Here is a 288,358-nt window from a genome sequence, read left to right as displayed (position 1 = left end):
TGCAGCATTGTTTTGTCATAAAAGGAGATCCATGTTTGATCCTGAATTGGATTACTATATGTATTTAGGAGATCAATGATTGGATGATACAAAACCATCTTATCCTTACACAGATAAAACTGAGGGGAAGTCATGTGATGTGGTGGGCTTGGTAGGACTTGAGAGGACCGAGCTTCAGCCACCACTCCACTATATTTACATTTTTGCTGTTCTTATCTGACCACTTTGAGCTCTAAGGCACGACAATATATTCTGTAAACTCAGGCTATGTATTGCAGTGGATTTCCTGAATCTAATGGCTACCAAAGCTATTAAAGATAAAAACAAAACTAAGGTCTTAGATTCCAAAATGGATGCGGTCAAAACTGACTCATCTTCCATTATTGCCAAGGTAACTGCTGTGGTTGTAGCTCTCTGAGAATTACAAACTAGAATTTTTCATAGGTCTGTGTTCTCTCCACTGTGAGCTTACAAACTGGGGCTTATAGCAGATGCTAAATGTCCTAAGCTGTGGATGTATGCAAGCATCCTTGATACGTTGTTATTAGCAACGTCCGCCTATACAAGCCTTTTGGAAATCGATGCGTAGACAGATCAACATCATTATGTGTACGGACGTTCAGTGGTCCTGTTCTTTTTGTATTCTCAATAATGACATTGGGGATGAGAGTATTAATGTGGACAATACTCATTTTGTCTCCAAGGTATGTCTGATTTCTAAAAAGTGCATTTTGCTACAGTGGCTTAAATCTGCTCCTCCTAATATAGACATGCGGCATTCTCTTATGATTGAATTGTTTCAAATGGAATATGGTTCACAATGCCATTGTTTTTCCCGGAAGAAGACATTGTTTTTTAAATAAATCTGTTATCCATTTTCTCCAGGGTCAGCTCAAGGCAATCGGCTGCCTGACGTGAGAGACGAGATGGTGCCCCCCCTCCCCCGCTTGCCCCACCCCCTCTCACTCCTCCCCCCCCACTCACCCTGCCCCATCCCTTCTTCCTCCTCCATACCGCCGGCCTGGCCTCTGGTAGTGGCAGTGTCCCCCCTCCCTTCTTCGTGCCGCCGGCCTGGCCTCTGGTGGTGACAGCCTGCAGCAGCGACCCTCCTCTTTTCTGCTGCCGCCAGCCTGGGTCAGCAGGCACAGCAGGGTGAGGCGGACACCACAGTGGCATTCTGAGAAGGGGCATTTTTATGCCGCCTCAAAATTGTGCCGCCTGAAGTGGCTGCTTCACCCTACCTCATTATAGAATCGCCCCTGGTTTTCTTGATCATTGCCTGACTCTTTGCGGACCATGCTATCCATGGAGCAAAGAAGAGGTATATAGTAGGGATGTGAATCGTTTTCCATATCGTCTTAACGATAGAAATCGTGTGGCAGGGCAAGAAAATCGTCTTAGGCACGATTTTTTAGTTAAAAAATCGTTAAAAATCGTTTTTTCCGATTAGTGCGCACTAACTCGAGTTAGTGCGCACTAACGGGAGTTAGTGCGCACTAACTCCCAGTTAGTGCGCACTAACTGAAAATGATACAATTTGACACTTTTCAGGTCAGTTAAGGTCAGTTTAGGAATGAATATGTATTCCTATTGGCTGCCCTCTTATTTATTCATGTTACCAAGTTTCCTACTGACAGTATATGGGGGATGGGAAATGGAAACAGTTGGTAGCTTGACAAAACAAGTAATGTGATCAGTCAATGTGACTAGAACTTGTGCCCTAACCCTGATACCAGGGGTATTGTGATCTTCCTGCACACAGTGCCCTATCCCTATTAATACCAGGAGTGTTGTGATCTTCCTGCACACAGTGCCCTATCCCTAATACCAGGGGTGTTGTGATCTTCCTGCACACAGTGCCCTATTCCTGATACTGGGGGTGTTGTGATCTTCCTGCACACAGTGCCCTATTCCTGATACCGGGGGTGTTGTGATCTTCTTGCACACATCCCGGTATCAGGGATAGGGCACTGCATGCAGGAAGATCACAACACTCCTGGTATTAATAGGGATAGCGCACTGCATGCAGGAAGATCACAACACTCCTGGTATTAATAGGGATAGGGCACTGCATGCAGGAAGATCACAACACCCCTGGTATCAGGGATAGGGCACTGTGTGCAGGAAGATCACAATACCCCGGAGGAGTGAGGGTCAGGCAGCTCCCCCCTGTCTGTGAAGCCAGCCTCTCACTAGTAATGCAGGGAGGGAGCTGTCTCAGACTTCACCATCCTCCCCCCCCCCTCACCCACACACCATTCACTAGCTGGGACATGGGGGAAGTCAGGAGTGAGGGTCAGGCAGCTCCCCCCTGTCTGTGAAGCCAGCCTCTCACTAGTAATGCAGGGAGGGAGCTGTCTCAGACTTCACCATCCTCCCCCCCCCCCTCACCCACACACCATTCACTAGCTGGGACATGGGGGAAGTCAGGAGTGAGGGTCAGGCAGCTCCCCCCTGTCTGTGAAGCCAGCCTCTCACTAGTAATGCAGGGAGGGAGCTGTCTCAGACTTCACCATCCACCCCCCCCCCCTCACCCACACACCATTCACTAGCTGGGACATGGGGGAAGTCAGGAGTGAGGGTCAGGCAGCTCCCCCCTGTCTGTGAAGCCAGCCTCTCACTAGTAATGCAGGGAGGGAGCTGTCTCAGACTTCACCATCCACCCCCCCCCCCCTCACCCACACACCATTCACTAGCTGGGACATGGGGGAAGTCAGGAGTGAGGGTCAGGCAGCTCCCCCCTGTCTGTGAAGCCAGCCTCTCACTAGTAATGCAGGGAGGGAGCTGTCTCAGACTTCACCATCCTCCCCCCCCCCCTCACCCACACACCATTCACTAGCTGGGACATGGGGGAAGTCAGGAGTGAGGGTCAGGCAGCTCCCCCCTGTCTGTGAAGCCAGCCTCTCACTAGTAATGCAGGGAGGGAGCTGTCTCAGACTTCACCATCCTCCCCCCCCCCCCTCACCCACACACCATTCACTAGCTGGGACATGGGGGAAGTCAGGAGTGAGGGTCAGGCAGCTCCCCCCTGTCTGTGAAGCCAGCCTCTCACTAGTAATGCAGGGAGGGAGCTGTCTCAGACTTCACCATCCTCCCCCCCCCCTCACCCACACACCATTCACTAGCTGGGACATGGGGGAAGTCAGGAGTGAGGGTCAGGCAGCTCCCCCCTGTCTGTGAAGCCAGCCTCTCACTAGTAATGCAGGGAGGGAGCTGTCTCAGACTTCACCATCCTCCCCCCCCCTCACCCACACACCATTCACTAGCTGGGACATGGGGGAAGTCAGGAGTGAGGGTCAGGCAGCTCCCCCTGTCTGTGAAGCCAGCCTCTCACTAGTAATGCAGGGAGGGAGCTGTCTCAGACTTCACCATCCACCCCCCCCCCCCCCTCACCCACACACCATTCATTAGCTGGGACATGGGGGAAGTCAGGAGTGAGGGTCAGGCAGCTCCCCCCTGTCTGCGAAGCCAGCCTCTCACTAGTAATGCAGGGAGGGAGCTGTCTCAGACTTCACCATCCTCCCCCCCCCCCCCTCACCCACACACCATTCACTAGCTGGGACATGGGGGAAGTCAGGAGTGAGGGTCAGGCAGCTCCCCCCTGTCTGTGAAGCCAGCGTATGGAAAATGGCGCCGGCAGGAGATCGACTGCAGGAGGCAACAATACGATTCCCTCCCCCTCCCAGCCGAAATCAATCGTTAAGACGATCGAGGACACGATTCACATCCCTACAAATTATGCAGCATAGCATTCACATCTACGCCTAAGTATGAGGTTTACTTAATGATACAAACATAATTCACGGTGATTTGTGGTACTTTAGCCTTCTTATTATTACGATTTTATACACGGCTCCTACCTGTCCATAAATTTTGAGAGAGCGGTTGTGTTGCTTATATTTAAATTGCTAACATCTCAAAATATAGATATATATTTTTACCTTTGTCTGATCTTTGTATTTTTCTAATCAGTTGGTCCTGGTCTCTTTTTCCCATTTTTTCCCTTATAGCTCATTTCCTAATTCCTTTTCAGTGTCTTTCTTCTATTACTGTCTTCTTCCCTTCCACACACACACACACACACACATATACGCTTTCTCTCACAGACTCCCTCTCACACACTCAAGCTGTCACTCTCATATGCTCTCCCCCCCCCCCCCAAGCTCACATTCAAGTTCTCACTTTCTCACCCCTCCCCAGGCTTATATTCTTATGCACACACAGACGCACATCCAGGCACCCATTCTCACCCACACACATAAACCCAGACTCCCATTCTCACCCACAAACCCATGCTCCCAGTCTCACCCACACATATTCAAGCTCCCATTCTCATCCATACATATACACATTTAAGGTACTATTCTCACCCACACATACACACATTCAAGCACCCATTCTTATCCACATATACAAGCTCCCATTCTCACCCACCCACAAACCCAGGCTCCCTTTCTCAACCACACATACACACATTCGAGCTCCCATTCACCCACATATTCAAGCTTCCATTCTCACCCACATACACACCCAGGCTCCAGTTTTCACCCACACACACTCCCATTCTCATCCACACATACACATTCAAGCACGTGCACAGCTTCCGCTTTCTCCCCCAGAGCAGGAAGATCAGCTGCCTCTCCTGCTGCCACTGGCCTCCTGCTATCTTCGGGCGTCGGGCCGTACTGCCCGCCGAACTTCCTGTCGGGGGGGGGGAGCGGAAGCGCAGCGCACAACGTCCACTTCCTCCCTCTCCCCCCCCCCCAAGCAGGAAGTTCGGCGGGCAGTACGGCCCGACGCCCGAAGATAGCAGGAGGCCGGTGGCAGCAGGAGAGGCAGCTGATCTTCCTGCTTTGGGGGAGAAAGCGGAAGCTGTGGGCGGCGCTTCCGCTCCCCCAAACAGGAAGTTCGGCGGGCCGTTTGGTCCAAAGATAGCAGGAGAACGGGTGGCAGCAGGAGAGGCAGCTGATCTTCCTGCATTGGGGGGAGGAAGCGGAAGCTGCGCGCGGCGCTTCCACTCCCCCCCGCCGAACAGGAAGACCGGTTGGCCGTACGGCCGCAGCAGCGCTTCCCCACGTGTGCCGTGATGGCGCGCAAGGCGTGGGTTCTCTTGTTCGCTGTCGCGGGGATGGGATCCCGCGACAGCCTTGCAGTTCCGGTGCCAGTTGGGTGGGCACCTGCCCACCCAGGCCCACCCGTGGCTACGCCACTGGTTGGAAACAGGATGCTGGGCTTGATGGACCCTTGGTCTGACCCAGTATGGCATATCTTATATTCTTATGTTCTTCCCTATCCTTGGGTGCTTCAACTCAGGGTTCCCCAATCCCTGAGTCTCAGAAAGGCCCATCTGTTCAGCAAGGCTCCTACCAAACAAAATGTCCAAAACACCAAAATAGTCCCTGGACAACTAACTCTGTACCCCTCGGGTGGAGAGAACAGCAGTGGAGTCCTGACCTGAACTAGAGAATCTCAGAGGGCTTCCAAGGCACCAGGTATGCCCAAAATACAACTAAGGAAAAAAAATCCAAACTTCCTCTCAAGTGTCCTCTACAGAGCTCTGTTATAAAAGCTCCTGCAGGGGATATCCATTATAGCCCTGCAATGGGAGGGCTGCCAAATAAATGGATCCCCCTCCCCTAATTATCTTTCTAACTGCACTACTCTATATGATCCTAGGGATTAATGATAACCTGGAAAGGTGCCCAGGTTACACTACAAATAAATAAATAAAATCATATCTAGAAAAACACTTGTTGTATAATAAAATTGCAAATTTGAATTGCAGGCATTTAACCATTCAGAAAATTGTTGCAACAATGTCTTACTCCTTGACTGTAAAAGCAAAACGTCATCAATGTAACTTTTCCATAACATAATGTTCTCACTGTATGGACAATGTGGGAGCCATTGTGCTTCAATGGACCCAACATAAAGATTGGCTATATCAGGGGCCATTGGGGACCTCATTGCTACCCCCCTTTGATTTCTTTAAAAACAAAATGATTGTCAAAGGTAAAAAAAAAATGTTCTCTCATAGAAATATCATCTAGATCACATAACAAAACTCATTGAAACTCTTACTGGATCTAGCCTAGTATCCAAAAAGGACTTTGATAGCTCTGTCTTGAAGTATATTGGTGTATAAAGATATATTACCTAGAATTACCATAATCAAATCAGGAATTGGTACTGACACTTATTCAAGGATAGAGATAATATGGGAAGAGTCTATAATTATAGGATGGCAAACCAGTAACAATGTCTCTTAGGAATTTATCAAAAAATAAATAAATAAATAAATAAATTCCAATAGTGACCCATGTGCTGAGATAACAGGTCATCCAAGTGGTTTGATGAGATGCTTGTGTGATTTTGCCAAGATATAGAACACAGGACATATTGGATACTCAACCAGTAAAAATGCTAAGATTTTGGCTGTGATGCAGCTCTTAGAAACGCCTCATCACACAAATTATTTATTCTCATTTTAAGGATTGGAATGGGATCTTTTATCAAAGGTCCTTAATATACCATATCACTCAATTGTTTTTCTGTTCTTCTACATAGTTGAAGTATTTAGGACAACAACTGCCCTACCCTTGTCTGCTGTTATAATAATAATGTCTTTATCCCTTTTATTTTTTTTTTCTTTAGATGATGTGTTTTCTGGATGTTTAGTCATTGGGAATGGGGTGTATTTAAACAGAGACAGTGTGATAACTTTCGTGACTGCCATTTTGAGATGAGAGAGAGACCGATTGTTCATTTACAATAAGTGAGTTTAGTTTGAGGGTGAGCCTTTTTTGCAATAATGCAGTTATGCTTAATTTTTGGATGTTTCACTTCACAGATATGAAGGTATTAAGAAAGTTGCCCCTGACACAGGCATGAGTTTGCCGAAACATGGCAGTGTCAGGCTGTTTTCTGCCAGCGTTCTTTATCATCTTGGCATTGGTGTAGCACATGTCCCTATTTCACCTCTGGAGTAGCAGCAGTCTGACAGCCATTTTGGGAATAGCAAATTTCTCACAGTAGGCCATCAATTAACTTCCCTTCCCCATGACCTAAAGGATCAACTTGCTGAAAAGCCATGCAAGATAAAAGCTTTGATCGCAAAGTTAAAAATGGGGAAAAGTTATGTAAGATAACTGCTTTTTAAATGCAAAGAAAAATGATGTCTTTATAAAATACAGTAATTTTCAATATTGGACTCTGACAAGAAAATCTGTGTATAATACTGTCTAAACAATACTGGTATATGATTATAATTTGGTGCCCTGAATCCACGTTTGCTGGCAAAATTTGAACACTATATAGCAACAGTCTTCAAGAGTCTTAAAAGTATTTTTGTGCAATAAGTACACTGTTTCTCCTGTTTCTGGTTTTTGTTTTATGGATAGAAACAGGTCTTGGCCTTTGTTTTTTTGCTGTGAATATAAGGAATACCCGATGTGGGACATATTCTGTAGTTCTACATGGCATAACGGGGCTGCTAGTCATATACCTGTATGACATCATACTGCATGATATGCACATGAATGAGATTTCTAAAGGTGCTCATTATGCTGCCTGCATCCCAGGGCATGCCATAACCACTGGTCAGACAATGCCAAGGAAGATGTGATAAAGGCAGTGCAGGGAAAACAACAGGAGACAGCACAAGTGGGTACTGGATGAGTCCATGGTGGGGGGTTCCAGGGCTAACATCCAGGCGCCATTTTCCGTACGAAAACGATTCGCGGCGGGAAATCGCTCCCTGACCCCCGCTGGACCTCCAGGAACTTTTGGCCAGCTTGTGGGGGGCCTCCTGACCCCCACGAGACTTGCCAAAAGTCCAGCGGGGGTCCGGAAGGACCTCCTGCTGTCCAATCTTTTTCGTCTATGGCCGCCGCCATTTTCGGCGCCATTTTGGAAAATGGCGCCGGCTGAAGACGACAAGATTCAGAGCAGGAGCCCGTTCCGGACCGCTGCCGTTCCGGACCGCCGCTGGACCCGCAGGTTATTTAAGTTATTTGGGGGGGGGGGGTTTGGGGGGGGGGGGGATTTAATTTAAGGGGTCGGGGGTGGGTTTTAGGGGGTTTTAGTGTGCCGGCTCACGATTCTAACGATTTATAACGATAAATCGTTAGAATCTGTATTGTATTGTGTTCCATAACGGTTTAAGACGATATTAAAATTATCGGACGATAATTTTAATCGTCCTAAAACGATTCACATCCCTAATAATTTGGCATTATTTATCAGTAAAAAAACAACTAGTAGACCTGCATGCCTACATCCCACCCATGTTAACCTTGTGCCCACCCAAAAAATCAATTCTGGCTACGCCACTGTTTCCAACAGTGGCCAAATCAAGTCACAAGCACCTGAAGTGGTGGTGACCTGTTGCAAGGGAAATCTGGTGTTATTTGCTTTTGGGAATAGAAGAGATTAAGAATATAAGGACATGCCATACTGGGTCAGACCAAGGGTCCATCAAGCCTAGCATCCTGTTTCCAACAGTGGCCAATCCAGGCCATAAGAACCTGGCAAGTATCCAAAAACTAAGTCTATTCCATGTTACCATTGCTAGTAATAGGAGTGGCTATTTTCTAAGTCAACTTAATTAATAGCAGGTAATAGACTTCTCCTCCAAGAACTTATCCAATCCTTTTTTAAACACAGCTATACTAACTGCACAAACCACATCCTCTTGCAACAAATTCCAGAGTTTAATTGTGCGTTGAATGAAAAAGAACTTTCTCCGATTAGTTTTAAATGTGCCACATGCTAACTTCATGGAATGCCCCCTAGTCTTTCTATTATCTGAAAGAGTAAATAACTGATTCACATCTACCCGTTCTAGACCTCTCATGAGAGGTCTAGAACGGGTAGATGTGAATCTATCTATCCTCTATCATATCCCACCTCAGCCGTCTCTTCTCCAAGCTGAAAAGTCTTAACCTTTTTAGTCTTTCCTCTTAGGGGAGCTGTTCCATTCCCATCATTTTGGTCGCCCTTCTCTGTACCTTCTCCATCGCAATTATATCTTTTCTGAGATGCGGTGACCAGAATTGTACACAGTATTCAAGGTGGGGTCTCACCATTGAGCGATATAGAGGCATTATGACATTTTCCGTTTTATTCACCTTTCCCTTCCTAATAATTCCCAACATTCTGTTTGCTTTTTTGACTGCCGCAGCATACTGAAATGACAATTTCAATGTATTATCCACTATGACGCCTAGATCTTTCTCGGGTGGTAGCTCCTAATATGGAACCCAACATTGTGTAACTATAGCATGGTTTATTTTTCCCTAAATGCATCACCTTGCACTTATCCACATTAAATTTCAAAACCTGGAAGGAAGTGTGTTTCTGCCCCTCTTCCCACCCATCAGTGGATCTGTGAGACCTCTGCAGTTCCATACAGGATTCCTTCCATTAGGGATCCCCATCAAGATCAAGGACATCTAACTGTAATAACTCATTTAGAACAGGAGGACACCCAGAATTATCACAACCTCTGGGGAAAGAGAGAAATCTGCTCTCTGTGCAGAGACAGATTTTTGCCATCAGAGCAAAAACTCACTAAAGGGGCCCTAACCAAAGGGGCCACTGCTCAGCCTAAGCCAGGAGGGTGGTTAGACTCCTGGCCTTTCTAAGAGACTCTTGCAGAGATAAAGGACACAACATTGTAATTTAAGAAAGATAAAGAGAGAGAACTGTGGTTCTGGACATTCATATTTATTGTGCCATAAATTCATCGTTGTCTTCAGTAAAATCATTCTGGACATTCACCAAGTGGTCTCTGCCTCTAATTTGTGCACAGAGCATACACAGTGTATACAAAATTTACATCACCCAGAGAAATTCCAGGAAGGAAGTCAGCCACCCCGCACTGAGACCTGAGAGGACCCCTTTCTGCCCCCAGTCGGAAGGACTCTATTCATTTAGAGTTAGGGGAAATAGAAGAGCTAGCCAGGTTCCCTGCCCCAAAGAGTCGATAAATAACTTTATGGTCCCACCAGGGTGGGGTTACAGTAGTAACTTATACCCCACCCAATTACCACATATCTGTTGTGCGTGGTTCACAATAAAACATACACGATTTAAAAACAAACATAAGCAATAGAACAACTCAAATAAAAGCCTCCCTGCTTTTACTTGTTTTTGAAAAATTCTATAGTCGTTCAGCTGCCGGATTTCCAATGGGAAGCTATTCCAAAGGCTATTGCCATCAAATATACAGTTTTATAGGCTTTCAAGTTTCTATTTTTCGCATAGTTATAGACTGAATACATTTCTATGCTATGTCACTTGTCATCCTATGCATTTATGCCAGAACTTATAGATTGGTCAATTTATGAGATTGTGTAAGTTGGGTTCCATGACCGATGAATCTAAGACCTGTGCCCATGATATGAAACAATGGCTTTCTGAGTGGGAATATCCCCCCAGTGTGGTACATTGATTTTTTAAGAGGGGTAGATGGGCAAACGGAGTTTTTGTTGCAGCCTCTACAGGTGTAAGAGGAAATATGCCTTTTATGCACTTTATCATAATGCCCTCCTCTTGGAAAGTATAGTGACAAATTAAGTATCACTGGGAGATTTTACAGTTACATCCCATTTTTCAAGAACTGCTAGTGTTTGCATTAAAGAGGGCACATAATACCAAAATCCATCTGGTTGAATCACTTTTTCCTTATGCTCTACAATAATAGAAGATGATGGTGGTCAAAGGGGTCACTTTCTGTGTTGGCATTTATTTATTTATTTATTTATTTATTTAGATATTTTATATACTGTCGTTCCATGTATAGATCACAATGATTTACAAAATGAGATTCATAGTTATACATTCAATGGGTAAACATAAACAAAACAATTGGTTTCTGGGACAAATGGAATTGTGATCAGAACATAAGGCAAGGAGAGTTGGTAATTACAAACAATAAGGTGGTTTTCACTTCTTAGTCTGTGTGTTTGAGAATCATGCATTCTCTCATTGATTTATTCTTCATACTGCGATTATCATTTGTCTTTCTTGTCTTTTATTGGGTCCATATATTGGATCCCTGTATTCTGAGTTTTAAATTAGATTATATGTGTTAATGACTAGCCATGCTTTTAATTCACTTTTAAATTTCTTTCAATCTGATAGCATACGTAGAGTTTCTGGTAGATATTTCCAGAGCTTTGGACCTGCTATGGAGAATACTCTGTCTCTTATTTGCATCAAGTGTGTGTTCTGTATAGTGGGGATATTCAGGAGTTCTTTATTTTGGGATCTTAGTATTCATTTAGGGGTGTAGGGTCACTCCTAGCAGTCCGGTGTTATTGGAATGAATGATGTTGAATATTATCGTTATTACTTTATAGTAGATTCTGGATTGTACTAGTAACCAGTGCAGAGCCATCAGCAAAAGTGTAATATGATCATATTTCCTGGATGCTGTTAATAGCCTTGTGGCATTCTGTAATAGCTGTAGTGGTTTTAAGTGACTTGCTGGAAGACCTAGAAATAAGGAGTTACAGTAGTCATGGTTAGAGAATATTAGAGATTGTAATACTGTACGAAAGTCCGCCAGAGTTAATAGTGGTTTCAGTCTTTGTAATATACGCAGCTTAGCATATCCTGTCTTAATCAGTTTCCTGATGTGCATTTTCACAGTGAGGTTTTCATGTAGTTGTACACCTAGATCCTGTACTTGATTTGAGGGGTTAATTTGAAAGTTGTCTAAGTCTAATGCAGGTGGTTTAACAATCGATGTGTTTCGACTCAGCCAAATGATTTCTGTCTTCTTAGGGTTTAGTGTCAATTTAATTTGAGAAAGTTCTTGTTGTATTGCTTTCATACAAGTAGACATTATCGCTGTTACATTTGCAAATGATCCGGAGAGTGGTATGTAGAACTGTAGGTCATCTGCATACAAGAAGAAACTTATTTCTAGATTTATTAGTAATTTACATATCGGGAGTCTCAATCTTTTTTCTGAAGGTAAATGTATGCTTATTATCCATCCTATTGTGGGTTTGGTTGGTGGGGGCTAGCCTATTTCCGCTTTTATTAGTTGGTGATCGGACCAGGGCATTATTGTATGTGAGGTATCGATTAAGCAGTTATTTGTAGTAGCAAATATTAGGTCTAGAGTGTGGCCTGCTTTGTGTATTGTTTTTGAGACAAATTGCGACCATCCCATTGCTTCCATAGCTTCTAGGAACATTTCGCATACTAGGGGGTCTTGGTATTTTGTCTACCTGTAAGTTAAAGTCTCCTACAATTATTGTAGATTCTGGAGTAGGACATACCTTACTGAATAATTCTATCAGTGGTGAGCAATCTTTTTGTAGTGAACCTGGGGGCAGTAGACCAGTCCTATGTTTAGCTGATGAGATTTTAGAATTGCCACTTCATAGGGTGCAGGGAACTAGTTTTAGGTTTTTTTTTTTTACTGCTTATTAATAAACCTCTGCCCTTTACATTTTGGTCTAGGAACGTGAAATATCTCATAGTTTGGGTAGGTGATTTGGTTTAGAGTTACATTGTCTTTGTCAGTCAGGTTTCTGATATGCAAAAGATACTGGGCTGTAAGTCTTCTAGCAGGTCATTAATCACAGAGTTATTTTTGTAATGTAATGTGGTCATTTGGCGGTGACACATTGAGCGTTCCAGATTGTTGACACTATTTCTTGAAGGATTTTACATGCCATTCTAGCAAAGGGGTGATTTATCTAATTTGGTGTCCTTGCAAGCAATTATATATTGGTAAAACTACACATAGCATTAACATCAGAATCTAAGAACATTTGAGTTGCACTCATCATGGGTAAACTGAAGCGCCTTTGGTGGTGTATTGGTTAGAAGCACAGCATGCTGTGGAGGATTTACCTTTTGCAGTATTAAAGAGATCCTGGGTTCTATTGCAAGGTGGAAATTTTGCATTCATGTTAGTATAGAAGGAAAAAGATATATTTATAAATAGAATATTGTGATACTATGTGATTTAAACAAAGATATTGAATAGTCCATGTTTTTATTTATTTATTTATTTTTTGTTTTGTTCTTTGTTGAGGTTTTTTCTATCATTGATTCTCCTATTAGGGTTTTGAGGTGTTTGGGTGGATTCTTAGGTACTGTGGCAGATGACCACGCCCACAGGGAGGAGAGCCACAGTACTGGGCTAGACTCAGGATGCACAAACACTGAATTGTCTTTTATTATACAGCAGATGTAAGCCACCAGAGGTGGCAGTAGTGAGCAGGTTCTGAAGTAGCAGTCCAGGGTCCCTCGGCAGAGGGACCCTTCTCATCAAGTTGGTATAGAGAGGTTCTGGTGTAGGTTTCCAGCAGGGCAAAGCTGTAGATGAGAGAGACTGAAAATTAGATTACTCACTAGATGGTAGCTGTGATGTAGAAGGTTTCCACCAGGCAGAAGTAGATGGTTCCAGGCACCGAGGCAGGGAGAGCAGGCCCTCGAAGAGCAAGTACCTGATCCCCCAGTAAGACACCTGAAAGAAGAAGAAGGGCCCCCGAGGAGCGGGTATCCAGGTTAGTAGTTACCCCGAAGAGCAGAGAAAGAGCTTCCAGTGGCTGCACAGAAGTGGCAGAACAGCATAGACCAGAGGAGTCCAATCCAAAATCCAGTCCTTGCTAACTCGTTTAGCTAGCAAATGCGGGAAGGCAAAATACCTGAATGTTGTGACGTCACTCGAGGGGGACGCCATAGTCAGGTTCGCGCCATAGTCAGAATAAAGATGTGGGTAGCGCATGCGCGCACCCTAGTAGGCCCTTGGGAGGAACATGGCGGGAGGCAACGCCATAGCCATTCCGGAGAGGGCGGCTAGCAGACCCGGCTGTAGCCATTTTCCCAAGGTAAGCGGAAGGAGCTGAGAATAAGGTGAAGCATACGGGGCGAAGCCATCTGAGACCGGATGCAACACCTATGAAGAATGCATTTAGAGCAGCATTTTATAGATCAGAATTGTTGTTGGATTCACTTGTCATGAGATATCAAAGGACTTCTAGTAGCATACTGGAACAATTATAGGATTCAATATTCAATTCCAGTGTTGTCTTTTTTCTTGTTTTTTTAATTTTTCACTCTGTGTTTTCTGTTTTATAAAACATACATTTGAAATGAACATCTCAATAGATGTTCCCTTTTGCAACTTTGAAAAAGATTTACACATGCAGTGTTTTTTTGTTTTTTTTTAAACTTTTTTTACCAAATTTTTTTTTCTTGGATGATGTGTTTCCGGTATATTTTAGCCATTGGGGGGTGAGGTGCACTGTATTTAGACAGAGACAGTGTGATGACGACATAAGTGTCATTTGAGATGAGAGAGACTGAGATGAAACATCCATCTGCAGTAAGTGAAATTAGTTTGAAGGTGAGCCTTTTATTTTGCATTAATGCAGATATACTTAATAACTGGATGTTTCACTTCACAGATATGATGGTATTAAGAAAGTTGCCCCGATGAAGGTATGAGTTCACCAAAATGCTGCAGTGTTAGGCTGTTTTGTGCCAGCATTCTTTATCATCTTGGCATTGGTGTAGCACATGTCCCTATTTCACCTCTGGAGTAGCAGTATCTGACAGCAGTTTTGAGAATAGCAAGTTTCTCACAGCAGGCCATCAATTAGCTGCCCTTCACCATGTCCTAAAGGATTAACCTGCTGAAAAGTCATGCAAGATAAGTGCTTTTAATTGCAAAGTTAAAAATGGGGAAAAGTTATGCATGAAATGTGCTTTTATATGCAAACACAAATGTTGTCTATTATAAAAAATATATTAAGTTTTAATAGTGGACTCTATGACAAGAAAATCTGTGTATAACACCATCTAAACAACTCTAGTATATGATTATAATTTGATGCTCTGTAGCCAAGTTTGCTGGCAAAATTTGCACCCTGTATTATAACAGTCTTCAAGTGTCCTAAAAGATTTTATGTGCAATAAGTACTCAGTTTCTCCTGTGTTTTTTTTTGTTTTTATTCTTTGTGTAAGGAAGGCTTTGTTCCTTACTAGATATTTTTGCTTTCTTCCATCTGCTGGGAGAGTTTTACAGTTTTGGATACTCCCCAGTTGGTAGGCTACTCCCCCTTGTTTTGGGATTGGCTAAACTCCCCTTTATGAGCTGGGTTGAGCACGAGGAAGGTTTGGTTGGATGTAGTTCGGAGGTGGAAGCTGCTGTTCTGTGTGAATGCCAATAGGTCCCCTGTCTGCACCAGTGGAATACACCAGGAGAGCTCTGAGGAGAAAATTTTGACTTTTGAGAGAGCTGGTTTGTTTTTTGACCTGCTCCTAATTCAGGAAGGACCCCCCCCCCCCCCACACACACACACACACCTGAGGGGATAGGATGGGTGCTGTTTGCCCTGCTGCCAGTCAAGTTAAAATCTGCAGTTGCCCAAGATACTACTTTTCCCTACATTTAGCAAAAGTGGGGGACTGAGGTGTCTCAGAAGGAATAAGAACTTAGTTTTTGCAGAAGTTTTTGTATTATCTTTTGAAGGAGGGAGTTTGTTTTTCCACCAATCAGCTTCCTGCCTTACTTTTCAGAAAAGTTTTCTTTCCCATCACTGGAGAAAGATTTGGACATTGGGATACTGATTCAGAGGTTGACTTGAACAGATACTGTAGTGCTTGGAGTTGCCATCCTGTTTTTTTCTTCTTGATGATTTTGCCATACTTGTTGGGACTTTAATTTTAAGTTACAGTAAAACTATTTTTGTTGAGCCCCACTCCAGCACTCTGCCTGCTCTATAACACCTCAAGAACCAATCTGCTGATCTGCCAAACGGGCCGATACAGTAAAGTGCGGCCGGGCTTGTGCGTTTTTGAATGCGAATTGAACGCGTGATTCAGTATATGCTCTAACGACGCGTGCTACAATTAGCGCCCGCCACATGTAGATGATATGTTAATGGTATTTAATGACCGGATTAGCTATTACCCTTGATACAGTAACGTGTGCCCAAAATAGCGCGTCTTTAACCTGCACATTTTCCGCGTCTTTGCCCTCTATTTTTACCGCCTACCCTGGCGTTAGTGTGGTGCTGTGCTCTTGACAGTCAGTGAATATCCAACGGACAGCATCAGGCAGTGTCATGGACTACATTGGCTTTGGCAATCTTTTTTCTACGGGTGAGAACAAGATTAAAAAATGCTCTGTGAGCGAATTCTAGATGGCCTATTGGAGACAGCAGCCAACAGGAGAACCCTGCACAAAGACCGGAGGAGGTATGTATATGTGCTATCCACGGTAGAATTTTTCTGTCTGGGCATCTCTGAGGCTCGCTGGTCTCTGAGGCTCGCTGGTCCAGCAGAGACATGGACGGGGACGCCGGAAGAAGGACGCTGCACCCGACCTTACTCAGGCGTCTAGAATAAGGCATCCCTGAGGCTCCGCTTCAATGAATAATCAAGATATATTAGGTTATGCTGATTTTCTTGTGTTGTTTTTCATGCAGGCACAGCGGGACACAGTCATCCGTGCACAGGACAGGCACATCGGTAGACCAGGATGGGCCATCGGCAGACCTGGACGTATCATTCGCCCACGGACAACTCTCTTTGGCGTGTCCGAACGAGATGTAGTCCGAACTTACCGGCTGAGCTCATGGGCAATCCTATTCTTCTATGAAGATCTGTGTTGCGACCTTGAGCCCTTGGCCAATTGCCACCATACTGTGCCAGGGTTGACTAAACTTCGTGGTGCCTTAAATTCTTTTGGTTCGTTCCGGAATCACAAGCACTTCCATTCAGTGAATGTTCAAGTCGTTTGCGATGCACACCTTCGGATTCTAAATGTTGTAGCGAAGTATCCTGGGAGCTGCCATGATGCCTACATTCTGGCACTTACATTCTGGCACATACATCTATGGGGACCCATTTCCCAGAGGGGAAGTACGGTGGTTGCCAGAGGATGTGGTTAGTGCAGTTAGTGTAGCTGGGTTCAAAAAAGGTTTGGATAAGTTCTTGGAGGAGAAGTCCATTAATGGCTATTAATCATTTATACTTAGGGAATAGCCACTGCTATTAATTACATCAGTAGCATGGGTTCTTCTTAGTGTTTGGGTAATTGCCAGGTTCTTGTGGCCTGGTTTTGGCCTCTGTTGGAAACAGGATGCTGGGCTTGATGGACCCTTGGTCTGACCCAGCATGGCAATTTCTTATGTTCTTATGAAGGCTGGCTACTTGGTAAGTGACATCGGCTATGGCCTGGGATTCTATATCTGGGATGTTTGGTATACAATAAATGTGCATTTATATATGTGATGTGTTTAAGATGTTAAGCGCTGTAAAGTTGATTTTGATGCATTCCTGATTATTCCCCCTATAAGTGATAGCGGCTATGGCTGTAAGCCCTGGTTGCTAACTCCACTCCTGTCTCCAAGCACTGAGGCAGAATAACGCTACAATGAGGCTCATGGCAGCACCAGAAATGTTATCGAGTGGACTTTTGGAGTTCTGAAAGGACGATTCCGATGTCTGGATCACTCTGGAGGAGCCCTGCAGTACAGTGCAGAAAAGGTGGCGAAAATCATTGTTGCCTGCTGCATGCTACACATTTGTCAGCTATTCGGTGTGCATGCAGAGGTAGCAGAAACTTGCCGCCAGATCTGCCTGTGGAACCGGCAGCCGAGGTGGACAACACCACAAGGGGGAATGTAAGTTCTTACCTGTTATACATTCATTTCTCCATACTGATGTGGCACTTTTATTGTAGTACATAGCTCTGCAAAATTCGAGATATAATCGTTTTATGACAGTACAGTATGTTTAATCTTGTGCTGTGTTTCCTTCAGGTGCTGTGATACATCCATCAAACCATTTCCCAGCAAACAGAGAAGTTGATTTAAAATAACAAATAATAGTGAAACAAAATTTAGTTGGAATTTTCCCTTGTCTTCTCTGTGTTTTCCATTGCATAATTTAGTTCTTGAAGTATAAAATCAATAAATTGTATTCCCATTTAATCCTCAATAAATTGCTTCCTTTCCTTTTATTATTGCTTCTTACGTTATTTCGGCGTCCATGATGCTCCGTGAACCAGCGGAGACATGGACGCCTCTACAAACGCCGGGAGAAAGACGCCGCGCCAGGCCGCCTTCTGGCGTCTATTATTAGACATCCCTGTGGGTCCATCGTAGACATGGACGCCTTTATGGATGCCGGGTGAAGGGTGCCGCACCAGGCCGCCTTCCGGCATCTACAATTAGGCGTCCCTGTGGCTCTGCAGGTCCATTGCAGTCATGGACGCCTGTATGGATGTCGGGTGAAGGATGCCACGCCAGGCCTTCTTCCGGCGTCTACAATTAGGTGTCCCTGCGGTTCCATGGGTCCATCACCTGTACAGATGCTGGGAGAAGGAGGCAGGATGCTTGCACATGGAATGCCATGCCCAGGCGGCCATTTTGTTAATGCTTTCCAGCCAACAGACTGCCAACATGCTGCGTGGGAGACTTCCGAATTTTGCGGAGGGGGATTTCAGGCTGCTGGCATCTCTCATAGTGGAAGATGAAGCCCAGATGTACTTCCACCCTGGCCGCCCACAGGACCAGGACCAGGCTGATGAGGCCTGGCAGGTGCTCAGGGTGCAATTCAACGCCCAGTCATCGTACCCGAGGGAGGTAAGTTCATAGGCCTATGTGTTATGGTTGGCCAAGGTCTGGTTTATGTTGCTTGTAAGGAATGACACTGCTTATACTTCTAGCTAGCAGGAAAAAAAACAAGTTAAATTACATTTAGTATTTTGGTGTTTTGTATTGCTGGGGGTCAGAAAAGAAAAACTGACACTTGACTTGTTTGGTGAGAATTGTTTTTTGCCTCAAAAGCAAAGTAAAAGTTTAATATCAACTTGTTTCCTATTTCTGTTTTATTCTCGCCAGGTTGAGGCATTGAAAAAGCGGGCGAGGTGGATTAGGCGGGAGGAGCTGGAATACCTGCGGGCCCACCGTAGAGCGGAGGAAGGTATGTGCTGTTAGCAATTGAAATATCATGGTTACCATGCAAGCAGCAAGGTCTTCTTTAATAATGGCTATAAGAAATGTATCCTTTCTACCATTCTGGATCTTTGCATGCACAGCTGTGACACATTTGCTATTTCTGTTTTCAGAGACCACCTCGGAGGGGTCATCAAGCTCAGAATCCACTCCTCCAGTAGAACAGCAAGGTGAGCCTTTAATAGCATCAGCCTTGTAAAAGTATATGGATGTTTTATGCCGTGTGGCACGCTGCTCACATTTGCATTTTTAAATGTCATGCTTACGGTAATGCTAGAGGTGAGGGTTCTGTTTAAAAATGGCTATAAGCAAGTTATCCTTCCTACCGTTCTGGATGTTCGCATGCGTGGCAGCAGTAACACTTTCGCTTTTTCTCTTTTCAGACACATCGGCAGAGGAGGAAGGCGACGAGCCACCCCCCCACCCCGATGTTGAGCAACCACCCATTGTTTTGCCACCCTCTGTTATTGAGCCACCCCCCATGTCTCTTGCCCCACCAGCCATGGGAGATGAGGAAGACATCGTCATTGACGTTGTCAACCCAGTCTCTCCGGAGCTTCCAGGTGCGGGTCGACGGCCAGAAGCCAGTGCAGCAGCTGGGAAAGGGCCCTCATCCCTTGAGGGACGCCTGGATGCTGTGCTGGCTCTCCAGGTATGGTTGATCCGCAGCCTGGAGGTCCAGGAGGGAATGGCAGTGCAGGCGGCGACCATCCTGCATGACCTGCGCCATTGCCAGCGGGAGATCATTGAGCTCCTGCGCGTCATGGTGCGAGATCCTGTGGAATGGGCACCGTCTGATCAACATCAATGACGATGATCCTCCTCTTCCCCCATGACATGGTCCCTTCCCTTTCCTTCCCCATCCTATTATACCAATATTGTTATTTTTTCTTAAATAATTAATGTAAATAGTTTAAATATATATTTTTTGAATGTAGAAATTGTACGAGTTTCATTTCACAATTTATTTTGAATACTTATTGAATGAAACTATTGTGTGTTGTGACGAGTGGCATGCCACATAAAAAAGAAACATCAGTTTATGGACAAAAAAACACATTTATTTAAAAATTATTGGTTAATGGAACGAAAAGCTGAGGCGACATTTCTAATGGCACCAATCAATTCTGTCATCATCGCATGAGAAGCCAGCGCACCATTGATGTTGGCTCGGATCAACCACATTTCCTGGAGCATCAAGTCATGGTGTTGATCCTGTCGAGAGGTGATTCCATTCATAAACTGCTCGCTTAGGCCGTCTATTCCAAATAATGCCTGTTCCAGGTCCTGTTATACTGAGGCCATTTCCTGTGCCAGTGGACCAGCAGCCTGTAGCGGAGATGGTTCTGACCTAGAAATAGTTCCATGGCGACAGATGCCTCAGGTTGTGTTATAAATGGTTCCAGGGGTGCAGATGCCTCAGGTTGTTGGCTCTCAGGAGACACATCGAACAGATTAAGTGTGACCACTTCCTCTGTGGAGACGTGTTGGCTGGAGGGGAGTCCGTGTTCAACATGGAGAATACAAAAATGTCAGGCATGGGAATGGATTTGTCGCTAGTAACGTCACCATTGTTCACGCGTTCTGTGGAGAAAGATGGAGAGAGAGGTTGCAGTTAGAGTTGTCAGTTTACCCCTCAGGAACACAAAACTCAACATCCAATGCAAACAAGATATATGTTTATGCCTACCTCGACTTGCTCCTGTGTCAGCGCCAAACTGTGTGTGCATGCCGGCGACGACCTCTGGTCTCCCGGTACTGAGAACCAGCTCCTCCACAGGTGTCAACACTATATGATAAGGTGGCCCTCCGCTTGTCCTCTTTGCTGTCGCATCAGTTTTGGAAGCCTTTTCTTTTACCTCTTTTCTAGTGTCGCGCCAATGGTGCTGTACCTGTTTTACATCCCTGGGTGAGACAGAAAGGGAGCTCACATCCTGCGCGATCTTCTCCCAAATCCATTTCTTCGTGGAGCAAGAAACCTTGACTGGAAGAGAACTTTATATTTGTCACAGACAGCATGGCACAGTAACTCCTTTTCTTCATCTGTGAAGTGAGCGTTCTGGGTTCGCTTTTTGGACAGCTGGCTAGAACTTGTGTCTTCCTGCTCTTGATGTTCACTGTACTCTGCCTCGACCTGCGAGGCAGAGTACAGTGAACATCTATGATAATGCCTGAATGGGAAAAAAAAAAAGAAGAATTGGGATTAATGAATAGAGAGACATGAAAAAAATATTGAACCAGAAACAAGAGAGGCCCATGTACAGCATCAAGCAACAGCCTGAACTAGTGCCTTCCAGCGGTTGTCGATCTCCGGACTCTGCCTCTACCCGTGCAATGGAAAGTTTTCCTGGCATGATTGCCTGAATAGGAGAAAAAAAAGCGGAGGAAAGGGATTAATGAATGGGAGCGATAATAAAAAATGAATAACCCCGAAGGAAGAGGAGCACATGCAAAGCATACAATAAACAGCCAAAATCAACAAAACAGAAGAGGAGCACATGCAGAACATACAATAAAGACGTCCATGATCGGAGGCTCTGCTACCTTCCACTACCGGGTGCTCAGGGCAGCGGCCATGCCATGGACGTGGAATGTAGCGAGGCCTGCCTGCCTCGTACCACGCCATGGACGTTCCTGCCTCTTTCCGGATGTCCATGATCGGAGGCCCCGCTGCCTTCCAACATCCATGGCCGCTGCCTTGAGCGCCTGGACGTGGAAGGTAGCGAGGCCTCTGATCATGGATGTCTGGGTGCACAGGGCAGCGGCCATGGACGTTGGAAGGGAGTGGGGGCCTCCGATCATGGACGTCCCGGTGTCCATTCACTGTCCATGTGGGGGTCTGTTGGAAAGAAGCATCCATTAGTATGCCCTTACCTGCTGAAAGCGTTGCCAATCTTACGAAAGATATCCAAAAGTACCGCTGTAACCGCTCTGTCCTGGCCCGAACCAAATACAAAGGGACTTTTTTATGGGACTTATATACACGTCCAAGGTAGGATTATGACGCGTCGATGATGTCACAAAGGGAGAACAATGGGATAAGTTTCCAGATCAATGAAAAGTTTGGAATGTAACATTTTCGTTACATTTTCAAAATGACATTTCCCGTTCCATTGAAATGATATGTATGGAAGCAGCGCACCCTGGATACTGTATAGGCGTTCTATAACGTCCTATACAGTAAAATCGATTGCAAACGCCTACCGCTTGATAGGCGCGCCTTTGGCACCGTTTGGATTTACGTCTAACTTGAATACTGAATTGAGCGGATTGTGAACCAAAATGTGCGCGCGTCAAATGTGCGGGCGCTGGACACTGCTGCACTTTTTTTACGCGTCGGTACTGTATCGGCCTGTATGTGGGAGAGAGACTGGTTGTGAGAAACCATACAAGGTACCTACCTCCAGGAGCTTAGAACCCTGGAAGCTTGTCTTCCTCCCTGCTGGTTGAATCCTGGTCCCCTTGGTGGCTTACTGTAGAGTTTTGGATGGTGTGAGCGAAAGAAAAGAGTAAGCCGGGTGGCACTGGCCCCAGGGACTTCTGTTGTGACCCTTGTATTAGGGACCTCTAAACTAAGAGGGGGCTATACTGTATTCAAGCATTTTTTTGAAGCATTAACAAGTGTTTTTGTGGTATGTAATGATTACAATCATGCCACATGACTCTGAGCTATATGAGCTCATTCAGTGACTATTATGAAAATATCTTTATGCACTTTTGCAAATAATATTTTTTTTACATATTCACTTGTTCTTTTCAAACCGTTGTGATTGTTTGAAATGAATTATTTTTGATTTCAGGGCTCCTAAACTCTTGAGTCATTTTTTCATTGTTCTGGGTTTTAAGACTGTATGGTCTCACTTATGCTGCATTAAATACTACGGAAGCCACATTGAATAACTTGTATGTTTTGAACTAGAATGTGGAACTCACAGACTTCAAATGCCACCAGGCATATTCATGGCATACTATGGTATGGAGACTAATTTTCAGTCTTTCTTCATAATTTGTTGCTCAGTACTGAGCTAGAAATACATTTAAATTTAAAATAGCACTGATTATTGATCTTAAGTTTCACAGAGCATCTGCATTGCTTCAGGTTTGTGCTATTCTGATTAAAATGATCTTCCATATTCTACATATAGGGTTAGATTTTCAAAGTGTTAAGCGCGTAACCCCCGAAAACCTACCCCTGAGTGCGCCAAGCGCAAGCCCCGGGACACGCATATGTCCCGTGGTTTCCAAAAATGGCGGTCCGGGGGCAGGGCCATGGGCGGGGCCGTGGCCCGGGGCCGTATCAAGGGGCATGGTGGCGTAATTCTACGAAACAAGGTAGGGGGGGATTTAGGTAGGGCAGGGAGGTGGGTTAGATAGGGGAAGGGAGGGAAAGGTGGAGGGGGTGGGAGGTGGGTTAGATAGGGGAAGGGAGGAAAAGGGGGGGGGGACCAAAAAAAAAGTTCCCTCCAAAGGCGCTCCGATTTCGGAGTGGCCTTGGAGGGAATGGGGAAAGCCATCGGGCCTCCCCTAGGGCTCGGCGTGCACAGGTATGCGCACCCCCTTGTGTGCGCCGACCCCGGATTTTATAACATGCGCGCGCGTGTTATAAAATCCTGTGTACATTTGTGCGCGCCGGGTAGCACGCACAAATGTATCTTGCGTACACAAAATTTAAAATCGGCCCCTAAATTTATAAAGACAAAACACTGCTTTTGTTCTACGGTCCAGCTTGGGATACAAAATGCATCAGCATTGCAGAGTCACTAAAGAAATAGAGAGGTAACAAGCCACATAAAGGAGATTTAATTTAAAAAATAAATAGAGGGAAAAATGCCAAAAATACAAGGATACAGGATAACCAGGAAGAAAAACAATTTAGTATAGGATATCATAAGAATGTGTGAAGGAGAAAGAGAATAACAAGGTAAGTAAAGAAAAAGGAATTGGAAGAGAAGAATAAGAGAAATTTTAAGTGGAAGCAAAAAAAAGGTTTAATAAAGACCTCACTGATAAAAAAAAAAAAAAAAAAAAAAAGGTAAGAAAAAGGCTTGCAAAAATCAACAAAAATTGGAAAAGAAGATATGAAATGCATAAAATAGAAAAAAAAAAACCAGAGCTATATTGAGCCTGGAGAAAATTTGAAAGCTTACTATGCTATAATACCTTTTCTTGGACTAATTTAAGGATTTATTTTTATTTATTTATTTATTTATTTAAAAAATTTTCTATACCGTCGTTTAGTAATACACCATCACAACGGTTTACATTTTGGCACAAAATAGGTTTGGTTAGGTTTCTAAGTTATCCATGGTGTGCCAATATTTTACAGTTACATAGTTCAGTAATATACTCTAAATGAGAGATGGGTTGGGGTTACTATTTATATGATTTTGGGATAATCATATATGTGTATACTGTTTTAATTTAATATTTAATTATGGATAAAATAATAAAATTGTCAATTTTCCTTTTTTTTGGTGACTTTCAGCTGTATGTATTTGTTAGTCATCGCTCTCATTGTGAAATGCTTTTTTGAAAAGCCAAGTTTTTAGGCCTTTTATGAAAAGTTTTAATTCTTTCATTAATCTCAGTTCAAGTGGTAATGTGTTCCATAATAATGGTCCTGCCAAAGATAGTGCTCTCTCTCTCTAACTTGGGTCAACTTTGCTGTTTTGACTGAGGGAATGGTTAGTAGTAGGGATGTGCAGAGCAAAATTTTATGTTCATATTTTTTATGTCCGAAAGGGGGTCCCACTTGCGGCCAATATGGACATAAAAAAAATCCAATGAGTTGGGTATATGTACATATGTGCAAAAAAAAAAATTAAACCCCCTCACCCTCCTTAATCCCCCCCCCCCAGACTTACCACAACTCCCTGGTGATCGAGCGAGGAGTGAGGACGTCATTTCTGCAATCCTTGGCGAGAAGCATGTGACGTCGGTGGCACGTCGAGTGACGCGGCGTCACGTGATTCCCAGCTCGTTCGCGCCGGACGGCTCGTTCGGCCCAAAAAGAACTTTTGGCCAGCTTGGGGGGGCCTCCTGACCCCCCCAAGCTGGCCAAAAGTTCTTTTTGGGCCGAACGAGCCGTCCGGCGCGAACGAGCCGGGAATCACGTGGCGCCGCGTCACTCAGACGCGACGTCACGTGATTCCCGGCAAGTTCGCGCCGGACGGCTCGTTCGGCCCAAAAAGAACTTTTGGCCAGCTTGGGGGGGCCTCCTGACCCCCTCAAGCTGGCCAAAAGTTCTTTTTGGGCCGAACGAGCCGTCCGGCGCGAACGTGCCGGGAATCACGTGACGTCGGCGTCACGTGATTCCCGGCTTGTTCGCGCCGAACGAGCCGTCCGGCGCGAACTTGCCGGGAATCACGTGACGTCGCGTCTGAGTGACGCGGCGCCACGTGATTCCCGGCTCGTTCGCGCCGGATGGCTCGTTCGGCCCAAAAAGAACTTTTGGCCAGCTTGGGGGGGCCTCCTGACCCCCTCAAGCTGGCCAAAAGTTCTTTTTGGGCCGAACGAGCCGTCCGGCGCGAACGTGCCGGGAATCACGTGACGTCGGCGTCACGTGATTCCCGGCAAGTTCGCGCCGGACGGCTCGTTCGGCCCAAAAAGAACTTTTGGCCAGCTTGGGGGGGCCTCCTGACCCCCTCAAGCTGGCCAAAAGTTCTTTTTGGGCCGAACGAGCCGTCCGGCGTGAACGTGCCGGGAATCACGTGACGTCGGCGTCACGTGATTCCCGGCTTGTTCGCGCCGAACGAGCCGTCCGGCGCGAACTTGCCGGGAATCACGTGACGTCGCGTCTGAGTGACGCGGCGCCACGTGATTCCCGGCTCGTTCGCGCCGGACGGCTCGTTCGGCCCAAAAAGAACTTTTGGCCAGCTTGGGGGGGTCAGGAGACCCCCCCAAGCTGGCCAAAAGTTCTTTTTGGGCCGAACGAGCCGTCCGGCGCGAACGAGCCGGGAATCACGTGACGCCAGCGTCACATGCTTCTCGCCAAGGATTGCAGAAATGGCGTCCTCACTCCTCGCTCCATCACCAGGGAGTTGTGGTAAGTCTGGGGGGGGGGGTTAAGGAGGGTGAGGGGGTTTATATTTTTATTTGGCTCAACAATCGCGATTTCCCACATATCGAACATATCTATGTTCGATATGTGGGAAATCCGATCGTTTATGTCGAATCAATTTTTAAGTAAAAAAAAAATATGAGTTGCGTTTTACTAATGCGGTCAATCCGAATGCACACCCCTAGTTAGTAGTGCTTTATTGGCCGACCTGAGATTTCTCTGTGGGACATGTAATTGTAAAGCAGTGTTTAGCCAGTCAGCATTTTCGTCATTAATTAATTTATGAATTGTGCAAAGTGTTTTGAATTGTACTCTCTGTTCTATTGGGAGCCAGTGTAAATTCGCAAGTGTTTGGGTAATATGATCTCTTCTGCCTTTTCCAGTAAGTATTCTGGCAGCTGAGTTTTGTAGTATTTGCAGTGGCCTGATTGTGGTATATGGTAATCCTAGGGAAGAGTGTGTTACAGTAGTCAGTGCTAGCAAATATTAGTGCTTGTAGTACTGTACGAAAGTGTTCCTGAGTTAATAGGGGTTTTAGTCTTCTAAGGACCATTAGTTTGGCATAGCCTTCTCTTACTTTTACTGATATGTGTTGTTTAAGGCTGATTTCGGTGTCCATAATAACTCCTAGGTTTCTAGCCTTATCATTTAACTCCACTAATTTATTGTTTTTAAGTTTGTTGGGATTTTGAATTCTTACAATGTTTTTTCGTTCAAGGTGTATAAATTCAGTTTTTTCTATGTTAATTACTAGTTCCATTTGAGTTAATAGTTGTTTTATTATGTCTAGATACATCATTGCAAAGTTCAGTGTTTTCTCAATTGATTCTTTAACTGGTAGAATTAGTTGGATGTCGTCAGCATATATGTAGTGTATGATACCTAGCCCTGCTAGTAGGTGGCAGAGGGTGAGCATGTAAGTCGTTGAGAGTGCTGAGCCCTGGGGGACTCCTGTTTTTAGGTCAATCTTGTCTGATATTGTGTTTTTTATCTTTACCTGATAAGATCTATTTGTAAGATAGGATGTGAACCAGTCAATTGTTTTCTTTTGTAATCCAATTTCTTCCAGTCTTTTTAATAGTATGTTATGGTTTACTGTGTCAAATGCTGTGGACAGATCTAGTAGTATCAAGATGTAGTGTTTACCGCTATCAAATCCGCGTAGTATGCTGTTAGCGAGATTAGTAATGTTTTGGTGCTATAGTGTTTTCTGAAACCATGTTGCGATGGGTAGAGTATGTTATTGTTGTCTAGATGTTCTGCTAATTGCTTTTGTACTGCTTTTTCTATTAATTTTGCGAGCATAGGCAGGTTTGAAACCGGTCTATAGTTACTTAAGACGTTAGGGTCATTATTTCTTTTTTTCAGAATTGGTTTGATTATTGAATTCTTCAGTGGGTCTGGCATTACTCCTTCATTGAGTGACAGATTAATTATTTTGTAGCACATGGTTTTTTCTCCATATTGAATAAGCCAATGAATGGAAAAGTTATTTGGGAATCTTTTTCCCGGATATTCAGCGGAAGATTACAAGATTTGTGTTTGGTGAATATATCCAGCTAAAGTCAAAGGTGCCCAGATAAATTTACTCAGATAACTTCATGCAGATAGTGCTATCAGCGCTAACTGGCTAATGCTGGGCCTTGCATTGGAATGTCCTAACACTGCCTCTCTTTTTATCCAACTATACTTTCTGCGGAAAATGAGTTATCCAGAAAAATGTAAATGCAGGGTTGGGGGAAATATTTGCAACCAAAGATTTGCCCGGGTAACACTTCAAGATACCCAGACAAATCTTTTGAATATGGACCTCTCTATGCTCTCCAAAGCTCATGCACTACAAGATATCTTGATTATTCTTAAGCTACAAAGATTTAAATAGAAAAAGAAAGGGTATCCAGAAGTTTTGACTTTTTTGAAGAAAGAAAAAAGGAATAAGAACATGAGAAATTTGTCTGATTACAGTAAATGGAGAGTATAGAAACAGTAATATAGTAAATATTGGCAGATTAAGACTCAAATAGTCCATCCAGTCTGCCCAGCAAGTTGCTTTGAGTAGTAACTATTTCCACCCCATACAGTTTACTGCTTTGCAGAAATGGGGCACCTAAAGTTCAAATAGTTTACCCTATTTCTTCATTTTCATCTTCTAGCATCTGGGAATCCAGTGTTTATCCCACACCCTTTTGAATTCCATTACCGTTCCTGTCTTCACCATCTCTTCTGGGAGTGCATTCCATGCGACCCCACCCTTTCTGTGAAGCAGTATTTTCTGATGTTGGTCCTGAGGCAACCTCCTTGGAGTTTCATATCAAGACTCTTAGTTCTACAGCTTCCTGTCTATTGGAAAAGGTTTGATTTTTGGGCATCAGTGATATTTTTCAGGTAATGGCTTTCCAAGTCTGTATCAAATTTCCCTTCCCTCTCCTCCAAGATATACACATTTAGGTCCTCTAGTCTCTTACAGAAATGTAACATAGAAATGAAATGATGGCAGCAAAGGGCCAATTGATCCACCCAGTCTGCTCAGCAAGATTATGCCAGTATCTTCTGCACTATGCAGGTTACCCCCATGCTTAGTTTACCAGACCGTAAAAGTCAAGGTTCTCGGATGCTGTTTAAATCCAATTTCCCTTATCTGTTGCCTTGAAAGCAGAGAACAGTGTTGGAGATGCATCAAAGTATCAGGCTTAGCAATTAAGGGTAGTAAGTGCCGCTTCAGCTAGTTACCCCTATGTTTGTTTGTTCCCCAAGCCTTAAAAGTCAGGGCCTTTGTTGGTTGCTGTCTGAATTCAGTTCCCCTTTTTATCACTGCTGTTGAAGCAGAGAGCAATGATGGAATTGCATGAACAGTACTGAGGCTTAATTGTTAAGGGTAGCAACTGACACACCAGCAAGTTTACCCCCAGTTAGTTATTTCCAACCTCTTGCCTTTAGCGATCCACAGTGTATATTCCATGAATTCCCTGACTGTTTTTGTCTTCGCCACCTCCTCCGGAAGGGCATTCCAGGCATTCACCACCCTCTCCAAGAAGAAATATTTCCTGACATTGGTTCTGAGTCATCGTCCTCCCTGGAGTTTCATTTCATTACCCCTAGTTATATAGGTCATCTGCCTTGCTTTGGACTGCTTCCCTTCTGTCTTTATTCTTTTTGGGATACAGTCTCCAGACCTGAACACGGTGCTCTATGTGAGAAAAATAAATATTACAATACTAGCAGGAAAGCCTATAAAACAATTATGAGGTACAATGATAGCATTCCTATTTGCCCACACCCCACGAATACCCTGTTTCATCATACGAACCCTACTCATACCTATGTTTAAAAACACTATAGGTTCCTCATGTCCCCTAGACCAACTGTCCTCCAGCTGCTCCCATTCCAACCTTAACCCCAGGGCAAACCAACTTCTTAAAAGGGAGGACTAATGCCAATTGCTCCTTTTTCATTATCTCTAGATTTTAGTCCTGGGAGAATTCTGCACTACTGCAGAGCGCAGAATTCCCCCCTCCTCCCCCCCTGTGCAGAATTGCCTTTTTCTGTGCAGAATTGCCAAATTCTGTGCAGAAAATAGCAGAGGAGACCCTGGCATGCCGCGAATGGAGCACGTGAAGACAAAGGCCTGCATGTGCTGTGGGACATGCTCCGTTCATGGCGAAGATGAAGGCCCCGGTGAGCCATTCGCGGCAAAGATGGAAGGCTCCTGTGTTCCGCGAACAGAGTGTGCTCCACTCGCGGTGAAGATGGGAGGCCCCCGTGTGCCACAAATAGAGTGCGCTCCGCTCGCGGCGAAGATGAAAGCCCGTGTGAGAGAGGGGGTGTGTGGGGGAGGGGAGGGTGAGAGAGATCAGGAGGGTGTGAGAAAGAGCATGGGAGGTGGGGGGGGGGGATGCTTGAGTGTGGGTTTCAGAGAGAGGGAGCCTATATGAGGAGATTGTGAAGGAGTGTGTATATGTGTGTGAGAGATTGGGAGCTTGGGCATATGAAAAAGGGATCGGGTGCATGTGAGGGTGCTAGCCTGTGTGAAGGGATTATGTATGTGTGAGACAGAGCCTGTGTGAAGGGGTGCATGAGAGAAAGACACAGGTAGCCTGTGTGAGGATGGTGAGGATGTATGTGCGAGAGAGAAAGAGAGCTTGTGTGGGTGTGTATGCAAGAGAGAGGGCCCTGTATGAGGGGATGTATGTGTGTGCGGGAGAGTGAGGGAGCCTGTATGAGGGTATGTATGTGTATTAGAGGGAGGGACAGAGGGAGCCTGTGTGAGGGGCAGTACTGAGAACGGGGTCAAACTCTGGGACTGGCAATAGAGTGGAAGGGGTTGAGCCTAGAGGTGGAGGGGAGACATATTGGCAGGTGGAGGAGTTGGGGCCTGAGAGGGCAAAGTGGCCAGGGGAGTAGGGAGAGCGAGTGGAAGGGACACTCTTACAGTGAATTTCTAGGGAAATTCTGCTCAAAATATTTAAAATTCTGCATCTTTAAGTAATAACATTTTTCTGTATTAATTTAAAATGCAATTACTTAAAGACTGTCATGTAAATTGTGTTATTTTGACCAATATAAAGTTTGCAAAATTTTGCAGAATTTAAAATATTTTTGCTCAGAAATCCCCCAGGAGTAAGATTTAAGATGGTGCTAGCTGAGCCATATCTCTGCTGTCCTGAAATCTGCTCTTTGAAGATGAATTAAGGAAATAGTGCATGCTTAATTGCCTGCAGAGCATGTGCTGAGTAGATGACAAACACACAAACAATGGGCAAAATCCTTATTTATTTATTTAAAATTATTTATGAATACCCTTTCCTGATTTAAAAAGTCACTCAGAGCAATTTATAGAAATAACATATAATACAATAAACATATAAGAGTTAAGACTAAAATTGAAAAAAAGAATAATACATAAAACAAATTAGAACATTTGATTCACTTGTATTGTATATTTATAAACCAGTTATGTACACCTCAATTCAGCCCTATAAATGAGATTTTAATATCCTCTCTTTATTAACCATGTTTTTAGCCCCTTCTGGAATTTCATCAAATCATTTTCTTCCTTTAACACCAACGGTAATTCATTCCAGAGTTTCAGGTCTACAGAAGAAAAGGCTTGATTTTGCAGGCATAGGTGTTTAAACAACTTTATAGATTGTAAAATTAATTGCACTCAAAGATGCACCCTGGGCTCATGTCTACTATAGTGTCATTGAATACGTATGCTAAGATGAGGACATATACCCCTCAATACTTTAAAGACCAGTACTAAACATTTAAATTTACATCATTGATATTTCGACAGTCAATATAACCTTAAAAGTAATGGGTGAACCCACGTGTGATGGCCACTTCCCATTAATAACTGTCCCATCGCAATCTGAACTACCTGCAGTCATCCGAACAATATTTTTAGGTAACTCTAGACAGGGAAGATTGCAATAATCAAATTGCGATAACACTTGGCCAAAAGCTACCTTTTTTAAATGCTCCTATTTCTAGAAAAGGTGTCAATTGTATCACCCACTTTAATCTGTAGAATGCTAACTTAGCCACTAAAAGAATTTGTTTCTTGTTAATAAGAAGTCCAACTTAACCCTCAGTGATTTAATAACTTCTGCAACCATTAGTTTGCTATCTTCAACTAGAGGGGTAGATATTACCTCCCTTTCACTCAACCTTAGCAAGTGAAGCCAAGTGGCCTGTCACACGCGGGTTCACCCATTACTTTTAAGTTTACATTGACTGTCGATATCTCAACAATGTAAATTGAAATGTTTAGTACTGGTCTTTAAAGTATTGAAGGGTATATATCCTCATCTTAGCGTTAGAACTAAGCCATTCTTTCTTAGCCATTTCAATATTGCACATAAGCAATTATCTAGTCTTTCCACAGCTTAATTTTCCTTATCTGCTAAAGGAATAATAAGCATGAACATCATTAGTATAGATAAAGGGCAAAAACCCAAATGAACTAATCAAATTTCCCAAAGAGGTCAAAAAAATATTAAATAATAAGGGAGTTAAAGAAGACTCTTGAGGTACCCCTTGTTCTAATATCTTCCAAGAGGAAATAACTTCCTGATAGGCTACAACCTGTTGCCTATCCTCCAAAAAAAGCAACCCACTTTAGCACCCTATCTCCTAAACCTAAATCTGCACAGCGATTTAGCAACTTCCCATGATCCACAAGGTCAAAGGCACTTGATAAATCTAAAGTGATTAGAAAAACTGACTTACCCATATCCAGTCTTGGTAATAAATCATCGATTAATGAAACTGTCTCCATAATCCAACCCCTTCTAAACCCACCTTGTTCAGGATCTAGTTTATCACATTCTTCTGCAAAATCCATAATTTTTCTGGTTACCACTTTTTCCAATACTTTCGCAACCCAATGTAAATTTGATACAGGGCAATAATTACTGCAACTGTTGGATCTAATTAATTGTTTTTTAACAACAGGGTAATCACTGCTCTTTTCGATATTGGTGGAACTATTCCCTCTTCCAAAGAGGCATTCACTATTTTTAACAGATAAAGTAATACTTCATCTGGTAAAACTCAAAATAAATAAGATAGGCAGCACAGATCTAATAACTAATAAAATGGCCGATTCCTTGCAGCACAAATCACACTGAACTGCCTTATATATATAAAATCCTATATATATATATGGATTATGTACATAAACAATCTAGAGGGACTACTTTTTCAGTTATTTAAGGAACACAGTGACCTGATTATAGAAATATAACTGGCTGATTATTGTGGACCCTAAGCCTTATTAGTGAACTGTAAAATATACTCAGGCCAAGCCTTGTGCCCTACTAGGCTTCCCTGGGATGACTACACTACATGATGGTGTCTGAATACCATATGTACCATGTCACTTAGTTGTGTCTACCTGGTTTGCAAAAGTCTGGAAATGATGCTAGATCTGTGCATGGTAATAATGTGTCGTCTTCTGAAGAGCAATTGAGTTCACTGTGCACCTGCTGCTAGGCTGATTTGTAGTGAAATATTACAACTGACACAGTATCTAGCTGTTGCAGAAAAGTTTGTACCTGCCAAGTATAGTTGCTATAGTAGCTACAATATAAGTTTCTCTAGTATAGCAAAGAAATAAATTATTTTTCATAAACATCCATTGTGTATCTTTTTATTTAACTTTATCATTGCCTTGTGTTTTTCTAATTACTGCTCATTGTTCCAGCATTAAACATCTTATACTACAATGCAAAAGTAGTTTTCTAATAAGTACATTGTTGTTTTTGATTATACTGACCAAGTCAGTAAGTTTAATTGCTTCAAAGGAACAAGCTTTGCCTTTTTCAGCATTTAATCAGTTGAGATTAAACGTATTTATTTATTATAAGATTTATAGTCCGCTGTCTTACCAGGACCTGTTCATGGCGCTTATATTGATTGAAAGATGGAGGGATGTGCTGTATACTTAAGGAAGTTGAAAGATCTAAATAAAGAATAACATAAAATCTCTTTCATGGGATCAAGTGGAAGAAACCTTTTAAATTAGGACTTTTTCAAAGGAAACCACATTAATTGAAAGAATTTTAAATATATTGTTAATCTATACACACACATTCCATTTGTCTTGTTAAATGCTTTCAGCAATATTTTGTTCAAACTATACAAATGGAGAATTCAAGAACTTTTAAACTAAGCCTATGTTTCTTGCATACCTGTGCAATGTAATGTTGCTGCAGGAATTTGCCTTTCCATGATTCTGTTCAAGTATAAAGTCATACTGTATTTCAGAAATATCACTTTGCTAGGCTATCCCTGATTACCTTTATAGCAATCTACAACAAGGAAACAGTGAAGGAAACCAGGCAAGAATTACAAACATTTTCATCAAAACTACAAGTCCTCTATTAGAATGGAGGAAAAGACTCAGGATGCCAGCACGGAGTAACTACTCTAATAGAAGTTAAGGATAATCATCAGTCTCAAAAACCTTCTTCCATAAAGTCCTCAAAATTATTAAGTGAAAAACGTATCTTAGTAATATTTGGAAGTCATAACATTCAACAAAAACTGGCTGATCTGACATGGCCAATGTTTTGCCCAATAGCTATGTCAGGTACTAATAAAAATCATAAAACAGTGGTGAATGTTAGCAGTAAACATTTCCAGTGGCTTATATTATTGAGAATGGCTACTCCTTTCTGGCATTCTGAAATCGTTTTCCTCCTTTTTAATAGAGGTCTTAAAGTTTTGCAGTGAAGTTTTTGTAATTGTTATCTTTATAATAAGCCATTTATTGTAACATAGGATGGCTATTAGAGATGTGAATCGTGTCCTCGATCGTCTTAACAATCGATTTCGGCTGGGAGGGGGAGGGAATCGTATTGTTGCCGTTAGGGTGTGTAAAGTATCGTGAAAATCGTGAGCCGGCACACTAAAACCCCCTAAAACCCACCCCTGACCTTTAAATTAAATCCCCCACCCTCCCGAACCCCCCCCAAATGCCTTAAATTACCTGGGGGTCCAGCGGCACACTAAAACACGGCACACTAAAACCCCCTAAAACCCACCCCGACCCTTTAAATTAAATCCCCCACCCTCCCGAACCCCCCCCCCAAATGCCTTAAATTACCTGGGGGTCCATAGCGGCGGTCCGTAGCTTAAATTACCTCCGTAGCCTTAAATTACCTCCGTAGCGGCGGTCCGTAGCTAAATCGGGGGAAGGGGGAGAGCAGGAAAACCGGCACACTAAATCGTGTAGTCTTCAGCCGGCGCCATTTTGCAAAATGGCCGCCGCAAAATGGCGGCGGCCATAGACCAAAATGATTCGACGCAGGAGGTCGTTCCGGGGGTCCGGAACCCTCACTGAATGACCTCCTGCAGTCGATCTCCTGCCGGCGCCATTTTCCGTACGGAAAACGATTCGCGGCAGGAGATCGCTCCCGGACCCCCGCTGGACCCCCAGGAACTTTTGGCCAGCTTGGGGGGGCCTCCTGACCCCCACAAGACTTGCCAAAAGTCCAGGAGGTCCAGAACGACCTCCTGCGTCGAATCGTTTTGGTCTATGGCCGCCGCCATTTTGCGGCGGCCATTTTGCAAAATGGCGCCGGCTGAAGACTACACGATTTAGTGTGCTGGTTTTCCTGCTCTCCCCCTTCCCCCGATTTAGCTACGGACCGCCGCTACGGAGGTAATTTAAGGCTACGGAGGTAATTTAAGCTACAGACCGCCGCTACGCACCCCCAGGTAATTTAAGGCATTTGGGGGGGGGGGTTCGGGAGGGGGGGGATTTAATTTAAAGGGTCGGGGTGGGTTTTAGGGGGTTTTAGTGTGCCGTGTTTTAGTGTGCCGCTGGACCCCCAGGTAATTTAAGGCATTTGGGGGGGGTTCGGGACGGTGGGGGATTTAATTTAAAGGGTCGGGGGTGGGTTTTAGGGTGTTTTAGTGTGCCGGTTTTCCTGCCCTCCCCCTTCCCCCGATTTATGATTTTTTGACGATAAATCGGGGGAATTGGTATTGTATCGTGGCCCTAACGATTTTTGACGATTTAAAATATATCGGACGATATTTTAAATCGTCAAAAAACGATTCACATCCCTAATGGCTATTCCATTGCATTTCTATTGTTTTATTTAGTTGATTGATATTTGATTTATTCAATATTCATTGATTATCTTAACTAATCTTAATAGTTAATGATTTCTCAAGTCAAATTGGAATAGAGATTTTCTGAAAAGTGAAGTTTTGGAGGTAATTTAGAAGAAAAAATAGCAGTTATATGTTTTAGTTTAAACATTCTGATTTCAAATGTGGTAATTACTTATCTTGATTGCGAATCTCTGACATTCAAAATGCAAAATCAAAATAGCCACCAATTTTATTGGAAACAGTCATAGTTCTTGAATACTAGAGTTGTTAAAGCCCTGCTCTTGTAAACCTTTTTTCTTCTAGGCACAAAATGAGAGAAATCCTTGATAAATAGGGTGTTAAAAATGCCAAATCATATAAACATAAGTCAGATGTTCTCAACTCAGTCCTTAGGACACACCTAGCCAATCAGATTTTCAGGATATCCACAATGAATATGAATGAGATAGTTTTGCATACAATGGAGGCAGTGCATGCAGATCTACCTCATGCATATTCATTGTGGTTATCCTGAAAACCTGATTGACTAGGTATGTTCCAAAGAATAGGTTGAGGACCATTGTCTTAGGTAACTATAGGTTTACTTATAACACTATGAATGACATTGGAAGAAAAGATGAAGGTCAATGAAAAACATTTATAGCGAGGGATGAGAAACTGCCATGCATATATAGAATGATTGTATTATTTCTAGACAGTACTAGAAAGACATTTTTAGATGCTAAGGGTGGTTATCAATCAAATAAACACACATATTAATATAATTTCCTATCTTCTGTAGCAGTATAGCATTGTGTCCTGCAGTTTATGGAGATATAGGTAAAATAAGAACACTGGAAACAGTTGATAAGTCTAAAATCAATGCTCTCCCCTCAGTAAAGGTAATTCTAGTTCTGGCCTGCTAAAACTAGACTGCCTAATCATCCACTGCACATCTCCTTGAAGCCAATGAGTTGGGAAGCATGTGCATTCTGTTAGGAGCTAGTCCTGATCATAAGCTGTTTCCCGTTACCTTCTTTACAGTAATTCATCAGATTCTGGATGTGCTATGCGTGAACTGCAGCTCAGTGAATGGCAGTAAGGGATAAATGATCTCATTGCATCAGAAGTTAATTACCACTGCAAATATTTACAAGAGATACACCCCCTTCCCCTCCCCCCCCCCCCCAAAAAGAGAGAAATCCAAAGAATGAAACTTTCCCCATAATGCTTCATCACATGGCTGTTATAAGGCATGCTACACGCTAAGCTCATGTCTGGAAATAATCAGATGCATGGATCTGGCAGTGCAGCCTGGCAAATGGAACTAGATTTAAAATTCCATATGCTTCCCTCAGCAGAAGTTGTTTCTGCCAGAATGAAGACTTTACTTGATGTATAAAAGTGCATTTTGCTATAAGAGCAAGCTCTTGCACGTTGGCAAGCAGTGCTGCTGCTGGATCGTGTGAACCATCATCGAGGACTGTTTCTGATTTAAACTGATGCCTTGTAAGTAACATCAGTGCTCCAAAACTGCGGTGTCCAGAAGACTAGCAGGTGCCAGTAAGATGGTAGCTAGAACTAGCTTCACAAATGCTGGGGAATTTTCATGTTAGTCTTTTTTTTTTTATTTCAGTGGTGTACATTGTGTAGAAAGAATTATACTACACCGGGATCTGTTCCAAACTTAGATGAGAAGCAATGGTCAGTTGTTTTTCAGTTTCTGCACTCTTTCAGTTTCTATTTTCAGTATGTTTCTTTGACACAGACAGACCTTGCTCATAATGGGGTAAAATTTAAAAGGGCCGCGCGGGCATCCACGTGTGTGCCGATTTTATAACATGCGTGCATTGACACCGACATTTTATAAAATCCGCCCAGTTTTTATTGGTGTGTGCATGTGCGCGAGGGAGCCCACTCGAGAGCAAGGGGGGGTATTTTTTTTTTTTTTTAACAGTGCACGACGATGCGATTGGGCCATCCCCAGTTCCCTAACCCCCTACCTATTCTTCCTTCCTTTTCCCCTCTCCTCCCCAACCCCTAAACCCGACCTAACTACCCTATTTTTTTTTGTTTTCAAACTTACCTGCTCTCCTGAGCAGAAGTAAGTTACGTGCCGGCCATCTGCCAGGGTGCACTTCACTAAGACAGTGCCTAATTGTGCTGTTCCCACTCTGTCCCTGCCCCCCCCAGCCCCTGCCCCCCCAGCCCCTTTTAAAAAACCTGGCACTTCCGCATGGACCGGGAGATACGGGTGTGGCCGGGCCACTCTGAAAATGTACTCGGTGCGCGCGGCCCAGCCACACACACGTCTTCCGGGATTTGCATGTACTGGTGTTTCAAAATCCCCCCGTATGCAGAAACATATCTTTTTTGTGCTGTTGGACAGTATACTGATTTATTTATACATGCATCTATTTTGGGGTCCAGGAAAACCAGATTTATTTATTTATTTATTTAAAATCTTTTATATGCCGTCATTAAGTTATTTACCATCACATCGGTTTACAAGAAGGCACATATAGTAACATTAAGTATATAAATAAGAAAAACATTATAGAAGTAACAATGTGTATTCTAATATATAATTACAAGCCGTTAAGCCCGTTAAAACGGGCTACATCCCTCTGTCTCTCACCTCCCCCTCATTCTCTCTCCCCTCACTCTTCACCACCCCCTACCTCCCTCCCTCCCTCCTCCCCACCCTCCCTAACCCACTCCTCCCACCCTCCCTCTCCTCTCACTCAGTCCCTCCCTCCCACTCAGTCTCACTCACTCCCTCCCCCCTCTCTCCCTCCCTCTCACTCACTCAGTCCCATTCACTCTCACTCAGTCCCACTCACTCCGTCCTCTCCCTCAGTCCCACTCCCTCCCTCTCTCTCCCTCAGTCCCACTCCCTCCCTCCCTCTCAGTCCCCCCCTCCCTCCCCCCAGTCCCTCCCCCTCACTCAATCTCTCCCTCCCACTCAGTCCCTCCCTCTCACTCAGTCCCTCCCTCTCACTCAGTCACTCCCTCCCCCCTCTCTCCCTCCCTCTCACTCACTCAGTCCCACTCCCTCCCTCTCTCTCCCAGTCCCACTCCCTCCCTCAGTCCCACTCCCTCTCACTCAGTCCCCCCTCTCCCTCTCACTCAGTCCCTCCCCCTCAGTCCCTCCCCCTCACTCAATCCCTCCCTCCCTCTCAGTCCCTCCCTCCCACTCTCTCTCTCCGTCCCTCCCTCCCACTTAGTCCGTCCCTCCCTCTCTCTCTCTTCTCCCTCCCTTGCTACTTGCCGCTACCGCCGCCCCGCTACCGCCGTCGCTACCGCCACCGCTACCACCCGCTGCCGGTGCCGTCGCCGCCCGCTGCTGCCACTGGACGCCGCCCGCTACCGCCGTCGCCGCTACCGTCGTCACCGCCGCCCGCTACCGCCGCCGCCCGCTGCCGGTACCGCCGCCGCTCGCTACCGCCGTCGCCGCCCGCTGCTGCCACTGGATGCCGCCATTTTTTTTCTTTCTGACGCTGGCTCAGACCGACGTGCTCGCCCGCACATGCGCAGTAGAGCTGGTCTCTACTGCGCATTTGCGGCACGTCGGTCAAGCTTCGTTTATCTAGTAAGATATAATGAGTTTGTCTTGTCCTTTCTCTACATGTGTCAAAGCAAGTGGATCCTGGAAGCACAAAGGAAATGTTGTGACCTGCCCATGGACACAGAAAGAGAGAGTCAGAGGCAGAGATGAGTCTCAGACTGGTCCTAGGACTTGTTCTGATTTCAGAGTCCAGTGTAGGGGCTGGTCAGAAAAAAAATGTTTGAGCATTCCTCCTCCTCAGAATCCACCAATATTTTCCTTATTCTTCCATCACCCACCTCTCCTTAGTCTTCTTCCTTCTTCCCAGCTTCTTTCTCCTCTCTCTCACCTTCTCCTTGGTCTCCTCCTCTCTCTCTTCTTCTGCCTCTCTGATGTTTTCCACCTCTCCTTGTTTGAATGGCAGTGTTGGAAAGTATGGGGTCATTTATCAAAATGCGCTAAGGCGTTTTCGCATGCATTTAAGGGCTTATCGCATGCGAAAAGTTCTGTTAGCACATGCGATAGGCCCTTACCGCATGCGAAAATGTCTTTAACTCATGCGATTGCACCATATCGTATGGTGCGATTCAAATTTGAAAAAGAGGAGGAGTTAGGGGCGGGGAGTGGGCTTGCCTGTCTGCGAAGTGCTATTGCACAGACTTAACGCTGATTTTAATTACACCTTTTTCAGTAGAGTTAAGCCGTGCGATAGCTTGCGTTACGGGGTGGTAAGTTTTTAGTGTATTTGGTGATGTCTCCTGAAAGGCCTGTTTTAGGAGATTTGAAGCTCCTGGAGCACCAGCCTAGCTATATATATGAGAGAAAGAAAGAGACTGACTAGCCATAATGTCCTCTCCCTAGATAGGTATTTGTAAGCCTATGGGTGGCCTACCTAGTAACTCAAGGAGAGGTTTAGGTATTAGTGTAGGGGGTTAGGGGTCACTTTGACATTCAACGTGAGACATACAAACAGAACAGTGGTCTCTTGTGAAGATTTGATGATCTACGGAGAGAGGAAACTCACCCAAAGATGAGATTTGGGCAATGTTCTCTCCACCTAGCTTGATGTTACCCAGGTAGAGAGTCCATCAAGTTAGGTTGAGAGAACCTTGCACAAATATCATCTTGAAGTGAGTTTCCTCACTCCGAACGTCATCAAATCTTCACAAGAGACCACTGTTCTGTTCGTATGTCTCACGTTGAATGTCAAAGTGGCCCCTAACACCTACACTAATACCTAAACCTCACCTCGAGTTACTAGGTGGGCCGCACATAGGGATACAAATACCTATCTAGGGAGAGGACATTATGGCTAGTGTCTCTCTTTCTCTCTCTCTCTGTCTCTCAGCTTCAGCACTAGGTCTAACAACAGTAAAAGCAATAGTGCATATTCTTCAGATGAAGATAACAAGCCTGGTATTATAATTTTTTATTTAATTTAATTGACCACTAATTTATCAGTCATCAAAGCAGTTTACAATATCAAAAAGTTAAAATAAGTTCACCATTACAATTAGGGATGTGAATTGTTTTTGAATGATTAAAATTATCGTCAGATAATTTTAAAATCATTCTAAATCGTTAGAGTGCATGATACAATACAAATGCCCCTGATTTATCGTCAGGGGCATTTGTATTGTATCGTTAAATAGGGCATGGGAATTATTTGGGGGAGGGCGGGAAAACTGGCACACCAAAACAACCCCTAAACCCACCCCCGACCCTTTAAACCAATTCCTTACCCTCCCCCACCCTCCCGAACCCCCCCAAAATGTTAAATTACCTGGTGGTCCAGTGGGGGGGGGGGGGGGGTGTCCCGGTGCGATCTCCCGCTCTCAGGCCATCGGCGCCATTTTGGCTACCACTGATAAAAATGGCGCCGATGGCCCGATAAAAAAAAAACCCACCCCGACCCTTTACAAATTACCCCTTTGCTTCTCCCACCCTCCCGACCCCCCCAAAAACCTTTTACATATACCTGGTGGTCTAGCGGGGGGTCCGGGAGCCATCCCTTCAATCATACCGCCGGTGCTGGAGGTTTCAAAATGGCGCCGATCGCCTTTGTCCTCACTATGTCCCTGTGACATAGTGAGGATCCCCCGCTAGACCACCAGGTACATGTAAAAGGTTTTTGGGGGAGTCGGGAGGGTGGGAGAAGCAAAGGGGTAATTTGTAAAGGGTAGGGGTGGGTTTTTTTTTTATCGGGCCATCGGCGCCATTTTTATCAGTGGTAGCCAAAATGGCGCCGATGGCCCGAGAGCGGGAGATCGCGCCGGGACCCCCTCACTGGACCACCAGGTAACTTAACATTTTGGGGGGGGGGGGGGGGGTCAGGAAGGTGGGAGAGCAAAGGGGTCATTTGTAAAGGGTCGGGGTGGGGTTTTTTTTATCTGCTCAGGCCTCACTAAAAAATTAACAATGTGAATTGGAATCGGAACCGATTCCAATTCACATCTCTAACGATCCGATTTTTTTCTCCGACCATCCGAACCTGATCGTTAAAATGATCGGGCACACGATTCACATCTCTAATTACAATAAACAATATTAAAAAGATTTAAAACATAATCTAAACAACTTAAAACCTTAAAAAAGTAAAACCAAAATAAACCAGGTAATAGATAAAAAAACATTAAAAGTAAAAGACTAAAGATCAAATGCTTGTAATAAAAATCTGGTTTTCAAACACTTTGTGAATTTTATATAGTTTTTTTTTCTTTCCTAATGACCAGCGGGATATAATTCCAAGTAGATGGGGCTACATAACTATAAGACATGGTAAATTTCTTCATAGACTCACTGTAGCAGTTGACAGATCACAGAATTTAATGAAAAATCTAAGAGGAAGAGAAACAATTGCATGGAACACTGAAGACAAAAAGAAGATAATGTACTGCTATTTTTATGCCTCAAACCCTATATTTAAATTGAGGGTTCACAAAGAGAGCATGCCAAAAACTGGAAGAAAGAGGAATAATATCTCGGGAAAAGCTAAAAGCAACTGACCTAGATTTAAGATTTTAATAATAAAAATTAAGGAAAAGAAATATGCAAGTGACATCAATTTAGAGCAATTAAGAGCTGCTTCAGAAAGAGAAATAGAGGCTAAAAGAGGAGATGTAGAAAATCAGCCAGTAAGCACCAGGAAAAAGAAACAGATACAGTTAAAGAGAACCAGAAAAGAGATGCTGGATGAGCCAAGGATGAAAGAAGCAGAGTCACCCAGAGCAATTGGAGGAGGGGACAGATAAGATACCAGTGAGTGAGAATGATTTAACACATGAAGATGAAAGTAATATAAGACACACCTAGGGTTGCCAACTGGCTCCAGATTTTCAGGATAGGTTGATCCAGTCCTGGTTTTACCCTTTTGCATGCTGGGACTTATTCTGATTTCCCTATTGCATTCCCTAAGAAAAGTAAGACTTATAAGTACCTGCATGCAGGGAGTCAAACCAAGACTGGATCAACCTGTCCTAAAAATCTGGAACTAGTTGGCAATCCTAGACAGATCAGGAAGCAAAGGAGAGAGAAAAGGCAAGGAGAGAGCTAAGGAACAATTAAGGGCTGATGGAGTAAGAGAAATAGAGAACAAAAAGACTGTTGGATAGAAGCGCTAGAAGAGAGATACCAGAACTAGAGATGTGAATCGGAACCAGAATCGGTTCTGATTTCGGATTCGTAGACTATCAGGAAATTATTTTTCTCGTTGTTCAATTGTTTGGTTTTTTTTTATTGGCTGCGCTAAGCTGATAACCCAAAAACACAGCCCGACCCTTTAAAATTAGTTCTTTAGTATCCTCCAATCCCCCCAAAACATTTTTAAGAACCTGGTGGTCCAGTGGGGGTCCCGGGAGCGTTCTCCCGCTCTCGGGCCATCAGCTGCTAGTAAACAAAATGGCGTTGATGGTCCTTTGCCCTTAGCATGTGACAGGGTATCCGTGCCATTGGCCGGTCCCTGTCACATGGTAGGAGCAATGCACGGCCAATGCCATCTTTAAAAATGGCGCGGGCCATCCAGTGCTCCTACCATGTGACAGGGGCCGGCCAATATCAGACGATATTTTCAATCATCAGATAAACGATTCACATCCCTAACCAGAACAACAAAAGAATAGCAGAAAAGAGGTGCTGGAACAACCAAGAAGCACCAGAAGAGAGATTCAGGAACAGCCAAGAAACATCAGGAGAAAGGTGAAAGAATAGTCAAGGAGTACCAACAGAAAGACATTGGAACAGCTAAGTAGCTCCAGGAGAGAGGTGTTGGAACAGTCAGAGCAACTAGAGGAGGTATCAAGAGAGACACTAGTGATTAAGAATAAGATTAGCTCACTGCTTCAATGGCAGGAGGGAATGAAGAAAAGAGGGTTTGTATTCAGACAACAACCAAAAAGGACTAAATTGCACAGGCTGGGTAAACAAATAGGCCTGGGAGTAGCTTGCTTATTGCGGTGGTTACTACCCCTAACCACTTAGGCTTGATACTTCACATTGATGCAGCTCCAGCACTGCTCTCTACATCAATGGTGGGGATGGAAGGAAATTAGAACCAAAAAGTTACCAATAAGAACCCTGACCTCACCTGTCAGAGTAATAGATAAGTATGAGAAAAATAAGTACGAAAACATGCTGGGCAGACTGGATACTGGATACAGTAGCTAACCCAAAGATCAGCCCATCTTTCGGCAGTCACATCTGGGTGGGCCTCTGGACTGATCTGTGGTATTACAGGAACGAAGATTAGCAGGTAAGAACCAATTTTCCTTTCCTGAACGTACCCAGATCAGTCCATAGCAGTGGGATGTACCAAAACCACCCTACTGTGGGAGGGATCCCAAAAGACCCACTCTTAGAACCCGTTCCCCGAAGTTGGATTCATTCGGCGCCCTTACGTCCAATCAGTAATGCTTGGAAAAGGTACGCAGAGAGGACCAGACCATGGCTCTACAGATCTCTTGAGGAGAAACCAGCTGGCACTCCGCCCAGGAGGCCACCTGTGCCCGCGTGGAATGAGCTTTCGAACCATCCGGAACGGAGCGGCCATTGCTAAGGTATGCCGAACCAATGGTCTCTTTCAGCCCCTGAGACAGAGTGGCCTTGGATGCCTTGTCTCCCCACTTAGGACCACCAAGCAGGACAAACAAATGATCTGACTTTCGAAAAGGATTAGTGACCTTCAAATAGCGCAGGAGGATTCGGCGAATATCCAATAAATGCAGGTCTCTATCCGTCGCCGAATCCTCCTGCGCTATTTGAAGGTCACTAATCCTTTTTGAAAGTCAGATCATTTGTTTGTCCTGCTTGGTGGTCCTAAGTGGGGAGACAAGGCATCCAAGGCCACTCTGTCTCAGGGGCTGAAAGAGACCATTGGTTCGGCATACCTTAGCAATGGCCGCTCCGTTCCGGATGGTTCGAAAGCTCATTCCACGCGGGCACAGGTGGCCTCCTGGGCGGAGTGCCAGCTGGTTTCTCCTCAAGAGATCTGTAGAGCCATGGTCTGGTCCTCTCTGCGTACCTTTTCCAAGCATTACTGATTGGACGTAAGGGCGCCGAATGAATCCAACTTCGGGGAACGGGTTCTAAGAGTGGGTCTTTTGGGATCCCTCCCAGAAGACTGGGAGAAAATGGTTGAGGTGGAATAAAACTAAAGTAAAAGGAGCTATTACAAAAGCAACAAATCGATATGTTAGAAAAGTAAACAAATGTACAAGGAAAAAGAAATCGATTTAGTTCTCAAAGGAAGTGCCTGAAAAAATATAGGCAAAAAGAATAGCATTCAGGAAGTATAAAGGATCCCAAAAAGAGGAACACAGGGAAGAACATCTAGTGAAACTGAGAGAAAAGAAGAAGAAATCAGGAAAGTAAAAGGTCAAGCAGAAGAAAGGATTGCCAAAAAGGTAAAATGAGGTGACAAAACATTTTTCAGATATATCAGAGAAAGAAGGAAGGCCCTAAGTGGTATAGTGAAATTGAAAAGTGTATGTCCCTGCATTCCTAACTCCAGGGCCAAAATGGGGAGAAGGCCAGTCATTGGGGCACAACTAGGCAGGCATGTTCTCAGGTTATCCTCCAGGAGCCTGCATAATATAAATTTGAAGAGAATAGCAGCAATGCATGGCTGCCTAATGTATAGTAATTGTGACTGTCCTGAAAACCTGACTGCCTGGGTGTCCCCTGAAGACTGGCTTGCGAGGTATTGCTTGAGATATCAGCATGAAACAATTTCTAATTGTTGAGAAAGTAAGTACCATCTCTTCCTTACAACATTATTATATTTGTGCCTATAAGGTTTCAATCATTCTATGTAAATCTGACCTACTATATGTCTGTTACCTAATATGACATAGTAAACTAATGAACATCCATGCTAGTAATGCCAGGTTAAACCATTACAGTCTCCATACATACCTATTTAATATCACACTATATGGTGGCCACTTGCACCTCCCCAGTCATAACCATACTTTGACACCCCCAATGCCCCCTTAGATAGCTTAGATAATCACAGTAATCTCAGTAACCTGGCTGGTTGAGGGACTGCTGCAGGTCTCTCCAGGCCCCTCTCATCTGCCACAGGTTCTTCCTCTGCCCAGGCACTGTAGGCAGATACACTGATGCATCAATTATGAATTATAATAGCCATGAACAGGCCAAATTCTGACAGGCCCCAGATACTGTCATAGCAAGAGAAGGAACTTTGCCCAGGTGAACTTTAAAACCTTGTGTCTGTGGAAAATGAAGAGGCCTTGTCCTGATACACTGAAGGATACCTTATCAGATGTGCCTGTTTGTCAGTTCCTGTGCAAATATAATGCAGAGAGGCAACAACTTAAGATCCTAAGCAAGTGTCAGGGACGACCAAGCAAGCAGAGGTCAGAAAGACCCTTACCCTTGGTGGGGGGGAGGGGGCAGTCTGACTGAGAAAAACACTCTGACCTGCAATGCAGAAAAGATCCTCTGCTCACCATGTGATTATACATGAACTTATGCATATTTATCAGCTGGAAAGTATAAGACAGAGGGGCAAGGAGGAAGAAAAGGAAGGCAAGCAATGGACCCCCTGAAGAAGAGGAGGCACAAACCCTGAATACAAACCTGGCAGAAAACCCGGAGAGCGGCTCCTGAGAGCGACCCTGAAATCTGTGCCTAAGCATCCCTGAAAGCAAAGGAGGGCCAGAAGCAAACCAGCTTTCCCGGCTATCGAGAAGGGAGAAGGCCAATGTGGCCAGGTGATCAGAGAGAGGAGACCCCGGCTCAGGGATGGAGAGAGACGAGGAAGGGTGAGAACCAGCCCAGACAGCCAGCAAGCACTAGATCCAGAAGGTAGCCTCCTTCCTGTACAGCCTGCCTGCTCTGCCAGCACCAAGCCCAGCAGGAAGCAAGCCTCTCCCCTGCCCACATTCTCCAGCTCTCCAGCCGGAACCTGCTTCAGAGGTGAAAGAAGTAGGTGACAGTAATCATGGAGCGGGAGCGAGAGAGAGCACACTGTAAGTAGGTGACCACAATTCTATATATCTACCACTGTCAGAGGGCACATTCAAATCAGGATGGGGATTGGGGTGGGGGGCAGTATTACTTTTGTTCTGCCTAGGCCGCTACAGACCCTTATTAGTTTCTGGCTGCTTTTCTCAGAAAAACACATTACTATTTATCTTTTCCTCAGAGAAGGTAGCAACAACAACAAATTAGGGATGTGCATGGGAAAAAAGCTTTTTGGTTTTTTTTTTCATTTTTTGGTTCATTTTCGGGAGGTTTTCCATGAATTTCTTGTATCACCATGGGATATCTTACTCAGCTATTCTCTGCCTTCTCCCTTACAGGTAATTGAGAATATACACTCGAAATCAGATCATGATCCTGCTGGCATCCCAGATGTGTATTACAATAGGGGCCCAGTGGCAGACTAGGGCAGTCATCGAGAGAATGGCCTGAATAGATCGGGGGGATGTCTCCTCTGCAACCCCACCAAGGTCTGTGAGATCTTTCTAGCCTGCTGAATGCTTCATAATCACTCCAAAACCAGAAGCCTGCCTCCTCCAGGGGGACTAGATGATCATCTTGAGGAGAAGGAGGCGGCATATGACCTGAGTGCTGAGGAATTGCAGGAAATGCATCAGCAAACTCACCAGCAGGTTGTAGAGGAAAGAAGCACTCTGATTCAATGACATTTTCAATGGTAAAGATATTTTTACTTGCAAGACACTGATGATTTTAATGCATAGAAAACAAGAAATGAATTCTTCCTAGGCCATCCTCTCTATTTGGGGGGTGGCTCGGGTGTCTTGGACTGGTCCAGACTAGTGCTCCTCCAAAGCGGTGTCTGCTTACTACTCACAGTTCCTTTGGAGGGTATGGACACTGAGGGAAGTGGCAGGGGAGTCAAAGTTTCAAGATTGCTGTGGAGTGTAGAGTAGCAGCAGCATCATCAGAGGGTTGTGATGGAGCTGCTGCAAATCTTTGTGGAGGCTGCATCCAAGGAACCAGTGGCTGCCATGGAGCGTTTCATAACTCTTGTGGTTGGCAGGGTGGCATCTGCAGTAGCATTTCCCTCCAGACAAAGTCATGTCCTGCATGATATTTACGATATCAAACCATACCATTCTGTAGCATTCTGCCAAAGTCCTGGATGTCCTGATAGACACCCTGCATTTCCTCATGCACTATTTCCTTTATGTCCTAGATGTCCTGCCTTATGCCTGCTATCTGGTCTGCCATTCTCTCATTTAATTGCAGCACATAGCTCTCTGCTGGAATGCAAGGCCCCTCTTCTTCTCTTCCACAGAAGCTGCCATCTTCAAAATGCCTGGCCTCTCGCCCATCTCCAGGATGCTACAATACCTCAGGAATAGTTGACTAGTGGTGCTCAGCATCTTCTGCCACTTCACTTTCATTGTCAGCTCTGGACTCTGCTGTCCCCACCTTCTCTTGTTGCTATCTTTCTCCAGGTCTTCTGGCAGCACTTGTACATGCCATCTAACTTTTTCCAAGGCCACTGGTTCTGGGACCATGAGACTCTTGGACAGTCACTTCCCCTGCAAAAAGGTAAAATGGTCCACACTGTCACTACATACTTTATCTGGCAGTTTCTCTTTTCTACCACTGTACCTTCCTTATAGACATGGAGAACATCTCTAAGGTCTAAAGTATACAGCCTCCTGCTACTCAACTATCTTCTAATACTTATATTATGCACTATTTTCTTACCTGCATGCATGCACAAAAAGAGCACAGACATCTAGGAAAGGTTAATGACAGCTGGCCCTATCTGCCTTTAGCACCATTAAATATCTCAATAAAGGGGCATCTGTAGTTATATGTATGTTATTACACATTATTATAGTCATGACATGCAAATTCCTTAAATGCCTTTCTTACAAATACAGCACACTTTGGAGGTCTTGAGTACGTGAGGTGTCCAACTCTCCCACACCTCTCATAGCATACTCTGAAATGGTGCTGAGGACCATCTGTACTGCTTGGATGAAAGAAATTTGGCTTGCAGGCCCCTCTTCCTTCATTTTGGCTTGTTTCTTCTTGACCTGGCATTGGAGGTCTCACAACTTGAGACTCAGTTCTTGCACACTTCTATTTTTGTGGAAGACTGCATTGAGTTGGTGGTGGATTTTCTCCCAGGTCTGCTCTTTCTGATAGCATCTCATTCTCTGTGTTTACTTCTCATATAAGATGTCCTGGATCTTCATTATCCTTTTCACCAGAAAGTCTGCCTCCTGTGACTGGAAGTTAGGCTTCCTAATCAGGGATTCACTTCTTTCAGACCTGGTATATTTAGGAAGAGAGTTTATGTGACTGCCCTTACATATACAAAGGCAAATTCGTATGCATATTAAGGGGCAGGATTGACACATGAATTATTAGCAAGTAAACATTTATAAAATAGATAGTAAAAGTACATTCATAAGTTATACTTGTGTATAGTGGATGCATATACATGCATTCATTCAATGTTAAGTTGTGCTTTTGAGTATATTTTCCTCATAAATGTGTGTTTACAGTTAGGCAATTGTAGGGTTTATCCCTATTTCAATGAAGGTAATACCTCAATTGGCTCTGCCTGACTCTGATGACATAGAGCGTGCAGGGAACCCTTGTCCATAAGCTATATATTGGATGTAAGGAAAGCATGGAATTTATAGATGATGAATTTATCATCTGCAGCCTTGAACTGCTACTTATTGGCCTTTGCTTTTATTCCTTATACCTGGTATTTAATCATGAAAGATGAGAAGTTTCAGTTAGCAACTAACAAACGTTTTGAAAAATGTATGTGCCCTGTGTATTAATAGGCACAGGCCTGGATTTGTCAATTGGCACACTAGGTTTGTGTCTAAGGTGGCAAAAATCTGGAGAGGGGGGAGGGGGGGGGGCAGCAGGCTGACTGAAAATGTGTACTGCCTTCCATCTATGATAATACTCTTCTTCTTCGGCTTGTAAATAAAATGAGATGCTTTGGAGTGGGCACCAAGGTGGTAGAGTGGATTACACACCAGTTGACTGACAGGAGACAGCATGTAATGGTAAATGAATCTGAAGAGAGAAAAGTGTTATATGGAGTAGCACAGGGATCAGTTTTGGGACTGGTTTCATTCGATATCTTTGCGAGCGACTTTGCAGAAGGGATAGAAGGTGAAGTCTGTCAATTTGCGGATGATACTAAGATCTGTAACAGGGTGGACATGCCTGAAAGAGCAGACAGAATGAAAGTGGTTTAAGAAAGCTTGAAGAGTGGTCAAAGATTTGGCAGCTGGGATTCAGTGCCAGAAGTGCAGAGTCATGTATCTGGGTCCACGCCCTACTAGGGACCTGATTTCACCTCCTGGTCTGTTGTTGGGGTCCCTGCTCTCCTGGGGGACACTCCTCCTCCTGGAATGCTTCTAGGGCCCATACCCTCCTGGGGGACCACTTGATCTGCCGCTGGGGTCCATGCCCTCCTTGGAGACTGATCAATCTGCCACTGGGTCCAAACCCTCCTGGGGAGGCTACTCAATCTTCTGCTGGAGTCCATGTCTTCTTGGGGAATGCTCAATCTACTACTGGAGTCCCCTTGCTCAAGGGGAACCCAGAGTCACCTCCCAATCTGCCACTGGGATCTCCACATCCTTGGTGGACCACTCCCCCTCTGGATCTGCTGCATCCTTCAGTTCCTCTCCCTTGGTAGGAGGGCTTATCCTGCCCTGGGTTTACAGTTCCACTAGGCACATGGCTGGCTTTGCATTTAATGATTCAGGCTTTCTGCAGTCTCAGCTTTCAGTGATTTTAGCTCCGTTAAGATCATGGCCAGTAATTCACTGTTACCCAGCCTGGATGGGTTACTTTCTCTCAGCCAAAATGTCAAGTCCCAGGCAGGACCATGGAAAGAGAATGTGTGCACACCCTTTCATCCTGCCTGGCTTTTTCCTTGAATGGGTTACCTTCTCTCAGCCAAAAGGCCAAGACCCAGGCAGGACCATGGAAAGAGAATGTGTGCACACCCTTTCATCCTGCCTGGTTTTTTTTTTCTGTTGTCTGAGAACTGGGTAAACAAGGTTCTGATTCCCCTTGTTAATCAGGGAGTTAGACCCTTGTTTACCCAATTAATCAGGGTGAGAGATTCTCACCCTGATTAACAAGGGGAGTCAGACCCTTGTTTACCCAGTTAATCAAGGTGAGAGATTCTCACCCTGATTAACAAGGGGAGTCAGACCCTTGTTTACCCAGTTCTCAGACAATAGAAAAAAACCCAGGCAGCTTTAACCAGCTTTAACGCATATTTTAACTACAACTTTTTCATTTGCATTAAGCCGTGCTTGGGTAACATCAAGCTAGGTTGAGAGAACATTGCACAAATCTCATCAAATCTTCACAAGAGTGCACTGTTCTGTTCGTACGTCGCACTCTGAATGTCAAAGTGGCCCCTAACCCCTATACTAATACCTAAACCTCACTTCGAGTAGCTAGGTGGGCCTTATATAGAGATATAAATACCTACCTATTATGAGGGCCTTATAGCTAGGCGTTCTCTCTCTCTCTCTCTCTCCCCCCCCCCCCCTCAGTGGTTGTAGGTAGAAATTACAACATGTGATATTTAGTGCATTTTGATAAATCCAGGCCTATGTTATGTATGTGATCCAGTCCCTCCCTTCCCAGGCAACATACAGGAAATAAAATGGGAGGGGAGTGAGCCTGGAGCACAGAGAGCAAAGGTGGATCATTTTGGTAAGATTAGGAGGAGCTGAATGGGTATCATTAGGGGTGAGAAGAGATTTTGAGGAATGAGATTGAATCAGATGGGGGAAGGGGTGTTTGTGTGTGTGAGAGAGACGGGATTAGTCCTGGTGTATGCGCCAGATTGAGAGGTTAGAAGTTGTAAGGGGGAGCAGGACCAGAGCACATTAGGGATACCTAATTTCTCCCCTTCCCCCTTCTCCACCCACTGCAAGTCAGGTTCTCTCTCACTTGATCTCAAATTCTATCCCCCAGATCCTGGAACCCCCCTTCCAACATGTTCTACTCCCTTTCTCACTTTCTGAATTCCAGAACCTCCATCTCTCTCCCTCTTTTCCTCCCATCTCAGATTCCTGATTTCCCCCTTTCCTCTGTCTTTCCTATTTCCCATCCTCCCCGTCCCCAGTCCTTTTTACCTCTCCTCTTTGCATCCTCTTTCCTTCTCATCCTCTTCCTTAACCTCAGTCCTCTTTCCTTCTCATACTCCTCCCCATCCTTAATTCTCTTTCCTTCCTATATTCCTCCCCTACCCCCAGTCTGCTTTCCTTGTCATATTCTTCCCCATTCTCAGTCCTCTTTCCTTCTCATGCTCCTTCCCATCTTCAGTCCTCTTTTCTTCTCATACTCCTCCCTCCTACCCTCAATCCTTTCTCCTTCTCACCCTATCCCTAGTCATCCTTCTTTCCTCTCCCTATTCCTGGACCTCTCACCCTCTCCTTCTGTTTTTAAATCCCTGAGATCTCATCCCAGTACTGATACTTAAGCTCCCTTTTTCTCACCAATAGAGAAATAAATTATACAGACCCAAACAAGGTTGTAAATTGACTTAATTTTTATAAATATGAAAGATGGAAATGTTTGCCAATGAGCTTCAGATTTTTCCAGTTTTTGCCACAGAATCTATGCCTGAACTGCCGCGGAAAACTGTAAAACTATGCCTTACACCTCCTGCTCACTGTTGTCTGACCTTACCCGGGGGCAGGGGGGCCAAGAGCAGCAACAATGCCTAGGGGTGGCAAACTCCTAAATCCATTTCTGAGAAGACATCTGGCCCTTAGCTTCTCCTGGGCCTCATTAGTTACATCTGCCCTAATTCTGTGTAGTGTAATTGATGTCTGCATGGGAATCAACCAAAGGAAATTACAGTTCAGACCCGGCTTCAGGTGATAGTCAAGCTCTGAAAGCATGTCATGGCCTTTCCCAATTATAGGTGGTGAAGGTGGGTGAGGGGGAGAGGCCATGGAAACATCAAGGAGTCCCTGATAGCTCATACTTGGAAGCTTTAAAGTGAGAGCACCTAAAAAATGTCTTTTGCCTACATAATAGTGGCCCAGGCACAACTTGTGTTCTGGCAGGCAGATCTCCACTGGAAGGTGGGTCTTTTAGAGATAAGTGTGGGCACAGCGAAAAAAGAATTTGCAGCTGGAAGCTGGGATCCTTATTTTGTTTGTTTTATTTATTTATTTATTACAGTATTTATATTCCACTGATAGTAACTTCATTATGCTCAGCAGATTACAATTACAATATAAAATTCAATAATAAAAACATACATAAACAAGTCACAAAACATAAAAACAGTTAAAATACGTAATTATAGTCATAGAATTTATATATAGAATTTATCATGAAAAAGCCTCCTTAAACAATAAACTTTTTAATTTCTTTCTAAAGATCTTAAAATATTGTAGAGGTAAGCTGACCCCTTCCAAGGAGAATAGCCAGTGTAAAGAGGGAGACGGTGAGGATGTAGCCTGAAGTCAGCTCTGCCACCTGTGGTGTTTCAGGAATGTCTTCTTCAACATGTGTTTAGACAGACTGTTTCACTATAACTTTTATTTACTGCACCATTATTAGGGAGAAAGAAGTGACTGATATAAGTTTAAGCAGAATCCTTCTGTAGTAAGGAGTTTTCCTACCAGCATATGAAAATGATACCTTTCTCTGCTGGATGGTTAGCTGTAGTTGAAAAGAGCCAAGAACTGCTAGCGCCTTGTCTCCCTGGTGACTTATATTTGTATTTAGGAAGTTGACAGGATGTTTCCCTCTATAGAGTATACCTGTGTTTGTGGCCTGACTGCTCTCACATCTTTAATTAGAGGAAGTAAGACCAAACTGATGACTCACAGTTTGGATGTGTTGTGGCCATTGAAAGAAGGACATTCTGGGGCGCTAAGCATAGCATGCAACCCTTGGTATTCAAGAGCGGCTGATATAAGGGTAGATGAGTGCAGGAGAGAGGTTAGAGAAGAGCACAGCATGCCAAAGTACATGCATTGCAGAGAGTGGGTATGAAGGTGAGTGCAGTAGGCTGTGCTGAAAAGGGCAAGGCTCAGGAATTAGATTTCTAGTAAGCAAAAGAAAAAGATTCACGCAGTGTTCAAATGAATACAAATATTTTATAGAGTATAGAAAAATTTAATATTTTTAAAACTATTTACAAAGGGGATTCTAAGATGACCACATACAGATCCAAAGGACCTTCTTCACCTTTAAAGATATTACCTTTCGCACCATTTTTCCTCTTTGTTCAGTGGGTAAAGGAAGAGTAAACCTGTGCATAATGGGTCTTATGGATAAATATCTCCTTTGACACCTGTACCCTCTTGTAAACTCTGCTGAGGGTCTCTGAACAGTGTGCTGGACGAAGGTTCACCAGCGACCATTCCAGACTCTGAAACGTATTTAACCCTGGAGCTGCAACGAGTGCCTCCACACCCTGGGATTCAAGCAGCTAACAAAGGGGACAGTATTCCTTCTTGATTGCAGCTAGATGACATCATGCCATCGACCATTCTGGCATGATTTGAGGGGCTGACCCACTGGGATGACCTCTGATTGTGTGAATCCACATGTGGATGTGGCATCTTCACATGAAGGTGTTTCAGCAGTTTTGCCAACATTGGAAGGAGTGCAACAGCTTGAGGTATTGCCCTTTTGCCTTACTAAGCCCCCTAATATTACCTTATATGTTATTTGGGAATCCATCATGAAATTATCTTCACTATTGGCATGTTTTTGTCTCAACAGCAAGATCTTTCAACTACTTTGCACAACACACAAGAGCAGGTATCTTTATTATCTCAGAAAGTTGAATTATTAGAATCTAGAGAGATATTGCTATGAAAGACTCAGTGTTTATCTCTTCTTGCACAATAAAATGGAATATCTAGAGAATGGTATTTGTCAGTGTAATATTCAAATTATTATTTGCCATTTGCTCAAAAGATTTTGCAAGATAAGGGGGAATCTCAAGTGTTTGCTGATATGTCTCATTTGTTTTTTTTCTTGGAAAAATCCAGAGTTAAGGGTATTTCAGAATTTACACCCATCTCATAAGTATATTTATTTGTTTTATTTTAATTTACAGTGGGCCGGATTTTAAAACATACGCACGCGGCCTACATGTGTGCATGCTACCCGGCGCACGCACATGTACGCCCGATTTTATAACATGTTATAAAATCCGGGGTCGGTGCGTGCAAGGGGGTCTACAATTGTGCACCTTGCGTGTACCGAGCCCTATCCGAGCCGCTCTCCCTTCCCCTGTTCCCTCCCACCCCACCTCCCCTTCCCTTTTCCTTTACCTCCCCTGACCTTTTCCCCTTCCCTTTGTTACTTTCTTTTTTTTTGTTTTAAAACTTACTTCAGCCCTGGGGCTGAGGTAAGTTGCGTGCCCCGGCCCAGCAGCTGTGCAGAGGCCTCTGGCCACGCCCCCGCACCGCCCCTTTTGTAAAGCCCCAGGACTTACACGTATCCCGGGGCTTTACGTGCATTGCCGGGCCTCTTTAAAATAGGCCCGGCGCACATAAGGCCGGTTACGTGCGTAACCTTTTCAAAATCTGGCCCAGTAATTTCTAACCTTCCCAATTACAAGACATCTGTTCTGGGCAGTTTACAGCATAACATACACAATATAAAAACAAATAACATATAACATAAAACAAAATAAAAATTAAGTGTGGAGGTCCTCAAAGATGGTTTCTGGGGTTGGTTCTGTTCAATATATTTGTAAATGACATAGTGGAAAGGTTAAAAGTGTTACATGGGCTGGCCGCACAGTGAGGCATCCAGCTCCGTTTATCAGCTTGGCGGGGACTTCTTCTGGTTCCCTCGTCATGGCTAGGGATCCTCGCCGATGCACCCTCCTGCCCTCAGCCAGTTCTGGCCCCACCGCATTCTCCTGTGCCACTACTGGGACACCAACCAGCAGGCAGCCTTCGGCCTGCTCCTTAGGTACGCACGCACACTGCTCTTCTGCATTTAAAAGGCCAGCAATGGGAAAATGCCTGCAGCCTTCCTCGATGACATCAGACCTGGGGTCCTATTTAACCCCGGCCCTTGCAACCATCAGACGCCTCAGCAAGAGGTCAAACTCCGTTGGAGCTGCTGGTTGCCGTGTTCCTGACTCCTGTTCCTCTCTCCGTGTGGCTGCTCCTGACTCTGTTACCTTGGATTGATTTATGCTTGTGATCTTTGTACGAGACCTGGACTTCTGGAACATTATTGGACCTCTGCTTGCCTGCCCTGATCTCTGGAACATTGCATGCCTCTTGATTTCTGCCTACCTCGACTGTGGACCATCTTCTCCTCTTGTCGTGGGATTCCTTGTCACTGGAGACCCGCTCCTAAGTCCAGCTAGCCCCGGTACTCAAGGGCTCAACCTGTGGGGAATGAGGGCTGGTATTGGCAAAGGTCCAGTTTGGTCTCCACACCGCCCAGTTTCACCTGCTGATAAAGAGGACCTGCAGGGGTTCCTCTGCAGGTAGCACCAACCTCATCTGAGCCAAGGGTCCACATCTCAACAAAAAGGAAAAGTGTATCTTTCTGTGGATGACATTAAGATATGCAACAGAGTGGACACATCTGAAGGAGAAGAGAGAATAAAAGTGATCTAAGCCCAGGGATGGTTGAAGGTTTGTCAGCTGGGATTCAATACCAAGAAGCTCAGAGTCATGCATTTGGGGTGAAAAAACCCAAAGGAGCTCTATGTGATGGGAACAAGAGACTGATGTGCACAAACTGGGAAAGAGACCTTGGGATGATAGTGTCTGATTATCTGATAGTAGAGAAGTAATGTGACAAGGCAGTTGCTAAGGCCAGAAGGATGCTGGGCTGCATGGAGAAGAGGCATAACCAGCAGAAAAAGGAGATGATAATACCCCTGTAGAGGTCTTTGGTGAGGCCTCACCTGGAGTACTGTGTTCAGTTCAGAAGACTATATCTCAAAAGGGATAGAGACAGGATGAAAGCAATCCAAAGAAAGGCAACCAAAATGGTGTGCAGTCTTTAACAGAAGCCTTATGAAATTAGACTGAAGGACCTAAATATGTATATTCTGGAGGAGAGAAGGGACAGGGGAGATATGATACAGACTTTTAAATATCTGAAACGTCTTAATTATGAGCAAGAATTACACTTTTTCCATGGAAAGAAAGCTTCAACTCTAACCTCACCCTCCCAATTTCTCACAAGCCTTCCATAAACCCCCCTTTTCTCCCCTTCTGTTTTGGGTCATTTCAGCCATTGTCATTTCAACTCACTCTTTTCTTCTACTCCTGCAGTCTTCTCTTCTCCTTCTTCCTTCAATAGTCTCCATTATCCTCTCTCTCATCTAGTTTCTTTCCATATTTCCAGTCACTCCGATCCTTCCCTCCTAATTTATCACAAACCCTTCACATCCTCCTTTTCCTTCCTTTCCATTTTGATTTGGGGAAACTCTTAGCTGCTCTTCTCCCACTCTACACACTGCCTATCATACCTACCCATTATTAGAAATATGCCACGGATATAGAAATATAGGTATCTAGAAATAGAGATCTAGATATGTATCTGAGCTGGGCTCTCTTCTCTTTTCTCTCTATACTTCTTCCCTCTGTATTCTGATCTCCTCTTGCAGTTCTCAGTAGGAGGACCAGAGTGGAGAGCAAAGCTTAAGATTTGTAGAAAGGAGAGATTTTATTTATTTAGAAACTTTTTTTTTTTTTTTTTTTAGTGCATTTTTAATGATATACATTTAAGGAAATTCTTGAAAGAGGGAAAATTATAATGACATTATCAATAAGAAATATTTAACACTTTAATGAAAAGAAAAAAAGAATTAAGAAAATAATAATAATGCCAAAGTTCTAGGTCCTCAACACTGGAGAGACCACACATTAAACAGGAAATACTAGCTAATATGGAATAACTGCATATTAAAGGAAGAAAAATCCCTGTCATATAAGGTTATACAGCATCAGATAAAGATATTTCAGTTGAAGAAGAGATTCTATCAGAAAGAAATTTAGAGAGTTGAGACGGGTGAAAAAAATATATGTAGCATCTCTATATTTAATGAGGAATTGACATGGGAACTTTAAGAGAAATAAAGCACCCATTGTAATACTCTTGGTCTCATTATAAGAAACTGTTTCCTCCTCTTTTGAGTATTTTTTACCAAGTCTGGAAACACTTGAACTTTCAATCGAAGAAACAATTTGGTACGATGCCTAAAATACATTCTCAGGATCCAGATTCTATCCGAATTAAAGCTGCAGATTGGGCTGAATCAGTATCAGAAGTTTCTGAGATCTCAGAAACATTCAGAGGTGACAAAACTTGAGTATTCTGACCCTCTATAGATTTTTTCTTGAATGGTGGTAAATAGTAGGGATGTGCATTTGTCCTGTTTTGGCCACCCCAAAAAACAAAGGAAATTTCCCAGAAATTTCAGGAAATTCCATTTTTCGGGGTTAGCGCGCTAACGGGAGTTAGCATGTGCTAACCCAAAATTCGGGGCGGACGAATAAAAAAAAGGCCCGAACCGCAGGAAACCAAAATTTCCCATGGCAGGCTGATAACGAAGGCCGAACCGAAAGGTTCAGCTGAAACACATCTCTAGTAAATAATACATTTTTGTAATTGGAGGTAATGTTTGTTCTGGCATTTAGAAACTTTTATATACTATCATTCTAACTTATAATGCTTTACATTGTTAAAAAATGTTTAAGAACAAATAAAATAATCATAAGACAGGTTAAATCAGAGATATCAAATGGCTTAAACAATATACATAATATTAATCTAAGATGGTAAAAGAATAAATAATATCAAAACAATGTAATAAAACTAATAAAAGAAAGATTTTTGCTTTCGATACAAGGCTTTCTTTTCTTCTTGGTTGGTGCTGGTCATAAGGGACTGAGGACAATGCAAAGTTCAATGAGTATGAGACAATATTTCTTTCTACTTCTAATTTGTCAGTCTTTCCAAATATTTGCAGAACAAACTTTGTAATGTCTATACAGATATACAGATATTTTCTCAACCAAGTATTGAATAGGGATGTGCATTCGTTTCCAATGAATGTGCAATCCGCAATGCATAAGTCCCTGTTCATTTGATTCGTGGGTTCGCAAAATGCCTGGTGATCCCCCACGAATGAAATATATCATATTAGTTTCATTCTTTTGGTTCACAGTGATTTCTTAGCGGCCATTTGAAATAGGAGAAGGCCAAGTGGGTGTATCCATAGCAGAAACCAGCCCTTTCTTGTGAGTCATAAGTGACCTCACAGCTCTGTCATAGAGTGGGTCAGACAGGTTGGCAAGGAGACGAGAATGCAACCTATCAGAGCTAAGCATTTTTCTAATGCAGCCAATCGCTGCTCTCAGTGCTCTGCTCTGTGATGCTGTTCCTGCTAACACTGTACTATTTATACCTTAAGCACGTGGAGTGCCACACACTTTTTTTTCGGGTGTTGTCTGGGGAGGTGGCTTTACTCAGAGCTAGTCTGAGTATCTCAAATCTGTATTCAATTGCTATTGCTGCTTGTGCTTGCTACTTTGATAGAATTTTCCATTGAAAAATATATTTGTTTGTTTTTGCTGCTGTGCCAGCCAGGCTATTTTACTCCAATTTTTTTTTTTTTGAACTCAGACTGTCTCTCTGTCTCCCACTGAGACAAGCTACCAGTATTGGCATTTTGCTGCTGATCTTACTCTCCTGGGATAGGTTGCAGGCAGGGTTTGGGAGTGTGGGTGGGAGATAGTGTGAGAGTTACAGTGGCTGTCTGGGAGTTGGTATTTTCAAAGAGCAAGCAGCATCACTTGTAGGAATTGGGCTTGCTCAGGCTTCCAGTCTTTTCTCTCTCTCTCTCTCTCTCTGTGTGTGTGTGTGTGTGTGTGTGTAGTTTTACACACTCACAATATTGGTACAGAGGTGTTCAGTCACCAATAAAGAAATAATTCTTTTAATTGAAATCCCTAGTAGGCAGTGATATTAAATCCATGATGTCATGGAAAGCTAGACATGGTCGAGTCATTGGGACTGGCAGAGGAAGCACTTCAAAAGGCAGTGCCAGTCCCCAATTAAAGTTAAAAAGGGAGCTGTTCCAATCTAAAGTCTCTGGAGGGGCAGGCAGTTCCATCCGTAAAAAACTGAAATTTAAAGATGATACACCGCCACCACCTGTTTCTGACCCTGTAGATTTGGAGGTGAGGGAAAGGGAGGCTGAGTCATGCAAGACAAAAGGGCGAGACTCAAAAGCAGCAGTGCGACAGCAGACTCAACTTAGCATTGAAAATGTAGCGCAGGCACTGTTTGCTTCTGATTCCGATGAAGAATCATCTTGTGTTGGATTCTGATAATCAGAAATGGAAGAAGTAATAGCTGAAGAAGGTTTAGGAAGATTAGTTAGTTCTGCACCTCAGTGCTGCAGGGGAGACATGAAACTGAAGATGATGAGGAGGAAGAGCAGTCAGCGCAGGCACAGAGTGTGACTGATGCCCCTGGCATTGCTTCTCAGGGTGCACCCACTACTTCAACTCCAGTGCCAGCATCCACCCCGAAGGCTATAGAGAAGGGATCACGAAAGAAATCTGTGATCTGGAGCCGCTTTAAAGTGATGGAGGACCCGCTTTTTGCTCAGTGTAATTACTGTGGCAGGGCTATTAGCAGAGGCAAGCAAATGGGACATCTAACTAATTTTGGCTTGATGCATCATATGCAGAAGCAACACCCAACAGTACTGCCATCTGGGGATGGTGGCAGTACCAGTCAAGGGATCCCTTTTTCCAGGCAGCATAAAGTGGTTGAAAAGGAGCAGAGTCATCCCACACCCTCAGCCCCTTATAGCAGTCAGGTAGAGGCCAGCAGCCCCCTGCCATATGTCAGAAACGACAACCCACCATGGAGGAAATGGGGTGCTGTTTAGTAACGCTATCCCGGGGAAGGAGGCAAGCAGCCTGAAAAGTTGTAACCAGGAGCATTGGGGAAATGATTGCCCTTGATGACCAGCCCTTGCAGGTAGTGGAGAATGTGGGTTTCAAGCATTTGCTGAAGGTCTTAGTTCCAAATTACAAAGTCCCCTCCAGAACCACATTTAGTAGAAAGGTCATCCCCAGCCTGTACAACCAGTGTCGCAGTCACATCCAAGCACTGCTAGCTAAGGCAGAGGGGAGTGTGCATTTTACCTGTGATATCTGGACCACCATGAAAGCTGCACACTCTTACCTCTCCCTGACAGCACACTGGTGGGACCTGGCTGAAGCAGGGGCAGGCAGCAGCTCAATTAGTGAACAAGTATCAGGGTGGAGGTGGGCTTTACTGCACACCCACCTGACGGACAAGGCCCATACCTCAGCCAATATTCTAGCATGCATCAGACAGGTGCTGGCGGGCTGGCAGCTACACCAGCGAGACAGAAATCTTCAGGCAGGGTTCTTTGTCACAGACAATGGTGCAAACATGGTAAAGGCAATATCCGAGGGGAACTTTCAGAACATCCGATGTTTTGCACACACTCTGCACCTGGTAGTGAAGTCAACTCTGGGGTTGGAGTCCAATCACCAAGAGAATGAATACTAGCATACGTTAATACAGAAGTGCAGGAACATAGCAGTGCACTTCTACAGAAGTGTGAAGCAGAGCAGGTTCTCCGACAAAAGCAGACTGATTTGGAGATGCCTTACAAGCGTCTCATTCAAGACATTGGCACCGGGTGGAATTCCACATATATGATGCTGCAGAGGTTAGTGGAGCAGCAGACACCCCTTCATGAACTTTCTGCGGAAATGGACATAGGTGTGCAGAATCCCCTAGGGCATCATGATTGGTTAATCATGAGTCAGTTGGTAAAAATCCTGCAGCTCTTCAAGGATGCCATGGAGGAGCTGAGTTACAGAAGTGCCACCTTGGCTGACATCATCCCTATAGTTAATTTTCTGGAGGAAAATTTGGAGGGCTTTAAACAGGAAGAGGGAATGACAGCAGAGGTGCTGCATTGTCTTGACTTTTTGCAGAAGCAGGTGCAAGAGAGATTAAGACCTTTGACAAAAGACCATACATACATGCTCGCCACAGTTTGTGATCCCCGTGTGAAAAAGAAACTTGCCCTACAGTCCGATTGTCTCACATTTGTGAAGATCCTGCTGCTGGTAAAAGTCCATGAACCGGAGCACCATAGGCAGAGACAGATTAGGCATGAAGCAGAGGAGGAAACAGCAGGCATTTCAGAGAGTAGTGCAAGCCCAAGCAGGAGCAGCACTCTGTCAGCGACAGCTAGTACTTCCTCCTCCACTTCAGTACGCCAAAGCCATGTTGCCCCTAATAAAGCATCTGTTCTGGAATGGTCTAGAGTGAAAGCAGCTGGCAAGAAGGACTCTCAGCCCACCCAAGCAAATGAGACACCAGCACAAATGTCAATGACACGGTATCTCACAGAGCCCATAGAGGACATGCAGACAGATCCGCTGCCATATTGGGCATTAGGGATGTGAATCGTTTTAGGACGATTAAAATTATCGTCCGATAATTTTAATATCGTCTTAAACCGTTATGGAACACAATACAATAGAGATTCTAACGATTTATCGTTATAAATCGTTAGAATCGTGAGCCGGCACACTAAAACCCCCTAAAACCCACCCCCGACCCTTTAAATTAAATCCCCCACACTCCCGAACCCCCCCCAAATGACTTAAATAACCTGCGGGTCCAGCGGCGGTCCGGAACGGCAGCGGTCCGGAACGGGCTCCTGCTCCTGAATCTTGTTGTCTTCAGCCGGCGCCATTTTCCAAAATGGCGCCGAAAAATGGCGGCGGCCATAGACGAACACGATTGGACGGCAGGAGGTCCTTCCGGACCCCCGCTGGACTTTTGGCAAGTCTCGTGGGGGTCAGGAGGCCCCCCACAAGCTGGCCAAAAGTTCCTGGAGGTCCAGCGGGGGTCAGGGAGCGATTTCCCGCCGCGAATCGTTTTCATACGGAAAATGGCGCCGGCAGGAGATCGACTGCAGGAGGTTGTTCAGCGAGGCGCCGGAACCCTCGCTGAACGACCTCCTGCAGTCGATCTCCTGCCGGCGCCATTTTCCGTACGAAAACGATTCGCGGCGGGAAATCGCTCCCTGACCCCCGCTGGACCTCCAGGAACTTTTGGCCAGCTTGTGGGGGCCTCCTGACCCCCACGAGACTTGCCAAAAGTCCAGCGGGGGTCCGGAAGGACCTCCTGCCGTCCAATCGTGTTCGTCTATGGCCGCCGCCATTTTTCGGCGCCATTTTGGAAAATGGCGCCGGCTGAAGACAACAAGATTCAGGAGCAGGAGCCCGTTCTGGACCGCTGCCGTTCCGGACCGCCGCTGGACCCGCAGGTTATTTAAGTCATTTGGGGGGGTTTGGGAGGGTGGGGGATTTAATTTAAAGGGTCGGGGGTGGGTTTTAGGGGGTTTTAATGTGCCGGTTTTGCGATTTTTCGATTTTTCACGATTTTTCACGATTTTTCACGATATTTTACCCCCCCAAACGGCAACAATACGATTCCCTCCCCCTCCCAGCCGAAATCGATCGTTAAGACGATCGAGGACACGATTCACATCCCTATTGGGCATACAAATCCACTGTCTGGCCACACCTAGCCAAAGTGGCTCAGCGATATCTGTCATGTCCACCAACCAGTGTGTCCAGTGAACGTGTATTTTCAATGACAGGGGGATATCATGAGCTCTCACTGCTCAAGCTGGCACCAGAGTTGATAGAAATGCTAGTGTTTTTGAAAATAAACCTGCCTTTGGTTGGGTTTCCAAATTTTCTCTGTGAATGGCAAGATGAATAAAAGCAATTTAAAACCTTGGAGCAGCTCCAACTGCCTCATATGCTCCAGATAATATCAGCACATGTACCTCAACTCAAACACTGTGCCTGCCCATCCAGCCCTTAGGTCACTACAAGGGCCTGACCTCAAATGCTGTGCCTGTCTGTCTAACCCTTATGTCACTACAAGGGCCTGACCGCAAACGCTGTGCCTGTCTGTCCAGTTCTTATGTCACTACAAGGGCCTGACCTCAAACGCTGTGCCTGTCTGTCCACTGTCCATCCCTTACGTCACTACAAGGGTCTGACCTCAAATGCTGTGCCTGTCTGAGTTTAGTTCTAGTATATCTAATTTCAGTTTCATGTATTTGTGCATCACATCTTTACAGAATATTCTTTTTCCTGTTTTTCAACATTTGGAATTTAAGAACATAAAAAGCTTATTTAAGATATTTGTTTGGAGCTTGCATATTTCATATGTTCAATAGTTTTCATGACCTTCATAATATGGGCCATTTTCCCTAAATCTTTCTTAGGTGCCAACATTAATGTTTCTAGTACTATAGAAAACTGGTGGTAGTTGCACTCTAGTTCATCCTCTCTGTTCTCATAGTTTACGGAGGCACTGTGTAGGGTACAAAGTCAACATAGGTTGATATTGTAGATTTGGACTTGAATAGCAGTTTTCTTATTTCTGAGAGCTCTTCAAGTTCCTTTGTCATCAGCTGAAGTGCAAAAGTACAGTTAATAGCTTCTGGGTATTCACTAAATGGCAATGGAACCACCACATGTTTGGGGCAAACCCATTCCAGGGAGCCCTTTCCTGCACAAAAGAAAGGTAACTCTGCCCAGGTGTAGCCTGCCTTTCTCTTAGTACCCGCCGACCCATGTTGAACCAGAATCGCTGTTCACATGGAAACCTCCTCCACATCGACTCACCACACTTTGAAGGCTTAGGCCCCACTCTGGGGCGAACCTATTCTAGGGAGCCCTTTCCTGTGCAAAGGAAAGGGAACTCTCCCCGGGTGTAGCCTATCTCTTAGTACCCGCTGACCCATGTTGAACTGTTCATATGGAAACCTCTTCCACGTCGAATTGCCACACTTTGAAGGCTTAGGTCCCACTCTGGGGTGAACCCATTTCAGGGAACCCTTTCCTGCGCAAAGGAAAGGGAACTCTCCCCAGGTGTAGCCCATCTCTTAGTACCTGCTGATCCATGTGGAACCAGAACCGCTGTTGACATGGAAACCTCCTCCGCCTCAGCCTTCAAAATTCTCATTTGTATATCTGCTACGTCCACCAGATTTTAAAAGACCAGCGAAAGCTTACTAGATGCCAACAGAACCACCACACTCTAAGGGCGAAACACATTATAGGGAGCCCTTTCCTGCACAAAGGAAAGGGAACTCTTCCCGTGGCCAACCTGTCTTGCCACTATCAAAACCACAGGGACCAGACTACCTTCGCTCTGCCATCCTGTCTTGCCCCTATCAACTTTCTGCCACTCTGCCTTGCTGCCATACACCAGATGACTCACTCTACTCCTTGTGGTGTTCTTGCCACTAACATGGTTCCTCAGTGTGTTGGTGCTAGTCTTTCTGCTGCTTTGTCCCTTTATTGGCGCCTTGTGGTTCTTTCTGATACTCTTTCTGCTTGCTATGTTCCCCCTTCATTGTGCTGTAGGATGTTGATGCCACTTGTCTTGCCACTTTGCCTGTCGTGCTGCCTTCGAGGGTTCATTCAACTGTTATCGGTGCTCTCTTTTGAAGCTGTGTTGTGTTTTTGACACTCTCAGTGCTGCTTTGCACCTCTGTTAAAGCACTCTTGCCACTTCTGGTACTATTTTGCCCCTTTACAATGCCTTAGGCTATTCATGCCACTTTAGTGCCACTTTGCCACAGTCTAAGTACCTTGGAGCTCTTTTCTCATTCTAATGATTGCTCCCCAGAAGTTTCATCAGAATTGATAAGAAAATCCCAATTCTGCAGCCAAAAATAGGCTGCAAATACTTCCCCCATTGACTTTAATGGGAAGCAAAAAATGAATGAAATTAATAAACAAATTGGTTTTTCCCCCTATGAAACTAATGAAACGTATTTGGGTCCTGGCGAAACAAAAAACGAAACAAAACAATTTTTTTCCTTCTGCACATCCCTAGTATTGAATACTAGAGATGTGAATCGTGTGCCAGATTGTCTTGATCAGGTTCGGCCTGGGGGGGGGGGGGAATCTGATCATTAAGATATGTGAATTGGAATCGTTTCCGATTCCAATTCACATCGCTAATTTTTTTTTTTAGGGAGGCCCGCGCCGCTAAAAAAAACCCCCACCCGACCCTTTAAATCGACCCCCCTTAGCCTCCCCCACCCTCCCGACCCCCCCAAAACCTTTTAACATTACCTGGTGGTCCAGGGGGGCCTCGGGGGACGATTTCCCGTTCCCAGGCATGAGCTGCGCTAAAATAAAATGGCGCCGATGCCCCTTTGCCCTTACCATGTGACAGGGTATCCGTGCCATTGGCCGGCCCCTGTCACATGGTAGGAGCACTGGATGGCCGGCACCATCTTTACTCATCAGCCCCTATTATATAATAGGGGCTGATGAGTAAAGATGGCCGGCGCCATCTTTAAAGATGGTGCCAGCCATCCAGTGCTCCTACCATGCGCCATCTTTACTCATCAGCCCCTATTATATAATAGGGGCTGATGAGTAAAGATGGCCGGCGCCATCTTTAAAGATGGTGCCAGCCATCCAGTGCTCCTACCATGTGACAGGGGCCGGCCAATGGCACGGATACCCTGTCACATGGTAAGGGCAAAGGGGCATCGGCGCCATTTGTTTTTAGTGCAGCTGATGCCTGGGAACGGGAAATCGTCCCCCGAGGCCCCCCTGGACCACCAGGTAATGTTAAAAGGTTTTGGGGGGGTCGGGAGGGTGGGGGAGGCTAAGGGGGGTCGATTTAAAGGGTCGGGTGGGTTTTTTTTTTTATTGGGCCATCGGCGCCATTTTAATTAGTGGCAGGCAAAATGGCGCTGATGGCCCTAGAGTGGGAGATCGCGCCGAGACCCCCCCCATTGGACCACCAGGTAATTTAACATTTTGGGGGGTTCGGGAGGGTGGGGGAGGGTAAGGAATTGGTTTTAAAGGGTCAGGGTGGGTTTAGGGGTTGTTTTGGTGTGCCGTTTTTCCCGCCCTCCCCCAAATAATTCCCATGCCCTATTTAACGATTTAGGACGATTTATGACGATAAATCGGGGGCATTTGTATTGTATCGTGCACTCTGATGATTTATGATGATTTTAAAATTATCTGACGATAATTTTAATAGTTCAAAAACGATTCACATCCTTATTGAATACCAGATATCCCTTCATTATCTGCTTTCGCACTGATTCATATGAAATTTATGAGGTTGTTTCTCAAAGCCATCTATGCACATAATATTTGGTTTTATATGCATTAAAGGCTCTTAACAAAATAGATCAGGGCTCTGTGTGCCTAAAAGGACATGTGTAACCTGGTTTTCTGCATATTTTTACACTCATTGAGGAGAGATGTTCGAGGGGGATGGGATTATGATTTAAGTGCATGCTTTTTCATTGTAATCTGTGCACAAACTGGGCCAATTATACCCAAAGCATTTTGAAAGCAAAAATATGCATAAGTTTGCTTTGAATATTTTGGCCAAAGTCTGCTTGCACAAGTTACATGCAGACTTAGCCTTCTCCACACAGTTATAAAAATTATCCTCTCTGTGTATAAATGAGGTAGTGTGATGAATAAAGTGCAGGTTTTTCCCTTAGTTCTAGTTGACATCACAGTGTGATCATGCTCAGTGTACTTGCTATGCTCAATTTCAGATGCTGGTGATATCTTGAGAGCAGATCTGCGTAAAGGGAAAGGGATAATAAGGGTCATCCATATGGTAATAAATCTTATACTGTATTATGCAATGCTGATGGGGAGGGGGGTCAGCCAAAATAAAGTGTAGTTTTTTTCCCAAGATACAGAGGGCCTCTGTTATTTAAACAGCGAATATGATTATTTTTTTATTTACCAACACTGACAATTCTCTGCCAAAAAAATTTGCAAGTTCCCAGTTTGGGAGAGCCAAGCCTAAAGGATATTTCTCTCTTTTTTCAAAGCCAAGGTTCATCATTATTGCAGCACCTTTTACAGCTGACTGTATGCATAAACGGGGAATGTCATATTTGGAATTCAGAGCCGTTTCCATTCCAGTACACTTCTCTCTCTTTACTATTATCTTGAACAGTATATGAAAGCTGAAAACCATGCTGGGTAATGTATTCAGGCTAATCAATCTCTGTCTCCTGCATGCAGGCAATGGAGCAGTGTTTTATCATGTTATCTTCCAAGACACCAGAAACTGCAATAAGGCATTGCATAGCATTTACTTTATAATTATGAGTCAGTAATTCTCAAATATTATTTCATTTCTGCTATACTTTTATCCGAAGCTCTGTACAGTGCTTAATGGGGGATGCATGCGTCAGACAAAGGGGCAGAGTCATTTCTGAGGCTATTTAGAATTGTATGCATGGGGGGAATTTCATCAGGTTGCACTCTTTCATCTTATTTTGGAATTTGGCCATTCCACGATGATTATCATCCCTACGCTTACAAAACTGCCAGAGTATCTTTAATGTTCAGATCAAAGTCAGCAGTTTAGCAACTTGTCTGTACTCTCAGCAGCATAGTGTGCCTAACTAGATTATAGGGCTCTGTACTGGCTTTTATAGAGAAAACTGACCACCACTACAGAGCCTCCAAGACCACGTTCCACAGCACCTATCATTTCTTGGAGGTTTCCTTTCCAAGTGCTAGCCAGGCCTGACCGTTTTAGCTTCCAAGATAATACATGATGAATACTTATAGTGGTATGGCTGCAAGTAACATAGCAATATTTCTAGGCGGCCTAGATGAGCATTACGATACTTATCTGACATCATATTCTTTGTATATTAGCACTTTCTATTCAGTGATGTTGTTAATAATGGAACCATGATTTAAAAAGGGACAAATCTCACTCTTTGTTTAAGTAGAACATCTGTCAACATTTGGGAAGTCCATATATATTCAGTAAGCAGGTCAGTGGACAAGTTATCCAGCTAAAGTTAGCCGGATAACTTGTCCTGGATAATCAGCGGGATAAACATCCTGCTGAATATACTCGCCTATTGTGATCCGATTACATGTAGTTGCATAATTTATAAAACCTAACTGGCTATGTTTGAATATAACTGCTTAATTGTTTTAGTTATTTGGCCTTGAGTGCCCAGATAATTTTCTACTTAACCAAATACCTTCAAAAGATATCTGGTAAAGTAGTGCTGTTAAAAAAAAAAAAAAAAAAAAAAAAAAAAAGAAGTAGTAAAGGGCCTCTGGCTCATTTCTCTCCCTCCCCCCCCCCAAAAAAAAAAAAAAAAATTCATATATGGCCCTGTCGGGCCATGTACTTTCCACCCCCTAATACCTTCTTTAACAAAAATTTTCTGCAGTCCTCTCGTGGCCTCCCATGCCCCCTTCCTCGGTTCTATTAATATTATAATGTTGCGCTGCTCACAGACCCTTCCCCCCCCCCACAGACTTAATCTACCATGCCGCACCCGCTAGACCCTCTTCCCATTCCTCCGAAACCCAGAAATCCCTGCTGAGAGCTCAGCAGGGAAAGAATGTTCCTGCTCCACTCCTGGTAGGGATTTTTACGTTTTGGGGGGAATGGGGGTGGGACGGTGCAGCACATTAACATTGCAAGGGGGGGGGGATCAGCAGAACCTGGAATATTTTTGTTAAATTTAAGAAGGGATTAGGTGGTGGGAGGTACATGACTTGAGCCATATATGAGATTTTGTGGGGGGAGAGAAATGGGCCATAGGCCCTTTACTATGTTTGTTTTTTTACAGTGATACTTACTTGGAAGTCTTTTGAAGGTATTCAGTTGAAGTTATCTTGCCACACAAGACTGGATAACTTTAGTCCTGGTCCGAAACAGGTCTAAAGATATCGAGCTAATATAGCCAGATAGAACTGAAATTTGGTTAAGTTAGCTGGATAACTAAACCACTCACAGAAATGCCCTTGGAACTTCTCTTTTATGTCCAACTAGATTTTAGCTAGATAAGTAGCTCAATATTCAGAAACTTGCCATTTAGATGGAAAACGTTTGAGTTATCCATCTAAATGGCTTTGAATATTGACCTCAGGGCTCTTGGTCTTTATACAGATTGCTTGATTTTGGATTAAATAAGCGTTTCAATATACTGCAAAATCTGATTGACAAATCTTTGAGCGGTTGGAATGTTCCACTAGTGAGATGGAATCCCCTTGTTTGAAGTGTTCTCTGAAATTGCCAGGCACAGCTGACACGCATTCATTAAATCCTATGCTTGGATGACTTCATTCAGTTTTAATGAAAGTAATACCAGCCATGCCATTTGTCATCTCACAAAATGCCACATTCCCCACCACAAATGTGTCTACTAGACTCTGCTGTGGTTATAAACAGATTTGTAAAACCATCAATTATTTCCTCATAATGTAAAATGATATTTTCTTATAAAACTAGACATTCAGTTGATCATATTCTTTAACTAAATTATATCCCACTGTTCTGTTTAGGTACAACATGCCTTTTTGCAGTGAAATACCAATGTACAGTACAACTGCATAATGATAGAGAAATTTAAAGCATGTGTTTTTATATTACTATGGACATTCCCAACTAGTGATTTCTGATGAATTGATGTATGCTGTGATAAATGTCTGTTATGGTCAGAGCCAGAGGTCTCCTGTGATTCTGCAGTAATGGCAAGAGCTGTACGATTTAGCCATCACCACTCGATTATGTAATCTCCTGCAATATCATGAAAGATTGGGTCCTGGGTCCTGGAAGCAGATGCTAGCTGGGCATGTGCGCATGGGTGTACACAAGCCCACGTTCCTCCTTCTCTCCCCCCCTCCTCCTACCCAATCCACCAGCACTTACACACCAGTAGGAGACAGTGATTGGCAGCGACTAGTATCATATATTTCTCCTCTGCCAGTTGGGAACCTAATAGGCAAATAGCTGCTTTAAACTGCACAGCCTGTTCCACATGGTTCAAAATGGCAATCAGGCTCTGGATGGCAGATAAGAACATCTCCTGAGGCATAGACACTCTCCTCTTCCTTTTGCTGATCTGGACTGTTGCTGTTCAGATCAGCAGGGGAATGGGGGTTGACAGAGTTAGAATCAGCAAGGGGAAGGTGAGAGGATTGTGAATTTAAAGGGGCTGGGACAAGAAAAGGAGGGAGTGAGAAAAGAGCTGGAGGAGAATGTGAGGAGTCTAGCCTGAGATGAGGGGGTGAGAGAAGATTGAGAGAGGTGCATGGGGGACAGGTAGGGGGAGTGTGTGTGTTTTGAGGAAGATGAAGGGGGTGTGTGTATGTAATGTTTATCATTTATAGGTTACCCCAGAAAGAGTGGTCTAATGTCTGGAGAGGAAATCCAGTTAGTTGATGGTGAAAACAGAGAAAATAGGTGTCTTCCATCTATTCCAAACAAACCAATCTCCATTGTCAGCTTGTCATTGAATACATGCAGGACTCATCGCTGAATTTCAATGAAAAGGAGGAAAAGACCTCAGAGAAAAATATGTATAAGCTATAAAGCAATGGATGCATGCATTTTAATCATAGGTCGAAAACCTCAAGTCTGTCCATATCTTTTTTTAACTAATTGTGATATTTTTCTATTTTTTTCTTTTTTTCTATATCATAAAAAAACACTTAACTTAAGAAGACATTTTCCAGGCAATCTTCACTTCAATCTTCACTTTGCTCCAAACAGAGGACACTTTTGATATCATGAGCTTGGAAACCGCTATACTGACTTGACCCGCTGTGTATTAAACACCGGTGATTTGATGACATTGGCTAGCATTTCACATTTCAGCTTTGTCAGGGCAAGGAACATAAAACAGAGCACAACAGTTAAACTTTTGCTCATAGAATAATGAAATCTCTAAGTTGCTGCATACTCACAATTTATTAAAGTCAGCATGAACCTTTTAAAACAAAGCTTAGAGATGGAAATAGAGGGGCGGATTTTCAAAGGGTTACGCGCGTAACCCTTTAAAACACCTCCTGTGCGCGCTGAGCCTATTTTGCATAGGCTCGGCGCTGCACATGTCCCGTGGCTTTGAAAAAGGGGTGGGAAGGGGGCAGGGGCATGGACAGGGCACCGATCTGGGGGCGGGGACTGGGGGAATCACGCGCCAGCAGCTGGCTGGAGCACGCAAGTTAACGCCTGCCTAAATAGGACAACAAAGGCAGGGGGATTTAGGTAGGGCTGGGGGGTGGGTTAGAGAGGGGAAGGTGGGGGGAGCGGAAGGAAAGTTCCCTCTGAGGCCGCTCCGATTTCGTAGCAGCCTCGGAGGGAACAGGGAAAGCCATCGGGGCTCCCCTAGGGCTCGGTGCACGCAAGGTGCACAAGTGTGCACCCCCTTGCGCACACCAACCCCAGATTTTATAATATGCACGCGGCTGCGCGCGCATGTTATAAAATATGGCATAGATTTGTGCGCACCAGGTTGCACGCACAAATCTACGTGCTCGTGTAATTCTGAATATCCAGCCCAAAGTGTGCCATTCTAGAAAAACAGTCTACTACCACTAAGATGGAAATACAGTCAGCAAAAATCAGAAGGTCCATGATGAAATTTGCAGAGAGACGAGTCCACAGTGCAGAAGGAATTAGAAGCAGGTGCAATTTACCTGAAGGTTTGGCATATGAGGGTCCTTGATTCTATTACATACTGGACAGGCCAAGAGGTAAATCATATAATCCATGTGGAAGGAAAGCTAGAAGATCCTGGAAATCAGTTTAAAAGGTTTTTTTTAATCTCCAGAGAGTTTGGAATCATGTCCTTATTTGAGAACATCTGGTTGGCAAGTGTCTGGAATGAAAGCACACTCGATGGGAAATTCTACAGGAGGTTCCTGGACTGAATACTGCAGGCAAATTTTCTCCATCATATCAGTCTTGTCTATGTTTGTAATGATCCTGAAGGCTGGTATAATGTTTTGTTTTTTTTTTGCAAGGTTCAGGAGTTTATTCAAAGGAAAACTGTTGTGACAATGTCGGCCTTAACATTCTTCAAGCCAGGATGATAGGAGATAATGAACTTGAAAGTGAGCAAAGAACATAGCCCATAAGGCTTGCTGGGGTTTCAGACATTTTGTGGTCTCAATATAAATGCTTATGATTCATAAGTATTGTAATCAGACCAGCAAGTGTCTCCTGTCTTCCAATGGCCCACTTAATGGCAAGAAGTTCTCGGTTTCCCCCATCATAGTTGCATTCCACAGGAGAGAATTTTTGGGAAAGGAACTGAGAATCCAGGTCAGATCTTTATGACAAGACTGCACCTGTGCCAACCTTGGAGGCACCTACTTGTAAGATGATAAGCTTGGCTGGATCATGGTGATGCAGGATTGGAGCTGATGCAGAGTTGCTTCAGTTCTTTGAAAACTCACTGAGCTTGGGGGTAGTAGCTCCACTTACCTAAGTGCCATAAGTGAAGCACTGCCTTGGAGAAGCTTTGAATGAAGCACTGATAATAGCAAATCCAAGAAAACATTGGAGTGCCTTGAGACTCAAAGGTACTGTCCAATTAACTACTGTAGCCAACTTATCCAGGTCTATCTCAAAACCTCAAGATGAAATTACATATTCCAAGAAGTCCACTTCATTCTGTTCAAAAACACATTTCTCAAACTTGACAAAAAGCTGTGCTGGCAAAGTGGAGAAAGGACCTTTACTACCTGTTGCCTATGGGTGGCCAGGCCTGTGGAGAGTATCAAGATGTTGTCAAGGTAGACCATTACATACTAAAGAGAGGAAGTCTTAAAAGACAACATTGACAAAGGTTTGGGATATGGCTAGAGCTTTACAAAATTCAAAGAGCATGACTGTATACTCGTAGTGACTGTCCCTGGTTTTGAAGGCAGTCTTCCAGTTGTCACCTTGTTGGATCCGAATGAGGTTATAGGTCCCCCACCAAGTCCAGTTTGGTAAAAATCTTGGAGGCCTGAAGTCTGTCAAAGAGTTCAGAATTAGTGGCAGGGGATAATATTCCTTAACTGTGATCCTATTGAAGCTCCAGTAGTCCATTCAGGGCCTAAGTGATCCATCCTTCTTTTGTACAAATAAAAATCCTGTGCCAGCAGGGGATTTTGACAGTCAAATGAAGCTTTGAGTCAGATTTGCCTGAATATATTCGGACATGGACTTAATTTCTGGGCCTTATAAGGGGTATGTCCAGCCATGTGGCATCATGGTTCCAGGAAGCAGGTCAATGCTAGAATCATACTCCTGATGTCTAGGGAGCATCTCTGGTTGCTTTCTGCTGAAAACATCTGCAAAAATGCATTGGAAGGCCTGGTGGAAGCTATAGATACTGGGTCCAGATCACAAAAAGAGAAGCAAGAAGGAGACCAAGATACAATATGTCCTGAATGCCAGTCAATGAATGGGTTATGTAACTGAAGCCTTGGTAACACCAGGAGAACCATTCAGGAAGGCAATTCAAGGACCCAAAGTGAAAGGGTTTGGGAGTGCACATGCCTACTAGTAAATTCAGGTCCACTGTGACAGCTTGTGCCTCTCCTTAATTCACAGGCTGACCATCAATAGTGATAACGGAGACTGGTGCAGGATTGGGTCTGATTGCCCTGTGGTCAATAAGGGCAAAGATCTCCACTGATCCTGATGGCCAACACAAGGAGACTGAAACTTAGAGATGCTAGGCCATATGATCAAGAGAAACATCAACAAAGTCCAAAGGAATCTGCTCCTGGGATGCTGGTAATGAATGTTGACCAGACCTGGTTATATGTGGAAATTTCTAACCAAGTGTCTGATGCCAGCAGAATAGAAATGAAGCCCCAGCCATTTCCTGTGATCTTTCTCCATTAGGGAAATGTGAATGCCAATAAAGTCCAGTTCCATAGGCACTTCAAGTGGTAGAATAGGGTTGGCCCACAGGACTGCTTGGGGTGTAATGCTCAAGGCTGAATCTCTGCTTGCCAATCATGAATACAGGCATCCATGAGTAGACACAAGAAGATCAAGGCAAGTCAGCTCATCCTTGATGCGATTTACTAATCCATTCCAGAAGGCTGCAAGAAGGGCATCCTTGTTCTAGCCTGTCTCTGCTGTGACCTTCTGGAATGCCACAAAGTAATACCCAACAGTATGGATCCCTTGCTTCATGTGAAGAAGGGAGGTAGAAGTTGAAATTAAGTGACCTGGATGGTCAAAAATGTATTTAAATGCAGAGACAAAAGCATAACAGTCCAAAATCCAAGAGAGTTGTCTGTTCTCCAAAATGGGGAAGTCCATGCCAGGGCCTCACCAGTCAGTAGTGATATTATGTATGCCACTATTGACTTATGGTCAGGAAAACAGGAGACTTACAGGGTCTAGGCCAGTGATGGTAAACTTTTGTCCTCGAGTGCCACAAACAGGCCAGGTTTTCAGGATATCTACATTGTAAGCAAATCTTTCTCATGAATATTCATTGTAGATATCCTGAAAACCTGGCCTGTTTGTGGCACTTGAGGACTGGAGCTCACCATCACTGGTCTAGGCTATAGCACACTGATACAGAAAACCCTGGCAGGACTTTGGATCTCTAGAAAAGCACAGAGGGATTTCCATCTGGGGCTCCATAAGCATATGCTCAACAGTGCAGGAAGTACAGAAGCAGAAGGAAGCATTTGCTATGTCTGTAATCTAGAAGGCCCTTCAGTGAAAGTTCCAGGCAAATGCATTATCTTACTCCTATAGGCTTATAAAGCTTTGGTTTTGCTCTCCCAAGTGTTGATTCTGCTCCTCCTGGCATTGGTTCAGCTCTCTCAGGAACTTACCCTGGGCTTTCAAACATGTAACCAAATTGGTGGGGTCCATATTGGCAAGAGCTTGATGTGATGTGTATCATCTGTAAGTTGCAAGAGGAATAAGCAGCTTAATGTCTGGAGAGGCAAATCTAGATTGCTGATAGTGAAAACAGAGAAGCTAGGCATCTTCTACCTATACCAACTACCTTCCCCTCAAATTGTCCTAAGGTGCTGGTGGTTGCTGAGGCATAAAGAATAGGGGTAGCCCCTGATACAAACAAGAAGCTAGAATACAGCAGAATGCAGGAGCTGACCAGGAAACTAGGAACATGAAGGAGGCTGAGCATATCTTGCTTGTATTGGCTAATCTTCAATGACTTCCAAATTTTTGGTGATTAAAATATAAGGTGGTGTTATTAATACATAAACTACTCTACATGATGTTTCCTATCTAGCTTAATTTAATTCTTCACATTTGCAAACCTTCAATACGATCAGCTAATAAAGGCTTATTAGAGGTTCCATCACCTAAACTGGCACATCTTACTGAAGTAAGGGATTATGCCTTCTTGGTGGCATGGCCTATTATCTGGAATCAGCTTCTGGAATTTCTACTATTATTAATTGATTTAACACAATTTAAAAATTGTTGAAAACATCTTTTTCAGGAGTCATACTTGCCTGTGCATTTGTGTTATTTATTTCTTCTGTATGATGCTTCATAGCTGTTACATGAATTTACACGAGTAACAGTTTTATTGTATCTGATGAGAAAATTTTTTTTTATAGATTATGTTAATCCAATGATTGTTTGTCTTGAAGCTATTTTATTTATTTTTTATGTAAAATATTTTTATTATTTATTTTTAAATATATAGCCTGCCTATCTGCAATACTAGGCTTGGTTTCTCATTTTTATGTCTTTGTATTGTATGTGTATTTTATTTTATTTTATTAATGTTTTAACTGGAAGTTGCCTTTATTGAAATTTTAGAGTCGAGTAATAAATCAATAAATCAAATCTAATTAAAACAAAATCAGGTCAAGTAGGAACACTAAAGAAACAAGAGATGAAGAAGACTTCTGGATTTAGGCAACAAACACAGAGCTAGAGTACAAAGACCAGGAGCAGTACTAAGCTCTGGAAACTGAGGAAAAGCCTGAGTATAAATAAATACATGACTAGGCACGAAACAAGATGGCTGCTGGGGTGGGGGTGGGGAGTGAGAAATACAGAGCTGAGAGGACTAGATAGGTAGTCCAAGCAGCTCACAGTGTAACCTTCAGGTCAGAGGTGAAGTTGACAATGGATCCTCATAGTGTGTGTGTGTGTGTGTATGAGAGAGGACATGGAAGGAGTGTGTGTGAGAAAGAGTTGGGGAGATGGGAGTATGTGTATAAGAAGATGGGGCAATGTGTGTGTGTGTAAGAGCGAGTGCATCTATTATTCAAGATAGTAAGTAAATTAACTGCTCAATCTTTTCTTTCTCCTTCTGAAAATAGTGATCTCTCAACAAATGCTTTTGCTTCATTTTTCTCTGAAAAAGCGGAAAACATTTGTGCCTCTTTTCCTATTGATTCTATATCTGATAAAACTAGTCTATCAGAAACAACTAGTTCTGTTGTTTCTTGGTTTGCTTCATTTAATCAAATTAATAGTGTTGGTGTAAGTTCTCTTTTAAAATCTCTTCATCTCACTACAGCAATTTCAGATTCTTTCCCTTCAAAGGTATTGTTGGATCCTTCGCTTTCTCTTTTTGAGCCTATCACTCACTTGATTGATAGATCATTGTCTAGTAGTTGTTTTCCAAATGTGTTAAAGATTTCAAGAGTTAATCCAAATTTTAAAAAAGAACCTTTAGATCCAAATGTTTTGGACAACTGCAGACCAATCTCTAATTTACCAATAATTTCAAAAGTCATTGAGAAAGCTGTTTTTAACCAACTTACTGACTTTGTTCAGAAGACGAATGTCTTACATCCCAATCAATCTGGTTTTTGTACCAATCTCAGTACAGAATCTGCTTGTCATTAATAAATGAAATCAGACTTCATTCTGATCCTGGTGATGCTGCTGCTATTGTCTTTTTAGACATGAGTGCCGCTTTTGACACTATTAATCATTCTTTACTTATAAACCGATTGGCAGAAATTGGTATCTCAGATGGTGTTTTAAATTGGTTTAGTCCTGTCTTACTGACTGGTCATTCCAAGTGGATTGGGTTAATGGGAAATCAAGCATCAGTAGTTTGTCAACAGGACTTCCATAGGGTTCTCTTCTTTCTCCATTAAACATTTTAATTTCGCCCTTGGCAATTCTGATTCAAGATCATGATTGTTGGCCTTCATTTTATGCAGATGATATTACAATCACATTTTTTTTAAAACTTGTTCTAAATTTAATATTAACACTTTAAATTCCTGTTTGGATTCTGTTGCTCGTCGGTTAACAAACCATCTTGTGTTTTGTCTCATTGCTCTTAACTATAAACCCAATGTAACCCCATGAAACATACAACCTTGTAAATTTTGTATATTTGTAAATTTTAGTTCCATCTTCCCTATCCTTTCCTTGCCTTACTAGTTTGTTTGCTAGGCTCGTTGTTTCTGAGCCTCCTACATCTTAGTTGCTAGTTGCCCGTTTTCCCCATCCCCTGTTCATTGTAATTTCCACCTTTTTTGTTAAAATGTAAACCAATATGATGTGTATTTTAATGTTGGTATAAAAAAGCTGTTAAATAAATAAATAAATAAATAAATAAAATGTAAATCCGGCTAACTCTGAAGCTCTTTGGTTTAACAAATTTTCTTTTTCTCCATTGATTCCGGTGATGGCTGGAACTGACATACCACTGAAAAATACTGTGTATGCCCCTTTGGTATTACTTTGGATAAACACCTCACTAAGGGGCCGATGCAATATTATTCGCGGAAAGCGGGCGCTGACATTTCAGCGCCCGCTTTCTTAATGCATGCATGGTGCCCACAAGGGGGGGTGGCATGCAATGTGCAAATTAGGGGGTCGTACTAGCGCGACCTTAGTGCCTCCTTGCTAACGTGACCCCGCGGTTACCAGCAGTCAGCCGGTTATGAAAACTGATGCTGAGTTTATCGGCGTTGGTTTTCATTACTGCAGACAGCCAGTTATCAAAACCAGCGTCGGTCTTCAAAGTGGCCAGCAGAGATTTTTTTTTTAACTTTTTTTCAGTGCACTCAGCTATTAACGCCTGCTCCAGGCGTCTGAGACACACATTTATTTTTTTGTATTTATTTATTTAATTTATTTATTTATTTATATAATTTATATACCGGAGGTTCCTGTATAATATACATATCACCCCGGTTTACAAGGAACAGTAACTATCGCTACATTTAGCGGTTTACATAGAACAGAATTAGGAAAAACGTTTTTACAATTGAACAAATGAAGTAAGCAAGTTTTTCCATTGAACAAACGAAGTGAACAAGTTTTAACATATAACAAAAACTAATCAAAGTAAGCAAATAGTGTATAATATTAGACCGTTAATAAACATGCAGTTAAATAAATCAATAAATAACATGGCATGTGGGAGTGAAAATAAATAAATCAATAAATAACATGGCATGTGGGAGTGAAAATATTAGTATTAGGAGTGAATGAGTAATAGCCTCATTCACATAGATTTGCATGTGATGAGTGCTAACTCATTCACTCCGCGTCGGATGCACGTTAAATAGGCGCTAATCCCCCTATTGCATTGGGAGTGGATTAGCCCCTATTTAACCCACATCCGACAGCGGGTTAAACAGTGAACTCGGCTGAGCGCACTGTATTGCATCGACCCCTATGACACCTCAAATTTCTTCTATTATTCAAAAGACTTTTTATTACCTTTGATTTATCTATCATTTATGATCTTTTCTGGAATTACATGACCTAAAAACATTAGTGAATGCTTTTATTACATCCAGAATTGACTATTATAATTCCTTATTGTTAGGTCTGCCTAATTATCAGCTTAAAAGATTAAAATTGCATCAAAACACCCCGGCTAGACTGATCTATGGACTTAAGAAATATGATCACATGGCTCCTATCTTGTCAAATCTCCATTAGCTTCCAATTATCTACTGTATCAAATTTCAAATTTTATGTCTCACTTTTCGTGCATTACAGACAGGTTCTCCATTATATCTTGATAAACTTCTCTCTCCTTATATAACTGTACACTCTCTTTGTTCTTTCCAGAAAGGCTTACTAGCTCTCCCCCTGCCCTCTGTGATTCATCTTGAATCAACTAGAGATTCTTTTTTTTAGCTCTCAGGCACCATTATCATGGAATATGTTACCGTGTGATGTTCATGTCAAAGTTAATTTTGCAAAGTTTAAGAAGGCAGTTAAAACTTTATTTAAACACAGGCATTTAACATCACCTAAATAATGTTCCTTGCAATTTTATTTGGTTTGTTTTTTTTTCTTGTTTTATAATAAATGATAATGTTCTGTTTAACCTAAAGTGGTATTATGTTTTATTGTAATATTTTAATTTTTTTTGTTATTGTTATTGAGTTTATATTTTATAATTATTTATTTGTACCATTTTATCCTTTTTATTTTCTATTGTATCCCCACTTGGTTAATGCAATTTACAAGCGGTATATAAAATATTAATAAATATATAAATAAATAGATGGGAAATATGATCTTCTCTCTCTTCCATTCCTCTTGTTTTGGATCTTCCTTCCCCATCCATCCTCCCTTTCCTGCCCACAGTCCAAGATAATCCATGCTCCATCATTTCTCCATTCCCCATTCTTATCATCATCATTAATTTATATCAATGCTCTTCCACTGGGAGAGTTCAAAGCATCAGACAAGTAGAATTACAAGGAAGCTGAATTACATCAAGAAAAGAATACATGTTACAGTCGATAATATACAGTATATAAGTCAATAATTAGACTTGGGAATAGCAGATCTAGGAAATAAATCAAATAAGGATTTAGTAATAGCAGGACTTCTATACAGCTCAAGTAGTGACTGGGAGGGTTAACATATATAGATTCAAGTGTAAGAGAAGGGGCAAATAGAGGGACCTGTAATAGCGAGCTCAGAAGAAACTCACTAGTAGGGTTCTGATATATAATTCAAAGAGTCTGGGAAGGAGACTCAAGTTTAAGCAGGTATGCAGGATGGGCTATGCAGAGCTATTTTTGAGGATAATAGTTCAGGTTGATATGGCAGCTTGGGAACCATTGATGATGTGGTAATGCTCCCATCAGCTTGTAGTAACGCTCCTGTCAGACTGTGGGAAGAATCTTTTGGCTGAGGGCATAGCCACAGAGATTTTTTCAGATGCACAGGAGGACTGGGGGGTGGCTGCAGGCCAAAGGCTGCCTTAAACAACCAGATCTTCAGAGATTTCCTGAATGTGAGAAGGTCTGGGGCCTGTCTGACTTCTCATGGAAGTAAGTTCCAGAGGGTAGGAGTGGAGCCAGTGAAGGTTCTTTTCCTAGTGGTTGTTGAGGTTCATTTTTTTGGGAGCTGGCACCACCAGGCTAGATTGGGACAGTGAGCACAGTGGACAGATGGGCTTGTAGGGGGTGAAATTAAGGCTTTGAGGGCCTTGCATTTATGGACCAGTGTCTTGAATATGATCCGGTCCTGTGTTGGGAGGCAGTGTAGAGTTCTGAAGAGAATGGTGATGTGGTCATATTTTCTGGCCTTTAGAATGATTCGAGCAAAGATGTTTCGAATGAGTTGTAAATAGTAGACGAGCTTCTTGAGTAGTCGTCTAAGTGGGAGATGGCACAGGCCTAGATCGCTGTTGTGAAAGCAGCACCATTGAAAAGGGATGGAAATGGTGCAGTTGGTATAAATAGAAGAAAAATTTGGTTTCTGACTATTTCGGCATTCGTGGTGAGATTAGAGTCCCAGAGGAAGTACGAGCTTCTTACCTGGTGGCAGAAAGGGAGGGGGTGTCCCATCTAGGATCACCCTTGAGTGAATGTAGGTAGGATGCTGTTTATCAAGTCAGAGGATCTCTGTTTTTTTGGGATTCAGTTTGAGTTTGTTGTGGAGTAGCCAGGGCCGGAGGAACCACTAGGCGAGCTAGGCCTGTGCCTAGGGCGCTGAGACTTAGGGGGCGCTGCGGCAGGTGGCAGAATTTTGAAAGGGCAAAAAGTTCCCTTTCAAAATTCTGCCAGCCCCTGACTTGCCCTGCTTCCCCCGCAGTGCCACCCTCCCTACGCCCCCCTGGTGGTCCAGTGGAGGGCCCGGGAGCGATCTGCCACTCCCGGGACCTTGGCTGCCACTAACCAAAATGGCGCCAGTGACCTTTAGCCCCTACCATGTGACAGGGGCCAACCAATGGCACCGGTAGCCCCTGTCAAATGGTAGGGGCTGAAGGCCACTGGCACCAGGGGCAGATTGGCTTATCAGGGGATCGGGCTTCCCCTGGTGGGCCGGTCTAGCTGATCACGTGGCCGAAGTCTCCGGCTGCGCCGATCTTCTTTCTGTGTATGTTTGTGGGTGTATGTGAGGTGTATGTATGAAAGAAAGTAATGGTGCTCCTTTGTGTGTGTGTGGTATGTATGTGAGAAAGGAATGGAGCTTCTGTATGTGTGTATGTGATGTGTATGTGAGAAAGGAATGGAGTTCTGTGTGGGTGTATGTGATGTGCATGTGAGAAAGGAATCTGCCAATTTAAAAAAAATGAAATGTGATAATACATATATCTCAACTTTTGTGCTGGTAGCGCAACTTTTGAAAAGTTGGATGAAAGATGAAATTACTGAATTTTAAGCATCCCTCTTCTGGAAAATAAATTTTACTTAAAGTGGGTAGAGACAAATACTAAAGCAAAAAAAATTAAATTATTTAAAATGTTCATCTCAGCAAAATCACAAATTTAAGATACTGGTGCCAGGTGTTTTTCTTTTTTTTTTTTAAGCATAATTTAAGCATGAAGACTGGAATAGTTCCAATCTGAAACGGTTTTGCTTTTTTTTTTTTTTAAAGCCTTTAGAAAATGCATATTTTTAAATGACTAAGACTGGAATCTTCCCATTTAAAAGGGAAGCTGACTAAGGATGTCTTTCTGTTCCATCTCCCACATGAATAATCATACAACTGATAGTTTGAAGAAAGACACTTGCTTTATTGCCTGAAAGCATAAAACAAGAGAAGCTATACAGTGTGGGTGGCTGTCCCTTGGGAGAACAGAACCTGAAGGCAGGGTGTCATTTCGCCTTCTGATAGGAATGTGGTTTTTTTATTTAAGAGTTGGGAGCATCAATTTCACTTTTAGTAAAAGTGAAAAATCATGCAAGTCTTGAAAGCAAGGTGCTTCTGTGAGAGTGTAATATGTATGTGAGACAGGGAGGGTGCTTCTGTATGTGTGTGGTGTATTTGTGAGACAGGGAGAGGGTGCTTGTGTGTGTCAATGTGTGTGTGTGAGAGAGATGGAGCATGTTTTTGGCTGGCTTGTGGCTGTGAGAGAGGGCATGCGTATGATTGAGCCTGTTTGTAAGTGAGAATATGTGTGTGATTGAGAGCTTGTGTGTAAGTGAAATAGAGAGAGCATGTTTTACGTTATGTTATGCTTTACACACTCTGTTAATTGTAAACCGGGTTGATGTGATGCCTGTCATGAAACTCGGTATAACAAAAACAATAAATAAATAAATAAATAAATGTGTGTGATTGAAAGCCTGTGTGTAAGTAAGAGAGAGCGAGAGCATTGTGTGATTGAGAGAGATTGGCCAGAGAGGTGACATGTGTATGTGTGAGAAAGACTGATCAGGGAGATGACTGGTATGTGTCTGCTTGTGTGTGTGAGAGAGAGAAAGAGAGAGACTGGTTGGGGAGATGATTGGTGTGAGAGAGGCAGAAACTGGTCCTGAGGGTGTGAGTGATGTCTGTGTGTGAGAGAGAGAAGAGACTGGTTGTGGTCCCTAAGGAAGAGGACTGTGAGGACAGCTTCAGCAGCTACTGCTGCTTCTGGTGTGGCCTGCAAGGGAAAGGAGTAGGAGAACTGCTGGAGAGGGTAAGTGAAGGTGGCTTTTTAAGTTCATTTTTCTTGATTGACTACCATTTTAATTATTGGGTAGTATGTGATGTGTCTGCTCTTTGAAATATTTTATTGGTGATTGGTAGAGATGTGAATCGGAACTCGAATCTGTTCCGATTCCAGGTTCGGGGACTATTGGGAAATTTTTTGTGTGCGATCCAATCGGTTGTTGTTTTATCGGCTGCGCCCGAGCCGAAAAACAAAAAACCCACCTCGACCCTTTAAAACACATCCTTTAGCTTCCCCCACCCTCCTGACCCCCCAAAACTTTTTAAAAGTACCTGGTGGTCCAGTGGGGGTCCAGGGAGCGATCTCCCGCTCTCGGGCCATCGGCTGCCACTAATCAAAATGGCGCCAATGGCCCTTTGCCCTTACCATGTGACAGGGGCTATTGGTACCATTGGCCGGCCCCTGTCACATGGTAGGAGCAATGGATGGCCTGTGCCATTTTTAAAGATGATGCCGTCCATCCATTGCTCCTACCATGTGACAGGGGCCGGCCAATGGCACCGATAGCCCCTGTCACATGGTAAGGGCAAAGGGCCATCGGTGCCATTTTGATTAGTGGCAGCCTACGACCCGAGAGTGGGAGATCGCTCCCGAGACCCCCACTGGACCACCAGGTACTTTAAAAATGTTTTGGGGGGGTCGGGAGGGTGGGGGATGCTAAAGGATGTGTTTTAAAGGGTCGGAGTGGGTTTAGGGGTTGTTTTTGTGTGCCATTTTTCCCGCCCTCCCCCAAATGATAAGAGAACCCCACAAACAATTTCGTGGGGTTTTCCTATCGGTTTCGGGGAGCCCCCGATTTCTGACGAGTTTGAAAATATCGTACAATATTTTCAATCGTCAGAAAAACGATTCACATCCCTAGTGTTTGGTAAAGCTTTCAAAATTTGCATGAGTCTTTAATTATTGGATATTCTATTCATCAACTGTTTTGAAATTATTTTATTTGTATGATTTTATAATTATGATTAATGATTTATATATCTTGATTTTATTGATTTGTTTCACGAGGAATGGTGAAATTTTTGTTTTTCCATTGTTACACTGTATAGAGTCTGGTGTGATGCGTTTTACAGTTCACTTTTTGTCTGCACATTTCTATTTATACTTTATGTGGCTTTATTCTGTATTTGGTGAGGGTTTGTGTTCTGCATGCAAAGACTGAGATGAAGCATTCTTTTAGCATGTGGTTTCTCTATAGGGATCTGTGGTAGCTTGGCCTGTTCTGTTTTCCTGATAGGAGGTGTATTGATATTTTAGATTCTGGTGTAATATTTGTGGTATTCTTTTTCATAGGTGGGGTTGTTATTCTTTGAGTGTCGGCAAATAGTACTGTGTTGATGCGGGAGGACCATGCCGAAATATATCACAATAGGTATGATGCCGTATGAATTCCAAGATGCAAAGTATTCTTGTTGGCATCACAGCAGTGCATGAAATTATCACAATAACTTGTATATTAATTTTACCTCAGAATGTCATTTTTCATGTAAAATATGTTCTAAATGCATAATTTAAAATTGTGTATGGGGAGGGGGCGCCAGACTGCCTAATACCCTTGCACCGGCCCTGGTAGTAGCTAATTTGAGATTTCCACCAGGCTGGAGTTGACTCGGGATCTGGGCATAGTAGCTGTATATCATCAGCATAAGTGTGGCAGAGAATGACGTAGACAGGCAAATTATGCCCAGGGCTTTTGGCTACTTAGCAATTGGCAGCCAATGTTTCTTGTTTGTTGGGCGGCTTTGTCATATTGTCAATCAGTGAGTCTTATGGTGCTGGTTTTTAGCTTCTATATTTTTTGTATTATGTTGGAAGCTAGTTATGTTGTGATTGTATACATTTTACTGTTATCATTTTACTGTTATCCACCAAGATCTATGGATTGGTGGAATATAAATTGTTTAAATAAAATAAATATTGTAAATAAATAAGTAGTTTGCAGAGTGAAACCATGTATATGTTAAAGAGAGTAGGGGAGAGGATGGACTCCATACAGGGGGAGGGTGGGGGTGTCAGGATGTTTGTCCTAGTGAGACAGACTGTGTGTGGTCTTGGAGGAAGGACTGAAGCTGTTTGAGTGCTGGTCTAAGATGCCCATATCTGTTAGGTGGGAGATAAGGATCTGGTGGTCAATGGTATAGAATGCAACAGAGAGGTCAAGGAGTACCAAGAGTGCAGGTTCACCATGATCTAGGCAATTCCTCATGTCATCAACCAGGCTCACTAGCACAGTCTCTAATCCTTCTCCTTCCTTTTATTCTTACCTTTCCTCTCCTCTCTAATTCTTCTTTCCTCTCTCTACTCCCCATCCTTGAGATCCCATCCTGATGCTATTTATCATTCCTTTCTTCCTTCTCTATACTGATTACTAAGATCTCTTTTCTTCTAGCCAAGAAATGTCAAAAAAGAGCAAAATAAATTGTCCAGACACATAAGAAAAGTTGAAAATGACTTTATTTTATAAAGTAGAATAAAATGTATGTTATTTAATATGCAGATATTGGGAAATTCATGCAATGGTGCTACCAAATTTAAAAAACTTTGCAATAGAATTTTCTAAACGTTGCTGCCACAGGAAACGGGATTGAGTTTATGGTAAATGTTATGCATTCTTATGTATAGAAAAGGTAGAACCATGCAGATGTGCTTTTCAATCTTGTGTTTCAAACTGTATGATTCACACCACCTAGTGAATTATGAATTTCAAGCATTTAACGTTCAAATGGGAATCTGCATGTATCTCTCTCTCATGCAGTTTCACATAGGTTTTGATTTTAGAGATACCGTTCATTTCATAGCACAAACCGTTTCACAACTCTTGTACATTGAGAGTTGATACAAATATGGAAACACTTCTGTATGGTGCAAACTTGCTTTTGTTATTATGTCTTAGTATCAGAACAAGAAATGGAGATCATCATTTCCCAGGCACAATTGTACTCCTGATGATGATTATTCATATTGAATAATCCTAAGAATTCGATAAACCCAAGAAAGAGAGGGCTTTGCTATTGATTAAAGGTAAAATGATTTATAAAGATGTGCTTTCATTTGAAACAAATTTGTTTTGGAAATAAAATTTAGTTTTTCATTTTGTTGCCAAACTCCTCACTACTGGCTAAAGACCTCATCAAATAACCTTCCCTTCTACTGGGCTATATGGCTGGGGTCCAAAGGAGTCAGGAATGATTCCTATTTGCTCCTGCCCTGCTGGTTCTGTACTCCACAGTGAGTAAACTAGGGAGGGGGAGGTGGGTGGGGTCTGGGTGTGTAGTAGCACGCCTGTGGAGGCTTTTATTTACCTTTGGCGGCATGGGTTTTGGTTTTAGTGTGCACTGCTGACAAATAGCATACACTAAAAGAAAACAAGCCAAAAGTAAAAAATGAAATTAAAACCCTTCTCCAACCAAATGAAATGAAAAGACAAAAAATATCACCCTGCACACTGCTAAGGTTTTGACTGTATACTCTCAACTGTATTCTACTATTCTATGATCTCCTTCTGAATTCAAATATTTAAAGTCACTTTAAACAAAGAGATGTCTGTTTATGAATAATGATTAGGATCCTTTGTTTTCAGTGTAAACTGATTTTTACCCATAAATTCCTGGATTTTTCCATATGTGACAATTGGTTTGCATCCGATATTCACCCTAATTTTACACTAATTAAAAGGTTGGTCCAGAGCTGCAGATGCAACACTTCAAGGCCTCCAGCCACTGTTGGAAGCCAGTGTGAGCCAAAATGCATGCTGTGTTTCAAGTCCCACCACTGAAAGTGCTCATCCTTCAGTACTGCCTATGCTGTGTTTCAAGTCTCGTCTTCTCACCCCAAAGCAGCCAAATAACTCGCTGTCTGGTGCCGCAAATGCATTTGAAGCAGGCCCTGTCCTACCAGAAGCACTTCCCGTCTGGCTCCCTGGCCCTGCACAAAAGCAGAAGTGCAGAGCTGCAGAGCACGGGATCCTCTGCTGCTGGAGGAGCGAGGAGAAGCCTGGAGCCACCACCAGAATGGAGAAATGCTGCTGGCGTGGGGGGAGAAGGGAGATTCTTGGCAGGGTGGGGTAGGAGGAGAGAGGGACATGCTAGGCAGGGGATGGATAAGGGGTAGAGATGGGGATGGCATGCTGCTGATTTAGGTGGGTGGGAGAATCCGCTTAATATTTTATGTTCCTGGCTTCTGTCCACCAAAATAAACTCCAATATTTACCTGGAAAATAATGAGTCATTTTTTTCATCTGATTTTCTCCTGTTTATTTCTTGTCATAATGAACTCTGATAAATTCCCGGGAAAAATAAAGAACAATAAAAACCGAAAATGAAGATCCCTAACAATGATATATCAGTTTGTTAGTTTCTAGAGATTTAAAACATCAAATTTCAAATTTATATTCCAAGAGATTGAGGTCAATATTCAAAAGATATATGATATTAAAGCTGGCTTTTAACCACATATATTTAGCTGGTTAAAAATGTCTCCCTTCCCCCATCCAGCTAAAATTTGTCCATATAAAATTGCTGTTTGGATAGATTTGGCAGGATAAAAAAGAAGCTGGATTGAGGCATGACTGAGTTAGGATTTCAAATTTAGCTGCTTAGTTTGAGGTTTTAACTGGGTCATTTATCAATTTCTGCTAGGGGCGCGCGATAAAACCCTATTGCATGCTATAAATTACGCAATGCATATGTATATGCAAATGCAACTGATTATTCCAGTGGGAGGAGTTTGGGAAGAGTTTATGGAAATAAAGGTCTGCTAGCTCGGAATGCAATAGAGTATCACACACCAATGCGGGATTTAACGCCAGAAATAACTACACGTTTTTGTTTTTTTTTGTGGTACGGTGAAAAAAACTTTTTATTGCGCTGCTACTGCCATTATCCCAGATTGTGGGTATTATTGCGGCAATTATTGTGTGTGATAAAAAGAAGTATTCTATCAGACCTTCAAGGCCCTCCTGGGCCAATAAAAATACCTATTCTTACCTGGCCTAGCTTCTTAAATCCTAATGTTTGTGGCAAGTTTACTTGTTGGGGGATACTGGATGCTTCGGAAGTCTCGCCACAGACAACAACAAGCAGAACAACAACAACCTCAAGAACAGGCAAGCGCAGTTCCAAGCCCTCCTAGGGAAGTCCCTGCACCGGAGGCTGAGCCACTGGCCCTGCAGGATCAGGGCCCATGGCAGTGCCTGGCATCATTGCTGGGCATGTCAGAGGATTATGTGGCTAGCAGATATTGTCTCAGCTCTTGGGCTATCCTGAAATTAAATGAAGAAATCCGAGGGGATCTGGATCCGATGATGGAAATGTCCCTTGCTGTGTTTGGCCTCACCAAACTATTGGCCACCCTGCACTTCACTGCAACCAGTTCTTTCCATATGACTGTAGGGGTTGTGGGGGGAATGTCCCAAACCACTTTTTTCCACTGTCTGGACCAGGTCATCACAGCAGTCTCTGACCACATTAATCGATATTTAGCATTTCCTCGGGAGAGGCAGGACTTGATGGACTTGAAGAGTAGAGATGTGAATTGGAACCGGAATCAGTTCCAATTCCGGTTCCGATTCACATCGTAAATTTATTTTCGTGCGGCCCGAGCCGATAAACAAAAAACCCACCCCGACCCTTTAAAACTGATCCCTTAGCTTCCCCCACCCTCCCGAACCCCACCAAAACTTTTTACAAGTACCTGGTGGTCCAGTGGAAGTCCCGAGAGCGATCTCCCACTCTCAGGCTGTCGGCTGCCACTAATAAAAATGGCACCGATGGCCCTTTGCCCTTACCATGTGACAGGGGCTATCAGGGCCATTAGCCGGCCCCTGTCACATGGTAGGAGTAATGGACGGCTGGCGCCATCTTTAAAAATGGCGTGGGCCATCCAGTGCTCCTACCATGTGACAGGGGCTGGCCAATGGCCCTGATAGCCCCTGTCACATGGTAAGGGCAAAGGGCCATTGGTGCCATTTTGATTAGTGGCAGCTGACAACCCGAGAGGGGGACATCGCTCCCGGGACCCCTGTTGGACCACCAGGGACTTTAGGCAAGTTTTTAGGGGTTGGGAGGGTAAGGGATTGTAAATAATTAGATTTGAAGGGTTGGGGTGGGTTTGGTGGGTTTTTTTCCTGTGTGCCCTTTCTCCTTCCCCCCCCCCCCCCAAATGATAAGAAAACCACATGAAATTTTGTGGGGTTTTCCTATCATTTTCGGGCCCCCTGAACCTCGATGAAATAGTAATTATCGTCTATATTTCCTATTTCGTTTAAAATGAATGCACATCCCTATCAACTAGTATGTCAGGCACAGTTTGTCTTGACCATCACACAGCTAAACCAGAAGTATTTGGGGGGGCCAGGCATATTCCCTGTGTCAGGGCTCACAAATTGGTATCTCTGAAGGACATACTGCAGGCAAGGACTTGCCCAATCAGACCATGAGGTAGTGTTTTTTTCTGCTAGGACAGGTATGGCAGTTCTTATGTATTGTTTCAAGGTTCACTGACTGCTACAAATGAGTAGCCTTAGCTTGGTTGTGACGGCCTGGCATGCATTTGTTGGAATTCCCAGATGCAATGTAGTAGTATGGAAGATCTGAGCTAGATTCAGCTACTGCTATCCTGGACATATACTGTCTCAGAACAATGTGGCATGCACTTAGGGTAGGGAAATAGGCTTTTAATGCTTAGGCTAAGCTACAGGTCTTATAGCATGCTGTGGTTTACCAGCCATATCTGCAAGTGACAGTGCTATGATCGATGCCCTAAATCTGCCTTTGCCATAGGAGATTCTGGGTACGGTTGCAGGATCTGGCTTCTGACCCCTGTTGCCATTCCCAACATGCTGGCGGAGATGAGGTACAACGAAGCCTTATGTTCTACCCACTGTGTCATCGAATTCACCTTCAGCGTTCTCAAAAGTAGATTTTGCTGTTTGGACAAAATGGGTGGAGCTTTAAAGTATGCCCCACCCAAAGTTGGAGATATAGCTGTGTCTTCCATAATCTCGCTCTTAACCATGGACTACCGATGGATATACTTCTGGATCTACCCCTGGATCCCCTTTGTGCACCCGCTCAAGCCGAGGACACCACGCTGAATGTTAGCCAGCTTCAACAAAACCTTATACAACGCTACTTTGCTTGTTAGGCCTTTCCTACCCCATCCCCCTTCCAGGGAAGGGAGACCAGAAGAGTGTTGCTGCTCTTCTCTCTATCATCTTTCTTTCTCTCACTACTTCTCTGTCTGGGTCAGTGTGTAACAGAAAACATGCATGCCTACTTAGGATTCTTCTTGACAATGGAGCAGTAGACTGTATTTGAAAAGATAACATCAAATACATGTGGCTGGCATTATGTGCTCTGCTGAATAGTGAGACTAAAAGAGGCATGTGTTGCTCAAGAGTTTGTGTATGACTGCCAACACAGTGTACATAGCTTGGCCTAGCTAGCGACGTTTGGCTTGGCGGGCATCCCCAGTGGATCCCGACCTAGCCCTTACATGTGGGTGAGATAGTGCCATAGGAGTGATGGAATCCCAGCTGAGCCTCAAGCATGGAGAGCAACAGCTCTAGAAATGCTATATATCTCAATTAGCTCAGAAGCTTAAAGGCACAGTCTAAAGGTGCAGGTAGACAAATTAAAGTTTCAATGACAGAGTTCCCACTGCAGGAGGTCGTTCAGCGGGGGTTCCGGACCGCCGCTGAACGATCTCCTGCACTCGATCTCCTGCCGGCGCCATTTTCCATACGAAAACGATTCGCGGCAAGAAATCGCTCCCGGAACCCCGCTGGACTCCCAGGAAACTTTTGGCCAGCTTGGGGGGGCCTCCTGACCCCCACAAGACTTGCCAAAAGTCCAGCGGGGGTCCGGAACGACCTCCTCTGTCGAATCGTTTTTGTCTATGGCCGCCGCCATTTTGCGGCGGCCATTTTGAAAAATGGCGCCGGCTGAAGACAACACGATTCTATTGAGGGGGCCGTTCCGGACCACCGCCGTTCTGGACCACCGCCGGATCCCCAGGTAATTTAAAGCATATGGGGGGGGGGGGTTCGGGAGGGTGGGGGATTTAATTTAAAGGGTCGGGGGGGGTTTTAGGGGGGTTTAGTGTGCCGGCTCACGATTTTAACGATTTTTCACGATAGTTTACACACCCAAACGGCAACAATACGATTCCCTCCCCCTCCCAGCCGAAATCGATCGTTAAGACTATCGAGGACACGATTCACATCTCTATTGTACATACATTGTTTGAAATGGCATCATTACATAAACAAGCTTAGCATCTTATCCTTTTGGCACAATCATGATTACAGCAAAGAAGGAGGGACAGCCTAAGGGCCAAGGCAGAAGAGTTCAGCAAGACCAGGGCCAAAGAGCACAGCATGGAGTCAGGAGGCCCAGGAGAAGACACAGCAGCATGGAGGCAGCAGCAGCATAAGCTGAGATGAGATGAGAAATAGCAGCATGGAGAAGCAGCAGCAGCATGAGTTGAGATGAGAAATAGCAGCATGGAGAAGCAGCAGCAGCATGAGCTGAGATGAGATGAGAAACAGCAGCATGGAGTAGCAGCACCATGAGCTGAGATGAGATGAGAAACAGCAGCATGGAGTAGCAGCACCATGAGCTGAGATGAGTTGGGACGAGACAGACACCACCACCATCAGGAGCAGGAAATAAGACATGAGAAAAGTCAGCAGCTGGACTGTGACTGGAGGCAGCATCAAGGAGGCTGGAATACAAGCAGAGCATCGAGAAGGGCTTTAGAGCTAGGCTGCAGGACCAAAATGGCAGACAGTAGACCTTCCTTTATGCTAGCCTGCACAGGAACTCTGCAGTGAGGACGGGTCCAGCAGGCTTCTTCCATCTAGCCAGCACAGGAACAAAGTAGTGAGGATGGGTCCAGCAGTCTTTTTCCATCTAGCTGGTACAGGAACTGTGTAGAAAGGCCCACCCAGGCTTATTGGTACAACTCTTCTTATTTGGCATTCTATGCCACCACCTTTGTGACTTCATGGCCCCTTGCCACGACATGGCTTGCCACTTGGGGGGGTGGCATGTCTTTTAGGGGCCTATCCCTCAGGCATCTATCAGTCCAGGGACTGCTGCAAGTTGTGGAGTCCAGTGATGCTGGAGAAGACATGGGAGGATGCTCAGGCATCCTTTGAAGGATTTGCATGGGCACATTGGTCATACTGTTGATTGATGTGGCCAGCATCTTTATACCCTGTGTGCTGTGTGTGTGTGTGTGTGAAGATCTGATCCCGCAGGGCCTGGCTCTGCCTGTTCACAGCCCTCCTGAGGTGCACTAGCTTGACCCATAACTGGTAATGGTGTATTCCATGCCTCCTTCCCAGCTGGTCCAACTGCTCTTAAATCGACTCCTCTGTTGGTGGCGGGGATGTTGCTGGTGCTGGTGAAAGTACTCTGATGGTGGTGTGGCGTGTTGAAATTTGGGCCTCCAAATGTGGCATCAAGGGGCTGCTGGGCTGCTCCTGCCAAGGACCCGATGCTTCAGGCTGGTGCCATGGAGTGCTGGCTTGAGTTTGCGCTGTATCAACTGGCTCCCAGTCCAGGCTGGGTTCCTCCATGAAGCAGGAGATATTCAGGGACATGTTCAGTAGCCTGGCTGAGCCCAGGGGTTCAAGCATCTGCATAGCCTCCTGAGGCTGTTGTTGCTGCTCTTCCTCCTCCTCCTCACTCACCTGGATCTGGGCATCTATCAGTAAGACCCTCTGTAAAAGGGCTGGTGCACTACTGGTTCCTGGGGCTTGCTGGCCGGTCCCTGGATCTTGCAGGCTAGGACCAGCAACTTTGTGGGCAAGAACTGTGGAAAGGAAGAATAAGATATAAGTACCAATGGCAGCATTTGGTATTAGAGGCGTACTTTGCATCTAAAGCATTGTGAGCATCTTATACCAAATGATGTGCACAACTGTTGCAGCCTGGCCATTTACAGGTGAGGTGAACTTTACCGGCTGTGGCTCGCATGGTCTCCAGCCACTCAGCTATGTCCTTCAAGACACCCAGTCCCAGCCATTGCGCTACTGCATGGGTATGAGGATGATGGGACAAGGGGCTCCTCCTCAGGTCCAGCATAGTTGTTTATTTTGGCTTGCCAGCTTTGATTTCAAATAGGCCTTGATGTCCCTGTACCTGTGGGCCACATGCTCCCCGCTGCATTGGACACCATTGCACCTAGAGATTGACTGGGCTATGGTGTGCCAAATCTGGCCCTTGACTGCCTTCAAGGTCTTGGCTGCACGGTTGCCAAAGAGCATGGCATAATGCTCCAGGACCCCTGCAATCACCATCTCGTTGTCCTGGACACTGAACTTGATAGCCCTGAAACGAGGGCTTTCCTGCTGCCTGGCTGCCAGAAGGGGATGCCTCTTCTGCTTCTGGAGAGGTGTCCTCCCTTTCCTCACTCTCCTCCCTCTCCCCTCCCTTCATCCCTCCCCCTCCTGCCCCTGCCGTCCAAACTCCCTTCCTCTCTGCCCTCCCTAGCCTGCCATTCTCCTCCCTCTGTCCTCACCTGCCCTTCCTCTCCCGCCTCCCTCGTCCTGCCTCGCCCTTCCCCTACTGCCTCCTCCTATCCCTTCCCTCCTGCCTATCTCTACTCCTGTCCCTACTCCTACTTCTACTTCTTATCCTAACACTCCTGCCCTCATCTTCCCACCTCCTCTCTTCCCTCCTCCCCTCCTCAAGCCTCTCCTCTCTCCCCACACCTTTCACGCTCCATCCTCCTCCCCACAACCTCCAATCCTCCTCACTCCTCACCACAACCAGCACTCTCCTTCACTCCTCCACTCGGCCACCACTGCTCCTCCTCACTCCTCCACTCCTCCTCCACCACAGCTCACCTCCTCACTCCTCCACTCCTCCTCCACCACAGCTCTCCTCCTCACTCCTCCACAAGAAAAGACTAAAAAACAAACGTGACAAAAACTTTCACACACAGAAAAAGACAAAAGTCAAAGAAACAGGGAATCAGATAAGAAACACAAAACAAAGGACACAACACTCAGAAATCACTAGCTAAACTCCTACCCCAACCACTATCCAACAATTCACCTCCTCTCCTTTCTCTCCCCTGCCTGACGCACCCTCAAAGAGACAGCTGCAGGAAGCTGGGATATATAAACTGCAAAATTAACGCATCACACACTAATCAACTCTAGCTGCGTAAAAAGAAGCTGTACACACTGGCATAACACAGCACATGCTGGCGCAACACGGCACACAATAACGTAGAGCGCTTTGTGTTACTTGTTTATGTGATGCGGTAGACAGGAAATTATCCTAATCAGGCCTTTTTTTTTTTTTTATCGCGGGCGCTATTTCTGCTATATTTATAGCATTTTGATAAATCTAGGCCTAAATTTGTATGCCTAGGTGCAGCTGCATAAATGAATGTCTTAAATCTGACCACAGTTAGATTTAATAAAATATTCAGTTGCAACTTTAGCTGGTTAGCTGGGGATGAATAACCAGACAAGTTAACTGGTTAAAATTAACCTGATAGCTTTGCCTTTAAATGAATCTTTGACTATTTACCCCAGGGGTGGCCAACTGGTGTCTCATGAGCTGCATGTGACTCTTTTAGGTCATCTACTAACTCTCTGATGTGCACTAGCCTGCTTCCTGGCAATCCTTCCCATGCTGAAAAGTCAGCACTACACCTTCCAGCCTCTGCTGGCTTTTTAGAAGGGGAAGAATCACCACCTGTACGCCCCTGCTTACTGCGCACTGTCGCTACACCAGAAGGCTCCTGCCACACTGCAGGACTCCCACTCCTCCACACCACTTGAAGGACCTTCCCACTCCGCTGTACCATCTGAAGGTTCTTACCACACCATCTGAAAGCCCCTGCCACAGTCGCATCTGAATTATGTGGCCGCAACCACTCACAGTCCTGGCAATATTTAGTTGCTACTCCCACAAGCAATGGCACTGCCTTGTCTCCTGCTGCTGTCAGGACAAGGGGGAATGCTGTGCAGAGAGTGTGGGCAAGGGAATGTGCATAGAGGGTAGAGAGTGAGAAGGGGAGAAAGAAATGTAGGGGTGGAAGGTGGAGGCAAGGGGAAAGAGAGATGGTTGAGGGGGTAGAGAGAGTCGAGGCAGTGAGTTCACTTTCTTTGTTACAGCACATCTTCACCTTCCCTCCTGCCCTTTCCACCCCACCCATTCACACCACCATTATCCCCCTTCTCTACCCTCCATTTGGTATTTACCAAAATCCCCCCTCTTGGCATCATCATATCCCTTCCTTCAAACCCCTGGCATCACCACCTTTCCTTCACTCTCCCTACCCACTCTAGCATCATCACTTTCCCTTCCTTCCTATTCTTCTGGTATGATCATCTTCCCTTCCCTTCCCTCATCCAACATTGACATCATCATCATCATCATCTTCTTCTTTTCCTTTATACCCTGTCATCATTACCTTCCATCCCCTTCCCTCCCTGTCATCACCATAGTTGCTCTCCACTTACTCCCTGGCATCACCATGTTCTCTTCTCCTCCCTCTTTGCATCACAATCTTCCATTATACCCCTTGGGGTTACCACATCACCTTTCCCCTCCCATCCACTCCCTGGCCTCATCACTTCCTTCTCCCCTATCCATACCCTTTTTGGCATCATCACCTTTTCTTCTCTTCCTTCACCTCCCACTCCCTGGCATTCCCACCTTCCTTTCTCCCACTCACCTCTTTGGCATCAACAGCTTCCCTTCCCTTCCCTCCCCCTGGCACACAGCAGAGGAGTGTTATGACCGTTGGCCGCGGCTGCCTGCGGCCGACCCAACTCATGTCATGTGCTGCCCTGCTTTCCTCTCCAGGCAAACTCGCAGCTGTGGCTAGCCACTGCTGCTGCATGCTGTCTGCCTCCTGAGACTTCTCATGGTGGCTGGGACCCGCTGACCTCCAGAGCTTCCTCCTGGCCTTCCTAGGCATGCTCGTGTGCCACCGAGTCTCTCTTTAAAGACGCTAGGGTGGGAACCTCAGGGGCATTCCTGATTGATGACATCACAAGCTGGGATTTATAAGCACCACCCTTGGCCTACGCTAATCGACTAGGCAATGAGTTCCTTCGCCTACTGGTGCTTGTTCCTGTCTCTTCGGACGTTGGTGCCTGACTTGTATCTCTACCTGCAGTTCTGGACTCTGCTTGGGTAACCGCTTCTCGGGGGCCTGCGTGCGCTTCCTTGGGAGACTTGTCTCCAGACTTTCCCGCTTCCCCTGCACCTCTCCAGAGGTCCTGCCTGCTGGCCTTCCCGCTCCTTGGGGTTGCCTTGTGAACTGCTTCACAGAGACTCCTATTCTATGCTCACCGCTCCTCGGGGTAGTATCTGCCTTGCCATCGGAGACTTTGACTCTGCTCTCCCCTGCTCCTCGGGGAAGTGCCTATGTCTCTGCAACATCGACTCGCTCTGCACTTCCCCACTCCTTGGGGCAGTGTCTACATCTCTACACCAGCGACTTGCTCCGCACTTCCCCGCTCCTCGGGGCAGTGCCTATGTCTCTACACGAGTGACTTGCTCCCGCTTCCCCGTTCCTCAGGGCAGCCTACATCACTCCTGCCAAGATTGACTCTGCGCTTCCCCGCTCCTCGGGTCAGCCTACGTCACCACTGCCAAGACTGCGCTTCCTCGCTCCTCGGGCAGCCTACTGTTGTGTCCGTCGGTCTCAGATGGCTTTGACCTCTGTGCCTCACCTCAAGCCTTGGGAAGATGGCTGCTGCCGCGTCTTCATGCCGCTCTCTCCGGCGTCCCCGGATCGGCAACGGCGACGGTGTTCGCCATGATTTTCCTGAGGGCCTCCTAGGGTGCGCGCGTGCATGCCACCCACATCTATATCCATGTCATGGTGGGAACCTCGGGGGCGTCCCCTCCGAGTGACGTCATCACATCCTGGTATTTAGCCTGACCTTCGTTTGTTAACAAACTGAGTTAGCAAGGATTGGAATGCCTCCGGTCTAAGCTCCTTTGCCGCTTCCAGCTGCTGCAGGAAGCTCTCTCTGCCCTTCGGGGTATTCTTCGCTAACCTGGGTACCTGCTCCTCAGTGGCCCTTCTGCTCTATTTCAGGTACCTATCCTGGGATACCAGATACTCGCTCCTTGAGGGCCTTCTCTCCCTAATCTGGTGCCTGCCACTGAATAACGTCTGCCTGCAGGACCTTCTAAAATACAGCTTCTGCTCAGTGAGTACTACCTTCAGTCTGTCTCAGCTTCAGCGCTCAAGGTTTACATCTGGGACCTGTCCCTGCTCCGCCGCACTGCCTATCACCTACTCGAATGTGAGACTAGTCTCCTCTGCTGAGGACCCCTGAACTATCTTCACTGCTGCCCGCTCCGGGCAGTACCATCAAATTGTACAATAAATACTACTTCTCTGTGTCTGTGTGTATAGAGTCTAGTCTAGTACTGCGGATCCTCATGGGGCTTCTCCCCGTGGGAGTGGCCATCACCGCAGTACCCAAGAATCCACGCCAATACCTCATAACCATCACACCTACATCACTACTGCCAAGACTGACTCTGCACTTCCCTGCTCCTCAGGGCAGCCTACATCACCAGTGCCAAGATTGACTCTGCGCTTCCCTGCTCCTTGGGGCAGCCCCTACGTCATCATACCAAAGACTCTGTTTCTACGCTGTCCTGCCCCTTGGGGCAGTCTCTCCATCTCGCCTACAGTAGATCCTGTCCTTGTGGTCCTCGCTCCTTGGGGTCTGCCTCACGGCACAGCTCTGGCCTAGTCTGCGATCATGTGGTTTTGATGCAGAACGTTTTCTGTACAGAACCACAGCCGTGTTCCCTGCTCCAGCTGACCTCACCTCCCGATGATATGGACCTGTGGGGCTCCACCCCTCAGGCTGTAACAACCCTCACCTCGGGCCAAGGGTCCATGAAACTCACGAATCCTAACAAGGAGAAAGTCAAGAAGGTACGTATATTGCCATTATTATTATTACTATTATACTTTTAGAAATCTTTTAAGGGTTAAAAAGTATAATAAAATTCCTGTAGCTCTGAGCACTGTGCATTTCTTGGTTCTTGGTCTGTGAAAGGTTTCACAATTTGCTATATAATATGTTTTTGCAGGTGCATTATAGGTAATGAAAAGAACAGTATGGGGCCAATTTTAAAGCTCACTATCACTTAACATTCATGCTAATGCCTTTGGCGTGCAAACAAAGCAGGCAGGATACCGATGACTTAGTGTAGGTAAAAAGCTGCACTGTATTGGGTTTTCACATGTGTAAGCAAAATATTGAAACAGGGTGCTAAAGAACTCATTACTTTTTATCATTCTAGTCACTAGGATTCACGAAATTTACTGTGGCTGTTGGGGTCCGGCAAATCTAGCACCTGCTCCAAATTGATGTTAAATGTTATCATACTTAATAAGGTCCTGTTTTTGGTGTTTCCCACCCAAATAATGTGCTCCCCAGACACCCCTTACCCCTCCATAGAAGAAAAGGGTCCTGCTCTTCCCCCGGCCCACTCCGAGACCACTACAGCCTTCCAATCCTTCCCCATATCACCCCGCCGCTAACACTGTAGGACTCCAGCCCCTAATCCCTTTCCCCACCATCTAGCAGCGGGGGTTCCAGCCTTCCTTTCCACCCCCTTCCCTGAGTAAAAAAAAAAAAAAAAGGCCCCTGTGCTTCTTACCCTTTAATATCCTTCTAGAATCCTAACTCACCCCTCCACTGAATTCCCCCACAGTCTTTGGAAGCAGAAAGCAATGAATATATCTCCTCCTGGCACCACCACTGATTGCAAAATGGTGCTACTACTAGGTAGGGGAAGGAACTGAGGAAAGAGCCTTAATGTGTTGCTATGAGAATCCAAGTGAGGGATTGAGAGGCTCCACAGAATCTGCTTATGATGTTGGGGGCTAGTAGAGAAGGATCTCCTATGTTAATTGGCCATTGCACTTTGGGCCAGTTAACTCAAGGTATCTCTGGGTGCAGAGTGGACACTGATTAAAAGGCTCATGCTCCTTTTAACTTTAGCATATCATTAACTTTACTAGCATATCATTAGCTTAGTGACTGGCTGCTAATCAAAATTATAGTGTGCACAAAGTTTTTTTTGTTTGTTTTTTTTAATATAACCTTTTGTGACTTGGCCACTATGTTTACAGTCTGGAAGCTGTGTGCATACTAATTTAAATGCATCACGGAGATTCCTGTCAAAGTATGAGTAGTCTCTCTCTATTTCCCCATCTCTAGTTAATATTCTGTAAACTATGTGATTCAAGTCTGACAATCTGGGGCCAGATTTTGTTTCTGCATTTATTATGCTAGCTTGCTTCCCAGAATCCATAATAAATGCAAAAGATTTGTTACTCCACTACCAGAATAGTTTGGCAGTATGAAAAAAGTCATATATCACCCCCATTGTAAGTGGCATGATGCCAAACGGTGAGAACTGAGTTGGTCAATTGCCATTTTTCCATAGTGTTTCCATATTTTAGGTAATAAGTTAAGGAATCTGTAAAAATAATGAACTTAGACATAAAGGAAAAGATATTTTAGGGAACAGGGAAGGTAATTTTCAAATCCCTTTTTGCAGAGTTTTCAAATAGAAATTTTCTCAGTGTTTTACCCATGGAAATAGCCTTTTTGAAAATTGCCCACCTTCTGTGCGACTAAAAGTACTTCACTGTGAGGGCATACCAGTGGGCGGGATTAGGTCAGGGGAGGCGGCAACCACATGCAGTATTTTGCCTAGAGAAATGAGGTGCTAATCTCTCTCTGCAGGTCCTTTTTCCTGAGGCGATAAAGGAAAACTCTCTGCATACTTTGATTATTGGTGCAGATTCTATTTAAACTCATGTAAGCAGTTTGATTGACTCCTGTATGAAATTAGAAACAGATTCATAAGCAAAGAATTTCTGTCAACACTACTTGTAATAAGGATGAATTTTAGCAATTTATATGTATATAAGGTCAAGCAGATGTAAAGAGATGTCTAGAAGTTATTCACCTAACAAGCCAGATTATTGTAAATTCATTTGAGAAAGATACAGCTGAATTTATTTATTTAGATTTTTATTATTTATTTGACACCAAGGACTCAGAGCATACCACACCCTTCCTTGCCCTTCTTACTCTTCCTTCCCCTGCCCCCAAAACACACACTCTCTTGCCATGCTCCTAGAAATGACATCAATACCTGTTCTGATTGAGATGAAAAGACCACAGCTTTATTAACAGCATAGTAACCAACAAAAAACATCAGAATTAGAGATGTGAATCGTGTCCTCGATCGTCTTAACGATCGATTTCGGCTGGGAGGGGGAGGGAATCGTATCGTCGCCGTTTGGGTGTTTAGAGTATCGTAAAAATCGTTAAAATCGTGAACCGGCACACTAAAACCCCCTAAAACCCACCCCCAACCCTTTAAATTAAATCCCTCCACCCTCCCGAACCCCCCCCAAATGCCTTAAATTACCTGGGGGTCCAGCAGCGGTCCGTAGCTAAATCGGGGGAAGGGGGAGGGCAGGAAAACCGGCACACTAAAACACCCTAAAACCCACCCCCGACCCTTTAAATTAAATCCCCCACCCCCCCGAACCCCCCCCCCCCAATGCCTTAAATTACCTGGGGATCCAGCGGCGGTCCGGAACGGTCTCCTGCAATTGAATCGTGTTGTCTTCAGCCGGCGCCATTCTGCGCCGCCATTTTGCAAAATGGCGGCAGCCATAGACCAACACGATTCAATTGCAGGAGGCCGTTCCGGACCCCTGCTGGACCCCCAGGTAATTTAAGGCATTTGGGGGGGGGGTTTCGGGAGGGTGGGGGATTTAATTTAAAGGGTCGGGGGTGGGTTTTAGGGGGTTTTAGTGTGCCGGTTTTCCTGCCCTCCCCCTTCCCCCAATTTACGATTTTTTGACGATAAATCGGGGGAATTGGTATTGTATCGTGGCCCTAACGATTTTTGACGATTTAAAATATATCGGACGATATTTTAAATCGTCAAAAAACGATTCACATCCCTAATCAGAATATTCAGGCACCCTATAGGGGCAACAGCCCATGCCTGCTTTTATTCAGTATAGATCAATAAAACAGCTTTTATTTTAATAAAGCCTGAATGTTGATTAATGATTCTTCCACTGGATTTAAGAAGTATAACCTGGGCAAACAGCTGTTCTTTGCTATCATGCCAGGCAGCTTCAAGACTTGTCAATCTAAGCCCCATTTGAATCAGGTAATCTAGTAGCATAGTAGATGCTAGCAGATAAAGACCAATTGGCCAATCCATTCTGACCAGTCGTTCTGGTCTAATCTGCTAGGGATACATCCCAGCTGCCAGATGTAGAAGTTTGAACTCTTGTAGGCTAGCATGATTTCTCCAAGTCAATTTTTATTGTCTTCAACATTGACTCTCAAATTCTCATACTTAAGTCAATACAAAGTCACCACTGACCATGTCTTACTGCCCAAGTTTTATAATAATCTAAAATCTACCAAAATAGTAAGGCTGTTATCCAAACATTTGACCATGCAGGTTCTTGAGGCATTGCTGGATAGTACTAGGAATGTGCAGAGCAAAAAAAAATCATTTCAGTTTGTTCATTCAGTTTGTTGGGACCCATGTAACATCTGGACTTGCTAGACAGATAACGTTCCTGGATGGAATAAATGACAGTTTTCTAGAGCAATTGGTTGAGGAACCGATGAGAGAGGGAGCAATTTTAGATCTAATTCTCAGTGGAGCACAGGATTTAGTGAGAAAGATAACAGTGGTGGGGCCACTTGGCAATAGTGATCATAATATGATCAAATTTGAATTGACTGGAAGGGGGACAGTAAGCAAATCCATGGCTCTAGTGCAAAACTTTGAAAAGGAAAACTTTGATAAAATGAGAAAAATAGGAAAAAACTGAAAGCAGTAGCTACAAAGGTAAAAAGTGTGCAAGAGGCATGGACATTGTTAAAATAAATACCATCCTAGAAGCACAGTCCAGATGTATTCCACACATTAAGAAAGGTGGAAAGAAGGCAAAACAATTACTGGCATGGTTAAAAGGTGAGGGGAAAGAGGCTATTTTAGCCAAAAGATCTTCATTCAAAAATTAGAAGAAGGATCTGACAGAAGAAAAAGGGATAAAGCATACGCGTTGGCTAGTTAAATGAAAGACATTGATAAAACAGGCTAAGAGAGAATTTGAAAAGAAGTTGACCATAGAGGCAAAAACTCACAGTAAAAACATTTAAAAAATATATCTGAAGCAGAAAGCCTGTGAGGGAGTCAGTTGGACCGTTAGATGATCGAGGGGTTAAAAGGGGCACTTAGAGAAGAAAAGGCCATCGTGGAAAGATTAAACAATTTCTTTGCTTCAGTGTTTACTGAAGAGGATGTTGGGGAGATACCCATTCCAGAGAAGGTTTTCATGGATAATGATTCAGATGGACAAAACCAAATCACGGTGAACCTAGGAGATGTGGTAGGCCTGATTGACAAACTGAAGAGTCGTACATCACCTGGATGAACTCTAAGGAACTCAAAAATGAAATTTCTGATCTATTAGTAAAAATTTGTAACCTATCATTTAAATCATACATTGTACTTGAAGACTGGAGGGTGGCTAATGTAACCCCAATATTTAAAAAGGGCTCCAGATGCGATCTGGGAAACTACAGACCAGTTAGCCTGACTTCAGTGCCAGGAAAAATAGTAGAAAGTGTTCTAAAGATCATAAATCACAGAACATATAGAAAAACATGGTTTAATAGAACAAACTCAGCATGGCTTTACCCAAGGCAAGTCTTGCCTCACAAATCTGCTTCACTTTTTTGAAGGGTTTAATAAACATGTGGATAAAGGTGAACTGGTAGATGTAGTGATTTGAATTTTCTGAAGGCTTTCGACAAAGTTTCTCATGAGAAGCTTCTAAGAAAAGTAAAAAGTAATGAGATAGGTGGCGATGTCCTTTCATGTATTACAAACTGGTTAAAAGACAGGAAACACAGAGTAGGATTAAATGGAAAATTTTCTCAGTGGAGGGGAGTGGGCAGTGGAGTGCCTCAGGGATATGCACCGGGATCTGTGCTTTTCAATATATTTATAAATTATCTGGAAAGGAATACGACAAGTGAGGTAATCAAATTTGCAGATGATACAAAATTATTCAGAGTAGTTAAATCACAAGCGGATTGTGATAAATTGCAGGAGGACCTTGTGAGACTGGAAAATTGGGCTTCCATGTGGCAGATGAAATGAGAATAAGTGCAAGGTGATGCATATAGGGAAAAATAATCCATGCTACAGTTACACGATGTCAGGTTCCATATTAGGAGATACCACCCAGGAAAGAGATCTAGGCAACATAGTGGTTAATACATTAGCTCAGTGTGCTGCGGCAGTCAAAAAAGCAAACAGAATGTTAGGAATTATTAGGAAGGGAATGATGAATAAAACGGAAAATGTCATAATGCCTCTGTATGCTCCATGGTGAGACCGCACCTTGAATACTGTGTACAATTCTGGTCGCCACATCTCAAAAAAGATATAGTTGCGATGGAGAAGGTACAGAGAAGGTCAACCAAAATTATAAAGGGGATGCAACAGCTCCCCTATGAGGAAAGACTAAAGACATTAGAGCTGTTCACCTTGGAGAAGAGATGGCTGAGGGGGGGATATGATAGAGGTCTTTAAGATCATGAGAGGTCTAGAATGGGTAAATGTGAATCAGTTATTTACTCTTTTGGATAATAGGAGGACTAGAGGGCACTCCATAACGTTAGCATATAACACATTTAAAACTAATTAGAGAAAGTTCTTTTTCACTCAACACACAGTTAAACTCTGGAATGTGTTGCAGGGGATGTGGTTAGTGCAGTTAGTGTAGCTGAGTTTAAAACAAGTTTAGATAATAGGGATGTGAATCGTTTTAGGACGATTAAAATTATCGTCCGATAATTTTAATATCGTCTTAAACCGTTATGGAACACAATACAATAGAGATTCTAACGATTTATCGTTATAAATCGTTAGAATCGTGAGCCGGCACACTAAAACCCCCTAAAACCCACCCCCGACCCTTTAAATTAAATCCCCCACCCTCCCGAACCCCCCCCCAAATAACTTAAATAACCTGCGGGTCCAGCGGCGGTCCGGAACGGCAGCGGTCCGGAACGGGCTCCTGCTCCTGAATCTTGTCGTCTTCAGCCGGCGCCATTTTCCAAAATGGCGCCGAAAAATGGCGGCGGCCATAGACGAAAAAGATTGGACGGCAGGAGGTCCTTCCGGACCCCCGCTGGACTTTTGGCAAGTCTCGTGGGGGTCAGGAGGCCCCCCACAAGCTGGCCAAAAGTTCCTGGAGGTCCAGCGGGGGTCAGGGAGCGATTTCCCGCCGCGAATCGTTTTCGTACGGAAAATGGCGCCGGCAGGAGATCGACTGCAGGAGGTCGTTCAGCGAGGGTTCCGGCGCCTCGCTGAACGACCTCCTGCAGTCGATCTCCTGCCGGCGCCATTTTCCGTACGAAAACGATTCGCGGCGGGAAATCGCTCCCTGACCCCCGCTGGACCTCCAGGAACTTTTGGCCAGCTTGTGGGGGGGCCTCCTGACCCCCACGAGACTTGCCAAAAGTCCAGCGGGGGTCCGGAAGGACCTCCTGCCGTCCAATCTTTTTCGTCTATGGCCGCGGCCATTTTTCGGCGCCATTTTGGAAAATGGCGCCGGCTGAAGACGACAAGATTCAGGAGCAGGAGCCCGTTCCGGACCGCTGCCGTTCCGGACCTCCGCTGGACCCGCAGGTTATTTAAGTTATTTGGGGGGGGGATTTAATTTAAAGGGTCGGGGGTGGGTTTTAGGGGGTTTTTAATGTGCCGGTTTTTCGATTTTTCGATTTTTAACGATTTTTTAACGATTTTTCACGATATTTTACCCCCCCAAACGGCAACAATACGATTCCCTCCCCCTCCCAGCCGAAATCGATCGTTAAGACGATCGAGGACACGATTCACATCCCTATTAGATAAGTTCTTGGAGGAGAAGTCCATTACCTGCTATTAATCAAGTTGACTTAGAAAATAGCCACTGCTATTACTGGCATCACTAGCATGGGATATACTTTGTTTTTGGGTACTTGCCAGGTACTTGTACCCTGGATTGGCCATTGTTGGAAACAGGATGCTGGGCTTCATGGACCCTTGGTGTGACCCAGTATGGCAATTTCTTATGTTCTTATATTCATTTGATTAGTTGCTATATAATTTTTTTTATATTTATTCTTGTCATTAGTTTCATTTGTTTTCCATGAAAACCTATGGGGGAAGTATTACAGTCTATTAAGGGCTCCAGAATAGTGGGGTTTTTTAAAATCAATTCTAATGAAACTTGTGAGAAGAGATTATCAGAAGGGGGAAAAAACATCAAGGTATTTAGATTGTAGCAAAGTGGCATAAAAAGTGGCATAAATAATAGCATAGGGGTCCACAAAGGGGTACTGGGATTATGAGATTGGCCGGAGTTCTTTAATGCAATGTGAGTGAAGCAAAGAAGCAGCAAGAGGAGGAAGAATAACCCAAGGTTTAAAAAGAGGATGCCAGCCCAGCAATAGTTCAAAAACAGTTAATGGTATCACAAGAGGCAAAGTGGCACCAAAAGTTGCATCAGCACCCTAAGGTACCATGAAGGAGAAATGCAGCAGAAAATGTGGCAGAAAAATAACCCAAGGTACATATAAAGGGACCAAGAATCAGAAAGAATAGTATCAAGATTTCAAAAGCATAGGAGAGGTACACAGCAGCACCCCAGATTGGCAAGAAGACCTCAAAGTGTAAGACCTGGAGTATGCCAGGAAGATACAGTGGCAGAAAGAATTGAAGAACCTCAAGGTGAAAAATCTGCACATGGCAGAAAGGCTAAGTGTCACAATGATCCAAAGGTGTAGGATGAGGGCCAGAGGGCTGGATTTTTAAACCTACGCTGACGGCCTACATTTGTGAGCGCTACCCGGCATGCACAAATGTATGCCCGATTTTATAACATGCGCACGCAGCCGCGTGCATGTTATAAAAAATGGGGGCGGTGCACAAGGGGGTGCACACTAGTGCACCTTGTGCACACAGAGCCCTAGAGGAGCCCCAATGGCTTTCCCTGTTCCCTCTGAGGCCATTCCGAAATCAGAGCGGCCTTGGAGGGAACTTTCCTTCGGCCCCCCCACCTTCCCCTCCCTTCCCCTATCTAACCCGCCCCCCAGCCCTATCTAAATCCCCCCTGCCTTTATTTTGTAAATTACACCTGCCGGCATGGGAGACGCCAGTCATTCCGTTGGAGAATACAGACAGAATACAGAGGGGGATACCCCTTCCTGTTGAAGTATGGCTGCACCTGGCTGATAAAAGCTCAATAAAAGGGGAATAATTGGCATAAAGTAAAGCAAACCTGAGTGCATCAAGATTTCAAAAGACTGGAATACTTCAAGATCTACTACGGTCGTGGGTAAGGGCATCTTATAAACTATGAAACAAAGCCCTTCTCATTTGACGTGCACAGTTTAGATATCACTGAATAATTTGGAGGACATAATTTATTCCATGATACTTGATTAGTGTTAAGTAACTAGGTCTCTGTAATACATAACATATCACCACATTATCCAACAGGAGGTCATAACAGAATGGTAATTTGCCTCTAACTGACCTAACATTAATTAATAATAATAATGTAGGCATTACATTAACTAAATTTGAGCATTTTGTCGACACTTGGATAAATGTAGGGGTCCATCGATAGGAGAATATTGCTCATCAAATCACAATAATGACCCTGACCCAACCATACCAGAAATTAATTAATCAAAAATATTTATATTCCACCTATTATGAAATATGTTACTAGGTGGATTACAGATTTTAAACAAAAAACAGTAATTAAAATAAAATTACAATAATAAAATATAATCAAACAATAAAGCTAATAACATAACAAACTATAAAACTATTAAAAAGCTGTCTGAAATAATAAAGCCTTCAACTGTTTCTGAAAAGGATTTATATCATCAACTGCTCAGAGAGCCTGGCAAGGAATTCCAATGGGAAGGACCAGAGACATAAAAAGCTCAATTCCTAGTTTCTTTTAGATGTGCTCTCTTAATAGTGGGAAAATCCAATAAGAGCTTCCCTTGAGAACACAAAGCACTTGTCAGTTGATAAAATTTTAATAAAGAAGTGAGATATCTTGGGCCTTCCAGTTTTACATGTGGCAGACCACCTCCAGTCTGGCCACTAGATGCAACTAGTTTCCCTGTATAGAGTACACTATCAAGGAGCCATCCAACCCCCTCAATCCCAATTGGATTGTCTAGATTGGATGTTTCAACAATACTTAGCCAAGCCATTTTAAGACACTTTGGGAATCAGTTTAAGGAAGTATTTGAAGAGTAAGAATGTCTGATTTTTATACTCTGATGAGGTCTACCAGCTTCACCCAAATGGAATTTCTGTTAGAAGTGACACCTCATCATGCACTCCCTGCCAGAGGGTCCTTCTCCTACTAATTTACAGACAAGAGAGATTTTTAAGCCTGATATCTTTTTGGGGCGAAAGGGTTCTCTACAGGGAACCAAAGACCTGTGAGCCCACTCTAAACCCTAGAAGGGCAAGCATCAGTGATGGATCCTGCTGCAAGAGACAGTGAGAGCAGAAGATGTTTCCAGTTTACCTTTAAGAGGTATATTTTGGACTTGAGCAGAGTGTGGAGACTTTTGGATCCCCCTTCCCCACTGGGATTGCAGTGCTGAGAACTAGTCTGATCCCACTGACTTTTCCCCGAGAGAGGTCCCTCAGAAATATCAATAAATCAAGGATGGAAGAACAAGATTGGGAGACCCCAACTGGATCTCCACCCCTATGGAACCAGGCTAGGATTGATGTCTGAGGAGAAGATGACCTAAGGTAGGATTTTTTGCTATGAAGTTGGGGACCCCTCTATTAGGATTCCCAGATAGCTACTGGGAGAGCTTTGCACATTAAATATCACCATGAGACTCTACCCAGATGTCTGAATAAAGAACGCCTATCTACCTAGAACTACACTTGTACCAGCATATCAGATATAACTTCAAAAATTATTGCCAAATTATTAATTCATGATTACCAATCAAAAAACTTTTATTTAACACCCAGAGTCTGGTCCTGTCTATTCATTACAGCCTCTCACCTCATGAGATGCACCTATAATCTACACACACACACTGGAAGCAGCAGAACATTGGGTTACAAGCGAGCACTTTTTCCCATAAAAAGAATCCCGCAGGGATTAAGAGTCAAACATGGGATAGAATTTGCTAGCTGGAGCAGCCCCTGAAGATAAAGAAACAAGTTTGTGTGCCCTTGGGATTAAAGCCCAGCTAAGGATTGCATACAGCTTCAAAGATAATTGTAAGCAATTTAAATTAAATGCACTATTTAACTGGCAGTCAGCGAAGTTCTTTTAGGATTGGTGTTATATGACCCCAGGGATGGTCACTAACAATAAGATGTGCTGCAGAGTTTGTAAAATCTGTAAGGCACTAATAGATGAATTTGGAAGAGCTACATACAGCAAATTACAATAATCTGCAACTGTAAGAGCAAAGATTGCACAACAATATGAAAATCTGGTCGATCTAATACATATTTCAAATGATGCAATAAATGAAGTTTATAATATCCAGATCTAAGAACTTATAATATGGGAGTTTTAAAATTAAGCTGACTGTCAAACTGAATGCCTAAATTATGAATTGAATCTTTAAACTGCAATGGACTAGCCGAAAAGTCAATAGTGTTCACTAAGGACTCCATGAAACCCACGTGGAGGCCAATATTTAGTGCTACTTAGCTGGATAAACAGGGATTTATCTGGCTAAGTAGCAGCTGTTGAATATCCAGTTATATTCAGCAGCCACCATTTAGCCAGATAAGTATTGACCCAGCTTCGAAGACAGCCGGATATCTTGGGGCAGGCAATAGGCAGATCGAGGCAGAGCAACCTATCCTGTTATCTTAACCAGATAAATGCCTATATTCACTATTCAGCCTTATTCGGTTAAATTAAACAGATAAGTTAGATCTGCTCAATAGCAGGTCTAAAATTATCCAGGTATAACTTATCTGGTTAACTAGAACTTATCTGGTTACATTTAGCATAGCTGTGCTGCTGAGTATCACTTCTAATTTAGCCAGATAAGTTATATCCAGATAACTTTGATAACTGGATATATTTGATTATTGGGACCACTATAATTGGAGTGAAGATAAACGCACCAAAATGATGTACCACAATATTGAGGTAGCCCCGAGCTAGAGGGAAGCTAGAATCTCTCCAAGGACGCTCCCCAAGGACTTTCCATGTGCAAAGGAGCACACAAAGGAAGAATGAGAAGTATGAAGTGGTGAGAACGAGAAGAAAAGAAGAGAGATGGGGAGATGTGACATGAAAAGTTTAAAGGAGAAATGTGGGAAAGTGGGCAGAAAAAGCCAGAAGATGAAAGCAGAGGAGAGAAAGCAGTATAGTGTAGGGGAAAAAAACCCAGATATACATTTTTTAATTGTTCAATTTAAATATCTAATTATGTGACTTTGTAAAGATTTTTTTGGATTGTATATGTATTTTTTTTAAATTCTATCTGTAATATAAAACAGTGGTGGTATTCTTTTCTTGTTACTTCTATGTCCTGTGATTTTAGTGGAGGGGAATGTATGAAAATGGAGTGTTTTGCACATTGCATCTTATTTCTCTTCTATGCACCCCCAACCCCTGTTTTTCTAAATTCCATAATCCAAATTTAGGATCTTGTGCCTTATAGAGTTTCTTCTCAGAGCTGACATGACCCAGATCGCAAGTAGCAAAGGATGATAAAGTCGCTTTATGCTGCCCTTCTTCTTTCCTGACCAACTTCTGTCACTCTCCCTTCCACCTACAGATGCTCTCCCTCTATTCCTAATTGCCATCCAGGGCAGCAATGACTCCGGCTGTGGGCTGTGGCCTGCTCACAATCTGTGATGCTGCCTCTCCATCCTGGGCATGAATCCAAAGTGAAGGAAAGAGGCAGGGACACATCACCACAGGGACTGTGAGCACATAACAGTTCACACTTCTCACATTCAGGCACTTGTGTGACTGACCAGTAGAGATGTGCATTCGTTTTTGCCGAATTGGAAAATTGCAACAAAATTGTCCAATTCGGCATGTTTCAGGGAGCCCGAAAAAAATCAGGATTTTCCTGTTTTTCCGCAAAAATTCGTCTTTCCGATTAGTGTGCACTAACGGGAGTCAGTGCGCGCTAACTCCCTGTTAGTGCGCACTAACAAAAACTAACAAAAAGTAACAAAAAGTAACAAAATCTAACGGTTTTTGTTAGTGCGCGCTAACAGGAGTTAGCGCGCACTAACGGGGAGTTAGCGCGCACTAACTGGGAGTTAGCGCGCACTAACTAAAAATCGATTTTTCGCGAAAAAAAAGACCCGAACCGAAAAAAACGATATTTTCCATGGGAGCCGAAAAACGAAGAACGACACGAACACAAAAAACGATGCACATCTCTACTGACCAGTAGTGTACCTTTGAGTAGCTGAGATGGTATGCTATCTGTAAGGAGACCTGTTGGGAAGCAAAGGAAGGGGATATTGGACACTATCAGAGGGGGGCTAAAGGGGAAGAAAGCATTATCAGCACTGGTTTGGCCAGGGCCAGCAGATGGTGGGACATCAAATTTTGAAGTCACACAGGGCAGCCAGAAACCTTGCACTAGCTCCGAGTACACAGTACAGAGCAAAGAGCTTCCAATGCAAGGTGTTTGCTTGCATGGTTGGTGCACATTGTAAGGACAGGTTAATCTCAATTATACTTGTGTTTTTACATGATTGTTCTAGGAAGAGGGCCTTATCATGATTGTTGAGTTTTATCTCAGGGCGGGCCCAACCTTCAACTCTTTTATAGCTTTATTTTCAAAGTGCTTTATGCGCACAAACCCTATTTTATGCCTGTAAAATGCCCTTTGAAATTCAACCGAGTTGCTTTCATGTGTATTTTTCTTGCAATAGGAAAAGGGTTCCAGGGGTAAGTAGGGAAAGTATTTTTGAAAGTATGCATACATTTAAACATACAAAGTCACTCCTGTGATTTTTCAAAGCATACTTGTATGCATAAGTCCATGTTAAAAATTCAGGCTAATTCAGGCTAAAGTCTGTGCAGTCTGTTATAAAATTATCATCTTATGTACCTGGTGTAGCCCTGATTCAAATTTGGGGATTTCAATGTCTAACTGTAGTGTGCTTGATTCTTTACCATCATGTTCTTGGGGTGGATAGTTGTACCATACAAGATGACACTTGTTGTCTGGTCCTTTAAGCGATTGGGTATAAATGACCTCTAGAGGAAGTATGGCCCCAACAAATAAACCTGAGTTATTAATATACAATGTACATAGTAACATTGTAATGATGGCAGAAAAGGACCAGATGGCCCATCCAGTCTGCCCAGCAAGCTTCTTATGGTAGTATCTGCTGCTCCATACAGGACACGCTTATTTTCTCTCAAGGTAGTAGCTGTGCTCTATGCAGTTATCCCCAAGCCTTATGATAAGGGTAGTAATATTTACAATCAATCAAAACCAAGCAACTGTCAAACCCATAAATTACTGCTAGCAACATTTTTACTAGGTGAGGAGCCTTCCTGATAATTCAGACAATGCTGCTTGATGTTCTTTGCTTTTGGACTTGGCCATAGACGCCATCCTGAGCTTTTTCCCTTATGTCTGCATGTCAGTACCCTAGACAGTAAAAGCCAGGGCCCATGTTGGTTGTCTGTATCAAGTCCCCCACCCCCCCCCACCATCAAAGTGGGGAGTGATGTTGCAGTTGCGTCAAAAGCATCAAGGCTGTTGATTGAGAGTAGTAATCCCTATGCCTTCTGTTAAAGGTAGTAACTGCCTCTCCATGCAGTTTACTCCCATGCAGCCTCTTCTTCATTTGTATCCTCTAGCCTTTAGGGATCCACGGTGTTCATACCATGCCCCTTTGAATTCGTTGACTGTTTTCTTCTTCACCATCTCCTCTGAAAGGGAATTTGAAGCATCTACCACCCTTTCTGTGCAAAAATATTTCCTGACTTTGGTTCTGAATCGCCTCCCCCCTGGAGTTTTATTTTGTGATCCCCCTAGTTCTACTGTTGACTTTTCGATGGAAACGGTTCAAAGTTTATACATCATTAAAACCTTTCAGGTATCTGAAGGACTGTATCATATCTCCCCTGCACCTCCTCTCTTCCAGGGTATACATATCTAGATCATATGTCTTACAATACAGACCCCACATCTTGTTGGTCACCCTTCTCTGGACCGCCTCAGTCCTGTCTCCAGAACTGAACACAGTACTCCAGGTGAGGCCTCACCAAGGACCTGTACAAGGGCATTATCACCTCCTTTTTCCTGCTGGTTATTCCTCTCTCTATGCAGCCAAGCATTCTACTGGCTTTCGCTATCACCTTGTTACATTGCTTCACCATCTTCATATCACCAGATACTATTACTCCAAGGTTTCTCTCTTGGTCCATGCACATCAGTGTTTCACTCCCCATCATTTACAGCTCTTTTGGATTACCACGCCTGAGATGCATGACTTTACATTTCTTGGTATTGATTCTCAGCTGCCAAATCTTTGACCACTCTTCAAGCTTTCTTAAATCTCTTCATTCGCTCTACTCCTTCAGGTGTATCCACTCTGTTGCAGATCTTAATATCATCCACAAATAGACAAACTTTACCTTCTATTCCTTCCACAATGTCACTCACAAACATATTGAACAAAATCAGTCCCAAAACCAATCCCAGTGGAACTCTGCTTAACCCAGTACACTCTTCAGAGTAGGTACCATTCACCATTGCACACTGTCTCCTATCAGTCAATCAGTTTGTAATTCACGCTACCACCTTGACGTTCCCCCTCAGGCGTTTCATTTTATTCACAAGCATCCTATTGAGGACCATATCAAAAGCTTTGCTAAAATCAAAGTAGATCACATCAAGCATGCTTCCTCGATTAAATTTTCTAGTCACCCAATCAAAAAAATCAATAAAGTTGGTCTGAATCCCTGGTGAATCCATGCTGCCTCGTATCAAGGAAGCCACCTGATTGTGTATATAGTTAATTATCCTTTCCTTCAGCAGTGTCTCCATTAATTTTACCATCACCGAGATGAGGTAACTGGCTTATAGTTTCCAGCATCCTCTCTGCCACCACCCTTGTGACCACAACTGTACTTCTCCAATCTCATGGCACCACTCCCATTTCCAGGGATCTATTGAACAGGCCTTTCAGTGAACCTGCCAGCACATCCCTGAGCTCCCTCAGTATCCTGGGATGTACCTCATCCAGCACCATAGCCTTATCCACTTTCATTTTACTTATCTCATCCCATACATTCTGTTTTATAAACATAGTTTCATCAACCCCATCCCCATCTAAGGTCTTGTCAACTGGCAATGGTCCTTCTCCATGGTTTTCTTTAGTGAACACTGAACTAATGTATTTGTTTAATATTTCAACCATTTCTTCATCTCTCTCCAAACATTGCTCCTCGTCACCTTTCAGTTTCACTATACTACTTCAGGCCTTCCTTTTTTCTCTGATATACCTGAAAAATGTTTAGTCACCTCGCTTTTCCTGATAGCAATCCTTTTTTCCACTTGATCTTTCATTTTCCTGATTTCTTTCTTTGTCTCCGTCAGCTTCACTAGTTATTCTTCCCTGTGTTCCTCTTTTTTGGGATCCTTTATACTTTTTGAATGCTGTTCTTTTTGCCTTTATTTTGTCAGCCACCTCCTTTTCCCTTTATTTGGTCAGCTACCTCTTTCGAGAACTAGATCGGTTTCCTTTTCCTCTTACTTTTGTGTGTGCAGAAGCAAAAGACATTTGGAGTCCAAGGGAATAAGACCTGTCTTTGTTTTTGGGTATGTCCCTTAAGACCTGCTGGTTCTTCCAGACCAGCACAGCTTCTGTTTTTAAGATGAATGCTTGTGAAATGGAGGATTACTCCTTGGTGCTGAAGCCTAATCTTTTATCAAGAACCTTAGGGGAAATTATGGACATAGACAACTGCCTGCCAGGAAGACCTCTATTCTGATGGACTTAGAGCTACCAGTGAATATTATTGGGCTTGTCAATGGAGTCAATCAGAGTTTTTTTTTTGTTTGTTTTTTTTTATGTGTGTTCATGGAGCTGAAGGAGCCCAAATTGTTTTGTTTGCAGTTATTAAGATTTAGGATCTGGGTATCTACAAGATTGGCTATTAAACCTTCTGCAGTTTGGCTCACATTTATGTATTATTATTTTTACTGCTGGTACTCCAGAAGGGTAAATAGAAGTTTAATAAGCTGGAACCATAAAGCTATTATATGAGACCCTTTATTGGATAAAACCAAATCCAAAATTCTCTTACTATATAATCCCACGATTAAAGCAATCTATATTTGAAACACGTGGTATTAGAAACTTTGACAATTTACAATGCTGTATATGACGATGCTTATATATATTTAAAATATGAGTTTAAGGACCATCATACCACCCACGTTGCTCACAAGTTAGAACTTGTATCTCATGCACTTCATTTGGGTCACTTTTAATCATTGGTCCAGATCAGCTAGCATCCAAAACTTCAATGTTCAATTTTTTGTATTTTTTAACAATATATATTAAAAGGTATCAACTTCCCTTTTGTAGCTGTCGGGGGTCACTTGTCCGACGCGCGTGTTTCGCAACACTGCTGCTTCAGAGACATCGCTCAAGTTTTTCGCATAAATTCGCACCGTTTAAAGACCTGTTTATATCCCCGTGAATGAATTAGAAGGGGAGTGCTGGATCAGGAGAGTCTAAACTGATGTCTCTGAACTCTGGGAGTGCTTTGTCTAGTTCGAAGTCTTCAGTGCCTTTGTCATGTCCTCATCTCCAGAGTCATTTTCAGTCCTCACCCATCATCTGAACTGATACACAAGCCATTCCCAAGCGGCAAGTCCAAAAGGGCTTTCGAGTGACCAGAGGACTATCCCAGAGACCAGCATTGTATTGCTGGGTCTCACTTCCTATGCATGAAGATTCAGCGAGGCCTTCAAGAATTCCAAGTTCGAGTCATGTTCCAAGACAAGAGTATTCCCATTCCAGTCAGCCCATGTCCAGATGCATTCACCCGCCAGCGGTGTGGACCGTGGCTAGTCCCGAGTTGTGCAGGTCATCCATCCATGCTTGCAACATACTAGTATCCCACTCTGTTTTATCCTCCTCTCTATCTTTCCTTCTCCTTCAGCCCTCCACCAACATCCCTCTCTCTCTTCTTCCCCCTCCCAATGTTTCCCTCTATGTACCCTTCAGTCAGCACCAGTATCGCCCTCTTCCTCCCCTCTAGCCACCATAAGCCACCACCAACATCCCTGTCTGTCCTTCCCCATGGGCCAGCACCCCCACCCTTTTCTCTCCCAATGTCTCCCTCTCTGTTCTCCCCTACCAAGGCCAGCACATGTATCTTTCTCTCCTCTCCCCTTAAGCCAGCAGCAATATGTCCCTCTATGCCCTCCTTTTCCCATCCATGTCACTACCAACATCCCTCTCTCTTCTTCCCTCTAACAGTGCCCCCATCTCTGTTCCCACTAACTTCCCCCCCAACCACTCAATACCAATATCCCCTCTCCCTTCCTCCCCCTCACTGGATATCGACTTCCCCCTCTATCCCTTGCGTCCCTACCAGCCACTACAATATCCCACTCCCCCTCCTTATTTCTTCAGGTGTCTTCCTACCAGGTGCAGGTGCTTCCTGCTACACTCTCTCTCTCTGAGGCCTATTTCCCTCCTCCTGTGGCAGTCACATCAGGTCTTCCTCTCCACCAGTTAGTCCTCCAAGCTCCCAGAGGCATGCTCTCTGTCCTCTTTTCTGCAGCGGTGGGCTAACTTCCTTCTAAAGCAGTAGCTTCCTTTTCTGTCTGCACTCGGTTCCTGCCTACAGCAGGCACTATGGCTACCCCTGCTGCAAGTGTCACACTGATATCCTGAGCCAGTCCTGAGTGGAAGAAAAGCTGAAGTCAATGGGAACTCTCTAAAGCAGAGGATCATGGGTTTTGTGGCAGCTGCGGCACTATGATAGGTGCCTAATTCTACACTGCTGGCTTTCACAATATGGGTTGTGCCCTTCAGGCATTGACCCCTATGTCTGTGGCCAATAGGCTTGCTTCAGCACTAATCTCCTCCTTGTGTTGGTAATTAGATCCCTTTTCCTCAACCAATTAAAACAAAATAAGTCATACAGACACAAGCAGGGTTGGAAAACTTGTATTTTTATAAAGTAATATAAGAGATGGAGATATTTGCCAATGCACTTAACAATTATCTAATTCTTGCTGTAGAATCTGTCCCTGAGCTGTTACGGGAAACTGTGGAGGCTGTTCCTTAGGCATTCTGCTCCCTATAATTCACTGTTTGGGGGATGGGGGATGCCCAGATACAGCAAAAAGCGAAATCCATCAGTGCCGCTCATCAGTCATAATGCTGCTGCTGCTGTTGCTGCTGCCATAGTTCTGAAAGAATGAATCCCCTGATTCTTTTGGGTGATATCCTGCTTATGCCTCAATACGTGTTAGTTTGTAAGCTGCCATAAAACTTGGTTACATTTTTGCTACTATGGACTAACACAGCTATCCCTTAGGAGACACAATTTCAATCTCCTTGCAAACTGAAACATAGGCCGATACAGTACAGTGCGCTCCGGCATTTGGACGCGCGTTTTCGACGCGCTAGCTTTACCCCTTATTCTGTAAGGAGTAATAGCGCGTCCAAAACGCGCATCCAACCCCCCCGAAGCTAATAGCATGTTGATGGCCCTATTAGTTATTCCCGCACGATTCACTAAGTAAAATGTGCAGGCAAGCTGCACATTTTACTTTCAGAAATTAGCGCCTATCCAAAGGCAGGCGTTAATTTCTGCTGGCACCGGGAAAGTGTACAGAAAAGCAGTAAACACTGCTTTTCTGTACACCCTCCGACTTAATATCTTGGCGATATTAAGTCGGAGGTCCCAAAAGTTAAAATAATTAAAAAAAAATAAATTTTAAATCGGCTCGTGGGTTGAAAACCGGATGCTCAATTTTGCCAGCGTCCTGTTTCCAAACCCATGGCTGTCAGCGGGTTTGAGAACCGACGCCGGCAAAATTGAGCGTCGGCTGTCAAACTCGCTGACAGCCGACGCTCCTGTCAAAAAAGAGGCGCTAGGGAAGCGCTAGTGTCCCTAGCGCCTCTTTTTACTGCGGGCCCTCATTTAAATACTGAATCGCGCGCACAGGCCACTCTCCTGTGCGCGCGCTGGAAGAACAGGCGCTCGCCCACTATCCCGCGACTTTTACTGAATCGGCCTAAAAGTAACATACTAGGTGACAAAAGTAAAAGATGTTTTATCTAGTCTAGCCTATCTAGTCTGCTCAATTATTCTGTTCATACTGACAAGGAGACATCCCAGCTGCCTCTTCGGTACGCCACCATCTTGGGTAGTTGAGTATATAAGATCTCCTCTTAGTTTCCGCCTGCACCCCATCTCATGCCTAACCACCAAGCTCTGTAATAATCTAAATAGCCAACAACACTAGCATTTGGCAATTGTCCAAATCCAGCTTCCTAGGTCCCCTGCATAGCTTGCCAGACAAACTTGGTTATGTGACTGCCTGCATTTCTCAAGTAGGTTGTCTAGTTTATACAGTACTTGCAGCCTGGCAGACAGACCAGAAAGATGGATAAACTCCCATCATTATGTCTGAAGACAATTTCATTACATATTTATATACCCATCAAAGCTTCTATTAGGCAAATGATTTTGTTCCCTGCCCTATTGAGAAATACTCATTTATCTTTTGAGCTTGGTTCATTTTTGATCTGCCTATTAACTTCCTGATATTAACTTCTTCATTTACTACTTTTCCATTTTTAACCTATTGCACTCTTGCACAATTTCTCAACTGATTAAAAAAACATTGAAAAAGAGAAGGCTTCCTTGAACAGTGAAACTTCAAAACAATCAGTTATGATTCACTGCAAAGCATTAACTAATTGTTTCAGTATGTACCTCTCCTAGCTCCTTTCAACTTATCACTTAAAACATGTTTCCATGTGTCCAATATATGTGAACACACTTTTCCATTTAAAACAAGAGAGGTTCAAAGAGACTAGAAAAGGGCAGATATGGTATTGATCTAAAGGGTGGGAATGAAGAGAAAGCAGAAAGCCACAAACCTGTTAGTTTAACTTCAGTGGTAGCCAAATAATGGAAGCACTAATGAAGGACAGAATAGTGCAATACCTTGAAGCCATAGGGCTATAGGATCATAGACAACATAATTTCAGAAGAGGATGATCTTGTCAAACAGAATTAATGGACTTTTTGATGACATGACTAGAGTAGTAGATCAGAGGTTTTAGTTGATGTGGCTTATTTGAATTCCAATAAAGTTTTTGATACTGCTCCATATAGAAGACTGGTGAACAAGCTAGTCAGTCTGTAAGTTGAAAGAAAAACTTATAAGCTGTGTGAGAAGTTGTTTGAGCAACAGGACTCAAAGAGTGTTAGTCAATGGAAATCCACTGTGGTCAAGGGAAATGACCAGTAGCATGCCAAAAAAACTGTGCTAGGCCCGCTTCTTTTCAATGACTTTAGAAGTGATGCTGGGGAAGGTTTAGAAGAAAAAGTATAACCCATGGGTACTTATTACAATGGTATATTCCAGCAATCCCATATGGGGATTGTTATTTGTTTGGTCATCTTGATTGGGGTTTTTTTTGTTTGTTTTGTTTTTTAAGCATGCTCCATTTTTATATTCATTCAGGAGAGAACTCGCTGGTGAAGTGATAAGTGAATATTCTGCAGGTATAGTGGATTCAACTCACTGTAGAGCATTTGTGAATTCCAGGGAGGTTATACCAGCTAATGCTTTTACTATCTTGTAGTAAGTATTTATTTGTAGTAAGTAACTAGTTTATTTTTAGTGAATCTCAGCAGATGAAAAATGAATATCTGGAAGGAGTTAGTTTACCTTCTTATCAGTGCATTTAATGATCAGAATGTGACAAACTGCAAGAACATCACCTACTTCTTGCTGGCATGATACTGTGTCATCATGTTGCATTTTGCAAAAAATAAACAAGATAAGTGGATACAATTGATGTGTCCCATGTGTATACTGAAGCTCACAAGCATGAGAAATACAGTGGTAATCAACAGGAGAAAGAACCCTGAGGTCCATCCCCTTAGACTGGAAGCTCCATGGAAGGTAGAAGGGAGTGCAGGTTACAAATTGGCACCCAGAACATGGGGTTTTAGGTGTTAAATCAAATTCTGGACTGTTGTGTGCATTGGTGACTTTCAGTGCAGTGTGGCACTTTGAAAATCTAATATGGCTGTAGGGTCTCTTGTAATCATTTCGCGGTGAGAGAAGATCTACAGAGTCTGCGCAGCATGGAAGGAATTTCTGGAACTTGCATCCCCTGTACATGAAGAGTGAGTCAATATGCGGTGCCTATCTGTGTGCGCCACATCATCATGCATATATACATGTAGGGTGCTGTCCCCATGCACTGTTGAGTGAAGCATAGAGCAGAAAGTAAAGCAAGATGTTTTAGAGCAGCAGAAGGGAAATAAAAGAATGGAGCATGGATTTCCCAGGAAAACTCCTGTTGAATTTGGAGAGTAGTCAAGTGGTAGTATGGCTTGAGTGCCAATTTTGCAAGGTGCCTACTAGACTGAGTTAATTATCATCTGCCATGATTGTCATACCCCGCATTTTTGACTGATGGCAGATTATCCAGCAGGGATGAGACATCTTGGAGGATCAGGAGATGCATGGAATGGTGTTGGCAGAAGATGGCGCCAGCATCCATTGCTCCTACCATGTAACAGGGGCCGACCAATGGCACCGGTAGCCCCTGTGACATAGTGAGGGCAAAGGCTATTGGCGCCATTTTGAATACCGGCAGCCAACAGCCCAAGTGCAGGAGATCCCTCCAGGACCCCCGCTGGACCACCAGGGACTTTTGGAAAGTCTTGGGGGGGGGTGTCAGGAGGGTGGGAGTTTATTCGTTAGTGATACGTTGTATTCGTGGGGGTTCGCCATATGTTTCGTGACCCCACGAATACAACGAATATGGCATATACGTTGCGGATTGCCAATACGTTGCAAATGAATGCACACCCCTACTAGCACATGAGTATTAACCTTTTTACATTTTGATGGGGATGATAGGGTGGTCCCCATGTTAAGTATCCCCAGAGCTTCCTAGCCAACTGTAACAGCCTGCATCACAAGGGAGAGGGATGTCGTGCCCTATTTATTTGTCATCTGCCCGATTAGGAAAAAAGACTGCTCTATGATACCCCTGAAGAAGTTTATGATTTAAGAAAGGAGCTAAAATAAATACAAAACCAAATAGTAATATAATTCTCACATGAAAAACTTACTTATGTCTTTTACTTTAACATTAACCATGCTGCTGATGGTAAGAAAAATAAAAAAAAAGAACAAGCTAAAAGCAAACATTCAAACTACGATGCTTTGGAAGTGTGGCTATTGATGCAGTGCCAGTTCAGAAGCCCGACAAGACTCACATTCACTTCATATTTCTATTTTCCTCATTCCATAATGACATTCTCCTCAAACCTGAGTTTCTAACTTGTGCATTCTTAGATGACAACATATGGATTGCCATTATTTTGTTGTTTTAAATGTTATTCCAAAAAATCCTATTCCATCAATAATATCAGAAATATGCTCTCAGATCATTTATTTATTTATTTATTTAAAAATATTTCTAAACCGTCTTTTCAAACTAGTTTGATCAAGACGGTTTACAAATTTCGATTATATAGAGCCATTAACCAAAGAAAAAACAAAAATAAATTTGATATCCCAACAGATGGCTGGACAGTTTTGCCAGAGAACAAAAGATCTCTAAATTCTCACATTTCACCACTACGATGCCATTAACTAATTTCCCTATTACCCTAGATAAAGGTGCCTGTGAGGTCTCGGAAGCTCATGCACTACAATCTCTTTTGTCAGTCCTTTAAAAAGCACATGGCTGGATCAATCTCCTAAGAGATCCAGTTAACTAATCTAAACTTTGCACAGAGAGTATATTAATAGAAGAGGGAGAAGGTTTCTTTCCTTGCCTTTTGTCACAAATTCAGTATTTCATCTTAACTGCTTCAGCCTTTCAGCCGGTCAAGCATAAACCCTTGTCACAGCCACAAAAATAGGGCAGGGAAAGAGAAGCTGATGGACAGTGGTCTTTCTGTAAGAGACTGAAACTAGGCCCACTTTCTGTTTAGTACAAAGTAAACCATTTGGGGAAGCTCCCCAAGAGTGAGAGGCCTTCCACATACTGCAGTGCTCATCTATTTGGTTTGTCATCTAGTCAGTTCCACCATTAAAAGAGACTTAATTTTCTTTCTTTCTTTTTTTTTTTTACACAATTTTGAGTTTGAGACAGGGTACACTCTTTACAATCTGGTGACCCCCATCCTTTCTCTATTAGCGTTCCTTATTTTTTTTTTTTCTATCCATATGAGTATATTGGTTGCCCAGACTAACAGGCCAAACACGGTGTTATTTCTGCATTGCTTGATTTAAAATAAGAAAACTGCAAGTTTATATTATATTTCACTACTGTACTTTTCCCATTTAATGTTCTGATTGGATTTACTGTCTACTTACTTAAAACTAGAAAAAAAGTTAATTACTGTTTTATTCTGGTGTGATGATTTTAGCTGCTCTGTGGTGCCACAAGTGAACGTTTGTTTGGGAAGGGCACAGAAATATGATACCAGGAGTGACCAGGACCCTGTCTCATCAACCACTTAGGCTATGAACCTAAAGATAAATCATATTAGTAGATATAATAATACAATTAAATCAACCCCATTTAAAATATTGTAAGTGTTTGAGCTGGTATCATAGTATTAGATAGCTGTGCTATATTTTTTCAGAGCTAGAAGAATTCCAGATTCCATCTGAAACAATTTTGGTAACCTTTGACCTAGAAGCAATGTATACTAATGTAATCTTCTTTGGCATTGTGTGCAGTCAGAATGGCCAGAGGATAGGCCCAGGCAAGGCTCTAATTGGTTTTTCCATGCACTTTTATTACTATACAAGAAAAAAAGAAACAGCTCTGTACCCTTTTGTGGCTTATAAACAAAGAAGTATTGGAATATGTATAATCTCTCAGTCTGGTCTTCTCTAGGTTCCTTCATTCTCCTGGGCCTCCTATTCCTTCCTGGGCCCAGCTAGATATACCCCTTCCCAGCAGGCTCCACCCACAGCATGATTTCCTGTTGTCTGAGGCTTAAGGTGGACAGGACAAGATCTCTGTATCCAATCATTTAAGGTATTCTAGCATAACCAGTAGGAAAAAAAAAGGTGATAATGCCTCTTTACAGGTCATTAATGAGGCATCACCTAGCATATTCTGTTTAGTATTGGAGGCAGTAACTCAAAAAGGATAAAGAGATTCTAGAGATGGTCCAGAGAGAGGTAACCAAAATAGAGCGGGTTTTGTATCACAAGCTCTATGAGATGAGATTGAAGAACTTCAATATTTATAATTTTGAGGAGAGGTGAGACAGGAAGATATGATGTATGCATTTAAATATTTGAAAGGTATTAATGCACAAAAAAACCAGAGCTTTTTCAGTAGAATGGCAATTGTAAAAAGGTCATGATGTCAAGCTCCATGGTGATAGACTCAGAAACAATGTGAGGAAATATTTTTTATAGCGAGAGTGGTGAATGTCTTAATTGGCCTCCTGGAGGAGATGGTGAAGATAAAAAAAAAATAGTAACATAATTTTAAAAAGTATGGGATAAACACAAAGTGTGTTCAGGAGCCCCACCCTTACCCCAAAGGCATATAAAGGAGTTAGGGTATAGTGTCCTCTCCCTGCATCACCTCCCTCCCTCCCCAAAGGTGTGATATTAAATAAATAGACTTCAGCGTCCCCCCACCCCCTGCTCCCCAGGCACTCCCCCTACCTCCTGAGCCCCCTCTTGCACCCCCAAACTTTAAAAATAAGGCTCTGATCCTGCAATGGGGCCTGGGTGCTCTCTTGCACCCCATCTGGTTGATACCATTTTTCAAAATTGCGCCAACCTGACCTTGCCCCTATCACTTGACTGGGGAAAGATTCAGAGATTGGAACTTGGCCATGTGGGGTGGGAAAATATACTCCAATGCCTTTATGTCTCTATTGGAGTGGGGCGGGGGGTGTTAGGACCCCTGAATCCCAATTGACTTTTACCTAAAACTTTGGAGGGGGGTGGGTGGACCATCACCGCATGTGAAAACGTTATCTTTTTTTTCATTGAGGAGTCGGAGCTGCCTCAAGTGGCGGCCCCGGCTTGAGTGGGGGTTAGCCTCGACCCCCGGCTCAACCTTTCGTTTAGCCATGGCTTTTTTTTTTTTTGGCCCTTTAAATTTGACACAGGATCCTTGGGACCCATGTTACTGTCCCAGGGCTCCCACGTCACATTTACTCTTTCTCAAGAGGTGTTGTTATTTTATTGTGGCTGACCACTTTTTCAGTCAGCTGCGATAAAATATTAGCATCAAATTGCCTATTAATGACCTCTTTGCTTGCATTTACATTATTCATGCATGCAAATTGCATTCAAAGCAGGTCATTGTAATAGGGGAAGTAACCTGGGTAGGGCCATGCATAATATTGCACAATATCGCTGCGATAGTGATCTTTTGCATGTAGGAGCACTACCCCAGCTTGATGCATCACCCAGTAAGCGCCCTAGAGTGACTGACTGCATTAGAAACTGTTTGAGAGGGAGGTGAGAATGGGCATTGAAAAATGGAGTTCACTCCAATTAAAGGGGAATTACCAGTGTTGTGCTACAGGTATAGTTCCTCAGTGTGGTTCTGTTCCACATTTTCCCAAGTGATATTGCAGAAGGGCTATCAGGAGAGGTTTGCCTTTTTGCAGATGTGCGTACGTTGAAATGCAGGTGGCTGGTACAATTTTATCTCAGATGGTGTAGGGCCTAGAGTCTAAGGGGCACCTCAGGTCCTATTAGGCCACCAGGGTATATTGAGGTATGACTGGGAGGGTGTTTCCTTGAGGTCGGGGGAGGGGTCAATTTATTATAGGGGACAGTATTGGGAAGGAAAGGGAGGGGCTGCACTAAGTTTATTTATGGTTTTTTTTATATTGAACACTGGCGGGGAGGGGTGTGTGTGGAATGCATGATATTTAAAATACCGTGTGTTATCACTACTGCAAGGCATTTGCTGCACAGTAAACGTGTGACACAGGGGCCGATGCAATGTATAACCCATACTCTGACGCGGGTTAAATAGACGCTAATCCACCCCCTAATGCAATAGGGGGATTGGCGCTTATTTAACCTGCTTCAGACGCGGAATGAATGTAATAGCGCTCATCACATGCAAATGCATGTGAATGAGGCTATTACTCATTCACTCCACATGCAATAAAATAAATGTGCGTCTTAGATGTACATTTATCGCTCAGCTATTAACACCTGCCTGAAGCAGGTGTTAATAGCTGAGCGCAGGTAAAAAGTATAGAAAAGCAGAAAAAAACTGCTTTTCTGTATTTCTCAAGTAAAAAAAAAAAACCAAAAAAAAACTTGGCAGACCGCCGAGTTAGGAAGACCAACGCTGGTAAACTCGGCATCTGTTTTCATAACCGGCCGTCTGCCAGTAATGAAAATGGCGGCCGAGTCGGCGGCCATTTTCATTACTGGCAGACGGCCGGTTATGAAAACCAATGCCGGGTTTACTGGCGTCGGTCTTCATAACCGGCAGCCGTGGCGGGGTCGCATTAGCAAGGAGGCGCTAAGGTCGCACAAGTGACCCTAGCGCCTCCTTGCTAGCACAACCCCCTAATTTGGGTATTGCATGGCACCCCCCCCCCTTGTGGGCGCCATGCGCACATTAGGAAAGCAGGCGCTGACTTTTTGGCTCGCGCTTTCTGCGCTTTATATTGCATCGGCCCCACAGCTTGCTAAATGATTCCCTCCCTAAGATTGAGTGAATCCATGCAAACCTAGAAGAAATGTCAGCAAGCATGGAAATTTTTCGAAAAGAGTTACTAATCTGGAACATAGGTTCTCTGAGACAGAAGTTAAATGCACGTGTTCAGGCAGACATGAGTAAAGTGAAGAGAAAACTGGTGCTATGTGAAGAGAAGATAGAAAATTTGGAGAACAGCTTGTATCATAAAAATCTGAGCTCCATTTTCTCTATAAATGTATTTCTGATAATGAACTGAAGGAGTTTCAGGAGACCTGTATTTTAAAAAATTAGAATTGGAAAGTAGCAAGGGGCCTCCATGCATTAAACAAGCCCACAGAATAGGGCCTAAAAGAGATCAGTGGGAGGCCAGAAGTGGTTATCGCAAAGTTTCTGATCTGCTCACACAAAGTGGCCATTCTCCAGGCTATTCTAATCTTCCAGAATTATTCAGCTAAATTGGCAGCGCTGCCCAGAGAGCTATACCTGATCTGCAGCAAGCTGAGAGAGTGCAAAATCAGGTTCACATTGCAGTATCCAACTAAGCTCCGGATCTCTCATGCTAGTGAAGTAGTCAGGTACAGTTCACCCGATTAAGCGAGAACATTATCTAATATTCTCAACAAAGATTCTTCAGACCAGGCTTAAATAGCAGTGACTGGAATATAACAGTCATCGTTTCTATTCAGTGTTTTCAATCCTTTGTAACTGATGGTCTTTACACTGCCTTCATGAAGGCAGCGTCGGTTGTTCTCTAGACATGAGAAGTTTTTATAAATATAATGGAGTCATTTGTCCTAAGTGTTCGACTGTTTACTGCCACACAGGCCGATACAGTACAGTGCTCTCCGGTGGAGCACACTGTTAACCCGCGGTTGGACGCACGTTTTTGACGCGCTAGCTTTACCCCTTATTCAGTAAAGGGTAATAGCGCTCGAAAACCTGCGTCCAACCACCCCGAAAACTAATAGCGCCCGCAACATGCAAATGTATGTTGATAGCCCTATTAGTTATTCCCGCGCGATTCAGAAAGTAAAATGTGCAGCGAAGCCGCACATTTTACTTTCAGAAATTAGCGCCTATCCAAAGGCAGGCGTTAATTTCTCTTGGCACCAGGAAAGTGTACAGAAAAGCAGTAAAAACTGCTTTTCTGTACACCCTCCGACTTAATATCATGGCGATATTAAGTCGGAGGTCCCAAAAGTAAAAAATAATCAAAAATAAAAAAATAAAAAGATTTAAATTCAGCCCGCGGCTCACGGGTTGAAAACTGGACGTTCAATTTTGCCGGCATCCGGTTTCCGAAACCGTGGCTGTCAGTGGGTCCAAGAACCGACGCCGGCAAAATTGAGCGTCGGCTATCAAACCCGCTGACAGCTGCCGCTCCTGTCAAAAAGGAGGTGATAGGGATGCGCTAGTGTCCCTAGTGCCTCCTTTTACCGCGGGCCCTAATGAGCATATTTTTATTTACTGTATCGCGCGCACAGGACACTGGCCTGTGCGCGTGCTCTGCCACGTTTCTTTCTGTATCAGCCTGACATGTGCTACAGGAGGCACATGGCAAGTTGTCAGCACTGGGGACAATGCTTTATCTGCTTTTAAATTTGAGAAAGAAGCTTAAACTCAAAGGCCTGGTTGCTGGGATGATGTCTGAGATGGCATTTTCTTGTTTGTTAGGTTTCAGTGGTTAATTATATATAAGGCCTGTGCTTTTAGATCTTAATGTCTTATGTTTTTACCCAGGTTGGATTAGGCATTTTTTCCTTTTAACCTTGGACTGATTTGGGGAAAATATAAGACTGAGAGACATCACTGTGTAGGATGAATACATTTCCACAGGAGCCTTAATTTTATTTCAATCTACTTGTTGTGCATTCTTCAGTTTTCTTCATTTGTACGCTGAATGGTTTGGTTTATTTATGATGTGGTTTAGATGGCAGACTATGACAGAAATTGTTTATATTATTTATCCAACAAGTATGCAAGCTATTTTTATGATTGAACTATTCTGGTTTGAGTTTCCTTTCAATTAATGCCCTTAGAGCAGGGGTGCTCAAACTGGTCCTACATGCCTCCCAAGCCAGTCAGGTTTTCAGAATATCCTTAATGAATATGCATGAGAGAACCTGATTGGCTGGGGGCGGGGGCAAGGACCGGTTTGAGCACTTCAGGCTGTATGCCAATAAGACTGCATTACCGTGGAGTGTGCCACTGGAATCTGTCTTGGCTCCCTTCTTTTTCATGTGTACAACACCCCTTTAGTTCATATTATTCAGGAGAGGGTTTATTTACAGCAGCTATATGATTGCCGATGATATACAGGTTTTAGTATTCTTGGATAGAAGAGCTTATTGAATTTTATAAATGTTTAGACATCTTAGTGAAGTGCTTTTGAAACTATTAAAATCTGAAGCAATTTGAATCTATAGGAGGAGATGTATAGTAAAGATCCCACGGCAAATGGCAAGAACTAAATCCTATTAAAAGAAAAAGTCACAGTTTTAGGAGTTATACTAGACAAAGAACTAAACTTCAGCCAAGCCTTCTCCGAACCCCCTGATATTCACTCGTTCACCCTTACTCTATGCCTGATTGAGGACATTATTCTCTGCTTGTATGATAGTCCCTGATACTCCTAAGCACATTATGCCTTATCTATCTTCTCAATGGTATTATATTTATAATTGCTGTCTGCTCTAACTATCTTTCCAGCTGATTAAGCCTCCAAGTTCTTTCTCCCTGTTGAATGTAACTTTGCCTCTTCCACACCATTTGTTAATTTACGTTAGTTGTCACTACAGTTTTTTTACCCTGTTCGATGTAAACCGACCCGATATGGTTTTATCTATGAAGGTCGGTATAGAAAAGTGTTAAATAAAATAAATAAATAAATATGTCTAAAGTGATTAAAACTACTTTTTATTAGTTTCGATATGTTTGCAATTGAAGACCATTTTTTGAAAAATCAGATTTACAATTCTTTTAACTTTGAAATTCCTTTATTTGCATTAAAAAGGCTGAAAATTGTTCAAAATACGTCAGCAAAAATGAGCCTATGGCAAAAATTTGACTATGCTATTCCTTGCCTTACACTTGTTCTCGGTAGGATACAATTTAATATCTTATGTTTAGTTTATAAATCGTTCTATATGTTGCGGTTCTGGCCGTGAGCACCGCGGCCAGGCCCTTACCTCCAGGTTCCCGGACCTGCTCCTGCTTCCGGAGGCCTGGTTTGCGGCCTGGTTGGTGGCGTCCCCGCTGGGGCTGCGCCGCTGCGAGCCCTCCCATGGACGCCCGGTTCCTAGGCGCGCGCGCCACTTGGGCGCTTTTCGAGGCCGTTTCCCGCCAGTGGTGACTCCGCCCAACTCCTGATGTCAGACGCCGCGGCCTTGATAAGCCGGCCACGGCCATCCAGTCTTTGCCTTGCAACGGGTTAGCCTCCCGGTTTCCTGTTGCGCTGTGCCCCGGAGTGACTCGCTTCACTTCGTTGCTCCGTTCCTGCTACAATACCTGCCTGGTTCCTGCTTGCTTGCTACAGTACCTGCTGGTTCCTTCCTGCCTGCTACAGTACCTGCTTGGTTCCTGCTTGCTTGCTACAGTACCTGGTTGGCCCCTGTCCATCTGCTACTGTTCCTGCCTGGTTCCAGTACCCGAATCCAGCTACAATTCCTGCTTGGTTCCAGTACCCGTATCCAGCTACTGTCCCTGCCTGGTTCCAGTACCTGAATCCAGCTACAGTTCCTGCCTAGTCCCAGTACCCGGAGCCTGCTCCAGTTCCTGCCTGGTTCCAGTACCCGAGTCTCGCTACAGTTCCTGTCTGGTTACAGAACCTGAACCCAGTTACAGTATTGCTACTGTCCTAGTCTGGTTCCAGTTACCTGTCCTGATCCACAACCCGCCTAAGTCCCAGCGGCTGGGCCCCTAAGGGCTCCTCCCGGGGGGGCTTCAGCTTCCAAAGGTGAAGCCACCTAAGTCCCAGCGATTGGGCTCCTACGGGTTCCTCCCGGGGGAGCACCAGCTTCCAGGGTGAAGAGCATCTACGTCCTGCCTGAACATCTGCCTCCCGGCCTGCTATTCACTAGAGACATTGACCACCTTTCCCAGTCTCCAGCAGGTCGGCCCAAGGGACCACTAAACAGAGACTCCCATAACACTATATAGGTCTTTCAATATATTTGACAAAATTCCAGATCCCATATAACTATGGATCCGCAATGATGTCTTCCAATCATGAATTGTTTTAGTTGCAACATTGGACCAGATGGGATTAGAAGGGTCATGCTATACCTCTTTTAGTTATTTTTTATTGTAATTTATGTAACCTATGTAATTTAATTCTATATAGAATTTTATACTCTATGCAAACCATCTTGATTTTGTAAGAAAGGTGGTCAAACAAGTAAATGAACTAAAAAGGAATTAGTTTACCTACAAAAGAAAAGCTGAAAAAGAGATAAGAACATAGTTAGAAATAAGTGTTTTATTTTCAGATTAGTGAATTGAATATGCCACTTTTAGAATGTGTATCTCATCATATTTTTGTATTTTCCACAGTACAGGAGTAAAAATATTTCTATTTCATTTTCTCCTGTTTTGTATTGAATACAGAGTCTAGCTTCTTGGGGATTTCATTTCCATTTTCATTTGTATATTTCTATTTTTAATTTGTGGTCACTTCTGTATTCGTTGAGGGGTCTGTCTGTGGATGACATTTTATCATAGCTTAAAGGTACCACTCCTTTTTCAACACCTATTTCTTAACAAGTAGAGTATAGTAATTGGTTGGATAGAAGTTAAGAATCAGTTCTAGTAGAGGTTAAGGATAATATGTAAGAGTCACACTTTTAGAATAGAGAAGTAGTCTAGTGGTTAGAGCAAGGGGCTACAAACCAGGGAAGTGAGCATTCAAATCCCACTGCCACTCCTTGTGACATGCAGTAAGCCATTTCACCCTCTTTTGCCTCAGGTACAAACTTAGGGGAGTTGATTTGCAAAGAATGATTTACAATATTTGATATTATTCTCCCATTCTGTTAGTCTGTTAAGAAAGAAATGGTGGTTATTGGTATCAAAGGCTGTAGAATGATCAAGGAAGATCAAGAAACTTGATCCAATAGCATTCATATATCATCCACTAAAGAAACAAGCGCAGTCTTAGTACCAAATCTAATATGAAACCCAGATTGTGCTGGATCTAAACCTAGTTGTCTAGTAACAATAGATTCAATAATTTTCCCAAAACAAGTAAGTTTGAGATTGGCTGACACTTGGCACAGGTAGAATCATCTGACAAGGACATTTTCAATTAATGGTTTGATCATTAGCAAATACTAAAACCATTTAACACACACTAAAATGAAAAACTGAAATGAAACAAAACAAAAAATGACCCCTTTCCCCGCAATTAAACAAAACAAATAATGAAACAAAAAAATAATTCCCTGCACACTCCCACCTGCAATTTTCTGATTTACTGAAGTGGGGCTGGCTAAGTAGAAGGTGCTTTAAAACATATTAAACATCCTCAGGAATGAAATAACAATTTTATTGAATAGGAAGGATCTTGATTTTGTTGAAATTGCCAACTGAATTATTTCAAACATTTTTGTAAGGACTACTAATGGAATTTATAACAGCATTTCATATTGCACTGTGCTACTTCAATTCCTCTCTGTCATTTTCTTATCGCTCTGCCAAAACATCAGTCACTCCCCCTTTCCTCTTTCTCTTTTCCCACCACAATTGTAAAGTAATCTGTGATTTGCTTGTATGTTCAGGCAACTTCATCTTTTGTTTTGACCTGATAAAGGGAGTGTAGATCTCAAATTCTAATCAAGAAATATATTGGGGCAGATTTTAAAAGCCCTACGCATGCTGAGCCTATTTTGCATAGGCCCGGTGACGAGCGCAAAGCCCAGGGACGTGTGTATGTCCCGGGGTTTGAAAAAAGGGGCGGAGCGGGAGCAGGGCCAGAGGCCTCCATAGGGCTGCTAGGCCGGGGGATCGCGCACCGGCACTTGGCCGGAGTGCGCAAACTACGCCTGCCCAGAGGCAGAGGCAACTTGTAAAAAAAAAAAAGGTTGGGGGGGTTTAGGTAGGGCTGGGGGGGCAGGTTAGGTAGGGGAAGGTGGGGGAGGCAGAAGGAAAGTTCCCTCCAAGGCCACTCTGATTTCGGAGCGACTTTGGAGGGAACAGGGAAAGCCATTGGGGCTCCCCTAGGGCTCGGCGAGTGCAAGGTGCATTAGTGTGCACCCCCTTGCGTGTGCCGACCCCGGATTTTATAACTTGCGCATGGCTGCGCGCGCATGTTATAAAATCGGACGTACATTTGTGCGTGCCAGGTTGTGCGCACAAATGTACGCCCGGGCGTATTTCTTAAAATCCGGCCCACTGTGCCCAAAGTGGAAAGCTGACTGTTTAAGTAACTGAGGCCTGGATTTATCAAAATGCACTAAATATTCCATGCGATAGAAAAGGGGTGTGTTTTATGGCAATAGGCAGTTTATCGTAATTTGCGCTCATACCTATGCAAAACACGTGCGCATGTTATAAAATCAGGGGTTGGCGCACGCAGGGGGGTGCACATTAGGTTCACACTAGTGCACCTTGCGCGTGCTGAGCCCTCAGGGAGACCAGCTGGCTTTTCCCGTTCACTCTGAGGCCGCTCCAAAATTGGAGCGGCCTCAGAGGGAACTTTCCTTCCCCCCCCCCCTCACCTGCTCCTCTCATCCCCTCTGTCCCTCCCCCAGCCCGAAACCCCCCCATACCTTTATTTCACAAGTTACGCCTGCCAGCTGACTGCCGGCGCGCGATCCCACGGCCCAGGTCCTTCTAATAGGATGAAAAGGCAATCTTTCAAGGTGCTTAAGATTTCAGATGTGTTTGGTAGCTCCTGCGCAAACCACATTTCCACACAAGGTTAGAATTGTTCCAAATTAAAAGTTTAGTAGAGTATTTGTGCCTTGTGACTAGCTTGGGGGTGACTGGACTATACCAAAGGGGCTTGGTAGGGGCTGGATTTGGGACAAATGACTGCAGGGTCCTGGAGGAAACCCTGGTACAGCCAAGTACTGTCACTGCAATTAAATTAGGAGGGAATACAAAATAAGGGGGGAAAAAAATCACCGGGTAGTTGCAAATGAAGGCTTATGGTGCCAGATCCCAGCTCTGGTTCCATTTGACTTGGAAGGCCAGAGGAGCAGGTGGACAACTACTAGCTTTAAAAAGAATATAATCTTTTTCTCTACCTTTTGGTTTTACACTTACTTACAGAGGAGTTCTGCGCAAGCTATGCAAACTAAATGCTGAGCTCTATCAATTTGGAATGCTTTCTGCAAACATTTGCAAAGCTATATCTTGGCAGCAAATATCTTGCAAACATATTTGCAGCGTCTACTGTATTTGGCAGGTCTCCTCAGCAAAAAACCCCCCCAAAAAAACACTGCATTGATTTAGCTTCATAGTGTATACACCTCCTTGCCAATGTTCTTTACCATGCTGCTTATGGCCTTTGTGACATTTATCCAGGAAAATTACACAGCAAACTGACAGGACTGCATTATGCACTATAGGGTTGGTATTTGCCAATTCTTTGTCACTGTGTTGCTTATGGTATTTGAAGCTTCTACTTGGCAGAGCACCTAGAACATTTATTGATTTATTTATGAATTTTATTTTGAAATGCTTCTGTAACCCCTGGATGGGATGGGACGGGACCCAGACACGAAACCCGGAGGCACAAAGAAAGAAAATAGACCCTATCTGCAACCAGTTCTCCACAGATAGCTTTTCACTTCTGAGGTCCAGGGCTTTCTGGTGGGGGAAGCATAGATTCAAGGCCCTTTTGCATTAACCACTGTCACAGCCTTTTCCCAGTCCCTATAAAACACGCTGACAATCTCCACAGTTTTTCGCAGCAATAATCACACTGAGAAGCAATGTGGTTTCCAAATCCATTACTGATAGTTGATAAATTGAATGAAAATTCTTTACAGCACTCAGGTTTTAAATAAAGCTGATGAACAAAAATGAAGAATAAAGATTAATAAATTTGTGCCTTCACTCTTCTAGTAAAGTCCCTGAATTTATGGAAGCCAGTTCCTAAATAATTAATCACCTCCTCCTTTCAATTACTCAGATAGAAGAAAGTGTAATCCTTCTTCCAACTCCCAAATTTATCTGAAGCTTCTCCCTACTACATAATGATGAGAGTTTAGTCCCAATTACTTATCAGAACACGGAAAGTCCCAATTTTCATACATCTCCTGCAGTCTTCTTAAATATCTTAGATCTCCTTCTGAAAGCATCAGGTAGACATTCTCCTCTCAACTGCATCACACTTGAGTCAGCAGGAAAAAAAAACCAGTTCTTACCTTCAACTCCTTCCTTCTGGTAATCACAGGGATTCATTCCTCAAAAATGACTCCTTTACTCTTCAGGTTCTTTCTAGGTGAAAGCCACCTCTTCTCCCAATGCTTTGGAAACTGGGACCCTGGTACCAAGGGTACTCAGTTTATGCAGCTAACTAGCCAAGCTACACAGCGCCTAAATAGGGACCACTTTGTAAATTAAATTGTATGTACTGTGCCTGAAACTGGAAATGGTTTATAGCAAAGGAAAATATTCTGGAAAACTGCTGAGTTATTTGGGATAAAATATGCTGCAAGTACTTGAAATAACAGCAATTTTCACAAACAGTATGCAGGGTTGCATACATTTTCTGCAAAGAAAGCCAGCAAATCTATTGCAGACATACAAGTTTGGAATGATGTTTGCAAAGAGCGTTGGACTGTACAAAATATTTGCAAAGATGTTCAAATGCTCTTTAGAGCACATATGCTACAAATGCATTGCAGATTTGTGAGATCTGGACAGTTTTTGCTAACAATATGCAAAATTGCATCCAGCTTGCAAATATAGAATTATATTGTTTTTAAAAGTTGTTCAGTGCCTAAAATTAACTACCTTCAAATTACCATGTTTGTCATGCAAACATAATTGAATAAATGCAAAAGCAAGCCTGAGAGCATGCCCTCTCACTCAACGGGCCGCCCGGACAGCCCCATCATTTTTTTATGCATTTAAAAATACAATATAACTAATTCTTAGTGATAATGGTTCAACAGTGGCCGTTGTTTCACGTATAGCTTCCTCAGGAGTCCCGTAGTCATTTAAAACACTCTGATCTTCCTAATTTTAGTTAGTGTAGTAGGTAAAACATTGTATCCTAAGTGAATTCCCCCTCCCAAGGGAGCGAGGGTAAAGAGCATGCTACCATTTAAGTGAACTTCAGCAGAGAAAAACAGAGGACAATGCAGCTATGTATCATAAGCAGCCAGCCCAGGAAACCTAGAATGAGATTGGAAAGGTTGCCAAACCCCTTACTGTAAAATTGTGTAAATATGCTTAAATGACCATTGAATAGATGAGTCAGACTCAGGTAGGGGATTTGCATGTCACAGCCCCCTAGACTTCTATTGGTAACTTGCAGTGAAATATCACTTGAAATCAATGGATAACAAAATCCTAAATTATAGAATTATGACTGGAAAAGTCCTACATTAGAGAATTCTGAATGAGAGAGGGATTTGGGAGAAAAATGTACAGAAAAACAGTCCTAGGAAGCAAACAGATTCCTCCCCTAACAAGGGGAGTCAGTCGTTTGGATACCCAGTTCTCAGACAACAGAAATAAAAGCCAGGCAGGATGGAAGGGTGTTCACATAGGGGTAGGTTTTCAAAGGGGTACGCGTGTACCCCCCGAAAACCTACCCCAAACCCCATCTGCGTGCGCCGAGCCTATTTTGCATAGGCTCGGCGGCGCGCGCAAGTCCCGGGACGCGTGTAAGTCCCGGGGCTTGCATGGAGAGGCGTGCCGGGGGGCGTGCCGGGGGCGTGGCACGGGTGACTCAACGTTTCGGGGGCGGCGCCGTGGGCGTGGTTTCGGCCCGGGGGCATTCTGGGGGCATGGCCGTGCCCTCCGGAACAGCCCCCGGGTCGGGTGATGGCGTGCCAGCAGCCCGTTGGCGCACGCAGATTTACGTCTGCCTCTGGCAGGCGTAAATTCGGCGATAAAGGTAGGGGGGGGTTAGATAGGGCCGGGGGGGGGGGTTAGGTAGGGGAAGGGAGGGGAAGGTGAGGGGAGGGCGAAAGAAAGTTCCCTCCGAGGCCGATTTCAGAGAGGCCTCGGAGGGAACGGAGGCAGGCTGTGCGGCTCGGCGTGCACAGGCTGCCCAAAATTGGCAGCCTTGCGCGCGCCAATCCTGGATTTTAATGGATACGCGCGGCTACGCGCGTATTTATTGAAATCCTGCGTACTCTTGTTCGCGCTCGCGCTAAATTGTAAAATCTACCCCATATTATCTTTCCATGGTCCTGCCTGGGTCTTGGCCTTTTGGCTGAGAGAACGTGACCCATCCAGGATGGGTAACAGTGATTGGCCATGAGCTTAGCAGACCTAAAATCACTGAAAATTGAGCCTGTGGAGGGCCTGAATCATTGAACATTAAACAAGCCTTGAGCCTTACTTAATCAAGAAAGCAGGAACTCAAAAGACCCTTTCTATATGGTGGTATACTGTGGGGGCCGACAACCTCAAATTGCTAAATATTAAATGTTATTGCAACCTTGTAAAAATGTGTATAATTGTGTGGCCTGAAACTATTAATCATGAGTAGTTAAGTGTGCCTGTTTGACATCTTATTAGCGATGTACATAGTCATGTAGACACGTATATGTTTATATAGTCTAATAAATTTGTATATATTTGTGCATACTTCCAGCCTTGTTCACAGCCCCATTTATTTTCCTGGGGTGAAGGGAGGGAAATCCCACCCACTAACACCTTCTTACCCAGGTGGAGGCACTAGGCACCAGGCACCAAAAATGTGAGGACTGACAGAGTCTGCCCTAGGGAGAGCTCCCGCCAGATTGGTCCCAGACTCAGGAATGTCCCACGAGGTAAGTGGTCAAGGGGGCATTACATAAGACTTTGTGATGAAGAGTGGCTGTCCGGGTCTAGTAGATGGTATGAAGCAAAGCAAAGCACTCTATTCGATAACAAGCCACTAAGCTTCACTTCATTCCTGGGTCTGCATACTCTATTCAGCATTCACAAGTTGTGTTCTCAAAATTTATTACCCAGAAGTAAAATTAAGATAAGTGCACACCAAAATTTGGTTAATTGCATTAGTAAGCTAGTGCAACATAAGAACTCATAGTTAATCATCGAGGAGTTAAACAAGAAAAAAAAAATGTTCCCACTTACTTGAAATAGGAATCCTGAACAATTCTAGAATATCCTGAAGAGTCTGTAATGATAAAAAGTTACCACAAAGAATCAGGTTTTCTTGCATTAAAATTGAAACTACAATTGTTCTCTTTAAGAAAAACTAAATAAGGAATATACTTACTGATAGTGTCTTAGTGAGACGTAATCCTTATAATAGAACCAGTTTCTATTCAAAATGCTGTGTTAAAAAGATTAGAGTGAAAGTAAATTATAAAACATTGTTTTGTACATCAGAAGTAAAATATTTCTCATTGAAAATATTGGGACAATTGAAATGTTTATTCCATTCAATAATTAAACTTGTTTCAGAAGTGAAGAACCTGAAAAACTATTTGCCAGCAAAATAACACTATTAATTTGCTTACAGAAGTGCCTTTGTGTTTATTTTTCTATTTTAACTTTTTAATGGTGAAAATACTCTGGTTGTTCAAACTATTCCCATTTATGGGTAGATTTTATAAATCTATGCGTGCGCGTACTTTTGTGCATAGCCGCGCGTATCTTATAAAATCCGGGGTTGGCGCGCACAAGGGGGTGCACATTTGTGCAACTTGCGCGCGCCGAGCCCTCCGCGCGCTGCCCGTTCCCTCCAAGGCCGCTCCGAAATCGGAGCAGCCTCGGAGGGAACTTTCCTTCTACCCCCCCCCCCCCCGCACCTTACCCTCCCTTCCCCTACCTAACCCACCCCCCCGGCCCTATCTAAACCTTCCCCCTACCTTTGTTGTTAAAGTTACGCCTGCCTCTGGCTGGCGCCACGCCCCCAACACACCCCGGAATGCTCCAAAATTTGCACCGCCCACCCTACACGCCCCCCCTAGCGAAGCCCTGGGACTTATGCACATCCCAGGACTTGCGCGCGCCGCCAAGCCTATGCAAAATAGGCTCGGCGTGCGCAGGGGGATTTTAAAAGGGTTACGAGTGTACCTTATGCGCGTAACCCTTTTAAAATCCGGCCCTATATGAGGACATGTAAATCTTTGTTCACATCCACACTTTCTGTGGACTTAATTGTCAGGTTTTTTTTTTTATCAGACTACATCCGTGTTATTATCATCAAAAATGTGTTTTTCATGAATTATTTGAATGCACATAAAAACTTGAAATTAACTTCAATTCTTGTATTTAATAGCCACCCATATAAAATATATTATCAGTTGGGCAAAGTAAAATTAACTGTCAGCAGCGAGACCAATGTAGATTGAATGGTATGATTTATAAGCATTTCTACTTTAATCTGCTCATTCAACCTATTGAGTACCATAGAGTTCAGATCAAAATTAACTTTTGCTCACAATAATTTTAAAAACAAGAAATATCTCCTCCTCTTTGCGAGACTCATACTGTTTATAATACTGTTCATCTTAAGCGTTCAAACTGATGCTGATGCTCAAACCAGTGTTGTATTATCGGAACACTAAAGGTCTGACAATTGATTTTGCTATGATGTTCTCTGAGCTGAACAAAAACTTTGCGACTGGTTTTTCCAATATAGATGAGTGGTAAAGGACATTGAATCACATGTAACATATTATTAGTGGAATGATCTGAGATAAATGATGTGAAATCTCTGTATTTGTAATTGAATGAATCCAAACAATGCCTGTAATGGTGAATGTACAAGTAACACTTCCCACACTGGAAATGTCCATAATTGTAGATGTACTAAAAGTTATCATAGCTCTGACAACTTTTTCTTTTAAGTTGGGTCCTCTATGAAAAAAAAATCTGGGTGATTGATGTAGAGCTGGATAAAGGGCTAGTACTTGCCAATGGCATTAAATAATAGACTTCATTTGATGCGTCCTATTGGAGAATCTCAATACACATGAAACATTTTCTGTTGAGAAAGGTTTAATTCTGTAGTCCAAGAGGCTTGACCTATCTGAATACTTTGCCTGCTTATATGCTTGTTTAATAGCCATTAGCCTTAGAAGGATAACTAACCACATTCAAGGAATCATGTACAAGCTCCTGTGACTGCTGTATAACTGAAGATCAATACATATCTATCTAGCATGAATGAATTGACTTACAGGAAGATTTAATTTCAACGGTCTGGGATGGCAACTCTGGAACCTCAATAAATTGTTTCTCTCACATGGCTTCTGATGTAGATCAGTGATGATCCTCACTTGTAGATGGAAATGTCAAGAAAAAAAATACAATCCTGGCTGTATTGCATAGTGAATTTCAAGTTAGAGTTCTGATTATTCAGCCCCATTGATGAAAAAGATGTAGGTTATGTTCAGTCCCATTCCATACAAATAAAATGTCATCTGTGCATCTGGACCATAGGAGGACTGATGAAAAAGCTGGACATGGATAAACATATTTCTCTTCAAAGTCTGATACATTGATATTGGCTACATCTAGACTACTTGATGATAGAATTTGTCCTCAAACATGAAGTAATTTTCACATAGAGCCAGTTGAGCCAGTTGTATCACAAAGCTGGTGATACTCACAGAGGAAGTGCACGCTTATCCAAAGCTATTTGTATCAATTGTAATGCTGCCAATTGTGGGATAGTGGGATTCAACATCTAAGCTTACCAGAAAGGCTTGTGGTGGTAGTCTATGCAAGTCACTCCTTGTGTAGCATGTGTGCAGTGTCCTGTAAGTATGACCTGGATCATTCCACCTGTGCACATAAAAAAAATCTAGGAAAGATGCCAAGGACTCTAGAATGGAACCATTAGCCAAAACTGTAGGAATACATGGAGGATTGATGAGCCTTTTGTGGACTTTGGAATCCCATATAAAAATGGTACCCATGGAGAAGCAACTCTCAAAAAGGCTAATTCCTTGTTGGTTAAATAAAAAGCCTTGACTAGATAGCTGTTGAAAAAGATCTGTCGACATCCTCTGAATGCTGTAAGTTACATCTTCTGTCAAGAGCTCATAATATTTTCTATCACCTAATTGCTGCCACATTTTATGTACATACATTCTTGTGTTTATCACAACAACTGCTCTTCCTTTGTCTGCTAGTAGAAAGAGTGCATAGTGCCAGTCGTTCTTCAGTGGTTACATTTGATTAGTGGCAGCCGACGACCCGGGAGTGGGAGATCGCTCCAGAGACCCCCACTGGACCACAGGTACCTGTAAACAATTTTTTGGGGGGTTGGGAGGGTGGGGGAAGCTAAGGGATGGGTCGGGGTGGGTGTAGGGGTTATTTTTGTGTGCTGTTTTTCCTGCCCTCCCCCAAAATGATAAGAGAACCCCCACGATCAATATCATGGGGTTTTCCTATCATTTTGGGGAGCCCCCGATATCTGACAATTTTGAAAATATCGTCCGATATTTTCAATCATCCGAAGTCCAATTCACATCCCTATTATTTTGCCTACAGGCTGATGGATGGATGGGTCATCAGAAATCGGTCCCTTTTATATAATTCTTTCCAACATTCCAAATGTTGGAAAGCATAAAACAGCATGCTTCCACTATCATAGTACCACTTGAAAACCAAATAGAAAAGGGATGCTTCTACAAGACTGGTAAATCAGCTAGTCAGTAAGAAAGACAGAAAGTTCCTAACTGGATGAGGCATTGCTTAAGTAATAGAGCTCAGAGTGGTATCAGTGGAATCTATTCTAGTGATGGACAAGTGATCAGTTGATGGCTTCCAGGCTTAGTGCTATGACCAGTATTTTCCATATCCTTATACATGACTTGGGACCGAGTGGTGATTCCAACAGACCTGGAGGCATAAACTAGTCTGACTCCAGTCTTTCTTAAAACACTTATCTTTATTATAGCTTCACAATCACAAAACAGTAGACTGTCTTCCCTTACTTAATTAATTCCCTTACTTAATTACAGTTCAGCTTTGTCTCAGTTCAGTGTTTGGGCAGCAATATTCTACAGGAGCTGGCCTCCTCCTGGAGACCTGCACCTGGACTCCTGATCCTAGCTAGGCTCAGGTCTTCATTCCCTAGACTCTGGTCATGCCCTCTGAGCTCTACCTGCCCCGTAGGAGCCTGCCCACAGAGCATACACTCCTTAGGGGAATTAAGGTGGACCAGGCTAGACACCTGGTCCTGCATAGGTAAATAGGGGAGCACTAGGGGCACTAACTCATAGTGACATATAGAAAGACTTGAAGGAAAAATATCTGTTTGCAATGATACAAAAATCAGAATTAAAACAGAATGAAGAGAGATAATGGATGCGGAGTAGATCAAGTAAAGAAAGAACAAGCATAGAAAGGCTTAATCAAACCACTAAAAGGCAATGGCGAAGAGGAATGACAAGAGATAATGGAGAAGTGGTGAGGCTCAGGGTGGCTATGGGGTAAAGAAGGTTGAAGGGAGGAAATAGAAGAACCAGTGTAGGATGGGTAGCAGTGACACTGCTGTGCTATCTGTATTTTGATCCATTTTGCTTTTTTTTACATTGCTATGTTCTGGTGTTATTGATAACTTGTGGGCAAGTGTACTTTGGTTGGGCTGGTTCTTTCAGTTGCACTCAAGTCCATCTATTTATTTCTGCATTAAAAAAAAAATAGAGCAGAAATGGAAAGTTCAGCTTGCCTCTAGCTATTCATAGAATGGGCCACCAGGAGCCTCACTTACAATATGTGCACTGCTGGTGTTTCTTTTCTTCCTTCTGCTCTTTTTCACTGTAACAATTAGAACCCATATGCCACTATAATCTGCAAATGAAATGATCTGTATTGGTTTTAAAAGGGGATCTGCAAACATTTATTTCAAAAGTGGTGAATATTTAGTAACATTTGACAAAAACAAGTTCAGTTTTTGTGTGTATTGGGGATGGTAGGCATGGAGATCGTGTTTGTAATGGAGGGCTGCATTCTTGCAAGTTGGCTCTGACATCACTTACTTTTCCCAGATAACAGCCTTTTGGCAGGAAGAGAGCCATTTTATATAAAATGAATACTGCTATGTTTAATTCAACTTCTTTAATGAAACTGTACCATGAGGGCATATTTTACTAAAACAAGATCTGCACAGAATGAATAAAGACAGAATGCATTTTCAGAGCACCATGTTCAGCTGTCAAACTGCTTCTCAGCCATCTGAGTATGCATCCAGACTAAGCACCAGGTAGAGGAAAGATGATGAGCATTATAACCAAAGGAGCTAGGACATCTAACTTTCTCTCTGTACTATACTAACTGATCAACATTTTTAGTATAAGCTCCAAAAAGAATACTTTTATGATTTGTGTCCCATCCCTGCGATTCTCAACTTAATAAGATGTCCTCCTGCAGCCTTGCAGTGAATGTTGCTTCTCCTGTCATGCTCCTGATCCTGCCTCGCTCCAGCCTTATTGTTGTTCCATCCCTGCCTTACTATTACTGCCTTGCCTTGTTCCTGCTCCGATCCTTGCCTTACCTTGCTCCGATCCTTGCCTTACCTTGCTCCGGTCTCAGCCTTGCTTCTTCCCTGATTCCTGCCTTGCTTTGGTCCCAGCATTGCCTCATCCCTACTTGCTGCCTTGCTCTGTTATGGTCCTCCACCTGCCTGATTGCCTGATACTGACTTCTGCTACGGTCCCCAGGTTCTCATTGACTGCTGCCTGCCCTGACCTTCAGCCTAAACCTAGTAACTGTTTGATCACTACCTGCATGGACCTCAGCCCATTTCTGGACTCTTTCTCTCTGACCGCCCTCTGGGATATTTGTCTAGTCCTGCTGGCCCCTGGAACCCAAGAGCTCAACCTGCAGGGAACAGGGCTGGTATAGATGAAGGTCAAGCTCAGTCCCAGCCAGGGGCTTTTCCATCTACTATCATCATGGGCTTAGTAGGTTCACCTACTAGGCTGTATCAACCATGCCACAGCACAAGGGCTCACAACCATGACAGTTTGCTGAGGCCATGAGCTTGGGGATTTGCCCTCAGGTTAGTCCGGTCATATCTTGGAACCCAAGGGCTCAACCTGCGGGGAACAAGGCTAGTATAGGTGAAGGTACAGCTAACCAGGGGCTTGCCCGCCAGCTGTTGGCGTGGGCCTAGTAGGTTTGCCTTCTAGGCTGCGTCAACCACCCCTCAGCACAAGGGCTCTCAAGTGGTCACTGCCTCCTAGATCAACTACAGCAACTCCCAGTTTCCCAGACGCTGAGGAGCAGGAAAAGCAGCCAGCCATTAAACTAAATGTAACCCTTGGCAGGGTGTGTTAAGTCCCAAAGGTACACAATCTTATTTACATCATCAGGGGCTGCTCCAGCTAACTTCTCATTCCCACACTGGCTCTTAATCCCTGGGGGATTCTTTTATGAGGGATCCCAGCATGCTTAAATATATTCCTGCCCAATTGCAATTCTGCTATTTTCCTGTCAAGGACCCTTCTGTAGTCAGGATTATCTCTGATATATTGAGGATTTTTAGGGACTATTACTTTGTCAGCATGTTCTGCAATCCATGCATCCCATTTTTCTTCGACAAAGTTCATGACATATACAGAGACATATGGATATTGAAGTCCAAAAATGACTTGCACCCGGCGAAAGATAATACACCGAGCCTGCGAGAAGCGGTAAATGTTGGGGCATTCTCACAATACGCTGGGTATCACCCATGACTGGTCCTGTACAGCTAACAGCAGTAGCTAATCCAGGAGATCCCTATCAGGTGAAACCTCCAAAGGTACCCATGAGTACAGGTCTTCTGGAACTGGCAGTCTTTTCCTCACAGGGGATTGTGAATTGCTGCTAAGCACTGGATGGCTATGGAGGTGCCATCCAGACATTCCAGCTCAGGCATATCCAGAGGATATGCCAGCAGAATTTATTTATTTAAGCATTTTATATACCATCATTACAAAAGAATTCTCTAAAGGTCTTGGCCTCATGCCATAAGATTGCATTTTGATATTCCACTCCATAAAGTTCTTCCACCTGTTCTGTGGTAATAGCTGTAACCCATTTTCAGAGTTCCATCTGCCTTTGCTGCGATACTGTCCAGTACTGTCCATGCAAAGTTCATGAGCTGGTTGACTCAGTCTCTGCCATGCTGTTCCTGCTTGAGCAAACCAGGGTAGCTGTGCTGGCTTGAGGTGTCATTGGTAAATTTTCATTGGGGTCAACGCATCACTGATAGCACCATGGCTTCTTCCAATTCCTGCTGTTCCTGGTCCTTCATTGACTTGGCCCAAGAGAACATACTTGCATCACCACTCGCCCCCCTCGTTGGAAGGTTGTCTATGATGGCCTCCACCACATGTCCAGGGAATCTCTGCTTGCTATTCACTGGGTCTACACCAGCTCGGCCTTTGATACCAGAGCAACCTCCAGGCTCAATGACGCTGCTGGCAATGGAAGTTTTTCCGATGAAGACATCTTTGGCCTCACCATACTACTCCCACTCATCTCGGACTGAACTGGGGGAATGTGGCCCTCATGCTGGGGCATCACTAGACAGCAAAAAGCATTCGATGCCAGTGGTCCCACTTGCCATCCTACAGTAAGGTCCATGCCCACCCTGATGTCTTCAAAGAGAGACCCCTTGCAACAATAACAGTGCATGATGATGAGCTCCAGTCTCTGCACCACACTACAATCAGCACTCAACAGGTACAGGTAAATGACATGCGTAGACTCACATAGTATTGAATAGGTCTCACTGCCTGCGTCAAACCTAAGTATTGGCCAGGCCCTCCAATGGGGACAAACGCCTCACTTACCCACTGGCCTCTGACTGCATGGCATACTCTTCCGCTGGTGGCGAATTAGGCGGGTTGTCAACCCTTGAACTGGAGTTCTTGCGAGTTTGCTTCTTGGCCATGATGCTTGAAAACTTTGATGATGTCATCACACACGAAGTATAATGTATCAAATGCTGAAGTAACTTTTAGTTCAAAATCAGATGATTCATAGAATGTTAAATAAATAGCCAAATTGACAAAAGTTTTAGCTCCAAATGCTTGCTCAGCTATCCTACTTAGGCTAGAATTCACGGCCTTCCTCACACTCAGGAGGCGCCACACCTGCTCCATGCAATTCCTTTTATACTGCTTTTATACTAGTTTATTGGATGTACATTGCATACACTGTGGTGACATCAGATGCACACTTTGCACTTGCGTTCTCTTCAGTGTACCTCTCCCTGACAATCCACAAACAAGGGAACGGGTGCCATTTTGTTACATATGTCGCAGTTAATTTTTCTTCTTTTTTGTACATTGTATGAACACCAAAATTCACATTTCACTTCCAAACACACTGTACGTATTTTTCCACCATCCTCAAAGCCCCACGTTGGGTGCCAAATTATTTAACCCTTGGTGGGGTGTGTCAAGTCCCAAAGGCATACAATCTTATTTATATCTTCAGAGGCTGCTCTGGCTAACTACTCATTCCCACATTGATTCTTAATCCCTGGGTGATTCTTTTTATGGGAAAATCTCTCATTTATGGCCCTGACAATGAAAGAAGGTTGCCAGTGTGTATGCTATAATTTAGGTGCTTCCCATGCAGTGAGAGGCTGTAAGAATTAGACAGGACCAGATCTGGGTGTTAAAATAAAGTTTACTGATTCTTAAAGTCATATTAAAGTCCATTGTCCAACATGATGAGTGTACTAGGGATGTACATTCTTTTATCACGAATTAGGCAATTTCGTTGAAATTGCCTAATTCTTCATGGTTCGGGAGACCAGAACCCCGAAACGGATTTTCCCCAAACCTCAGGGAAAATTGATTTTTCGGGTTAGTGCGGGGGGAGGGGCACATTTATTGAAAAAAAATCAAAAACACTCCAACCCGTCAATTTTACTTTACTACAAACCCCCCCCCCCCCCCCCCACCATCCCGATCCCTCCCCAAGACTTACTAAAAGCCTGGTGGTTCAGCGGGGTCCCGCGAGCGATGTCTCCCTCTCGGGTCGTCTACCACGAATCAAAATGGCGCCGGTGCCCTTTGCCCTTACCATGTGACAGGAGGAATGGATGACCCGCACCATTTTCTAAGATGGTGCTGGCCGTCCATTGCTCCTACCATGTGACAGGGGCAAACCAATGGCAGTGGTAGCCCCTGTCACATGGTAAGGGCAAAGGGCACCAGCGCCATTTTGATTCGTGGTAGGCCCGACGGCCCAAGAGGGAGACATCGCTCGCGGGACCCCGCTGGACCACCAGGGCTTTTAGTAAGTCTTGGGGAGGGATTGGGATGGTGGGGGGTTATAATAAAGTAAAATTGAAGGGTTGGGATGGGTTTTTTTCCGATTCGGTTTTTTTTTTATTTGTTTTTCGGGTTCGTTTTGCCAATTTGTACCGCCGAAAAATGACCTACGGGAAAATGAAATTTCCCCCCGAAGTGCCTGAACCGAAACCCGACCCCGAAAAATGAAGCTAATCTCTAGAGTGTACATCTGACTACTGTTACAGGGTTTCTTTCTGTGTAGGTAGGTATTCTCGTTATAGACATCTGGGTATATGATTTTTAATGTGCTTAATCTCCCAGCGGCTGTGCTGTTAGAATCCTAGTGGAGGGGTATCCTTTGCTTTGCAAAAATCCTACCTTTAGAAATGTTCTCTCCCTTGGACATCCAGCCTGACCAATTTCCTTGGCAGGAAATCCGGATGGGATCTCTTTCTCTTGCTCTTCCTTGGATTCAGTTGTTCGTTTTCCTTATCTGTTACCTTAGGTGATTTCTCTGCTGGAAAAATCTGGGAATCAGGCTATTCACAGCACTGTAATCCCAGTAGGGAAGGGGGATCCAAAACGCCCCACTACTCTTTAGTCCATAAAATATTTTAACTCCAAATCTGGATAGCTTCTCTGCCATTACTGTTTCTCGAAGCAGGATCCATCACGTCTGCTTGCTCATCTAGTGAGTAGAGTAGGCTACAGGTCTTTGGTCCCCTGAAAAGAGCTCCTTGCCTCAAAGGGGTATTGGGCTTTAAAATATCTAACTGTAAATCATAAGGAGGACCTTCTGACATGGAGTGCATGGCCAGGTGTCTTTTCCAAAAGAAAAACTCATTTAGGCAAGGCTGGGAGGCCCTACCTGAGTGTGAAAAAAATACATGTTGCCTCTGCAAATGCTCTTTTTAACTGAACTTCCTGAGTGTTAAAATGGCTGGGCTAAATAGCATTTAGTCATCCAATCGGAACCTCCAGGTGGGAGGGTCTGAAGAGTATGGATGGCTCCCTTTCTAAGGACAGGGATAGTGGCATCTAGTGGTGCCACATAAAGTAAAGTAAAACACTGTTTTTCCTGTCATCACAGCTTCTCCTTCCTGCTGTTACTCTTCCTGTTTTTCTGAAACTTGCACAGAGGTAAGAGAAAGAGAAGATTACTGTGGTGCCGCCTGCCTCTCCTGAGTCCCATTACTCCCATGCTTTTGTGGTGCCTACGTTGCTTTTGATTCCCAGTTACCATGGAAGAAAGAGCAAGATTGAGGAGACAGAGGAGTGAGAACTTAGAAGGACTAAAAAGGTAGATTGGGCCTGGAAGCTGGAGAGTACGACTTTATAGACAGATATAAACAGGTTATTTAGATATAGCTAGGCCCCATTCAGAGAGATCAACCACACAGTATTAACAGGAACAGTGAAGTTCTTTATTCTTTTCTCAGATTACACTCTGATGCTTTATAACCTTTACTAACAACTTTATTAACACTGGCTTTACACTTTACATTTCATCATCCCTTTTTTTTAATGTGAACACTTTCACATTCTAGAAAACAAATGTAACCCTTTCTTGGTTTTGGGTCCCTAATACAGGGGTCACACAGTTTCATATTTCATATTTATTTATTTATATGCCGTTATTCTGGTTTATCAAATATGGCAATTTATAATAAAAGCATTATCTAAAAAAAAACCCAGACCATTTACATTCACAAACAGAATTAAATAAATAATTTACATTCAAAGAAATATAAGTTCAATGGAATGAGTCTTCATTTATGTCTACAACCCAGTATTTTCTGTTTATATTAATCACTGTAAGCTAATCTGAATAACCATGTCTTAAGATCTTTTTTAAATTGTTTATTTAAGAGAGCTTATAGTAGTACTGGCTGAGTCATATTTCTAATCTTTTTATTTTATATTGTTTTATCTCTATTTTATGTATCTACTTAATTTTAACCTTGAAAGTGAATCATATTGGTAAGATTCTTCTAAAAATAGTTTTAGCTTTCTATTTTAGGTATTTATAAGTTATTTTATATTGAAGTGATGTATTTATTTTCTTAATCATGTAAACTGTTGTGAACGTTTTTACTAAACAACGGTCTAGCACAGTGGTTCTCAACCGGTGTGTTGCGGCACACTGGTATGTCGCGAAGCACCGGCAGGTGTGTCACGCACTCGCTGCTCTCCTCCCCCTTTCACCTCATTGAGACAAACACTGCTGCTGTTCCTGCTCAGGCTATCAGCACATTCAAGCCCCGAGGGGGAACGGCAGCAGTGTTGGTAAAAGCTGGCAACAGGAACATGACCTTTCTTCTTCCCGCCCCTGTGGCCCGGAAGAGGAAGTGATGTTTACCGGGCATGCAGGAAGAAGAAAAGGCCATGGAGTAGCAATCACATCCCAAGACTCTCCCCGGCTCTGCTACACTAAGGGGCGGATTTTAAAAGGGTTACGCGCATAACCCTTAAAACTTCCCCTGCGCGCGCCAGCCCCGGGGCGCGCGTATGTCCCGGGGATTGCAAAAAGGGGTGGGGCATGGCCTGAGCCTCCAGGCACAGCAGCCATTTGCTGCTGTGCCCAGGATCGCGGGCCGGCCGTCGGCCGGTGCGCGTAACGTCTTCAACAAAGGTAAGGGGGGGGGTTAAGTAGGGGAAGGTGCGGGGGCGGAGGGAACGGAGGCAGGCTGCGCGGCTCGGCATGTGCAAGTTGCACAATTGTGCACCCCTTTGCGCGCGCCGACCCTGGATTTTATAACATGCGTGCGGGATTTCCTGCCGCGTGGCTGTTGGGGAAAGTTGGCCATCAGCTGCCCAGAGCTGAAGATCGGTGCTGGCTGGCCACTTTGCTAGGGGCTGCAGAAGTACAGTGCTGGTGCCGCTGGCCTCCCCCCCAGCTCTGACCTCCCCTTCTCTCGCCAGCGTGACACCAGCAAGAAAACATAAAAATAATAATCAAACTGCAAAATAAATAAAAGGCTGGGGTGAGGAGAAGAAAAAACATAAAAGTACATTGTAGGCTGACTGCTCTATGCCATGATAGCAGCACAAGCAATCAGCTGAGTGCTGCCTTCTTACCACTGCAGGGCAGGGAGGTCATTCCTGCTCAGTTTCTAGCCTGTCAGGACTCTGCTTTTAAAAGCAGCGTACCGGCTACCTTGTGCTGTAGCTGCCATGTGTGCTGGGGGTGGGGGTGAGTGAGTGAGACAGAGAGAGTGTGCCAGCATGTGTGTAAGTGTATGTGAGAATGTGTTTGTGTGTGTAAGTAAGAGAGAAAACGTGTGAAAGCAAGATACTGCTCAGGAATGTCACTGGTGTGTGTGAGAAAGAGATTGGTCAGGGACGTGACTTGTGTGTGAGAGAAAGAGATTGGTCAGGGACGTGATTGGTGTGAGAGAGGAAGAGAGATTGTTCAGAGAGGTGACTAGTGTGTGTGTGTGTGTGAGAGAGACATCAGTCAGGGAGGTGACTGTGTGTGTGTGTGTGTGAGATAAACATTGGTCAGGGAGGTGACTGTGTGTGTGTGTGAGAGAAACATTGGTCAGGGAGCTGACTGGTGTGTGTTTGAGAGAGAGAAAGATATTGGTCAGGGAGATGACTGGCATGTGTGTGTGAGAGAAAGAAACATTGGTCAGAGAGGTGACTGGTGTGTGTGAGAGAGAAAGTGTGTGTGTATGTGTCTGCTTTTAGAAATATTTTATTGGTGTTTGGAGAATTTTTAAGTTTGAAAATGTTTAATGATTGGATGTTATTCCATTTATCAGTTGTTTTGAAACATCTATTATATTCTAGTTTTAGAATTATTTTTTATTTCTCGAGGAATGTATAAATAGAAATGTGGAGACAAAAACTGAACTGGAAACAGCAAGAAGCCAAACTCTGTATGCAGTGCAACAACACAAAAACATTAGTTTTATGGTCACTTTATTCTGTATTTGGTGAGGGTCTGTCTGTGTTCTGCGTGTGAGACCCAGCTAAGGGTGTTCTGCAAGCTTGGTAGGGATCTATAGCAGCTTGGCTTGTTCTGTTTTCCTAATAGGAGGTGTATTGGTGATTAGGGCCTGGTGTAATTTTTGCAGTGCTGCCTTTTCATAGGTAGGTTACTACTGTTTGAGGTCCATAATGTAGGTGTAACTTTGTGTGCATTAGTTTGTGTACATTTCTGCAGATCCTGGAAGTCTGTTAGGTGCTATATTTCTGTTTTGCACGGAATGCAGAGTGCCTTTTTTGGGTTTCCATTCCAGTTTCTGTTTCCATATTTATAATTTGTGGTCTTTCTGTACTTAGTTTAAGGTCGATTCTATGTGTGTGACTGAGGAAGTATTTTACTAGCATGTAGGCATTTGTATCAATATTATTTGTTGTGTTTCCTCAATAGAACATGTATTGGTGTAAATTACTATTTTTTCATAAGGAGGGCTATTGCACCTGGTAGGAGAGTATGTTTATGTTGCTGTTACTGAGATGACACCAGAAATATCTTTTTTGTAAGGTAAATTGAACGGGGAATATCCTAGTTCTGTTCTGTAGCCATTGTTGGGGGGTCAGGGTGGATCCTGAGAATACAGAGTATATGTTTACATTTAGCCCTGTGACAGTCATGTGTTCAGTGTGTCACGCATTTGAGAACCATCTGTCAGGTGGTCCCGACAGAAAAAATGTTGAGAACCACTGGTCTAGAAAACCTGTAAAATAAATAAATAAATAAGTAGTCTTTTTGCAAACGCAGATCCGCTGATATTGTGTTCCAAAATTTTGGACCAGCAATTGAGAATGCTCTGTCTCTGACTTTACTTAAATGTGCACAGTGCAGTGTTAGGACTTGAAGTAGGTCTTTATTGGCTGACCTCAGATTTCTGGTTGGAACATACAAATGTAGGGAGGCATTTCACCATTCTGTATTGTTATTATATATTGTGTTGTGAAGGATGGTCAGAATTTTATATTGTGATCTAAATTTAATTGGTAACCAGTGAAATGAATTCAGTACTGGTGTGCTATGGTTGAATTTCTTATTACCTGATAATATTCTGGCTGTTGTATTTTGAATAGCTGAAATAGACGGATTATACTGGCTGGTAAACCCAGGAATAGCACATTGCAGTAATCAAATTCACTAAAGATTAACGTTTGTAGTACTGTTCTAAAATCCTTGTATAAGAGAAGGAACTTTAGGCGTTTTAAAATATTGTTTAAAATAGCTATTTTTAATCTTTCGGCTAATATGTTTTTTCATAAACAGGTTGCTGTCTACTAGAATACCAGGATCACAGCTGAGATCAGTTAATTCAATTTTTGTCTCATCGCTCATTTTTGCTATCGGGGATGTAATTGGAATTTTTCTGTTCTGTAATATTATTTCTGTCTTTTGTGTATTTATGTCTAATCTCATATGTTTCAATAATTGCCAAATCGATGAAATGTAAATAGAAACATAGAAACATAGAAACATAGAAATGACGGCAGAAGAAGACCAAATGGCCCATCCAGTCTGCCCAGCAAGCTTCACATTTTTTTCTCATACTTATCTGTTTCTTTTGCTCTTTGGTTCTATTTCCCTTCCACCCCCACCATTAATGTAGAGAGCAGTGATGGAGCTGCAACCAAATGAAATATCAAGCTTGATTAGTTATGGGTAGTAGGGGAAGTAACCGCCGCAATAAGCAAGCTACACCCATGCTTATTTGTTTTACCCAGACTGTGTTATTCAGCCCTTATTGGTTGTTTTTCTTCTCCCCTGCCGTTGAAGCAGGGAGCTATGCTGGATATGCTTGTAGTATCAGTTTTTCTTCTCCCCTGCCGTTGAAGCAGAGAGCTATGCTGGATATGCGTGAAGTATCAGTTTTTCTTCTCCCCTGCCGTTGAAGCAGGATATGCATTGAAAGTGAAGTATCAGGCTTATTTGGTTTGGGGTAGTAACCGCCGTAACAAGCCAGCTACTCCCCGCTTTGTGAGTGCGAATCCTTTTTTCTTCTCCCCTGCTGTTGAAGCAGAGAGCTATGCTGGATATGCGTGAAGTATCAGTTTTTCTTCTCCCCTGCCGTTGAAGCAGAGAGCTATGCTGGATATGCGTGAAGTATCAGTTTTTCTTCTCCCCTGCCGTTGAAGCAGAGAGCTATGCTGGATATGCGTGAAGTATCAGTTTTTCTTCTCCCCTGCCGTTGAAGCAGAGAGATATGCTGGATATGCGTGAAGTATCAGTTTTTCTTCTCCCCTGCGGTTGAAGCAGGGAGCTATGCTGGATATGCGTGAAGTATCAGTTTTTCTTCTCCCCTGCCGTTGAAGCAGAGAGCTATGCTGGATATGCGTGAAGTATCAGTTTTTCTTCTCCCCTGCCGTTGAAGCAGAGAGCTATGCTGGATATGCATTGAAAGTGAAGTATCAGGCTTATTTGGTTTGGGGTAGTAAATCTCAAATAGTTTAATGAATAGTCAATTGAGAATTCTATTGGGATGAGAAATTGTACATCATCTGCATATATATAGCAACTGATTCCCATCCCATATATATTGTCATGAACGTTGGTGATGCGCCACTCACAGGATGTGGTCCAGTGCTGCTCCGGTCCCCTGATTCGCTACCTCCGAATGGATCTCCTCTGTAAGGCTCTGCAGCATTTAAATTTTCCTAGGCCCCGACGTGGGCCTCCGATGCCCCTGCAGGGCTTGCACAAGAGCTGGGGAAATGCCTGGCAACCAGTCCTGCCAAGTTCCCAGCAGACAAACACAACAATGTAGTTATATTGAAAACAGTCCTTTTTCTTACACTCCCCAATGAAAAATTCCCAGTGAGTCTCAAATACTCCCAATACACAGGGACAAAAATACTTCAGCTTGGCTTCTCAGCCAGCCAAAACCACCCTGCTTGGGCGTTGCACAACACACCCCAACTCTCCTCTGTTTTGCAGCAGCTCATGGTCTTCCTACTCCTTTAACATCAAATAAAAACACAGACCCCAAAAACAAGTCCCAAAACACACACAAAGTCCCCCCTTTAGCAGTGCCACTCACTCTGTTTCCATGCTGTGGTCAGGAGCTTCCTCTGCCGGGACTTCTGTCTCCATATTCTCCTCTTCCTCTGAGGAGCTCAGCTTTTCAAGCTAGTCAAAGCATTCCGGACCACCTTCCTGCTCTACAATCATTGGTTCAGGTGTGTGTGTAAGCCACGGGTACTCTGCTCAGCTGCATAATCAGGCTGCTCTCTCTCTCCCATTGGCTCAACTTTGCCTCTAAAAATCTGGGAGTTGTAGCCTTTCCCCGGCTCCCAGGCACCTTTTGCTGTCTAACTGCACCGGGCTCTCCAAGTGGTGATCCAGCCCGGGTTTTCCTGCCTTAAGGCAGCCTGCACTTCATCACAATATACTGAATATCATAGCAGATAGTGCTGAACCCTGCGGTAGTCCTATCTCCATATTGGTTGTCTCCAATAAACATCCAGCTAATCTTACTTGATGTGATCGGCCTGTTAAGAAAGATTTGAACCATTTCAATACTTTCTCCCTGATACCAATTTCCTTCAGTCTTTGGATAATGATGTTATCAATCATATCAAATGCAGCTGAAAGGACTAATAAGACTAACAAATATGAGTGTCCTGCATCAAATCCTCGCAGCACTGTCAAACAGTGTCAATAATAAGGTTTCCGTGCTATAATTCTTTCTAAAACTGAATTGTGTGGGAAATAATATGTTATTTGTTTCAAGATAATCTGAAATTTGTAAGAGGACTGTTTATTTCTAAATTTTTTTTATATTGCTGGTAAAGTTGATACTGATCTATAATTGTTCAAATTTTCTTTATCTGCTTTATTAGCTTTTAGTATTGATCTGATCATTGCACATTTCAATGAACAAGGGACATGACCTTCATCAAGTGATAGATTGACAATTTTTGTAAGATGTGGGAGTATTATATCTGGAATCAATTTTAAGGATTTTATTATTAAAAAATCCAGTGGATGCGTGACTGGATTTAATTTAATTAATATTAATTTTATTTCCAGTTCGGATGTATATTCAAAATCTGTCCATTTTGGTGCTTCAATTATCTGTAATGAGACACTATCGGTTGATGATTTAGTAAACTTTTTCACTACGTTTTGAATTTTTAAATCAAAAAACTTCAAAAATCTTTGCATTTTTCTGTTGAAGGTGTGATATTCATATCAATAATACCTGTTCTATCTTTAGTTACATTTTGTACCATCATAAATACTGCTTTTGAGTTATTATTTAATGTAGTGGATTTTGGAGGCATAATACTTTTTTTATATTATTTATGAGAACTCTATATTTAGTCAGACATGTTCTGTAATTCACTAGTGTGCTAGTGGATGGTGTTTTCTGCCATATTCTGTCCCTTTTTCTAAGCTGCTTTTTTATTTCTTTGATCTCATTATTATACCATTGTTTGTTTCTGTTATTTATAACTTTTTTTCTCTATACATGGGCTTATGTCATTGATTACCTTTTGGCACATATTAATCCACAATTGGATTGCAACGTCAAATTATCAGTTGATAACCTATCAATTGAGTCATTTATTTTAGTGATTAATTATTCTTTTGAGAATCTCTTTCTATAGTTAATTAATGCAGTCCTTCCTTTGATTTCCCTGAACATGTTCATTATGGGCCCCAGGGCCAGATTTTCAAAGGGTTACGTTCGCCGCACCTATTTTAAAAAGGCCCGGCGATGCATTTAAATTCCCGGGACACGTGTAAGTCCCGGGGCTTGCAAAAAGGGATGGGGAGGGGGCATGGCATGGGTGGTCTGGGGGTGGGGCGGAGGCGGGGTCAGGCTCCCGGCACAGCGGCAATATTAGCCGCTGTGCTGGGGATTGCATGCCGGCAGTCAGCCAGCAGGCGCAAAAGATACATTTTTTGAGGGGGGTTAGAGTAGGGCTGGGGAGGGAAAGGTTAGGGGAAGGGGTGAAGTGGTCAGGTTAGGGGGAAGGGAACGGGGGATAGCAGCGTGGCATGGTGTGCGCAAGGTGCACAATTGTGTAACCCTTGCATGCGCTGACCCCTGATTTTATAACTTGCGCGCACAAGTTATAAAATCAGGTGTACATGTGCGCGCGCACATGTTATAAAATCTACCCCTATTTGTATTGATGATTGATCAGTTTATGATCTGACCAGGGAACTGGTTTAATCTCTAAGGCGTCAACTTGTGTATTTTTCTATTTTTTATTTTATTTTTATTGAATTTTACACATAAACACAAGAATCCTCTTGTTCAGAAGCAAGGAGATAAACAAACATAACATTCTGACAAAGTAAAGATACAATTTAGGTGATAACCACTTTTACATATTTATCTCCATATAAAGGAAACAATGGGGAACAAGTGTATAAAGAGCAATTAATTCCAAGAAAAATGAAAAAAAGCAAATCTCATGAGATTACTCCATTAAATTATTCTAAACACCCAAACCTAAAAAGGGAGTTTCTTAGGTATGGGAGTTAAGGAACGTTCATAGTTGTGTAGGTTCAAAGAACACATAGTTTGCATTCGAATATTTCACCAAACATTTACAGGGTTAACTCAACATAAACTTTGCCCCCATGACAATACCTCAGATCTCATAACTAGGAATTTTTTTCCTACACTCTTGCATAATTCTTGCAATATCAGGATACATCCAGACTTTTTGACCATGAAATGGAAGTGAATGATTAAGAAGAAAAAGCCTTAAGACAGTATTTTTATCTGAAATAAAGGCAAATTTAAACCAACAAAGTTGCTTTCTTAGAACAACAGTTTCTTGGGGAAATTCAAGAATATTTGTCTAATTCAAGAAGGAGCCAGGTAATTGATTATCAGATAAACCATCTTCATTTAAAGGCAAGTAGTAAATTTTAGAGATGACTGGCATAGCAATGGATGGCATTTTCAAAACTTGAGTGAGATAAGACTTAAATATCTCATATGGTGGAATCAGCTTAATATATGGAAAATTAAGAACTCATAAGTTCAAAGTTCTCAAAATATTCTCAGCATTCTCTAATTTTTTTGAAGGAACGAGTTCAGATTGAACCAAATTATGATGCAAATTCTCTACAGTTGTAATACGAGATTCCAACTGTTCTAGTTTTGCTCCATGAGTAAAAACTATATTCTCTGTAGCTAGAACACACTGATTTGTGTCAAGAGCAATATTTGTTAAAGTAGAAATCGCAGATTCCAAAGAAACCCAAGCATTCCATAGCGAATCTAAAGTAATCACGGTGGGTTTTATCAATGGTGATCTAGAAAACGAACATACCTTAGAGTCCACTTCGCCTGCTTTCAAAAGGATGGTAATGCCTTCCTCAGGTTTAGGGGAGCCTATTGCAGCATTAAGGCCCATGGACCAAATAGGACTCATAGGCTCCGATAGTGAAGGTACCACATTATCTCTTCCAGGGCCCTCCAGTTTGGGGTCTCTCATAGGCTGCATCCTGGAAGCTTCATCCAGATGTAGATGCTGAATTGCCTGGCCAAATGGAAAGGCAAAATGAGGAGGGGAAGGCATTAGTGCACCAGGGCTAAGTGACACTCCTCTGGCCAGTAGTGTTAATGTCCGCTCTGCGTCGGCATCTGCAGTAGCCCTTACATCCAGTGGCGTTGTTGGTGAAGCCACGAAAAAGCTCTTAATCTGAGGCTGATGGCATTCCAATAAGGGAGGAGAAGAGACATTCTCCCTTATTTTTGCCTTTTGTTTGGTATGAGGAATCCCAATAAGAGGAAATAGGAAAAAAAGCAAGAGATCAGGGAGAGCTCTTTCAGTGTGGATCTCAAGAGGCGGCCATCTTGTCCCCCTAACTTGTGTATTTTTCATATTGATGAATAATAAATCTAGAGTGTATCCCCCCACTGTGTGTTGGTTTATCTATAATTTGGTCCCATCCAATTGCTGTCATTGTGTTCTGGAAAGTTTCACATGCAGTAGTTTTTATTTCTGTATCTATCTGAAGATTAAAATTGCCAAGAATGATCGTTCGTGTTTTTATGGACAGATTTGTTACTATGAGTTCTAATAATGGCGAGCTATTATGTTCTAAAAGCCCAGGGCAGCAATATATTAAACAAAGCTTAAATGATTTAAAATCAAGTAAACACACTTCAAATGGTGGCACAATGGGAGCTTCAATGTTCGAGAATTTCAGTTCTTTTTTGGTTATTATCATTAGGCCACGTCCCCTTCTTACATTTCTAGGAACAGATGTAGCAACATAATTAAAGTGATCTATCTGGTTAATTAAAACCTTATCCAATTCTTTAAGCCATGTTTCAGTTATACAGCATATTGAAGGCTTATATTCATCAAGCATATCATTAATAATATTGATTTTTTTTGTGATCACTTGTGCATTCACCAATAATACTGATATCATCATATATATTGCATAAATGAATGTTACCATAGGAATTTTAGTTAAATTTATTTCTCTCTTCTTTTAAAAGAGTTTTGTTGTAAACCCATACCGTCCTTTATTTAGGACTGTTAGAATTGCTCTATGCATATTTTTAAAGATATCCATTATAATAAAGTAACTTACAGAGTCGATAGAGTTATCTTGCAGTGATCCTTATTACTCTGGGTTGCTACGAAGGGGAGCTACAAAGGGGCAGACCCCTTTGTTGCACATCTTCGGAGTGCGACACTCGCTGCATGGCGTCTCCGGCATCATGCTCGCACCTTTATTCAGCGCTCCTTGATGACATCAGGGGAGAGGGCGGGGTCAGATCTTGAAGCATTGGAAATGTTCAGAGGTAGCCTCTGATGGAAAACTTGAGGCAAGTGGGTTGGTCACAACAGAATTCACTCTGAGTTCTCTGGCATCGCGCTCGTACCTTTATTCAGTGCCCCTTGATGATGTCAGGGGAGGGGTTGGGGCGGTTCACCTGGTCCTGAAAGGCTGAAGCAGCACGGCAAATCTTGGGCTACACTCACTCTCTTGTACCTTTCACTCTTCGTACAACTTCTCTGAAGTAGTTAGCACCTAGGAAGCCGGGGTCCAACTGTTGGGGAGAAGGACAAGCCTCTAGGGCCCTAAACTACTGGGGGCATCTTGGACAGACTTTCACGGCAATCAGTCTCTTGCCCAGTAGTGCTCACACTGGAAGACCTCCACAGTTCAGTAGGCTGGTTCTCAGGGTGAGAAAAAGTAGGCAGAGACTTGGAGTGGTGTTCAACAAAAAAATAGTTTACTGCAACTTATAAAATTGTAATCCAGGCAAAAAGGTGAAATCATCAAAAGAAAAAAGCAGGATGATAGTTCCAAGCACTACAGTCTCTCTTTCCAGATTCAGCCTCTGAATCAGTGCCGAAGTCTCCAAACCTTTTTCCCAGTGATGGGGGAAAAAAGCTGTCTTCATAAAAATATAGGCAGGGAGATTGCAGTAGGAACAACAGCTCCCTCCTTTAAAAAGATGGCACAAAAGCTTTTGCAAAAACTGAGTTCTGACTCCTTCTCCTTCTAGGTAATTAAGGTTCACACTTTTGCTGGATGTAGAGCAAAGTAGCACCCCGGGCAATTGCAGACACCACCTTGACTGGTGGTAGGGCAAACAGCAATCAATCCTGTCCTCTCGGGCAGGGAGATTCCCTTCTGAAACTGGGAGCAGAACAAAAACAAACAGCCCTCTAAAAAAGGTAAAAAAAAAAAAAAAATCCACTCCTCAGAACTCTTCTTATTTATTCCACTGGTGCAGGCAGGAAGCCTACAGGGATCCCCCAAGAACAGAATCTTCCACCTCCAACCAGAAAACTACATCCAACCACACCTTCCTCATGCTCAACCCAGCTTGTAAAGGGGAGCTCAGCCAATCCCAAAACAAAGGAGAAAGGTCAACATCTGAGGGGCAGGGGTGTGGGGCTCAGGATCTAAAAATGAAAACTATCTCCCAGTAGTTGGAGACAGGCAGAAAATACTGTATTTAGTAAGGAGGAAAGCCTTCCTTATGCAAATAAGCATTTCTGAACAACCCTAGAGGACAATGAAGTGTCGTAATCCCCTGAAATGGATGGAAAGTCCCAGCTATCTATTCCCAGACTATAAATCCAGTCTAACGATGAGTTTCACTATTTGGTTTGATCTGCTGGTCACGAGGTTGTGCAGGTCACTGCTTTAAGCAGACTCCAAGGAGTTTGAAGGGTCTGATACAGTCTGTTAAGGGTGAGAGTGTTGGCCTTTGTGCCATGATAATATATTTCCCCTCTCAGGCATGTGTTCTTCCCCTGAATTTCATCAATCAGATGAGTAATCATGGACATTGTAAAGGTGTTTTATCCTGGTCCTTGTTGGTGACGAGGCTAACTACTCTCTTGTGTTCAGTCACTAGTTTGTAGGATTCAAAGCCACAAAGATACTGATAGAATCTTTTAGAAGCCTAAATGCTTGCCAAGTATTCTTTTTGTTTTGAGCATATCACTTTTTTACCTCTGTAAGAATACAAGAACACCTGAACAGTGCTCCCTGTGGCAGAGGTCTCTCCCACTGTCGTGGCCAAGGATGATGGGGTGTTAAGTGTTTTTATGCCACAAGGTCTTTAGATGGAGTTTCACAGTGGGGCAGATTTTAAAACCTGCGTGCAGGCGCAGATTTGTTCGCGCAACCCGGCGCGAACAAATCTACGCCCGATTTTATAACATGCGCGCGCAGCCACGTGCATGTTATAAAATCCAGGGTCGGCGCGCGCAAGGTGGTGCACGATTGGGCGCCGAGCCATGCAGCCTGCCTCCGTTCCCTCCGAGGCCGCTCCGAAATAGGAGCGGCCTCAGAAGGAACTTTCCTTTCACCTCCCTGCACCTTCCCCTCCCTTCCCCTACCTAACCCGCCCCCCCCCCCCAGCCCTACCTAGAACCCCCCTTACCTTTGTTGAAGAAGTTACGCCTGCCTCCCAGCAGGCATAACTTACACGCACCAGCCGACAGCCGGTCCGCGATCCCGGGCACAGCGGCAAATGGCCGCTGTGCCTGGAGGCTCAGGCTCATCCCAGGGCTTGCGCGCGCCGCCGAGCCTATGCAAGATAGGCTCGGCGCGCGCAGGGGCAGGAAGGGGCAGCTTTTCAGGGATTACGCACGTATCCCTTTGAAAATCTGCCCCAGAGTGAATTGTTTGATGCCCTCATCCCAACAGGGCATGAAGAAAACTGGATTCATGCTTGGTTATGCTACTTTCTTATAGAACAAATAAAAAAAAAATTAATAGGAAATTAAAAGAACATATAAGCAGAGGCGTACCTAGAATATTTGGCACCTGGGGCAGATACTTCTTTGGCAAACCCCCCCCCCCCCCCAATATATAATTTTAAAATGTCCTAAGTATTGATAAAATATTTCAAAACAACAAACACATCAAATAACACCCAATAATTAAAACTAATAAGGATTTTAAAAATCTCCTGCTCTCTTTCTCTGTCATTCTAAGATTGTTGTAGACTGGGGGCATGCACACACACACACACACACACACTTTTCGCTGTACCTCTCTCACACACACAACTTCCTCTGTGTCTCTCTCACACACTAACACACACACACATGCTCCCTCTATCTCACTCTCTCTTTCTCACACACGCACACATGCAGACAAAAACTGAACTGGAAACTACAAGCCAGATTCTGTATGCAGAAAATCACTATTCTCAAAACAATACAATCAAGACATATAAATCAATCAGATTGTAAAACCATACTAAAAAATATACATTTCAAAACAGCTGATGAATAGAATAATATTCAATAATTAGAAGCTCCTGTATAAATTTTTAAAAATTTCCTAAACATCGATAAAATATTTCAAAACAGCAGGCATCAAATACCCAGTAATTAAAACTAATAAGGATTTTAAAAATCCCCCACTCTCCGTACCTGTCACCCTGGAATTGTCGTGAACTGGAGGTATACCACACACAGAGATTCCTCTCTCTCTCTCTCTCACACACACACACAAACACACGCGCTTCCTCTCTCTCACCCCACCCCCAAAAAGAGGCACCCTCTCACACATATGCACCCATAGGCACACACATTCACTCTTCTGTATACTCACCGTCTCATACACACAGGCATCCTCTCATACACACACACTCTCACACACACATACACACACTCGTATACACCCACCCACACACACCCTCTCATACATACAAACACACCCTCATACAAACACACCCACACACGCACACACACACATACCACCTTATACACTGGCACTCGCACAGGGACAGTCTCTCTCTTCTTCGGTCAACAGCAGCACTGCAGGGCCTCTTCTTCTGCTGCCGGCTTCCAGAGCACCGGCGGCAACACTGGGTCTGTTTTTCCACCGCCGGCTTCCGGAGCACCGGTGGCAATGCTGGGCCTTTTCTTTGTTGCCATGCCGGTGGCAATGCTGGCCTCTACCATTGCAGCTCCTTGCTTTTGCTGGCGGTGTTTCTCCCACCACTTCACTGTTCTGCACTGCTGCAGGACCTTCCTGCTGGTGGAAATGGCATCCCTCCCCCTGTTGTCACCTCTGGCAGACAATCCCCTCACTCCCCCCTTAGCATACCTCTGCCTATAAGCACTGCTTATGCAAAGTTAAGTATCTTGAGAATGGAAACAGTTAAGAATCTGGAGGACAATATTCAAAAACCATTTAGACGGATAACTGAAAAGCTATGTGTCTAAATGGCTAGCCCGGGATATTCAGCACAATATGCCTCTCAATTCTAGAATTTAGGCACATAAGTCAGAGGTATTCCAGGGTCGGGCAGGAAGCATTTTGGGACAGATCAGAGTTAGCTGGATAAGTTATGCAGCTAGCTTCGATATTCGAAGATAGCCGCTTAAGAAATGTGGCTAACTAGGGTTGTCCTATTTGGCTGTCCTAAAGTTAGCCGGTTTGACATTAGTGGCTAACTTTAAGATAGCCGAGGATATTCAGTGGTGCGGCCGTGCCACTGAATATCTCTGTTAAGTTAGCCAGATAGCTACAGTGTATATATATATATATATATCCTATTCAAGATACTCTCAATTATCCATAAAGTTATCCACAACCTCACCTTCCTCAACACCTCCACCCCTCTAAAACCTTATACCTCCTCTAGACCTATTAGGAGTGCATACCAAGACACACTATTTGTTCCCCAAGCCAAAACTTCTATCAGAAAATGCGCCATCTCGACAGCTGGCCCACACCCCTGGAACGCTCTGCTACACGATCTAAGGCGAGAATCCTGCCCGACTGTCTTCAAAAAGAGACTAAAAACATGGCTATTTAGCCAAGCCTTTCAGGACAATTAACTTATCTTCCTTTCAACATTCTCTCTACTTGCTTTTCTTCAGACTATCCCTTTCACCCATCCCTCTCTCTGCCTCTTACCCCCTACACTTTCCTCATCATTTTCTTCATTTATTTAACCTTACTCTCATCCCTCTACGATGAATATCTCAATTCCTCTGATTCTTTGATGTGCTTGTTTGTTATGTATAAATAATTTCCAATGATCTTATAAGGCAATGTTCAGATCAGAATGTTACATCTCTTTTTACTGTTAAAATTGTTGAAACTTGTTTTACTGTATCGCTTTAAGGCGAAATTGAAGTTAAATGTAAACCGGTATGATTTGTATCTCTACAAGAATATCGGTATAGAAAAAATAAATAAATAAGACTTCTCTAAATTTAACGATATTCCACTTTAAAGTCTGATATTTCCACAATTGCTTCTTTTCATTGGAAAGTTACTGTTTTCAGCTTTCAGATCATACCAAACACAATAGCAAATGTTCATTGCCTGTGAATGGATTGACATTTGGAAATGTCAGTATTTTTATTAAAGGTAACAGTACTGCCCGCTAAGTACTAAAAGTCTCATTATTACACTTGAATAGTACAACATGGCAATATTGTTCTAAACTTTTTACATTTTCCAACATCAGTGAACTGACATAAAAACAGACTTTCAAAAACATTATTGAGGAGACTGGTGAAAAAAATGCAGATTTTGTCACAGATTTTTATTGCATTACATAGAAAATCCTAAATACATAAAGTCTTTGGCAAGTCCCTAATAGACTACAGCAGTAGCTAGCTATGAAACCATAAGATAACAGGAAATTCTCGAAGGCCTTGTTATGCTTTCTTTACAGTAAAGTACTGTAGGAGTGTCTTATGTGCCTGATCATGTATCTGTTGGTGTAATTTTTCACCTCACATGCACAGACATTTATATACAAAAATCTCCTGGCGGCAGCAAATTGTGCAGGTACATAAAAGTACCAGTCAGGAGCCAGAAATATGACCAGTGACTGAGATGTGGAGCTGCGCATTTAAATTGGAAACTGTCATTTAATTTAATTCCAGTGAAATAGGATTCACTAAGACTGTGCTTAAAATCCCAGGGAATTCCTGAACCACTGGAACTGTGCTAGGAATTCAGAGGAAGTCCCTGAACTGTAGTAGTCAATCCCTTGATTTCTAGTTACTGTTACTGGAGGATTTTCTTTTTCTTCTTTTTTTTTTTTTAATAACAGAAGACTACTATGGAAGACAGGAATAGCTAACATTTTGCACTGCAAATACCTCAAGTTCTTTGTTCTCCTCATGGACAGTTTCCCTTTAATCCTCTCAGGTCTGAGAGTAGTAGGCACTGGTGACCTCTAGTGACCAAAGATGAATTGTACCTTGCTTTTATTTTATTAATGTGACCTCTAGTGGCCAGATGGTGTATTGCTTTTGCTGTTATTTTATTTCTATGATCTCTAGTAGTCAAATAGAATATTGCATCTTACTTTTGTTATAATATGATGACAGGCAAACCAATTTACTTACCTATGTTTCTTTAATGTTCAAGTTCTGTAAATAAGTATTCTAGTTTAATTTTACATCATGTAATATATTATAAGCCCTTTGCTGGTCTCCAAGTTTAGTTTAGTTTATTTGACTTGCTATACTACTTTTCTAATTAATCAAAGTGGTTTACAATAAAAGTTTCAGTTTACATCATAGTACCATATCTGTCTAACCTTGCAGTGTGTTCTAAGTGTTATGTTACTGAAAAAAAAACCAACCTTGATCCAGAAAACCCACTAAACTACTGACCCATTTCAAACCTACCTTTCATTGCCAAAATTATTGAAAAAAATCATACACGCCCAACTCAGTGACCACCTGGAATGGAACAACATCCTACTTCCCACGCAATTCAGCTTCAGGAAACAACACCGAATCACTACTCCTATCATTAAACGACACCGTGCTCAAAGGATTCAACAATGGCCACAGCTACCTTCTAGTCCTACTAGACCTATCATCAGCCTTCAACACGGTAAACCATTCAATTTTGATTGAACTTCTTTCCGAAATTGGTGTAAAAGAAAAAGCTCTACAATGGTTCTCATCCTATCTATCAAAAAGGACCTACCAATCAACGACACCCTCTCAAAGAAAATAAACTTTGACACTGGAGTTCCCCTAGGCTCTGCATTATCGGCGACCCTCTTCAACATTTATCTTCTCCCGATATGCCACTTCCTCTCAAACCTTAAACTCACTCACTTCATTTATGCTGATGACATCCAAATACTTATCCCAATACACAACTCTCTGGAAGACATCTACAAAAAAACAGCCAACTACCTCACCAAAATAAAGCAGCTACTAACCAACATGAGACTTATCCTAAACATTGATAAGACAGAAATAATCATGCTGGATAGAAAGAAAAACCCTACGCATATACCACCACTCAACATAACGAATCAAAAGTCGGCAATCTCCCCTGTCACCCATGTCCGCAACTTAGGAGTAATAATTGACAAGGAACTATCCTTCAAGAACCACATCTCCGCAAAAATCAAAGACTGATATCACAAACCCTACGACACCTAAAACCTTTCCTTTCCCCCAACGACTTCAGAACAGTCCTCCAACTACTCATCTTCTCCAACCTAGATTACTGCAACTTCCTGCTCTTCAACTTAACTCTCACCACCATCTGACCGCTACAAATCCTTCAAAACACAGCCGCCAGAATACTCACAGGAACGAAAAAATATGATCACATCACTCCAACCCTCATTTCACTATACTGGCTCCCAATAAAATTCAGGATTGAATACAAAATACTATCCATAATACACAAAATATTATATGAAAAACAAACAAATTGGCTAAGTGCATCCATAAAACTCCACTCACCAAACTGAAATCTCCGATCAGCTAACAAAGGTCTATTAAATGTTCCACCTACTCATCACAAACTTACTCCCAACTCGGAAGAGAGCCATATCCCTAGGAAGCCCCAAGCTATGGAACTCCCTCCCAACTGAACTGAGAACAAAAGAAAATCTAAAAACCTTCAAAAAAGAACTAAAAACTTGGATGTTCACCAAAGCCTACCAAAACACCCTATGACTCTATGCTACAACTTCCCTCCCTATTGGCCCATATAAACATGCAGATCCAATCCAAAGCACGTAAATTAACCTGTACAAGTTGCAACCAAACTATGTTTATAACGATTAAGATAACTATGTTAACAAGCATATTAATTTTGAACACTCTTGTGGAGGTCAGGAGCATCCCCAAGACTTGCCAAATGTCCCTGGTGGTCCAGCGGGGGTCCGGGAGTGATCGCCTACACTCGGGCCATCGGCTGCCAGAATTCAAAATGGCGCCAATAGCCTTTGCCCTTACTATGTCACAGGGGATACCGGTGCCATTGGTCAGCCCCTGTCACATGGTAGGAGCCGACCAATGGCACCAGTAGCCCCTGTGACATAGTAAGGTCAAAGGCTATCGGCGCCATTTTGAATACCGGCAACCGATGGCGTGAGTGCAGGAGATGGTTCCGGACCCCCCGCCGGACCACCAGGGAGTTTTGGTAAGTCTTGGGGGGGGGGGGTCAGGAGGGTGGGGGGTTTGTTTAAATTTGCTCCTTTAGATGGCTGAATAATTCGGTGAAGATTCGTTGTATTCGTGGGAATTGTGATACGTTTCGTTTCCCCACGAATACAATGAATATGGCCCTATACGTTGCGGATTACCAATACGTTGCAAATGAATGCACACCCCTAGCAACAGGGCTACACTAAAATATGAAAGTCTCTCTTACCACCTTCCCAACAGTTTCTATTCAAGATGCTCATCTTGATCTCAGCCTATATTTTAATACCAGTTCCCCTCCTGTCTCCAGGCCTATAAATCAGTTCCTGTTTGGACATAATTTGCCATCATTATCCAGTACATAATTCTCCCTTTGCAATAATCCTTTTAGCCAGAGGTTTATAAAGGTGGGATAAGATCAACACATCATGAATCCATTGCAAAGGAAGTCAACCAGGCTTCTGGAACCATTGCTGATCTAGATAAGAGTATAATTGGAAGCAACTATGGACTCAGTCAGATCTCAGTCCCTCAGCACACCTAGGTAGAGACATCCTTCTCACAGCATACCACTCTACTGGTAGAATAAGAATACATGCCAAATAATAAAGGAAGCAGAAACTTTGTGAAAACAAATGCAAATTTTTAAAGAATTTGAGCATTTCAAAATCACCAGTAATGTGTGTAAGAAGCAGATCCAGAGTACTGTGATAACACTGGAGTGGGTCACTGTGAAATGGAGAATCTCAAGCGTAGGTCAAAAGATTTGTGATCACAGATGGTTTGCAAAATGGCTAAAATCTGGCACCATACTCAAAGCAATGTAAGGAGGTCATCCTTGTCACATCAATTCCACTCCTGCAGAAGCTTGTCACAGGGCACTGTATTACAGACTTTACCCTCTAAGGGCACCAAAAAGTTGTGGGGTCTCAATCTGTGAGTCGTCTCATTTTTTCTCTCACTAATGCAGATTTATTCACACTGATCTTTTTAGAATTTTCCATTTTACTCTCACACAATCTGTTGCCTACTATACATGCGAGCACACATACATACATACGAACTCAGCTGCACTTTCATATTAATCAAAGACTCTCAGACTTGTTATTTTTTCTCTTGATTCATTGTCTTTGTTTTTCTCGATATAGGCATTGGTCTTCTACATTTATCTTTCTCAGATCTCTGTCAGGGCATCACAGTATGCCCAGAATTCTGCTGGTAGAGTAGTATCTGGAACACCTATCCACTAGCATATTTCGCCAATTTTATTGAAGCGTCATTGGTTACAAGTTGGCAGATCAAATTCAAAAACTTAATTCTTGCTTTTAAAGATCTCAATGGCCTTGTGCCTGCAAGTTTTAATGCTTCTCTGAAATTTTATTATCCTTCTTTAAACCTGTTAGATGTTCTTTCACATAAAGTAGTCAGACTTGTTGAATCACAAGTGCCTTTCTTATGTGCAATGCCCTGAGCGTGGGAACTCACTCCCATGCCCATTAAAAGAAGAGAGTTCCTTTTTCTAATATACGGGCCAATACAGTAAAGTCCGCGGGAGAGCGGACAAACGCCCGCTCTCCCGGCGCGAGCACCGGCCCCTCGCCGGTGCGCGCGATTTACTATGCAAATTAGGCGGCGCGGTAGAAACGGGGAAAAGGAGGCGCTAGGGACACTATCGCGTTCCTAGCGCCTCCTTTTTGACAGGAGCGGCGGCTGTCAGCGGGTTTGACAGCCGACGCTCAATTTTGCCGGCTTCGGTTCTCGAGCCCGCTGACAGCTACGGGCTCGGACGCCGGCAAAATTGAGCGTCCGGTTTTCGGCCCGACAGCCACTGGCCGAATTCAAATTTATTTTTTTTTACTTTTTTTACTCTTTGGGACCTCCAACTTAATATCGCCATGATATTAAGTCGGAGGGTACACAGAAAAGCGGTTTTTACTGCTTTTCTGTGCACTTTCCTGGTGCCGGAAGAAATTAGCGCCGACCTTTGGGTCGGCGCTAATTTCTGAAAGTAAAATGTGCGGCTTGGCTGCACAATTTACTTTCTGTATCCCGCGTGCATACCTAATAGGGCTATCAACATGCATTTGCATGTTGAGGGCGCTGTTAGGTGCCGCGGGTTGGACGCGCGTTTTCCTCCCCATACTGAATAAGGGGTAAGGGAAAACACGTGTCCAATAGCAGGCTAACAGTGCGCTCCATCGGAGCGCACTGTACTGTATCAGTCTGACTGGAAGTTGAGAAATTGTTTTTTTTTTCCAGCAGATCCTCAGTTAAGTTGTGTCATGGGAAAAGGCATAGGTTAAATAGAGAAGTTAACCATGCTTTCCTTATTTTTTAGGAGGAAGCTTATTCAGGCACAAAGTGTTTTATTGTATTTTTGCAGTTTATTGTCAAAGGCACTATATATGCAAGTTTTATGTGATGTATTTATTGAGGCTCTGTGCAGTGTTATTGTCTTTTAAAGCTTGGTTTGTAGCATGTTATATTTTGTTTATTTTAGTTTGTCAATTTAATTAATTGCTTAATTGATTTTAATTTGATGTTTGTCTTAGTCATAACTTCTATGTTTTATTGTTGGTTTTATGAATGGCAGTTTATAAATATTGAAATAAATAAATGTCTGTTTAAAGCCACAGCTTAACAGAGGAAATCAATATCATTCTGCTTTCTGTAAGGCCACCACCAGAAACACCTTTTTCTTTCCCAGGGAGTGTCTAGTCTGTAGTCAGAATCTTAGAGGTTTCAGGGTTCTATTTCCTTTGAAAGACATCCCACAGAATTCACAGTAGGAATGCTAGATCATAACTCCTTTATCATCCTTGATCAGGAGTCCAGGTTAGCAACTCTCATTTCCAACATGCTCTAAACTCTATTGGACCAAATGACCAAACCAGGGATGATATTATCCAGTACATGCATGGTGAGAGAAAAGAATAATTTTGCCAGCATCTGCATCTACTAAGTGAAAGTTAATCTTTACACTTATTTGTTCACAGAATATTGTGCAGCACATCAGTTAAAGTTTTTAATTAATGCTGGTTATTGTTATCATTAGTTTCTTGTCATTACTATCAGTTGAATGTGCCAAACTATTAACCATTGTACATATAAGGGGCAATTTTCAAACTGCCTGCATCGATGTAAAGTCTTTGGGTACTTTTCACGTGCAATGTAGGCATCAATTTTCAAAGTGAAGTATGTGCCTACTTTCACTTTGAAAATAGCCTCCGGGAACAAAATGTCCACCAATGTTTGCACCTGCTTTTTCCTGTAGATACTTTTCTCATGGAAACTAAAGTGCGAAGATTTGCCACTGGTATCTTTGTCCCCGAACCTAAACACCCCCCCCCCCCACCCCCCACCCAGGAATGGCTGCTCCTAATGTGACTAAAAGTATGTATGCGCTGTGAGACATCAGGCCGAATTTTAGTTGAATAAAGAGAGAGCAATATTCAGACAACCCCTTTACCTGCATAAATTATTTACTCTGGTTAAAAGACTTTTGAAAATTATCCTCACACTGTACTACAGGATAGGCATTTAAGGTGCAATCAGGGTCTTAACTGATGGTTTATTCAGGTCTGGAGAAAGAGAATTTGGTACTCTAGGAGAACCATCGGTAATGCTCCCCTATCTTCCCTCCAGCACAGTGCTTCCCCCTATCAGCAGCAGCGGCTCCGGCACAGCCCTCCCTTATTTGGCAGCATTGGTTCTGGCACACTTTGGGCCTCATGCTGGCAGGCCTTTGCCGCTCCCAAACTTTGGGCACTATAGGCGACGGCCTAATGGTAGCACCAGCTCTGGGTTTATACTGCATACATTATATGCATTCCTTTATTGACCAGCTGTTAAAACAGTATTTGGAGAATTATTCTTTCATGCATTGTTTACAGTAGATTAGTCACAGGATCCTGAACAGAGTGGGTAATATACTCTTGACGTATATCTGCTTAAGAGTGTGAAATAATATGAACATTGGAAAGTAAGTTGAAAGAACTGCACATATTTCTATCATTTGGTTCTGCTATTCAGGAAGAATTGCATTATATCATCTGGTGCCAGTTGGTAGTAATTTCCAGAAAGATTTGGATTATACTTTTACCATTTCATAGTAATCTCCAGGATTATATTTCATTATATTTTTTACAGCTTGTTACAGTGTTCTCCTCTGTACACAGTCCACAATGCAGCATGTGTAGCAAGCATTCTCTGATTGCCTTCATGCTGTGAATTTAGAAGATTATTAAAATGTTTAGATTAAGGTTTCAGTTTCTCACATTCTCTTTTGTCTGACTTAAATACAACAGCCTGGAGGGAGTGTTTCTACCCAGCCTGATGAAAGCTTGTTCAAGATCGTCCATCCATAGGAAAAGGTCAGAAACGCTGTGTTAATTTTACTGAGTTTGAGGGACAATGTTTTGGATGCTACATATATGCCTTTATCTGAATACCTTGTTAAATGGCACACAGGAAATATACTAGTCCAAATTCTTCTTTCGAAAAATAAGCAGTGCCCATTTAATCACATCTACCTTATTATTACGAAATTCTGCTAAATTCATAGGAAAACGGAGGAATCAGAAAAACGTGCAGAATATTATATAGGATCACAAAGTGTTTACAAGAAACATCCCCTGCCCTCATTTATTATCTTCTTTGGTATTTTTGTTTGACGAACTAACCAGTTACCCTATATCTACCATTTTCTGAGCAATAAAACATTTAAGGTTGCAGTTGAGGTCACTACTCAAAGTCTTGGTCAAGGTAACTTTTGGAGATTTAAATATTTCCCTCCAGCAAGCACATAAAGGGGTAGATTTTTAAAAAGTACGCCTGCGCGTACTTTTGCTCGTGCACCAGGCGCAAATAAGAGTACGCCGGATATTAATAGATATGCGCGTATCCTTTAAAATCCGGGGTCGGCGCACGCAAGGCTGTGCAAAATTGGCAGCTTGCGCACGCCGAGCCGCGCAGCCTGCCTCTGTTCCCTCCGAAATCGGAGCGGCCTCGGAGGGAACTTTCCTTCCACCCCCCCCGCACCTTCTCCTCCCTTCCCCTACCTAACCCATCCCTCCCAGCCCTATCTAACCCCCCTACCTTTGTTCGAAAAGTTACGCCTGTCTGATTCCCTGGCCCGGGCGCAGTTTCGGAGGCCTTGGCCACGCCCCCGGGCCAGAACCATGCCCACGGTCCCGCCCCCAGATGACGTGTTCCGCACACACCCCCAACACGCCCCCCCGCCCAGGAAAGCCCCGGGGCTTGCATGCGCCACCGAGCCTATTCAACATAGGCTTGGCGCGTGCAGGGGGAGCTTGGGGCAGGTTTTCGGGGGGAGGGGGGGTGTATGTGCGTACCCCTTTGAAAATCTGCCCCACAATGTATCTGGATATAAAGAAGCAGCACTAGAGGTTTTTCAGAGGTAGGGCTAAACTTTAGCCAGTGAGCACAGATATTGAGCGTTGCCCGAATAAAGCAATGCACATAAGTCTTGTCGAAAAATGCCTATCCTTAAATAATTCAGCTAAAGTTATGCACATAACTTTCAATGGATAACTTGCTTGCTCTCTGAATATTGATCTCTTAGACCTCTACTCTGGCCTCCAATGGCTTATGCACTTTCTCATGGCCTCTGGAAAACCTTACCTATCTCTTTTTCCTCTTACTCTTATTTACTCGCCTATCATGAAAATTTGTTACCTTTACTGTAACTCCTTTTAGTTTAACAAAGCTGGCATTCTTGAAGTCCAGTATTTTGACTTTTATTTAAACTTCCTCTGCTTCTGCTCTTATATTATACCATACCATCTGATGATCACCAGAGCTCATGTGACCAACTACATGCGCATTTGAAACACTTTCTCCATTTTTAAGTTCCAGGTCCAGTATCTTCTCCTTCCGTTATGGATTTTGGGACCATTTGCTTGAGGAGGGCCCCTTGAAAGGAAGTCCAGGTTCTACCTGATTCTTCAGATTGGATGGTTTAATCAACCCCAGAAAATTAAAATCTCCTACCCAGTAACAAGACACCCCCATCTCCACCCAACACATACACACACACACACACACTTTCATTGCAATCTCATTCACAGGGGTTTCAGTTATGGTTCTTCCTATCTCTTGATCTTTCTTGATATCAGCACAGGTTTTGATACCCTCAGTCACAACATACACCTTTCACATCTCTCAGAAATAGATCTTTCAGGGTCTGTCCCCTCCTGGTTTAGATCCTATCTCTCAAATAGAATGCAACAAACCAGGAAAGCTAATGTCACTTCTTCCTGTTTCTCTGTCACTACTGGCATCCCACAAGGTTTGGCTCTGTCAGGCGTCATATTCAATATCTGTCTTGCATCCCTCTGTCATCATGTCTCCACCTTGGGTGTCTCTTACAGAATCTATGCAGACGATATCCATCTCTTTTATCCTATCATAAAATCCTGGTCAATAGCCACTCATCCATCAGAGAATGGCTTACACATAATAGACTAGCACTCAATCTTGGTAAAACAGAAATCATGTTATTACTAGGCCAATTCCCATGACGTGAGGTACCAGTTTCACTTCAATTTGATTCTCATTCTAATCCCATTCTAAACTCATTCTAATCCTAATGCCTGTAACCTTGGTGTTTAGTTTGGCTCAGCTCTGTCCATGCAAACTCATATTAAAATGAAGAGTGTATAGTTGTTTTATGTTGAGACTCCTCTACCACATCAAGCCTCTGTTGAACCCACAGCATTGCAGGACAGTATTGCAATTGCTAATACTTATACCACTTGGCTACTGCAATTCTCTTTACAAAGGTCTTCCATACACCACTATTAAATCATTACAGTTAGTCCAAAATTCTGAAGCAAGAATGCCTACAGGTCTGCCAAGCAATGAACATATCACTCCATCCCTTCAGGCCATATAATATGGTATTCAGAGTAAATTAGTATTTTTCTGCACAATTTACATCTCCATGCTACATCTCCTTGGACCATCAGTATACTAAAATTCTATGACTCTGCAAAGACACTTTGCTCAGCCTCTCAATCTCTACTTAAAATTCCTTCAAAAATCTTCGAGCAGCAAGACTGTCATGCACACACAAAAGAGCTTTCTCTCTCGCCGGTCCATCCTTCTGGAACACTCTGCCACAGCACTTATGCACACTAACTGACATCAAAGAATTCAAGAAGGTGCTAAAAACACATTTATTTACAGTTGCTTTTTCCTTGTCCCTAGCTGACAGCCAACCCCTCTGTAATGGCACCATTACTGTGTTCATAGCTAGTTATACCGTCATCTCAGGTCTTCATCTTCTGTACGTTTGTTAAACACCTTGCCCAATAGACATGAAATGTAACAAGAAAACTCCTATTTAATGTTCTTTTAATGTTCTTCTATTATTTGCCTTGATTGTTTGTACTATGAATTAGCTTTATGGGGTAGATTTTAAAAGGTTGCGCGCAGGCGTACGTGTGTGCGCGCTACCTGGCGCGTGCACATGAATACCCAATTTTATAACTTGTGCGCGCAAGTTATAAAATCCAGGGTCGGCGTACACAAGGAGGTGCACAATTGTGCACCTTGTGCGTGCCGAACCATGCAGCCCTCCCCCGTTCCCTACCCCCACCCCACCTTCCCTTCCCTTACCTCCCCCGCCCTTTCCCCTCTACCTTTTTTATCTTTTTTTTAATCTCCAAACTTACTTCAGCTCTGGGGCTGAAGTAAGTTGCGCACGCTGGCCCAGTGGCCGTACGGAGGCCTCTGGCCACATCCCCGCCCCCTCCCTGCCCCTTTTGTAAAGCCCCGGGACTTACACACGTCCCGGGACTTTACGCGCGCCACCGGGCCTTTTTAAAATAGGCCCGGTGCGCGTATGGCCGGTTTTGCGTGTAAATCCTCCAAAAATCTGGCCCTATGTGTGTAATGCTGTTACCCACCCTGCACTTTGGAGGATGCAGGCTAGAAATAATTTCAAATAAATAAATAAATGTATGTCTTTGACTAGATTTCTATCAAATTCCTCTGTCTGTGCTGGAGGTATGTAGGTCACTCGAGTGTAGATGGAAGAGCAAGATACTCTTGCCGAGGTAATCTACAGCATCTCATCCTTCCTGCATGTCATCAGCATTTCTGTTGCTTTAATAGCAAGGTCCAATTTCTGACAGATTGTCCACCTAAGTTCAGGACATAAACCAACAAACTGCGTTTTTTAATTGTTTAAACTTTTTATCCAGATTCAAAGAGAACCAAAACAACATTTAGTATTCATTATTTTTTTTTGTATGCCAAACAAGAAAGCATTGATAAATTACAGTTATTTATACATTTTTCACCTGATATCACAAAACAAAACAACTTATTTGCCATAATTTTGTAGAATATGCTTCCTCCCACTAAGTCCTTCCCTTCCCTGCCCTCCTACCTGCCCATGCTGACATTGAAGTTTACAATTAATAAGGGACTAACAGTAGAAGCCTTGAGAAAAAGGCCAGCAGGCAAAACAAAATATCACAAGTATAACATGAAGCTTATAAATGGACAAAACACTGTCTAACAATTAGCGATCTAAACTCCTTTATGGGTAATTAATCATCTAATTTCTAGCTCAAGGGGACAGCTTTTGTATGCAATCTCCCCAGGTTTCCAAAAAACATCTCTTGCATTTGAAAGACTGTGTAGATTCCAGGTTTTCCATCTGCATCAGCATATGAAATATATTTCTCTACGATCAATAAAAGGAAGACTCCTGTTCTCTCCAGTCATGAAGGATACCATTTTCCCCCACCAAACAGGCTTTTCTGATAATAAGAGAAACATTTCCCCCCCTAATCCGCTAAGGAAACAATTAATAAACAGGACATCTTCCGGAAAAAATGTTATCTTTTATCCCACTAAATATTCCAGATATTTTCTGATCTTATCCCAGAATTTCTGTATTATGGAACAAAACCCCCCAAAATGTCCTAAGGTACCTATACCATTTTACATTTCTGGCATGTCTCAGATTCTGCAGTACCAGCTCCAAATGCATGCAGTGGTACCACAAAGGGTCTCCTTAAAAACATATACTGTGCTTCTCTTAAAGTGACATCACTCACCAACTCTGGAATGTTTTTAAAAATTTCTTCATATGGGAATCAAGAAGATTAAGTGATAATTCTCTTTTCCATTTACCAAATAAATTACAGTGGCTACACAGCCCAGAAATACCTATTCTTTCTTGTTCCTCAGTGAAAAAGAAGGCTACTATTTTTAATCTGAAGCCATCCACCAAATTGTCTTATGCAATAACTGAACATAATGCTTCTGTTATAGGTATGCAATAAATATATTATATTAAATCATATTGATCTTGTAGATGATCCTTAAATGGGATTATTTCCCCTATGTCATTGATCTCTTGTGCAATACGTTGTATTCCCTTAGAAGCCCAATGATTAAAGATTTTAAAATGAGTACCTGGAATAGAATCAGAGTTACCTTGAATAGGTATAATAAAGTCTTCCTAGAACTATGGTCCACTCTTTCGCAAAGATATATCCAAACAACCATAATAGGTGAAAGTAAGTTGTGTGTTTTAATGTGGATAATATGGATTGACAGAACCAAGGGCTTTGCATGTATAATATAGCATAATCATAGAGGGTATGCTGTTTCATATATCCAGTCTTTACGATATCTTAACATACATGTTAAAATTTAATCTTCTATGTTAAGAAGGCTCATCTTGCCAACTTCCCATCATTTTGCCAATTTCCCATCATCTGCTGAAGAGGTATACCAGGTTTTTTCCTCCTCCATAAAAATCACAAGATCAGAGCATTGATTAATCGTAGATCTTTTTTAAGTAGCTGTAATGGCACTATTTGCAAGACATACAGCAATTTCAGTAGAAGAATCATTAAAAATAGACTTGCCCTTTTGGTCATTGACAGTGGAAGAGAATTATTTTATTTATTTATTTATTTATTTTATTTTGTATTTGTACAATATTTTCAAGAATTACAACTTGAATTTGCAAGCAGAATAATTATTCAAAAGAAAAAGAAAATAACAATGCATATCTAAACTTATATAGTACTTCTGCATATCAAGTCCCCTGCTTGGGGTCCAATCACAACCTTAGCAAAAAGAATTACATCTACACCTAGGATTTGGCATCTGAACAGGAGGTATTTATACATGCTTCATCGAATAAAGCCACCAACTAATTAGCGCTTATCCACAACTATGGGGGAGGAGGTGGTTACAAGCATTTCTTTATTTTCCATGAAATTTTTTAATTGAGAGGGACCAAAAAGAAAAATATGATGAATTCCTATACTTAATCATACATTTACTTGGATATTTTAAAAGAAAAAGTACTCCCCAAAGCCTACTGCCCAGGAGGGAAGGGTTAGGTCGGCCATCATAGTTGGTGATTCAATTATTAGGAATGTAGACAGCTGGGTGGCTGGTGGGCGTGAGGATCCCCTGGTAACATGCCTACCTGGTGCAAAGGAGGCGGACCTCACGCGTCACCTAGATAGGATTTTAGACAGTGCTGGGGAGGAGCCGGCTGTCGTGGTACATGTGGGCACCAACGACATAGGAAAATGTGGGAGGGAGGTTCTGGAAGCCAACTTTAAGCTCTTAGGTAGAAAACTTAAATCCAGAACCTCCAGGATAGCATTCTCTGAAATGCTCCCTGTTCCACATGCAGGTCACCAGAGGCAGGCAGAATCCGGAGTCTCAATGCATGGATGAGACGATGGTGCAAGGAAGAGGGATTCAGTTTTATTAGGAACTGGGGAACCTTTTGGGGAAGGGGGGGAGTCTCTTCCGAAGGGATGGGCTCCACCTTAACCAGGGTGGAACCAGACTGTTGGTGCTAACCTTTAAAAAGGAGACAGAGCAGCTTTTAAACTAGAACAAAGGGGAAAGCCGACAGTCGCTTAGCAGCGCATGGTTCGGAGAGAGGTATCTTCAAAGGATACTAATGATGCATTAGAATTAGGGCATCCCGACAGTGAGGTTCCAATAATTAGAAAATAGTCCAAGTGCCTGTAACTAAAAACTCACCTGAGCTAAAAAATTCTAACTTATCCCTATCAATTAATAAGCAGAATGAAAATACAAACAAAAAACAAACTTTGAAATGTTCGTATGCTAATGCCAGAAGTCTAAGAAATAAAATGGGAGAATTAGAATGTATAGTAGTGAATGATCACATAGACTTAATTGGCATCTCAGAGACATGGTGGAAGGAGGACAACCAATGGAACAGTGCTATACCGGGGTACAAACTTTATCGCAATGACAGAGAGGTGCACCCAGGAGGCAGTGTGGCGCTTTATATCCGGGATGGCATAGAGTCCAACAGGATAAACATCCTGCACAAGACTAAATGCACAATTGAATCTTTATGGGTAGAAATCCCTTGTGTGTCGGGGAAGACTATAGTGATAAGAGTATACTACCGTCCACCTGGTCAAGATGGTGAGACTGACAGTGAAATGCTAAGAGAAATTAGGGAAGCTAACCAAATTGGTAGTGCGGTAATAATGGGAGACTTCAATTACCCCAATATTGACTGGGTAAATGTTTCATTGGGACACGCTAGAGAGATAAAGTTCCTGGATGGAATAAATGATGGCCTTATGGAGCAATTGGTTCAGGAACCAACAAGAGAGGGAGCAATTTTAGATCTAATTCTCAGTGGAGAACAGGATTTGGTGAGAGAGGTAACGGTGGAGCCACTTGGCAATAGTGATCATAATATGATCAAATTTGATTTAATGACTGGAAGGGGGACAGTAAGCAAATCCAAGGCTCTCGTGCTAAACTTTCAAAAGGGAAACTTTGATAAAATGAGAAAAATAGTTAGAAAAAAACTGAAAGGAGTAGCTACAAAAGTAAAAAGTGTGCAAGAGGTGTGGTCATTGTTAAAAAATACCATCCTAGAAGCACAATCCAGATGTATTCCACACATTAAGAAAGGTGGAAAGAAGGCAAAACGATTACCGGCAAGGTTAAAAGGGGAGGTGAAAGAAGCTATTTTAGCCAAAAGATCTTCATTCAAAAATTGGAAAAAGGATCCAAATGAAGAAAATAGGATAATGCATAAGCGTTGGCAAGTTAAATGTAAGACATTGATAAGACAGGCTAAGATAGAATTTGAAAAGAAGTTGGCCATAGAGGAAAACTCACAGTAAAAACTTTAAAAAATATATCCGAAGCAGAAAGCCTGTGAGGGAGTCAATTGGACCGTTAGATGATCGAGGGGTTAAAGGGGCACTTACATAAGAACATAACACAAAGAAAATGCCATACTGGGTCAGACAAGGGTCCATCAAGCCCCAGCATCCTGTTCCAACAGTGGCCAATCCAGGCCATAAGAACCTGGCTAGTACCCAAAAAACTAAGTCTATTCCATGTTACCATAGCTAATGGCAGTGGCTATTCTCTAAGTGACGACTTCGGAAGAACATTTTCAGAATCCATTCCTTATCGGATTCTAACAAGAAGGTAACTATTAAAGAAGATGGTTGAACCTGTGGAAGAGAATTCTGCTGCTGAATCATACTCACAATTAAAGGGGGAACATTCATGGTATATACTGTAAATGATTACGGTCAACTGGGAGCATAATGCCCAAATATTTAAATGAACCCTCAGCCGATTTTAGGGGGAATCAGATCCCTACAGATCTATAATATTTGGATGTGTCCCTAGTCCCTCCAATTTATCCAAATTCAGTTTGTCCTGCAAAAGATCCAAAGAGGGAAAATTATTATATCAGTTCTAATAAGGAAAGGCATAGGTTGGTCAAATAGACAAAAAGATTGTCAGCAAATGCTACAGTTTTAAAATCCTGATTCCCTATAGTGACCTCTTTAATATTTTCATTGTTCTGAATTCTCCTCAGTAATGGCTCTAAAGACAGTAACAATAGGAGAGAGAGAAAAGGGAGAGTCCTGATGCATTCCTTTGACTTTGTACCATTCATTAAAAGCAATGGGTAGATTTTAGTTCATGCGCACATGGCTGCTGTACTGGCACCTCAAACCCCGCCCCGCCCCTTTTCTTTGGTTCGGCTCTTGTGCACATACAACAAGGGTTACGTGCATGGCCGGGCCCTTTCTAAAATGTGCGCAGCGAGCGCAATGCCCAGCCGTAGGCGTAACCCCCATATTTTACATCCGCTGGCGATTTAAAATGCACCCAACTGTCTCTAGGGCTCAAATACAAGAGTTTCACTATCTTTATACAATCTAAAAAAAACCCCTAATTTGCCCAAAACAAAGATAGATAGTCTCAAGCAACACGATCAAAAGCTTTTTCTGCATCAAAGCTATTAGATGCCTTACTCTGAAGCATAGAAGTCAAAATCTTTCTCAAATTGGAGACCGTGAGTGCCTTTGTCTCACAAATCCTACCTGCTTCTTTGTAATTAAATCAGGAAGATAAGTGTTAACCTATCTGAAAGTATTTTGGATAATTGTTTAAGATCAAAATTTAGGAGTGATATAGGCCGATATGATTCTGGTTGGAGAAGATCTGTCCCCTTCTTTGGAATAATAGTTATTTTTAACACCTTATTAGTCTGAAAAGGGAAAGTCTCCCTATCAATAACTTGTCCAATTATTGCTCCCAAAGGTACAGCTATATGATTCTGCAATAGTTTATAAAACTGCCTACCAAATCCATTGGGACAAGGGGCTTTATATAACATCGCTTGTCGAATTCTTACTTGAATTTCCAGTATTAAGCTAATTCAACTGTGACTCAGTAACTTGTGGTAGTCTCAAATTCTGCATATAATTATGTCTAGCTGCAGGATCATTTGTCTCTTTAGAGTAGAGATTCTTAAAAAAAAAGTCAAAAAGAACTTTGTTGAGCTGCTCCTTAGAATTGACAGATTCCCATGTTTTTTTCTTACTGTTGTGATGAACTTTCAGCCTTCTCTACATTTAACAAGAAGAAGGTAAGAGTTTGCCTGATTTATTCCTATCTATTTGCTCAGGGAGGTGACATGTATGCATGTGTATGTGAGGGAAAGAGAGATTGGTCAGGGAGGTGACTGGTGTGGGTGTGAAAGAGAGATTTGTCAGGGAGATGACTGGTATGTGGTCAGGGCCGGTTCAAGGGTATTAGGCGCTCTAGGCGAAACGTCAGCTATGCCCCCCCCCCCCCCCCGCCTCTACACACAATTAACTTACATTGTGCATTAATGAAAATAACGAAGTCTGTATTTATAACAGAACACTTATTTGACATTTTTATGCCATGTAAACCATTGAGATGATTTGTCTTATCGACGGTATAGAAACTCTTTTATAAAAAAATAAATAAAATAAACATAAACCAAAGCTATACTTGTTGCTCAAACAAAAAAAGCAGACATCACATAATATTAAATAATTAAAATGGCAGTCAATCAAGAAAAATAAACTTAAAAAGCCATCTTTACTTACCCCCTCCAGCAGCTCTCTTACTCCTCTTCCATGCAGGCTGTAGTACACACCAGAAGCAGCAGTAGAGTCTAAGCTCTATACTCATGGTCCTCTTCCTTTGGGCCCATGTCTCTCACACACACCCATACCAGTCATGCCCCCATGACCAGTTTCTGTCTCTCACACACCAATCACCTCCCAAACAGTCTTTGACACACACACCAGTCACCTTCCTGAACAGTTTCTCTCATGCCATACACACACAGGCTTCCCACGCCCGTGTTCCACTTACATATATGGGCTTCTCACTCTCATAATCACTTTCTCTTTCTCACACACACTCACCAGTCTCTCACTCCCATGCTTGTTCTCTCCACATGCACAGGCTTCTCATTCCCATAATCACTTTCTCTTTCTCACACACATACCCAGAGTTCTCACTTCCATGCTTTTTCTCTCTTTCACACACACACACATCAGTCACATCCCTGACTGTCTCACACTCTCACACATCAGTCATCTCTCTGAGCAGTCACTTTCATTGTCTCTCACATATACACATACATCAGCTCTCTGACCAGTTTCTCTCAATCACACACACATGCTCTCGATCAAATACATTCTCTCACTTACACACAGGCTCTCAATCACACACAGGCTAGCTGGCTGCTTCTCTCTCTTTCTCTCACTCATTTCCCCCCCCCCCCCCCGAGAACAAATGGTAGCTGCCGCAGCCTCCTCCAGCCCCCACAGGCCAAGAAGGAAGAATCCCATCGGCCGCAGGAGGCTCGTGCTGCTGACTCCTTTCCCGATTACCGGCTGCTTCAATTGCTCAGGGGCCGATGCTGCTGTCTCCGCTATTTTTTTCATGCGGCACGGCTCTTTCTCCTTCCCACCAGTGGCATAGCCAGAATTGATTTTTTGGGTGGGCACAAGGTTAACATGGGTGGGCTGTAGGCATGCAGGTCTACTAGTTGTTTTTTTACTGATAAATAATGCCAAATTATGCAGCACAGCATTCACATCTACGCCTAAGTATGAGGTTTACTTAATGATACAAACATAATTCACGGTGATTTGTGGTACTTTAGCCTTCTTATTATTACGATTTTATACCCGGCTCCTACCTGTCCATAAATTTTGAGAGAGCGGTTGTGTTGCTTATATTTAAATTGCTAACATCTCAAAATATAGATATATATTTTTACCTTTGTTGTCTGATCTTTGTATTTTTCTAATCAGTTGGTCCTGGTCTCTTTTTCCCATTTTTTCCCTTATAGCTCATTTCCTAATTCCTTTTCAGTGTCTTTCTTCTATTACTGTCTTCTTCCCTTCCACACACACACACACACACACACACACACACACACACACACACACACACATACACACTTTCTCTCACAGACTCCCTCTCACACACTCAAGCTCTCACTCTCATATGCTCTCCCCCCCCCCCCCCACAAGCTCACATTCAAGTTCTCACTTTCTCACCCCTCCCCAGGCTTATATTCTTATGCACACACAGACGCACATCCAGGCACCCATTCTCACCCACACACATAAACCCAGACTCCCATTCTCACCCACAAACCCATGCTCCCAGTCTCACCCACACATATTCAAGCTCCCATTCTCATCCATACATATACACATTTAAGGTACTATTCTCACCCACACATACACACATTCAAGCACCCATTCTTATCCACATATTCAAGCTTCCATTCTCACCCACCCACAAACCCAGGCTCCCATTCTCAACCACACATACACACATTCGAGCTCCCATTCACCCACATATTCAAGCTTCCATTCTCACCCACATACACACCCAGGCTCCAGTTTTCACCCACACACACTCCCATTCTCATCCACACATACACATTCAAGCACGTGCACAGCTTCCGCTTTCTCCCCCACAGCAGAAAGATCAGCTGCCTCTCCTGCTGCCACCGGACTCCTGCTATCTTCGGGCGTCCGAACTTCCTGTCGGGGGGGGGGGGGGAGCGGAAGCGCAGCGCACAATGTCCGCTTCCTCCCTCCCCCCCCAAGCAGGAAGATCGGCGGGCAGTACGGCCCGACGCCCGAAGATAGCAGGAGGCCGGTGGCAGCAGGAGAGGCAGCTGATCTTCCTGCTTTGGGGGAGAAAGCGGAAGCTGTGCGCGGCGCTTCCGCTCCCCCAAACAGGAAGTTCGGCGGGTCGTTTGGTCCGAAGATAGCAGGAGAACGGGTGGCAGCAGGAGAGGCAGCTGATCTTCCTGCATTGGGGGGAGGAAGCGGAAGCTGCGCACGGCGCTTCCGCCCCCCCCCCCCCCCCGAACAGGAAGACCGGTTGGCCATACGGCCTCAGCAGCGCTTCCCCATGTGTGCCGTGATGGCGCGCGAGGCGTGGGTTCTCTTGTTCGCTGTCGCGGGGATGGGATCCCGCGACAGCCTTGCAGTTCCGGTGCCAGTTGGGTGGGCCTGGGTCTAAGTTGGGTGGGCACCTGCCCACCCAGGCCCACCCGTGGCTACGCCACTGCTTCCCGCCCATCACTTCCTGTTCCGGGTCGGGGGGGGGCGGGAAGAAGAAAAGGGCAGCCGCGGATGCAACAGCTTTTTTTTTTTTTTTGCACCGCGGTGCAGGGGCGGGCTGCCGGCAGCGGCTCTTTTATTTTTATCGGGGGGGGCGGCGGCTTAATGCAGCTCTTTTATTTTTACCGGGGCAGGCTACGGCTCTCTTAATTTTACCGGGGCAGTGCCGCCCCCGGGAAGCTGGCGCCCTAGGCGACCGCCTAGTTCGCCTAGTGCTTCCGCCGGCCCTGTATGTGGTTAGGGTTAAAGATTTCTTCACTCTTTAGTGGATTAGAGAATTAAGAGCAAATTGCAAATAAATATAATTAGCTCAAGTTACTGCTGTACAAGAGTTGGGCAAAAATCAGTCTCTCTCACAGGACTTGTTTCTCTAATATAAGCAGTCTTTTATCTACATCCTTTCTCCATTTAATCATTTTTGCAATAAATTTGCCTCTCATGACCACTTTCACAATTTCACAAAGTATTTTATTTATTTATTTACAATAATTTTTTAAGCCCACTGCCAGGGCCTGTTCTAGGCAGATTACAATAAGAGAGAACTTAAAAACACAACAAAATAATACCACGTATTCAACAAAGGTATACAAATAAAATCAAAATCAAACAGCAAGGCATCATCATTAAACATTGCATGTGATTATGCATATGTGCCTTATTATTTTCCAGGAATTTGCTCCATTTATGGACTATAAAATCTTAAAACCTGGCATCCCCAAAAATGTATGTGGGGAATCTTTAGTGTCTATTCCTACACCAGGATTCATTCCATTTAAGGTCAAACCAAATGGGCACATGATCTAAGATCTAAAGTGGCCTTATAAGAGCATGTGCTACTTTACAGAAAATCTGTTTGGATATTACAAGGTGACTGATTATCACTCATTTGGATAGAGAACCCTCCAGGAATCCAGGAGATCTAGCTAATCACATAATAGTGGGACCCCCTTGTGTCTTAGAATCTTATCCCTTGGTGAATAATGTGATCTATCTAAAAGGGGGATGTGAACTACTTTCAAATTCCCTCCCAAAATAATGGGATATATATCTCCCATTTTTTTCAGAAGGAATGTAATGAAAAGTGGTCCTAAATGCATTACGGCCCTAATGCATGTGATAAATATCACAATGCACATTAGTATGCAAATTTGAGAGAGAGACTCTGTATAGAGTCACTGTGACTATATATATATAGATAGCACTGTAAGAAGGGACACAATCAACTTGGGGTGGGTTTGGGGGGGCTGGTTCTATATACACATTCAGAGGAATTAACTGCAAATTTGATATGACTGATGAATTTTTATCATTTAAATCAATGAAAGGTACCAAGAGGAGTTGATTACTACAAAGCATGTCACATTGATTCTATACAGAGTCTCTCTCTCTCTCTCTCTCTCTCTGATAACAGCTGCAGTTGAGCATTGCAACCTGCAATAATGTGCCCACGCCCATTTTTTTTTTATCACAGACACTATTTCCTCTATATTTATAGCATTTTGATGAATCTAGGGGTAAAATCTTTTGAGCCAGCTAAAGCCCATAAAGCCTCTCCACCTCATCAACTTTTGAACTTCTCATGCTCTATATCATTTAAATAGGTTTCCTGTGGTATTGGCAATGCAGGCTTTGTATTTTTAGAAAGTTCTAAGTATCTTATGTCTCTTAATGTGCTTTTGTTTAACACGGATGTTTGTGTATTCTTGCAAGGTTGTTAATTCATTTTAAGGAGAATTTTGAAAGCCCAGAATGCGTTGAAATTGGGGGATGCGCACAGAAGTCGGGCTTGCTGATATTTTAAAAAGCACCCACATTCGTGCATAAATTTCACAATGCACACATCTCAGAATTTCCCAAGGGGGGGGGGGAGGCAGGGCATTGTCTGGGCTGGGTGTGGGCATTTCAGGGGCTGGCCAACGGATGTGCGTGTAAATACTTATGTGCCCCGCTGCATGCTGAGGCCCCCCTGCCATGTAACTTTAAATCTGCTTCACTTTTTTGAAGGAGTTAATAAACATGTGGATAAAGGTACTTGCCAGGTTCTTATGGCCTGGATTGGCCACTGGTGGAAACAGGATGCTGGGCTTAATGGACCCTTGGTCTGACCCAGTATGGCATGTTCTTATGTTCTTATAAAATGAAAGGATCAAGCCATTTCTGAAGGGCCTGAGGGGGTCTGTAGGGAGGGGAGGGGGGGAGTGCAGGCTATCAAATCAGGGGGGAGGGGGTTGGAGGACCTAGCTCTTAACTGGGCGAACTGGTAGATGAATTGATGGGTGCATGCTCTTTTTAAAATCCCCTGACTTAAGCAATAGAAGCGAGATTTGCATGCCCATGCACATGCCCACTTAAAATTAGAAGAACATGTGCGTGCGGCCAGGCTATTTTATAACATTTGTGCATATTAGGGGTGTGCATTCGTTTGCAACGTATTGGCAATCCGCAATGTATAGGGCCATATTCGTGGGAAAGCGAAACGTATCAAGATTCCCACGAATACAAGGAATCTTCACCGAATTATTCAGCCATCTAAAGGAGCGAATTTAAACAAAACTCCCACCCTCCTGACCCCCCCCCCCCCCAAGACTTGCCAAAACTCCCTGGTTGTCCAGTGGGGGTCTGGGAGCCATCTACTGCACTCACGCCGTCTGCTGCTGGTATTCAAAATGGCGCCAATAGCCCCTGTGACATAGTAAGGGCAAAGGCTATCGATGCCATTTTGAATACTGGCAGCTGATGGTTCCAAGTGCAGGAGATCACTCCTGGGCCCCCGCGTACCACCAGGGTCTTTTGGCAAGTCTTGTGGGGGTCAGTCGGCTGTCGGCTGCCAGTATTCAAAATGGCGCCGATAGCCTTTGCTCTTACTATGTCACAGGGACCGAGCAATGGCACCGGTAGCCCCTGTGACATAGTAAGGTCAAAGGCTATCTGTGCCATTTTGAATACAGGCAGCTGATGGTGTGAGTGCAGTAGATGGCTCCCGGACCCCCGCTGGACCACCAGGGAGTTTTGACAAGTCTTGTTTTGACAGGTCAGGAGGGTGGGGGGTTGTAGTTAATTAAATTTTAACTGGAAACTGAATAAGAATGGAATGCATGAACGGATCGGCCCCCCCCTTGCCAAATGCAACGTATCTGCCCCCCCCCCCACGAATACAAATTCCGAATGTAACGATTGCGGTCCCTCTGCACATCCCTAGCGCATATACAAGTTATGCAAGTTATAAAATAACCATGTCCCTGAGTGTGAGCCGATGCACATGCGCAAATGTGGGCCCGCCCGCCGGTCTGAAAGTTACCATCCCTGTTAGAAGGGGGTGTAAGTGATATGACAGGTTGTTCACATTTTAGAATGCTTGAGTGGGATTTGTTATACTGTAGTTTTGTATTTTGGTATATGCCTTCAGTCATTTGCTTTTATTTGTGGTTTTATTGAGTTTTGTAACTTTGCAATCTGCTTTGAACTGTTCTTGTGGCAAGAGAGGCAAAAAATTAATTTTAAATAACTAAAAGCAGGAAGCCTAACCTTCAAAGATAGCCAAGGTACAGCATTTACTCACGTAAGTGGACTGCTGAAATAAATGCTAGTATTTTTTAAACTATGTGGTAGAGATTTATGCTAGTATTTTATAAACTGTGCCACGGGAGCAGCACAGTTTATAAAATACCGTGTATTTCTTCTCCAAATGTATGCACTTAAAGATGAATTTTAAAAGCCTGATAGCACCAAAACTGGGAGATACTTGAATATGTTGAGCTAACGCGTGCCAAATAGAATTTAAAAGCCGCCCGGATATGCGCATATCTTTCACGGCACACACATATGAAAAGTTCAAAAAAAGGGGCAGGGCGTGGGCATGGTCTGGGTGGGGCATAGTCATAAATTAGGGCATAAATATGCACAGGTGCGTGCCGGGTCTCCTGCTGCATAACTTTATTTTTGCTCTGGAGGACATGTAAGTAATAAAATAAATATAAATACCATACTATATATAATACAAATATAAATACCATACTATACCAAACCTGTGAAACAATTGTTGCTAAGTCACATATAATTTTCTCTGATTTTCCCTTCCCTTATTAGTAGAGATGTGAATCGTGTCCTCGATCGTCTTAACGATCGATTTCGGCTGGGAGGGGGAGGGAATCGTATTGTTGCCGTTTGGGTGTTTAAAATATCGTGAAAATCGTTAAAATCGTGAGCCGGCACACTAAAACCCCCTAAAACCCACCCCCGACCCTTTAAATTAAATCCCCCACCCCAAATGCCTTAATACTTTATCAACTTTGGGAGGGAAGTACTTACTTGCCCTAAACCAATGGCAGGAAAACCGGCACACTAAAACCCCCTAAAACCCCCCCCCCACCCTTTAAATTAAATCCCCCCCCCCCCCCAACCCCCCCCCCCCCCCAATGCCTTAAATTACCTGGGGTCCAGCGGCGGTCCGGAACGGGCTCCTGCAATTGAATTGTGTGTCTTCAGCCGGCGCCATTTTGCAAAATGGCGGCCGCAAAATGGCGGCAGCCATAGACCAACACGATTCGACTGCAGGAGGTCGTTCCGGACCCCCGCTGGACTTTTGGCAAGTCTTGTGGGGGTCAGGAGGCCCCCCCAAGCTGGCCAAAAGTCCCTGGGGTCCAGCAGGGGTCCCGGGAGCGATCTCCTGCCGCGAATCGTTTTCCGTACGGAAAATGGCGCCGGCAGGAGATCGACTGCAGGAGGTCGTTCAGCGAGGGTTCCGGCGCCTCGCTGAACAACCTCCTGCAGTCGATCTCCTGCCGGCGCCATTTTCCATACGAAAACGATTCGCGGCGGGAAATCGCTCCCTGACCCCCGCTGGACCTCCAGGAACTTTTGGCCAGCTTGTGGGGGGGCCTCCTGACCCCCACGAGACTTGCCAAAAGTCCAGCGGGGTCCGGAAGGACCTCCTGCCATCCAATCGTGTTCGTCTATGGCCGCCGCCATTTTTCGGCGCCATTTTGGAAAATGGCGCCAGCTGAAGACAACAAGATTCAGGAGCAGGAGCCCGTTCCGGACCGCTGCCGTTCCGGACCGCCGCTGGACCCGCAGGTTATTTAAGTCATTTGGGGGGGGTTCGGGAGGGTGGGGGATTTAATTTAAAGGGTCGGGGGTGGATTTTAGGGGGTTTTAGTGTGCCGGCTCACGATTCTAACGATTTATAACGATAAATCGTTAGAATCTCTATTGTATTGTGTTCCATAACGGTTTAAGACGATATTAAAATTATCGGACGATAATTTTAATCGTCCTAAAAGATTTACATCCCTATTGATTTGTACAATGCGGATAGCAGAGACTGCAGTATACAAATCAACTCCTCTTGTTAGAATTTTCATCACTTAAAAGGTCTAAAATTCTTTAATGATATCAGTTTTACAATGTTTATCTCTGAATGTTTCTGTAACACCCCCACCACCAAACTCCAACCCACCTCCTGAAAATTCACCCTGAATCAAAGTGCCCCCCCCCCCCCCCTTACAATGTTGCATATATTGTCAGGCTAAGCTCTATAAGGAGGCATTCTCGGTCTCTCTCCCACCCCTCCCAAGCAGCCATAGCAAAGTTACAAGCATAAAATACATGCACTGGTGTAACAGCTTCCCCCAAACCCCATCCCACCTCCTTAAAATTCACCCCGAATGAAAGTGCCCCCTTTATAATGGTGCATATATTGAGTGTTAGGCAGCACCTCATAAAGAGTTTCTCTCTCTCTCTCTCTGTCACACTTGTGTGTATCTTTAAGGGCACACAAACAGCCCTTTTAAAATCTACCTGAAAATGTTTGTAGAGGGATATTTTTTTGCTTTAGGCCACACCAGGTTATGTATATTTTGTTTTTCATGTTGGATGTAATGGGAATTGCCCTAGCTCTGCTTTACAATGTTCTGATGATGATTAATGCTATTTTATTGTAATTATGATGATTTCTGGCTTTCTGCAAAGAGGATTCATGAAAGAAAACATTGATTTTTGTTTTATTATGTGATTGATTTGATGTGTTTGCTTGTTTTCTTTGCTTTATACATGATATACCTGTGCATTTATAAACTGCAATAAATGTAAAATAAATTAATACAAATTAATAAGGAATTTTTATTGCTGGTAAGTGCTTGAAATAATTGAGGTAAAATGTTTTAAAGTTTCATGCATGATGCATAATGGCAGTTGCAAACTACTTATAAAGCCTTTCTAGGGTGCAGTATATGGCCTTATTTATCAATAAGAATTCAACTAGTAGGTCTCAGACCTGATGCCTACAGCCCGCCCACGTTAACCTTGTGCTCACCCAAAAACTCAGTTCTGGCTACACCCTTGTCTTTTGTCTGCAGTTTTTTGATGGGAGGTCTGGTTAAGTGGTGGTGGATCAGAGTGAAGTGCTGGAGAGTCTGGGAAAACTGTTGACTGCAAATACTCACACAAGTATTTTCATAAGCAGAGTACACACATTCTTTATAAAACACACGCAGTCATGTATAACTCATGGTTTGTTTGCTTTTTTATTATTATTATGTGTACATTACAGTTTTTGCATGTAGTAAATTTGTGTGCAATTTTTACTGGAATAACAGAACAAGTGTTTTTCTGCTTTACAAATATATACATGCATATTTCAGGGCAGAAAAATGAGATATTTTAAAAACGGCATGGCTCCCAGCACACAATTATAAAATACTGCTGAACTTTAGATGATCTGGCTAATGTATACTGTTGAAAATTACCCTCCTTATCTACTTTTAAATGGAAAATAAATATCAAAAGACATACTACACAATTATGTTTTTGATGGTGCTTCTCAGGGTGTGGCATTGTCTTAGACACAAAAGGACACTTTGGACATAGGAGTGGTGTCCAAAAGCTTCAAACATCTTTTATAGAAAATCCTGCATGGATTTATGACTGTATTTGTTTCGTCTCCAGTATCCTTAACAAAGGCAGACGATATCATCATCGAGACTAATCCTTAGAAAGATTTTAATAACTGACGGGTGCCAAAGTGAAAGTGGCATAAAATTGTGCAGCCTACTTCAGCAGCTCCTCTGTTCTGAGGTACCCCTACTGAGCACAGGAGCATCGGCCGTCTAATTGCCTTGCTACTCTCTTGCATGCTCATGCTGACGCACGAGGCGCTTTCAGTGCCAGCCAAGACAGAGGGAATGCTCTTAAGCTGGCTCATTCAAACACCCTCAGAGACCAAGATGTGGCTGAATGAGCTCTCTCCAACTCAAGGAGACATGGCTTGTGTCCCTGTACTGATTAAAAGAGCCTGAAATATAGTCATGTCAAGTTAATTTCTGTGGAGGAAATTGTAACTGCCAGTTATTTGTAGTGAGTTTCATAATGGAATTCATTTCCTTTGTCCCCGTGACAGGATGATGAGTGTACTATATGTTTACAGAAAATGCATATTGTGCTGTTCATTTGTGCCTATTTTAAATGACAAAATTGCTTCCTACTTATATGCGGTGCTGCTAGTAGATTTGAGGTGAATCAAAAAACGAATTTAAAATTAAAAGATGTGCAGGAACAAATACAGGTTGCCAGATATTATATAGTTTCCCTAAACACTAGAGTGCACTAAACTCCCAGAGTGAAATACTGAGCTTGAGCAGTTTTAAGTAAAAATCCATTGAAATTTCTGTGGCTTGCTATAATGTTCCTTCCACTTGTGCTAGTTATCCATAATATTTGCATTTAAACAGTGTTCCCCCCAATACATTCTGTTTTCTGGCAATGCTCTTTCCTGTAATGAAGTCACCATACTATTTTTGTGCTGTAACAATTACTGGTATATTCTAAAATCATTGCTCACGAAAAAACTGCCCCATACATGCAAATTTTAAGAAGCCAGGAAGTATGCGTGTCAAGCAGAAAAGGGGCAGTGTATGGGTGTTCCCAAGACTTAGGGATGTAACCCAGAATTTTGCAAGGCTGACCATGGTAACACGTGCCATGTTACCTGTGTAACTTTACTACTGGTCCTGCTGAGGTGCATGCCCGGATATTTTGGGTGTGAGAGAGAGATTCTTTTTAAAGAGACAATCTGACACTCTGTATTTCTCCCTCTGTAACAGTGAAACAAACCAGAAATGCTGTGTTTCAATAGCATTCTGCTTTAGGGATCACAATCAGTTAAAAAAACAAAAGCTCACTGTCACTTCAGCATGTTGCAGTGGCAGTGAGCTTTTTTGATCCAACAAAAACTACCCCTTATGAATTTTATAGCTGCACAATTTAAGAGATATTCACTGTTTAATGGAGGAAAAGACTTTAATTTATAAATAGGCAAATTTTAAAACGAGCGTGCGTGCATCCATGCATGCACATATCTGTGCCTGAGCGAAAATACACTGGAATTTTAAATCATGTGCACAATTGTGCGCATCAGTTTTAAAATACACAAATTGTGCATAGGTATGCTACTAATTTAGAGAGGTTGCTCAAGGAAAGCTAGCACGTGTGTCTTCCATAGGACTTTGTTAGCTTTTATTCTCACAATCTCTGCAGGTAAAAGAAAAGGGTCCGCAGGGATCATGAGATCTGGCTTGCAGCGACTGCACTTTAAAGATAAGTTCCCCATGATGTAGGCTCTTCAAAATGTCAGCTGACATCGGGGCATTTTGTTTGTTTTCTCACATGGGTCTAAACAACTCACCAGGTCATTCATCAAATTGCAATAGGGCTTTATCGCATTGTGAATTGGTTATTTAAATTTCAAATTTAAATAAAAAAAGGAGGCGTTTGGGTGGGGTTTGGAATAACGAGGTGCTGGTAGCGCTGCTGGCAATACTGTTTTGCAAATTATTGCCGGAAATAGTGCTAGAAATACCTGTAGCTTTTCTACTGGCACTACAGGAGCAATTGTGTGTAGCGTGGCCACAAACGTGCCCACTATCACCCATGCCCCTTTTTTTCCCACGAGTGATCATTCCGCTATATTTATAGCAGAATGATGAATCTAGGCCCTAGTTTGGTTGACAGTACTGTACATTTTCACATTCCTTGAGAAAGTTTTTACATACAAGAAAAAGTTCTTTAAAAAAATAATTTAAATTATGGATGAATGATCGAGAGGTCTGGGGTACCCCTGTTTTAGAGAGGTGTTGCACATATTTTCCTAGCTTGCTGACACCCTATCTATAATAAATTAAGTATGCATTATCTCCTCTTCATTAATGTTCATCTATAAAACTTTTTATATTCTTTGTCCTTCGTTGTGTTGGCACATTGATTTCGTAGACAAGCATATGGTTGTTGAGAGCATTGAGGAATTATTTCACATTCCCTCCAAAAAGACATAAGCAAGACTTCAAAACAGATATCAAAAGATGGCTGCATTTTGAGAGGAACCTTGATTCATTAGAGAAATAATATTTTACCCCAATTTTGCTTACTTATAAAAATAAGAAACACAAATGGACTACATGAGATGGGGTAGATTTTAAAAAAGATTGCGCGCACATGGACGCGCAATTTTATAACATGTGCACACCGGTTTCCCCAGTTCCCTCCCAGTCTGTTCCAATTAAGGAGCAGACTGGGAGGGAACATCCCTACCCCCTACCCTAACCTCACTTCCCTTTCCCCTATCCTACCCGCCCCTATCCCTACCCTAGATACCCCTATTATTTTTTTTTTTTACCTTTTGCTCCTGTAAAGGAGCTGTAGCAAGTTGCGCGCGCTGGCACAGCAGCAAATGGCCGCTGTACTGGGCGCCTCTAGTCCCGCCCCTCCCTTCCCCTCCCAGACCACCCCTCTGCCGAGGCCCGGCTCTTGTGCGCGTAACAGGGGTTACACGTGCAGCTGGACCACTTTTAAAATGCGTGCGGCATGCGCAAGGCCCGGCCCCAAGCATAACCCCTGTTTTTGCATACGTGGGCCATTATTAAGGAACCATATGTCCGATGGTCCCTTAATAATGGCATTTGCTAACAGCCACTATCGTGTCAAGTGGAAGTAGCGTGTGGGTATTGTGCTTTATTACTTTGATTAAGGACATGTAACAGGATAGCCAGATCAGAGTGTAGTGCCTGCTGAACAATAGCAAACTTTCCAGTCTAAGTTGGGAGTAAGGGAAGGATCATCCCCGAGACTCTTCTTCATATTTGTACTGAATACACTGACAAAGAATATTCAGAAGGAGGGCATGCTATTTACCAAAAACATTGTTTTATTTTCTGAGAGCAGGAAAGAAGTAGAAAAAGACCTGTACAGATCAGTACGAAACATGGAAGAAGGATTAAATATCAGTAGAATGAAGACAAAGTGTATAGCACAATATCAATGATAGAAGTTATAGGATTGAAAACAAGAGAACTGGAAAGAAGAAACTGCAGAGCTGAGGGGTATATATAGCTAGAAGCAACAATTAATGCAGGCAGATACCTTGCTGGAGAGATCAGAGTGAGGACCAAGACTGGAATGCAAAAGTGAAGAGAACTGTGTGGCATTACCTGTGATAAGGTAATCTAAGTCTGGTTAAAGGAATTAGTAGAAGACAATAATAAGACTAGTATTAGTATATAGACAGAATGCTGGTGCATGCAGAAGAAAATCAATGGGTGTGACAGATGAGGATGCTACACTGGGTACTTGGGAGTAACATAGAGGGGTAAGATCAGAAATGCAGAAGTTAACAGGCTAAACATGGCTGAAATCGCAGAGGTGTTGATGAAAAGAAAAATGTTGTTTTGGCATATGGAAAGAAGAGACAAAAATTATGGTGGTAGAAAGGTACTGTAAACGCAAGTGAAGCAGAAGAGCCCAAGAGAAATACTAAATAAATAAATAGTGTTCACTAGGATACAAATGTCTATGACTTAATGAAGAGATCTGTGCTTGGCCAAGTGGCTTTGCAAAGGGTGACTAGGACAGTGACTCCCATGCAAGTTAGAAACATATATATAGGAGAAAAAGAAGAGGTACTATGCTGCATTATCTCTAGTGATGCCCTAAAATACAGCAGTTTTGTCTAGCCATTTCAAAATGTTGTAATATAAAAAAGTGTAAAATTATAGTACCTTTCTTAAGTAGATTGATACTTTTGGAGGTTTTCCCATCAATCAAAGTGAATATTACTCAGGCAGTCCTACCAGAAAAAAAATGCATTTTATTGACGTGAACCATAGATAAAGGGCCAACATTTGATATGTGCTTTTTCAAAATAATTGGAGTAACATCACTTGATAAAACGTGTGTTACTCTGGAGAACAAAAGATGAGTTTTCAAATTTGGGGATAAAATAAGAAAATATATTTGCTGCTTGTCAAACAAAAATCAAAATGTTATTTGCCATGCCTGATGATAATGGAAACAGAGAAGGGAAATATGAGATTCTTTAGTGTGAAGGGATTACTGGCTAGAGATAAAGGATTGCAGTCCTTGACAAATACAGTAAATTTTATTATAGAAAGGTAATAATGAAGAATATTGCTTAAACTTTGCAACAGGATAATTCTTTGATCACAGCTAGGCAATTAGACTTTGATTGTTAGCCATAGTTTTATTTAGTTACTTTATATAAAAAATCCAGATGCATGTGATAAATTCTGCATTGTTGCAGATATACATGTTGTTTTATTTCTTGTGTTTCCTGTATAGCGGCTATTTTTATGTTTTACTTTTATTTATTTTTTAGTAAATGTGGAACAATTTCTGACGTTCCCCTGATGTAGCTGTTTGTTTAACGAAACATGATTCTCATTGGGATAATTGTTTGAACACAGGGACAATTGTTTGAATATCTGTGGAAATGAACTATCGTTCACATGCCGTCGACCACACAGTTTAACTGTTTGCTGGAATCACTGTATTTATCATCTCAGCAATGCCCAACAATGAGGCAGAGAGAGTAATAATTGCTCCAGTTACGTAAAATCAAGAATGTTTTGATCTTAGAACAATTTCGGTCTCCCTGCCAAGGGATAATTGTTTGAAGACCGGGACAATTATTTGGATATCAGTGGATTGGGAATGTTGTTCAGACATTTAAGGAATGCTGTTGATTACACAGTTTAACTGTTTGCTAGAATCTCTGCATTTATCATCTTAGCATTGTTCAGCTATAAGACAGAGAGGGTAATAATTGCTCAAGTTCAGCAAAATCAAAAAAATGTTGAACTCAGAGCAATTTATTCTTTTACTAGATGAAGCCTGCATTTGCTATTGACAGTTACCAATGTTTGAGAATTTTTCACTGAACATTTTTTTCTTTATCACTTTTTTGTATTTTTTTTATGATAAGTACTTAATAAGAATGCGTTCTTTTCATGAAACATTTGTTATAAATTAAAATACATGAAAATATATAATTTGTTTTGACATATGTTTCTATAAATTGAGCTTACTACTCGGGGTGGCTCAAAGCAATCTGCTGCCTGAGGCGAAGGATGAACTGCCCCCCCCCCCCCCTTCCCCATGGCCCGGTGCAGGTGAAATCACCGAGGGCCAGGTCAGGGGGAAGGCAATGGAGGGTGACGTGACTTGCCAAAAGTCACAAGGAATGGCAATAGGATTTGAACTCTGGCTTCCCTTATTTGCAGCCCATTGCTCTAACCACTCAGTTTTTGGGCCTGTTATTTTTTTGTTCTCAGTCTTCGGTGTCCACACTAGGGGGCATCAGAAAAATGTTTAATAGGACAGGGTGACCTTTGGCCACCCCAACCCCCTAGGTATAGAAATAGGACTCTTCCATTCCCTATTGCCTGTCTCCCACCCAGGGCCAGTGGACGCACTAGGTGAGCTAGGCCTGTGCCTAGGGCGCCAACAGATAGGGGGTGCCACCGCCGCTTCAGGCGGCAACATTTTGAAAGGGCAAAAATTGCCCCTTCAAAATTCTGCACCCCCCTCCGTCATGCCACCCTCCCGACGCCCCCCTGGTAGTCCAGCAGAGGGGCCAGGAGCGATCTGCCGCTCCCGGGGCCTCAGCTGCCACTAACCAAAATGGCGCCAGTGGTCTTTAGCCCCTACCATGTGACAGGGGCCAACCAATGGCACCGGTAGCCCCTGTCACATGGTAGGGACTGAAAGCCACCAGCACCATTTTAGTTACTGGAAGCCGACTGCCCAGGAGCGGCAGATCACTCCCGGGCCCCCCGCTGGACCACCAGGTGATTTTATTTGCGAGGGTTTGGGAGGGTGGGGGAGTGAGGGAGTAGCAGCATGTGGTCCTCGCCCCTAGATTCAAGGCTGCAACCGGGGGCGGGGCTGGGACAGCACAACGGGGGGGATGGGGGGGGGCACAGTGCAAGGCTGAAGGTGCCTCGGCGCCCAATCCCCTTCTACCAGCCCTGCTCCCACCCTTCTCTATGATCTGCCTCCTGAGGTTGGTGAATGGTGGGAGTCTGTGTGTGTGACACACTCTCTCTTAGGGCAGATACAAGGGTATTAGATGCCCTAGACAAACCTTTCAGCCTTTCATTCCCCCTTCCCTCCCCACAAAATTAAAACATGCATTTTCCTTTTTAAAATTTAATAATTTCCCCAACCTAAAAAGTCAGGTTGCATATAGAAAATAGATTCAAAGGACAATCTTCTGTAGTAAAAATATCACTTACAACAACATATATATTATATAGACATACACTGCAAAAAAACACACTTTCAATAATAATAGTTTAATAGACTTAATAAACTACCTTTCTCATAGTAATCAAGGTAGTTTACTGGATCCCATATGATATTAGGACTATGGTAAAGTGCACTGGTTGTGGACTTGGCCCACAGAAAACCAGGAATAAACTGAACTAGAATTCCAATATAGTAAGCCATCCATATCATAATTGCTATAATTCAACCAATGAAAAAGCCATACTGCAAATATTTCATTAGGCCCTAAACACCAATACACCTTCTATTGGGAAAACAGAATAAAGACAGGTTGTTGCAAATCCCTACACAGAAACTACATGCTAGCAGAATACCTAAAGCCTCAGTCACACATGCAGAACACAGATAGATTCTCACCAAATATAGAATAAAGAGATGATAAAATATAAATTGAAACGTGCAGACAAAAACTGAACTGGAAATCAGAAGAAGCTAAACTCTGTATGCAATGCAAACACAATCAAGAAATTTAAAACAAACATATCAATAAAAAGAATGTGAAATCTGCTGATAAATTCAGCCAATTAAAAATGCATATAAAAATGTTTAACATATTACCAAACAATAATAAAATATTTCAAAACAGCAGATACATCACATCAATTAAAACTAACAAGGATAAATAAAAAATCTCCCAATCTCCATTCTGGGAACTTTAGATTTGTAGTTCTCCTGAGATTGTCATAGATTGGAGGAGAGTGCACAAACTTTAATCTCTCTCATACACATATATATAGGTACTCTCATACACGCACACATGTGCGCAGGCACTCTCTCTCATAGATACACACATACACATATAGACACACAAAAATCCTCTCTCTCTCTCTCTCTCTCACACACACACACACACACACTTTCTCTCTCATATATACACATACTCTCACCACCCCACCTTTCATATATATATACATACATACACACCCCCCCACCACTCTCTCATATATACACATACACACCACCCTCATTACCCTTTCATATACACACATACCCCACCCCATCACCTTCTCATTCACCCCCACTACCCTTTCATATACACACCCCGCCCCTCGCTCTCACACACCACACCCTCATATACACACACAGGCTCTCACCCCTCTCCAACACACACACACACACACACACACACACACAAGCAGTCACCCATAAGAACATAAGAACATGCCATACTGGGTCAGACCAAGGGTCCATCAAGCCCAGCATCCTGTTTCCAACAGTGGCCAATCCAGGCCATAAGAACCTGGCAAGTACCCAAAAACCAAGTCTATTCCATGATACCGTTGCTAGTAATAGCAGTGGCTACTTTCTAAGTCAACTTAATTAATAGCAGATAATGGACTTCTCCTCCAAGAACTTATCCAATCCTTTTTTAAACACAGCTATACTCCAAGAACGTATCCAATCCTTAATTAATAGCAGGTAATGGACTTCTCCAAGAACTTATCCAATCCTTTTATAAACACAGCTATACTAATTTAAATGAAGAAAAGAATGCATGGGGGTAACTTGCTGGTGCGGCGGTTACTACACTTAACCAATAAGTCTTCATTCTGTTTGTGCAACTCCATTAAGGCTCTCTGCTTCAATGGCAAGGGGAAAAGGGGAATTGGTTTCCAACAGCAACCAACAAGGGCCTTGACGTTTATGGTCTGGGGAAACACATAAGCATGGGGGTAACTTGCTGATGCGGTGGTTACTACCCTTTACTAATAAGCCTGATACTTGGATGCAATTCCAACATTGCTCTCTGCTTCAACGGCAAGGGGGAATTGGATTCAAACAGCAACTGAGGGCCCTGACTTTTACGGTCTGGGAAACTGATAAGCATGGGAGTGCCTTGCATGGTGCAGTAGATACTACCATAAGCTTGCTGGGCAGATTGGATGAAACATTATATGTTTTTTGCCATTGTTGCTATATACCAAGGTGAAGAGGAAGATCTGGGAAAGCATTGTGAAGCACGTTAGCCAGTTGGTGGCCATCAGGACAATGGACCAGCTCAAGCACTGCAGGTGGGATACCAAGTTGGTTGTCAAGGCCAAGCCGGCACAGATTGAGTGGACCTTGGGCCAGACGGGAGGGGGCCCACCATGTGGATGCAGCTCTGATGCCAACAGAACACCTGGTACGCATGACTCTGTGACTGTGTCCATACTGGGGGCAAGGCTTTGGACGCTGTGGAGTGAGGTGGTCAGCGGATGACAGAGACAGAAGTGTCTGCCACACAGGGGTCTGACACAGAGGGGCCTGTCATGGCCAAAGAGAGCCAGGTCCAGGATGCACCCATGGGAACAGAAGAAGAACCAACTATAAGTCTGCATTTGTTAAGTGAGACAGCGGCATCCACACAAGAGAACAGTCAATCAAGCTCCATCTCATGTGGCCAGAAACCTCATTGCCTGAGATTTCAGATGTACCGGTGACACTTGGCACCTGTGTGAGTGGTGGGTCTCCAGGTGATTGGCCTGAGGATACAAGCACTACCCTCCTCCATGGATGATGGTGGACAAGCTGGTGGCAGAACTGATTGAAAAGAAAGACCTCATAAAGTCAAATGTGAGATCGGATGGAGGGCTATACATGCAGAGATGGAGTGCATGTGAAAGGAAATGTGCTGGATGCCAAGAGGCCAAAATATTAGCAAGGGAGAGCACAGCTGCAGCCAATGGGTATGTTGGATCACATTTGTGCTTCATCTGATGACATTGCTTATGTCCCAAGTGGCCTTGACTCCTCTTTGCAGTATGTAAATCAGTCAATGAACCATCTGACCAGGCTCATGTTCCCCCAGGAAACAAGTACATCCCTTTCCTCAGAAACAAGAGAGCACAGCAGCCCCCATGCAAAGGCAGAGGTGGTGGACGTGGGCACAAGTAGCATTCTTGAGGCAAGTTCTCACTGTGTTGTGATTCCCATCAAGACCTTTTCTGGATCCAACCCTACACTGCACCATCATTGATTACATCTAGACCCATCCCGGTCCCATGCTGGACCATGAATGAATATCCTGTAGTCTGCTGCCACTCTGGACCACCAATGACAGTCCCTAAACTTTCAATTATAATATAACTCCAATCAGAGACCCAATAACCACTTACTGAAAATGTGAATAATTTAAAAAAAGAAAGATAAACATAAAATGGTATAAGAAGCAAAATAACAGTAAAAGCGAACAGCCCTGTTAGTTTATATAAAGTGGTCTGTAAGAAAGTATGAGTGGAATGCACTTAAATAAAAAACTATTGTGATAAGAACCGTTTTAATGGTTTTAAACAATTTGGATAAATAAAATGAATGTTTATATTGATAATTTTGGTAGTCATTCTTCCAAGAAAATAGTAAAGGATTAGACAATGAATGCTAGTGTCTGAAGCCTGTTTGAAGGATCCATTGCAGGCATCAAACAGGAGATTAACCGTGTAGCACATATTTTGTTTCTGGTACTATTTTCTATTTATCTTTCTAAACATTTTTTTTTAATTTTCACATTTCCAGTACATGTTATTGGGTTTTTAATTGGAGTTATATTACTGTTAGTATATGGGTGACAGCTTACAGTTTCATGATAGTCCCTAAACCTTGCCACACTGGACCACCAATGACAGTCCCTGAACCCTGCTATGTCGTCGCTCTTCACTGCAGAGTGTGGAGATGGTGCTCCTGCTCTTCCTTCTGGTGCACATGCTTCTTCTGCTCCGAGGGGCGTTTCTATCATGAGGCAGAGTGAGGCGGCGGCCTCAGACGGCAGAATTTTGGAGCGGCAAAAAGTGCCCCTCCAAAATACCTCTACCGCAGCCGCCAGCTCACTGTGCCTCCAAAGTCAAAATTTGGATCGGGCAGGGATAAACCAAATCTCTGCTCGATCCACTCATTGGCAACCCCGGGCAGGGATAAACCAAACCCCTGCCCGATCCACTCAGTGGCAACTCCGGGCAGCAGGAGATGATGGGTGAAATGTGACTCATCATCTCCTGCTGCTGCGAGATTGGTCCCTTGGCAACAGGAGATGACTTCGGGAGAAACACAACTTGTCATCTGCTGCCATGAGACTGGCCCAGCGGCAGCAGGAGATGATGAGTCGCATTTCTTCCGACATCATCTCCTGTTGCCAGGGGGCCAGTCTCGCGGCAGCAGAAGATGTCAGCAGGAAAAAGGCGAATCCTGCTGCTAGGGTTGCCACTGAGCGGATCGGGCTTTGTGTGTTGGGGGGGGGGGGATGAGAGCCTGTGTGTGGGTGTGTATGTGTAACTGCTTGGGTACGGGTGGGTGAATGAATGGGTGCCTTCCTGGGGTCTGTCTGTATGAGAATGGGTGCCTACCTCGGAGTGTGTGTGTGTGAAAATGAATGTGTGCATGCCTGGGGGGAGGGAGGGGCGGCGCGGGGAGTGGTATGAGAATGAACGGGAGCTTGCCTGGGTGTGTGTATGTGAGGGAGCCAGTGAGAACGTATATGTGTAAGAGAGAATCCGGGGGAGTAAGAGCTTGTGTGTGGGGGATGTGAGGAGAGAGAGTGTCTTAGAGCCTGAAAGTGTGTCAGTGTCTGTGAGAGAGGTTGTGGGTGTGTTTAAGAATATGTATGTGTGTGCATGTGACGGTGTATGTGTGAGAGGGGGTGAGGGGCAGGGGGGTGAGAGCGGGGAAGGGACGAGAGGGGGCGGGGGGGGGGCACATCTCATTCCTCACCTCAGGCAGCAGATTGCCTTGAGCCACCCCTGCCTGCATGGATACCTTATCTCTACACGCATGTTTTTCACACTCAGATGCCTTGTGTCTGCCATTACCTGGCCCAATGCCCACCAACGCTCATCTCTTCTCTGCCAGTGAATATTTACATTAAAAGATTCCACAGTGCTATTCCTGCTGGTTCCTCCATGAGCTGAACAGCTTCTGACTTGCATTTCTTCTCACTTTTTTTTCGCTTTCCCCTTTCTCTTTTGCAGGTGGGTGCACCTTCATCATCAGCCCTTGTCACTACAGTGTGTGGAGACTGTGCTCCCTTTTGGCTTGCTCATTACGGCTGTTTTCCTGAGACAGCTGACACCTGACAGAAAGCCAGGTGTTTCCTGGGCGTGCTGCCCTTGAAAACAGGAAAACATTGGCAGTCTGTTGCCATGCTCGACCTCCAATGGCAGTCCCTGAACCTCAGCTGGCCTACTCTGGACTACCAATTTCATCTGCCACGCCAGACCACCAATGTACTTAGGGCTGCATGGTGGGAAAGGCTTTATTCTCCAATGGTGCATTACTGGCACTTGTTGCTGCAGTATGCGCAAATGGTGGCTATGTTCCTGCTCTTCTGGTGCAGTCGCTTCTTCCACTTGGATGCTTCGTTTCTATGCAGATGTTTCTCCCCTTCCTCTTGGCAATCATTTGACCCGCCACTGACTCTCGTTTCTTCTCTTTATGTGAGTATTTACACTCCTTCTTACAAGACCACTGACTAAGGGAAAAAAACAATGTAACCAGGAAAAATCTCTTAGGTAAGACCATATACTGGAAGTTTCTTTAAAAATATTATGCCCTGGGAGGGGATGAAGAATGGTAGACTTCAGAAGCAGACATCAGCAGCAGGGAGAAGAAGAGTTGATGGATCCCTGAAGAAGATGACTTTTCGAAACACGGCCCATGTCGGTTGCTTTTGCTTGGGAAAGTTGGATAATATGTTGCTTTTTGAGCCACATAATCAAGGAAGATAAGTACATACACTGGAGCAAAGCTTTTGAGAATCTGGATATGCTGCAATATAGAAACTATGAGCATTTTAATTGCAAATATAAAAGTAGTAGAAAAAAAGACTCTGAAAACTTAAGTGGTGACAATGGGTGGGACACAAAGATATGATGGTACTGTAGATGATTTATTAGACAGTAACCAATTATGAGTGTATTCCCTCTATTTGCATAATATTTTTAAAGTAACTTTCAGTATATGGTCTTATCTGTGAATTATTTACACTCCAACATTCCAGAGCACCATTCTTTCTGGTGCCCTGGTAGGCGCTGGGTGAGTTCAGAATTGCTTTCTCATTTTTTTTTAATCTTTTCCCTTTCTTATACAGGTGGGTGCATCATTGGCACTCATCACTGCAGTATGCGGAAATGGTGGTTGCTTTCCTACACTTCCTTTCCGTCTGGCACATTATTTCTGGTTCTCCAGTGGGCACTGGCTTCAGAATGATTTTTCTCTTTTCCCTTTATTTTGCAGGTGGGTGCATTGCTGTTACTCTATGCAGAAAAGGTGTTTGCACTCCTACTCTTCTTTCCGATGCAGATGCTTCTCCCCTGCCCCCCCCCCCCCCCCCTCCATCTCTGCCGTCACCTGACCTGCCGCTTGTCCACGCTTGTCTTTTCTCTTCCTGTTAGTATTCACATTTTAACGTTCTAGACATGTGCACCTGCTGGTTCCCCGGTAGGCTCAACAGCTTTAGACCTTGCCATTTCTTATCACTTTTTTCCTCTTTTCCCTTCCTCTTTTACAGATGGCTGCATCTTCGTCATCAACGCTTGTCGCTGCAGTATGCGGAGATGGTTGCTCCCTCTCAGCTCACTTATCACTGCTGTTTTGAAGAGGCAGTGGATCATCTATCTACAATTCTTTCTTTGGAACAGGAATGCTTCATCTGCCTTGCAGCCTCTCAGTTGGGGTCTCTCAGTTTATGGACCTGTTGATGGAATTTGTGGACTTTTGCTGCATATGCAACCTTCCATTTTTTTTCCAATCACTTTGAAGTCAATCCTAAATGTTTACTTGTGCAATTGCTTTTGAAGTCAAGTAAACAATCTGAAAATTTTGCATGTTTTCTTGTGGGGTTTTCTAAAATTTTCTTTAGGGTCTGCCAAGGGATGGTCAATGCCTGCATCCTTGGACCAGATATTTGCAAGAACGGTCTTGTAAATCTATGGACCAAGGATACTGGCCCAGCGTCCTTGGTGCAGAGACTTCCAAGCACTTTGTAGTGGGGTGGGGTTTGCACGAATACCCGTAATGAGCTATTTTAAAAATGACATGCATGCAACAGACGTGATTGAAGAAGAGACGGCTGAGGGAACATATGATAAAGGTCTATAAAATAATGAATGGAGAGGATCGAGTAAATGTGAATCGGTTATTTACTCTTTCAAAAATTACAATGACTTGGAGTAAAAAAAAAACATTTATTAAGTTGTACATTTAAAACTAAAAAGAAAACTTTTTTTTTTTTTACTAAACACATAATTCATTGCCAAAATATGTGGTGAAAGCTGCGTTTAAAAAAGGTTTGGACAAGTTCCTGAAGAAAAAGTCCATAAACCATTCTTAAGGTGGAGTTACAGCAATCCACTGCTTATCCCTGGTGTGAGTGAATCTGTAGGAAAACCCCCTCAGACTACCTTAAGGGACCGGACACAGCTGTCTCGCCCGGTCTTCCTTAAAATCCAGACCCACAAGGAATGCTGGGTGAAGGGAGGAGCCCCTCACCAGAGTATAAGAACTCAGGGCCTAGAACTGTTAGGTAGACTCTGGGAGCAGGCAGGAACTCAGGTTATGCCAAGGCCTGTTATGTTTGATGCCTGTGCAACCTGAGCTTTAAAGTGAGCTATATAATTTGTTTGATTTTTCCTTTTCACTGTAAATAAACTTCACATAAGGGAACAGCCAGAGTCTGCCTTCTTATTCCTTCTGTCTGTTTCCCAAGCCACTATTGCCCAAGTTACCACATATGGTGGGAGAGGTGTGGGATCCTCTTGCCTAAGCAGGAAACATAGGCAGAAGCCCACAGCCGTAGTAGAAAAAAATCCCTACAGACTTTTTTTTTCTCTTTTTTTCCTTGAGCCTCCTAGTTCCATTCACTCAGCTGAAACTACAAAAGGCCAATGGGGCTTGCCCCACCTATACTATATGAGTACGGCCAGCAGGGTTTTATGGGGTTTTTTTTTCTTCTTTTCATTCCCCAGAGATGTACACCATTTGGAAGCAGCATGGAAAGCAGGGAAGATGGAACAAGTGATACCGGTCTTTGCTATAGGGCAGCAGCGATTGCAAAACATCCTACAAACTCAAATTGATCAGCAGCAGGTACTGCGAGAAAAATTTGTGCAGCAAAACACAGTGCTAATTCAGGTAGCATAGGCCTTACAGTGGTGTGCCAACCGGCTTTTGCACCGTGAAAGGTGGCGCTATTTGGCGTGCTACTGCCGACGAAAATGTTAGTAACATTATCGCTGGCAGCGAAGACACCGCCGACTCCTCCCCTCCCCCTATTTTGAATTCTATCGTATGCGAAAAGGCCCTTGATAAATGACCCCCTTAGTTTGATACCAAACTTTAATTGTTTGCATGTGTTAAATATCTCATGTGACAATGTGTAACAGACTTAGCTTTTGTCCTTTCACTGGATGATAGGGAACGAAGCTTGCGCCCGCCGCTGGCTAGCGTGGGTTAACTTTATACCAGGCAGATGAGAAGCTTTAGATGCTGGAAACTAGATGCTGGCTCTACACTCACACATCTTGGAACTCTGGTATTTAGATTTAGTCTGGTACGTCCAACTCTTGAGCTCATGGTCTGATGTTTACCTACTATCCTTACTTAACAAATCAATAAAGGGCAACCTGTCTCCCTATTCTCATTCTTCTTTTCAGATGACTATTGTCTTGCTATGTGTATGTATTCAGGAACCTTAGGGCCAGATTTTAAAAGCCCTACGTGTGCCGGGCCTATTTTAAAAAGGCCCGGCGACGCACATAAAGCCCCGGGACACGTGTAAGTCCCGAGGTTTGCAAAAAGGGGCAATCCGGGGGCGGGGCGAGGGCTGTCCGGGAGCTTGGGCGGGGCCAGAGGCCTCCAACATAGCGGCCATTTGCCGCTGTGTCACAGGATCACGTGCTGGCAGGCTGCAGCATTTGCAATTTGCGGTTGCCCAGAGGCAGGTGCAAAAGTTAAGACAAAGGTCAGGGGGGTTAGAGGAGGGTTAGGGGAAGGGGTGGGAAAGTCAGGCTAGAGATCTGAGCGCTGACTCCCGATTTTATAACATGCGCACGCACATGTACCCCTTGCGCACGCGGAGCCTTAGGGGAGCTCCGATGGCTTTCCCTGTTCCCTCCACCCCTCCACCCCCCCACCTTCCCCTCCATTCCCCTACCTAACCTGCCCCCCAGCCCTACCTAAAACCCCCCCTGACCTTTATTTTAGAAGTTGTGCCTGCCTCCGGCCATGTGCCAGAGCGCGATCCCCCAGCCTAGCAGCCTAAGAAGGCCTCTGGCCATGCCCCACCCCACCCTGGACCTCCCATGCCCCGCCCCTTTTTTCAAGCCCCGGGGCATACGCGCGTTCTCGGGCTTGAGCGCATCACCAGGCCTATGCAAAATAGGCTCGGCGTGCGTAACCCCCCTGCACACGTAAATCCAGCTGGATTTACATGGGTAGGGCTCTTAAAATCTGCCCCAATATGCGTATATGTTCAGTGGCCACCACTTAGCCATTTAAGACCTTTATATGGCTAAAAGTTACATGCCCAAAAAGTAGGCATGGACTGGGTGGATTGGGGGAGGAGCTAGATAGCTGTATAATTTATACAGTTGAAAGTGTGCACATATATACCTATATTCAGTGGCTTTGCCGTGCCGCTGAATATACATCGTAACTTAGTCGGATTAGTTCTAACTGGCTAAGTTACTTACACGGCCAACTTTGAATATCTTTTGCAACTAGTCCAATGCAAGGGTGATGAGATGGTTTCTGGCCCTAGAGCCCTTCAACTATAAAATACGACATAGGGTAGTCAGGGAAAATACCAATGCAGTGCTCCTGTCTAGAGAGGTATCCCTAGTATAGGGCAAGGGGCTCATCATGACAAGGCTGAGCTGAGGGGGAGGTTATGTGAGGGAATCTATAGGAAACTCCCTCAGACTATCTTAAGGGACTGGGCATAGCTGTCTTGCCCAGTCCTCCTTAAGATCCAGACCCAAAAGGAATCCTGGGTAAAGGGAGGAGCCCTTTAGTAGAGTATAAGAACTCAGGTCCTAGAAGGGTTAGATAGGCCCTTGGCAGCAGGCAGGAACCCAGCCTATGCGAAGATCTATGTTTGATGTCTGTGTTCTACCTGAGCTTTAATGTGAGCTGCATCATTTGTATAATTTTTGCTTTTCACTGTAAATAAATTTTGGATAAGGAAACAGCCAGAGTCAGTCTCCTTATTCTCAAGATACCACACCTGGTATAAGTAGCATAGAATCTATCTACCCTTTGGGATCCTGCCGGGTATTTGTGACCTGGATTGGCCACTGTTGGAAACAGTATATTGGGCTTGATGCATCTTTGGTCTGACTCAGTATGAAATATCTTATGTCCTTATGAATGTTATTGCAACTATACATGTACATTTTCTACTGCTCATTTATGCACAGAAATACAAATTTCACTTTGAATAGCGACTTGGTGTTTGCTGGGTTGGCTTATCTGGATGAGTGGACACATGAGCAGGCCGGGGGGTAAGAAGGAATGTACCAGGGACAGACTGAGACCTAGTGGGGAGATTGGAAAACCCTTGGTCATACAGGGGGGTTACAGAGATAGATTGGGTCAACAGAGGGGGAGGGTTTGGAGTCCTTGTACCTTGTTTAGACTGGGTCATTCTGGGTGGTTACTGGGACATACAAGGTGGAACATATTAGGGGGAACGGGACATACAGGACTATAAAGGTAGAGTGGGAGTGTATATTACTTGGACATACTAAGGGGTATTAGACAGTGGTGAAGAGTCCCTGTTCAGTACGACTCTAATGGATCTATAAGATTCTCAAGTCACAATGGCTGAGGAGGGAGAGAGAATAGAGGAAGAGGAGACACCCTTTACAGACAATATATGGGACTAGGACACAGTTTTTGGATCTGTCCAAGAAGGAAGTCATATGCAGGTTCAGGTTCAACAAAGAAACTATACTGTTTCCTATGCCAGGAGTTAGAGCAGAACCTGCAATGTACCGTCTGAAGGGCCACATCTTGGCATTTTTTTTATCACCGACACTTTTCGGACACCTCTAGGAGTCATTACTGGACTTAGCCAGTCTGCCACCTCTATGTGTATTGATTAAATCCTTGCTGTGTTTCTCAGGAAAATACAACTCTACATATCCTTTCCTCGAAGACAACAACATCATCAAATAATGACAGATTTCTGTCAATTAGCACATTTCTCCACTGTCTTGAACACATGCCCCGATAAAGGCACCAGGGCAGATGAGGGCATCTACTTGAGGCTTAGATGAGGCTTCTACTCCCTCAATAAGCAGGCAATCTATGATGCCAAGGGCAACATCCTGGACATTGTGTCCAGGTTTCTGGGATCCATTCACAATGTTTACATCCTCTTACAGTCAGGAATTCATGACCACTTCCAGGAAGGACACCACCAGGGGCTGACTTCTATGTAGGAATGCCCTTCTCACTACCACAACACTTCAACTATCCCCCTATTATTGTCTCCCTTATATCTAGGTTGACTGAAAGCATTGGGCCAGGAGGACCACTCTAACCTTGTCCAGGGAACTGCTCTGCTGCCCAATCCTAAGGCATATCTAACTCTGCTCTTCTCTGCCTTCTCTCTTACTGGAGGCACAGGATATTCACTGAAAACCTGGCTCATGATCCCACTGGCTAACCCGCAGTCCACTGCAGAGGCTTGCTACATCAGGGCCCACCAGCAGACCAGTGCAGTCATGGAAAGAACCTTTTGCTTACTCAAAACACTGTCTGGACAGATCTGGAAGATGTCTTTTCTACAACCCACCTAATGTCTGTGAGAGCTTTCTAGCGTGCTGTATTATATATAACATGGCCAAAACCAGACAAATGCCTTTTCCAGAGGGACTGGAAGATAATCCATTTGAAGAAAAGGTGAAAGTTGACCTGAGCCAGGAGGAATTGCAGGATATATATCACGTGAGTCAATGGCAGGCTATAGAGAAAAGGAACATTCTGATGCAAAGATATTTTTCAAGGTGACTGTGCATTTATTTGCATGCTGTTCTCAATCTGATGACTAAATAATATAAAGCTAGGGCTTCCTTGGCCACCCTCTCTTTTGGGGTATAGGAAACTCTGCTGTCTTTGCTTGCTCAATTCTGCCATTCCTTCGCAGCGGTATATTGTCACAGTTGACACTGTCCTCAGAAGGCACAGGACCTGGGGGCAGTAGCGCATCATCATAGCTGATTGAGGGTTCTGCAGAGCTTTGAATAAGCTAAGAAAGGCTGGCAGCTGTGATGGGCCTCAGCCACCTTCTCCCTTGGAGAGGTGAGAGCATCTCTTTCTCTGGTTGCGGTGGTGGTAATGGTGGTGGCAGCGTTAGAGTAGTTGGAAGCAAGATGGGTAGTGGTGTAGGCAGGGTTGGATTTAGGGTGAATAGAACCCTTGGTGAAAAGCACCCTCCCTTAACTGATGGCATCTTCCCTGTTCTCTCTTAGTCTAGAGTGGGATGGGATCCACCACAGACATGCAATTCCAGTCTCCAACCATATCCAGGCTGAGCCTGTATTCAGCTATGATGGGGTAGAATATGCCATGTCAGACCAAGTGTGTCTTTAGCTGTGGAAGGCTTAGTTCTGCCATGGCCATGCTGGGCCTCTCCTCTTTTGTACTCGCAGTTCTAATGGCACCATGAGTGACCGCCTGTCTCGCCTACTCTAAAAACTGGCCCTAGCTGGAAGAAAAGGTGGAGTAGGCAATGGCATGGGTGGAGCTCTGACTTGGGGAGGAGCACAGTTGGAGCTCTGACTTGGGGAGGGGCCAAACAGCCTGGTGGTGCAGCAAAGGCGGATGTTGACTGCATCCATTGTGGCATCATGTAATGGGAGCTGGTGGGGCTTTGACAATGAGGAGGGCATCCTCTGCAGCATCTCCATCCACACTGCAGTCTGGATGTCCATTGTCTGATGAATTCATCATAAATCTTGCTGCACACCCTGTATCTCCTCCTTCACAACCTTCCTGAGACTCTGTATTTCCTCTTTCACTGCATCCTGGATACCATGCATCTCTGTTCTGAGTCTTGCAATCTCTTCACAGAATTAACCTGCGCCTCCTTTTCTGGAGGAGAGATGAGCTCTTCCTCTGTCAAGTTGCCCTTCTGCTGACCACCTGTAAGCTACTCGAGGTCAGGTAACTGTGAAAGATGAGCGGCTGGATGGGTCTTCTCCTTCTCCTTTCCATGGGCTATCATTGCACTTCTGACCAGCCCTTCTGCCACTTCTGTATCCTCCTCAGAGCTAATAGGCAGTCCCCATGAGCTCTACCTTGCTCTTCGATGGTCACTTGGTCCACGCCCATCTGATTCATCACCAGGCTGATCCTCTGCAACATTGAAAATTGCACAGATTTTAAATATACATGTAATGTAGGTATTTCTCTTCACAGTTAGTTAATCGTCCTTTCTGCCTAACAAAATAGCTCAATGATCCTTAATATAATACCTCCTGCTACACCCAAAATATATATAAAGCATTCCTGTGGTACACATATATACCCTGGAAATACTTGTAAAGCACCAGCATGCAATGCCAGAAAGAATCCACAGTAAATGCTGTGATTATGGAAAAAGGTTGATTACTGGCTCTAGGAGTAGAGAAATGGAGAATAAGATAGCAGCTAACTTTTATCTACTGTTGGGGGGGAGGGGGGGGGGGAGTGGTACTTGTCCCAAATACTTTTCCACTGTTATGGGTCTGGTGGTGACTGAAACGTGGGTACTAGTAGTTTCTGTGTGCATTGCTGCAACATGATCCAGAAAAGGATCCAAATTATACATTTATTTCAAACCCATCAATTAATAATGCTTCTCCCATACTATAGGTGTACATAATATTTTATTAGAGTGTTTGACAAAGGAGCTTTAAAGGTCTCAGTGCTTTTAAGTGCATTATGGTTAATACAATACTCAGCTTTTCACTCTATTTGGAAACCCTGGGAAGTCAGGAGGCCTAGGGTGGTCATTGGCCTTCACTGGATGTGGACTACGTATATCACAATGTATACTTACATATAAGAAATCATTCCATACACACACTATCTGCCTTTTTTATATACAATGTTCACCCTGTTAGCGTTCTGGTTGGGAGGTGTTCATTTGGTCAACCATTCCCATAGTTGCATCCAAAATGGTGCTAAGCACCAACTGTTCATAATTGGTGAAGCTGATCTGGCTGTCAGACCCTTCAGTTCTCATTATGGCCTGCTTCCTCTTGACCAGATATCGGAGGTCCCACCACGTTTGGCTTAGAACTTTCATACTGCAGTTATTGTGATAGAACACATTCATCCTGTGGTGGATATTCTCCTTCCTGTAGGATCCAAATCTCCTGGATTGGGGGCAATACAGGAGATGCTAGACCTTCAGAAACTGATGGACAAAAAGGTCCATCTTTCAGGGTAGGAAGCTGGGCTTCGTCACAAGTGCTCCACTCCTTTGGGTCATGGTGATAGTAGGAAAACATGCATTGAGAGTCGATCCTTTACACAAAAAACAGATTGTGAGCCCTCTGGAGACAAGGAAATACCTACAGTACCTGCATGTAATCCACTATGAAGTGCCTGAAAAGTGGAATATAAATCAATAAAAAGAAAATAAAAAGTAAATATATTCAAAGACACACATAAATTGTACTTACTATATTTGCTTGTATACAAGGGGTTGACATACACATAAATCTTACACGTGTATATAATCAAAATAGGTAACAAAGATGCACGTGTTTGTTATTACTTGTGTATATAACAGTAACATTCGCATGTATACTCTCAAGCTGTAGTACATGTGAATTTTGTGTACTATTGGCATACGTGTATTTTTCCACATGTAAGTGCATGGTATACACAAGGGATAACAGCATGATCTTTTTGCTCAAGTACTTCAGTATCCAGGCCAGGTTTTCACTCTATAGTTTGCCATGTGGGACCTGCAAGTCCTTGATCCCATGGAGCTAGCTGCTATTATACATACCTCCACAAGATATATATTGAATGTTAGGATAGCATGGAATGTGTGGATGAATGCATCATCATCATCATCATCATCATCATCATCATCAAAGATCTAGATGATTAATTACTTTATTAGGCTTGTCCATATTCCCTGTGAACCAGTATTTCTCTCCATCTGGAAATTGACCTTATATTTATATCCTGTGTCTTACCATATATACAGTCCAGATTTTCTATTCAGACTTTGTCATTTCTTCTATCCTATCATCTCTTTTCCTTTTAATTCAGTAAGAATGGGAAATAGTTGATGACAATAACACTTCAGATCAAGCTTAAATCAGTTCACTGTTCTAGTTCATTCCATTTAGCAGTGGTGGAAGTAGTGGGTGAAGGGGCCTGCCAATTTAATGACCAAGAAGTGACTGACTGCTCTCAGCTAGGAGCTTTGATCTGTTAGCCCCCAAAAAGCAAATGATCCTGGATGTCTTGTAGAACACAAGACTAGCATACTTCTAGCAGACATATATCCTTTGAAAGGTAGGTGTTTAAGAGTTATACGTTTGGTTTAATCTTTAAAAGGATTGCAGATGGGCGCTGGGAATCTTCAGCAGGGCCTTACCTATAAGGATAGCCAATGTGAGTATGGAGAGGGGTGGGCTGCATGCTGGTCATGAATCTAACATCTGTTTTAAGGCTGGTAGACATTCTGTCTCTGCAGTATTAGAAATATAGCATTTCTTTTCTGTTACATTTGAAGTCTATGGGACATTTAGATTACTTAATATACCTTTAAACAGATGCCTGTTGCAGGTAAAAGCAGTTTCTAACAGAACATCCATAGCACATCTAGTGATGCAGAAAGGGCCATCTCATGTGTGTTCCTTGCCTCCCTAAGCTCTAATTTCATTTAAGGGCATACCTAACATACTAGAAACTTTACACATATAACCCAGGCTTATGGCTTCACTCACATCTGGTGTCCTTTGGGGGGAGGTAAGTGGAATCGGTTGATATTTTTTGATTTCTGGTCTCCTTTATTGGTAGCCGTTTTAGGGGTGCAAAGTTAAAACAACTAAACCAACTACAGGTACTGATGTAAGGGTAGATAAAAGGAGCAAAACAGTTATTGGACAAATCAGCATTGCAAGCAACATGCAGGGCTATATGTTGTTCAGAGAGTTATGGCTATAGGATATACTTAAAGGGATTGTATTATGTATGTATGTAGTAAAACAAAATGGAGACAAACACCTAAAGTAAATTGAAGATTTTAAAATATTTATATAAATGTTCAAATCTGTGGAACTTTTTCAAAGCTATTTATAATTGTAAAAAAAAAAAAAGGAATGGGGAGGGACATTTTAGGGTTCAAACTATATACAGAAAATAAAAGGGCTCCAGCATCTAGGAAGGCCATGTGCTGGAGGGTGAGGACTCTAGTCGGTATGGTGGGAACCTCATGCCGAAGAGCTCAAGAGCCACTGTGAGGTGCTCTTGAGTCTCAGAATTGTGGCTCACCATTGTGAGGTCAGCTTGAATCCCTCTATCTGCATACCCTCACCAAAAACCACTGAGACACTGGCTCATCACTTGGAGCAGGTGCTCCAGATAATGAGTCAGGGACAGGAGCCATTGGCAGGGCAGCAGATGATAGTGGGAGGGGTAGAGGGGTATCTGGTCCACCCTTAGCTAGCAAGAGCTGGCTATCTTGAGTCTTAGCATCTCTAGATCCAGAGCAGAATGAGAATACTTTACTGGGGTGAGGAGAGGTATGTCTTGCTCTTCTGCCCCAGGGCCTACCAGTTGAGAATGGAAGGGTTGGACTGCTACCACTGGGTCCTCCAGTGGTGGAGAGGCTGGTGGTGGAGCAGCTTGCTCCTACCTAGAGGTGGCATCAGCATGGGCTGCAGGAAGGGCTGGGTCCTCTTTGCCATTTTCATTCTCCTCCTCTTCTAAAGACATCAGCTGTAAAGAGAAGACAAAATGTGTGTCACTTCGTGTGCTCATATGCTGTAGGGTGTGATGTGCACGATCAATTAGGCAGTTAGATAGAGAGGTGTAGGCAAAGGAAAGTCCTAATAGCTACAGGACATTCACAGATTATAGGTGGTGGAAAGGCCGTAGAATGGTTCCTTGAAATACAGAAACTTCAGCAGTGTTTTACTTGATAGTGCTTCACTTGTGATATTAGCTCAGAGGTAGACTATGTCAAGGTTGTTAGTGTTTGGTTATGATCTACATAGCAAGGTGTCAAGGGCCATGATGCAGAGATCTACATAGCAAGGTGTCAAGAGCTATGAGGCAGTGCATATTTCTTTAGGATAAAGGACATAAACTTTCATTGGTAATACCTTTAGGAATGGGTACAAACACCCTAAAGGATTTCTAGATAGGTTGTGCCTAGATAGGTTCATGATAGTGCTGCCCATGACCCATAAAAATGCCAGGTTCCAAGTATGTTTGCATGAGAGTTCGCTTAAGCTCAAAGCAGAGTCAGGGTTTTGCTGAGTGGTAGGCCAATGGTGTGTGTCTAGTATGTCTGGTGATGGAAACAGGACATGGATAAACTTTGTGAAAATCTTCCTGATGGCCATATCATAAACTTCCATCCAGCCCCATCCCACCTGGCTCTCAGCCAGTCCAGCCACCTCCTTTTTTTTCTTGTGCAGCTCCTGGGCTTTCTTCTATACAAAGAAATAGGAATACAAAGTTGAGTGTGCATTGTAGCTGTTACTGTGACCTCCATACTGGTAAGTATCTATGTTTTTTACTGACTCTGTTCATTTCCATAATGCACCTAGAAATGGTGTGCTGCCACCTGAGCTGAAAAGCCAAAACAGAGACCCTCCAAGAACCACTCTGGTACTCCTTTTCATGACAGAGCAAGCTGGGCAGTCCAGTCAGTAGGAATATCCCTTTCCATACTGCACACAGCTTTGGCGAGTTACAGGAACCATGTAACAGGGCCAAATCTGTCCCTTCTAAAAGGAGGCTATAGATTTTTCTGCTATTGGGACCACCATTAAATCTATTACATGTTCCAGAGGAAGTTCTAGCTCATAATTGCACCTTTACTGTACTTGTGACTAGTGGTTTAAATCATCCTTTGTCATCTTTGCCTACAATTTCATTCTTATATTATATTACATTGGCAATACAGGTATATTGAACATGCTATTAATGAAATGTCAAGCTGTTATTGTACCCAGACATGCCTAATAATTCTTTGTTGGCCACATTGGGGGTCCCCTAGTAATCCCCCCCATGCACTCCCTAACCTGCCCCCATCCCTATCCTAACACCACTATAGCTCTCCCTAGTGACCCCACACTCATACTCTAACCTGTCCCCATCCCCACACCCCATAGCCCCAACTAGTGAGCCTCCCCACATTTACCCTAACCTTTCCCCACCCCCACTATCCACATTCTACTCACCCCACATTGGTAGGAAGCTCCTTGGTTAAACAATCTTCAGAGGCCTTGCCAAGCCTCCTTGTTAGGGTGCAGGTTCCTGTGAACTGCCTGGATAGGGAGCAGCACCTTCTCATGCTCCACAAACAGGGATGCCAAGCAAGCAACATCCCTGGCAGTGAAGTTTGGCTGCTGAGCTGGTGGAGGCAACACAGAATGAGCCTGCCCCAGAAAAACTGAAAGTTGCGCATTGTGGAAGCATACATTTATACGATAAACGCACAAGTTTGCATGTGCAGGAAAACCATGCACATGTTTATGCACAACCTTCATGTGCAACTTTTACGCAAAAGTTACATAGATTTACATCAAGTGCACATATGTGCGTGTTGATATAAAGTTCACACGCAAATGTGTGCAAGACATATGCATACAAATATAGGCTTGTGTACTTTTGTTTGAAAGTTATCCTCTTTGCTTTGCAAGAGGGCATTGTAGGAGTAATAACCTTTGGTGATACAGAATTATTAGAAAAAAATAAACTCTACATGTTAAGCAAATGATAAACCTGCACTGTGGAAATTAAAAGGTCCTGTATCTGAACAAAAATAACAGCCCAGTACCCCTGATTATCCCCCTTACAGCCTTATTCATTTTTAACCATTTTCTTTTGCCTTGTATATTTGTCTTGATTGGATTGTAAACTACAGAGAAGGGATTGTCTCTTATAAATTTTGTACATCATTGAGTATGTCAAGCAGCACTATAGAAGTAATTAGTAGTAATGGTAGTAGTAGTATGTAGAATCTTCAAATATTTTAGTGACTACTTAAAGACTCACATAGTGATAATAATGTTTTAATTAACATTTTTTGAATTTTCGATAAGTATAACAATGTCATAATGATTGTGTTTATGTACAGTACATATTCAAGCCAAAGGAGATGCAAGAAAAACTTAGTCGGTCCAAAATTTGAAAGTTTTTAAAAAAGGTTTCTTTATTATTTAACGCGGCAACTCCATTGCTCAGTTGTCAAACATGGACAGTTCACTTTAGGGTCCCCCGACACGGACCCGTGTTTCGCCCGAAGACTGCGTCGGGAGGGATGCAATGCACACTTTAGAACTTAATAGCAGCGCTCCTTGTCGGGGACCCTAAAGTGAACTGTCCATGTTTGACAACTGAGCAATGGAGTTGCCAAGTTAAATAGTAAAGAAACCTTTTTTTAAAACTTTCAAATTTTGGACCAACTAAGTTTTTCTTGCATCTCCTTTGGCTTGAATACTTAATATTTGGAGTGCATTATCCTGGTTCCATTGTTTGTGATTTATATACAGTACATAACCATGATGCCACAAGTGAGTGAAAATACTGTGGAATTGCATGCAAGTTTGTATGTGAAAAGTCAAGAAGCAGTACTTATCCAAATTTCTCATGGCTACCAGTCCAACCTTTCCTAATACAGAAATGGCTTGCTTTAGCAGGAATATATTTCTTTTACTGGACTGCTTTCCTTAACTCTGGAGAACTGCCAGTCTGCACTGTCTGGTTCTTACTCTGCAAGATTATTTGTAGGAGTTTGATATGAAACAGAGAGACATAGGGGCATCCTAGGGGGACCAGCAGCTTTACAACCATCTAACAAACTTGTTGTTATAACATTGTTAATTACATGGGAACTGGCACTACAGCATATTATATTTACATTTTCAGGTATGAGACAAAAAGTATTTATAATATTTTCTAGGGGTATGAGGGGTAAAAAATTTGTTTCGATTTCAAGGAGTTTTTCCCCCAACAAATTTCATTTTGTTTGTTTAATTCATTTCTTTCATTTAAAACAAAACAAAACAAAAAACAACACAACATAAAAAAATAGAAATGGGGTCTCTCAAGGCCTTCTGTCCCTATCACCCATCCCTCCTTCCCAGAAAAATGCTGGGGCCAGGATTCTTCCCAGCCTCCACTTACCCAATCTGGGTGGGGATACGCTGGCAAGGCCTAGGCCCAGGTCGAAGCCTAGCCCATGCGTAGACCTAGGCTATAGTAGTTCGCCACAACCTCAACCAAGGACCTACGCAAAGGAAGCCTCAGGCCCAATGGCAAGGCCTGGTCCAGAGACCAGATCCTGTTGATGGGGCCCAGATGAGAAGTCAGGTCTAGATGCCTGGCTCTTGGCTTATGCTAGAGCCCAGGCTCTGGCTTGAAGCCAGGGTCCTATCCAGAGACAGGGTGCTGATGCTGGGCCCAGCCTGGAGGTTGGATCCTGATGCCTGGGCCTATGCCAGAGCCCAGGCCCAGGCCTGACACCAGGGACTAGCCTGTAGATCGGGACCTGATGCTGGGACCTTGGCACAAGCCCAGGCCTAAGCCTTGGACCATCAGGACCCAGCCTCTGGGCCTAGGCCAAGGTCCACGCATCAGGACCCAGCCTCTGGGCTGAACCCTAGTATCATTCCTGGGTTTGGACCTGGTCATGGCACTGGATCCCCAATGGATCAGGTAAATGTGGGTCAGGAAATTTCCAGACCCTGGCAAACATTTTCAGTTCTGGGCATAGGCCGAGACTCCGGCCTCTGTTTAGGCAAGGTCCTGGCCTTGGACCTAGGCCTAGCTGAGGCATTGGTATCACACTCAGGCATAAGCCACTGTCCCTGCTTTGGGCCTTGGCCTATTTCTAAGGTGAGGCCCTGGCCTTGGGCTTAGGCCCAACAGGTAACTTTTTTTTTTTTTAGTTTCAAACAAATTAAACTAATAGGATTCATTTAATTTGGGGGCCCCCTCAATTCATTTAGGGGCCCATAAAAGAAAAGAATTTGCACTATTCATTTAGTTTTCCTAATTTTTTTGAAATGAATGCACATACCTAATGTTTTCAGGCACTCAAGGCAGGGCTGTGTAATTTGTGGTGAAATGTTGCAGTAATACAAGACCCACCTTTCATACAGACTGATTCAGTATGGTGCGCTTGGCTGAGCGCACTGTTTAGCACTTGTTTGGCCATGCGTTTTCGACGCACATCTATTACCCCTTATACTGTAAAAGGTAATAGCACCTTGAAAACAGCAGCCAAACTCACAAAAACTAATGGCGCTCATCACATGCAAATGCATGTTGATGAGCCTATTAGTTAGTCGCCCGGGATACTGAAAGCAAAATGTGCGGCCAAAACTGCTTTTCTGTACACCCTCTGACTTAATATCATAGCAAAATTAAGTCGAAGGTCCCAAAAAGAGAAAAAAATCAAAACTTTAAAAAAAAAAAAAAAATCTGTCCGCCAGTCCGCGGGTTCGAAAACAGACGTTCAGTTTTGCCGGCGTCTGTTTTCCGAACCCATGGCTGTCAGCGGGTTCAAAAACCAACGCCGTTAAAATTAAGTGTCAGTTGTCGGACCCGCTGACAGCCGCCGCCTCTGCTAGTAAGGAGGCACTAGGGACGTGCTATTATATATAGAAACATAGAAACGATGGCAGAAAAAGACCAATCGGCCCATCCAGCCGGCCCAGCAAGCTCCCACACTTATTTTCCCACACTTATCTGTTTCACTGACCACCAAGTTCAGGGCCCTTGTTGGTAATTGTTTGATTCAAATTTCCTGCAACTCCCTGCCATTGATGCAGAGAGTAATGTTGGAGTTGCATCAAAGATGAGCATAAGGCTTAATGGTTAAGAGTAGTAACCGCTGCATCAAGCAAGTTACCCCGATGCTTGTTTACCCAAACTGCACAGATCAATGCCTTGTTGGATGTTGTCTGAATGCAAATCCTCTTTTCCACATTTCTCCCTGCCGTTGAAGCAGAGAGCAACACTGTATATGCATTCAAGGTGATGTATCAGGCTTAATTGGTTTAGGGTAGAAACCGTCGCAATAAGCAAGCTACCCCCATGCTTATTTGTTTACCCAGACTGTGTAGTTCAATCCTTGTTGGTTGTTGTCTGAATGCAAATCCACTTTTCCACATTTCCCCTTATGGTTGAAGCAGAGAGCAATGTTGGAGTTGCATTAACCGTGTGAAGGCTTAGGGGTAGAACTTTAAAAAATATGCGATCGCGTACTTTTGTTCGCACACCAGGCGCGAACAAAAGTACGCTGGATTTTATAAGATACGCGCATCTTATAAAATCCGGGGTCGGACGCGCAAGGGGGTGTACATTTGTGCAACCTGCGTGCGCCGAGCCCAGCGCGAGCTGCCTGTTCCCTCCGAGGCCGCTCCGATTTCGGACCGGCCTCGGAGAGAACTTTCCTTCGCCCTCCCCCCACCTTCCCCTCCCTTCCCCTACCTAACCCCACCCCCCCGGCCCTATCTAAACCCCCCCCTACCTTTGCGCGCGCCGGCCGGCAGCCCCGCTCCGTCCTCCGGTCCCGGGGGCTGGTCCGGAGGCCTCGACCACGCCCCCGGGCCCGCCCCCGAAACACCGCGGCACGCCCCCGAAACGCTGTGTCGTTTCGGGAACACCCCGGACACGCCCCTTCCCGCCCCTTTTCGAAAGCTCCGGGACTTACGCGCGCCGGTGGCCTATGCAAAATAGGCGCGCCAGCGCGCGCAGGCCTTTTAAAATCCGCCCCCTTATTGAGTAAGGGTAGTAATCACCAGTAGCCTCCATTCCAGCAAGCCACCCCCATGGCTCTTCTCTTCATTCCCATCCTCTAACCTTTATGGATCCACAGTGTTTATCCCATGCCCCTTTGAAATCCTTCACGGTTTTAGTCTTCACCACTTCCTCTGGAAGGGCATTCCAGGCATCCACCACCCTTTCCGTGAAGAAATATTTCCTGACATTGGTTCTGAGTTTTCCTCCCTAGAGTTTCAAATCGTGACCCCTAGTTCTATTGATTTTTTTTCCAACGGAAAAGGTTTGTTGTTGACCATGAATCATTAAAACCTTTCAAGTATCTGAAAGTCTGTATCATATCACCCCTGCTCCTCCAGGGTGTACATATTTAGGTTCTTCAATCTCTCCCCATAAGTCCCTAGCAACTCCTTATTAGCGCCCGGCCTCATTTAAATAGAGAATCGTGTGCCCAGGAGAAGTGCCTGGGCGCGCATCGGGAGAGCGGGTGCTCAACAAGGAACGGCGGCTCTTCCACACTTTGAATCGGCCTGTCAGTGATGCAGCTCCGACTATGGAGTGGTAGAACTGTTATTGGCAGGTCCTTGGCAAATAAACATGCTCAAGATAATAAAAGGAATATTGCTATTACTTCAAAGGAGGTTACTATTTGTAGAGGAGGGGAGATGTGAACTTCCCACTGTTTCAGCACTGGGCACTAAATTCTGTAGTTACATTGCTGATTTGAGGGTTAAAAAACGTTTTATTAGTGGTAAGCTTAATTTTGGATCAGAGAAATTGCGATCAAAATGGTGGCATGCTATCTGGTTATTTTTCAAGTGTAGATCTTCAGGCAAAAACAAAAAGAAGAACCTGAAACCTGAAAAATTCTCACTTTATGGTCGATACTGTAAGGACACGTTAGAAAGAGTGCGGCAGTGCCGGGCGCACCCTCGTTCCCCGCACGCACAGTTCTCTTTACATACCGCTCGATACTCTATGTAAATTGCTTGCAAGCCGCGTCTGCGAAGCGTTAGGGAAGCGTTAGGCCCGCGCAACCCATTTTACTGTATAGGCGCTTAATACAGCGCCTATACAGTATCCTGGGTGCACTGGTACCTGCCATTTCAAATGTCATTTCAAATGACATTTGAAATGACATTTGAAATGACAGGTACCAGGAAGTGGATGGTTCCCCCCCTCCCTAAGCAAGGCGCAGGGCGAAAATTAAAACAAAAGGAAATAAAGTGTAAAAAAAAAAAGTAAACTTACTGGCGGGAACCGGCGAGCGCGCGTTCAATCCAGGAGGCGGCGGGAGCCGGCGGGTGGGTGGGCGCTTGTTCGATCCAGGCGGCGGCGGGAGCCCGTTCATCCAGGCGGTGGCGGGAGCCGGCGGGCGGGTGGGCGCGCATTCGATCCAGGCCGCGGCGGGAGCCGGCGGGCGGGTGGGCGCCCGTTCATCCTGGTGGCGGCGGGAGCCGGCGGGCGGGTGGGCGCGTGTTCGATCCAGGCGGCGGCGGGAGGTGACGGGCGGGTGGGCGCGCGTTCGATCCAGGCCGCGGCAGGAGCCGGCGGGCGGGTGGGCGTGCATTCATGCAGGCGGAGGGAGCCGGCGGCGAAAGCGGCCTCTGGCAGTCCCTGCCGGCAGTGAATGAATGCACGCCTGTTTACACCCGTGCGATTTCGGCGCTCAAGGCGTGACGTCACGACGCTTGACGTCACGGCATGTGACTGCCTTGAGCGCCGAAATCGCACGGGCGTGCATTCATTCACTGCCGGCGGGGGCTGCCGGAGGTCACTTTCGCCGTCGGCTCCCTCCGCCTACATGAATGCACGCCCGCCGGCTCCCGCCGCGGCCTGGATCGAACGCGTGCCCACCTGCCCGCCGGCTCCCGCCGCCGCCTGGATCGAACGCGCGCCCACCCGCCCGCCGGCTCCCGCCGCCACCGCCGCCTGGATGAACGGGCACCCACCCGCCCGCCGCCGCCTGGATCAAACGCGCACCCGCCCTCCGGCTCCCGCCGCCGCCTGGATCGAACGCGCGCCCACCTGCCCGCCAGCTCCCGCCGCCGCCTGGATCGAACGTGCGCCCACCTGCCCGCCGGCTCCAGCCGCCGCCTGGATTGAACACGCGCCCACCTGCCCGCTGGCTCCCGCCGCCGCTGCCTGGGTGAACGGGTGCCCACCCGCCCGCCGGCTCCTGCCGCCGCCTCGATGACCGCCCGCCCGCCCATGTAGAGATGGGGGATTCAGAAAGTGACAGGTATTTATATAGATATATATATATATATATAACAACTTTACGCTGCAAATGTTAGTATATATGGTGCAGTCCAGTACGTAGCTGTTCGAACACCACACTAACACCAGGTAGAGGGTAGGCGGTAAACTAACGGGTTAAAGACGCAGCAAAATAGCGGGTTACAAAGGAGATAATCGGAGCGCACGTCACAGTATCGGAGGGGAATAGCTAATTCGTTCATTAAATAGCTAATTCGTTCATTTACATGTCATATACATGCTGGGTGCGGAAAGGGTTACCCGTCGGTTTCAAGAAGTGTTAAGGACGCGTGAAACTGGAGACTGTATCGCAGGATCGCCTTACGCGTCCGAATCGTGCGCCCACAGCGGGTTACAGACGGGGAATCTCCAACCGCACGTTACAGTATCGAGCTGTTTGGTAGCAACAAGCTGACTGAATAGTTTGTTTTATACGTGATTATAGGCAAAAACAACACCTTATTTTCAGTTGGGTGTTGTCAAGCATTCCCTTAACTTACTTAGTCTTCCACAGCTCCAATAGACTGTTTTCATACTGTTGACGTCCAGAACCTATGCTCATGTTTTTACTCATCAATAAGAAATTTCTCCCTCCTCCACGAACAACCTTCCTTCCCCCTCCCCCCCATTAGCAAATTTCCCTCCCCATGCGCTAGTTTCGCTCTAATAGTGCATACTGCTACTGTTCCTAGTTATGTTATGTTATATTATCCAAGTTGTTCACTCCCTTGTTCATTGTAAGACATATTTTGTCATTGTTTTCTACTTGTTATAATGTAAACCGGAGTGATAAGTAATTCTGTTACCTGAACTTCGGTATAAAAAAAAGTAATAAATAAATGTTGTTTTATTTAAAATTAAAGGTAGTACCTTGAAGCCCAGGAGTAGGCAACTACAGTCCTGGAGTATTGCTAACAGGTCTGATTTTCAGGTTATTCGCAATGAATATGCATGAGCTTTATGAGGTATATTTGCATGCACTGTCTCCATTTTATCCAAATATATCTCATGTATATTCATTGTGGGTGCTCTGAAAACCAGATCCTTTTGTGGCACTCTAAAACTACAATTGCCTACCCCTGATATAGCCTCCTTCAGATGCAAGCAATTCCCACCAAAATATTGTAACACCACATGAATAAATAGTGGATGGACAGAGTCTTCTTTCTCGTGTTGTATACTGCCTTTTTAGTTATATATTCCGAGCTTTCTACATTTTAATAGCAAGAGGCAAATAACCCAGTTTTAAAATATGCTTCAATGAATATTCATAGATATAAATGAATGCAAATAATAAATGGAGATTTTCTGTTAGCGATGTTCACATTTTTTGAATGATCAATTGTATATTCTTTTATTTATGTTCAATTCTGAGCTGCCATTCTTTGTCCTTTCTCCCTCCCCCCATTTATTTATTTAAGACTTTCCTTAAGTTAAAGCTGCTAGTCTAAAAGTTTTGTAATTGCTCTAGCCATCCTGTTATTGGTTGGTTGAACAATACACTTATAGTATACTGTCCCTTTAAGATTAGACTTCAGACCCCTCCCCTGGAGGACTGTGGTTGGTCTTGAGACTTCTCGCCTAGAAGGGGATGCCATTTTGTTCTATTGTTGTTCAAATGTGTTTAGGTGAAATTTCAGACACTGTAATAAGGTTCTTTTACCCTGACTAGCTTGCTGTCCTATCCTCATTCTGGAAAGAGACCACATGGTGGGAGTGCTCAAAAAAGGTACTTACCTCCAGTAAAGACTGGTAGCAAAAGAAAAACATAAGCATCTGCCTGACTTTTTCTAATGCATGTTTCCTTAAACAGTTCTTTGTGCATGCACTCATTTGTTTTCAGTATCTCAACCTTCCTTCTTCCTCCATTGTGACTCTTTTTTCTTCTCTTCCTCTTTGTCTTCTTTTTGGTTACCTCGCTTGCGATTACAGGTCTAACAACTCTCTTTCCCTACGTTACATTTAATGGATTCCTTAATAATTACCCTGCACAGTTTTTGACAGCCTAATTGTTGAGGGAAATTAGTATTTTCACAGAAAAATAATAAAGGTGATTAACGCCGAGCTATACCAGTGCATGAACTATTAATGGAATGAAAAATCTTTCACTGAAGGCCTATACCTCTGAGCTTTCTGGAAACTGATTCAGCATGTTAACTTATTGGGCTTGAAAATATGGCTGTTTCTTCTAAATCAATTTATCTACTCACTTCTTGTACTATGCTAAAAACTGATAAAGCCATGAGACATACTAATCCCATGACATTTTGAAAAGAAGTATATTATTCAGTCGGCACAAAGCATGGCATGTTCTCTTTCTCACAATTCATACTAAGCCCTGGGAGCAGAACTTTCAAACCTATTTGCAGTATTGGATTTCCGCATGCAAGTAGCTGCACAGAGATCTATCCTAGTAGCGGTGGGAAATAAAAAAAAGACATATAGAGGCCTGTGGGCCTGATTTCTTCCCACCCCCCCTCATCAAATTTCAGAGATGCCATAATGGCCTGGCACACCCCCATGCCAAATCACCTCTTACATCTATAAAAAGAATCTTTGTCCGCTGCTGAACCTTCTCCCTTCCCTTCCCTGGAGCCATTAGAACTGATGCCACCAGGCCCTCACTCCTACTATCTAGCTAAAGTGGCTGTTGCACCCCCCCCCCCCCCCACCCCCACCACACACACACTCTGGACTCTCCTCTCTTCCCACCGAATCCTAAAAATCCCTACCGGGAGCAGAGTCCAAACCTACACCCTTTTGGCAATGTCCAGCTGCAGCCTGTGTGAAAGCTGTGCTGGAAGCATAAACTACACACAGTTTATGCTTCCAGCACTAGAAGGGTACTTTCTTCTCTATTAATCGGCCTATTGAATATTGGCTTCTAAAATGTACATGTAAAACCCTGATTTATACACAGAGATAGGTATTTTATAAAGTATGCGGATAAACCATTTTGAAAATACTTGCATGTGCATTTGTAATCACCAGTTTGCTGATACCTCCATCAGTTTATCCAGTCTATCTCCAGTTCACCTAAACCCTTTAGTGCTTCATCCTGAACTTCCACCAGTTCACTCAGATCTCCCACCCCAAAATTGCAGTCGTTTAATTTATTTTATTTATTTTAAGATACTTATTTTCCGCCTGTATAACAAAGTCATGCTAAACAGAGTGAAATAGTAATGCATAAAATATAAATACAAACAATATTACATTTCATTTATGCCAGTAAATTAGCAGGTATAAAGGTTTATGAGCAAGTTGGCTAACATAAACATGTAAATCTCTTATAAAATAGCAACTTCTTTGAGTACTTCTTGACCGTACCCTAGAACATCCCTAGAACTCCCCTTTTTTGCTCAAAATAAAAAATACGCATATACATATCTATAGAATAACATGAGAACAAATTCAGATTACTTACATGCATATGTGCTATTTTATGCAAGGAACTCTTGTGAAAATTTAATCAAAAGAGTTTACTGAAGATAGCTTTTAACGTAATGAGTTTGGGCTACATCTCCTCTTCCTCTTTACCTGGGTTTTTGGCTCTCTCCTCTGCCCAATTAGGTCTCCTCAGACGCAAGTATTATTCATATACCACACAACTAAAACTGGGTTACAGAAAAGAGAACATTTATAAAATAAACTTGATAGAAATGTAAATCAAAACCTAGTTCTCATCAAGCTCATATTAATATTGCAGCAGTTCCCTCTCTGCTAGGGGCCTAAGCTAAACTTGTCAGCTCTGTAGTGAAAGCCTTCCTTTTAGTTGCCTAACTATTTATTTATTGCTAGGTCCATTTATTTATTGTGGCTAAATATAGCCGGCTAACGTTAGGACAGCTCTTTGGTCCGACTAGACTTAACGGCTAAGTCATCCTACTAACTCTGAATATTGGCTCCAGCTAACTCAACTCCTCACTGGGTCATGGGCAGTACTGTCATGATGTGTTCATTGGAAGGCCCTCCCAGGCCTAGCTGCCAAACCTTCAGGCTGTTTCCAATCACTCCTTCATTTAATCTCCTTGGAAAATAGATGGGCCCTATCCTATACAACAATATATTGCCTCATGGCCCTAGATGCCCTAGGGGATGCAGTTGGTGGTGGAGAAGCTGAAGGGGATCTGAGCTGCCCTTGGGAGTCTGGTCCATATTGGGGAATGCCTCAGTGAGGCACTATAGTGCCTGACTGAGTTTGTGCAGATCATAGCTTTGAGACAGCCCCCATACAGACCAGACTCCTAAGTATTCTGTCCCTAGCCTATTTCCTGGGTACTGTATTTGTTTTGTTAATAGCTCTGCTCTCTAGTTTGCCCCACCCCTGTCCCATTTTATTTGTAACTTTGTAAATAGTTATGAAAGTTTGATTATTGTCAAGTAAAAATTTTACTTTTATTTTCAACTTTTGTGTATTGGTATCCTTTCTTAAGTAGCTACTAGGGCTTATTTAGTGGGGAAATGGCCAGCAATGCTGTTCCATACCCTCTTATAAGAACATACGAAATTGCCATGCTGGATCAGACCAAGGGGTCCATCAAGCTCAGCATCCTGTTTCCAAAAGAGGGCAAACCAGGCCACAAGAACCTGGCAATTACCCAAACACTAAGAAGATCCCATGCTACTGATGCAATTAATAGCAGTGGCTATTCCCTAAGTAAACTTGATTAATAGCAGTTAATGGACTTCTCCTCCAAGAACTTATCCAAACCTATTTTGAACCCAGCTACACTAACTGCACTAACCATATCCTCTGGCAACAAATTCCAGAGCTTAATTGTGCATTGAGTGAAAAAGAATTTTCTCCGATTAGTCTTAAATGTGCTACTTGCTAACTTCATGGAGCGCCCCCTAGTCCTTCTATTATCTGAAAGTGTAAATAACCGCTTCACATCTACTCATTCAAGACCTCTCATGATCTTAAAGACCTCTATCATATCCCCCCTCAGCCGTCTCTTCTCCAAGCTGAACAGCCTTAACCTCTTCAGTCTTTCCTCATAGGGAAGCTGTTCCATCCCCTTTATCATTTTGGTCGCCCTTCTCTGTACCTTCTCCATCACAACTATATATTTTTTGAGATGCGGCGACCAGAATTGTACACAGTATTCAAGGTGGGGTCTCACCATGGAGCGATGCAGAGGCATTATGACATTTTCCGTTTTATTCATCATTCCCTTCCTAATAATTCCCAACATTCTGTTTGCTTTTTTGACTGCCGCAGCACACTGAGCCAAGGATTTCAATGTGTTATCCACTATGATACCTAGATCACTGCCTAGAGCAGCTGTACACCCTTGCACTGGTATTCAAAAAAGGTCTATTCATTACTCTTTATACCCCATGGACATAAGATGCAATAGAAAAGAAATGCTATCATTTACTTTCTAAAGAAATGCAATGCCTACCATTCTTAAAACAGCTGTCTGCTTAAAGAGCTGTACCTTGCCCTGCCTTCTCCATGATCACTAGGGCTAGCCTTACTGGAAAACCCCTGCTATTCAGCAAGAGGACATCTTTTCAAAGACCACAACACACCTTTGCTCTCTCAGGCCTGTTTTTATGAAGCCTGCAGCATACTGGAAAAGTAGATCATGAAGGATCATGAACGTTTGTAGGACTCTGACACCAAAGCTTCCAGCTGACTCCACCTCAACCTCTTTCATCTATGGTAAATGCTAGAAGAGTGAACTGACTGAAGGTAATCCTGAGAGCTTGCCTTGCACCTGGAGGTTGATGTGAAGTGTAGTTGTCAGCAGCTCTTTTACATTCATACTGATTAAAGAGGGCAAAAGGATGGGAGGGTACAGAAAAAGACAGTATCTTTCTAGAAAATGTTGGCCTGAAATCTAGAAGGACACAGGACACATATACCTGAGCAGGATACTGATACTTATCAATGGTCCATTTGCAGATGTGGAAAAATCAAGGTTCAGAGGAAATGAGGCCATGATAGAATGATTACAGAGAGGTGATGATTGTATCTCACGCACACCTTCCAGGTATCCTACATTAAAAGAGCTAATATACAGTAATGCTGGAATAGCTGCAGGTTTTATGGCACTGTCAATTCTGTCCCAGTGACCCAGCTAAGCAATCATGCTATCATGATTATCTCTAAGATGCATGCAACAGCTATAATAGCATGCATGGTGTGCATTGTATGCTTATCCCTCTTCAGCAATATTTAGCACTTTAATGAACACCTGATTGCCTTGGTGGTCACCAGTACACATGTAAAATGCATGCATATGTGCAAGTATTTATGAACATGCATACTTTTCCTCTCAGTTTTAATTAATTATGTACATGAGTAAAATCTACGTGGATAGTATATGCCCATATACATGCGCCATTACATGCAATTTACAAGTGTATGCAGCTATAAAAAAGAAGGTATGCAGAGGCTGCACCTACTTGCATCATGTCCCAAAGGAGTGAAACATTTGTAAGGAAACCTGATTTCCTGCCCAGGAAGGAGGAGCTTCTGGTCAAACAGGTGATGAAGGTTCAGCTTCTTCTGAATGTCCCCCAGTCCAGGAGAATGGAGTCAAACAGGAAGGAGCAGGTCTGGGAGAAGATCCGCCACAGAGTGAACTCAGTTTTCCACAACAATAGGCGTGTGAATGAGCTGAGCCAAAGGTAGAGGGACCTGCGATGGGTGGCATCCCTTTTTGGAGGGCGCTCAGTTCAAATTCATGATCTTTACCAATCATAAGAATCTTGAGCATCTCCGACATGCCCAGCATCTCAACGCTTGCCAGGTCCGCTGGGCATTATTCTTCTCCCGATTTAACTTTGAGCTACGCTATCGTCCGGCGGAGAAGAACCACCGAGCAGACGTCTTATCCTGCTCCTTTGAGCCTGAAGACACCCAAGACGAGCTGTGTCATATTATAGATCCTGCTCGCATCTGTCTGTCTGCCACTGTCACTGCCCCAGCCAGAAAGACCGTGGTACCTTGCTGGCTCTGTGAGAAGGATTTGCGCTGGGTGCACGACTCTAAATTCACTGGTCACTTGGGACGTGCCCGAACTCTGTCACACCTCCAGCATTATTACTGGTGGCCCACCATGTCTGCCGATACTCGTGCCTACATGGACTCTTGCTCAACAGGTGCCCAACAGAAGCCAAGGCTGAGTGGTTAAACCGCTCAGTGAAGAGCTTCCTCCGCACCTATTCCAATGACCAACAGGACAACTGGGCGGAATTACTTCCCTGGGGGGAATTCTTCCATAACTCCCACATTGCAGCAGCTACAGGAGTCTCTCCGTTTTCACTCGTGTATGGCAGACAACCCCGGCTCCCTCTACCAATTCCTCTCTTGGTACCTTCACTTGCGGCCCAGGCCATGGCAGATGCTCTCCAGGTGCTTTGGACTCAGACTAACCTCCGCTTGTGCAAGGCCGCGGCACGAGCCAAGAAATCCAAGGATGCCCGGCGTCGACTGGCTCCAGAGTTCCAGCCAGACCAAAAGGTTTGGCTAAGTACCCGCTATATCAAGCTTCCTTCACAGAGGTTTGCACCTAGATTTATTGGACCATTTCCAGTTACCCAACGTATTGGGCCAGTCATGTACCAGCTCCGTCTGCCACCGACCTTTGGAATCCACAACACATTCCATGTCTCCCTGCTTAAATCGCTGGTAATCTCCTGGCCATTTTGTAAGGCCCCTGAACCTACCCAGGTTGCTTCCGAGAACGATACTGTCTATCGAGTCCATGACATACTTGATATCCACAGAAGAGTCTGCCGTTGGGAGTACCTTTTATCCTGGGAGGGCTATGGTCCTGAAGAGAACTCATGTGAGCCAGAAAATAATATTCTTGACAAGGGACTCCTCTGGTTTCATCATGCCCATCCAGGCAAAATCAGGCCTCCCAGAGGGGGACGTAAAGGGGGGGGGGGGTATTGTTGCATGTCCCCATCGTGGCAGGCCCACAACTGGGCCTACTCACCTCCGGCGCCTGGCTCCCAGACCCAGCCCGTCCTCCCTGGTGGCAGTGGCTAGCTTCTTGTGCTCCCATACCCTCGCTGCCTCCTTGGCCTCTCTTTCCCTCTGTGGGCTCCTCTGGCTCTCCCTGTTCTTCCACGGACTCCTCCAGCTCCTGGCGGGTCTCCTCAGGTGGGCTGCGGGGAGACGCTGCGGTCCAGTGGTCTTCTTCCTCCTAGGTGCGTGCGCGCTTCTTTCATTTTTAAAGGAGCCATGGTGGGAATCCTAACTGCAGCCCCAGATGATGACATCATCAGGCCCTGCTACTTAAGGCAGGGCCTGCCACTCATTCCTTGCTTTGGCAACAGGTCTCCACACCTGTTATGTGCTCGTTGCTTGTCCTAGTTCCTGGTTCCTGCTCCTGTTTCCTCCCTAGCCTTGCTTGGACTGACTACTGGCTTTGACCTCTGCTACTTTTGGACCACGCTCAGGACTGACTACTGGCTTTGACCCTCACTTCATTGGAACTACGCTTAGGACTGATTACTGGCTTTGACCCTTGCTTCGTTGGACTTCGCTCAGGACTGATTCCTGTCCTTGGCTCTCGCTCCACTGGACCTTGATTAGCTCTGCTGCCTGCCCTGAATCCAGCTAATTCCTGACCTTGCCTTTGGTATCTCCTTGGACTTGGCCTTGTCAGACTCCGGCCTTCAGCTGCCTGGGCATCACTTGTTCTTGTTTATGGCCCATCCTTGGTGCCCGGCCTCTGGATCCCTGCCTCGTCCGGTCCTGCTTCGGTCCCTCCGATTCCTCTGCTGGTCCCTGGCTACCTGCTACAACATCCACTGGGAGTCATCTGATGGAGGTCCGCCTAAGACCAGCTGGCCATGGCACCCAAGGGCTCAACCTGTGGGGAACGTGGACTGGTATTGGTGAAGCTCCAATCAGCCTCCATCTCCTATCTGCTCCACCTCTCCGACGGTGAGGACCCGTGGGGCTTGCCCTACGGGTAGCATCAACCCTACCTCGGGCCAAGGGTCCACCACCAGCGCAACATAAGGCTGGCAGTATGTACAAAATATGAAGGTTTATTAAACTTATTAAGTATATACATTTCTACATGATTATGTACATCTCTAATAGGATGTCAAACAGCACACTTATCTATGGTCACGCAACTATTCTATTCTAACTATTCTATTTCTACAAGGTAGCAGAACATTTAATATTTTGTAATTTGGGGCTGTTGGCCCCCTCACAGTATACCACCATATAGAGAAGATGGGACCTCTTGCATTCCTGCTTAATCAAGTATTATTATTATCCTCTCGCTTTTATCCCAAGTCTCAACCATGTGAAAAAATGCAATTGGGCTTGTGAGCAATGTCATAGGGGTCTGTTGTATCTAAACCGCTACCGTCTTCTTGGTGCCATTTCCACTCTGCTGAAAGGTCTGTGCCAAAGCTGGGGTCTATGCCTCCTGGGGACCTGACTCCACCTCCTGGTCTGTTGCAGTGTTCCATGCCCTCCTGGGGGCCCAGCACCACCTCTTGGAATGCTGCTGGAGTCCACACCCTCCTGGGGGACCCAACTGCACCTTTGGTCCTGCCACTGGGGTCCCTTCACTCCCAGGAATCGCTCGATCTGCCACTGGGATCCCCTTGCTCAAGAGGGACCACTCCATCTCAAGATCTGGTGCTTGGGTCACTACCCTCTTTGGGGACTACTCCACCTCCGGATCTGCCACTTTCCTTCAGTTCCTCTCCCTTAGTAGGAGGACTTTTCCTGGTTTGGGTTTACAGTTCCACTAGGCACATGATTTGTTTAGTGTTCAGTGATTCAGGCAGTCTCAGCGTTTAGTAATTTTAGCTCTGCTAAGCTCATGGACAGTCATTTGCTGTACCCAGCCTGGCTGGATTACCTTCTCTCACCCAAAAGGCCAAGTTCCAGGCAGGTATCCAAGGGTCTGACCCCTTGTTAATAAGGGTGAGAATACATTTTTCTCAGAAAGCCCTCTCTGATTCAGAATTCTCCAATGTAGGACTTTTCCAGTCATAGTTCTGTAATTTAGGATTTTGCTATCTTTGGATTTAAAGTGATATTTCACTGCAAATCAACAACAGTAGTCCAGGGGGCTGTGGCAGGCAAATCCCCTGGAATCTTTGACTCCTCTATTCAATGGTCATTTAAGTACCTTCACAGTAAGGGGTCTGGCAACCATTTCAATCGCATTCTGGGTTTCCCTAGGCTGGCGGCTCATGTTACATAGCTGCATTGTCCTTTTTTTTCCTCTGCTACATTTCACTTAAATAGTAGCATGCTCTTTACCCTTCTCTCCCTTGGGAGGGAGGGTTTCACTCAGCTATACCTGTTCATTGTTCAGAAAAGGTGGTGTGTATTGGTGGCACAAGGCAATCTGCTGCCTGAGGCAAGGGAAGCAGGGCGCCCCTGGTGCTGCTCCCCCCCCCCCCCCCCCCCCAAGGCACAGCATAGGTTCAATCACTGAGGGGGCTTCAAAAAGACCAGACTTCAAGTTCCCACTTGAAGTCTGGTCTTTTTGGTGATTGGAAATGCTAGGAAGGGAAGACGCAGAGGTCAGGGTTCACAGAGAAGTGGCAGATAGAGCTTCAGTGATAAACGTCCTATGAAGCTGACAACCCTGCCACCTGCCTTCCATTCCTTCTCAGCATCTGCCCCCAGAGATGTGGGAGATGGGTGAATGGTGGGGATCTGTAAGCAGTGAACTCTCTCAAGGGTAACAGGTGCCCAAGGTGAACTTTAAAATCTTGAGCCAGTCCCTGCCCCCTCCCAACCAGCCCTCCCCACACATAATTAAATATTATGCATTTATTTTACAATTTTAATATTAACCATTTTTCTGACCCAGAAAGGGAGATTTTACATGAAAAAAGGACATTCAGAATAAAATCTTCTGAGATAAAAAAAAAAAAAAATCACATACAACAAAATGTATATTACATTTTCATGCACTGTTAGGGTATCAACCAGAAAACAAACAAAAAAAAAAGACACATCATACATATGGTGTTAGGCCTATTGTGAAGCACATTGGGTATGGGCTTGGCCCTCAGAAAGCCATAAATAAACCAAATTACATTTACAAATATAGTAATCCTCCCATGCAAAAACAACACTGAGGGCTGATGCAATAAACTGCACCCAGCCTAGTGCACAGAATTACATGCAGTTAGATGCTCGTTTTGGACATAGCACCCAATGCAATAAGGAGATTAACGCGTCCAAAATGGGCGCCCAAACAAATGTATAGCCGACAGTGCTCATCACCTCTAAATTCCACGTAGATCATGAGGCTACTAGCTATTAACCCCCAATGCAAAAAAATTGCTGGGCCCCCCACGCACATTTTTTAATGCGGCAAATTTAACTTAAGCCTTGGAGGAGGGGTTAAGTCAATCCGTCAGCAAGGGCTCATATAAGAAATTTAAAAATATGGTCCTCTATGGTTTTTCCTAGCTAATATCATTGTGACACGGAAATTTACTGCTTGTGGTGTTAATAATGGTATATAGGCTTGATTTAAAAAAAAGAAATTCTGGATGCACAATGTACAATAGCAAGGGGCGCTTAGCTATGGGTATCCAGCAACTTCAACAAAATTGGCTAGAAGCAAGATAAAAAGAACATTTGTATTGAGTGCCCATTGCAATTGCGGGTGCCCGATGCATTTCAGCACAAGGGACGCAAAATTATTCCCTTGTGCATCCTTTTTTATGCAGCCCCTCATTAATATACTGCATTGGGTGTCCAGGGGATGTGGCTGTGTGCACGTTAGGAAAATGGGCACTTAATATGAGCATCCATTTTACACGCATCTTATTGTATTGGCCCAGTGCCAGCACTCAAACAACCTACCTGTGAAAAGGCAACACTGTAAATATTACACCAGACCCTAAATTACTAATACACCTCATATTAGAAAAACAGAACAAGCTAAGCTGATATAGATCCTTGCACAGAAACTTCACACCAGCAGACTCTCTTCAGTCACACAGGCAGAGCCTCACCAAATACAGAATAAAGTGACCATAAGCTTACTTTCAAAAAGATGGTTAAGAAATTATAGCAAATAAATAAAGTATAAATAGAAACATGAAGACAAAAACTAAACTGGAAACCACAAATTTGACTTTGCATTCAGTGCAACAATGGAAAAACAGAAACACTCCTAATAAAACAAAATCAAGGAATACAGAACAATAATAACAGTAAACCATACTAATAAAAACAATATTTAAAAAGTTACATAAAATATCAAATAAACTCATATGGGCAGATTTTAAAACCTGTGCGTGAGGTGGAGTGGGACGAGTCGCTGCGAGGGCATTACCTGCTTTCTTTCCCCATCGGGACTTTTCCTTCAATTACTTGCCGGTTGCGGAGAGAGCCAGTGGGACTTCCGGGTCTGACGCTAGGAGGCGGGACCAGTGAGGCGCATAAAATCAGACGCCCTGCAGAGACTCAAGTAGGTGGAGTGGGACGAGTCGCTGCGAGGGCATTACCTGCTTTCTTTCCCCATCGGGACTTTTCCTTCAATTACTTGCCGGTTGCGGAGAGAGCCAGTGGGACTTCCGGGTCTGACGCTAGGAGGCGGGACCAGTGAGGCGCATAAAATCAGACGCCCTGCAGAGACTCAAGTAGGTGGAGTGGGACGAGTCGCTGCGAGGGCATTACCTGCTTTCTTTCCCCATCGGGACTTTTCCTTCAATTACTTGCCGGTTGCGGAGAGAGCCAGTGGGACTTCCGGGTCTGACGCTAGGAGGCGGGACCAGTGAGGCGCATAAAATCAGACGCCCTGCAGAGACTCAAGTAGGTGGAGTGGGACGAGTCGCTGCGAGGGCATTACCTGCTTTCTTTCCCCATCGGGACTTTTCCTTCAATTACTTGCCGGTTGCGGAGAGAGCCAGTGGGACTTCCGGGTCTGACGCTAGGAGGCGGGACCAGTGAGGCGCATAAAATCAGACGCCCTGCAGAGACTCAAGTAGGTGGAGTGGGACGAGTCGCTGCGAGGGCATTACCTGCTTTCTTTCCCCATCGGGACTTTTCCTTCAATTACTTGCCGGTTGCGGAGAGAGCCAGTGGGACTTCCGGGTCTGACGCTAGGAGGCGGGACCAGTGAGGCGCATAAAATCAGACGCCCTGCGGCGCGTCGACGAAGCCGCGCGCGCGGCTTTGCCCTGCAAACTCCGAAAAAGAAAAGAAGGAAAGCTGAAATAGTGAGTAATTGATTAACTTTTTCCACTCCGCCTCCACTCATGAAGTAAAAAAAAAAAAACTGAGAAAGGGTTGAAATTGGAATATCTGAGGAACAATTGTGTTTAAACCAATGCCTCATACCAAACGTAAAGCTAAGGTCAGGGAGATGTCGACATCATCCCCTGTACCAGATGCTTTGCAACCTCGGATACCAGCCTTTTTCCCCCAGGCAACAGGCTCACAACCAGTGGAACGGGCCGCTGGAGGGTTTGGTATAGAGCAAACACCTCCCTCCTTGGCTGAAATATCTTTGAGCCCTGGAGCTCCAAGCACTCCCCCTCCACCTTTACAGATTTCAGCAGATTTTTTAAAATTGCAAGTTAATACAATAGAAGCTGGAGAGGGAGCGTCCACTGCAAAAGGGGAAATGGAATTTAAAAATGTGGAGTTATCTTGTCTACTTCCAGAAAAACCGGCTACAATTACCTTGGATAAATTATGGGACGCAATTAAAGCATTGGAAAGTGCTGTTTTGAACCTTACAAAGGTTACTATGGACTTTAATCAGCGTTTTCAAGTAGTTGAAACTTCTGACTCAAATATGAAAATTCAATTAGAGAACATGGAAAAAAGATTTGATAAATTAGAACTGAGCCACCAGAGGTTCACTAGAGCCGAAATATTGTATGACAAGAAATTGGAAATGTTAGAAAACTCATTTAAATATCTTAATTTAAGAATAATAAATTTTCCAAAACATAACTTAATTTCCCCATATGATATGGTTAAAGAATATTTTGTTGAGATACTAAAAATTCCTCAACAATCTATTCCAGCTCTTTCAAAGCTATATTATGTAGAAACTAAATCAGAGGTACAACAGAACCCTAACCCTAACCTAGAAACATCATTGAATTTAACTGACATTATTGAGTCTAATGTTGACACAGTGATATCCTCTAGAGCAGTGATGCATATATCTTTTTCCTTTGCAATAGATAGAGATAATGTCTTCAGGCTATATATGCGGAATAGAGAAAAATGTTTTCATGGTAGCAGAGTCTGGATATATCCGGATCTCTCTAGACAAACTCAGGATAGAAGAAAAAAGTTTCTAGGTTTGAGATCGGAGGTTGAACAGAGAGGGGGGAAGATGCTGGTTAAATTTCCATGTAAATGTGAGGTAGAGATCCAGCAACAAAAAACGGTATTCTTCGAGGTATCCCAATTGCGATTATTTTTGGATTCCAACCCCCAGGGAACTGCAGTGGTAGAAGCTTGAGTGTAATTTAGGAGATAAACCTGGTAGCATTCTCAGAATTTCAATTGTTCATTGGATGTTGGGAACTTCCCATGTTTTCCTTGTATATGGCTCCTTTACATAACTTCATGAGTTACTTTTTTCCTCAAAGCTATATGAATATGTACTGTGAATACTAGATCATTAATGTTATTCCTTACATTTATGTATAATTTATAATCTGTATTCTAACAGTGACTATGTACTAAATGAAAATGCATAAATAAAAAATAAAAAAAAAATAAAAAAAAAAAACCTGTGCGTGGGCGCAGATTTGTTCGCGCAACCCGGCGCGAACAAATCTATGCCCGATTTTATAACATGCGTGCGCAGCCGCGCGCATGTTATAAAATCCAGGGTCGGCGTGCGCAAGGGGGTGCATAATTGTGCAATTTGTGCGCGCCGAACCACGCAGCCTGCCTCCGTTCCCTCCCCCCGCACCTTCCCTTCCCTTCCCCTACCTAATCCGCCCCCCCATGGATTTTATAACATGCGTGCGCAGCCGCGCGCATGTTATAAAATCCAGGGTCGGCGTGCGCAAGGGGGTGCATAATTGTGCAATTTGTGCGCGCCGAACCACGTAGCCTGCCTCCGTTCCCTCCCCCCGCACCTTCCCTTCCCTTCCCCTACCTAATCCGCCCCCCAGCCCTACCTAGAACCCCCCTTATCTTTGTTGAAGAAGTTACACATGCCGGCCAACGGCGTGCCTGTGATCCCAGGCACAGTGGCAAATGGCCGCTGTGCCTGGAGGCTCAGGCCCCGCCCTGCCCCGCCCCCGGACCGCCCATGCCCCGCCCCTTTTTGCAAGCCCCGGGACATACGCGCGTCCTGGGGCTTGCGCGCGCCACCGAGCCTATGCAAGATAGGTTCAGCGGGTGCAGGGACAGCTTTTCGGGGGTTACGCGCGTAACCCTTTGAAAATCTGCTCCATAATTTTTTTAAAAATTTCCCTAAAAAAAAAATAAATTTTAAAACAGTAGATACATCACGTAACACTCATAATCAAACTAAGGATATTTTTTTTTCCATGCTCCATATCTGGGAACTGATGATTTCCAGTCACCCTGAGTTCTTGTGGATTAGTGAGGGGAGGAGGAGGCACAAACGTTTCTCTCTCTCACACATGTTCATATATATATGCACATACATACAACATATGTTCTCTCTTTCTCTCACACACAACCTCTCTCTCATACACAAGCATGCGTGAGCTCTCTCTGAAACACACATACACTTGGACTCTTTTTGTCACACACATGCTCATGTACTCTCCCTCTCCCATCACTCACACTCCCTCTTCTCTTATTTTCTTTTTGACTTACCCCCTCCCATTTTCTTCTCTCCATTCATATCCCTTCTTTCTCTACTTTTTTACTCTCTCCCTCCCCTTTCCTTCTGTCATTCACCCCTCATTCCCAATCGCTCCCCTTCCCTCCCACCTCCTTCCCTTAACCTCCTCACTTACACCCTCTACTTTTCCCTCCTTTTTCCTCCTCCACCATCTCATTTTTTTCTTACTACTAGAAGGCACAAGCAGGAGCAATCTTGCAGGTCTTCTTGCTGGCAGGGAGTGGGAACCCTGCCAGCATCATTCTTCAGTGCTGCTTGCACTGCAGGGCCTTTTTAATGCTGGCAGGGAGTGGGAACTCCATCAGCATCATTCGTTGGTGCTGTGGAACCACCTTTATCCTGGCGGGGAGTGGGAACGCCACCAGTGTCATTCTTTAGCACTGCCAGATGCTACTGGGATTTATTCATGCTGGTGGGGAGTGAGAACCCTGCTAGTGTCATTCTTCAGTGCTGCAGGACCTCCATGCTGCCAAGGAGTGGGAACTCCATCAGCATCATTCTTCCACACCACCAGTGGTCTTCCTGTTGGTGGAGTGTGCAAACTCGACTGGGCCACCTTAGAACTCAAAAGGCATAGTGAGGCCACTGCTGCAGGGGATTTGTTTTGGAGGGGGGGCGGGGGGAACAATTGCAGCCACTCCCAAAATTTTGCCACCTGAGGTAGCCGCCTCACCCTGCCTCATTATAGAATTGCCCCTGGTAGTGTATACTTTAACACAGGGTTTTTCAACCCTGTCCTCAGAACACACCTAGCCAGACAATTTGTTGTATGTGTTGTATGGATATCCGCAATGAATATGCATGAGATAGATTTACATGTACTGCCACCATAGTATACAATATAGCTCTCACACTTTCTCACAGCAAAAGAATTGGTGTTTGTGAATGCCCACAGAATAATTAACCTTTTAATTAAATGTGCAAACGTCTTCAAACAAGATATATTGAGCGATTTGTTGAACCAGTAAAAATATACAGATTTCTTCAAATTGGTTTGCAAACATTTTTTAAATGAAATTCTCTTCAGGTTCTTTAATAATTTGTTTTTAGTTTGATTGACTTGTGTTATGCTCAGGCTTGTGGACCCTTGGGCCGACGAGGGAATGTACACCTTGCGGAGGGATCCGTAGGTTCTCTCATCGGGTGGCGAGGCAGGTACAGAGGAGGAGAGCAGCTGACCCTTGGCACTGAAGACAGAAGCTACTGTGGAGACGGACAAGGAGATAAGGAGATGAGCAGATGAGCGGTCTTCACCACTGGTGGTCTGCGGTCCCCCCGGGAAGAGCCCTTAGGGACCCGACCGCTGGGACTTAGGTGGACCTAGAGAGGTCAGGGTATTGGTGCAAAGGCCAACTGGAGCTTCGCCCTGGAAGCCCGCGGTCCCCCCAGGAGGAGCCCGTAGGGACCCAGGCCGCTGGGACTTAGGTGGGCCCTTGGAGACGGTGGTCTTGAAGGAGTCCTAGGTCAAGTGCCAGAGGGTCGAAGCTCACCAGTCCGAAGTCGTGTACCAGAGAATCACCGTAAGCCAATCCGAAGTCAGGAACCAGGAACATCAAGACGAAACAGGAACCAGAGTCCAAGCACAAGGAATTCACCGAAGCAAGCAGACTAGACAGCGTTGGAAGACGTTGCCAAGTCGAGGAATGGTTAGCTGAATGAATATGTATACTAAGGAAATAAATCAAAATTAGTGCAAGAGTCACACAAGCAAGAACCAGAACACTGTCAACTGACTCTTTTAGACAGAGAAAGCAGGAGGCTGCCTCAAAGTCACTGATGTGCACATTCTACAAGAAACAGACAGGCAATATTGTTATATCTTTCCTGCAATTAATGGCACAGTGTCACCTGAATAGGTAGTCTGTCTTATCCTCATAATACATATTGAAATCATCTCACAAAGATTATAGACTTTCTCCTATATCAAGCAGTACCCAAAACCACAGCTAGGAACAACGCCAGTGAGTGACTTTAACAGCATAGTTTGCTTTTGCCTATAAACTATATTTTTTTTACTCTACATTTTGAAGCAAGGAGTTTCAGAATGTATGCCTTCTCTTTCAGAGATCCAAAAGAAGAATGGCTGAACAAAATGGGGATAACTCAAAATATACTTAGTTTCACTTTTACCTGAAAAAATGATAAAGTCATGACACATAGCTGCCAGATAGGATAGTCTGGTTGAAAAAGTGCTGAAACATTGGTTTTACTCCTTTCATGTCTCATTACTTTGCTCCACTCCTCCCCCCATAGACTTTAATAAAACTAAACTGAATGAGTCAAAAAGGATTCAAATGTTTTCTGGAGAGTTTGCCATTCAGTTTAGTTGTCCGGAACCAAACCAAATTTTGACTCATTTGCCACATTTAACATTTTTGGATCATCCAAATTCACATCCTTATTAAGTAATTCATGTCCTGAGTTTTATCAATTCACTCGTCCATTTTTGTTTCTTGTACCTCACCTTTTGCTTTATTTCTTTTCTCATTTCTTATAAATACTGTCTCATTCATTCTCTGCCCCATAACTCACTCTCTCTCTCTGTACTGGCTCTCAAAACTGCCTCTTATTTGGTTCTTTCTTTCTCCATGTCTCATTTCTTATGTGTTTCTTTCCCACATCTCTAGATCCCTTTCCTATCCCTCACTTCTCCTTTCTAACTGAATCTCTCTTCCTCTTTCTTGAAGCTTCTTTAGTTTGCCTGCCATTTCTCTGAAACCAGAGAATTCTTAGTATGCACCTGAAAAGCACACACCATGAATTGTTAGCATAGATGTATGTAGAAATATGGATGACTCAATACTTTCATGAGTGCATAGATAAATGTTTTTGAAATGTACGTTTATGAAAGACCAATGAATATACAAAAACATGATTTGAAGCCTTGATGTTGCTATTACTGATCACGTTTCAAAATTGTTCTAATTCACCTGTGTTTCTCTGTATTTGCCAACAAGAACCAAGGTAGCCCTGAGAAAGAAGGAGGGAAACCCCTTTCCTGATGACCCCCCCTCCCTGCAAGGAGCAGTAGTGCAGGAATGGCTTCTCTGCTTTTGTCCCATGACTTTCCTTCTCTTACTGAAGAAGGACATTGTGGTTTTTGGTGGCCTGTAGTTTTATCACCTAACATGAATATGTTTCATTTTCTATGAATGTTGGGAACATTTCCCTTCTGTCAGCCCTGGAGGACAAGGTTCCCCAAAGTCAGCACCTATAATTTAATTGCTGTCAAGCAACGAAGGCATTCCAAAGATTATTGTCTTTTCTCTGCTGGGTTATGTGACCTTTTCTGAATTATTAATCATATTAATTATCCTTAAAGCACTGCCAGTGCACACAGCAGTATATTTTATTGCTTTACACTTTCTTTATAAATTGCTTTAATACTGCCATGCAGTAATTATATTATAGAAATTGTTTAAATAAATGAATAAAGAAATACAAAATAATTTAAATCAGTCACACTCAGATCCATATCCCAAAGAGCTCACAATCTAGATATTAATATTATTAGTAATATTATTACTACTGCAGGTGGTAAAACTAAGTCAAAGGGTGGTAAAATAACTTAAAAACGAGTAATAAATTAAATCAATAGCAATTGCAAACCTAGGACTAAAATCTGGAGGCATCTTAGTCCTCTGCTCTCACTTGTACATCAGTCCTCCCAAGACCAAATATATTAGAAAAAGTTAAAATTATTAACAAATCTAATTCAGAATATAGTGAGGGAAAAATAAAGAAGAGAGTATTTAAATAGTTTGTTACATGTGCCGCCCGCAGCAGCCCTGCAGCGTGGCCCTCTCACCTTTTCACATGGACTTCAGCTCCTGGCTCCTCATCCCTGGCAATGGTGGGCCGCCAGCTCCAACCTTGGGTTCCTTCCGGTGCCTCCGGTCCTGCCAATCTACCCAGTGTTGCCAGCCAAGATGTCCCTGTTTGTTGGGCCTCTCCGCGTGGCCCGCAGAGAGACACCGCCATCAGCGCTGCGCCCCTTCCTAGGCGCTCATGTGCACATCAGTTCTTTTAAAGGGCCCGCGGCGGGAACATGGCCGCAGAGCCGGATGCTGAGATCAAACTCTTCAGCGTATAAAAGCTCAGGCCTTGTTCCATAGCATTGCCTTTGCAACAGGTCTCCTCGAACTCGTTGCTGATCCTAAAATCGTCTCCTCATTGTGTTCCTGCTTTCCTGTGGTTCCCGGTTCCTGTTCTTCTTGTTCCTGTTTCGTCTATGTGTTAGACTGACTGTTTGGATTTGACTTCTGCTACGCCTGACTACTCTTCAGCTTTTCTCCAGCCCTGGACCTCCACTACACCTGACTACTCTTCAGCTTCTCTCCAGCCCCGGACCTCCGCTATGCCTGACCACTCTTCAGCTTCTCTCCAGCCCCAGACCTCCGCTATGCCTGACCACTCTTCAGCTTCTCTCCAGCCCCGAACCTCCGCTATGCCTGACCATGCCTGCCTTCTCCATGCCCTGACCATTGCCTTGATTGACTACGCCTGCCTTCTCCGTACCCTGACCCTTGCTTTGAACGACTACGCTACAGACTTTCCTGTGTCCAGAGTTCTACTTTGCTTGCCACAACTTTCACTTGCCGCCGGCTTTGATCCTAGCCTGTCAGTGACGCCTCCTCTTGCCTATCCTCTGGACATGGACTTACAAGGCTTAGGCCTTCTTTTGCTTGAGTGCCTCCAGTTACTCTTTGTTCCTTTGACGCCTGAGTTCCAGTACCGAATCCAGTCCAGGGTAGGATTACACCATCTATCAGCTGCTGTCTCTGGGCTGAATCACTTTTCATCTCTAGCTAACCTCTAGGCCCACCTGTTGGTGTTTGAGGTAGTTGTGGGTGGATCCTTGGGCCGGTGGCAGATGACCATGCCCCCGGGGGAAGATCCTGAGAGGGACCACCCGTCAGGCTCATAGTATGGAGAAAGACACACACTAGTTCTTTTATTAAACAGTATATTGAACCACCAGAGGTGGCAGTAGTGAACTGGAAGTGCCTGGCAGGGCTGTAGTCTCTCAGGTACTGGAACAGTGATCCTGGATAACTGGGCTGTAGAGAAATTGAATATAGTGAGTAGGCAGGGTATGCAGAGTTCAGGAACAGAACCTTGATGGTAACACTCACACAATAGTCTCTAGAAGTAGTCCAGGTGTTGGAATGAGTTAGGCCCTTGAGGAGCGAGTACCTGGTTCTAGGGAAAGCTCTGAGAGAGAGAAGGTAACTCACTGGTGTAGTAGGCAGCGATGCCTTCCAGGCAGAATAAGTATTCAGCAACCAGTCCGGGAACATGGGCCCTCGAGGAGCGAGTACCGGTTCCTGACTGTGACCTGAAAAACAAAGAGAGAGCGAGGCCCCCGAGGAGTGGGTACTCCTGGTAAGTCCGAGGAGGCAGAGCAGCTTAGGTAGAGTAACTCTTGCTAACTCGATTAGTTAGCGATTTCTGAGACCTTATATATCCAGTATGGATGACGTCATCTCAGGGGGACGCCCCTGAGGTTCGCGCCACTGCTGGTACAATAGTCAGGGCTGTGCCGCGCGCCCTTAGGCTCTTGTGAATCATGGCAGAATGCAGCGTCGAGCCACTCCGGGGACGCCGGAGGGAGTCGGCAGAATGACACAGCAGCAGCCAACCTTCCACTTGAGCAAGAGGGAGTCGCCAAAGAGGTAAGGAGGGCGGAGTGGAGACTTCGAGCAGCAATGGTCGCAACACCACCTAAGTCCTGCCGGCCCTGGCACCCAAAGGCTCAACCTGAGGGGAACGAGGGCTGGTATAGGTGAAGCTCCAGCGGCCTCCAGCTCACTCCACCTGCTGATGGTGGGGACCCGTAGTTCCTTGCCTATGGGTTGCGTCAACCCCACCTCAGCCCAAGGGTCCACCTTGGATGCAACAGTTTATTAGTGAAAAAGAAGGATGGGAAGGTAGGCAGGAAGCTTATTTTAGTTTCAGTAGTTAATGTTTAAATGGCTCTCACCCTCTGTGAAACTGAATGTGTAAGAGTTTTTCTACTGTGTGTAACTCATTATCTCCACTAAATTGAACAGATTCCAAAGTGATTCCTTCTTATGTACCTTCTGTCCAATCCATCTGCAACACAATCTTTCTAAGGGCAGGCATTCTCAGTCAAACTGAAGGCAAAATATTCATCCCTTCATAGCTAGGACTGTCTTGGATCATTGCATGAACAAATTTCACTTTAGGTGCTTTAACACATTCATACAGTATATACACTTTAACCCTAATTTTAAAAGCCCGGCGCGTGCAAAAAACGAGGGATACTCGCATGGCCGGGCTGTGTGAATGCCAAGCACATTTTTGCAATGGCCCGGCCACATGCATTTCTCCCAATACATGCAGCAGTGCCGGACTTTGTGAAACAGGTGGGACAGCGGCCATTACGCTCTGTCCCGGGGAAGCGCACGCCGGCCAGCTGCCGGCATGTGGAACTTACTTCATCTATTTAGATGAAGTTCCAAAATAAAAAAAGGTAGGAAATGGGGGTTTAGGGGTTGGGGAGGAGAGGGTAAAAGGGAGGAAGATAAGGAAGGGGGATAGGTAAGTTCCTACCCAGTCCGCTCCTTAATTGGAGGGGACTGGTTGGGAACTGAGCAAAGGCCTGAACGTGTCACCGCACATACTTTAAAAAATACCCCCATGCACGCGAGTTACGACCCGCCCGCACAAGCCGATATTAAAATTGTGCACACGGGTATTGTATTTTATAACATATATGTGGTGCCAGTAACCGTGCACACATGGATATGCGCGCACATGTTTTAAAATCTACCCCTTAAATTCTGCTTCACCTTGATGATGCTTTAACTAGCAGTAGGATAGTCCTTTCTATGGAAGACACACACCATAATGCTAGCTATCCCTGACATGTAGTTAGCCAAGCATTCTAGAATAAACTGCATACTAAATATATGATAGTGCTGTCCTAATGAATAACCAAAACAAACCAAAAATGAAAGCAAGCAAAACATAAAAATCACAATTTCCATCAGTAAAGTATGTAATAGGATAATGGAGAATAAATTATATCTACTTATTGCTGAACCTTCATATCCCATTCATGGATTTACTTGGTTCCAGATTTTGAGAAAGTCATCAATCAATTACATATATCTATTGAATCATAGGCCACATCATTAATATTAGCAACTTTATCTAGCATTTTATTATTCTCCTACTAGGCAAATTATAATTTAGATTTGAAGTTTCACTGTGGAATTCTGGAGACATGCAGTCATAAATTGCAGAAGTGATATTTTGGCAATTTCTAATCCAAAGTAGAAATGTTACCCATAAATGATAGCCTGCACTATTCCTAGAGCATGTAATAGAATAGAAACAGTGACAGAAAAGGTTTTTGGCTTAGAAGTAAATATTTTAGTTAATATTTTTAACATTGATATGCATTGTCTTAAATATTTGTTTTTTGAAGCTGATGGTGTATCTATATTGCCAGTAGAACAGACAGTTGTCAAGGAAAGAAAGATGAACTTGTTGAAGATGGCTAGTTGCCTGCACTTACCTTGTTTTATTTAGATAAAATGTATCTATCTTTTTATTTGCACTTTAAATCAATTCAAGGTAAAACTTAGAATACATAAACATAACATCTCCAGAAGGTAAAGCAACAATACCCATAGATCATGACCCATACAACAAGTGCACACCATGGATTTACTATTGTATGTCTAAAAAGCACAAAGGAAGGCGATCTATAAAAGCCGTCAGGATGAACAAAAGGATAGATGCCTGATGTCTTGTAAATTCCTTTATTGAAGTGGAGACACAAAATTTGCCCGACTCAGGCCGAGTTTCGCCGTTTGAAAACGGCTGCCTCAGGGACTTGTATTCTCTCTGATTCACAAGTGGAGATCTTACCGTGAACACGCTCATGAGATCAAATAATGCTGTTGGTCGCATAGTTCTCTATGTGACCTTCGTTATACAGATACTTTAATTGTGAATCAGAGAGAATACAAGCCCCTGAGGCAGCCGTTTTTAAACGGCGAAACTCGGCCTGAGTCGGGCAAATTTTGTGTCTCCACTTCAATAAAGGAATTTACAAGACATCAGGCATCTATCCTTTTGTTCATCCTATTGTATGTCTATAAAGCGATCTTGGATTTTTCTCAGAGACTACTTTTCTCAAAGACTATTACTGCTACTGTATCTCCGATGGTCTTTTTTATGTGCTTTTATGGAATAAAAATGATAAAAAAAAAACTTAGAATACAGAAAAAGACAAAGAAAAAAGAAAATAAAAATATTGAAGCGATGAATTTATTTTCAGTCAGCATGAAAAAATGCAACGTTTCAAAACAAAACAAAAAATACCAACAAAATGCATTTTTATTTCGTTTTGAATTGTTTTCCGGTTTGTGAAAATTGCTTGCACATAAATGGAAAATGAAACAAAATAAAGCAGATGAAATTTAAAAACCTGAAAAAACCTGTGAAACAAAATAAAGCAAAATGAAAGCATTTGACACAGACCCTCACGAGCGATTTCTTAGGAAATTAAAAAGTCATGGGATGGGGTAGTGTCTTTTTGTGGATTGTCAACTGGTTAAAAGATAGAAAACAGTGAGTAGGGCTAAATGGTAAATTTTCCCAATGGAGAAAGGTGAATATTGGAGTGCCCCAGCGGTTTGTTCTGGGACCGATGCTTTTTAATATATTTATAAATGACCTGGAAATGAGAACAAGTGAGGTGACCAAATTTGCCTATGAGACAAAATTATTCAAAGTTGTTAAATTGCAAGAAGATTGTGAGAAATTGCAAGAGGGCATTGCAAAACTGTGAGACTGGGCATGCAAATGGAAAATTAAAATTAATATGGACAAGTGCAAAGTGATGCATTTCGGGAAGAGTAGCTCAAATTATAGCTACACAATGCAGGGTTCCACATTAGGAGTCACCATCCAAGAAAATAATATAGGTATCATAGTTAAAATATATTGAAATCTTCTGCTCAGTGTGCAGCAGTAGCCAAGGAAGCAAATGGAATACTGGATTATTAGGAAAGGAATGGAGAATAAAACACAGAATATCATAATGCCTCTATAGCTCCATGGTGTGAACTCATTGTGTGCAGTTCTGGTCCCTACATCTCAAAAAAGATATGGAGAATTAGAAAAGGTTCAGAGAAGGGTGACCAAAATGATAAAGGGGATGGAACAATTCCCCTATGAAGAAAGGCTAAAGAGGTCAGGTCTCTTCAGCTTGGAGAAGAGATGGTTGAGGGGAAATATGACAGAGGTCTATAAAATAATGAGTGGAATGGAATGAGTAAATGTTAATCAGTTGTTTACTCTTTTGAAAAGTACAAAGACCAAGGGATATACAATGAAGTTACTAGGTGATACATTTAAAACTAATAAGAGAAAATATTTTTTTACTCAATGCATAATTAAGCTCTGGAATTCATTGTCGGAGGATGTAGTGAAAGCTATTAGTATAGCTGTGTTCCTCCAGGAGTTTGGACAAACTCCTGGAGGAAAAGTCCATTAACTGTTATTAAGGGAGAGTTGCAGAAATCCATTGCTTAGTCTTGGCATAAGCAGCTTGGACTCTCTCTACCCCTTGGGATCCTGCCAGGTACTTGTGACCTGGCTTTGCTACAGTTGAAAACAGGATACTGGGCTTGATGGACCTTTGTTCTGACCCAGTATGACAAATCTTATGTTCTTAAGAAAATAACTAGTGTGCCCACCCCTAAAATATTGCAAACACAATAAAACTGACATATAATGCATCTATTCACTGTCGCAAGCCCTCAAAAATAAAAAAAGAAAAGGAAGGAGGAAGGTTCACGAGAAAAATAAAAAGAGAAAACGAAAAAGAAATAAAGAAAAGGCAGAATAACTGACAAAACTGATGTGCCTAAGTTTCATTCATATCAGGAATGCTATTGTATTACGTTATCATCCCCATGGAATGGCTAGCACTCTGTATATCCGGGGCTTACCGTCAGCATTAGGCCTAGAAACACCTCTCAGAAATCCCGCCCACCTTGATAGATCCAAAAAGTACGGCTGTGTCCCTAACACTTCACAATACATTTATATGGAAATTTAACAAGAATTGTCAAACCAAGAGCTGCAGCCTCAAAACCAGAGTTGCGAAACTTCTTTTGCTTGGTTTGTGCAGCTTTGGACATATTTGGGGACACCCTAACTTTATGACCCAGAAACTGTATCTCGATGAGAAAAGAAACTATACAGAGTTCTATCACAGTCTGGGAGCAAAAAAAAAAAAAATGCAACCACTTGAGTTGCTTTTGAGACTGTCCACGATAAGATGGCCCACTTCAGTTATTTCAAGAGGTGATTAGCTCCTAGATGCTGGCAGACAGTGCACAGAGCACAGCAGTGGAAAAGCATAAGAACATAAGAACATGCCATACTGGGTCAGACCAAGGGTCCATCAAGCCCAGCATCCTGTTTCCAACAGTGGCCAATCCAGGCCATAAGAACCTGGCAAGTACCCAAAAACTAAGTCTATTCTAGGGATGTGCATTCCTTTCATTCGTTTAATTCGTTTCCCATTACATGTCAATTAGATGTGTATTCATTTCATACGTTTCATATTACAGGCATATTATAGGAAACGTATGAAACGAATGCACATCCATGTTACCATTGCTAATGGCAGTGGCTATTCTCTAAGAGGTAGATTTTAAAAACATATGCGTGAGTGTACTTTTGTTCGCGCCCCTGGCGCGAACAAAAGTACACCAGATTTTATAAGATAGGCGCGTAGCTGCGCCTATCTTATAAAATCCGGGGTCGGCGCGCGCAAGGCTGCACAAAGTTGGCAGCCTGCGCGCGCCGAGCCGCGTAGCCTGCCTCCTTTCCCTCCGAGGCCGCTCCGAAATCAGAGCGGCCTTGGAGGGAACTTTCCTTCCGCGTCCCCCCACCTTCCCCTCCCTTCCCCTATCTACCCCACGCCCCAGCCCTACCTAAATACCCCCCCTTACCTTTGTTGGGCAAGTTACGCCTGCCGCCCCGGCATCCCCTGGCACAGGTCGCAGTGCCGGGGGACTCGGGAACACCCTCCCGGCCCGCCCCCGAATCGTCGCCACGCCCCGCCCCTGCCCCGACCGCCCCCTGCTCCGGACACGCCCCAGACACGCCCCCTCTCACCCCTTTTACGAAGCCCCGGGACTTACGCATGTCCCGGGGCTTTGTGCGCGCCGGCGGCCTTTGCAAAATAGGCACGCCGGTGCGCGTAAATCCGGGAGGATTTATGCGCACAGGGGTTTTAAAATCTACCCCTAAGTAAACTTAGAGAATAGCCACTGCTTCTCTCTGATTTAGTAATAATTCTGCAAAATACCGCTGAAGCATATCCAAAGGTGGAACGTTTGACTGTTTAGGGAAGTTGATGGACACTTAAGATTATTCTCCCTGATAGCATTTTTCGGCAACTTACTTTTGTTATGTAGCACAACAGAATCATTCAGAAAAGAATTATCTAGAGGTTTAAGAGCAGTAACTTGAAATTCCAAAAGCTTTACTCTATTTACAATGTGCTATAGTGTAGTATCTTGGGACTGGACCTATAGCTAGTCAATTTTGCAGAAGATAAGATACTAAGGGGGTCATTTTCTATAGCTTTCGTGTGCAATAGCTAGATTGGGGTGGAGTTGGGGCGGAGGCGGCACCGGGGCGGACACGGCGAAGACATCGCTGACAGCGAAAAGGCAAGGCCCCTTATCGTCGCCAGTAATGCGCCCAATAGCACCACCTTTCACGGTGGTGCTATTGGTTTGAGAAAGCCGGCAGCGATAACACCGCGGTGGTGCGATCGTTGCCGGCTTTCGCAGGCCCACCCCCCTGACTTTGCCCCCCGCCCCCCCGTTACCACCGAATTCATAGAGCTCTGCGGTGTTAGAAAATCTAGGCCTAAATAAGCTATCTGGCCCGATATTGAGGATTCCAGACTCTGGATAGCATGTCAAACATCCTTTAAAGTAAGAGTTTGTGATTTACAAACACACTTTTTGGAGCATGAACCGCAGCCTCACTTCATAAGAATTGAGAGGTACGAGCCCATTCTACCATTCCAAAACCACCAACCTCAGAGGCAGTCTTCCTGCTCTCCCACTTCATTGAAGGCAAATCCATCCACTTGGTCCCCGTCTCAGACTGACAGTTTCATGTGTTGGAAGAATGATAGCAATAGGTCATCTCTAAACCAGATAGCAAAGAGTTAATAGTCCCTGGCTGTGCCATCTGAATCTACATGGGAAGGGGAGGAACTGTAAGCTTGTAACCTGCTATTAGTCAGTGAGAGTCTGCAACCCTTCCTCCCTGTCTCTGGTCACACTAGCAAAATTTCTATGTTCAGAGCCATATATATATAATATTTATTATATTCTATCTCAGTTTCTTAAGAAAAGTATCCTTACATGCAGCTGAGTCATTTCCTGCTTCACAGTACGTGTTTGTTTTGGAGGTGTGGGGGTCCTCACTGCACACACCCGGTCCTGACCAACAGGACTGAGCCACACCAGTGTTACTCAGCCAAGTTACAGGCCCAGAGAAGACTGCAGATCCAGAGGAAAGGTTCTGCACATAGGCTGTGTTGATCCATAGAAAGGCAGCAAAAGTCCACCAGCTTGCAAGCCCCCCATTTTGCTGTTGTTTAACAACTAAGCTCTGAGAATGGCATCACCTCTGGTCTCTCATAGAATAACTATTGTGTAATTTGTAGAAGTTTCAGATTTTGTACCATATTTGAAATCACCTTATCCTTTCTTTCCGGCGGGCCATCCAGTGCTCCTACCTTGTGACAGGGGCCGGCCAATGGCACGGATACCCTGTCACACATGGTAAGGGCAAAGGGCCATCGGCGCCATTTTGATTAGTGGCAGCCGACGGCTCGAGAGCGGGAGATGGCTCCCGGGACCCCCACTGGACCACCAAGTACTTGTAAAAAGTTTTTGGGGGGTTCGGGAGGGTGGGGGAAGCTAAGGGAACAGTTTTAAAGGGTCAGGGTGGGTTTAGGGATTGTTTTGGTGTGCCGTTTTTCCTGCCCTCCCCCAAAACGATAAGAGAACCCCAGGAACAAAATCATGGAGTTCTCTTATCGGGAGCCCCCGATTTCTGATGATTTTGAAAATATCGTCCGATATTTTCAATCGTCCGAAGCCCGATTCACATCCCTAGTAATGACGGTAGAAAAAGACCAAATCTCCATCCAGTCTGCCCAGCAAGTTTCTTATGATAGTAACTGCTGCTCCATGTAGGTTACCCCAAACCTTATGTTAAGAGCAATATTTACAATCAAAACCAAGCTACTGTCAAATCCATAACAAAAATGATTGCTAGCAACATTTTTTATGGGGGTGAGCAGCTTTCTTGGTAATTCAGACAATGCTGCTTGAATGTGCTTCACTTTTTTACTTGTCCATAAAGCAGTCCTGTGCTTTATTCTTAATACCTGTGTATCAGTGCCTAGGACCGTTAAAGTTGGGCCCAGCATTGACTGTTGTCTGAATCCAATTCTCCTTTCTAACCCCACTGTCAAAGCAGAGAGCGATGTTGCATTTATGTCATGAGCATCAAGTCTAATTGGTTAAGGGCAGTAATCCCCCAGATTCTGTTAAGGGTAATAACTGCTGCTCCGTGCAGGTTACCCCCCCATGCACCCTTTTCTTCATTTCCATCCTCTAGTCTTTAGGGATTCACAGTGTTTATCCCATGCCCTTTTGCATTTGTTTACTGTTTTCGTTCTCACCACCTGTTCCGGAAAGGCATTCCTGATCTTGGTTCTGAATCGCCGCCCCCCCCCCCCCCCCCTGCAGTTTTGTAAGTTTCCTTTCCGATGGAAAAGGTTTGAAGTTTGTGCATCATTAAAACCTTTCCGGTATCTGAAGGTATCCAGAGGCATACCTAGAGTATTTGGCACCTAGAGCGGGTACCTCAATATATAATTTTAAAATTTCAAAACAGCAGACACATCAAATAACACTCAACAATTAAAACTAATAAGGATTTTAAAAATCTCCTGCTCTCCATATCTGTCATCCTAGGATTGTTTAGACTGGGGGGCACGCATACACACACAATATATTCTCTCTCTCTCTCATACACACACATACATCCTTGGTGAGAGACAGAGGGAACATGTGTGTGTGTGTGTGTGTGTGTGAGAGACAAATACATACTTTCTCTGTACTTCTCTCACACACAGACATGCTTCTTCCATCTCTCTCTCTCACACACACACACACATGCTTCCTCTGTGTCTCTCTCACATGCTAACATACACACACACACACACACACATTATCTGTACCTCTCTCTCACACACACACACACTTTCTCTGTGGCTCTTTCACATACAGACATGCTTCCTCCATCTCTCTCTCTCTCACACACACACATGCTTCCTCTGTCTCTCTCACACACTAATACACACACACACACACATTTTTTTTCTCTCTCTCTCTCACACACGCACACATGCAGACAAGAAATGAACTGGAAACCAAAAACCAGATTCTGTATGCAGTGCAAAAATGGAAAAGCAGAAAATCACTATTCCTCAACGCAATACAATCAAGAAATATAAATCAATCAGAATAGTAAAACTATACTAAAAATATACATTTAAAAAACAGTTGATGAATAGAATAAAATTCAATAATTAGAAGCTCCTGTACAAATTTTTTGAAATTTTCTAAACATTGATAAAATATTTCACAACAGCATACATCAAATAACACCCAGTAATTAAAACTAATAAGGGTTTTAAAAATCCCCCACTCTCCATACCTGTCACCCTGAGATTGTTGGGAACTGGGGGTACACATACACAAACACAAACAAAATATGCTCCCTCTGTGTCTCACACACATACACATTTGGTGAGAGACAGAGGGAGTTTGAGTGTGTGTGTGTGTGTGTGTGAGACAGATACACACATTTCCTCTGTCTTTCTCTCACACATAAACACTTCCTCTGTATCTCTCACACATATTCCTGTCTCACCCAGGCACACACACACACATGCTTCCTCTCTCTCATCCTACCCCTGCACACAGGCACCCTTTTATATATACACAGGCTACACACATACACACTCACTCTTCTATACACTCACTGTCTCGTAAACAAACAGGCATCCTCTCTCACACACACACACACACATATATGCACATACATACTCACATACACAACACAACCACACAGGCTCTCACACACACACAGGATCTCACAGAGACATACACACATGCACACACATAAAGGCTCTCACTCATTCACACACATCATGGTCTGTTGTCTCCAGGCCAAGGTGGGATGAGCTTCACCACAGCCCGAGGGCCTCCCGCTATCTTCGGGCCATACGGCCCACTGACCTTCCTGCTTGGGGGAGGGGGGGGAGGGAGCTGAAGCTGTGCGCAGGCGGGCATACATGTGCACATACCCGTGCACAGCTTCTGCTTCCTCCCCCCCCCCGAGGCAGGAAGATCAGTGGGCCGTATGGCAGCAGGAGAGGCCGTGGGCTGCCGGTGGAGCCTAACCAGCCGGCGGCCTCTCCAGCGGCCGCTGGCCTCCTGTTATCTTCGGGCCATATGGCTCACAGTTCTTCCCTCTTGGGGGGGGGGGGGGAGGGAGCTGAAGCTGTGCGCAGGTGGGCATGGTTGTGCGCACACCCGTGCACAGCTTCCGCTCCTTCCCCCCTCAAGCAGGAAGATCGGTGGGCTGAACGGCAGCAGGAGAGGCTGCAGACCACTGGATGGTTAGGCTCTTGTGGCGGCTTGTGGCCTCTCCTGCTGCCGCCGGCCAGCCTCCTCCCCGGATGTGCCGCTCCGGGCCTCTTCGGCTGGCAGGACTTGGGCTCCCTGCCGGCCTGCTGCTCCTGGCTGGAACGCTTCTTTTTCCTCTCTTTGTTGTCACTCGGGGCAGACCACCCTCCTCCCCCCCCCCCCCCCTTAGCATGCCTCTGTCTGTATCATATCTCCCCCTGCACCTCCTCTCTTCCAGGGTATGCATATTTAGATTCTTCAGCCTCTCCTCTTCCGATATAGACCCCACACCATTTTGGTGAAAGTAGATTTAGCACAGATCTGGGTAAGGGCTCTGGCAGAAGTCAGCATTCTGCATGAAATCCTTAGCCCAGTCTGGATAGAGGGTTTTAGCACAATGCCCCAAATCTCTAGCGGTTCTTTTTACCTCTTTCTCTACCTTCAGATATCTTGGAGTTCTCTATTAAGGGAGAACCCTGGTATGGCTATATCTTTAGTTTGGCAGCTCTTCTTCTCAAAGGGCTTCCTTTCAGAGTTCCTGGAAGCATAGCTGGAGTCTTTCAGCACTTCCAGCCTCTCTCACAGAGAGTGGCGTGTGGCTTTGAGTCTCAGGCACAGAATCCCTCAGCACTTTCTCTTCTGGGATACCAAGCAAAGCTTTTCAAGCTGCCCAGACTGCTGCCTAATTAGGCAAGTACTTGCACCTGGCCATAACCAGTTGCTAGGTGAAGGCAGAGGCATTAGCAGGAGGTGGCAGTAATAGCCCCTTCAGCCTCTCCCTAATCAGGAGAGCTTTTCACTTGATTAGTATTACACTGTCTTTCAGCAGCACTAGGGGTTTTCCCCCAGCAGCTTTGAAAATGCTTTGTGGATGCTCGTAGAAAACCTGGCTTGGATTCCAGGAAAATGCTTGCAGCCTATTACAATCTCTCCAATACCCCATCAGAAGACTCCAACTGTCTTTTCTATGTTCTTCCTCTTTTCTAAGAGAAGCTGCTGCCTTTCTTTTAACTTTGATAGTCTATTTTGTAGTTTCCCTCTGCTCTTTCTAATCACTGCAAAGAATAAACTTTCCTTTCATGTTTGCTCTCCTACGATCTTAGCATAGTTCTGCACTGCTGCTTGGTGAAATTGAGTCTGCATTATTCAGTTGCAGCACATTTTGCATGCACAATAAACATGTAAATAGAAATAATGTGATACATCTCATTAAAGTTTAATCTTCCCATAAATTAGTTTGAATATTATTATGAATATTATTCCCCCTACAGTTTACAGCTTATATGTGCCATGCGTAAAAAGCATGATAATTCTGCTCCTCTGTTTTTCAAGTTACTTTTTGAAATATTGCTGCTGTCTATGTACCATATTGAATGTTAGATTGTCTCGATTAAAGTCTTCTTCTGATGGATTCATCATCAGCATATGACTGCCCATGCATGAGGCAGTGACATGCAAACAGTATGTATTTTTGGATTCTGACAGTGCCCTCAAGCTATGAAAACAGGGTGTATGTTTAATTGCAGAGGGACCTTCTCTCACAGCTTCAAGGGACAGTAGATTATTTCTGTCTGCGCCAACTCTTTCCCTACTACACATAATAGTCACTAAGGACAGGCTTTGCATTATGCAATAGGTGGCTAATAATGAAGGCTAGTTATGTCATGAGAGAGAATTCCCAGGTATTATAAAACAAAGTCAACCCCAGACAGTGGAAACTGTGTGCGTGTGTGTGTGTGTGTGGGGGGGGGGGGGGCAGTTAGCCCAAATATAAAAGCAAACGGTATCAGTTCAATAAGCATCTGATCTATGAGACAACTTTATAATATTGATAATATTCTGAAAGTTTTAGCCTGATTTGAGATATTTGCATAAATTTGAAAATAACTATGTATAATATGGGACAAAACCAACACTGCACAATATATAAAGATTACTCTGACCAAATGTTCACTTTGTAATAGAACCCAAATGATTTCGACCCTTACTAATAAGGATTTAGAACACAACAATGTTCTGATTTGTTCTGAATTTTTTCATGAACACGTACAAAGTGAGATTACATACTAAGAATACCAAAAGTAAATCAACTTGATTCTGATTTAACCTTTAGCAAAGAGTAAGCGGTTTGAATTATTATTTGCAGGAAAATGCAATACAATAAAATGAAAAAAAAATACTATCATACAACAGTCTGAAAGGTTCATACATACTGACTATACAAGTTGGATATTTCTGTAAAAATCCATAAGAAATTAGCAGCTCTACAGCGGTCTGCTCTCTTAGAGACATTAATTTCACAAAGACCGTAACACTCTGCCCTTCCAGGAGACTCTAACTCCATTGGATTCCTTTGGTTTTGACTTCCCACTGAATCTTTCACACTTTGAGGAAATGAGATGAAATGAGATGAAATTTCCTATTTCGTTTCAAGTCATTTTCAAAATGGAATGATTAAAAATCCAATGAAATTTAATTGGAATTTGTTCCCGTTTTGAAAATCGGGAAAAAAAAGGTCACCTGTAGGGCCAAGACATAGGCCTGAAGCTGAGACCCAAAGCAGGGGTCCCGGCCTATGCTGGAGCGTGATGCCGGTTCCTTGGTCTAGATATAGGTCAAAGCTGGGGCCTCGCCTAGGATAGGCTGCGGCCTGACATAGGGGCCATGGCCTATACCCAAGCACAATTCTGGGATATTGACCTAGGCCCTGGCTAAAGGCCAGGCCCTTGGCAGGGACCTGAGCAAAGGCCTAGGTTTCAGGAAATTTCCTGACCCCCACTTATCTGTTGGGAATCTAACCCCATGTTCAGGCCTGGTACTGATGCCAAGCCCCAGCCTAATGCCAGGGCAGGACCCAGTCTGGAGGCCGGGTTTCACATCTGGGCATTGGCCTAGGCCAGGGCCAGAGTCCAGGCCTGACACCCCAGCTTAGGACCAGGCCAGAAACTGAGCCCAGACTGGAGGCAGGGTCCTGCCACTGGGCCTTGGCCTAGGCCAAGACTTGGGCCCAGGCCTGATGCTGGGGCCCAGACCGCCGGCTGAGTCTTGATGCCTGGGCTTTGGCTTAGGCTAGGGCCTGGGCCAGGTCTGGAAGCCTTCTAGTCACACCTAGCCCTCAACCAAAGCCCAGGCCTGAGGACCAGGCATCAAGCCCAGGTCCACTGTCGAGCCTGGGCTTGTGCTGAGGGCCAGGCATCAACACCAGGCCTCCAGGTCTGTAGTGCATTCATCAGTACCATCTAGTACTGACTATCTGCTTTGTACACAAACAAGTCAACAGACTGAGTGAGCTACAGTGCTTAGCAAGCAGAGTTTCTAGCTTGACAATGGCACAAATTGTCTGCTGACTGGCTATACTTAATGGACAGATCCCAGTAATCCTCATAGTGTATGTAGCACACACACACTCACATACAGTGTATGTGTGTTGCTGAATTCTTTTGCACACAATCAAAAATTCTCAGATAAAAAACAGATAATACCAAGGATCTAAGCTGTTTATCTTTTCACTATAATCTCTTTAGCTAATAATCTCTTTAGCTAATAGTAGCTGCACTATTGAATATAGCTGGCTATCTTAAAGTTAGCCAGGTAACTATAATTAATAGAGATGTGAATCGGAACCGGAATCTGATCGGTTCTGATCCAAATCTTAAAATTTTTATCGCCCAGCCCGATTTGAGTTCTGATTATCGGCTGCGCCCGATCCGATAATCAAAAAACCCTCCCCCACCCTCCCAAACCCCCAAAAAAGTTTTTAAAATTACCTGGTGGTCCAGCGGGAGCGATCTCCTGCTCTCAGGCCATCGGCTGCGTTAATAAAAATGGCGCCGATGGCCCTTTGCCCTTACCATGTGACAGGGCAAAGGTAGCGCTGGCGCCATTTTGAATATTGGCAATACGGCCTGAGTGCAGGAGATCGCTTCCGGACCCCCACTGGACCCCCAGGGACTTTTGGCCAGCATGGGGGGGCCTCCTGACCCCCACAAGACTTGCCAAAAGTCCAGCGGGGGTCCGGGAGCGACCTCCTGCACTCGGGCCGTATTGCCAGTATTCAAAATGGTGCTGGTGCTACTTTTGCCCTCACTATGTCGGCCCCTATGACATACTCAGGCAGAGCTTCAGAAAAGACAACTTTCTCCTATTAAATCCAACACAGAAGTGATTTTGTACATGCTGAAACCTTTCTGTGGGAGGAAGCCACTATTACTTAATACAGGTGGCAGCTGTAGGCTGGTTAAAGAAATTCTTAAACTTGATTGGTCTTCCTTCCTGTCTTTTTCCTTGCATCTTCCCACCCTGGCTCCAGGGAAACTGGGAAACTGTGACATTTTTAGGTAGTTGCTATTCCAATAGGAAAAAAAAACATGCTGGGCTAGTACCCGCAGTTTTGCTATGCCCATAGAAGATAATGGGAAATGAAAATTAATGTGGATGAAAATATTTGTTGTTTTGTTATGTCGGGGACCACAAATGAAACAAAGTGACCTCATTTGTCATGCTTTATCCATTTGTTTCAAATGAATGCACACCTATGAATTACAAGTAGTTAAGGAGTTTCTGACTGACAAGTTTAACAGTATTCATTTCCAATTGGATCAGATATTATCTCGCCACTTTGGCATTCGGTTGCACCTGGTGGGGGGGGGGGGGGGGGAGGGAGACTATATGAATTTTGCTATGTGTATTTAATGAGTTAACACACAACACACTTTGGTAAATTGGCTTATTTTGTCAGTAATTAAAAGTTAGGTTGTCAGTAAAAATTTAGAAGACTATCACTAAAAATATTTTTATGTTTTGGCAACCCTGGTACTCATTGTCCACAGTGATAGTTCCTCCTGCTGCTTCTTCTTTCCTTATTGTGTCTGTTTTGCTTTCAGACAGAAAGCCTATGCAGATGTCGCTGGGAGAGGAAGAGCAGTAGAAGGAGCTGTGACAGAAAACAAGTGAGCATATGTGTTCTTTCAGAATTCCTGCAGCTTGTTGTACCCACTTGTTTGCTAGCACTGTATTTCTGTGGGTACTGCTGCTCCAGGAGATTCTAGTTCAGTCTGCAGGCTGAGATAAAAAAAATAAAATGAAATGAATAACTGAGAAGAAGGGAAGCTGAGGAGAAAGATGGAGCACTGATGCGATGAGACAAGAAGAGTACAGAGAGGAAGAAATGAGGCAGAGGTGAAATGAAGAGCTGAAAGCAGAGACTAAAGGGTTGAGATGGTGGTTAGTGCTGGCAAAACATAGGAGAAATGTGTAAGTTAACCCCTTTGTATTTTCCCTCTGTTTCCACTTTGCACACTGTATCACATTGAGCTCCCTCATTTATGTTCTGTCTGCCCTTTCTGTGCTAGATCTGTTTTATTGTTGACCTCAGCATTCTCTTTTTACAATATAGTTCTGCCCCTCCCATTTCCGCACAATTTTTCAAAATGAATTTTAGTATATATATAGTGCCATAGGACAAGTTAGATAGAGGTGAGATAAAACCCTACTTCAAAGAACTGGCAGCGTAAGTGGATACCCGAGCAAAGGGAGAAAGTGCTTTGTGCAAGATCATACCGTGCCGACAACTGCTGAAGACAGAATTTTTTTTTTTTTTTGCCCAAATCTACGAGGGCTAGGGTGGAGAATTCTTGGTGGTCCATGAAGAGGCATAATCTACCTCCTTGGTGGAGGTGCAGGATGTCTGAGCCAATAACTGCTAGGCTCATTGAAGATTTGCTTAAACTCCTAGACAAACCATTGCAGGTCTTGGAGAAGTGGATCCCCTCGTTCCCACAGAGGAGATGCCCAGGCCAATGCCCTTCCGTCAAGGAGGGAGAGAATAAAGGTAGTCTTAATGGCATCCATGGAGAATTGCGCAGGCTGTAGATTGAAGTGGATGAAACACTGGTTGAGAAATCCCCGGCATTGCTTGGGGTCACCGGCATACGGGGGGGGGGAGCTGGAGCCGGAAGTCGTAGGGTGGATGCTTTGGGCACCGTCGGAGCTGGAGACGTGTCAGGGGTGGCCACGGAGGCATCGAGGGGGGCACTCAGACGTTTCATAGATGCAGCTAACATCTCCAGAAACTGCTGCTGCTGCTGAATCTTCAAGGCCAGGCCTGGTATAGCCTGGAGACCCGAGAAATCCGCCAGGTCCATGGCCTCAGCAAGCTGTTGACAGGTGGACCCTTGGACTGAGACTAGGTTGATGCTACCTGCAGAAGGAGCCCCTCCCGCAGATCTTCATTTTCGGCAGGTGGTTCTAGGTGATGCTGAGATCCAACTGGACCTTCACCAATACCAGCCCTCGTTCCCCACAGGTTGAGCCCTTGGGTACCGGGGCTGGCTGGACTTAGATACAGGTCTCCAGGCAACGAATCCAATGATGACGATAGGCGAGGTGGAGTCCAGGTTACGGGCAGAAGATTGGGGCAGGCAGCAAGCAGATGAATCCAGGAGAAGGCTAAATGTCAGAGCAGGCGGCAAAGAGAACGGAGTCCAAGAGGCAGGCAGTCAGGGCAGGCAGCAGACAAGCAGAAGTCAAGAAAATGTATGGAAGTCAAGCCAGAGAGTCATTCCAAGGAACAGGAACACAGGGCCAGGAGCAGGAACGCAGAGAAGCAACTCATCACTCAAGAGAGAGTTCAACCTGTTGCTGAGGCAAGGATTAGCTGCGAGGGCTGTCCTTATATAGTTCCAGTGGTTAACGTCACCATCCAGGGCCACGGGAAGCTTTCCCACCATGGCCCCTTTAAATCTGGGAGAGAGCCGCACGCACCTAGGGACATTGGTGGCCGGGTGTGCATCGGCGTCAGCATCGACTTCCTGCCGCACCGTGGAGAAGCAGCTGTAGCGGCTCCCTGAAGCCGCGTTAAAGGCTGAGATGATGCCGGCTCGATGAGGGGTGAGTGAGGCTGGTCACGTGCCTCTGTGGCCAGCCATTGCAACACCTCTGACCCATAATCTCTCTTAAATCTGCACTTATGATTCCAGATGGTTCTTCATCATCACCACCAGGAGGGATGAGAGAGTTTTCCTGCTGGCACAGCTCCTCACCACTGAATGATGCTGTCAAAAGTGAGGAATAGTTTTAGCAGGAAGAGATTTGTATCCCTCCTGCCAGTGAAGATAGGGGACCCTGAAAACATGTTTACTCTGGAGGAGTGGAAAGAGCATCCAAGGGTTCACTGGGGCTTGGGTTGGGAGAGTGGCAGGGGAATCAGAGGCTTAGAAGGGGTATTTTTTATAGTGGATTTATGTTAGAGTGACTTGGCCTGCCCTTCAGATGTTCCGTCCCAGTGGTGCTTAGCTCAGTATCAGATTTTTGTGCCGTATGAGGCCAGTCTCATGGTATGCTCCCTGAGATCTACAGTGAGGCTGACACTGCAAAGCACAGGAAGCTGATGCTATTTTAAGCATTCATCTTCCTGCTGGCCAGGAAGGAGGAGAATTGGGTGGAGAAGGCAAGCCAGACTAGAGCTCTAGTAAGGGTGGGAGAAAGGAACACTCTACCAAGGAGCAGAGGATGGGGAAAATGGAAATTCTTTGCTGCTGTCTGGACTTGGGGGACTATCAGGTGAAGTTTGACCTCAGGCTCCATATGTCCATGTCTAGTGAGGCCCCTGTGAGGCTCCTCTCCCATTTGCAAATGCAGGTCCTTTTCTTTTGTAGGCCTGATGGTGAGGCCAAGGGTAGATCCAGGTGGAACTGGGTCTTTTTCCCCCTTTCCACCCAGGGACTCCCTTCTGTTTTTCTTTACCTATCTTTACTTCCATTCTCTTGTCTTTGGTCTTTGGGCTGTGTATCCTGCTCTGCTTCTTCTTGGACATTCTTCAGATGTAACCTGTACATATCATCACAGAAACATATAGACAAACTTATCTTCATAGGTGATTGTAATGCTATAATGGGATGCCAAAAGTATAAGTATAGGTTTATGTGGAATAGTAGGAAGAAATTACAATGGCAAAAGTTTATTGGAATTCTGTGGTAAGAACAAGGAGGATAACTTTAAAACAACTAAGCATGGCAGAATATACATTCGTATATGGCTGCGAGTAGATCTACGCAAGTATTTTATAACCCGTGCATATCATATACATGTGTTTTATAAAATATGCATATCTCTACCCCACAACATATGTACGCTTACACATGAATACATGCAATGCAGTGAATTAACATACTTTTCCTACCTATTTTAATAATGCATACACATATATTTTATGTGTGAAAGTACTTATATATGTCCCAATTTACATGTGAAAGTTGGCAATTTTAAAACATACGTGAGTTGATGAAATTAACCAGTTTACCAATTAGTCCACCAGATCACCCAGTTCTTCTCCAGGTCCTCGAAATCTTCCTGGTTCTTCAGCCTGAACTCCCTCCAGTTCACCCAAATGTCCCACTCAGTCAGCACTACACAATAGACACGTTTAATATCACTTACACCAGATAATTAGCAGGGATAAAAAGACATGAGTAAGTTGGCAAATGTACACATGTGTCTTTTAAAATAGAAACGTCCTTGCATAAGTGTTGGCCCCACCCTGGAATGCCCCAAGAATGCCCCTTTTATCTGCATGCATATGTGCAAATGAAAGTGAAAATACCATTTTTGAAAATGGCCACCATATGGTCCTGGATCATAGGGGGAACTCTGGGCCCTCATTGGATCACCAATGATACTTTTTAAGGTTGGGAGGGTCCAGGGGTGGAGATCAGGGGTCCATTAGACCACCAGTGGTGTATCTTTGATTATGGGGGGGGGGGGGAGGGGTGTGTGTCTGGATTGAAGGCTGGGGCGGTTCATTGAACTACCAGGGCTATATGTTTCACTAAAGGGGAAGCTGGAGCAAAGGCTAGGGTAGGGGGAGGGAGGGAAGAGGATCCCAGACTCCCATCTTCCCAGGGCTGGGTTTTCAGTGAAGGGGAAGGGTTGGGAGTGAGGCTTCACTGTTGCTTAAAAGTTTATTTTTTTTCACTTTCTCATCACAATGGCCATATCCGGGAGTGGCAGGGGAGGGGAATGAGGGTGTCTATGCAGACCTCTAGGGTTTATCACTACTTCAGGGATGAGCAGTCCGGCTAAGCAGTGATACATAAGGACATGCTTTAACAACCTGATGCACACATGGGAAATTAGCTACATATCCTGAGTTGTACCTAATTTCATTTCAAATAACACAGCTTGCAAAATGAGCTCATTATCATGCATTTTCATCTTAATGAGCTCATTTAAATATGCTTGGTGCCAGTGCTCAGATAACACAAGATATTTGAAATATCTCATGTTATGCCCGCATTAGCCCATTTTCCATACTTTTCACTAGGTAAATGGCCTATCGTGGCTTAGTGAATGAGGCCATTAAGTTTGATATCACATACCTCTAAGATACTTTTACAGTTCATTAAAAGCAGAATCACACCAAAAGCTGAACAGCTTCTAGACAAGACACAACTAGGATTTAGAAGAGAAACTTACTATGAATGACAGCTCATAGAATGATTCAAAAGAAGTAGTATGTATATCTTTGTTTTATTGACTATGCCAAAGTGTTGGAGTATATCATAATAAACTGGTAGAAATAATGTGCAAAAGTGGAATAAACATGAATTCAAACTAATTGTCAATTTATATTGGAATCTAACAGTTACAGTCCGAAAATCAGCTGGAAGTACAAAGAAAGTGGGAATGAAAAAGAGAAAAACAAAGTGCATATGAAACCCTCAGGTACTGTATTTACACAGGGGTCGATGCAATATGCCGAGCGCACTCTTAACGAGCAGTTAGATGCGGGTAAAATAGGCTCTAATCAATGCCCTAATGCAATAAGGGGTTTAGCGCGTCTAATGCGGAGTAAATGAAATAGCGTTCATCACATGCAAATGCATGTGAATGAGCCTATTACTCATTCACTCCCAATGCAAAAAGATAAATGTGCGTCTCAGACGCACATTTATCGCTCAGCTATTAACGCCTGCCTGGAGCAGGCGTTAATAGCTGAGTGCATTAAGTATAGAAAAGCAAAAAAAAATGCTTTTCTGTAATTCTTTTTTAAAGTAAAAAAAACAAGAAAAAACTCGGCAGCCCGCCGAGTTATGAAGACTGAGGGCCGATAAACTGGGGGGCCATTTTCATTACTGGCAGACAGGCAGCCGAGGCGGGTCGCGCTAGGAAGGAGGCGCGAAGGTCGCGCAAGCGACCCTAGCGCCTCCTTCCTAGTGCAACCCCCTAATTTAAATATTGCATGGCTCCCCCCTTTTGAGGCACCATACGTGCGTTAAGAGAGTGGGTGCTGACTGTTCAGCACCCGCTTTCTATGCGCCTTTATTGCATCGGCCCCAGAGTGAGTTTCTCGTTAAGAAGCAAAAGGCATAAAGTATGCTTAGTTGGATGCTGTGGCTACAGCAGCCATGTTTAAGAGCAATAGGCATTCTTGGTAGTTGGAGAAACTGTTTGTAGAATAAATGCATATAGCCAGCAGGAGGGTGGGTTTGTTTCAGTCTTGCATAAACCCCTGGAGGAGGCAGCAAACCTGTGCAACCAACAGAATAGCTGTGGGCCAGAGGCCGGTGGAAAGCTTAGTGGGTTGCAGAACTTTACTGTTGTAAGAACTTTCCTTTCAGGTGAGTGGAGCCAGAAGAATACTCCTAGAAAAGAAAATTACCTCAGGAACTGCATTCCTATCAAGGAAGAAAGTTACAAGGAACAAAAAGTCTGAACTCTAAGCAAAAGGACTGGGCAATTAGGAAATTCTGTTGTTCTTCCTGTTACAAAAGAAAAAAAATAGAAAAATAACTAGAAAAAAATTATCATGTGATTGCTTATAATGAATATTTGATTTAATATTATTTTCCTTTGATAAAGAAACTACTTTTTTTCAAGTGTAAGTAACATAAATAAAGCTTTATCTTTGGTTGAAACAAATAGTTGTTTCCCTCTCACTCTGAGAAACTGGTATTTGCTAGGGATGTGCAGAGCAAACGTTTATGTCCATATGTCCATATGTCCAAAGGGGGTCCCATTTGCGGTCAATATGGACATAAACAGAATTCAATGAGTTGAGTATATGTCCATATGTGCAAATAAAAATTTAAACCCCTCACCCTCCTTAATCCCCCCCCCCCAAGACTTACCACAACTCCCTGGTGATCCAGCGAGGAGTGAGGACGCCATTTCTGCAATCCTTTGCGAGGAGCACGTGACGTCGGCGTCACGTTGAGTGACGCCGCGTCACTCAACGTGGCCAGCTTGGGGGGTCAGGAGGCCCCCCCAAGCTGGCCAAAAGTTCCTTTTGGGCCGAACGAGCGTTCCGGCGCGACCCCGCAGGGAATCACGTGACGCCGCATCACTCGACGTGGCGCCGATGTCACGTGCTCCTCGCAAAGGATTGCAGAAATGGCGTCCTCACTCCTCGCTAGTTCACCAGGGAGTTGTGGCAAGTCTTTGGGGGGGGATTAAGGAAGGTGAGGGGTTTAAATTTTTATTTTGGATCAACAATCGCGATTTCCAACATATCCAACATAGCTATGTTGGATATGTGGGAAATCCGATCGTTTATGTCTCATCTCTTTTTTAAGTTAAAAAAAAAATATGCGTAGCGTTTTACATATGCGGTCAATACGAATGCACACCCCTAGTATTTGCTAACAAAAAGAAAATGAAAACAATCCAGACCTTGAACTGATCCTTGAGTACCTGTTACACACATACTGTCTCCACTTTTTAAAATTATATTTATTGAATTTCAAATCAGGTACAGGAAAGAAGGATAACAAACATAAAAGTTGTCAGGGTTGATATAAACATTGCTTTCAGTGTCCCCACTTTTATTTATTACTAGCTGTACCTAGCCACGCGTTGCCGTGGCTCAGTCAGGCTAAATTTCACAATGTGCATTAGCTCTGCTTCGGCCGTCCCAACTCCCTCCCCCCCTTCCCCGGCGGTGGACGGACTGGCTCGGTGACTCTTTTACCCTTTCCTCCTCCTGTGTGTAACTGTCCGGCAGTCCCTACTCCCTCCCCCCTTCCTCAGCGGCGGAGGAACGGGCTGAGCCGTTTCTCGGAGCGACGACTCGTCTGCCCTTTTCTCCTCCCCTCCGTGACGCCCAGCACGTAGCGCAGAGGTCTATGGTCCACACATGCGCGGTAGAGCTGCTCTTTACTGCGCATTTGCGGTCCATCGGTCAGAGATAGAGTGTGTCGCTTTTACGTCCAATAGATGGCGCTGTTTTTCACGAAAAGCATGTTTTTACCTCTCACAGGTGTGACATCTATATAATAAAGGTTTATAAAAACACGCGCGAAATCGAATGCAACATTGTGTGAAAATTTGAAAGCAATCGGTGAAAAACTTTCGGAGATACAAGATTTTGAACAAACGAACATTTACATTTTTATTTATATAGATTGTCCTTTCTGTACTTTGCAAATTTATTTTACTATTATTAGTAATATATATTTTTCTCTTCTTTTTTATAAACACTTTTTGTATTGCTTTGGCTACAGGTGTACAAATTGTCATTCCAATAAAGTTTTCTGAATCTGAATGTGTAAGGAGACTCCCTGACAGCCTGAGAAAAAGACCTGGACAAGGAGAGAACAAGAGGGGGAGAGAGCAGGAGTTGTCAGAAACATTGGCGAAGCAAGAAACCAAAAAAAGAAAACTGTCTTATGGGACCTGGAATCCTGATATAGATTGATTGCAATTGAATTCCATAGGGATGATCAGTGCAGCTTTTTTTATTTTCTCATTGATTTGTGAATATTGTAGCCACAATGCAGTAATGTCATCAGGGAAACTAAAATGTTGAATTAATGTCATGAATTTTTAGCCATAATGATGTAGCATCTACATAGCTAGTGATATTTTGGATTTATTTATGTAAGAATGTCACCAAAGTATCTTGAGGTCAGAGAGACTAGGGCTATATAATGTTCCCTGACGCTCTCCAGTGAGCGGTGCCTTATCAGAACGTATAATTTCACAAAATTCATGAGCCCACTTTGGCTCATGTTCTTTCATCCAGTATTCCATCCTAAGAATGTGGCTGAGGCGCAAGGTCAGAGCTGCCAGGCCTTCTAGGAGGAGGGACATTTTCTTGGAATCCAAGGAGGATCCTGAGAGACCCAAAAGAAATGAAGAATAGTGAAAGGGCAATTTAGTTTTCTGGTTGAAGTCTGCAGGCTGGGAAATATACTTGGTTGCTTTTTAGGAAGAGTGAGCAAAAGCTCATCTGTTCAGCTACTGGACTTCCAAAATCTGCACAGCAGAGAACAGCTATCAAAAAGGAGAGAGCCTGGCACAAACATCATACTCACTGGTCTATAGTTTCCCGGATCATCCCTGGAGCCTTTTTGAAAAAATCGGCATTACATAGGCCACCCTCCAATGTTCAGATATTGTGTCTGTTTTAAAATAATCGATGGGGCCCTACCTAAATAGCTTCAGTTGAGTAGTGGACAAGAAACACAAAATCGAGGAAAACAATTGATCAATGGCCATCTGCAGGACTGGTAAGGTGCAATTTAGGATGTTGTTTTTATGCTTTTATTAGGTTTTATGCTAGTCAGTCTGGTTTGTTTGTTTGTTTGTTTGTTTTTTTTAATCTGTTTCTATTGTTTTCTAATCCACCCAGAACAGTTATTATGGTAATTGGTTATAAAATAAATTACTGAAAATAAATAAATAAATCATGGTTTGTGGAAATTGCAGATCTAATAATAGGCCTATGCCATAATCTAACAGGGTCATTCTTTAAAATGTGATAGGCTATCGCTCGTTTTACAGCAGTATCGAGTGCAATGCTACCGCGAATTATGCTAAAATGGCCTGTCACAAATTGCGTATGCAAATGGAAAACTTAGTATTCAAGTGAGAGGAGTTGGTGCAGGATAAATGTAAAGTAGGGGTGGTAGCGTGGCATGTGATAGGTATCGCACGTTATCACGGGTCAGTAATGCGGGCAATAGCTACACCTTTTTTCTTGGCGGTACTATCTTAAAAGTGTTTATTGCAGGCAGTATCACGGCCTGCGGTATTATTGTAGAGCATATCGCGCACAATAAACACTGCAAACAATCCCCACTCACTTACCAACCATTCCTGGACCAATAAAAATGGCTGTTTTTACCAGGTCAACCTTCCTAACACCATTTTGTCACTGTCAAGTGTACTTGTACAAGCATACTTCATGCTTCAACAGGCTCACCGCAGACGACAACACGTGAAAGAAGAGCAACTTGAAGAACAGCCAAGGCCACGTTCAAGACATCTGAGGGAAGTACCAGCAGAGCAGACACAGGCTTCGCTACCCCGGGTTGAGGCCCCAGCCCAGCGGCTGGCATGTGGGTGGCCATGGCGCAGGAGATACAGGAAGCATATCATTCCTCCACGAACATCCTTGCTGGGCACGCCTGAGGACTTTGTGGTTAGCAGGTATCGCCTCAGCTCTCGGGCAATCCTGGAATTATATGAAGACATCCGAGGGAATTTTGATCCGGTCACCGCAAGCTCCTGTGCCATCCCCAGCCTCATCAAACTCTTGGCCGCCCTCCATTTCACGGTAAGTGGCTCCTTCCAAACCACAGTAGAGGTTGTGTGGAGAATGTCGTAAACCACATGCTGTCTGGACCAGGACATCGAAGCAGTCACTGACAGCATTAATCGATACATTAAATTTCCTCGTGACAGGCAGCACTTGATGGACTTGATGAGAGATTTCTGTGCCTTTGCACACTTTCCCAATGTTGTTGGAGCTATTGACTGCACTCATGTGGCCATCTTTCCACCTTCTGAGAGGGAGGAGATGTACTGCAACAGAAAGCTCTTCAACTCCATCAATGTGCAAGTGGTCTGCGACACTCAAATGCACATCCTGAACTTGGTGGCCAGGTATCTGGGAGCCGCACATGATTCCTTTATACTTAGGCAATCAGCCCTCTTTGATAATTTTGAGTCCAGCCTGTATGGTGACGCTTGGCTCATAGGTAAGACACACTTTTCTTTCTCAATTGCATTTCTGCCTATGGGTATGTGGCTAATGGCACCCAAATTGGGGGGGGGGGGGGGGGGGTTTGTGGGAGAAGACACGATCAGTGGCATGACAAATGCCTTGTGTGGTCGTGAATGCAGCTCATTGGTCATAGCCATACCTTTTTCTGCACATGTTTATGACAGCTGCCAAAGTAGTGCGGCCAAACAATGCACAGGACCTAAAGATTGCTGAGTGAGGAGCCATTATATACGTAGCAGGTCTTTATAGCCTAAAAGGCACTGTTCATATCCTTCCCATGGGAGCTGTTACTATGTGGCAGATGAATCCGAACCATACACTGCCGACACAGTACCATCATGTGTGGTCCTTTACTGAGGCATCAGGAATATAGTCGCACACAGTTTCTGAACAGCCTCGCACACCTGTACCATGAGCAATCTGCAGTGCATGTTGCTGGCCTGCCATATCGCCTGTGTGTGGGCTCACTAATGGGTTTCTTTGCAGGACAAACTGCACAGCCATCATGGATATTCGCCTGCGCAGCATGAGGTAGGACGTTTGCTGGTAGCACAGGTGTGTCACCTCTTACATATGTATTCAAGGTTGGCAGGCAGCTACACACCAGTAGCTTTTGCTGGGTTGTGAGAGCTTGTCATGCAATCCTTCTGATACCCACATGAAATGGTGTAGTCATGAACAGATGAGCTCCTTTTGGCAACTGCTTGCCTGCACATATAGCGGATAACAACAATCAAAAATGCTATTAGGCAATGCTAATCAGGTTTTAAGGCTCAGCAAAAGTGAAGGCTACCTTATGCAATCTTACTGGATGCTGTGGCTAGACACTCACATCTGCAACTGAGAATGCTAGCATTCATGCCTTTCTTCTGTCATTGCAGCAGGAGACTCAGGGTACGGTTGCAGGTCCTGGCTTCTCACCTCCATACACATGCCAAACACGTCGGCAGAGATGAGATGCAATGAGGCCTTATGTGCTACCCACTGCATCATAGAACACACCTTCGGCTTTCTGAAAAGTCACTTTCAGTGCTTGGACAAGACAGGTGGAGCTTTAATGTATGCCTCACCCAAAGTTGCTAAGATTGTGTTGCCTGTGCTGCGTTTTCCATAATGTGGCTATATGCCATGGACTACCAATGGACCTACATCCCGATCTCCCAAGGGATCTCCCATGTCTCCCTGCATGAGCCCACTACACTATGCTGCGTGGCAGCCAGATTAGGCAAAACCTTATAACACACTTTGCCTTGTAGGCCTCACGTACCAATTCCCCTTCCAGGGCAGGTCCCCCTCAAGCCTTTTAGCTGCAGCTATACTCGTTATCCCTTTTCTTTGTCTCACTGCTTGGCTGTGTAGGTAACCATATGGCTGCTCAGGATCTGCTTGGCAATGCTCCATGACACTGTACTATAATAAAGTTTTGACTATAAACATTACATGATTGACATGTGGCCGCCCCCATGTGTTCTGCCTGATAGTGAAAGTAAATGAGGCACATGTGTTATTACACTCGGTGGCCTATCTAGTACGGTATGGCCTGCGAGCCCTCAGCAGTGTATCTCTTTCTCCCGATCACATATGGATGTCATAGTAGTGCAACTGTTGTGGTGCCCCACATGGTCCACGACCCTGAAGAGTAACAGCTACACAAATGCTGTAAATCTGAAATAACAGTGAAGATGCAAAGTGCGGGGTTAAGTAGGAGAGACACACTTAAATGTTGTACTGGCAGATAGCTAATATTACTCCATCATTTGGAAGTGCTTAAACATGTGCAGGTGAAATTATACCTCTGTAATGGATGTGCTCACAGTCACAAGGACATTCCCAGGCCACTGTCACACCACTGCCTGATCACTTAAAGAGTAAAGTCACACTCGGATTTATAACTGCATACCACTTTGCAGCTTATGTACATCTATCCATCGTGTAACTGGCATGACTGCAGGTATATAGAGTGTTGGTGTTGCTTCCATGACATTTAGGGAGATGTCATGAAATTTTAGCATGTACTTACTTCACATTCAAGACAGGTGGCCACAATACTGCACACATCACACTATTTTGGGATCACACCTTCCATTACAGCCTGGCTGAAAGTGACTGTGCTACCTGATGCAGTTTTTAGTATGTGCACAGCTCCTTCAAAGGTAGCATTCTGCTTTCTCAATGGATGCACCTGTACTACAGCAAGCTGTGAAATGTATCACAATTGATGTGCAAAAGGTTAGGGTCTTGGCTGTCGTGATGTTATGTAGGTGGTGTTGCCTTCTTGGGAAACCTACGAGAGGGTGCACTTGCAGGTGAGTGAAGGCAGGATAGTGAATTTGCTACTCTCCAGCCTTCACTTATAAATTCCAATGATCTCTGACTTGTCACTGTGACAGTATATTTTATAACCACTCTTACTGCAGCCACATCTATCCTAATCAAACATTCACATCATACAGGCCAAGGGTTTTCATGCTTTAAACAGGCGTATCATACATAGGCTCACTGTCATCTGCAGATGGAAGGTTGCTGGAAGGTCATAGTGGGTTATGAATCACAAATAGCAGCAGTACGCATATATGTTTATTCCTTCAACATATGCACAATCTTCACCGTTAACCTATACCTACTACTTGTAACAGTGCAGGTGTGATCTCAGAGGCCCTGTAAAGCACATTGATTCAGCACTCCTGTCCAAAACACTTTGCATATAGTACCGTAACTAACATGACAGCAGACATTTCCATGCGTTCATGGTTGCATGACATTGCTGATGCACATGCATGTGAGCACGTCTGTGTAGTGCTGAACAGCTACTATGCTGTAGGCTCATCAGCATACACTTCTACTGTAATTAGTGAGGTGCCCTGCTCTGGTCCTACACAGTCCATGCAGTTCTCTGTGTATTGCATTCTCTGTTGACCTAGTGTGATCAGCTGAACAGATTATGAGTGTACAGGCTGCCTCCATAATTACCGCCACTCCGTGCTCATTGTATAGGCCTACTACTCCCACAGATGTCATGTGCTTGCCATGACTGATGATGTCCTTTAGATGTTGACAAGCAGGCATTTTGTGTCACCTAAGCCATTCAGGGACCTATGTCAGAATCATGCACCAAGAAGGGGTGATATATGCCTGTTACAAAGTGAATGTGACACTTGGTGACTGACGTGCTGTGTGTGGCTTGCTCACTTGGTGTGTGAGGGTGTTATTGCTTTCAGAGGTTGCTCCCTTGGGCCTGCATTCCAATACACCTTAGCAGGCAGTGTGCACCTAAATTGAGCTGTCATCTTTTGCGCAGCTATGATGGAGTGGTTGCCCTATGGAGAGGGTGTGCCTCTGACAGGGCAGCATATGGACAATGGTAGAAATGGTTTTAAACCTTTAAATGCTTATTTTCAACAAGAACACTCACTGTTTATATGTACTGTTCATTGAGGGGCAGAGGTATGCAGGTGGCCATGGTGACACATCAAGTATGCTGGAGAACTTGAATGTTATCCTGAGCATTTGGCTGTGTTTCTCACCATGGACTTCTCCCCCTCACCCCCCAACAACTAATTGGAGTAGGCCGAATAATGCTGTTTTTATTGGTTGTGCTGGCTACCTACAACTAGGCCTGACATAAAACCTTTGAAAGTCATGGAGGGAGGTTGTGTTGCTTAAGAAACTGCCCAGTGAATGTGGGAATGCTGTGAGGCATGGAACAGGCACTGTAAAGGAGTATTAAATGGTATGCCTATAGGTAGGATTCAAATGAGAGCTTACCATCATGCAGCTTTACATGTTGTATGTACAGATAATGATAATAAATAACCCAGTGCTCTTCACCTTGAACCAGATATTCTGGACGCTGCACAGCTAACAACGTTCAATGACCATCATACTAGGCTTCCTCGTCTAGGCTTTCGCCAAATCAACTCGGCCTTATAAATAATCATAGGTCATATTAGAGAAGTTATTTTTTAAGAAATTTTCTGTGATGCAATTAAAATTCACCAAAACCAAGGCGGTATTTAGCCAAAAGTAATGTCATGCTTTGTGCAAATCCAACATTGTAGATATCAACTTATCTTCCACAAATCCAACATTGAAAATTTCAACTTATCTTTCAGCGCTTCAATATGTGAAAATCTTAAGCCATAACGATAGTCGCAGTGCTGACCCGACACGGAGCCGTGTTTCGGACTGCTTTCACCATCTATCAGTCCTTCTTCAAGGGTGGTAATTCTGCGTCAAACAATAATTTGCATCAAAGTTCAAAAAGTCTTAACTGATCCGTAGAAAATTATAAGTGGACTATAGTTATAAGAGAAACAGCCGTCAGAGCGCACTAGTACTTACACAGTTGTTGAACTTTTTTCAAAAATGGCGCTTCAGCATTTTCCGTGGCATTTCCGGTATCTCCCGGAACCCCTGCTTTTGATGAAACCTTGACGTCATACAACTCCTCCCACTAATCAATTGACAGCCTCCACGCCCCTAAAATCAGATGAGCGTGTACCATTCAATGGAGGCATTAAGCCCAGCTGGGCTAACAGTGTTTAACCTGAAAATCCACTGCTGTTCTTTTGTATTGAGAACTTTATTAATATTTCCCCCACGGGGATGGTGTTGGATTTTTTCTAAAATTCTCCATCGCAACATGTCAAATGAGTGTTGGAACTCTTTACAGTGCATTACCACAGGAGCTGTCAGTTTTTCTGTAGTGATGCAACTGCGGTGTTCTATTAAACGTGTACGGATCATCCTTTTTGTTCTTCCTACATAGCAGAGTCTGCACGGGCATTCAATCAGATAGACTACATAAGTAGACCGGCAATCAGTATAATGGTGAGCAGTATGTAAATACCCTCTTGCCTCTGTCCAGGTCGCACCAGTGATAGCTTGGTTACACATCGAACATCCTGTGCATGGCCAAGTGCCATGTGGTAAAATATCTTCTGGTGGTTCTTGTAGAAACGAATGTGTCACTGTATCTCCGATGTTGCGTCCTCTACTGTAGGCAATAATAGGATTGTTCTGAAACAGATCATTATGCAATCGTAGAACAGACCAATGATGTAAAATTGAACGTGCAATAGAGGCAGCTCTGTCAGAAAAAGGAATAGTGCAGACCAACGGGGAGGAATTATCAGTGGTTTTATCCAACAATAACCAACATCTTTGTGCATTTGTGGCTCTTTTCCAAGCAGACTTGATATATCGTATTGGATATCCACGTTGTAAAAGTCTTATGGCTAGTTGTTCTGCCTGTAACTGAAATTGCTCCCCGGTACTGCAAATTCGTTTTAACCTCAAGAATTGCCCTATTGGCAGGTTTTTCCGCAACTGATAAGGGTGAAAACTGGAAAAGTGCAACAGGGTGTTACGTTCACAAGATTTACGAAAAATCGTAGTTACCAACTTGTTAGCATTTTTAGAAATGTGAATGTCCAAAAAATCAATGTGTTCTTGATGGAATACCATAGTGAACTGTAGATTGCTGTCCAAAGAATTAATCCAATTCAAAAAATGCATCAGTGTGTCTTGATTTCCGTGCCACAAAAAAAACACGTCATCAATGTATCTAGTCCAATGTGAGACATTTAGAAATTCCACAGCATCATATAAACAAGACTCTTCGAATTGTGTAACATAGAGATTAGCCAGACTGGGGGCCATAGTGGCCCCCATCGCAGTACCATGTATCTGCTTATACCAGATTTTTTGAAACATGAAAAAATTTTGACAGAGAGCTATCTCTGTCAGCTGCATCAAGAATGTGGTGGGAATACGGTGTGGCCGTACTCGTTTATTTAAGGTAGTCTCTATGATATTAAGTGCCGCCCGCTGAGGGATGCTCAGATAAACCAGGTGCATGGGTTTGCCACATCACACAGGCATTGCAAACATCCTATGACAGAGTCCCATTTTTGTGGCACTGTTGTCTGTTAGCACCTCTCTGCATTTCATATCACACACAGTTGACATAGAGGTTGGCACACCAGCCCCCCTTTTTTATCACTCCCTCTGCTCTGTGTACATGCAGGAAGGGTATGCTTGCCGATAATTGCTTACAAAAGGGAGGAGCTACCGTTTTCTAAACACTGTAGGAGCTTCACTTGTACAGTATCCAAACGTTCTGTTGCACTACACTGTGTACTTGGTGACTCTTGCAACACAGTGTCAGCTGATGTGTGACAAGTAGGGCAGATGAGTGAGTGAGTACTGTGCGCTACACAATCTGCACAGGTGCATAGCACAGGACAAAGAAGGGTACTGCTGCTGCTGTGGACCAGGCAGACGTCCGCAGCCTGGATGTTAGCCTGTAGTGTCCTGTCCTTGGGATCTGGATGCTACCTGTAAGGTCAGCCTTACCTTAGATGTATTATACAGACCCCCAAGGCAGGCCAGTACAGGGGTGAGAGGCAGTGTGGAAGGCTGCTTGGTCCCCAGCACCAGCCACATCCTTCTAGGGCCTCTGGTGATTGGCCATGAACATTGTACAGCAGATGGTACTCCCTCACTCATCATCCATACTTGTGAGGCAGCAGCTGAGAGTGTGTACCAAGACTCAGTAAGTACACTACTTAGTTTGTTTACAATGTAAGCTACAAATATATGTAGTCACATACCCTTGCACTCCTGACAGAAGTATGTGGACAGAAATTTAACTGTTGGGTCATAAAAACTCCAAGTTCTCCCTTAACACCACCCCAGCTGTACATGCACACTATATAATGTCACAGACAGGCACATGTAAGCAGGAGTTAGCAAACAGTATGGTATGTGAAGAAGGCACCAAGAGGCAATAGTGAAGGTCCACAGTAAGGAGCTTCTTCTTTACCTCTGGCTGTCTTGCTTACCAGCATACACGCAGATTTCATTGTAATGCCATAGCCCATATGGTCTTGCATGCTTGCTAAGTGCAGAATAGGAATGAGGAATGGCATTGGAGCATGCAAGGTCATGTGGAGAGCGAAACTTTTACCTTCGATACCATAAACATAAAAAGCACACAATGAAAGGACACCACCAGAACATTTATCTTTCCAAATAGTGAACACTTTATTAGCAAACACATATAATGCACCGTTTGAAATACAGGCAATGTCTTAGGTAATCACATTCTGCAAGGACAAGATAGAACATTGTACAAAACAATGGACATTTCATGAAGAACACATTCAGTGTACACCTGTACATTAATAGATTGAAATAGCATCATAACCTATACAGGCATTGCATCTTATCCTTAATGCACAATCATGATTACAACTAAGAACACAGAAAGAGGAAGTGGCACCCCAAAAGATAGAGTAGTGCTGTACATTAACTGTTGTATAAAGCACTACTATGTCTGTAAATGCAAAGGCCCCAGACAGTGCATGATGAAAGAGTGCACTCAAAAAGGACAACCTAAGGGACACAGCAGCACAGTTCAGCATGAAGGCGGCAGGAGAACGACCAAACAGTTCAGCATGAAGGCAGCAGGAGAACGACCAAACAGTTCAGCATGAAGGCAGCAGGAGAACGACCAAACAGTTCAGCATGAAGGCAGCAGGAGAACGACCAAACAGTTCAGTATGGAGACAGCAGAAGTAGGACCGCAGAGTGCAGAATCACCACAGCAGGAGCAGCACAAGACCCAGCAGCATGGAGGCAGGAGGCCCAGGAGCAGACCCAGCAGCATGGAGGCAGGAGGCCCAGGAGCAGACATAGCAGCATGGAGGCAGGAGGCCCAGGAGCAGACCCAGCAGCATGGAGGCAGGAGGCCTAGGAGCAGACCCAGCAGCATGGAGGCAGGAGGCCCAAGAGCAGACCCAGCAGCATGGAGGCAGGAGGCCCAGGAGCAGACCCAGCAGCATGGAGGCAGGAGGCCTAGGAGCAGACCCAGCAGCATGGAGGCAGGAGGCCCAGGAGCAGAGCCAGCAGCATGGAGGCAGGAGGCCCAGGAGCAGACCCAGGAGCATGGAGGCAGGAGGCCCAGGAGCAGACATAGCAGCATGGAGGCAGGAGGCCCAGGAGCAGACCCAGCAGCATGGAGGCAGGAGGCCCAGGAGCAGACCCAGCAGCATGGAGGCAGGAGGCCTAGGAGCAGACCCAGCAGCATGGAGGCAGGAGGCCCAGGAGCAGAGCCAGCAGCATGGAGGCAGGAGGCCCAGGAGCAGACCCAGCAGCATGGAGGCAGGAGGCCCAGGAGCAGACCCAGCAGCATGGAGGCAGGAGGCCCAGGAGCAGACATAGCAGCATGGAGGCAGGAGGCCCAGGAGCAGACCCAGCAGCATGGAGGCAGGAGGCCTAGGAGCAGACCCAGCAGCATGGAGGCAGGAGGCCCAAGAGCAGACCCAGCAGCATGGAGGCAGGAGGCCCAGGAGCAGACCCAGCAGCATGGAGGCAGGAGGCCTAGGAGCAGACCCAGCAGCATGGAGGCAGGAGGCCCAGGAGCAGACCCAGCAGCATGGAGGCAGGAGGCCCAGGAGCAGACCCAGCAGCATGGAGGCAGGAGGCCTAGGAGCAGACCCAGCAGCATGGAGGCAGGAGGCCCAGGAGCAGAGCCAGCAGCATGGAGGCAGGAGGCCCAGGAGCAGACCCAGGAGCATGGAGGCAGGAGGCCCAGGAGCAGAGCCAGCAGCATGGAGGCAGGAGGCCCAGGAGCAGACCCAGGAGCATGGAGGCAGGAGGCCTAGGAGCAGACCCAGCAGCATGGAGGCAGGAGGCCCAGGAGCAGAGCCAGCAGCATGGAGGCAGGAGGCCCAGGAGCAGAGCCAGCAGCATGGAGGCAGGAGGCCCAGGAGCAGACCCAGGAGCATGGAGGCAGGAGGCCTAGGAGCAGAGCCAGCAGCATGGAGGCAGGAGGCCCAGGAGCAGACCCAGCAGCATGGAGGCAGGAGGCCCAGGAGCAGACCCAGCAGCATGGAGGCAGGAGGCCCAGGAGCAGACCCAGCAGCATGGAGGCAGGAGGCCTAGGAACAGACCCAGCAGCATGGAGGCAGGAGGCTCAGGAGCAGACCCAGCAGCATGGAGGCAGGAGGCCTAGGAGCAGACCCAGCAGCATGGAGGCAGGAGGCTCAGGAGCAGACCCAGCAGCATGGAGGCAGGAGGCCTAGGAGCAGACCCAGCAGCATGGAGGCAGGAGGCCCAGGAGCAGACCCAGCAGCATGGAGGCAGGAGGCCCAGGAGCAGAGCCAGCAGCATGGAGGCAGGAGGCCCAGGAGCAGACCCAGGAGCATGGAGGCAGGAGGCCCAGGAGCAGAGCCAGCAGCATGGAGGCAGGAGGCCCAGGAGCAGACCCAGGAGCATGGAGGCAGGAGGCCTAGGAGCAGAGCCAGCAGCATGGAGGCAGGAGGCCCAGGAGCAGAGCCAGCAGCATGGAGGCAGGAGGCCCAGGAGCAGACCCAGCAGCATGGAGGCAGGAGGCCTAGGAGCAGAGCCAGCAGCATGGAGGCAGGAGGCCCAGGAGCAGACCCAGGAGCATGGAGGCAGGAGGCCTAGGAGCAGAGCCAGCAGCATGGAGGCAGGAGGCCTAGGAGCAGACCCAGCAGCATGGAGGCAGGAGGCCCAGGAGCAGACCCAGGAGCATGGAGGCAGGAGGCCCAAGAGCAGACCCAGCAGCATGGAGGCAGGAGGCCTAGGAGCAGACCCAGCAGCATGGAGGCAGGAGGCCTAGGAGCAGAGCCAGCAGCATGGAGGCAGGAGGCCTAGGAGCAGACCCAGCAGCATGGAGGCAGGAGGCCCAGGAGCAGACCCAGCAGCATGGAGGCAGGAGGCCCAGGAGCAGACCCAGCAGCATGGAGGCAGGAGGCCCAGGAGCAGACCCAGGAGCAGACCCAGCAGCATGGAGGCAGGAGGCCCAGGAGCAGACCCAGGAGCAGACCCAGCAGCATGGAGGCAGGAGGCCTAGGAGCAGACCCAGCAGCATGGAGGCAGGAGGCCTAGGAGCAGAGCCAGCAGCATGGAGGCAGGAGGCCCAGGAGCAGACCCAGGAGCATGGAGGCAGGAGGCCCAGGAGCAGAGCCAGGAGCATGGAGGCAGGAGGCCCAGGAGCAGACCCAGGAGCATGGAGGCAGGAGGCCCAGGAGCAGAGCCAGCAGCATGGAGGCAGGAGGCCCAGGAGCAGACCCAGGAGCATGGAGGCAGGAGGCCCAGGAGCAGAGCCAGGAGCATGGAGGCAGGAGGCCCAGGAGCAGAGCCAGCAGCATGGAGGCAGGAGGCCTAGGAGCAGACCCAGCAGCATGGAGGCAGGAGGCCCAGGAGCAGACCCAGCAGCATGGAGGCAGGAGGCCCAGGAGCAGAGCCAGCAGCATGGAGGCAGGAGGCCTAGGAGCAGACCCAGGAGCAGACCCAGCAGCATGGAGGCAGGAGGCCCAGGAGCAGACCCAGCAGCATGGAGGCAGGAGGCCCAAGAGCAGACCCAGCAGCATGGAGGCAGGAGGCCCAGGAGCAGACCCAGGAGCAGACCCAGCAGCATGGAGGCAGGAGGCCCAGGAGCAGACCCAGGAGCAGACCCAGCAGCATGGAGGCAGGAGGCCTAGGAGCAGACCCAGCAGCATGGAGGCAGGAGGCTCAGGAGCAGACCCAGTAGCATGGAGGCAGGAGGCCTAGGAGCAGAGCCAGCAGCATGGAGGCAGGAGGCCTAGGAGCAGACCCAGCAGCATGGAGGCAGGAGGCCCAAGAGCAGACCCAGCAGCATGGAGGCAGGAGGCTCAGAAACATGGAGCCAGCAGCATGGAGGCAGGAGGCCTAGGAGCAGACCCAGCAGCATGGAGGCAGGAGGCCTAGGAGCAGACCCAGCAGCATGGAGGCAGGAGGCTCAGAAACATGGAGCCAGCACTTGCAGGACATGAGAAGAGATGACACCTCGCAGCTTGTAGCCAGCACTTGCAAGAGATGAGGACAACCTGCAGCATGGAGCCAGCACTTGCAGGAGATGAGAAGAGAGGACACCCCACAGCTTGGAGCCAGCACTTGCAGGAGATGAAAAGAGAGGACACCCGCAGCTTGGAGCCAGCACTTGCAGGAGATGAGGAGATGATACCCCGCAGCTTGGAGCCAGCACTTGCAGGAGATGAGAAGAGATGACACTTCGCAGCTTGGAGCAGGAGATGGGACAGCCTGACAAGAGACAGCAGCTGAAAAGTGATTATAGGCTACTTAAAGTAGGCTGTAATAGGCCCAGAGGATCAAGAATGGCTTCTTAGTAAGTGTGCTGTTTGAAAATGCTTCACAAAACACCATCCATTGTGTGTGTGATAAGAACATAAGAACATAAGAAAATGCCATACTGGGTCAGACCAAGGGTCTATCAAGCCCAGCATCCTGTTTCCAACAGTGGCCAATCCAGGCCATAAGAACCTGGCAAGTACCCAAAAACTAAGTCTATTCCATGTAACCATTGCTAATGGCAGTGGCTATTCTCTAAGTGAACTTAATAGCAGGTAATGGACTTCTCCTCCAAGAACTTATCCAATCCTTTTTTAAACACAGCTATATTAACTGCACTAACCACATCCTCCGGCAACAAATTCCAGTGTCTAATTGTGCGTTGAGTAAAAAAGAACTTTCTCCAATTAGTTTTAAATGTGCCCCATGCTAACTTCATGGAGTGCCCCATGCTAACTTCATGGAGTGCCCCCTAGTCTTTCTATGATTCGCATCTACCCGTTCTAGACCTCTCATGATTTTAAACACCTCTATCATATCCCCCCTCAGTCGTCTCTTCTCCAAGTCCTAACCTCTTTAGTCTTTCCTCATAGGAGAGTTGTTCCATTCCCCTTATCATTTTGGTAGCCCTTCTCTGTACCTTCTCCATCGCAATTATATCTTTTTTGAGATGCGGCGACCAGAATTGTACACAGTATTCAAGGTGCGGTCTCACCATGGAGCAATACAGAGGCATTATGACTTTTTCCGTTTTATTCACCATTCCCTTTCTAATAATTCCCAACATTCTGTTTGCTTTTTTGACTGCCGCAGCACACTGTACCGACGATTTCAATGTGTTATCCACTATGACACCTAGATCTCTTTCTTGGGTTGTAGCACCTAATATGGAACCCAACATTGTGTAATTATAGCATGGGTTATTTTTCCCTATATGCATCACCTTGCACTTATCCACATTAAATTTCATCTGCCATTTGGATGCCCAATTTTCCACCCAATTGTGGTGGCACAGCAACTCTGTAGTGAGGACATGCTGAGCCAGTTTCTTCCATCTAGATGGCACAGCAACTCTGTGAAGAGCCCGTCCCAGTCTTCTTGTAAAAATTCTCTACTTGGCCCATATTGGCCATTTTGTTCATTTCAAGACCCCTTGCCATGCCGTGGATTCCCACTTGGGAGGGCATATGTTTTGGGGGCCTACCCATGCCGCGTCTTCCATCTCCAGGACTGCTGCAGGGTGTGGATGCGAGGGATGCACCTGACAACTCTGACGGCTGCTCTGGCATATGGTGAAGGATTTGGATCAGCACATTGGTGAGGATGCTGGTAGCTGCAACAATAGTGTTGGCATTTTCGGCGTTGGCTGCCATTGTTTGCTGCATGATCCTGTTTTGGCGGTCTACAGATCATCTCAGGACCTGCATCTCTTCCCGCAAGTGCCTGACTTCACCTGCAAGCATGCTTGCTGCAGGTGGCGGTGCTGGTTCCGGTCCTGGTGGCGGTGTGGGTGCTGCTGGCGGTGGCCCCAATGGTGGTGATGTCGGTGCAGGTGCTGAAGATGAAGGTGGTGTCTGAGAGTGCAAACTGAGCATAGCTGGGCTTGTGCCCATCATGTGGTCTGGTGATGATGAGGCTGCAGAGTGGTGTGGGGTGCTGGTTCCTGCTAACTGCTCATCTGAATTGGGGTTCTTGAACTTAGGTGCTGCATCAAGAACTTAGCCTGTGATTGGTCTCCCTCCTGCTGCACCTCCTCCCACTGTGACACTGTGTCCATTTGTAAGGGCCCCTGGAGCATTGGTATTGAGCGGCTGCTCTCAGGAGCATCCCAGCTGGTCCCTGGGCATTCCTGGCTGGGCCTGGCAGCTTCCTGCTCGAGAGTTATGGAAACAGAGAAGAAACAAGAAAAAAAGACATTACATATGCCAGCAAGTATGGTTTAATTATTTGGTATCAGTGGTGCACTTAGGCCCAAATTATAGGGCCTATTTACAAAAGGGTTTTTTCCCATTCTGTGTGTATGTGAAAAATGCCTAGTAAATGACCCCCTATGTGTACACCCGTTGCTGTCTGCCCATTTATGGGTGAGGTAAACTTACCGCCGGTGGCTTGTGTGGTGTCCAGCTGCTCATCCATGTCCTCGAACATATCCGGTCCCAGCCTTTCTATCGGTCGCTGCCTCTCCTCCAGTTTGCCATTGATACTTCAATCTTACTGCAAGCTTGACTTTGATCTGTGCTTTCATGTCCTGGTAACGATGGGTGACCTGCTCCCCACTTCTTTGCACTCAGCTGTGGCAGCTGATGGCCTGAGCAATGTTTGGCCAATTTGGCTCTTGGCTGCCTTTGAGGTCTTTGCTGTGCAGTTTCCAAATACCATGGTGTAATCCTGCAGGACACCAGCGATGAGAAGCTCATTCTCTGCCGTACTGAACTTTATGGCCCTCAGTCTCTTCCGTGGTGCTGTCTGTCTGTCTGAAGGGGGTGCCACTTCCTCCTCCAGAGAGCTATCCTCCCTGCCTTCACTCTCCGTCCTGCTGTCCACTTCCCTCCATTCTTCCCCCCACCACCTCACCCTGGCCCACCAACTCCCTTCCTCTCTGCCCTGTCGTCTATCCCTATGCTGCCCTACTCCTCCCACCACTCTTTCTGGCCTAACCCCTTCCCCCTTCCCCCACACCCAACCTCCTATCACTTCCCTCCTGCCTCTCTTTACTTCTTCCCCTGCCCTACTCTTTCTCCTCCTTCCCCTATCATTCCTGTCCTCCCCCTCCCACTCCCTCTGCCTCCTCCTCCCCTCTCTGTTATCCTCAGGCCTCTTCTCTCCTCTCTTCCCAGGCCTATCAAGCTCCTTGCTCTCAGCACACACACACACACACACCTCAGCACTAACACACTTCTCATCACTCTCACACACACACACACACACACACACACACACGCCTCCTCCCCTCCTCCTCACACACACACTCCTGCACTTCTCCTCACACTCCTTCACTCCTCCTCTACTCCTCCTCACTCTCCTCCTCCTCACTCTCCTCCATACTTCCTCAAACTTTTCCACTCCTCCTCATACTCCTCCTCACCAACCACACAAAAAGACAAACAGGACTTACAAGCTTTCACTCTAACAAATATCACAAAAGACAAAGGGAAAGGGAAACAGATGACTACAGAAAACAGCACATCTCAATCAGCAATTGCAAAGAACTCCTTCAAAACTCCTCTAACAACACTAACCTCCTCTCCTCTCACTCCAACACCTGACACACCCTCAAAGGAGGTGCAGGAAGTCAGTCTTTATACAGGGGAAAAAATAATGCGCTGTGTGATGACGCACTGTGTGCTGGATGACACACTGCTGCGTGCGATAACACACCACTGCGGGCAATATTTATCTTTACGATGCGGCAGGCCGCCAATTTGAATACACACACCCCTTTCATTTATTTATTTATTTATTTATTTATTTAATTAAAAGTTTTCTATACTGCACAGTGGGGTAGAAGTCTATCCGTCTAGGCGGTTTACAAAAATAAAACATACATAATTAAAAACTATACACCATACACAAAAACATACACACGTTATTCGCACGATAAACATATTATTTTGATGAATCTAGGCTAAAGATAGGAAAAAAGTAGCAAAGAATATGCACAGAAAGGAGGTAATTTTCAAAAGGATTTATTCGCATAAAAGTAACATATATTGAAGCAATTTTCAAAAACACATTTGTGCATGTAAAACCTTTTGAAAATTCATTGAAATTTCAAAGAAGCTACATAGGTAAAAGTAGCAATTTTCAAAAGCCCATTTAAGCATGTAAATCCTTTTCAAAATTACCTCCCATGTGAATAAATCTGACACAGAAACAATGAAAAAGGTTTATTTTTTTCTTGCTTTAAATAAACCTATAAACTCTGTTGTAGATTGGCTTGCTAAGTCACCTCCACCATTCACTTGGTTAGGTGCTCCAGAATTTGAATTAGGGATGCAAAGGTTACAGGCAATTAGTTCTCTTTTCCAGTTAAATCTTTGGGAGTGGATATTCTTGCTCTCTGTTAATAGATTATGGGGTGAATTTTCAAAGCATTTACATGTATAAAATTAGCATATATGCACGTAAGTAGCTGGTACTAATATACACGCTATTTTATAAACATCAACGAATACAGGGACCCTATAAGAATATTGTAAGTATTTATCGTTTACTACGTTATAATTATTATGGTATCATTTAGGTATACGGGAGTTGTGAGTATATATAAGGCTATTAAGTCTGATATTCTTGAGAACAATGTATCCTTCAATGCATGTGATGTGCCAACAAATGGTTTAAAGAGTTAAAAAAAAAAAGTATGTCAATATTCGCGTGCGATAAAAAGGTGTCTAGGGGCGTTCTAGAGCAGAGCCACGAGATACATGTGCAAGCTGCTATTTTCTGAGACCCATGCATGCACATTTGGCAATTTATTAGTGTAAATTTATACCTGCTAATTATCTTTCGCAACTAAGGTCTGATTCATCTATTGTTTACTATTGGTTGGGTAGGAGGTCTGGGTGAGCTGGGGAAGCTCAGATTGAAGAACTAAGAGGGTCTCAAAGACCTGGAGAAGGACTTGATGAATTGGTGGAGGTTTCAATTAAGCATGCATATTTTGAAATATTCTGACTTCCACGTGTAAACAGGGTTTTATGCAAGTAAATCACAATTTGTTTTGTGCATAAAATATATGGACATGTTTTTAAAATTGGTAAGACAAGTACATGCTGTTACATCGGCCGGCCACGGGACTCACGACCAGCCTCTCTCACCTCCTGCTTCTCCCCGTTGGGAAAGCTGCTCGGCTCCGGGGCAGGGCGGGGGGAGCGCTCCTGGTGCTGTTCTCTCCCCTCCGGCCCTGCCGGTCTTCAGGAGGCCTCTCCTCGCAGTGGAGGCGCCACCGCCATCAACTTCCTCCTGTCGGGCCTCCAGGTGCGTGCGCGCACCTCTTCTTTTCTTAAAGGGCCTGCGACGTGCCAGGGCTGCCGGCCCCTCCTTATGACGCCATCCCCTGGGGACTATATTAGGCGGGTCCTGACTGTCAGGACTCGCCTTAGCAACTTGTCCTCTCTCTTTGTGGGTTAGTTGCTCCCACGGCTTCTCTGCTCTCTACCACGCCAGACCACGTCTTGACCATCTCTGTCCTCCGACCATTGCTATGCCTGACCACGACTTGACCATCTCTGATCTCCGACCATTGCTATGCCTGACCATGTCTCGACCATCTCCTATCTCTGACCTTTGCTACGCTGACCACGCCACGATTGCCTCTTGCCTTTGACCACTGCCACGCCTGACCACGCCATATTTGCCTACTGTCTCCGACCGCTGCTACACCTGACCACGCTGCCACTCATCCCTGCATTCGACCATCGCCACACCTGACCTTACCTCTATCAACCAGTTACGCCTGCCAACGGTGGGTCCTGCAGGGCTCAACCCCTCAGGTGGCCTCCACTCCCCTTCGGCCCAAGGGTCCACAGATTGCTAAGGCCATGGACCCGGCAGACCTGTCCGTTCTCCAGGCCATTCCAGGCCTGGCTCAAAAAATCCAGAAGCAGCAACATTTTCTGAAGGCACTGGCCACCTCTATAGAGTGCCTAAATGCTCAATTAGATTCTCAACCTGTGGATTTGGCGGTGCTGAAGTCCGTTCCTGGCATCGTTTTGAAGCTCCAGAATCTAAAGTCGACTTTGGAACTGGTAGTAGCAGATGTGAATCATCTCGCTACTCGTCAAGACTCCATGACTCGGCTTAATGCCCCACCTCCCTCACCTGCAGCTCTAGTACAGGCTCCTGATTCCAGTTGGGTGGCCATTGCCCTACCAGCCCCACCTCGCTATTCAGGGGACCCAAAGCAGTGTCGGAGATTTTTGAACCAATGCCATATGCATTTTACTCTTCAGTTGGCACTCTTTCCAGATGATTTGGTCAAGACGACTTTCATTCTTTCTCAATTGGATGGCAAAGCCTTGGATTGGGCCTCTCTGCTGTGGGAGCATGCCGACCCTCTACTCTCGAATCTTCCACAGTTTGTGTCGGCCTTTAAACAAGTTTTTGAAGAACCGGGTAGACTCCCTACCATGGGTACCGATCTCTTTCACCTGCAGCAAGGGTCCCATGCCCTAAATGATTACGCAATAGAATTCCAAACCCTGGTCTCAGAATTAAACTGGCAGGGAGACAGCTTGCAAGCCATTTTTTTTAGATGGGCTCGCACCTCGAATAAAAGATGAACTCGCAACCCGGGAACTTCCTACCTCCCTCGAGGGGCTTATTGACCTCACTGGGAAAATTGATCGCCGACTTCAAGAGTGGGCCCGGAGAATGGTTCTTCTCAGCGGGGTCACACCAAGGAACCACCTTTCTCAGGTGGTGACCACTATTTACCTTCTGAAGAACGGATGCAACTTGGCCATGGTCATCTCACAACTGCTGAGAGATCCCGTCGCCTTCAATTTGGACTTTGTACTGTGGGAGCTCCACACACTCACTGTCTCTGAGCCCAGAGAAGAAGAAACGAACCCTGCATCGGGAGACATCAGAGGCAATAATTCTTGGCCTCACTACTACATCGCCTTTGTTCCGATTACCTGCCTCCTTGGAGCTTTCCTCCACCAGCTTTTCCACTCAGGCATTAGTGGACTCCGGTGCTGGTGAAAACTTTATCCAGCAGGACCTCGTTGAACAGAATCTAATTCCCACATGTCTCCTGACTCCTCCGTTGGCGCTCTCCTCGGTCCATGGGGATTTCCTCACAGGTATGGTGACTCGGGCCACTTCGCCTCTTACCTTGAAAATTGGACAGGATCACATGGAGCTTATTTCCTTTTATATACTACCTACAGCCATGAGCCCGGTAATCCTGAGTCTGCCTTGGCTGCAGAAACATCAGCCATACTTTGACTGGGCCACTGCCTGTCTGGTTCGTTGGGGGCCATGGTGTTCAGAATCCTGTTTGAAATCAGTGGAACCTCTCCAGACTCTAACTGTGACTACCACCCTCCCGAACCCTCTCCTTCTTTGCAAAAGGTCTCAGGAGACTCAGACCAGGCCTTCCCTCCTTCGGAGGAAAGTCTTAGGAGCAGTCTTCAACCATATGAAGGAACAGCTGACTCAAAAGACGGCCGAAATTGAGGCCCTTGAAAAAGGGCACAAGCAGGCCATGAAAGGGTTTGTGTCCATCTGACTTGTAAGGAGGGATCCAGAGTCTACATGCCCTTTTACAGCTAGAGAAAAGGGGGTCTCTGTGCAGCTCCTTTGACCCCGTCGAGAATTCCAGCTGTTCCCCGAAGCCACTCTGACATGGCTGTTCCCCGGTGCACCAGGTGGGTTCAACCCACGATTACATAAGAGTCTCGGATCGATTGGCTTCCTGACCACTCGGACCCTCTGGAGGGGGCCCTTGAGGAGGCGGTACTGTTACATCGGCCGGCCGCGGGACTCATGACCGGCCTCTTTCACCTCACACTCCTCCCCATTGGGGAAGCTGCTCAGCTCCGGGGCAGGGCAGGGGAAGTGCTCCTGGTGCCGTTCTCTCTCCTCCAGCCCTGCCTGTCTTCACGAGGCCTCTCCTCGCGGCGGAGATGGCACCACCATCGACTTCCTCCTGTCGGGCCTCCAGGCATGCGTGCGTGCTCCTCTTCTTTTCTTAAAGGGCCCGCGGTGTGCCAGGGCTGCCGGCCCCTCCTTATGACGTCATCCCCTGGGGACTATCTTAGGCGGGTCCTGACTGTCAGGACTTGCCTTAGCAACTTGTCCTCTCTCTTTGTGGGTTAGTTGCTCCCACGGCTTCTCTGCTGTCTACCACGCCAGACCACATCTTGATCACCTCCGACCGCCGACCATTGCTACGCCTGACCATGTCTCAACCATCTCTTTCTTCCGACCTTTGCTGCACTGACCACGCCATGATTGCCTCTTGCCTTTGACCACTGCCATGCCTGACCACGCCACGATTGCCTTCGACCACTGCTACGTCTGACCATGCCATATTTGTCTACTGTCTCTGACCGCTGCTACGCCTGACCACGCTACCACTCATCCCTGCCTTCGACCATCGCCACACCTGACCTCACCTCTATCAACCAGTTGCGTCTGTTGACGGTGGGGTCCTGCGGGGCTCAACCCCTCAGGCGGCCTCCACTCCCCTTCAGCCCAAGGGTCCACAAATCCTGTGGACTATAACAGAATAACAACACATGCTTTCAATCCATATGAGCATATGTTAGAAGGTATACATATGTGTATTTTATAATCTGCATGTACCTGATAAGCGTAGTTTATAAAATACTTTAATAGATCTCTGTGTGGCCATAAACGTGCATATATTGGGCTGCATGGAGTTCTTTGAAAGTTATCCTCTATATTTGTAAAGACAGTACATGGTTTTATTTCACCTTTGAGCTCAGATTTGGAAAGGCGAGCAATTAAATCGACAATTTAAATCCAAATCCAAAATCATTGTGCAGGTTCCAGGTGATTGCTTAATTACACATTTAAAATAAAATGTCATGTTACAACCTTTAATAGATAATCTGTATGAGAAAAGCTCATTCATGTAAAGTAGCACAGATTATTTGAATTTGGTGGTAATATGCCTTTGAAACTGGATGGAAAGGAGGAGTGTAAAATTTAATCAAACATATAGGCTTCTTTGGGTTCTGTCACTGTGTTGTGACCTTTATGATAATATGTGTGACTGATCTTGCATGAGCTGTGACACAAACCTTCTGTTTTGCATACTGGGACTTTTCGTGTTGTCACATACATCTCAGCAAGAGAGCTTGTTCAGACTCTATTGAGACATCTAAATGAATGATCAAAAAGATTCTCTCGGCTTACAGGTAGAAATTACCAACAATATGATGTTAATTAAACAATGCCTAATGTACTATGGGATTTTGTATTATGTTTTTGCTCAAGTACTGCTGTAAAACTCATGTGTGATTAGCT

The sequence above is a fragment of the Rhinatrema bivittatum genome, chromosome 1 (genome assembly GCF_901001135.1).
Source record: "Rhinatrema bivittatum chromosome 1, aRhiBiv1.1, whole genome shotgun sequence".
Lineage (NCBI taxonomy): Eukaryota > Metazoa > Chordata > Amphibia > Gymnophiona > Rhinatrematidae > Rhinatrema > Rhinatrema bivittatum.
This window is presented reverse-complemented; position numbering follows the sequence as displayed.